The 288358-nt window shown below is 40.8% G+C and overlaps 1 protein-coding gene across 4 annotated transcripts; it reads right to left on the reverse strand.

Annotated features, from left to right (window-relative positions):
* Positions 1-6725: 6725 nt before the first annotated feature.
* On the reverse strand, positions 6726-199957 carry EXOC2 (exocyst complex component 2). 4 transcript variants are annotated; one of them, XM_074985926.1, is made up of 29 exons: positions 199853-199957; positions 182369-182525; positions 177916-178092; positions 176250-176376; positions 162954-163067; positions 157747-157871; positions 137920-138000; positions 133400-133545; positions 133210-133291; positions 132138-132240; positions 128878-128996; positions 114950-114994; positions 114533-114658; positions 110585-110709; positions 101440-101508; positions 100608-100765; positions 97806-97927; positions 81391-81452; positions 74263-74343; positions 72670-72729; positions 71680-71741; positions 70132-70198; positions 66460-66576; positions 59015-59156; positions 24988-25043; positions 16668-16790; positions 12906-12967; positions 12555-12614; positions 6727-8404 (listed from the first exon to the last, which is right to left on the reverse strand). In XM_074985926.1, the coding sequence occupies exons 2-29, from the start codon at positions 182484-182486 to the stop codon at positions 8314-8316; spliced, it is 2820 nt and encodes a 939-aa protein (XP_074842027.1). In that variant the 5' UTR covers positions 182487-182525; positions 199853-199957; the 3' UTR covers positions 6727-8313. The 4 variants fall into 4 exon arrangements, with proteins under 4 accessions (XP_074842030.1, XP_074842027.1, XP_074842028.1 ...); XM_074985927.1 differs by lacking the exon at positions 199853-199957 and adding an exon at positions 199403-199493; XM_074985928.1 differs by lacking the exon at positions 114950-114994 and having other exon boundaries at positions 6728-8404.
* Between the last annotated feature and the right edge of the window lie 88401 nt (positions 199958-288358).

The raw sequence follows: 288358 nt of genomic DNA on the forward strand, positions 1-288358 counted from the left end.
TCTCAACAGGCTTTTCTCTTATGTACTGGAGTTCTAAGCAATTATAGTGCTCTCTTACATACAGTGCAACCCCTCCTCCTTTTCTCCCTTGCCTGTTCTTCCTGAACAGTTTATACCCTTTCATGGCAGCGCTCCAGTCATAAGAGTCATCCCACCAAGTCTCTGTTATCCCAATCAAGTCATAGTTCTTGGACTGAGCCAGGGCTTCTAACTCCTCGTGCTTGTTACCCAGGCTTCTGGCATTGGTGTACAAACACCTTAGATAACCAGTCAATCTCTCCGCCCTCACTACTCGAACCAAGGGTCCACTTTTGTTGTACATTCCTCTTTGCATTTCTTCCCGGCCTCCAAGTTCCTTTCTACCCACAGGGTTTTGGTCACCGTCCCCCAGCAAACCTAGTTTAAAGCTCTCCTCACTAAGTTTGCAAGCCTACTTGTGAAAATGCTCCTTCCTCTCTTGGTTAGGTGGACCCCATCTCTTCCCAATAATCCTTGCACCCGGAACAGTGTCCCATGATCAAAGAATCCAAAGCTCTCTCTCCGACACCACCTGCGTAACCATGCATTTACTTCCTCAATTTGATGGTCCCTACCTAGCCCTTTACCTTCGACAGAAAGGATGGATGAGAACACCACTTGCGCTTCAAATTCTTTGACCTTTCTTCCCAGTGCCACATAATCCGCAGTAACCTGCTCAAGGTCATTCTTGGCCATATTGTTAAGTTCCCACATGCAGAAATAGGAAGGGGTAGTATTCCGAAGGCTTGATCAGTTTTGTAAGGCTCTCAGTTACATCCTGAATTTGAGCTCCCAGTAAACGGCACACCTCACGAGATTGCAGGTCCGGTCAGCAGATGGATGGTCAGTCCCTCTTAGGAGGGAGTCCCCTGCCACCACCACCCGTCTTTTTCTTCTGGGGGTGGTGGTCATTGACCCCTCACCCCTAGGACTACACATCCTCTGTCCTGCAGTAGAAGCAGTTCTCTTGCAATTTTCTTCCTGTGAGGCTCCTTCCAAAGCATTCACCACCACAGAACCAGTGGAGAGTGCCTGAAAGCAATTACTTATCTCTATATCAATGGGGGACTCGTGTACCGGCCTTTTTTTTCTTCTAGAAGTTACATGATGCCAGTTCTCTGCTTCATCCCTTACCACCCTCCCCGGTTCTTCCGCCTGCCAAGATTAAACGCTCCCTTCTGTCAAGGAAATCTTCATCCTCCCTGATTGAGCGTAGGGTCAACATTTGAACCTCCAGTCCTCTAATTTTTTCTTCTAAAATGGAGATCAGCTTGCACTTAGTGCAGATGAAATCCCTTCTTTCCTCAGGGAGGAAGACAAACATGGCACATCCCAAGCAGGTAACAGCAGCAGACCTGTCACTATCCATGCCTGACATCTTAAGAATCCTGTTTTGGCTTCTCCTTTACTTGCCTGGAGAACTTCCTCTCTAACTCCCTGTTCTCATCCATGCACTGAGACTCAATTTCTGCTTGCCTACGTGGCCCTGCACGTGGAAATGGAAACATTTCTGAAAATGCCACCATAGGGGGTCCTGGATTTCAGTCTCTCTCCTAACAACCTAAATTTAGCCTCCAGGACACCTCTCCTACCCTTCCCTATGTCATGGGCACCTACATGTACCATGACCAACGGCTCCTCCCCAGCACTACACGTAAGTCTATCTAGATGCCTCAAGAGAGCCACAACCTTTGCACCAGGCAGGCAAGTCACCATATGGTTTTTCCCAATCACCCGCAAACCCAGCTATCTATGTTTCTAATGATCAAACCTCCCATTATTAACACCTGCCTTTTCCCACTGACTGGATTTCCCTCCCCTGGAGAAGCATCCTCAGTGCGAGCAGATACCACATCATCATCTGGAAGGAGGATACCAACTATGGGATTGTTTCCCTCGGCTTCCATTGACTGCTCTCCTTCTCTGAGCCCTTCATCATCCTTGACAGTGCAGGGGCTGTCTGACTGGAGGTGGGACAACATACCTCTCTGCCTCCCTTAGCTCCTGCAGTTCAGCCATGCTGGCCTCCAAAGCCTGCACTCAGGCTCAGAGGGCCAGGAGCTCCTTGCACCAAATGCACAAATAGGCCTCCTGGCCATGGGGTAGGTAATCATACATGTTACTTTTGATGCAAAAGACAGGATAGCCCCCACTCTGCTGCTGGGCTTCTTCCTGCATGTGCTATGGATAATTAGATTATATATGGGGTTATTATTTACATGTAGTAGTTTGGGATATAGATCTTAATATAAAAGTTTTAAAGAATGTCATAAGAAACTAGATCCCTCTCAACTCCCTTCTCAAAACTTGCTCCTGTTTGCAAGCTCCTGGTCACTTCCTAGCAGGCTTTATATAGTTCTGGCCTTCCTGGTTGGTAGCCCGATCCCTGGCTACAGCTCAACCAATGAGCAGAGAATTCTAGATTTCAAATCCTAACTGCCAGCCTCAGCACATGGTCTTTCAAAAATGCAGACAAACACAGGCCCAGTACGCAGTAGCAAGTAATCCACAAATACACATACTCTAAACAGCCAGCCACTCACCCCAAGGTCCTGTGAGTTGCTCCTCCTCCACCTGGGGAGTGTCCCTCTCAAAACTGCCTCCTGCTTGCAATCACCCTGTTCATGCAAGCAGTTCAGGAAAAAAGAGTCTTGCACACAGTTCACGATAGCAAAAGTGTTTTAGGGGTTAAGAGTATATATAAAGTTGTAGAGATTAATGGCAATACTAGAGAAATATTAATCCAGTTAGTAAAAGGGCCTATGTACTATCCATAGTGAAGCTGTATAAGGCCAAAAAGCAGCCTGGTACAGAACTGCTTGCATAGTGAAAGTTATATGCATCCCTTCTGAATCAGCATCCAGGTACATAAGAAAGATTAATGACAGTCCTAAAAGAATGAGTTGAGATTGTTAGGGTTTTAAATTTAGCATTTAAAAGAAAAATAAATATTCTTGTCGGCAAGTTAGAGGAATGTGGATTGGATACATGGACGGTAAGATGGATAGAAAGCTGGCTAGAAGGTTGGGCCCAGAGGGTAGTGATCAATGGCTCGATGTCAGGATGGCGGTCGATTTCTAGTGGAGTGCCCCAAGGTTCGGTTCTGGGTCCTGTTCTGTTCAACATATTTATCAATGACCTGGATGAGGGGTTAGACTGCACCCTCAGCAAGTTTGCGGATGACACTAAGCTAGCGGGAGACGTAGATACGCTGGAGGGTAGGGACAGGGTCCAGACTGACTTAGACAAATTGGAAGACTGGGCTGCAAGAAATCTGATGAGGTTCAATATGGGCAAGTACAGAGTCCAGCACTTGAGCCGGAAGAATCCCAAGCATTGTTACAGGCTGGGGTCCAACCGGCTCGGTAGTAGTTTTGCAGAAAAGGATCTGGGAGTTGCAGTGGATGAGAAGCTGGACATGAGTCAACAGTGTGCCATTGTAGCCAAGAAATTTAACGGCATATTAGGTGGCATCAAGAGGAGCACTGCCAGTAGATCCAGAGAAGTGATTATTCCTCTTTATTTGGCTTTGGTGAGGCTGCATCTGGAGTGCTGTGTCCAGTTCTGGGCCCCCATTTATAGGAAGGATGTGGATACACTGGAGAGGGTTCAGCGGAGGGTGATCAAAATAATTATGGGGCTGGAGCATATGACTTATGAAGAAAGGTTGAGGGAATTGGGACTGTTTAGTCTGCAGAAGAGAAGACTGAGGGGGCACTTGATAACAGCCTTCAACTTACTGAAGGGAGGCTGAAAAGAGGCTGTTCACAGGGGTCACGGATGGCAGAACACGGAACAATGGTCTCAAGTTGTGGTTGGAAAGGTCCAGGTTGAACATTAGGAAAAACTTTTTCACTAGCAGTATGGTGAAGCATTGGAATGGTCTACCCAGGGAAGTAGCGGAGTCTCCATCCCTGGAGTTGTTTAAGTCTCGCCCCGACAAAACCCTGGTGGGGCTGATCTGATGGGTTTGGTCCTGCTTAGAGCGGGGGGGCTGGATTCGGTGGCTTTTTTAGGCCTCTTCCAGCTCTATTGTTCTATGATTCTATGGAGTAGGGAGGAGGGCTTTAGATTTATTAGGAAATGGGGAAACTATTGGGGTATGGGGATCCTACACAGGAGAGATGGACTCCACTTAAATGAAGTGGAATGAGACTACTGGCACTTACCACTAAAAAGTTTGTAGAGAAGTTTTTAAACTAAGAGATAGGGGAAAGCCAACTGGTGCAGACGAGCACTTGAACTGGACAAAGACTTCTCTTACAGTAGAGTCTATGGATAAAGACTTCCTAGGTTTTACTAAGGAGGAGAGGATGGAAGAAGATAAAGTATGAGCTGGATCAGAAAAGAAACAATCACATGAAAAAGAATCTAACACATCAGGAAAGGGCAGATGAACAAATAGTGACAAGTTTTTAAAGTGCGTATACACAAATGCTAGAAGTCTAATTAATAAGATGGGTGAACTAGAGTGCCTTGTATTAGAAAAGGATATTGATATACTAGGCATCACAGAAACCTGGTGGAATGAAGACAATCAATGGGACACAATCAGACTTGGGTTCAAAATATATCGGAAGGACAAAACAGGTTGTGCAGGTCGGGGAGTAGCACTATATGTGAAAGAAAATGTAGAATCAAATGAAGTAAAAATCTCATATGAATGAAAATATTCCATAGCATCTCTATGGATAGAAATTCCTTCTTCAAATAAGAATATAGCAGTTGAGATATTATTGACCACCTGAGCAGGACAGTGATAATGACTATGAAATGCTAAGGGAGATTAGATAGGCAATCAAAATAAAAAAAGTTCAATTTCAATTATCCTCATATTGACTGGATACATATCACCTCAGGACAAGATGCAGAGACAAAATTTCTTGATACCTTAAATGACTACTTCTTCGAGCAGCTGGCACAGAAACCCACAAGGGGAGAGGCAATTCTTGATTTAGTTCTGAGTGGAGTCCAGGGTCTGGTCCAACAAGTAATTGTAAAAGGACCACTTGGAAATAGTGACCATAATATAACAACATTTAACACTCCTGTGGTGGGAAGAACATCTCAGCAGTCTAACACTGTGGCATTTAATTTCAGAAAGGGGAACTATGCAAAAATGAGGAGGTTAGTTAAATGTAGAGTGACTAAAGTAAAATCTCTGCAAGCTGCATGGAAACTTTTCAAAGACACCATAATAGAGGCACAACTTAAATATGTAAGCCAAATTAAAAAAACACAGTAAGAGACCTAAAAAAGAGCCACCGTGGCTTAACAACCATGTAAAAGAAGCAGTGAGAGATACAAAGGTATCTTTTAAAAAGTGGAAGTCAAATCCTAGTGAGGAAAATAGAAGGGAACATAAACACTGCCAAATTAAGTGTAAAAATGTAATAAGAAAACCCAAAAAGGAGTTTGAGGAAGTTAGCAAAAGACTCAAAAAAGCAATACCAAACTGTTTTTAAGTACATCAGAAGCAGGAAGCCTGCTAAACAACCAGTGGGACTTCTAGATGATTGAGAGGAAAAAAAGGAGTATTCAAAGACAATCAAGTCATTGCGGAGAAACTAAATGAATTCTCTGCTTCAGTCTTAATGGCTGAGGATGTCAGGGAGAGTCCCAAGCCTGAGCCGTCCTTTGTAGGTGACAAATCTAAGGAATTGTCCAAGATTGAGGTGTTGTTAGAGGTAATTTTGGAACAAATGGCGAACTTAAGAGTAACAAGTCACTCGGACCAGATGGCATCCATCCAAGAGTTCTGAAAAAGATCAAATGTGAAATTGCAGAACTATTAACTGTAATTATTGTAACCTGTCCTTTCAATCTGCTTCTGTTCCCAATGACTGCAAGATAGCTAACGTAACACCAACATTTAAAAAGGGCTCTAGAGGTGATCCCTGCAATTACACACAAGTAGATCTAACACCAGTACTGGGCAAACTATAGTAAAGAATAAAATTTGTCACATGCACAGAAGAACATAATTTGTTAGGAAAAAGCCAAAGTTTCTATAAAGAGAAATCATGTCTTACTAATCTAATCATTCTTTTCTGTTTTCAATGAATTTTTTTTTTTTTTTTTTTTTTTTTTTTAAACTCATTGCATCTTTGATCAGGCTCTTGAAAAACTTGCAAAACAGCACCAACCACTTCTTGCTCCTCATAGTCCTCTGAAAAAGACAATCTGTTGACTTTGTATCTTAATTATAGTCTTTTATCATTCCTAACCTTTCTTCCACACAAGTGGATTTTAATAATTTCTTCCATTGTACCCTGTTCAGTAAGTTTCTTAAAATCTGTGTTCTTGAAATTTAATATTCTTGTGCTATATTATTTCATAAGGCTTTTCTTCACCATGTTTAATTCAAATACTGGGATACCTTTCACATTATTTTTATTCTGACAGAAACATTCAGTATTCCTGTAGGAAGATTCATCTAAAAGCAAACTGCTTAGGTTTTGAAGAGAACAACTTCTTGTAACCATTATAATGACATTCAGAAGGATGTTTCTTACTTGAGCATAAAAGCTTCATAAATATTGCAACCTATCTAATGCAAATATAAACTTCACATATTATGTAAAGGTGGTCATAATTTCTTCAAACAAATGAATTCACAGAAAATTAATAGCCATCTTGCTTAAACACCACTTTATTACTGTGAAGCTAGTGCCTTGACAAGGTCCAACAAACTATGCCTCTATACCAGAAACTGTGCCTACAAATAGATATACTCACCTTAGGTTAGATAACACATCTGGGAAAACTGCAGCTGTCAAGGTGATTGTTTAATATGCCCTCAATAAGCATACACACTTAAGTGTCAGATTTTCAATTATCTAGACATCTCTTGCCAAACTGTTTATTTTATACTTTACTACTGATGCTTTACATTTTATTTTTTTAAAACACATAACTGTACTGGCAAGATAAAGAATTTCTATGAATTCTTTAAAAACGTTTCGAGACTTCAAATTATGGCTTCCATCAATCAGGCCAAAATAACTTTAAATACACAAACAAAAGGTAATTATTGGACATTATTTATTTAGTGCATCAGTTAAAAAAAAACACTCAAAACTAACAGCTTACCCTAGTATTTGTTTTAGTTGATGGCATCTTTCTTTCCTGCACTTTCCATTAAGCCACAGAATTGAGCACTTATGGTCACTACAGAAGCTATGATACATATACAGCTTCCAGTATCACACATGTATGGTAACAGCAGAATTTGTACTTGGTCTACTTAATATCCACCCCCTTGCAATAGTAACTCATTCTTTCCTTTTGAGAATGATACAGTTGGAGAAGGATGCCAGAGAGAGCCAGAGCGCAAGTCTGGAAGGACGAGTACAGGTTGGAGAAGAACTGGGAAGGAAGCAGTAAAATTCAGTGCCTATCCTATCTTTGGGGAGCTTATTTTTGATTATCTCAGAAACTGTGTGCTCTTCTGATCCTTAACAGTTGAAGACAATTTGATTTAGTAAAGATTTATAGGTATTTTAAACACTGCAATGCTTACATTTACAACACAGAGTAACAACTAACTGTTAATTGGTCACTGAAAAAAATAACCATACTACTGTATTTCAGGTATATACTCAACCTTGACTTTCTGACTGAAATGGGATAATGGAATAGAATACAGAACACAGTACTGCCCTGTCCAGGAGATGAGCTGAATTTAAAAATATCACCAAGTAGTTGGATTTATGAACATGAAGATTGAAGACAATGGCTGAGAAATTACCTTAAGTATATTTTTAAACACACATCTCCCTTCAACATAATATATTTGAATGTGTATTAGAGCCATCTGCAGGTAATAAAATTGTAGTATGCATCTGGATAGTTTATGCCAATCGAATCCGACAACATGCCAACTTACACATCCTGTCTCACCAATATTCATGTGTGTCCAGGTAGATGCAAACTGATTGAGAGATACTCAGAAATGTCTAACAGTCTACATTTTCAAAACACATTTCTAACAAATACAATATACTTTGGAGTAGACAAATGCAGATTTCTCTATAAAGAGGATATTAGAGCAAAGTTGGCTTAGCAGCTGTGACAGGGCAAAAATAAGAATTTTTCATTGCAGTATTTCTAATAACCTTTCTTATTTAGAAGGATACCCCACATGAACGGATCATACCACTACTTATCAGAGAATTGAAACACCACTCCAACAGCTTCAGTATTTAGATAAGTGTTTAAAGGAAGTGAAAACATACAGAAGTACTGGGGGTATGTTTAGCTGCGTTCTTTTGTGGGATGTTTGGATTTTGCTGTTTATGTTTTCATCAGTGCTGAAGAAGCTTGAAAGCAGGTGAGCTGCAGATGCATGCTGCTTTTGAATTTGTTTAGTAACTCTTCCAATAATCTGTAAAAAAAAATATTTTATAACTTTGGCAACTCGACATTTACAGCATTGCACATTAGGTATATCCATTTATTTAGACAGTAGTTAATGTCGCATATATCCCAAGCAATCTGACCTTGAAGACATTAAGGCGGTAGTATTTTCTCCAAATTAATTGGTTCAGTTTCTCCAATACAGCATACTAGGAGCAAACATGGACTGCTACAAAGGCAGGTACTGTAGATGTGCACCTATTTTTTTGTTGTTGTTGCAAGCTTACTTATTGTAGGTTATGCAGGGAAAATTTCATTCTTCTGTGTTTGAGTTACTCTAGACATTCTTTCCATCTGATATCACATCTGAGAACATCGTGCTCTGACATATTTTTACATTTTAGTAACAGATCTTACGTCGTCTACTGTTAGAGACCAGATATTTGAACAGAGTCACTTCTGATTCATTCTAGTATAAGAATTCTTATAATTTCACACAATATTGCAGGACAGTGACATCTTTTATTGTAGTGACCCCAAGAGACATATACTGAAAGGGGCAGCTTTCAAGGAATCAGTAGTGGAACAGTGGGAACGTTATGATCAGAGTGTTTTAACTTGCCAGTTTTTCTTATAGGGTCAAACATGGCTTTTTAATGCATCACAAGGAGCCTGTTTTTATGTGGCTGAATATGACGAAAAGGCAAATTTCTACTCAAAGCTTTAACAGTTATTTATGCATTCTCAAATACATGGTGACCTGACATCAGATCAAACGCTGGCAACTTGTTTACAAATCTGTATATCGCTGATGTACAGCAAGCATGTTATATTTAAACTGCTGCATAACATAATAGTAAAAACGATGATGTGCTCATGGAAGAACATAGCCTAGAACTGTTATCAAGCTGTATGGTTTTGCCTTCATATAAATGCTATCTTCAAAAGTAAATTTTCACTTAAAAAGGGGCTTGTTCACCCCAGCCATTCTCCCCCTTTCCCCTTCCTTATAATGTAGGCTTATTTAGACTAAGTTCTTTTGGGCTGAGACTGTTTCTTCTTCTGTCTTTGTCCAGTGCCTACTACCTCGCACGCGCGTGCGCGCACACGCACGCACGCACACACAAAAAATAACATTGTCTGATTTTTTTTTTTTTTTTTTTTTTTTTTAAAAAGTCTGGGCCATTTGTCAACTTTGGAAGACTCTTATGGTGTCTGGAGAACAAGCAAAATGGCAACATCACAAAAGTTGAGATTCAAAGCTAAGCAAAAGCAAAGTTAAGAGATTTTCCATCAGGCTACTTAAAATGCCTTATTGTTTACCTTAAGACTTACTGAACCCAATGTAATTGTTTATATCTCAGGCATGGCTAGAGGCCCCAGAGGAGACTGGTGTCCCACTTCACTAGGCATTATACATAACTGTAATAAGAGACAGTTTCCGCATCAAAGAGTTTACAATCTAACATTAGGCAAAGGACAGGAGAAAGGAAGTACCATCACCCCCATTCTACAGATACGGAACTGAGCTACAGAGAGGTTAATTGTCTTGTCCCAAGTCACACAGGAAGTCTGTGGTAGAGCTGGGAATTGAAACCAGATCTCCAGAACACTAGTCGAGTGCCTTAACCACAGACCATCTTTCCTCCTGAGCTCCAGTGCATGTGGAGTATTTGTGACAAAGAGTGTCTTTGTTAAGAAGTCAAGGCTCCCATCCCTTTAACTAGGTCACACTGAACATCTCAGTTTGATGAAAAATTCTTCCAGCAAAACCAAGGAAGCTCAGAGTTCCTATTTTTAAGGTAAAATTAAGCATTTGGAGGTATTCCAAAACTTTTTGGGCTACATCAAAAGTAGAAAGAAAAGACTGCCCACACAAATTCATGAGATCCTTTTGCAGACTTCCCTTAAGCACGTACCAATCATTCCCTTCTAAACTCATATAATATGTTGTGTGCTATAAAATTAGCACGTGTGTTTCTGTCTCACGATCAGAGAGTGAAAGCACAAATTAATATCCACTTCCCCAAAAAGCCCTCTGAGAAAGGCTGCCAAGACATCCACCATTCACAAGCAGGCTTTACTTCAGTGTTACTGGGAGCGTGCTATTGGTAACACCAACAACTGTAAATCATTCCATAAAAAAATGATTTAGCAAAATTATTTGAAATGAAACAATTTACTGCTGTAGTGAGAACAAACCTGAGAAAATAGTTCTCCAAGTTCACTGCACTGCAGCTCAATTCTGACAATAAAAATTACAACATGACTCCAGAGCTGGGGGACTGAAGCCTAAGCCTGCCTGAACAGGGAAGGGAAATAGAAGCTGAAGGGCTTTGGGGGAGCGGGAAGGACTGTAACCTGAGCTCTGCCATGCAGAACTGAAGCCCTGAGGGTCCAGCTTTGTCTCTAGATGGTGGGCTTTTGGCTTCAGCCCTGAGCAGTGGGTTCTGGCTTCGGCCCTAGACTGCTGCAAGCCTAACTCTGTCCCCAGCGACCCCATTAAGAGAGTCATGACCCACTTTGGAGTCCTGAGCCATAGTTTGGTGACCTCTGATATAAGATACAGAACACAGCCTTCACTCTCAGGATCTCACACTTGCCCTCTGAGAGGAAGTACAGCTTTGAAAACTGTACAGTCTTTTTTTTTTTTTGGGAACACACCTCTGTAGCTCTGCGCACAGTAACTGGAAATTTATTAAGTCCTGTGGGTTTGTCTGAAAATTTGCATTAGATAAGCCCACTGAAAAGGGGAATCTTTCTTACCCCTAAAGAGACTCATTTCTTATCTCAAGAGCCTTTTATAGAGCTCTAAAAGGTGGGGAGAGGTCCTGCTGTTTGTGGATGTCAAGAGCTGGAAGTTAATGTTGGATAAATGGATTGAACCCACTGTAGGGAGGCAGGTTCACTAATTTTGCACCGGTGCAAGCACCTTTGAGAGTGTCCACAGAATTCTGTGAACCTGTAAGTAATGTGGGGTCTGAATGGATTTCATGCAAATGTTTCACATATCTTTAGGTTTCAGCTTAACAGACAGACCATAAACTGATACCAAGTTTGTTTTTCCTGAGCTGGGCATGTGTAAATACAGTTGATATGGGCTCAACGTTGTGAGATGTTGAGCACTTGGGCCCCAAACCAGCAAAGCACTAACTGTATACTTCACCTTAAGTGAGCAGGCCCATTTACCACATGGAATTACTAACATGTTTCAATCTAAGTGCGTACTTAAGTTCTTTGCTAGACTGGGGTCACAGTGGCCACCATCTTCAGATCTGAAGCCTATTGGTGCAGTACCAAGACCCCTTGTATAACACAATTAGGTGACAGTGAAATTGGCTACAGACTGATGAATATTTTTAAGAAAAGTTATTAGTTTTTAATTATGTTCCAGAAACTAAATTTAACCCTCACAGTTGTTGAAAAATAGTGGAAATGAATGCAGAAACATTTGTTTAAATTTGCTTGCAGCCAGAAACAATAGGTAATGAATTTGTCCATTCATCACAATGTATAGTACCTCTGAAAGTTAATTATGACAATTTAAATCTTGACATTATTTCTTATTTTAATATGAACAGCAAGATACCGTACTTATCCTTAACTGCTATATAGATACTAGCTTGGAAGCAGAAGGGCAGAATAACTGTCAAGGGCTGCTGGAATGAGGAAAGAGGAATTAAATTTCTTTTTCTTCTAAATTTCAGGGACCACTACATTCCCCTCTTATTTAAAGCCTTTGGATTACACAGCCAAACAAAACTAACTGTCAAAACCTTCAGTCTTCCTCCCTACCCATTTTTCCAATGCTGGTATTGGTATTCTTTAAAATAAGTCTGTGCAGCAAACTGGAACTTGAAAATTAGCATGGAAATAGAACTAACTAATTAAAAATGATTAATGCGAATAGATACTGTATTGATTATATTGGACTAGGGAATAGAGCAATCTCTCATAAAGACAGTTTCTGCTGAATACTTTAGGTGTAATGTGCCACACTCACTCAGGGGTTCGTCTTACATAGGGTCGCCATATTCCGACTCACAAAAGTCAAATGCCATTAACTTATCCTTTCAACAATATACTAGTATTATATAAAAAAAAAATCCAAAACCGAACAAAAACCCAGGGCTCTTGGAGAGTGATATAAATGTTAAAGAAGTTGCAAGTGCACTTACTTTTTGTCTGCTCCGCTTAAGAGTTGTGGTAGGGCTTCCAAGGCTTGCTTAAAGCTTGAGCTGTAATACAAACATATTTAATTTTCCCCAGGTATCATAGCTATCTAGCAGCACCCTCCCTCCTTATCTCCATGAATATAAATGGTCATTTAGGAAATGTTTTGATTTAACTAAATTAAATTAACACTTTATCAATTCAACGTCTCATAATTTGAGCATAGCCTGCTATAATTTCAGGTGTGCCATTGTTTGAAATAAAAAGTTCTTGACAGAAATATTTAAAATATATTTAGTGTTTTTTCATATTTTTCAGACATTTTCATCAACAGCACAAGCTACTTAGTATCTTACTTGCTTTCTGGTGTTAAGTATACGGCCACAGCATCTCTCAATGCACAAATTTCAAGCCTTGCCTAGGGACAAAACATAACCCTTGTTACAAATTTCAAACATTCTTTGGCTAATCAAACGTGTGCCACAAAGCCTCTCGCCTGTTTACAGAAGCAAAGTATTACTGCACACTGCAGCTTTAAAAGCAGCTTTAACTTCAATAATTTGTTTCCTGTATTTCTGGTTACCCCTGTGCCATGTCAGTTAGGAAGTGCAGCAGGAACAATTACAGATCTGTGAAATCAAAATCAAATTGTTTATCCAGTCTCTATGAAGTGGTCTCCAAACAAGTGAAGTGGGTCTCTCAGTAACAATACTAAAGCATGGTGCTATTTTTCTGCTCTGAAATGTTATTTCAATACTTTTCTATCTGTAACTACTGCTTTCAACAGGGTGAGCCTAACTCTTTGCAGCACAGCTTGGCCAGAGAAGAAGAAAACAAGAGACTAAAAATCTGCTAATACACATACAATTTTGGATTCTGCTGAATTTATTAATTTTTTTTATATGAGAAAGTAGGCTGGTTCTGCTCCACATCTCTCATGCATCACCTGCTGGGTATACGGAGCCTGAGGATTGTACCCGGTGTGTCAATTTCTACCTGAGCAGGCTATGATGGAAAATGAAGTCTGGATATGTTTTTAAAATAAAAATGAATCAGGAAGGGTTCAAGAGATCTTTCTTTGCTCTCTTTGAAATCAATGCCATGCTGGATTTTATGGGAAGATAACACCCAAGAATTTGATCAATACTTTAAAAGGTTGTTTACACATTTATTTCTAGAAATAGATGAGAGCCACAAAGTGGATACAAATTTCACCACTTTTTACTGTCAGCTTTTGTTCAGCCTATTGCAGAGATTCTGCTGGATCCAGCCCTGAAATGCAGTCTGATCCAGACTTAACCAAAGTTAATACAACCACTGCAACTTTTTCATTAAGCTTTTAAACTGTAACGCAGAATTGTTCTCAAGGGTAATCAAGGCTTTTGCTTGCGAATATCTCATACTGCATACAAAGAGTTTTTATTTTTCCTGGCTAGCTAGGCAGCCCACACATATTTGTTCTCTAAGGGTACAGTACTTCCTGAATTAGGCAAGCATTAGGTTGTATCAAGCCACCAAATTTTATGTTAAGGAGAAATGCCTTCCCTTGTAAGAAAATGGCAAGCATAGATGGGCCTCCTCACCCTTTTTGAGCACCCTATAGGTTCTTCCAGGATGAAAGGTTAGGATTTTTGAAAGCTGGGTGCCTTACTTCTTTAGGGCTTTTAGACTGAACCCTCACCTTCCTGGCACCAATACAATTTTGGGTTATTTGCTTTTAGTGTAAGACTAGAACGTTTTAAGAGGCAAAAGTCCAGCTTGGTAGTGTCACACGATCAGATGCCATAGTTTATATCTAACCTCAGGCGCATAGCTGGGGAATGACTGAAGGCTGGATATGTAGGAGTGTGTGCATAAGGGGAGTTGCTGTTTAATACTGATTGAGGCATCTCTTGTCAAAGCTCAGTTCTTTCCATAGGAAATGGCTATTTTTGAGCAGTTTGGTCTGGTTTTTATCCTACTAGTCTAGTTACAATCAACCTACCATTAATGAAGGTTGATTATGGCCAGAATGATAGAAAGGGACCACAAGTGACAAATTTTACTGCTGGGAAAGACAATTCAATTCTTTCAGTTATAAGTTCAGGGGATGAGTTCAATAAAAAATAGGTTACTCATTCCACCCAGAAGTTAATTGTGAAGAGCTGTCCTTTACCAACATTACCAGAAGCCCTTCCCACATGAACTCTCTCCAAAATGCTACTCTACTAAGAGTGCTTGGAGCATAATACAAACATATTTAAAAATCAAAGCTTTACATAAGGTTTTCAACATGGTGGAATTTAAATTTAGGTTCCCTCCACCAGATGCCAAGACTGCTGGAAAGAATTTGAAATAGTCCTGTAAGTCAGACACAGTGCCTTCTGAGTCAAAGGGAGCTTTAGTTTTCCCTTTAGGCTCCTTTAGAATTAGTTCAAACTAAGGGCACAAACTACGTGACCAATCAGAGGTGAATAGGGCAGTGATAAAACATCTGCTTTATCCACAGGTTGGTACAGTGCCATCACTTCTATGGTCTGAGTTCAAATAAACAGGCACTGCTGCAATCTGAAAGACCCTGCCATGCAGTATATTTCATTTGTTAAAAAATATCATATGCTTAATTTAAAACCAAAACCAAGCAAACCAAAACCCAAATGTTTGAATCTACCTCAAAGACCTTGCATTTCTTAACATTATAGAACTACTCTGGGTAAACAAATTGTCCCCTCACAATCCTTTTTGGAATGTGTGCACAATTTATAGTAGTTAAGTTACCAGAAGGCTCATGTGTGCCAATATGGCACACAAAGCTCCCTTGTATCTGACCACCATGGATTACATAATATCACATTTCAGTCTGAAATGTTTTCCTTCTCTTCTTCTCACACTGTGAAATGCCATATGCATTTCATACATTTACATGTAATTGCATTTTAAATACATACTAGTTAATACCACACTTCTGCTTTCACTAGGGCAGGAAGTCTTGTCCTCCAATTAAGTTCAGTTGCTAACTAGAAAGCATAAATATTGTTCGGACCTTCTCTTGAAACATTAAGTTGATAATACCCTAAATCGTACCTTTGTTACAAAGACTATAATATACTTAAAAATAAATTAGTTTTTGGTTAGATTTTCAGTTGCTTTTAGGGTTCTAAAATCAATCTGAAAAAACAGAGTGGTATTGGCTGCAGACATCCTTTTTAAATTCAACACATAGAAGACCTGAAGTAAAACCTGAGTATGAAGATATTTTAAGATGTAAAATTAACTGAATTAGCTAAAAACAATTCACAGACCATATATAGCGCCTATAGTTCTTCTTCAGTCAAAAGATTCAAAAACATTGACTTAAAGAGTTTTGCTTGAGTAAGGACTACTGGATGTGATCCTATGAAGAATGTGATGAAATCATGTATTCTATAAATATTTTTCCAATGAAGCACCAGAGTTATAGTACGTTACAAAACCCTGCCTTTTGTTGCCCCTCTTCATCTCAAGAAAAGCACTCAGAATAAATTGTAATAACAACAGGCCAAGCTCACATTCTTCCCCTCACACCCTCCCAAATTAAAACACTCTGGTCACAGTTGCTCTGCTCATTGTTGTGAGTACCGTTTTATCTAATCTGAAACGGGAATGCTGGGATTTTTGATAAATTGATCTTTAAGAACATCTTGAATGGCAATTTTTGCAAGTGTCTCTGTAACGATGTCATTTTGTAGACTTTCTGCAGTTTTAATGAAGCAGCCATGCCTCCCTCTGGAATCATACAATACAGGAAATGTTTCTATTCCTTCTCCAAAAGGTAAAATAATGTACCACTATGACACATCACTACACTGGCCTTTCCACATTAATGCCAAAAGATTTAAAATCCAGCTATAAAATACAATTTAAAACATTACTAAAACCAAAATCTTTGCAGACTTAAAAATAAGAACATGATCAAAATATTTAATGGACTACTATCAAATAATGGGTAAGAATATAACTTCTACAACAGCTATTGCATTTGAGTACCAACAGGCTATTACACTACAATGCAATAAAAATGGGGTGTCTCTCTCATTTTCTAGCCACAGTACTTCCAGTTTTCTCAACTCAGAAACAAGATAACACAAATCTTTATCTACCTGTAATGCTCCATATTTACTGAATGACGACACACACTGCATCAGTCGACTTAGTTCTTCAGCAACAGATTCCACAATCCTGGACAGGACCCGAGACACTAATTCCTTAGAGATGGTGAATACCTGAATGTTTGAAATCAGAGTTATGAACTGAATATATAGCACTTTAGTATGGACAAGCCAAATATTAACTTTGATTTGAGGCTCAGCTGCTTTTCCAAGAAACGCCTTATTTTCCTCACACCGCTCAGCCACTTTTTTCTACCTGTTGTGGCTTGTCTTAACTCTAGCTTGAAAACTCTCTTGGACTGTGGACTTTTTTTTTTTTTTATTACTTGATTATATATCAATCACCAAGAACAGTGATACCTGGATTCCCAATTAGGGTGCATATTTGCTGCTATGATTAAATTTAATAGTTATACAAGAATCAGCTCCTAAGAAGCTTACAAAATAACAGAGCAATACAACAAATAGGTAGGTGTCAAAATGAGATCAAACAGTGTCAAAGAAGAGACTCAACACAAACTGTAGGGTTTTAAGATTTCAAGACAGTGAGACACTTAGTGTCAGAAGCACAATGTCTCAGAAAATTAGAATTAAGAATTGGGCAGACCAGGGGGCAAGAAGTAAGAAAAAATGACATTGGTACTTTAGATAGAGCATTAAGGCTACAAGATGAAAATGAGGAACAGTTTAGATTACAAGAGGAAATTAGAATGGAAAGAAAAAGGGCGGCTAATTTAAGGAGGAAGTGATGTGATCAGAATCGTGAAAAAAGATGATTTTGGCTAGATATTTTATTATTCATTTATTCAAATTTTAAAAAACAAGCAAGCACAAATGACTGGGTCACACTTTTGCTACAGAATCTTTGCTTTACGTGAATGTTAGGAGTGTGTCTAATTTGACAATGAAAACTGTTTCATAGAAATGCTTAACCAGTGGAAAAATTTAGAGAAGCACGAGTACATTGATGAGTAAAACTCAGATACAAATTTAGGAACCATATCCAATTTTTCATGATATATGTAAGAGTCATGTGTCATAGATTTCACAGGCTTGAAAACAGTAAGAGAAGAGATTTGCACCCCAGCAAGGCATATTTACCACACGTATGCTGGCCACCAGTCACTCAACCTGCTAGTTCCAACGCTCATCTTGCTAGTTACAACACTCAACAGCATTGACCCACAAAAGCCAATCATTTTGGCAACATACAGAGAAAAATGGTAAAAGCAAAATGGGAAAAGACCATTTCATGTAGTAGCAGGTGCTGCTGAACACCACAAAAGAAATACCAAGAAAATGGTCAAAACCTTGTGAAAAGAAAGTATTGACCCCACAATGGCCATTCTCAATGCTAGTTACTTTCTGAGGAAAAAAATCTGAGCCACAGTAACTCACCACGTTATTGAAAAACTAGACTTACTTGGGTTTCAGCTCAAATTTAACTTTTTAGTTAAAGCAACTTTATTTTCCCCCCTCAGAACACACCTGTAGATAAATGGTCCATAACTGCTCAACTTTAAGCTTCAAAAACCTGTTGCTAGCAAAGTGTAAGATTGAACCAAATTATTAAAAATTTCAGCAGAAAACTGTGTTACTCTTGCTAAAATTGTAAAATTTCACATCAGTGATCAAATTCACATACATCTGCAAGTAGTTGCAAAACTGTCATTTCACGTATAGAAATTCATGAGGCAAAACTGAACATGGGAGAAACAACTAGCTTCCAATTCAGAAGAAAAAAGCAGTCCAGTAGCACTTTAAAGACTAACAAAATAATTTATTAGGCGATGAGCTTTTGTGGGACAGACCCACTTCTACAGATCATAACCATACCCAAACAGACTCAATATTTAAGGTACAGAGAACCAAAAATAGTAATCAAAGTTGACAAATCAGAAAAATATCATCAAGATGAGCAAATCAGTGAGTAGAGGGGCAAGTGTGTGTGTGTGGGAGGGGGGTCAAGAATTAGATAAAGCCAAGTAGGCATAAGAGCCCCTATAATGACCTAGAGAATTCCCATCCCAGTTCAAACCATGTGTTAATGTGTTGAATTTGAATATAAAATTCAGAAGGTTTTCTATACGTGTGCCCTAATTTTAAGCATGAGTAGTCCAACTGAAGTTAACAAGACAACAAATTTACTTAAAATTAGTCATTTGCTTTAACTATCTGGATGAATCGGGACTTAATCATCAGACCTATTTACAAGAATACAGTCAAGTTAAAATTTTTAAACTGTCCTTACTTGTTTCAGAGGGGTGGCTATGTTAGTCTCTTCCAGCAAAAGAGGAGGAGGAGTCCTGTGGCACTTTATAGACTAACCAATTTATTTGGATATCAGCTTTCATGGTATCTTTCAGTCTTCATCTGGATATCAGCTTTCACTGCTGAAGCAGGTTCAAGCTTATGAAAACTTATGCCCAAACATTTTTTAGTTTACAAAGTGCCACAGGACTCCTTGCTCTTTGTCCTTACCTGTGTTTTTTTTAAAAAAAGGATTCAGATGTTTTAAACTGAATTAAAAAAAATCTAACTTATTTTTTCTGTTCATTTCAGGTAGTTTATTCATCCTGGGAAATTAATATAGATTAATCATTTTCACTATGGTTATGTTAGCTCCTTAATTCTTGAGTATTGGCACAATTTGTGCTACATACACTGGAGGTAAATAGCTGCATGCAAGAATAAACCTATTTTAATCGGAATTCCAAAGTCATGACAATATTTCAATGAACAGTAGCGCCTCTAAGTAAAGAAAATATTTAAAAAGGAGCCTAAATACTCAAAAGCAAATTTTAAATAAAGTGGGTCTAATGATAGAATGGCGTTATTTGTGCTAATGAAAGAATGGTTTTAGTACCAGTAATGAGAAAATACATTTTGTGATGGGTGAGGAATGGGGTTATCTAGAACAGATGCTATAATTTAAGCACTGTTGACAATTCCAGCAATAGTCTATTTACATCTAGATATGCACCCGCAAATATGCAGCTTTGCAAACAATTATTTCCATTTTCATCAGCGTTTCACACATACTTTTTTAATATACACTCCTCCTTCCCTGTTGCAAGGCATGGCCCATTTTGGGGGTCCAAATACTGTATCTCTGTGATTCCCAAATTGGGAATTGTGCTCTCTGCAGATTGGGTTGTGGGTGCAATAGGTCAGATGCCATCTGTGATACGATGTTTGTGGGCGGACATGGTCAGGTTAGCTGCACAAGCACTGCACCAGGAGACCCTCCCCCCCAGCTTTGATCGATCAAATGGCAACCTCCACAAAGGATGATGTGTGAGGTCATGCTGTGCAGAGACCTCCATTTTGTAAAAGAATAGTCCTGCCCCACTACTTGTGGAGCAGGTCCAGATCCACTGGCTGTCTGGAGGTGCTTGTGTGGATACCATTTAACCATTTGCACTATCTAGTTGTGCCAGTGTCCAAACTTGAATTCAGAAGATACTTACTTATCTGGGGGCAGCAAGTTTACCAAAAGAGAATCTTCACTGTTTGAACTAGTAGGAGCCTGTGCTAGCCTCTTCTGAGAAGGGAGTATGTAGTGGCTTGTAAGCACCTTAAGGAAGGTCTTATAGCTTCTTTCCTGACCCCCTACGTATTCAATTAGCACTCAATAAAGAATCACGTAAATTGCTGACAATGAAATTATCTGGCTTCCCACACAGGTGATGATGGAGCATCTCAGCCAGATGGAGTAATGGTTTGCATTCTTTTTCACTGACTTAAACATTATAAACTATGACTGGGTGTGAAACCTGTTTTCAAGCCTCATGCCATGGATCTGACAGCAGCTGAAACTGAACAGCTCATCAAAATTTCCTGGGATTGATTCTTTGGAGGAACATATGCCCAACTTTCTCTCCTGTTTCTGTTGACTAGCTCCACACCAATGTACTACATCATCTATCCATTCTCTGTGGGGTCTGCCTCTTCTATTCGAACTGTCCATTATGCCGAATACCAGGGTCTTGATTTTTCGTTCGTCGTTCATTCTGCAAATATGCCCAAATAGTCGTAGATTCCATTTTATAACCTTCTGCAGCAGGTTCTCTTTTGGCTGTATCTTCCTATATAATTCCTCATTGGTGACCTTCTGCATCCATCCTATTCTCAGAATCTTTCTTTAACAACTCCTTTCAAACGTCAATATTCTTCTTTTCAAATCTTTTGTTACCACCCATATCTCACATCCGTACAACATGCTGCTGAATACACGTTTTCAAGACCCTCAGCTTCGTTCTTAATCTAATTGTTTTGCTTTTCTGATCTTATCCATCACCTTCAAACTCGCTCTTGCTTTCGCTATTCTAGTCGCTATTTCCTTCTTACAGTCTAGATCATACATTATGTTACTCCCCCTATATGTACTTCTCTACATTTTCTAGTTCAATACCATCGACATTGATCTTCCTTCCTATTTTCTTATCTCCAAATACCATTGTTTTTGTTTTATTGATGTTCACAATCAGTCTGTACCGCTTCCCTTCTTCATTTAGCACCTGCACCATTCTCGCTAGCTTCTCCTCATCTTCCTCAGTGATAACTATATCATCTGTGAACCTCAAGTTGTTAATTCTTTTCCCATGCACAGATATCCCTTCTACCACTTCCTTGATCTTGTCCATTGCTCTCTCCAGATAGGCAATGAAGACACTTGGTGACATTGGATCTCTTTGTCTCGTACCTCTACTTGTTTTAAACCAACTTCTCAACTCCCCACATTCTCACTGCTGCCTCCGCATTGTCATTGATATCCTTCAACAACCATATCAGTCTGCTATCCACTCCATACGACTCCAACACTGCCCAAGTCACTTTCTGATCAAAAATGTCAAACTCCTTTTGAAAAATCAATGAAGCAAGCATATATGTTCTTGTTCTTTCGTCGAGCTTTCTTAGTGCCAATATCTGCTGTATGGACTTCTATCTTTTCTGAACCCTGCTTGCTTGTCTGCTATATGTTCTTCTATCTGCGATCTTAATCTCTCCGTCAGTATCATCATCAGCACCTTGCCTAGATGACTCATTAGGGCAATTGTTCTGAAGTTCTTGCACTCCAATGTACTTCTTTTCTTGGGCACTGTCACCAGCATGGATCTTGTCCATTCCTTAGGTGCCTTCCTTTCCTTCCATGCTATATTACATAGTGTGTACTTCCGGAATCATGCTTTCTCCGCCGTATTTGTTCATCTCTCTTGTGACCTTACTTCCAGGGCTCTTGTCGTTCTTTAGTCGTTTCACTAAAGTCATTTTTTCCTATTACTTCTTCAAAATATCAATCTAGCTCTTGATGCTTGGTGGGAGGTATCTCTTTCGCTCTTCAATCAGTCTCTCAGACACTCGGGTCCAACCATGCTTTGTATAGATTGGTGCAATATCTTGTCCATCACTGCACAATCTCCCCCCTGTTCATGAGCACTACTTCGTTCTCATCTTTGATCACCACCTGCTTCTGCTGCCATTTCCTATGAATTATTCCTAATTGTCTTACATGCCTCCCTGGTCTTACATTCGCCATAATACCTCTCTATCTCTTCACACTGCTCCCCTAACCTTTTCTCCTTATACTTTCTGGTTGCTTTCCTTATCTCATTGCATTTCACCCTATATTGCTGTTCCACCATCTCAGAGACATCTCTTCTGATCTTCAACACTCTCTTCTCTTGATCCAACTTCAGTGTCTCCTGGGTAATCCACTTCTTATTGATCTTTTCTTCTGGACTGGTCTGCTCAATTGCCTCTTCTATAGTGATGGCTATCCCTGTGGCTCTCTTATCTAGGTCTCTCTCTGTCTTAAGCGATAGTCTTAATCTTCTCTTCGAGCACTGCTCTGTATGCATTCCATTTCTTCCTCATGTAGCCTCGCCACGTCTCTTCGTTTCTTAAACTGTGTCTGACATTTTCTTTTGAGTTTTATCTTGAAGTTTGTGATCACTAGATTGTGGCCTGAGTCCATATCTGCTCCTTGGAAAGTTCGGCACTGCTGCACTGAAGCTATGTATCATCATCTTATCAAAATCATACCTATCATGTTCTTGGACTTCTTGTCATTCGATCACCACGCCCACTTCCTACAGTTCTTTTGTTGGACTCTCGTGTTGCAGACCACCATCTCGTGCTCTGTAGCAAACTCTAGTGGTTTCTCACCTCGTTCGTTTCTTTCTCCATATCCAAACCTTCTCATGACTCTTTCAACCTTTGTTATCTGTTCCAACCTTCGCATTCCAATCTCGTCCAATGATCAATACATATTTCTTCAGTATCTCCTCTATCGTCTTTGTCAAGTCTTCATAGAATAGCCCAATCTCTTCCTCCGTACTGTTCGACGTGGGTGCATACATCTGAATGACTGAGATGTTGAACGGTTTTGCTTCGACTCTTGCTATCATCATTCTTGCACTCACTGGTTTGTACCATAATAATGCTCTTCTAGCTGTTTTGCTAAGAAGGAATCCAACTCCTGCTTCATGCTTCGTTTTGTTTCCTTGCCAAATGACTTCACAACTGCATCTCTCTCTCCTGATGCCATCCAATGCATCTGTGCCAGTCCATCGGTATCTCTCCATCTCCTTGCGAAGCAGCTCTAATTTTCCAGGTGTCCACAGTGTTCGGACATTCCATGTTCCAATGGATAGCATATGTGTTAGTTGTAATTTTCTTTCAGTAGCCAACTTATCGACCCAACCCCAATCACTCGTTTGGTATCGCAAACCTTGTTTATCTGGGCGATGTCCGAACTGGCATCTTTTATCATTTAGTTGTACTGGCATCAGATTTCATTCATACTGTTGTTTGATGGTCAGAACATCCACACACATCTGATCAACCCTCCTCCTTCATCCAGGCTTGGGACTGGCATGGAGCTCGTAGAGGCTTCATGGAGGAGTTCATATATACTTACAGAGCACTAAATAGCATATTTGAATGTCTAAATGCTTTAGCTTCCTTGGTTGTCACATTGACTTGCCATTGTCTGGGTCACAGGAAACAGTCTCAGAACGAGGTCAGGCAGGCAAATATACACGAGGCAGCCAATCCAGATTTTCTGTTTGTGCTTGATGAATTTCCATGCAACATGATGTACTTCTCCCCCGCATCACATAGCACATGTTCAACACTTCTCCACAGTCCCATCTCTTGAAGTACGTGGAGGCTATGTATACACTAAAGAGTTGTGTCGATCAAACTGGTGGAGCGTCCATAATTATGAATGTGTTCTGTGGACAGTAAGTCAACAGAACACAGCACTTCAGTCGACAGAGCTCTGCCACTCCCCCAGGAAGCAGAACGCCTCTCTCAACAGAATCTGTTGACAGAAAGCAAGTGTGGATGCTCTGAGGGCGGGGGACCCTCTGTTGACAGACAGGGCTTCTAGGACAACAGGCAGCCCTGTCTGCTGTGCTTCCAGCTGGCTGTTCTATTGAGAGAGCTGCCAGGCACTCTGGCTGCTCTCTGTTGACAGAGTGGATTGCTTTTTTGATCCGCTTTGCTGTCTGGCCACAATCCATTGAAAGAAGTTTTGTAGGAAGATATACTCCAACAGTAACTTCTGTTGACAGATTGCTGTAGTGTAGACACAGCAAGAGGGAGGACTATATTTGTTAAAATGCACACAGAAAGAAGTAATGAGTTTTTTACATTGACTTTCCTCCTCTTCAGACTGTTGAATGAAAAGAAAAAGCACATACCAGGAATTTGTCTCCAAAGGGAGTTATTCCAAAACAGCTATTCCTGATTAATTCCAGATGTGGACACTTATTCCAGAACAAGAGTACTTTATTTTGAATTAGTTTAAACCACACTAATTTGGAATAAAACACTCTTCCCATTCTGTTTTGAAACAGGAGTAGATTAAAGTGCACTAGGGAACTTTTAGGGCATGCTCGCAGGATTCACACACAGTGTTAGATAGGAGCAGGAAAGAGCAAAGAAGGTTTACACCCAAGTTTGCTGCATGCTGTTCACATAGGTAAACAAAGTTTAATCCATGCAAATTCAAAATAAGGTAGTTTTATTTTGGAATAAGAGTGTCTATACCTGGAATTAATCAAGAATAATTAATCCACTTTAAATTCACACATTACTTTATTCTGGCTTCATTTTCAGCATAAACACTTCGTAAAATGTGATATGTGGTGTGCTTTCAGCACTCCCCAACCTCTTTACAAAAATCTGTTTTTAAACACAAATAAAATGGCCTGATTTTCTGGAGGTGATTCCTTCCAATGAAGTCCGCCAACTTATTTTGTTTGACACGTGTAATAATGTGAATAATCTAAATTCATCTCACCTCTGCATGTACAGCAATGATATTCACTAATGCTTCTTTCAAATAGTTTCTGACACCTAAAACAAAACAAGAATAGTATTCAATCACTTTCACTGTGTTATCTTGACAGAGCTATGATATTATACTCTTCAATTATACTGTTCCATAAGTGTTCTTTTTCTTTTCTCTTCCTTTAACTAACACATTTGCAATAAGAACAGCAGAAAGAGAAAGTTCCACAGCCACACTGCTATAATCTATTTCCTTTTTCAAAATCAAATGGAGAAAGGCACATTTCCTTTCAGCAAAAGGTTAAAGAAGCCAGTAGGTTCCTGTTTCAGTATTCTTCTTCTGTGTGACAGCCTGACTCTGATAACCTCTTCAGTCTACCACAGATCCACTATTTAAAAAAAACAAACACTCCCTTAAGCTAAGAGTCCTGCTAAGACACATACTATATGTTATATTGCATGTACAACAGCAAATTTATGTTTTAAAGTGACCATGAACAACAGGATTACATAGCTTGCAAGGAGAAGATCTCACTTCTATTTCTTCTGCAATGTCTTTGATTGTGAAATATTTTTATAAATGGAAATAACAAGAATTCTTGTTTCTATGGAAGTGGTTTAAGAAGACATTACTCATGATAATTTATAGCAGATGTCATGCTTATATAGAAGAAGTTTCTTTGGGGAAAATTAAAAAGGCTGATTATTTTCTAACATGAATTCTATAATAGCATAACGTTTGCTCAGAATGAATTAATTTTGACATGCTGAGCTTTAACAACGAGTGTATGCTGTTCTATTCTTGACATTTGGTGTTAGAATCTTTCCTCTGTTCCACTGACATAAAGCTGGAGTTACTTCACAGAAATGCACTACACTGGTGTAAATATAGACTAACAATGCATATGGCCCTTTGCATAGATTGCTTCTCAAGCAATGCCAACGTAAATACGGTGGGCAGGTATTCGGTTTTCCACTGGGACCCTGGTGGCTATAGTCAGCATCACAGCTCAGGATGTTAAAAGACCAGTCGGAGGCATTAGGAGGCTTCATATCTGGATGCTGGAAACAGTGACATGTCCCTCTGGCGCTCAGAGGGCTGTGCTTTGCACCTATCCCATGCACTGGCTCCACAGCTGTGCTGCAGGGGCAGAACCTGAAAGCGGAGGCAGCACACACTGCACAGAACCACCTGACTTCCCTCCTATGCCTAAGCGATGAGAGACATGTAACCACTTCTGGGAAGCTCCCCAAGGTAGGTGCTGCCCGGACCCCACTCCTTGCACCCCCTCCCACACCACACCACAATCCTCTGCCTCAGCTGAACCCTCATCTCATACCCAAATTCCCTCACCCTCCCCCGCAGCCGACATCCTGCATCCCAACCCTCTGCCCAGCTTGGAACCTTCTCCTGAATCTCCACCCCATCACCACCACCTGCACCCAAACTCCCTTCTGGAGCCCGAACACCTTCCCCACACTCCAAGATCCCTGTGTCCCCTCTCACATCCAAACGTCATGTAGCGTGCACCCCACACACTCTCCAGCCCTCTTGCCTCAACCCAGAGTCCACTCCAGCACCTCTCATTCTTGGGCTCAACTTAGAAACCACACATCCCCTGCCCAGAACTCATACCCCTTTCTGAACCCTGCCCCTTGCCTCAGCCTGAAGCCCTTTCCCCTACTTTGAACCCCTCGATTCAACTGTCTAGTCCAGAATGCCTGCTGCACCCCAATTCTCTCATCCTTGACCTCACCCCACAGCCCTCACCCCAACCCCTGCCCCAGCCAAGAGCTCTCTCCTGCACTCTGAACCCCTTGTTTCTGTCCCCATCTTGAAGTCCACACCCTCAGTCCGAGCCCTCATCCACTCCTGCATCCCAACCTCCTGCCCCAGTCCAGTGAAAATGAGCAAGTGAGGATGGGAGAGAATGAGTGGAGTGAGAATCAGAGGGAGTGGGGACAGTGAGTGGGAGTGATGCCTTGGAGAATGGGTGGAGCAAGAGCGTTTGGTTTTTGTGACATAAGAAAAGTTGCCAACTGTATGAAGGAGTCGAAGTGTACTGTGTCTCCAAGATCATTTTGGGTGGACTCAGCTTATGAAATGTGTTTGCTTAGTTCTGTTAACTGCTGGCTCTGCAAATCTAGCCTGAGAGTTGAAAATCAGGCTATGCTTTTTCCTTCCCGTCAGGGCTAGATCAAGCACTCCCAGAGTCTCACTGGCACTCACCCTTGTAACCCTTCTCACTCACAGCTTATTATTAAATCTGTATTTTTTTTGTGCGTGTGCATATATGTGTATCTATAATAATCTTCATTATTCACAGATGGACTGAGCTGGGAAGACTGAGAAAAGGCAGATACAGGAAGTTTGGAGGTTGGGAGATTAAGAGGGAAGGAGTATCGGAGAGGTAGCCGTGTTAGTCTGTATCTTCGAGAACAACAAGTAGTCTTGTGGCACCTTATAGACTAACAGATATTTTGGAGCATAAGCTTTCATCGGAAAAGACCCACTTCATCAGATGCATGAGTGGGGGGGTAGGTGGTGGCTTCAGAGGGGTATTTAAAGAGTGGGGTCCCAGTAAAAGGGAGAGCGAGAGCTGACAAGGTTTATTCAGTCAGGGTGGAAAAGGCCCATTATTAGTAGTATGTATGAAAAGAGGAAAAAACAGGTCAGATAAGACAGCGGGGATATGGCCCATTGTCAGTCTAATGTGGAGATGTGAACACTTAGGGCAGAGAAGCTCCTTTTGTAAGCTGCGAGCCACTCCCAGTCTCTGTTTAATCCTTGGTTAATGGAGTCAAATTTGCAAATAAATTGCAGCTCAGAGATTTCTCTCTCCATTTGATTTTTGAAATGTCTTTGTTTTAGACCTGCTACTTTTAAATGTTACTGAGTGTCCAGGGAGATTGAAGTGCTCTCCCACAGGTTTCTGTACATTACCGTCCCTGATGTCTGATTTATGTCCATTTATTCTTTTACGGAGAGACTGTCCAGTTTGGTCAATGTAAATTGCAGTGGGGCACTGCTGATACATGATGGCATATATTATATTAGAAGATGTGCAGGTAAAGGAGCCCCAATGGTATGGTTGATGTTAGGTCCTGTGATGATATTGCTGGTGTAGATATGGGAGCAGAGTTGGCAGTGAGGTTTGTTGCAGGGATTGGTTCCAAGCTTAGAGTTACTGTTTTGTGATCTATAGTGGGCTGTTAAGTATTTGTGTAAGGTTGGCAGGCTGTCTGTAGGCCAGGACAGGCCTGCCTCCCAAGGTCTGTTAGAGTGAAAGATCATTGTTCAGGATAGGTTGCAGATCACTGATGATGTGTTGGAGAGGCTGTAGGTGGGGGCTGTATGTGATGGCCAGTGATGTTCTCTTGTCTTCCTTGTGAGGCCTGTCTTGTAGCAGATGGCTTCTGGGTACCTGTCTGGCTCTGTCAATCTGTTTCCTCACTTCCTTAGGTGGTTATTGTAGTTTCAGGGAAGCTTGGTAAAGGTCTTGTAGATGTTTGCCTCTGTCTGACGGATCAGAGCAAATACGGCTGTACCTTAATGCCTGGCTGTATACAATGGATCGTGTAGTGTGCCCTGGCTGGAAGCTGGAGGTGTGTAGATACCGAAAACTCAGGGATCGCTACGCTTATCTACACGCCTCCAGCTTCCATCCAGGGCATGCTACACAATCCATTGTATACAGCCAGGCACTAAGGTACAACCGTATTTGCTCTGATCCCATTGTCCAGCAAATTCTTTTGTTTGGCATCACTCAGGTACCGAGGGTGCCAGACTAGAGAGCTTCAACCTGTACTATAACTAGACGTCTGTGATTTCTGCAGAAGCCAGTGTGGCTGAGCCCAAGGTTGTCCAAGCTGGCCCCAGGCTTAGACACGCTGTCAGCTGCTCAGGCAGCCCTGGCGATAAGCCGCACTGGCCACTACTGGAGCGGCTGTAAATTTTTGTTTATGGCCTGTGACCGGCCCGTGACTTTTACTAAAAATATCCATGATTAAATCATAGCCTTAACTATGACCATATATAAAGATAAGGCCTTTTGGTCACGTACATCTTTGAAACACAGGTATGCAATTGCATCATTCTTAATACATTTGCATCACTATAAAGTAGCGGGTAGCCTTTAAAATCAAAACATAGGAGACAATTATGTTCACTGGGCACTGAAAAGAACAGAATCACTCCTTTTGTTTCTGAAAAGTTAACAGGAATAAAAATATATAACAATATTTACAGCACTAAAGTTAGTAGACAGGATTCAGAATACAGCCAGTGAGCACATCTTTTCAGGAAGAAGGTTCCATTTTTACATAGTCACTGTTTAGGACAGAAGTACAGTTCAATGTAATGATATATTTAGAAACAAAGGGCTTCTCATAAATTCTAAACAGTGGAAATGTTACCAGGCTTTTTTTTTGTACCTCCACACATTTTCTTCCCTTTAAAGTTTTTCAGTGAAACTAAACAAACAACAAAAATCAAAACAAAAATGTAGTGCATTAAAGTTTTCAAACTTCCAGCTATTTATCAATCCCTCTTCACTTTTACTCTTTATTTCAAGGTGGAGATATAAAAATTTTCATGATTTGTGAAACTGGCAGAAATATTTTCCTTGTAATTATCAAAACAAAGTGCGGACATTACACTCCACTATCTGTGCCCTGTCAAAAGCTTGCAAGCTGATGTGAGGTTGCAAAATATTCCCTTTGCCTCTCATCTTCCTGTCCCTTCCTCACCCCTACTTTCCTTTCTTAGGAGTTAAATCATGGATGCTAAGAACTACTTTTCTGTAGCATAATTAAGAACATGAGCAAAATCACCCAGTTGTAAATCTATTAGGAAATTCTGTTCAGAAAGTAAAACTTCCCTGGTTTTTTGTTTCCAGTTTTCTCCATACGTGGGCCACACAATTATTATTTTGGGATACCACACTGCCAGTCCAATTGCACCATATAACAACAGGTTGTAAAAATTAGGTTAATCAAGTAAAAGGTAACACCATTCACAATGTATAACGGTTATTATTTAGAGTATTGAGAGATATCAGTCCTTTTCCAAAGCTTCTGAATGAAATGTGTTAAAGAATAACTCAATAAACCATTGAAATTCTTGAGAAAAAAATGTTATCAGCCCTTATTGTACAGATAGATTTCACCCCCATGGCTTTTAAACCAAAAAATCTGTCTCTCAAGAAACTTAGCTGCCACAAGCAATTATTGGTAAAATTACTTAATAAAAAACATGCGTTCCTGCTAATGTTTTAAAGACAGGCAGAGAAAAGCTGGTTGGGAAGATTTAAACACAGAAGCACATAGGAGAGTTTCAACCATACTTTGGCTGATAGAAACTTGGGGGAAAAAAAAAAGCCTCTTCCCATTTTGGGCCAACCACAGCAGTTTTGTACTGATGAAACATTTGGGAAGACAGCGTATTATCTGTTAAATACAATTTTCCATTTTATGCCTTAAACAGTTTGTTTTGTGGCAAACAAACAACCTCCAAAGTTGACTTTTTTAGAAGAAAGTTTAAGAAAGAATACAAAGCTTTTGCAAATGACTTTTACAAACTATGCAAAAAACAGAAGGGAAAGATTTGTGGTTCTGAGGAGTAACAGAAACTAAGCTTGCAGTCACTCAACGGAGCTGTAGTTCAAGAGAGGGTCAAATGCAGTGTGATTCTACCAAATGTATTGCACTTGGGTATACAGGTTGAGGTGTAGGAGAACTATATCACTGGATCCTCATAATCAATCATAAACCACATATAATATTGCATATTCAATAAACTGGTTCTGAGAGCTGGGTTTTCCAAAAGCGTTCAGCTAATCCTAGTATTTCACAAAAAACTGCTGGGAGGCAGAATTGTGTGGAATGTATAACTACATACAAGTTGCTCATAATTTTAACGTGATGTGTGCAATTTTAACGCTTCTTAAAAAGCAAGCAACAAAATTCTGCATGCACAGAAAGCACTCAGTTGAGCACACAGGATACATCTGAACTCATTGCAGCAAGCTATTCTTCAAGTGCTCAAACTTATACAAAAGTAAACTGATAAAGAAAGGGGATGTGACCATCAAACATTTTAACCTCTTCCGCAGCCTAGAAAACTCAAAGCTTAAAGAACTTGGAATTCAGCTAGGACAGCAGGAACATACAGGAATTTATTTAACTGAAAGAGACTATGCTTAACATGTTTTAAATGCTTTAAGATTTGAATTGCTTTAGAAATTATGTATAATAATGGTATCATTATTTTGGTTGTCTCTTGAAAACTGAGCCAGTCAGATTGTATGCTATGGATGTGGTCGTAAGAGTAAAGAAGGAATTAAGGTGCTATAACTAAAGTTTTGCTCAGAGATAGTAAACCATACCAGTGATAAGGGCTGATGTCAAATGTCAAAAGGTATGTCAAAAGGAGTGAAGGAAGATAGAGAAGAAAGAAACTGCAGAGAAGGATCCTAGGGGGAAAAAAAAGGTTATCTACCTTCCTGTAATTTGTTGACTGTGCATGCTGACTCTACTATAGGGGTGTGCACACATTGTGCATAGTTGTTGGAGTTTCCCCGCCCTCCCAACTCACCAGAAATATGCTCACTGCCCCCTCTGGAGAGCAGTTCATGGAATAGACCCATGCAGCACATCTCAAAGAACAAATTATGGAAAGATATGCAACCATTTTTAATTTGAGAAAGATCGCACAAGTCCATTCTGCTATATGTGATTCACATTCAGCTTGAACTAGAGATGGGTTTGGAGTCCACCTGAACAAAAACTAAAGGACCAGCTGTCTAAATCTGCCACTGTGTCTACATTGATTAGAGATGGTATAGTGAGACAAAACATATGGACTGACAACCAGATTGCCACCCTATAAACGTCGGGCATGTTTACATGGGTCAGAAAGGCTACAGAAGTTGCTTGAATTTTACTGGAGGTGTGATACTAGTCAATTAGTAGCACAAACAGATATAGCTAGAAATCCAGGGATGGCCCTTTACTTTCTCTGAAACTGAAATGAATCTCAGAAAAAGACACGAAAGACCATATCTGATCAAAGTAAAGAGGAAAAACCTCAACTCCATGTAACAGAACAATTCTTCCCCTTTACTGGAAGGAGACTTTGGAAAGAAAGTCTGCAAATAAACACGTTCTTCAGAGATTTTGGGTGACGTCACAGTAAAACCTTGCTGCTAAAGAAAAATATGAAAGAATCTCAAACGCTGAAGGTCACAGCTTCTTCTCTCTCCTTCCTAAGTTTACAGTTACCAAGAAGCCCAGTTCCACAGACACGTATAAAAGAGAACTGTCATTAGCAGCACAATGGGTGAGGGTCAAAGGACACATCAATTTTGCTAGAACTAAATTGAAACTCCACTATGGAATTAGGTTGTGGATCTGAGGATGTAATTTGAGTAAACCTTTTAGAATAGACACAGGATTTCAAAAAACAAATTGGTTAGGCATGGAATAGTGAAAAGCTGAGACAGTTCCATCAGAGTCCACTGGGGGCTAAGGACCAACTTTGTTGCTTCAGAAATAAAATATAATCCAAGGTAATACAAATCAGAGTTTGCCTGGATCAAATGGAGAACCTCTTCAATCTAGCAAGGTAAGTAGACATAGTAAAAAGGCCTCCTACTATTTAGCAGACCTTCCTGCACTCCCTTAGAGTGAACTCATTCTTAGGTCGTTGGCCATGACACATCCACACTGTTAGGTGGATGACTTGAAGATTGGGATGAAGGAGGCAGGGGGTTCTGAGAGATTATATCCACATCTCCAGTGAGTAGCAGCAGAGATCTGACAGACAGGGCTAGTAGAGTCCAAAAAGACACCACCAAAAAACAAACAAAAAAACCCAATGCTGATGAGGCCATGCTGGGGCTATTAGAATAAAGGTAGTAGAGCCTTCATTAATTTTGGACAAAACTTTGGGCAAAAATGGAACTGAAGGGAAGGCATACAACTAAGCCTTTTGAAGAACATGGTAACAGGAAAGTATGTCAGTGACCTCAGAGATGTGTCAATCATCATCTCTATTTTGGTTCACATAACAAAATTCACCCTGCACATGGACATAAAAATTAGAGGGAACTCTGTTCACCACTTGGCATAACTTTGAGGAACAGCCTCCTGGTTTGTTTACAAAGAGCTTGGCTGCTGCATTGCCCAAGAAAAACAACAAATTCCATTCCCTTGGTAGGCACGCAAAAATGCCACACAAGGTAAATGGATGGGCCAAAGCTCTGTGATAATTTTTTTATGGAGATGTAGATCCTGTGGCTATCAAAGGCCCTGAGGGGCACTTACATGAGCATCCCAACTTAGATCTGAAGCATCTACGTTTAGCGTGATAGTTTGTTAGGGAGAGGAAAAGGGAACTCCCTCACAAACTTCTGCAGGATCTATCCACCAATCTAGGGAGGACAATACCTAAGCAGGCATGTGAATCACCATGTCCACATGACGATGGGACAGTAAGTACATTGAGATATCCAACCCTGTAGTTCTCTGCAGTGTATCCTTGCATGCTGTGCTTGTAAGCTCATGGCCCCACCTGTCCTGGAAGTTTGAGGAAATTCAGAATCATGACTGGGTGCCCATTTAGACCTAGAGCAGTGACCTGCATTATCCAAAACCTCCTAGCCTTTGCAGAAACCAGGAATGTCCTAATGAATCTTGTTCTTTGAACAGGCATCAGGACAGATTTTTCTCTGTATTAATTAGGAACTCCCCGCCTCTTGGTGACAGTGGAATCAGTAGTAGCTACACTGTACAGTATCTGAGATCTGGACCAGCCTCTCCCTAGCCACTCATGTAGGTAGAGGAACACATGGATTTGTGACCTTCACAGGAAAGCCGCTACTACACCTATTCATTTTTGTGACATGAAGGGCTGCCGACAGGAGGAAAGTCATTCATTTTCCCCTGAACATTTCTGGTTGAGGGGTGATGACAACCTTGCTGAGGATGCCCCCATTACCTAGCTTATGTAGAAGAGCAGGAAGGGAACACAGAGGTTCTACAATATGAAGGGTAGGCCTAAGGGGTCCAAGAAAGGGGGCTGAGTCTGGGAATGCTTGGGTTGAGATGCTTGATCCAATATTAGAGTCTTATATTCTGGCACCAATACAGCTACAACATTGCAAACACAGAAACAAACAGGCAGGAGTACTAACTGCTGCTCTTTTTCTGTATAATGAAACACCAATTTACATGATTTTGACTTACACATTATTTAAATTAACGTGAGTAGAAATCAGCAAGTGGAGTCTGCCAGCTGGGAAGCAGCTGTGCCGCCTCGCTGCTCCACCCGCCTGCCACTCTCAGGAGATAGGAAACTGACTAGCGCTACTGCGCTGGGTCATTTCCTGGCTCCCCTCAGCTTGCACTGACTGGTGCTGCTGTGTCGATCAGTTTCCTGGCTCCTGCGGGTGGTGAGCAGCCGGAGGGAAACTGAACTGTGCTGCTTGGCCTGGCCCTGAGCTCCCGGCCATTCATGGGGGCAGGGAGCCAGGCACAGCCAGAACAGGGGACCCATCCTGACTTATGCGAATTTTGACTTATGCATGGTCACTCAGGAACGCAACCTATATACCATACCTGGAGGTGGGCTGGTTTGAAGAAAAAAAAAAAAAACTCATGGGAGATCCTACAGCTGCCAACAGCAAGTCAATTCCAACTGTCTCAATCCCCAAGAATAAGGGGAATGAATCATTGACAGAAATTAAAAGCTCTTCACATTATTATTATGCTGCCAGTCCCTTTCTTGGACAATATCAAGATTCAGCTATGAGAAATCCAAGCAATGGTGAACTGAAGCAGAAACTGAGCCTGAGTTTGGAGATGGCTACCAGGTTTGGGAGTAAAGAGCAGTTGGCTCCAAAGGACCCAGCTGTTAGTATACGAGATCAGTGATCCATATCATAGATCTATACCATATTGCTGCCCACTGTTCAGCATTCTTTACGGGGAAAGTCTGGAGGTGAATGAGCACATGTGTTTGGTGGAAGTAAAAGCCTAAAGGTCTGGTAATATGAGATCTGAAGCTCAGTTACAAAAATTTGGATAATTTGCTGTTCTGGGCTTTCTTTGTTCTAAGCAGCGAGTTGTGCTAATTTTAGTCACTCAGTCTCTCTCTCTCTCAGAACTTCTTTGCTTAGTTGTTTAGTAATTTTCCTCCCACAATTATTATAACAAACAGAGTATGACAAATGACTTGAGATGCGTGAGAGTCATGTATAGTTGCACCACTACAATAGTTGACTGCTCTCAGTGGGTTCATATGGCGTCCAGGCCCAAAGTGACAAACAACCGTATCACAATGTGCTCAAGGAGGTCATGTACATAGTTCTGTTTTAAGAAAGTCACCTGCCCCTCATGCTGATCTGATGTAGGTATGAAAAATCTTCCCACAAATTCCAAAAGAACTTTGGTCTCATATTACAGCCATGAAAAGTTTTCATATCAAATTTTGATTGTACAGTTCTGTACCTTTGTAACAAGTGACAGGTAGCTTTTTGTCAGTCAAGATTTTGCACCCCACTCTAAGCACCTGCAATGTGTTTTAGAACCATTAAGTAGCATTGGGAAAAAACTGCATGTATCTTCAGTTTTTAGCACTGCTGTTCACTTGACATTTAAATAGAAACCAGTGAGCGGTATCCATAAGCCATGTAATGGTTAAGATCAGACTGTTTAAAAAAGCTGAATTTCCTTTAGACACAATCTGTTTCAAATGTTGATTGTAATGAACGTTTTAAAATGGTTTCTTGCTGGCATGATTTGCCTGATCACCATGGACAAGCATTTTGTTTACCTGGTTATAAAGCTGTATTATTATCGACTAATCTGTAGCATGGCGGACTACTATTTATTTTACAGTAATGCCTTGAGACTCCAGCTGAGATCAGTGTTCATTGTACTAGGCAAAGTGCATACTGAGACACAGTCCCTGCTCCAGAAGATTCTAAGACCAGGTGAAACCATTTATGGTAAGTCTGACCTCCTATGTAGCACAGGCCATATAATTTCCTCAGTGTTCCTGTGTCATACTCATAACTACTGACTGAGCTAGATTATACTGTTTGGAAAATTTATAATCTACCAAGACAGACAAAAGGTAGGGGGGGAAACAGAGGCACAGAAATTAAAATGACTTGTCTTAGGTCACAGCAGGTCAGTAGACAGTAAGCAATGTTTCAATAGAGAGGTTGCTAGTACAATTTTAATCACATTGTGGGCATGTCAGGGTATCTAATTTTCAGCCATCTCCACACAACTGCTTCATAAAGAATGATCGAGCATTACAGAACAATGCCACAAAGCAGTGAATAGGCTCATACTGATACTTTGACATCTTCCAAAACTATAAAGCGCAACTTGCTTTGAAATTCTTTGCCTCTGAATCTCTTTGAAACTAGATTGCCTGGCTATCAACAGAACAGCTTTTTATTTAAACATTTTTCATTCATTTTATGATAAAGGAAATTCAAAATCAACTCAATTGTATATCTTACCAGGTAGACCTTTATCTTTTATACCAAAGTACTGTCAGTTATGTGTTTATAAAATTCAATTCACTTTATTCATAAAAGGTAATAAACAGCTTTACTCATAAGTGAATGGCAGGCAACGTTGTGAAAAACACAATACACGGGAAACGATTTTATACAAAATAATTCACTGTAGAAAGTGATCTCAAGTGTACAAATTCTGAAACATGCATGAATCTGCTGTGATACAAAGTGGTGGCATGGTTAAATTAAAGCTACTCCTGTCATGACCAAAGGCAAAAAATTCAGGTGGTACTACAAAGGAGAAAGCGTAAAAAACCAGCAAAGAAATAAGAGCAGAGGAGGAGGAGCAGAATGATGGCTAAGACACTGATACGGAAGACAAAGCTTTTCACTAGATACTTTTTAAAGAAACTGGATGTTTATATTATCCCAAAGAAGAAAAACAACAGAAAAGCCCAAGACTACATGGCCACATCAGTATTTAAGGTGGCATCAACATTACTGGAGGTTCACTCCTGAGGTTGATATTAGCAAAATTCCCTCAGTACTCATTTGCTCTCACTTCTCAAATGGTGTGTAATTCATGGCACTACTATCACATCCGTACTTTAAAAGGACTAACAATGATATAATATTGAAAAATCAGGCAGAACTTTGGTTGGCAGAACTTCATGAGCAAGGCAGAGTGGGAGAAGAGTAACAATCTGCCTACTGCTATGAAATAAAATTAACATGAGTCTGAACGTATCTAGTTCTCTTTGAAATCCTTTTTAACGTTAAAAAACTGTGAAGTTTACTGTTGCAGTGTTAAGATTGTATTACAGTTACTCAATATATTTTCTCTCATTGTGTTGCCATATGATTCAAAATACCTTTCCCAAACTTCATACATACAAATTAAAGTTGCACTGTTAGACACCCTAAAAAAATTAAAAAATTCTACAATTACACAAGCAACTTTTACTCTGTTTTCTAATGCTTGTGTATTATGACTAACTGCATGATCATATACTATTTATAAAATGCCATATAAAACCTATCATACAATTTAAGACTGGATACATCCCGTAATTTTTTTCGCTTATGCACACTTCTCAAAGACTAATTTCATTGCCCATGTTCTATAATATTTTTGAGAGACTATGTATGTGGTAAGACCTCTTCTCTCAGGTATTTATTTTAATAATTTTTTCAATACTTTATTTTATGCATTTACTTTTCAATGAGCAGCTACAGCCAACTGTTGGTTCATTTCATAGGATGAAGTAGCTAACTACTGACATAATTTTGGGACACATTAAATATGCCACAATGTTTCCATTTCATTTCATGCTGAGTAAGTATGGTTTAGTGTACTTTATGGACTAACAGCAACGAAAGGTCCTGTGGCACCTTATAGACTAACAGAAAAGTTTTGAGCATGAGCTTTCGTGTTCACGAAAGCTCATGCTCAAAACTTTTCTGTTAGTCTATAAGGTGCCACACGACCCTTTGTTGCTGTTACAGATCCAGACTAACATGGCTACCCCTCCGATACTTTATGGACTAAGTAAACAGAACAAGAAGATGTGTTGCAAAGGTCCTATACAAAAAGTGTATGGCTTATAATGAATTATTTCTGAAATAATATGTGATAATATAATTAAGAATTAAACAAATTTCACTTATCTCTTTCATAGTATTGTCCCAAGGTTAGATAATTATCTTCAGTGGGAGACTGCACCAAATAAAAGCTGTTGTGAAAGATAAGGGTGGATTTTTTTTCCCCGTGAAGTCCAGGGGCAAAGAACTCACAAGAGGACGAGGCACCCTGCCCGCTGAAGTCATTGGGAAGCAGGAGGGTGCTAAGATTTGTATGAGGGTGCTGTTTAGGACTCCATCACTTGCATCAGCATCTAATGGGTTTGATCTGTATATATCTATATACAGCTCACTGCAATTAATGTATTGTTACCAGTACAATTTAGAAATACACATTAAATTTTCAAAGAAATGTCAGCTTATGTTGGCTTCAAATGTTTAAGTATGATATCTTAGGAGACCAAATGTAAAGATAGTTACCATTTCCATTTTTTTTTTTTTAAGCTGACAGATTATTTTTCTTCTGATGCCCTCCCTTAGAAAAAACAGCAGTTAAAGTTCCAAGAAGCTTTTTTATATTTTCTCATAAAAGGATCTGGTAGATTTTTAAAAAAAAATGTTAATATTATGTTCTATATTAAAATCACTTTTTCTTCTAAAAATCCATAAACTTGAAAGGTATATTACAAACTTGAGCCTAGAATGAGACCTAAATGTTTGCAGTCAGAAGTCTTTCCTGAACTACAGTACCTGCACATGAACATGTCTTGATATTTTACTGAAGTGTCCCCACCCACACAGTGATGATATCTTACCCGCTAGCCTAGCAGCTTGATTAAAAAAAAAAAAGTTAGAGATCTGACTTGGAAATTCCCCATGGACACAACAAAGCAGCTCACCTCTGCTCTCCACATCAACATACTCGTTTCTTCCTCCAAAGTGGGCTGATGGGAAGTCTGCTTCAACCAGTATGTCACCCCAAAATGGCCTATTTTCTTACCCCAGCTTTGGACAGGTCTGCGGCACTCTAATTCCTTACAATACATTTTGTCATTGTGCTTTTTGACTTCCTGTCTAATTGGTTTCTGGGAAAAACTTCTACAACTGTGTGTATCTGAAGCAAGTGGTATGTGAGGAGCCTAAAATGGTGTAATTACATGTAGTAATGACCCAAAGTAACAACGGATTCTCAGTCAAGGCATCTCTCTCTAAAACTGCTCAAGCTATTTGTTAAAACCTTTTTCGGTTGCTTTCGCTCCTTTTTGGTTCATTTACTACTTGCAAAGTGACCCTGTTTTTTGAATAGGCTAATTGCAAACTCTCACTAAATACATAAGAAATAATTTTCACTTAATTATTTATTCTTAATATTCACTAAGCTTCATTAGTAACAGAGAGTAAGCCATGCTAGTCTATACACTATCAAAACAAAAAGCAGTCAAGTAGCACTTTAAAGACTAGCAAAATAGTTTATTACGTGAGCTTTCGTGGGATAGACCCACTTCTTCAGACCATAGCCAGACCAGAACAGACTCAATATTTAAGACACAGAGAACCAAAAACAGTAAGCAAGGAGGACAAATCAGAAAAAGATAATCAAGGTGAGCAAATCAGAGTGGAAGGGTTGGGGGGAAGGTCAAGAATTAGATTGAGCCAAGTATACAGACGAGCCCCTATAGTGACTCAGAAAGTTCCCATCATGATTTAAACCATGTGTTCATGTGCCAAATTTGAATACAAGAGTCAGCTCGTCCACTTCTCTTTCTAAAATGGTGCGATAATTTCTCTTCAGTAGCACACATACCTCAAGGTATACTTTTATATTCAAATTCGGCACATTAACACATGGTTTAAATCGTGATGGGAACTTTGAGTCACTATAGGGGCTCGTCTGCATACTTGGCTCAATCTAATTCTTGATCTTCCCCCCCATCCCTCCACTCTCTGATTTGCTCACCTTGATTATCTTTTTCTGATTTGTCCTCCTTGCTTATTTTTGGTTCTCTGTGCCTTAAATATTGAGTCTGTTCTGGTCTGGCTATGGTCTGAAGAAGTGGGTCTGTCCCACGAAAGCTCACCTAATAAACCATTTTGCTAGTCTTTAAAGTGCTACTTGACTGCTTTTTGTTTTGACTATGCTTCATTGTATGGTTGGTCACCCTACTCTAATATTACTGTTTCTGTGCCTGTACTCAGAGATTGAACATTTTTAAATGGGACAACTGAGCCCGGTTAATAATGGGCAAACATAATTCTATTAAAAGTATTAGACAAAAAGCATTTTCTTTATTCAAAGACATAACATTCATCGCTAAAACTGTTGAAGCAAGAAAATGTTAATATTCTTACACTAAAATATAAGGGATTATGCCCCTAAATCATCTAGGGGCTTTTGAAAACACCACCACCCAGTTTTAAGTGGAAAAAACTAAATTTAATCTGAGGTCCCAGGACCATTAAACCAAAAAAAGACAACTAACAAACAATGGATTAAGTTGTTCTTGTATTACTAGTAAAACTACTACAAGTATAGAGCACCAGAAAGGACGTATATTCAGTGGCTTCAGCAAACTCTGGGCACCACAGGTTTATAGCATATAACACTTCTTCTATAAATATTATAAGCCTACTCATTTTGCCACCTGCAATTGAGGGTGATTCCTTAAAACACCTGTGATGGAAGTATCCATAAACAAACAGTTTCATTTGAAAGGAAAAGCAATGCTGGAAGAAATTCAGTGCTCACAAGTAATATGAGTTTAAAAATACAACAGCTTCATACATAATGGTACTATTTACAGGCTTGTAGGAATATATAAAAGACATCCGGATCAACAAAAATGCCCTGTTGATGCTGCAATTTGATTAGAGAGAGAGAAAACATTTACAGACAATGACTCCAGAACACCATCTGAACTTTCTTTTACAAGAATGTAAAACTTTTCTATGAGCCATTTCCTGCTACTGTTGAAAATATTCCTCCTTTAAACAGAGATGGATTTCAAGGTACTATACCTAATGTTGTTTTGATAGTAGTTTCAGAAGAAAATGTGAATGTGTGGGTAAGCTCTGGAAACTCTTTGGAGAGACTACCTACTTATTTAACCACACTTCCTGTTTTTAACTCATTTGTCCTAAATCAGTCCCTAGTCTACTGACAAAAAATAGATACAACAGTGTGCTATAAATAGCTCATTAGCAATTCTTTTTGTAAAACTGAAAACGGTCTGATAAATCTATTTTTTGTTCACTGCAGGTTCACATTTAAAAGCACACTGATTAATATTAGGGGAGGTACATACACTGGTGCTGGGGCACTGGTTGTTGCCATAAACTGGGTAAATAAATTCAAAGAACAGAGATCCAAGAATGCATTGAGTTAAAGGCCAAGTGGTCTCTACATGCTTTCTGAGGAGCTATACTTGGTTTCCTTTAAATTCTTCTTAACACAATTGACAGTAATCTTGAAGAAATGCTGTCTCCTCACAAATAAAGAGAAAAAGACATCTGAAATAATGATATAAAAGGATGTATGCACTATCAGCAGCCAGATTTGAAGGGTATCTTGACTGGGAAAGGCTCTTTTAGGAAGAATGCAGGGAGTTCTCAGGGAAAGGGGAATAAATTCTAAGCTTTCTGATGGCCAGGGATGTGGGGAAAACACAGCCAAAGATTACTGGAAGTGAAGTTGTAAAAGCTATATCCCTAAATTAATTCTACTTTCCTCCCTCTCTTTTAAGATAACATACTGTATTAATGTAATGTGCATACACCTTTAGGACTATCAGCTGGTGAGATTTACCACCTAAGTATCGTAATAATATTTTTAAAAAAAACACACAAAATAAAAGGGTGCACAAACTAAAAAGTCTGCTTATTTCTGGGCTTGAATTGGCTAGCAACACCAGGGAACAGTAAGTGGTGACACCCTTGCAGCTAATTTTTTAATCTGAACATGTGCTCAAGTTTAGCACAGAGGTTCCAAATTGTGGAGAGAGCCAGGCAGCTGTGTAAGAGTGCTTGCTGGCTCTCTTCCCTTGTGCATAGCCAAAGCCAAGAAGCCATAAAACATGGGAGCTGGAACTATTCAGGATCTACTGATGAGGCTAAGTCTGACTCAAGGGTGCCAACACAGATTGCTGGAGAAGTCACAGTGAGCAAGACCAGCTGCCACTGTCAAATTCTGACTAGTCACCTGGAGAACTACCATCATCACTAGTTGACTGAGACTGTTTCCACCACTTGGGGGGTAGGAGAAGCAGCCCTGGAGAGAGGGAGGTAGGAGCAGCACCACAAGGGCACTACAATTTGAAGTGAAAAGCAGTAGCGAGACTGCATGGGAGTCGTGGGCAGGTAACGAGGTCGCTGCAGTGGGAATCTGAAAACAGTGCTGGTGGGAGGAAGCCACATAACTTGAATGGGAAAATTCAGTTTTGTTTAATGAAGTTAATTTCCTTGTATTTGGGCAAGAGGGAAATTGCACAGACATTGATAATCCAGAGTGCGGAGACCACTCTAATAGTGAATTGAAGTCAAGCTGAGTAAAAGCCCCCCTGCAACCGCTCAAACAAAACATCAGTCTATTAACTTAGCAACAAAGAATGCACTTAGGGAAATATGCATTTATGTGAAAAAATATACTTCAAACAACTTCACAAGTTCAAGTTGTTAGGATGAGGACTGGTTACATATAACTAACATGTAAACTTGATACCTGAGCACCAATTCCCTACTTAACACACCACTTAGTACTGATACTTCATTTCTCTTGAACACACTGCTTAAGACACAAGAAATAGGGGTCTCCAATTTTCTTTTCTGTTCTGTTTTCAGTCTTTTGTTTTAGCTGCTTTTTAAAAGCACTGTCGTACTTAAAAGGCTCGTCGTATGCAGTAGAAGGTATAAGAAAGTGTGCTACAATTTCAGACTTTCCCTCAGTACAAAGTGTTGTAGTCCTTTTGTGCTATTGCATTTGGTGTGTCCTATGGTGGGTTTTACTGAAAATGAAAATAGGAAACAACTAGTAGTTTGCACAACTTCTGTGCCCTTCTCCCGTCCCCACACCACTTTGGAAGATGAAGACATAGGGGCTACTGATATTAGTGGCAAACTCCCACTGAATTAATGGTGTGGGATCAACTTCCCCACCCTCTAGGCTCAAATCTGACCTGATCAAAAAAATATCTAAACATAAAAAAAAACAACAAAAAACAGTTGCTATAGACTCTCAAAACTAGGAGGTACAGGATTTGCAACATAAAAATATCCCACTTTCTCTATTTAAAAACTACACTAAAATCCAACACCGCTCCTTAAAAATACTCAAGAATCCAGAAACCTATACCAATGTTTCCTTTCATCAACACAAATGCACAATAGACTATATGAATATTCATTTCTTTCTGTCTTTCAAATCTCAGTTTTTAAAAGCACCCTGAAGGTGTCTTTTCATAATTTTATAAAACCTAACATTATTAAAACTCTTTAATACACAGAATAGTTCAAAAGTGTTATGTATTCTACTTACAATTCCTAAAATCATTGTTAAATAATAACAACCTGTCACAGCCTTTGTAAATGAAATGACAGCAATTTCAAAAATGAAAAATGAGTTTAGAGCTATATCATATTTATGAGTTTATTTGGGTTGTCACTCAAATTATGACTATCACTATAAGAGATTATCAGAAAAATGAAGTCAATTGATGCAAAAAAGATCTATATCCCAGAAAAAATGTTTTGAACAACATGGAAACTAATATTTGGTGTCTATTTTGCTCCTCCATTTGAGGTCACCACAGCACCTGACCTTCAAACTATCCAAAGCATTTGGATAAACTTGCTTTTGCCTAAACTCACTGTCACGACTTTAGATACAGAGTACAGCTGATGAAGAAATAGGGGTGATCTCAACAAAGGAAACAGAGCAGAGCTATCTGCAGTAATGAAAGGTTTGCTTTACTTTATAAAATATGCAACATTAAATTGCCTATTCTTGAGAAGCAAGGGTTTCCACCAACTGGAAAGTGTCTATCTACAGTTTATTCTGTTTTTTTGACTAGGCATTCTAAGAAATATCCCATTTGAATAATCCAACACACTTTCTGAAGGCTCTGCTGATGGTATGTCTTTACTACAGTAACACCAAAAGGTCCAGAACAAATCAAGGCTCCTTCATGTGAGGTGCAATATACACACATAGTAAACAAGTCCAATTCTTGCCTGAAGAATTTACAATATCGGACCCCCATCCTGAAACGGCTTATGCAGGTGCTTAACTTTAATAATATGAGCATCCCACTGAGCTGAAACAAGTAAACAAAGGAAAGGGAGACCAGTAAAGATGTTCACCCATGTGTTTAAGAAAAGATAAAAATGACTTTATGCCTAAATAGTAATGGAAAAGGTAGCCATGTTAGTTTGTACTCCAACAAAATAAAGCAGAAGAAATGTAGAACTTTAAAGACTAACAAAATGATTTACTGGATGATGAGCTTTCATGGGACAGACCCACTTCCTCAGATCCTTCATTTATGTTAGATGGCAGTACACAGATTGTAGCAGTTTTGTAGACCTGTAATAGATTACTGAAGCAAATAGATGATCCATTGCACCCTCTTTGCTACCTCCTCAGAAAATGACAGAGTTGCTCGGTGTGCAGAAAATTCACCAAGGTTACCCTTTTATTCTATGTCATTAGACAGAGGTTAAGAATTTTTTCCCAGGTTCAAGTTTCAGTGAACCTCCACTGAATCCCTTTATATGTCAATTGGTATGGTTTCAAAAGTGACTGGGGCTTTTTAGCCTATACTGTACAATGAATCCTTAAGTATTATTAAAGCCAAAATTTAACATTTGGAAATGATCTGAGCTAAGAAGCGATCTAACATAACTGGAAAGCTTAAGATTTTTCACAGTTCAAAGTAAAGTGGTTTAATAATGTTGAATTATGCTGAATCTCTGAACAAGTCCAGCATTGCAATACCATTCGAACACTAATAAAATTTTTAAGTGTTTCATTAAATTTAAATTGCTGTGCACAGTGTAAAGAAATTTTAAATTAATAAAACACTTATTACAATAAGCCTGCTGTATTGTTTTGAGTCTTCAGATTTTCCGATTTAAACCCTTATTTTTAAAGGCTTTACAACTTGGCTGTAAAAAGAATGCACTCTAGCTTGAACTTTACATAAAAGTTCCCCACCAAAGTTTGTTTGTAACCAAAAACATCAACCCTAAAATATGGATCAGAAAAGTGTTAAGAAAGTAGTAAGATGGACAAACGCATATGTCCCACGTCCAGTAATAAACTCTGATATTTTTATGCAGCTACTTTGATTAGTGTCTTTGAATAAACAGAAACCATTGTGACCATGAAGTTACTACTGTACATGGTCAGAAGTGTTGTAGAATATTTGTGCTTGATAGCCCAGGTTTTGCTTTCCGATTGATCTTGTGTTTGCAACATCATAGCTGTTGCCAGGGAAGTGAACTGTCTAGTGGTTTGAGTAGGGGGTATCAGGTTTGCTGGGTTCTAATAAGGTTCCGCATTAACATGCTGTGTGGTCTTAGGTAAATCCCAGCTTCCCTATCCCTCACTTTCTGCCTCTGCAAAATGGGTGACAACTGCCGCAAAGGAGTATTGCAACACTTAGTATTTGCAAAGCACTTAGGGATCCTAGGACGCCTGAAGCTACAATTTTTATTAATGAAGGACATAAGTAAGAAGGAAGAATATGTCCACTTATTTTTACTTACTGTAGATGGATTAAAATGACAAAATTCCAGTCTCCAAGAGCTCAGATATTACAGTGACGAGGGTAGTATTAGAATTTACACAGACCGAATAGCATACAGAATAGTCTCCTGTTTATTAGCCCTTTGTGTAGAAAGATCAGGTTATTTTGATACAGCCCACTCTACTTGGAAGAACAGCAGGGTTTTAACCTAAGATCTTCAGAGCAAAGGCATGAACCTCTGTCATTTGAGCTTCCTAAAGGTATTTAGGTGCTGAACTGCCATAGTTTTCCATGAAAATTAAGAGCATAAATACCTTTGAAGACCTGTGTCTATATTTGTAGACAGAAGGACTAGCAGACGCAAACCATCAATGTACACCAACTACTACAAGGGAACAAAGATCCATATTCTTTTAAGGGTGGCTTACAATGACACATGACATTTTTTTCCAGAATGAGTTGTGCTTAATATATGGCCCATGGCCTCACAGACCTCCAATGCCCACTTCTAAAATTGCCTCTATGACTTCAATATCCAATAAAATACATTTCAATTAAAATTCCATAAAGTTCTTTATTAAGCACAAATGATCCCAATTGAACAAATGGACACATGGAAGCGTACCTCTGGGCCTTGATGTCAACAGAACTTTACCCAGATAGAACCAAATTCAAACTGGACCCTGAATAATATACACCAGGGATCAGCAACCCATGGCACAAGTGGCCTTCCGCATCTCCCCCCATGCAGCCAGGAGCTTGCTCAAAGCCATGCTGCCTGTGGACTAACAAAAGACCAGCCAGTGCTACCAGCTAATGCTTCCAACCACCACCTAAACTGTAAAGCTCTGCATCTTTATTTATTAATGAAGCTGTTGTAAGGAGGACTATTAGTGACTTTAAAAAGGATCACTGGAACTTGGACCATACATCGAGATCAAAAGGTCAAATTTCCACACACCCTGGGAAAGATTGCTGACCCCGATATACACTATTAGCGGATTCAATATGATAGAATACAATGGCTGTACAGAGCCAATACATTATGGCTACGTCTACACGTGCACCCAACTTCGAAATAGCTTATTTCGATGTTGCGACATCGAAATAGGCTATTTCGATGAATAACGTCTACACGTCCTCCAGGGCTGGCAACGTCGATGTTCAACTTCGACGTTGCTCAGCCCAACATCGAAATAGGCACAGCGAGGGAACGTCTACACGGCAAAGTAGCACACATCGAAATAAGGGAGCCAGGCACAGCTGCAGACAGGGTCACGGGGCGGACTCAACAGCAAGTCGCTCCCTTAAAGGGCCCCTCCCAGACACACTTTCATTAAACAGTGCAAGATACACAGAGCCAACAACTAGTTGCAGACCCTGTATATGCAGCACGGACCCCCAGCTGCAGCAGCAGCAGCCAGAAGCCCTGGGCTAAGGGCTGCTGCCCACGGTGACCACAGAGCCCCGCAAGGGCTGGAGAGAGAGTATCTCTCAACCCCCCAGCTGATGGCCGCCATGGAGGACCCCGCTATTTCGATGTTGCGGGACGCGGATCGTCTACACGTCCCTACTTCGATGTTGAACGTCGAAGTAGGGCGCTATTCCCATCCGCTCATGGGGTTAGCGACTTCGACGTCTCGCCGCCTAACGTCGATTTCAACTTCGAAATAGCGCCCAACACGTGTAGACGTGACGGGCGCTATTTCGAAGTTACTGCCGCTACTTCGAAGTAGCGTGCACGTGTAGACGCAGCCTATATGTACAACAGTACACCATAGTAACAGAAAAGACAGTACATTCTGATAAAGTATTTTTTAGTAATTTACATATGATAGACTACAAATAAACTTGAGAGGACTGCAAGAAAAATCAAGTCCTATCTCTATAAAGGCAGACAATGAACTGGATTCAGAGTGACAGAGCCAGAATTACATAACCATCAGGTTAGATCCCAGAAGAGATAGCCCTTGGAATGGCGAAATTTGAGCTGAGACTGCTGATTCATGGACGCACAAGGAAAGGAAATTTTTGAACTGTACAAAGAGAGCAGAAGAAACAGTAATCTCACATTGCTATACTAAGCAGAAAGCACAAGCTTGAAAGGATTTGGGAAACAGATCAGGGATGTTACCTGAGAAACAATCAGATCATCCTCAGCACACACCTGATGGCTGAAGAGATCAAACCTACATGAAGGATATATCAAGGGGTGATTTCAGGCAGACACTAAACAATTTAGGATTCAGCTGGTCACACATAGTTCCTACTCTTTTCCTAGGACTGATTCTCTCCATTACTAATACAAGTAGATGTACTAAACAGCATTTGTTTCTAGATTTGGAAATTTCACAAAAACCCCTAAAGATGTGAAAAAAGCTTCAGCCTCTAAGAGGAACTAATGAAGGAAAAATCAATAAGTCAATTCTTAGCTTAAAAAACGTGAACTAAGTAGCCCCTTCTTTTATAGGGATGCGATCCTCCCACATGATGCAAGAGGAATGCCTAACAACCATAACAGTTTAAAAGGAGCTCAAGGTGACCAACACACATATTGCCATAATGGAAACCTGGAATGGGTTTCTTTTTGTTTGAAGAGGCTCCAGCACATAATCCTCACAGAACCCAGAATTTATATGAAGGCTAATAAACGTTAAATTTAAAAACACACACAATGCTAAAGTCTGCTTTATTTAATCAAAATCTTTTTCCAAACAAATAAATTATAACCAAATGGGTCTCAGTCATAGCACCATCATCATTTCATTAGTTCCAAAAATTAAATGATGTAAAACCACAGCAAGTGGAAAATACAGTTCCAAAGAACAAGGCAAAACAGCTGACTGATTTCAGGAGCCTAAAAACCCCCCCAAGAATCCATGAAGGAGGTTACTGCCCTCTCCCAGTGATAAATACATGTGTTCTTTAAATTGCTTGAAAATGCATCAGAAGAGTCCAAGTTTATTTGGATGTTATGTAGTTGTGGTGCAGTAATACAAGAAGCCTAGGCTTTGAACAACACAGCTCTTCTTTCTACTCAGGAGAGCAGGTGACTCACTTGGGTGAAAAATTAGTTTTTCAGACAACATACACTACCACAAGCATTCATTCTTGAAGAAAGCATATGACTAAATAACCCAAATTACATTTAGAGCAACAAAAGCCTTCTAGATGAAACATGGAAAATTGACTCTGATTGCAAATAGTTGTTATAACATTAAAGAACTCTCCTGCTCCCCAAAAGCAAAAATATTTCTGGGGATTTCAGTTACAACAAACATGAATAACCCTGGCTTTGTAATATACCTTATTACAAACAGCTATGAACTGTCTGATTAGATGCAGACCTGTCATACTGCCAACTATTATTTATGTAGTTCTAAGTGTGCATGGTGCTTTAGAGGAAAACCAAGAGACATAAGGAGATTGCAGTCTAAGGCCCTGATCCTGCAAACAATTATGCATGTGTTTAACTTTACAGATGTGATTGATCCTACTGATTTTAAGTGGAGGGCTTCTCATGGCAGTAAAGCAAAGGAATTAGTAGGATGAGGACCTCTTTAAACGAAGACCCAATAAACACGTGCACAGGACATCTTGCCATCAGCTGTGGCAGACAAATACAGAGGAAGTAGTATCGTATGAAAAACACTAAATGCTGGCGTATGTTGTTCTAGACAATTGTACTACTCCGGGTAGAAGCTATCATGAACCATAACCATCCTTCAGGATGATTAAGTATGCTACCCAAACTGCCAGTTCCATCATGGTGTCAGCTTCCTACGGTCACTTATCTCCCCAGGGATGCCATGAAGAGGGAACATCTAGAAGCTTACTAACGTTTCAGTCTTAGTCCAGAGGTGGAGCTGGGCTGGAGAAACTGTGGAGGCTTTTTGTCCTCTCTTCTCCATGTACCAGTATGGATGCAAGTCCCAAGCTGGATCTGGGATGAGGACAGCATTGTCTTCAGGAAGGTACAGGTCACATAACTTATTTTGAATGTGTGAGTTGACTTTCTAATTGTCTTTTGTTGTCATGTAATTTAAACGTCTCCCAGTGAGAGAAGGCTGATGTTCTGACAATTGCATGGCAATGACAAACTGACAATATAAATTTTAAGAGGAAAGAGAGTGAGTCAACTACAAGAGCTAAGAAAAAAAGAGATGCAAATCTCAAGTCAACCACCTTGATTCTGAGGAGAGTCCAGGAAGGTCAGGAAGGTCTGTGACATTTTTGACATGGAATTAAGAAGTAGGGGAACATTCCAGTAATGATTAGAAGACTACATTTCTTGTACAGAGGATAAAATAAGACTTCAGTATTCCCTCCAGATGGTACTGCAGACAAAACACTCCTTATGTAAATATTAAGGTAACCTCACCCTGTTACGAAATTGAACTCTACACGTAAGAGTTGGTAAGTACGTTAGAAGAGATTGGAGATCTCTGAATTCAGGAAGAACGGCTGGGCAAAAGCTCTTCAGCTTCTAAGGAGAGGTGGTAAAATGTGAAGAGTTCCAGAAGCCTGAGCTAGGACTCAGTACTTGCCAAAAGCCAGGGACAGAAGTATCCTCACTCACTAAGATATCTTGCCTGGGGGCTGTAACAGGTGTATACAGGGAACAAGCTGAAAGACCATAGAGGAGATGTAAGTTAGCAGGGTTATCAGTGACATTCTCTAGTGGATTACCATTCATAGGCTTAATGTAAAGTATGTTTCAAGAAGGTTTTTGAATGAAGACAGAATGATGCACGTAAGTGGAAGACTATTCTAGCCACCCGGAATGATGTGGAAGAAGATCCCAGGTGGCAATGAAACACAAAGTTGATAACTGTATTAGGGCTTAATTTCTGGAAGCAAAAACAGAAACCAGGCTCAAAGCTCTTGTTGCAGATACTCTGCCTGGAGATGGATTGGGTACAAAAGTGTAAGCTGTCCATAAGACTGGTTCTGCTAAAAGCTCTGTGGTCAGTCAATGAGGCCTTAGAAGTGGGTGAGGCTGGATAGAGAAAGAAAGGAGACTTGAAAAATAAAAAACTGAAGAGCCTCTCTGGGAAAGATTCTGCTGGGAGTCCTGTGACGCTCCAAGAGATGTTAAAACTGTCCCCTGGGCAAAATGTACATGGAAGCATGGTGGTAGTACCTTGTTCCCCTCCCTTGAATCTGAAACCCCACTCCCCCATTTGAAACTGCTTCCCCTGCGGGCACAGAGGGTACCACATACAATCGCTCTGCACCTGTTAGAGTGAATCCAGTTAAGATAGTGCATATTTAATCGAATCAATATAACTACACATTATTTACTAGTGCCGATACATTTCGGTGATACTGTCTTGTTATTAGAAATGAGAGATGTAAGAAACAAGTTTGAAAGTGAAGTTAAAGAAAGAACTTGAGGTTAAAGTGAAATTAACTGAAGAGAGATTTTCAGGCACAGAATGAATGCTATTAGTTCCAGAGAAGTAGAAGTAATAGTTCACATGGTTGATTTGTAAAACCTGATCAGGTAACAAAAACCTCAAGAATTGTTACTTGGTGATGGGGCAAATCCAAACAGATGGTGCTCAGTGTCTCACAGTTGTGATATTGTTAAGCTGGTACAATATTCTTTTGTGCAGTTTAGTCAAAATGACATCTTATAGTTAAATACAGTCTTTCCATCCTTTCAGAAATTTGTGCTTGTGTATTTTCAAAGCAAACTCAATTTTATCCAATTAAAATAATTACTTGAAAAGATACCGTTCAGCAATAACTCTTGAAGAGATCTAGGCTGCTAGTTATTGCAGTTGGTGAGCCAAATACAAAATCTAGAGCTCAGATCATGTTTGGTTATGTTCATTAGTGAACTGGGTAATCTTGAACTACTTATTCAGTTAAACTCATCTGTACACTAGTTTTTAACTGTAACTTGCAAAAAACAATTTTTCAATGCAATGACAATATTAATGTAATTATTAAAGTATGCTCTAATACTAGCTACAGGTATAAACAAACATTTCTGGGAAAACCTATTGAGCAATTCATTTTGAAATTACTTCTATCATCTAAACCACCTGTGTGTGTGTGTAACTGGGCATCAGGCAAAGCTATTGTGAGTGAAGATGATGCTAGCTTTAGTTTAAGATAACACAATGGTCAAGAAGCCTACTATATATGTGGAAGCCATAAATAATCACAAGAAACACAGGACTAGCTACTCATCAGACACAGCTGGTATGTTTTATATATGCATGCCTCTAACCCACTCTTGAAGGCTCTTCATAATCAGATCTCTGTTCTTTTGTCTACATTCAGTTTGATTTTTAAAAGGTGCTGGCCAGCTGCAGATCACAATAACTTCACTGGGATTTGGGAGTGCAAAGTACTTCTGAAAATCATGTCATTTATTTCTTAAGCTCCAGAGAGTGTTATTTATATACAATGTATTGTTCTTCTTTACATTTTCCCCATCCAAAGTTGCGCTACTGTTCCCTGTTAAAGCATGCAAACCCTCCTTTCTAGAAACACACACACACACACACACACACACACATTCCTGATTTAATCTCAATATAAAAACTATTATTAATTCTAATAGATATCTCAAAACATTCATCTGGCTGCCAAAATGCCAAGTCAGAAGCAGACTAAAGGTTATGGAGTTTTGACGTCACACAGTACTTTATGTACGTTTTAGTCAAAATGCAATCACCTACTTGTGAAAAAAAATGTATTCTTGCTTTTACATTCTAATGTGTATAAAAAATTAAGTCTGCTTGTCATATAAAATGTAATCAGAATGCACTGATGATCCACTTAAAAACACACAAAAAAGTTGAGGTTGACAGTATTTCACTGGGTAAGTATCTATAAAGATGAAATAGTGACGTACTAAGACTGTTGATTAGTCAGATGAATTCTTTCCAGTTTTTCTTTCCAGTTTCCTGTTTCAGGTACAGAATAGGTAACTAAAGCATACACATTATGGAGTTGAGTGTTTATCTTCAAGTTGCTAGGGTGAAGCCATCTCATCCACTTCCAGTGCAGTTTGAACAGAAGATGAAGTGTGAGAAAGAGTAGCAGATACTTACTTCAGTGAAATAGAGCGGAATAAATATTTTTAACAGCTCGTTAGACTAACCTCTGCAAAAAGTCCTGAGCTTTGGATGAATGCTGGTTAAATATTTATTGTATAGACACTTGCATTTCAAAGCTAATTTATGAAGGTAGACGGCTGTTTGCGTAGTATAGAATAATAATTTATTTGGAGACTAAATGAAGGACCATTGACTATCTATGAAGTAAATAAATCAAAGCTAACTAAAGCCCCAAACAATCCCAAAATATGTTTATAGTTAATCTAAACAAACTAGGAATAGTTTTGCAATACGTTTTAAAAAAAATTAAACATGCTGTTCACATTAGTCCTCTAAGAAGCCTATTATTTTGTAACCAAAATTATTTGTAATCCTCCTTTACAATTTCAATGTTGAACAGCGAATTACCACACCCACACACATTTATTCATTTAACCACAATTACAGTCTTAGAAGAATGTAGAACTTGGCATCTAGTACCAAGCCTATTACTAGCAATTAGGTAAACAATACACAAAGTAAGTGTAACAAAGCTGATTAGGTACTTTACCAAGACAGGAAAAACATTTCAGCCACAATTGAAAAACCAAGCAAAGTGATGGATTAATTAAGATTCCATGGTGTGCATGGAGAACATTGTGAATAAAATAAATTTAATCAGACTGCAATTCTTAATTTTCTCCCCAGCTCACCTGTTTCTCTTAATTCCTAGTGCAACTGCATTATATTAAAAATCTGTTAGGACAATCAATAGTTCTACAGTGCCCTATGTAAACTTCATTAGATTAAATGGGCAGCAAGTTTGCCACAACAGAAGCTAGTATCTTCCAAGCTGTAATATTTAATTTCTATACTCAGTGTTAATTAGAAAACTCTCCTTTGAGTCTGCATAACAAGATATGGCTTTCAAATGAATAATTAAATTAACAGAAAATCGGCAAGTAAATGCTGTCAATTGAATACAATTTACTTCTACAGAAAAGCTTGTCGTAAATGTACATAGTAAAGCTTGATCATGCCAGCAGTGTAATTAAAATGACTATGTTACTGTGTAGTTACTTTGTGTGTGCACTTTTACTTAGGCCTTGTCTTAACAAATCTCCCCACCCCGATAAATCTACCCTATGGAACTTCAGCTACACAAATAGTATAGCTGAAATCAACATACTCACTGTGGTGTCTTCTTCATTATAAGGTTGCTGCTCTCCTGTTGACTCTGGCTACTACTCTTGCCCTGGTGGAGTACCGAGTCGATGGGACAGCACTCAGAGATCAATTTATTGCGTCTAATCAGATGCAGTAAATCTACAGCTAGTGGATCGATTCCTACAGGGTTGATCCACCACATAGTGGAGACAATCCTTTAGTTATACCTAAAAAGTCCTCTATGTTTAGAAGACTGTTGATGTTGCAAAGTCAAGATGTGAAATTTAAGATAGGCCAAAAATGTTTCTGGATTTAAGATATCCCAAAATTAATGTTGCCTGTGCAAATGTAATCCCCCAAACCTCCTTCTTGTGCATATATATATTATGATATATTTTTTAACTATATGACACTTGGTATATTTAAACACAGAACCCTGATCTCATTCAGTGATCAGAATGGATGGTACTTACTGAGTGAGCAGTTATTCAGCATTTTGTTTTATTGCCATTGTTCAATGTTTGGCCCTAGGCCTTACTTACTGCACATTTTTCTAACCCTGCTCTGAATTATTAATTTCCCCCTGTGCTCTTCAATGAAGCTAATATGAATACTTGATAAATATTAATACATTTATTTTCAAACTTTTTTTGAGATAAGGCTGCATTATTCTCATTTTCCAGATGGGGAACTGAAGTTGAAAGAAGTAAATATAAAAAAAATGTACACTGGATGCCCACTTAGAGACAGCTAAGGTCTGATTTCTGTCTCAGTCTATCAGCATACAGCATGGAAAATTTCAGCCCAGCTAAATTTAGGCAACTGAAAACAGGGTTTTTATAATATATTAGTTCATCTTGTCTAGTCCCCTACACTCATGGCCAGACTAATTACTATTTAAACAAACCCTGACAGATGTCTGTCTAACATGAACTTAAATAATTCCAATGATGGAGATTCTGCAGCTTCTCTAAGCACTTTATCCCAGTACTTAATTCTCTTGACAGTTAGGTAGTTTTTCTTAATGTCCAAGCTCAGCATTCCCTTGCTGCAATTTAAAACCACTGAATCTTGCCCTATCTGAAGAAACTAAAGGGGAAACATTTTTTCCTGATTGTTACAATCTTTTATGTACTGAAAACTGTTATGTCTCTTCTCTGTCCTCTCCTTTCCAGAGTAAACATGATTTATTTTTTCAATCTTTCCTCATCGGACTTGTTTGCTGGAACATTAACAGGGTTTGTTTTGTTTTTTGTCTCTCTTCTCTCGACCTTCTCCAGTTTGCCCACATTGTTCTTGAAATGTGGTGCTCCGAACTAGACATAATACTCCAGGGCTGTGTCTACACTACAAAAAACTTCAAAATTGAACAGTAAGCAACTTTGAAGTTGAGCGTCCTCACACCCCACTTTGAAGTTTAACTTTGAAATAGGGCACTACTCCATTCCTGGGAATGGAGTAAGCACTTTGAAGTTGGGCTCCCTTCTTCAAAGTAGGGGAAAATGTGCATAGACTCTCTTGCTGGCTGCTTCAGTGTAGTGCCTAACTTCAAAGTTAACTTCTAAGTTAGTTCCTAGTGTAGATGCACCCCAGATGACACCTAATCTGTGTGAAGTAGAGAGGAAGAACTATTTCTTCTCTCTTGCTTACAACAGTCTTTGCTATACGTCCTAGCTTAACAATGGCTGGCATCCCCCTGAAGAACAGTGTCACACTGTTGATTCATATTAGTTTGTGATCCACTATGACCCCAAGATCCCTGTCTGCCTACTAATACCTAGGCAGTCATTTCCCATTTTGTATGCGTGAAACTAATTGTTTCTTCCTACGTGAGAGATCTGAATTTCATCCTCCTTATTTCACACCATTTTGACACTTTGTCCAGACCATTCTGCACTGCTGAAGTTCTCCCTCTCCCTCAATGGCATCAACTTTTGTGACAATCTCGCATAAAACAGTTAAAATCTATTCATCAAGTTCAACGACTCAAATCAAAATTTTTAAGTTAGCATTAGTAAAGGATTTTTAAGAGCAGATATTAATTTCATCCAGGCATTGTACTTAAAAAGTTGATGGCATTAAAAATATATTTTCCCATGATTCACCAGATTAACTCTTGGGACTTTTTAATGATTCAGTCTAACAGAATGGCGTGCTAAGAATTGTGTTGTTAGTTCCCTGTCAACCGGATATTGTTATTTTGTTCAGATTAAGTAAGACATTTTTAATCCCATACCTAGACTGGAAAGTATTAAATACTTTGTAAGTGGCAAAAGGAAAGATTCTTAGACTACGGGGAGAAGGAGATACACTCCAGGGTAGCAATAGAGGCAGGGAGATCTACACAAATCGAGTCAAAAGAAATGTGATGAGGTTCAATAAGGACAAATGCAGAGTCTTGCACTTAGGATGGAGCAATCCCAAGCAATTTTACAGGCTGGGAACCAACTGGCAAAGCAGCAGTTCTGCAGAAAAGGATCTGGGGATTACAGTGGATGAGAAGCTGGGTATGAGCCAAGAGTGTGCCCTTGTATCCGAGAAGGCTAACAACATTCTGGGATGCATTGGTAGGAGCACTAGCAGCAGATTTAGATAAGTTGTTATCCTTCATTTGTCACTGGTTGGGCCGCATCTGGATTACTGCATCCAGTTCTGGTCCCCCCAGTTAGAGAAAGGATGTGGATGCACTGGACAGAGTCCAGTGGAGGGCAAAACAAAGGATTAGGGGGCTGGAGTGCATGACTTTGAGTAGCGGCTGAGGGATTTGGGCTCATTTAGTCTTCAGAAAAGAAGAATAAAATGGGATTTGATAGCAGCCTTCAACTACCTGAAGGGCGGTTCTAACGAGGATGGAACCAAGCCACTCTCAGTGGTGAAGGATGACAGAATAAAGTTGCGGTGGGGGAGATCTAGGTTAGGTATTAAGAAAAACTATTTCATTAGGAGAGTGGTAAAGCTCTGAAATAGCTTAACTAGGGAGGTGGTGGAATCTCCTTCCCTAGACGTCTAAGTTCCAGCTTCACAAAGCTTTGGCTGGGTTGATTTAGTTGGGATTGGTTCTGCTTTCAGCAGTGTGTTGGACTCAATTACCTCCTGAGGTCTCTCCCTACCCTATGAATATGTCAGTACTTTGGGTATTTATCCCTCTTTCAGGTTTTCATTAAGCTCTTGTTTTCACTGCATTGTTTGTCATTGTTGATTTAAAAAAAAAATCTGTTACAATTAGCGTACAAGTTAGAGGATTTTTGCATTTGAATGGTGGATATGTTAATTAACTTATGAATCCTTTTAGTGGCAACTTCTCCTTTTTCAGTTCCCATTACCTATGCATTTTTCTCCATCTCCAAGAGGGTGTTTTTCCCAGTCACATCCTAATTTTATCTTCAAAGGATAAAATATATGGAACCATAATTCACTGCTATTTGGCTGAAGTCAGAATAAGACCATCTTTCAACAACAATAAATATGATCCACTTTTCCAGCATAAATACGAAATCATTTGCTTGGGGGAAAAAAAAGCCATTACAGGACTGGGTGAAAATCACAGTAGGCTTGGTCTTATCAACTGAGTTGGAGTGGATGAAGGAGGAATCACTGTACATTCCTTAACACTTCCAGCTTTCAGGCTGGCGAAGTAGGACACTGGAAATTTAAGCAGGGTCCATTCACTTGCAGGAAGATCCCTGACTCTAAAGTAAACAGAAGAGATGAGGTTGGTGGCCTACTCCACTACGAGGGTTTAGGGTGGCGGAGGGACTTGCTGGGGCCCTGGGCAAAGTGAGAGGAGGCCTGGCTCTGTACCCTTGTGTGCAGCACAGGGCTTTTGTGGCAATTTCAAGGAGCCAGGGCATCAGCTGCTGACAGTGTAGTGGTGGTGATGACTGGGAGCCCCAGGCCTTTTAACTTGCTTGGCCCTTTGACAAGGTGCTAGAGAAAGCTAAGTAGTACATATCTATAGTAATCCATCACATTGTAGGGGTACGGCAGCACAAATACTTTGGGTTTTTCCTTATCTCCATGTGCTGCTGGGAGGACCTACAGTAATGTCAAGTATAACACACTCTAAGTGTGATCAGCCACAGTTTCAGCACACAAATTTAACAAATCTTAGTTTGCAAGATTCCAATCTAAGCTATGTGCTTTATAAACTCCACTAATGAAAATGCCCTAAGTACTTAGAAATGCTACAAATGACAAAGTCAGGCTGAAGGAGAGAGAACCCTATGACCTGAGAGATTCCAGCCTCAGTGGGCAGCTAGTGTAACTCCTGATTCATACACGACACTACAATTTCCTGTTACTATCAAACTTTTTAGTAGTTAAAAGTTCTACTGACTCTTTGATTTTTACAAAAAGATCCATATAAAGTATTTGGCCAAAATCCACATAGCTCTGTGTTCAGTCAAAGCTTTACTGAAAATAACTAAAAAAAAATCCCTTTTTAAACTGTGCACAATACATTGTTTACAACTGATTTGCATTAGATATTGACTAAGATTTTCAAAAGTGACTAATGATTGTGAGTGCTTCACTTTTGGGGGGTTCCTATGAGGATTTATCTTGAAGGGACTTGTTTTTCAGAAAGTGCTGAAGACACCATCTTTGAAAAGCAGGCCTCTTGAAAAGTGTCTCAAAAGTGAAAGCTGGTTATTTGAGAGTTCTGGATAATAGACTGCTGGATATGAAAGAGTTCACTGTATAATGGAATTATACATCAGCAATGAAGCAGAATCATAATGAAAAACAAACATTAAAATATCTGATAAAAATGCTGTTAAGGGCATTTGAAAAGATTCAGGAATTATAAAGTAAACCCACCAAAAAACAACTTTCAATGAAATTTTCACAAATGTTAAGAAAAATGAGACAAGAAAACGGTTTGTAATTAAACATCACATTTTTAACTCTCAACTCATCTCAGTCTGTTAGAATAATTACACAGTTGTTAAACAGATATTTACCTGTTGGAATGAGACAGTCTTTCCAATCAAAATACCCCGCATAAATGCCAGGTTCTAATGAGCCAACTATAGGATCTGCCTTCAATTCAATGTAAGTTTCAAACAGTCTTTGATCCAGCTCCTTTAAAGATTCCATACTAATCTAAAATCAAAGCAAAAAGAAAAGCACATTTATCTACTTACTAGGAAAGCAAGAACAATAGCCACCAGTTTAGGCTTGTCTTCTCTTTGAATTTTAGGAAATAAGCTGTATGCTTACAACCTTATAATTTTACACAATATTTCTTTGAGTAAGAATTTCCATACTGATCATATCGTTGGGCAAACTAGTCCCATACCCTTTTTTTAAATGTAGCCAGTATCTGATGCTTCACAGAAAGGTGTAAGAAACTCCATAAGCACAATTTCTTCCTAACTCCGTAATTTAAATTTTGATCCTGCATCCCTGAAGGCAATGGTAATTTTGCCAGAGACTTCAATAGGAACACGATTCAAGGCTTATGGCCTGACATTCCTTACCATATTTTTATCCTACCTAAAGCAAATGTGGATTTTTTAAAATATTCATTGTATATAGAGTTTAATTCGTTCGAAAAGATCAGCTTCTTTACAGAGACCTGTAAGCTCCTAGCAGTTTACTCAAAGTTCATTGCAAGTGCTATTTTAAAGTATCCTTGTACAACAAAACAATAAGCTGCAGTTCTTTTGTGGACAACATGGAGCAAGGATGTGCTCTTCTTTCCTTTGCATGAATACAAGCACTACAGTTATTGAAACCGCCAAATAAAGTAACTAAACCACGAAATACACTTACAAAAAGATTAGTCAATGAGATACATGTATGTGTATGTTCCACTAGCTAGTTATATTTAAAGACTGCCTATCTTTCAATACTGCAAAGTATTTTCATCTTACTAAGACAGCATAAGGCAGCTACATTTTCTAAAGCAGCTTCAAAACATAATATGAAACCTGAAGTGTAGACAATACCAGTGGTAGTAAAAAGTTAACATCCTGGTATCACCATCAATGCTACATAAACAAGTGATGCAGAAAACATGGAAATGTGTTAAACATATTTATGGTGATGAGCTTATCAGATTTCAAAGTAAAGCTTTTAAAATGTCACTGAGCACTATTTTCAGTCACTGTGGGGTTTAGGGACTTCCAGGATGGGAGGGATTCCAGGGAGAAGGGAAGGCTCAAGAGTAACCCAGAACAGAAATAAAGGCAGGGTTGAAAAACCCTTGAACACTTCACTTCCTTCTTCTCATTAAGACTTAACAGATAGGAGTCCCTGTGCTGAAAACCACCTGATCAATCATTGACTGAAGCAAGAAGGAAGTCATTAATGTTTCTGTTGCTCTGCCTCCTCCTCTTATATCCCTCTTGTAAAGATGTTCCTGAACACACTGATCACAAATCATTAAATATGATGGGGGCGTATATGGTGGGAGAAGGTTTCTTGAGCAGGACATAGCATATGGAAGGAATTAGCTATACTGGTGGGAACATAGAAGCTCCCAGCAGCAGAGGAATCCAACTGAAGAAACTGATGCTCAGGAGCACCACACCCCTGCTTTCTCCATGCAGTGAATCTCTTAAGGTTTGTCGAAAGTGAGTCCAACAGCTGAGAAACATGAAGGACCATAACATGGAGCTAAGGAGACCAGTAGGAGGGGAACTTGCAGAGGGCAGTGAGAACTGGGCTTCAGGAAAAGGCCAGGGACGCAATTCCCTCCCTCTATACCACCTGTTCCTGTGGAACTTTGAATGTCTGTAAAGGGGACAACCCTCTCTGAGACCTATCACACCTCTTCCATTACAAACGCCCTCCACTTCTGGAGTGCTCAAGAGCTCAAGTCTGAGTCTATGTGATTTGGAAAGGCATGTGTACGCTTATAGGACTCCATAAAAAAAGAGATGTGTGGGTTCATCTTCAATTCAAATAGTGTGCGCGTGTATGTATATATTTTTTTCAAATTAGTGGTGGCTCTCAGGATCTTGGGAAGCTCCCAGCACGGCCCTCTGTGGTATAAAATTTGTGCATCGGTTATGGAGAGCTAAGTTTTCAGAACAGTGGTCAAGTAATTTGACATTAGTCACTCAATGAACAGTGAATGTAGTGGAACTTAGGAATGCTGATGGCTGATGGCCACTGAAGTCAACAGAAATATTTCCTTAAATGCCTACTACACAGGAGACTACTCCTGCCCCACAAACACCATAATGAAGCGTCAATATCCCCTATCAACTTATTAAAGAAAAAAAAACCCGAGAAGTATCTTAATCAATTCAGCTTGTAACATTTAGCAATAAGGTTACTATGGCTCCCACCAGTGAATCTTCTGGTCTTTTATAAAAGAATAGTATTTCTTACACACAAGTGTTTTATACTACCTTACAGTGAAATATTCTGGGCAAAGGAAGATGAGGAGAAGCTAGGGAAAATGGTGCAGGTGCTAAACGAAGAAGGGAAACGGTACAGACTGATTATGAACATCAATGAAACAAAAACAATGGTATTTGGAGATAAGGAAATACGAAGGAAGATCAGTGTAGATGGAATTGGACTAGAAAACTTGGAGAAGTTCTCATATCTGGGGAGAAACAACCTATAATCTAGACTGTAAGAAGGAAACAGCGACTAGAATAGTGAAAGCAAGAGCAAGTTTGAAGGTGATGGATAAGATCTGGAAAAGCAAGACAATTAGCTTAAGAATGAAGCTGAGCATCTTGAAGACGTGCGTATTCAGCAGCATGTTGTATGGATGTGAGATGAAATGAAACGAAAGGATAACAAAAGATTCAAAAAGAAGAATACTGGCGTTCAAAAGGAGTTGTTATAGAAAGATTCTGAGAACAGGATGGATGCAGGTCACCAGTGAGGAATTATGTAGAAAGATACAGCTGAAAGATAACCTGCTGCAGAAAGTTATAAAATGGAAGCTACAACTATTTGGGCATATTTGCAGAATGAACAATGGACGAAAAATCAAGACCCTGGTATTCAGCATAGTGGATGGTTAGAATAGGAGAGGCAGACCCCACAGAGAATGGATAAGTGATATAGTAGATTGGTGCAAAGCTAGTCTACAGAACCTAAGCCACTCCGCACTGGACAGGGAACAATGGAAAGGAATAATGAGAGTGGCAACGGACCCCAATGGGCGCTGACCCCACAGTTATTGATGATGATGATGATGAATCAAGATAATGTTTAACTGGGCTAGCTTTTTGCACTCGAGTGAAGTCAGGAACTATTCAGTACAACTTAGAACTGTTAAGATAAAAACCCTTTCAGAATTTTGGCAGGTTTCCAATAACAAGTGTTTAATGCTACAAAATGTGTATAACTTCTCCCTGGAATTGCTTGATTACATCTACAACATAGTATGGTGTATTCCCTAGAGATGGTACAGATTGTGTAAGAATAAAGTTACAGGCTATGGTTGATGTTTCTCACTTGTCTAAGCTTATCTGTGGTACTATAACACACAGGATAATTCTACTTAACTACAGGAGAAAGGAGATTTGTCAGTACAGATAGCAGCTGTTACGTCCCATATTTCTCTTTATCTGGCCTTACTCCTGAATAGCTGAACACACCACTGCATATGATAATGAATCTATGTAAACCTATTACAAGGGATATGAAAGAAGGTCTGAAGATGCTTTGAATAGTCAAAAAAAGAACAGTAACCATAACTGTTCAATACCTCAGGGCATTAATGTGGAAATATGCCTAGATGAATCAGCTCAGACTCAGACTTTAAAGGTCAGAGGGGACCATCATGAGAATCTAATCTGACCTCTAATCTGTCCACAAGGAATTAGAGGACACAGCAATTCCCAAAAACAATAACTGCAGACAAAATACTATTTTATTTTTAATACTATTTGTGCAATATTAAACTTTTAATGTTATTAAATGAGCACTCAGTGCTAGAAAACATAGTTGGTTTCTAAACTGGCCGATGAACACTTAAGAGGATAATGTAACTATTCATATGGTCCCCATGATTTCCCTAAGAATATTTATGAAACAGCTGTGCTGGGTCAGCATCCTGTCATCTGACACTGGTCAGTGACTGACACTTCAGAAGGAATGAACAGAACAGGACACTTAGGCTGTGTCCACATGAGCCCCTTTCCTTTGGAAGGGGCATGTTAATGAGGGAGTTTGAAAGATGCTAAGGAGGTGCTGCCATGAATATGCAGTGCCTCATTACCATAACGGCAGCCATGGCGATTCGAAAGTGCTGCTTTCGAATTGCCTGCTGCCTTTGTAGCCAAGAGCCTTTAGAAACAACCCCCTCAGTCTTTGAGAGCCCCTTCTTCCCAAAACAAATGGCAAGTGTAATTATGGAACAGCTTTCATTTGAAAAAAAAAAATATAAAGAGGATTATTTTAGAATAGACGAGACTGAAGGAGGTTATGATAGTCTATAAAATCACGACTATTATGGCAAAAGTGAATAAAGTGTTATTTAGCCCATCACACAGCACAAGAACCAGGGGTCACTTCGTGAGGCAGTAGCTTCTAAAGAAACATTATAAAATAGTTCTTCCTGCAACACACAGTCAACTATGGAATTTGTTAACCTGGAATGAAGTAAAGGCTAAAATTATAACCGGATTTTAAAAAAAATAAGTTCCCAAAACAAAAATAATCTTCCCAAAAGAAATGGGAAGAAAGGGCTTTTGAAGACCGGGGGCTGAGGGGAGGTGTTGTTTCAAAAGGCCCCCGGCTACACAGGCAGCACGTGATTCGAAAGCGGCACTTTCGAATTGCCACAGCTGCCGTTATGCTAATGAAGCACTGCATATTCATGCAAGTGCCTCATTAGCATCTTTCAAACTCCCTCATTAACATGGCTCTTCTGAAAGGAGGGGGCTCATGTAGACACAGCCTTACTGAGTAATGAATTCCCTCTCCGCAAGTTCCAGCTTCTGGCAATCAGGGCTTCATGGGCACCCAAAGCTTGGAGTTGAGTACCTGACCATTTTGGCTCCATGAATTTATCTAATTATCTTTTTAAAATCCAGTTATAATTTTAGCCTTTACTTCATTCCATGATAACAAATTCCATAGGCTGACTCTGTGTTGCAGGAAGAATTATTTTATAATGTTTCTTTAAAAGCTACTGCCTCACAAAGTGACCCCTGGTTCTTGTGCTATGTGAAGGGGTAAACAACACTGTATTCACTTTTGCCACACTATTCATGATTTTATGGACTATCCTAACCCCATTCAGTCCCCTCTATTCTAAATTAATCCTTTCCCCACCCCTCCAAATGAAAGCTGTTCCATACCCCGAACACTTTTGTTGCCCTTTTCTTTACCTTTTCCAATTCTAATGTCTTTTTTTAAAACAGGACAATCAGAATTGTACAAAGTATTGAAGGTGTGGGTGTGCAACAGAGTTAGATAGTGGCACTGTGCGTTTTCCCTTTTATTAACTATGCCTTTCCTAACATTCTGTTAGCTTTCTTGACTGCTGTAGCACACTGAGCAGATGTTTTCAGACAACTATATAGGATGACTTCAAAATCTTTCTTAAATGGTGACAGCTAAATTAGAACCCATAATTTCATATTAATAGTCAGGATTAGTTTTCTATTGTAAATTACTTTGACTTTATCAATGATAAAATTCACCTGCTATTTTGTTGCCCAGTGACCAAGTTTTGTGAGATCCCTTTGAAAAATCTTCGAAGTCAGCTCTGGACCTGTCTTCACTAATTTTGTATTATCTGCAACTTTGCTACCTTATTGTTTACCCCCTTTCCCAGATCATTCATGAACGTATTTAGCAGCACAGGCCTAAATACAGATCAGGGGATCCCAATATATGTCTCCTTCCTTTGTGAAATCTCACCATTTATTCCTATCTGTTTTCTCCTTTTAATCCATGAGAGGACCTTCCTTTTTATCAGAGCTGCCTACTTTACTTAAGCATCTCTGGCGTAGGACCTGGTCAAAGGCTTTTGGAAAGTCTACGTATACTAGCCCAACAGGATCACGTTAGTCCACACACGTCGACACCCTCAAAGAATTCAAGCAGATCAGTGAGGCAAGATTTCCCTTTTCAAAAGCCAGGACGACTCTTCCCCATCTTAGTGTTCAGCCCTGTGTCTGATTATTCTGTTCTTTACTGTAGTTTTAATCAGTTAGCTTGGTACTGAAGTTATGCTTACTGACCCGTAATTTACAGGAATCACCGAGTCTTTTTTAAAAAAAATTGTGACATTAGTGATCTTCATCTGATATAGAGTCTGATTTAAGCAATGAGTGGCACACTACAGTAAGTAGTTTTGCAATTTCACATGAGTTCCTTTAGAACTCTGAGGCAAATATCACTTAACACTATACATACTATTGGGTACTGCCTATATGTGCTCTATATACAGTACTGCATTGTCCCTGGTAATGAAATGGTTAATGTGGATTTAAAATTGTTTAGTGGCTTCAATATTTGAATTTTGTTCTTTATAAAAATACCAGACTTTAAGAACAATACTTTGATGTGGCTATTCCAGAGCCATTGCTGAATATAAAATGGGTACCTCATTTGCCTACAAAGTCACCACAATATCCTACCAGTACCCAACTCAGCACTTTACTAAGCATTTCAGGATAGTTTTGCACAAATAGAGTTATCTACAGTAATTTTGTATACTACACTAACAATGCAAATCATTTCAGACCCTACTAGAATGATTTCAAAATTACTCCAGCCACAGAAGCTGAAACACACACACTGGAATGGCTGTGAGAGTTCATTATGTAGTAGAAGCACTAGTTTGTACAGTACTGGACTGTCTGTACTGGAAGAGATAGCATTTTACTTTCAAACAACAAACATTTCTGGAAATAAACTAACTATATGGCCATAAAGATTCTCAGTCATAACATTTCTCATAAAAAATGATTAATCATTACAAAAAGGCAGGAAAATGAGACATCTATTACCGCCCACCTTGACATTTTCGTTCTTTGAAAAAAAATCCCTGATCTAGTTTATGAACAAGAGCTGTCAGTAGTAGAGATTAGTAGATTATTTAATTTATCAAGTGTATTCTGAGATTACGATCTTTTTATGTTCTGCATCAAGAAAACAGTGTCATTAAGAAGTTTTACTTAGAAATCAGATAAACATTACCTATGAACATACAAATCTTTAACATGTACTCACATTTTGTTACACTACTTATTTCAACCACACACACCATATAGACATTATTATTATTATTATTATTATTATTATTAACATATTTTTTAAATGAATGCCTAAAGTCCCACTCACTTATAGCAGGTTCAAGTAATATTTATTCTGGGAGATTGTGCAAATACTTCATTGAATATTTGTGAAAAGAAAAAAAATCTTTCCATGCAAAGTAATTATACTTGTTTAGCAATTTCATTTGAATATTCTTGCTTACTTGAGTTATTTTTTCAACTCCTTGGAAGCTGTGTTTCTCGAAGTGTTCAGCTATATTTATGAAAGTATGACGTTCAAGGTAGCGGCAGTTACTGAGTACAATTAAAAGCCTTTCCTCCTAAATCAAGAGAAGTTTTTGGGAAGAAAAATGATCACTAAGTAGGAAAGAAATATCTGGGATAAATGTGCTTTTATGTTTATATATATTTTGATCATGGAAAATGTTTTGTTGACTTGCATGACAACAGTTGTATGATAAACATCCCGATAAATAAAATATAGCTAACAAATAGTATTGTAAACAAAACCCTAAAACCTGGCTAACACTGGGTGCACTAAGTCAATAAGGGCGCTTTTTCTTATGGGCTCTGACATCTGAAAGAATTCACTTGAATAACTGTGACTAATATAGATCTGTGATTCAGATCCCATTCCAAAAAGTAAGTCACAAACAGCTTTCCAAGAAGTGGTTTCTACATTTTACTATGATTTTCATAACTTGTTAAAAATGATGACCACCATAAATTGAAACCAAATTCTTCACTTTCATATGAAACTGGCTGAAGAATTCAGTTTTAACACTTGAGCAAAGAAAGGAAAACAGTTAAACAAATGGATTCCTCTCCTCTGCATTAAACTAAATCAAAAGACTGACAGAACTCAATCATTTCTGCATATAAACATGAAACATTCTAAGTTCTCTCTACTCTTCAATTATTTTATTTTAAAAATCTAATATGGTTCAAAATATATACTGAATGAGAGGACATCAAGACTGTTGGTCCCTGGGACTGGTGCACCAATATGATACCTGGGAGAGAAGGCAAAGTCTAATTTTTCCTCAGGAGGTACCTGGGAGATAGGAACTCCCAAATTATAAACTCAGCTCTTATGGTGATTTTGAAGTGCAACTGTACACAGACACTTAAATCTCTCAGTTTTCCTATCTGAAAAATACTTTCCTACCTCAGAAGAGACTTCAGCATGATCATTTGCAAAGTGATTTTAAAAAAATGAAAAAAAAATCTTAGGAAGAATTACCCTGGGAGGTTTGAAGGACAGCAATATCTTACAAAGAATGAAATCTGCAGTTCCTGATACATTCCCAATAGTTTTATCAACCAGAAATGCACAACTACTGGTGTAATCAATGTGTACTAATTAATTTGCCTGCTACTTCGATTAGTTTACCATACTTTGCATATACAATATTAAACACAAACAGTGCAAATGAAAATACAAAATATACTGCAATATCTTAGGTTGGTCACTTAATATTCTGAGTGCCTCATCCACTCCATGTATAAATGGGGGAGGATAATCCTTACTGTAACTTGAAATGATTTAGAATCCACAAATCAAAACTGCCCTAAGTGACAAATACATTAAATTACAGACATTAGTACTCTTTCTTACATTTGCTGATTAATAACTCACTTGGAGCTTCAAAATCACTCTTAACTCAATTTCTTTTTCCAATCTATAAACTAATCAAAAATATTGGACTGCTAGCAATGCATTTTTTCCCCTAAGAAAGCACTGAACCGTTTGTTTGGGAGGGGAAGAAAAAAAATTCTAAAAAATGTCACATTGACTTCATTGGAAAAAATAGACTCACATCAGTTAATGTTCATACAGCATTTGGAAAATTACAATATAAGTAACTATTTTTAAATTTCAGAATTAAGAATTCTGAGTCTGATTCTACTCATCTTTATTCACTACCTGCAGTTAGACTACTCATGAAAATAAAGGTTATAGGTTGTTCCCTTAAATGTGGTCATGTCTACACTACATAGTAAAATCGATTTTAAGGCACTCAGCTCAACTGTACAGTGTCACAGTTTTCCTTGTAAATACCTTTAGTTGATTTTAGGGAGCGCTAAGCTCGATATTATAACAACGTCGAAAGCGACTGCATCAAGCGTCAAGTTCGAATTCAGAAGTTTGAATTAAGGTTAGTGAGGAAATGCCATGTCTTTAAATTGACTTTATTAGCCTCCAGTGGTGTCCCTTATGTATCCCACAATGCCCCATGGTTGCTCGCTCTGGCTGTTTCCATCTCCACTGATTTCCAGGTGCACAGGAAGCCCACAAATTTAAATTCACCACCAGGAAGCCTGTGGTGGGTAGGCTATGGGGGTCATGCTTGTATGAGAGGCAGGGAAACTTCTCTGTGATTCACATTTGCACAGGGCTGGGAGCCCCGTTTACAGGTGCCATGCAGTCAGTGTCTGTCTTGCACCCAACCACATCACATGGCTAGCCCCAACCCAATAAAAGCACAGTCTGCAGGACAGCACAGACCAGGCTGCCAGAGAGCACCATGCCCTGCCTTGAATGCGGTGAGGGCTCCAAAGGCAGGAAAGATTTTTGTGAGCTGGCTGTTGCTGGGGGGGGGGGGGGGGGGGGGAAGTCTCCCCTTGTGGCAAAGATTTCTGGGGGCTGGCTGTTGCCAGGGGGAAGTCTCTTCTTTCTTCAAGCTATATCCTGGTTACTGTATATTTTCAGGGAGGACATTTCTGGATTCAAAGGGAGGAGGTGGCTGAAGGTTCAGTTGAGATGACACAGACACCTGGATGATCCCAGGGCACTATGGCGGTCCCCTGACTGGCACATTACAGCTTCTGAAGCCAGCCTATTTGTTTTTTCTTTGTCTGGGATTCCCTGCTTTTCCTTCTTTCACCCTGAAAAAATGTTGCTTGCTTTCCACGGGAGGGGAATGAGGGCAATGATATGTGAGAAGGTGACTACTTGGCAGGGCATTTTTATCCCATGCTGCACCAGCAAAAATACCCAGAATGCCATGGGGCTGAAAAAACTGTGTGATAGGTTCCCACAATGCACTGCTGCAACAGTTGATATTTGGCCCTTTAGTATGGCAGCAATAAGTTGACTTTGTGGGGAGGTGAGCATACTCAAATTCAAATTAATAGAACCTAGTGTTATAAAATTGATTTTAACAAAATCAAGTTTACATAGTAGCATAGACATAGTCTGTGTCTAAATTCTGCAGAAATGGCAGGAAACAGATTATTACCAACATGAGAGCTTCAAATACATTTGATGAGTGGCATAACTGTGTATGTTTCAACATCCCTTGTGTTAGGGAAATGTACTCTATGGGAATGCATTAGATCAAATGCTTGGGAGTACAACTTGCACCAAAAAATCTGAACATGAGAAATTTTATGGAAAAAAAATAAATTTTTTTCTCGTCTCATTCATCACAGAACATTCTATTATAAAGGAAGATGACAACCAAAACAAACTATATTATTTTACACATTTATCTCTGTTATAAAAAGGAGATTTAATTATCCATTTTAGGGATATAGCTGTTCTGACTTGAGTTTTAACTAAACATCAAGGGCCAGATCCTGAATTGGTATAAATCACTGCTACCTTCATTGATGTCAACAGAGCTATGTCAGTTTACATACATTGATTCTATATGAAATATACTGTATATCCACCAATCCAAAGCTTGAGATAACATTAATAATATTACCTTTTCTGATAATCTTGCAGTTGGTAAATTTTTATATTATTTTTAGAAACTGGTTTAAGATTAGAAAAAATACATTAAAAAATACACACTCAACTTTTTGCAAAATACACACTTTCACTTTCAATGTCACAATCAAACATTTTAACTAGAAGCCACACTTACAGAAGATAAGCTAGAGTCTTCATGAACGCTTCCAAATAAATCAGGAGATGAAACATCAACTGAAAGACTAAAAAGATTTTAAAAATACTATTCAGTATACTTTTTGCTATAAGCATCTACAAACAGGTGGAGAGAGAGATAAGTGGTTTGAGCACTGGCTTGCTAAAGCCAGGGTTCTGAGCTCATTCCTTGAGGGGCACATTTAGGGATCTGGGGCAAAGCAGATTTTTTTTTTATTAAAAAAAGGGGATGGTGCTTGGTCCTGTCAAAAAGGCAGGGGACTGGACTGGACGTCCCCCGCCCCTCCAAGTTCCCTTCCAGTTCTGAGATGTGTACCTCCGTATATTTTATATATATTTGTACCAAAAAAAATCAAGTTTAATATGCACGTTGTGCTTGCTGGAGAATAATATATATATTTCTTGACAACTTTCTAGGTTTTAATACGTGGAACAAATTCTCACTGAAACAACACCAAAAGCTTTCAAACATATTTGCAAATCAGACCTGGGTTTAAATTCCATTTAATGAAAAATATCTAGTCTTCAATTTGACTCTCTGTTCCCAAGAGTCAGGCAGCCCACCCTGAATCTCAGAGACCTTGTCAAAATCAACATGGCTTTGATGAAAAATGTTTAGTACAAAATATTCTGACCAGCTGTAGTGGTAGGTTCAGTAGAAAAAAACTATATAAAAAGTTGGAGTGCTGCATCAAAACCTCTCATAACATGGAATAGAAAACAGAATAATCTATAGAGCTTTTTAAAAATCACCCAGAAGCTCATCAAAAGCTTTGAGAACAGATTTTGTGATTCTACCAATCATGCTGGGGAGGGTGGGAGGTAGAGTTGCATCTTTCTGCACTGTCTTTGATTTGCAATCGAACAGTTTGTTTTCCGTTTCTATATAACAACTAAAAATCAACCAAGCAAAGAGGAAAAAAAGTGGCACTTCAGAATACAAATCAGTCATGTTTAATTCTTGCATTAAACAACCTGGCAATATCCAAGCAATATTTTCTGGTTCTTGGTTTTATCTAGGTTTTATTTCTTAATCTCCCTTAAGAAATCCAGGTTCTCATGACTCCTTACAACTCTGAAATGAGTGGGTCATGGAACAAAAGCAAAATTGTCAAATGCTTGGAAGCTACAGCTATGACAGAAACTTGGAACAGCTATTTCCATCAGAACAAAAACTAGGCTGCTTTGGTTTAACAGTTACAATCTTAAGAAAGATGATTCTCTCTGGGAATCCAACAGAAGAATTTTGAATAAGATAGAATTTATTAAGCATTACAATAGCTATTAAAAATATTTTTAAATTCATCATATTTTATTATCTTATTCCATGTCTGTATCTCACTTTTTTCAATGTAGAAACATTCCATGGTATTTTTGATCAGATTTGAAACTGTTCACAAAAGCTATTAATACAAATGCCCTAGGAATACTGATGAGGAAAACCTCATTTTTTTTAAAAAAAAAAAAAAAAAAAAAAAGACTTTTATGTTGAAATTTGCAACTTCAAATACTCTGTTATTTTACTTACTGTGTGGTATCTACATCACCATCAGGCTTGGTGCTCAGTTGTTCCAGACAATCTATAAAAACCTATCACAATTAAAAAAAATCTGAATTGTGCATTAGAGCTTAACTAGTGGTACAAAAATTATAAAATACTTTAACTATATTTTTAATTGCAGCTAATATAAACAGAAAAATCATAATATCAAACCAATTTTTCTTATACCTTAAATAAGTGGGAACAGTAGCATTTTAAATTAACCCTGTAAATCTTCTTAGTCTTTGCTTTTCTGGGGGTGGGGGGACAGCAGAAAACATCTGTACTAATTTTTTCATCGTCTTCCTAAATGACCTCCCCAATCAGGGTTGAAATTACAGGACATAAGGCACATTGCTTTACAAGGAATGGATGCCTTTAAAGTGATTGAACTGCAACCCCAAAGCAAATCTCTCAAGTACCACTACAGACCATTTCTTTGGTTGATTTGTATCATTTCACTTAAGAGCACAATACAAACAATTGTTAAAACTGCCGGGTGTTGCTTTCTTACTTTAAATGATTTTCTGTGTTACTACTTATATATTTAAAAACGAAACTATGGTCCAGAAGCTCACATATAAAACTGGCATCACTCCACTGACTGTAATTGAGCTACGCCAATTTACACCAGCTCAGGAGCGTTCCTTTAGTTTTCCAGTAGAAACCAGTACTCTTTGCAACACAATTAAGTTAATCTTTTAACTTTATAATTAATAACCCAGGCAATACTTGATGTAAAGCTAGTGCTTCAAGTATACATTTCAAGTGGTGCTGTGCTGTGATGAATCAGGGTCTTAGAAACCCCTGGAAGCATTAAGCAACATTATCCTTAAAAGTTACTGTAACGTGAAGATAACACGTCTGGATGATCTGAATTTAACAATATCTGACATCTTATGACTTTTAGGGGAGGAATGGATACAAAGTAAGATCTTAAACACTCATTTATGCTTCCCAACTCCATTTTAAAATTACCTGCATGATACCAATGCTTAGCTGGCACACATCCTCCTGTGTTTTTTGTTGCTGAAAAACCTGAAAAAACAACCATATAACTTCAGTGGAACAGCTTCAGGCCTATTTACAAAGGAAGGGAGGAAAGAGAAAAGTTATAAATATCAAACCTAATTTCTCTGTATAAACTACTCTTGTGAGACTTCCCAGGGAAATAAGAGTGGCTGGAAAAACAAACCCACGTATCTGAGAGGTAGCTGTGTTAGTCTGTATCTTCGAGAAAAACAAGAAGTCCTGTGGCACTTCACAAACTAACAGATATTTTGGAGCATAAGCTTTCACGGGCAAAGACCCAGTTCATCAGATGTATGAGTCATGTATAAGCACATTGGATAGGAACATGGGCATCTTACACTGAAGGAAAAACACAATGATGGGAAGAATACTCACACATAATGCTACTTAGCTATGGATAATTCCAGTTTTCCTTATGAAAGTAGAAAAAGGTGGGAGAAAGAGTAAGTGAGTGGAGGAGAAAGTAGTAAGTTAGCTTTTCTTTCTCTTGTATGTCACACAAACTTGAAGAATAAGGTTTGTAGGGACATGTCTGATGGGGGAAACCTAGTGAAGCTGAAGAGAGAACAGGGTGAGGATGTCTCAGGATCATCTTCGTTAGCATGTGAAATTCATGTCATGGGAAGAGATTAATCAAAGTATCCTTTTTGGAAAAAAAGCAATCAAGTAGCACTTTAGAGACTAACAAAATAATTTATTAGGTGATGAGCTTTTGTGGGACAGACCCACTTCTTCAGATCATAGCCATACCAGAGTCTGTTCTGGTACGGCTATGATCTGAAGAAGTGGGTCTGTCCCACAAAAGCTCATCACCTAATAAATTATTTTGTTAGTCTCTAAAGTGCTACTTGATTGCTTTGTTCTTTTGATAGAATACAACTAACAGGGCTCCCTCTCTGTCACTACCCTTTTTGGGCTCTTCCGGAGAACCCTTGCTGGAGAATAGGCTACAATGGGACCAAGAAGAGTGCAACACCACCAGCATCCAATCGTATGAGATGCTGAGCATTTCCAGAAAAATAATCCCACGTATTCCTGAATCAATCTGAGTTGATCATAACGTGTGGTACCAGGTCCCCAAGGCAGTCAATGAATAGCAGTAATACTTCATAATGTGGCATACTGCAGTAGGGAAAATGAAGGGTTGAATTATGTCTCCAATGAACTCTAGATATGATATGTACTTCAAACTGGCTCTCCAGGGTACCTACAATGCAAGATCACACCTACTTGCTATTTGAAAGTCTGAGGTCACAACTTTGATTTACAAAAATTACACTGAAGCACAGTTCACTCTCCCCACAATCAATACAAGGTGATCAAAGGCAATATGAGTATAATTTGAAAACTTACTCAACATTGCAAGGGCTTTTTTTTTTTTTTGGTCAAAGTGAAGAAAAATACTGTAGAACTTGAATAATTTCTTCATTCATTTTATAACAGCTCTTCTGTATTAGCCACTATCATTAACAATACATAATGAATTTATCCAGTAATTGCATTTCCACACATGTAAATAAAATACACATGAAGACTTACACTAGCTTCTCCAGGTTTGCAGTCCAGAACACTCTTAAGTGACTGCAAGGAATGCACAATGCACTGTTCAAACTGATATGGCTGAAAGTAAAAAGATTTTTGAGTTCCTAAATGAATATGCAATGTATACTATACAAACTACTAATCAACACTATTTTTTACAGTAATAGAACATGTACAGTAATAACATACTCATTTTTTCAGACCCAAACTGAAACCTCCTCACCCCCCGTGCTCCCTGCCAAACTACATGATACATATGTTATAGAGAGTCCCTGTTTTAATGAGGCACACTGACGCTTTTCACACTGAAGCAAACAAAAATAATTTCACAAATGAATTTTCTTTGCAATTGTCAGAATGAGGGGTTTTGTCCACTAAACAGTTCCTTTGCATTAAGACTGCAGTGACATTCTCATACATTGTAATTGCATGCATAGATACTTACGAAAAGTCTGTGTGTAAAATCTGACAAAAAATCCCATTAAACTAATAGGACCAGTCTAGGATATCACAAATTCACCATTATGATTCACTACCATGAAATGAACAAGTAGGAGTGGACTGGTTTGGATGTAAGGCAACTTTGTCTACTCAGGAATTGCTTTGATACGTCACAAAAAAAAAAAAAAAGGCTTGGAATCTTGCCAAAAATAAACTTACATGGGTATTGAAGTGTATACATCTCGACACAAATAAATTTGTAGTATTATTGCTGTCAGCCAATCTTCCCTTCGCAGTAGTGTGATACTCATTTGAGCATACCTGTTGGCCTATGGGAAAAACTGTGTTTCCAGAAGTGAACATAGAAGCAAGAAAGCTACCTTCTATGCTTGAAAAAGCAAGACCAGGCCAGTTGATTTGGCTCGAAAATAGGAGCAAGAAACTTCTAAGTTCAGCTCCTCATTCTGTCCTGTCCTCTCTGTGTGGCTTTGGGTAATTCATTTCACTTCAATTTCCCCAACTTATGATATTGGAATCATACTAATCCACTTCACAGAGGTGCATGAGGATTAATGTCTGTTAAGAAATTTGAAAATATAAAGCACAGTACTAATACGCTACCTATTTATTATTTTTAGAACTAGCTTCTGAAGGCACATAGCAGAAAGAGAGAGCTAAATATGGATAAACGGGGCATACTTTCAGTAGGAAAGTAAAATGCTGTTCCCTTTTATTTTTGTTCTCAGGTAAATTTTTATTGCATGAGAAGAAAATAATAAAGCTTCTCTCTACTTTAAACTTTGTGCGTTACTGGTCCCATGGCTGTGTGTTTCTGACAACAGCATCCAATGTACTTTTCAGCAGCTAATTGTCTTGTGTGCTTTGTATACATATAGTTTAAAGTTAAGCTCTCTCCTTTCTGGTCTTGTTTACCTTTGGAAATTTTACTAAAGACTCCCATCATTATGGCAACTAATGCAAATCTTCCAGTGGTGTCAAAAATGGGATTATGCATGTAGATGAGGCACTGGCAGTTGCCAATATTTTAAGCACAGGTCATACTCTGAGCAGTATTAAATGACACCATGATTTCAATGGTGGCAAATCCTTGAAGAACTATAGCAGTCCTCCCAATGATTCTGCCACCGGCAGACTTAAAATGGTGGAAATTTTTTGCAAAACATCCTAGGGTAGATATAACTTTGAAGCACAATAATAAAGCATTAACGAGATTTCGTTTATAACAACTAGTTTTATGGAAGAGTGACCATGTATGGAAATTGAGATGGAAGAAGGAAATAGGGCACTTGTTTGGACTGAAATTACCAGAGAATATTCTTGTCTATTTTTTCTAAATAGTTAACCAAACCTGATACGCAAATAGGAATATCAATGAACGGTCCTGTGGCACCTTATAGACTAACAGAAAAGTTTTGAGCATGAGCTTTTGTGAGCACAGACTCACTTCATCAGATGCTGGTCTTGGAAATCTGCAGGGCCAGGTATAAATAAGCCAGAGCAAGGGTGGGGATAACAAGGTTAGCTCAGTCAGCAAGGGTGAGGCTTACTACCAGCAGCTGATCTAGAGGTGTGAACACCAAGGAAGGGGAAGCTGCTTCTGTATTTAGCCAGCCATTCGCAGTCTTTGTTTAAGCCAGAGCTGAGGGCGTCGAATTTGCAGATGAGTTGTAGCTCAGACATTTCTCTTTGGAGTCTGGTCCTGAAATTTCTTTGCTCTAGGATAGCTACTTTTAAGTCTGCTACTGTGTGGCCTGGGAGATTGAAGTGCTCTCCTACGGGTTTTTGTATATTGCCATTTCTGATATCTGATTTGTGTGCATTTATTCTTTTACATAAAGACTGTCCAGTTTGTCCGATGTATATAGCAGAGGGGCATTGCTGGCACATGATGGCATAAATTATATTGGTAGCTGTGCAGCTGAATGAACCCACAATAGTCTGGCTGATCTGGTTAGGTCCTGTAATGGTGTTGCTAGTGTAGATATGTGGGCAGAGCTGGCAATGAGGTTTATTGCATGGATGGGTCCCTGAGTTAGAGTGACTGTGGTGCAGTGTATACTTGCTGGTTAGGATTTGCTTCACGTTGGCAGGTTGTCTGTGGGCAAGGACTGGTCTGCCTCCCAAGGCCTGTGAAAGTGGGGGATCATTGTCCAGGATGGGTTGTAAATCCCTGATGATGCGCTGTAGAGGTTTTAGCTGAGGACTGTAGGTGATGGCTAGTGGTGTTCTGTTGGTTTCTCTCTTGGGCTTGTCCTGTAGTAAGAGGCTTCGTGGCACACGTCTGGCTCTGTTGATCTGTTTTTTCACTTCCTCAGGTGGGTACTGCAGTTTCAAGAATGCTTGGTAGAGATCCTGTAGGTGTTTGTCTCTGTCGGAGGGGTTGGAGCAAATGCAGTTATATCTTACTGCTTGGCTGTAGACAATGGATCGTGTGGTGTGTCTGGGATGGAAGCTGGAAGCACGAGGGTAGGCGTAGCGGTCAGTGGGTTTACGGTACAGGGTGGTATTGATGTGGCCATCGTTTATTAGCACCATGGTGTCCAGGAAGTGGATCTCCTGTGTGGACTGTTCCAGGCTGAGGTTGATGTTGGGGTGGAAGTTGTTGAAGTCCCGGTGGAATTCCTCCAGAGTCTCCTTCCCATGCGTCCAGATGATGAAGATGTGATCAATGTAGCGTAAGTGGAGATGGGGTGTTAGTGGACGAGAGCTAAGGAAGCACTGTTCCAGGTCAGCCATGAAAATACTGGCATATTGAGGGGCCATCCGAGTACCCATAGCTGTGCTGCTGATTTGAAGGTATATATCGTTGCCAAATCTGAAATAGTTGTGTGTGAGGATACAGTTACAGAGCTCAGCCATCAGATGTGCTGTAGCATCATCAGGGATACTGTTCCGGACAGCATTTATTCCATCTTTGTATGGGATGTTGGTATAGAGAGCCTCTACATCCATGGTGGCTAGGACAGTGTTTTCTGGTAGGTCATCGACGTATTGCAGTTTTCTCAGGAAGTCAGGGGTGTCTCGGAGATAGCTGGGAGTGCTGGTGGTAGAGGGTCTGAGGAGAGAGTCTACAGAACCAGACAGTCCTTCAGTGAGAGTGCCAATGCCCGAGATGATGGGGCATCCAGGATTTCCAGGTTTGTGGATCTTGGGTAGTAGGTAGAATAGCCCCGGAGAATACAGAAGCAGCTTCCACTCCCTTGGTGTTCACACCTCTAGATCAACTGCTGGTAGTCAGCCTCACCCTTGCTGACTGAGCTAACCTTGTTATCCCCACCCTTGCTCTGGCTTATTTATACCTGGCCCTGCAGATTTCCAAGACCAGCATCTGATGGAGTGAGTCTGTGCTCACGAAAGCTCATGCTCAAAACTTTTCTGTTTGTCTATAAGGTGCCACAGGACCCTTTGTTGCTGTTACAGATCCAGACTAACACAGCTACCCCTCCGATACAAATAGGAACATGTTCTTCCCCACATAGTAAAGGGCCATCTTGGTCTTGATTAAAGGATGAGATGATTCCAAGACGTCAATTGAAACTATACTTGACTTATCAAAGACATAGAAATAGAAAGCTTTGGCCATGAAAAATTGAGACACCTTTACAAAGCCATGCTGAAGTTGCTGTGAATGATTGGGATAATGGCATACTGGTAGCTGCTGATGCCTTGCTTACATAAATAATCCCACTTCTCCCACCACTGGTAGATCTGAATCAGTTGTAGTAATGCTGTGAAATTTTAACAATTTCCAAGGGTGAACAGGCCAGAGAGGTCCTCTGGAGATATCTCAAGCTTAAACTAAATGTGTAAAATGGAACTTAACTACATTTGCTGATGACTCAGTTGTGAGGAGTTGCAAACACTTTGGAGGGAAGGATTATATTTCAAAACGATCTTGACACACTAGATAAATGCTCCTAAAGTAAATAGGATAAATTCAAACATGGAAGATACCAAGTACTACACTTAGACAGGAATAATCAATTTCACAAATAGAAAACCAGAATAAATGCCTAGGTGGGAATACTGCAGGACAGGATCTGGGGACAATGGTGTATCTCAAACTAAATATGAATCAACAATGCAATACTGTTGCAAAAATCCCAAACATCATTCTGGGTCATATTAGCAGGAATGTTGTAAACAGATGTCCAAAGTAATTTTTCCTCTCTAGTCAGCACTGATAGGGACTCAACTGGAGTATTGTGCAGAGTTCTGAGCATAACACTTCAGGAAAAATGCAGACAAATTAGAGAAAGTACAGAGTAAAGCAATAAAAATGATTAAATATCTAGAAAACATGAACTGTGAGGAAGGATTGAAAAACCTGAGTTTATTTAATCTGGAAAAGAACAGAGTGAGGGGGGACGTGAAATTGGTCTTCAAGTACATAAAATCTGTCATTACAAGGAGGGTGATAAATTGTTCTTCTTCACCACTGTGGACAGGACAAGCAGCATTGGCATCAAATGGCAGCAAGCAATATTTAGGTTAAACATTTGGAGAAACTTTCTAATGGCAAAGTACTGAAACAAACTGCCTAGGGAGGCTGTGGACTCTGCATCACTGGAGGTTTTTAAAACAGGTTAGAAAACACGTGTCTGGGGGTGGTCCAGATCAGCGATACACAAACCTCAATGGCTCAGGAGCCAAATTAGCAATCAACATCATCAGAAGCTCTACAACAGTGTGAATTCTTTATTTCATTCATTATTTATGTGCATATCATTTTCTCACCAAAAAGACTGACCAACTTATTTTATCAACTACCATTGATTATTGAGATAATAAATGCACCGATTGGTTACTCTTTAAGCCACAGTGTTTTAATATCATGTGCTGCAAAGAGCTGCAGAAGACCCATTAAAGAGCCTCCTGTGGCTCAAGAGCCTCAGTCTGAGTACCACTCATCCAGGTAATATTTAGTTCTGTAGCAAACTAACTCCTACTTGTGAGTTTAAAGGATATACCACTGAAGACAAATTACTCCTTCTTCCACCTTCCTACAAAATGAGACTTAAGGCACAGCAAAGCTTTTAGCATGAAAAGCCACTGTGAGGTAGATAAGTTCTTCCCACTTTACAGATGAATAAAAAGAAAACTAGAAGGCTTAAGGGATTTGCCCGAGGTCACAGAATAAGCTAGTAACAATTGAGAATAAACCCAAGAAGTCATGACTCCCAATACTCTAGTTTAATTTCCACAGTATATATATCTGGAATACTTCACACCCTCCTACTCAACTTTATTCAAATGTATTTATAGTTACAAACAAGCAAAACTTCAGACAGATGGCATACCCAGTAGTGTCTTATATAACATACACAATGCACAATCCTCCCACAGCCATTTCTGCTTTCTCAGACTGGTTTTAAGTCACGCCTACAATGTGCTTGTGATGTTTTAGCCTTTCATTACTATTTTTTCCCGAAAGCACTGTGCTAATTTATTTGAATCTGGCTGCAAGTTGTTTATTGTTTGTCCGTTAGCAACCTCCAATATTAGTTGGCACCGAGATAAATTTCTCATTATGCTAGAAGAGCAACATTTTATATCTGTTCCTGTCAAGCTTCTGTGGTTAATGAACACAATAAGTTATGAAGCACGGTGATGTGGACTGAACTTGTCACAACCTGAGAAAACAAGCTGTTTAAAAGAGCAATCGTAACTACCAAGGAAACCTTTTCTAAGCAAACAAACCCCCCCCAAAACAAAAAACAAACAAACAAAAAAACCAAATAAAAAATAGAACAATCTTAGTAATAAAGGTCAGTAAATACTATAGGGGGACACATTAAAAAAATCCCTAGTTTAAATACATGGTAGACACTTCCCCAATATCCATCTTTACATTCTACTCACATTAGAAGAACCAAATCCAGCAAAGCTTTTCTCACGAGTACTCATGTTAATAGGCCCACTGCCATGAACTGTTACTCACGTAAGCAGATTATTAATGCATGGCTCTGCAGCATTGGGTCTGAAGATACTGCTTCTGAAAGTGCCATCCATGAACTGGAAGTTACCTGGTTTTTAAAATTACCTTGGACTGTGCTTATTGCTCACTGACACACAAGAAAATCCACCAGAGAAAAATAACTCTTGAAAAAGAGGGAAAAGATGAAAGAAGAGAAAAAGAAGCTTTTGATTTAGTAATTGGATTTATACCCTCAGGAATATTTGAGAAAGAGGGCAGATGGAGAAAGAAAAAATTCACTTAGGCTGTGTCTACACTACAAAAATAACATCAAAGATGCTTACTTCGAAGTACAAGTACTCCGGGAATGGAGCAAAGATTTCAAAGTTGGGCTCCCTACTTCAAAGTGAACTTCAAAGTAAGGGAAAACATGCGTAGACCCTCAGCTGGCTACTTTGAAGCAGTATCTAACTAACTTCAAAGTTAGTTCCTCATGTAGCTGCGCCGCCCTCCACCTAACTTCTAACTCACTTTAGATGGAAATTGATTTGTTTTATTTTGTACCTATTTTAACTCTTTTATAAATACCTATGCGCATATATATATATGTAAACATAAGTACATTTATAACATGTGGAAAACCTTTTCATATTTTTGCAAAGAAAAATTAAATATGCACAAGACACGTTTACCATACTACATGCATAATAAAATGAGTGCCCAAAAACCACAAAAAGTATACCCACCAGAGATGTTAAACCTTCATTATCAACCACCCAGTCTTCCTTTTCAGCCAACCTCTTCACATCTGTCAAGAGAAAAGGTGCTGAAATGATAGGTTTCATTGTTAAAAAAAAAACAAAAAAAAAACTCCTTGAACTTCAGGAGAGAAAACCACAGGCACCTACAAGTACGCTGGCCATAATTAAAAGATTTCTGCCACTTTTCAAATGACTCAATGGTGCATGCACAGTTTTCTGCTGTTTTCTCCTACAGAGGCAAAATTTATGGTATATGGCAACAGTTGCTTAAAGCCCATCTTTTACTGAAACGTTTGAGGATAAAGCAATACTGCTGTAGTCCTCTCTCTCTTTTTTTTTTTTTTAAATAGAGATTCTGTGTATCCATAATATAGGCATTATGTTTGGGAATCTAAGGCTGTCAGTAAAAGATATGCAAATTGCACAACACATTTGCATATCTTCTGCAGATTGTTTTATTGGAAGAGCCTTTTTCAACATTGAGCCTATCAACACGAGGACAAATGTTGGAAACCCCCCCACCCCCAGTCAGACTTCCTTTCTTCCTCATGGAATGTGTATGGTGAGGTCAACAGAGCACTCCCAAGAGTGCACTTCTTCCAAGAGATCTGCAGTCTGGATGCATGCTCTGTCGACAAAACTTCTGACAGATGTTTTGTTGACAGAAGCCTGCAGTCTAGACATAGCCCAAATGTTTGTTTTATTATTCTTTGTTCAAGCCAATTAGAAAAAACAAACACTCATATACATAACTTCATGTGAGACCATGACTTTTTCATATAACTATATAATTTAGAATATGGTTAGGCTGAGAATCCTCAATCAGGATCAGGACTCCATTGTGCAAAGCATTGCTCATATGCGTATGAAATATCTGCCTGAACCCTCAAGTGCTTATAAGAAAGTACATAAGAAGGGTAGTAAAGGGGAGAGGGAAGAAGGGGAGTATAATCAGTTATCACACAGTTTAACATGCAGTACTTATATGCATTAAAAGGTTATCCCTATTTACCCTTCAACCTAGTCATCATTTATAGGTAAACTTGATTGACTGATTGTGTAAACATGTTAATGACCTGGATGAGAGGATGGATTGCACTGAGCAAACTTGCATATGACACTAAAGTACAGGGAGAGGTTGATACATTGGAGCGTAGAGATAGTCCAGAGAGACCTAGTCAAATTGGAGAATTAGGCCAAAAAGAAAACTGATGAGGTTCAACAAAGACAAGTTCAGAGACCTACACTTAGGATGTAAGAATCCCAAGCACTTTTCCAGGCCAGGAGCTTACTGGCTAAGCAGCAGTTCTTCAGAAGATGATCCAGGGTTTACAGCAGATGAAAAGCTAGATATGAGCCAACCGTGTGCCCTGGTAGCCAAGAAGGCTAATGACATACTGGGGTGCGTTAGTAGGAGCATCACCAGCAGATCTAGGGAAGTTATTATCCATCTTTATTTCACACTGGTGAGGTCACATCTGGATTACTGCATCCAATTCTGCTCCCCCCCCGCCCCCCAGTTTAAGAAAGAATGTGGACACACTGGACACAGTTCAGTGGAGGGCAACAAAATGATTAGGGGGCTGGAGGAGAATGCTAATGAGGAGGAGAAGCTGAGGGATTTGGACTTATTTAATCTACAGAATAGAAGAGTGAGGGGGGACTTGATAGCAGCCTTGAGTTACCTGAAGGGGTGCTCTAAAGAGAATGAAGAGAGGCTGTTCTCAGTAGAGACAGATGTCAAAACAAGGAGCAATGGTCCCAAGTTACAGTGGGGGAGGTCTAGGTTGGATATTAGGAAAAACTATTCCACTAGTAGAGTGGTGCATCTCTGGGATGGTTTACCTAGGGAGGTGGTAGACTCTCCCTCCCTAGAGGTCTTTAAGTCCCTGCTTGACAAACCCCTGGCTGGGATGACTTAAATGGGATTGCTTCTGCTTTCAGCAGGGGGCTGGACTCGACCTCTTGAGGTCTCTTCCAACCCTAATCTTTTATGATTCTGTGACTGATTTATAAGTGTTCTGGCCAAGAAACATCTTGAAATACATTCAAGTAGTACAGGATTCTGAAAAGTGTCTTTGTAAAATTTGTTACCAACTGATCTTCCCCTGAATCTGCCAAATTCATATTTGTTTCTACTGCTGTTTATTCCCTTTAGACCTTCTGATCCGAGACAGCAAAAGGAGGGAGATGAGCTACATGCCTTCTTGGGCATCATCAAAAGAATTGTTTACTAAATTTCAGTCACTTATACTTGTACAATCCTCACTGTTTAAATTTGGCATTAGCATAATTTAGTTTACACGACTTTGGAGCCAGTGGTGATGCATGAGAAGGAAAGAAACTAGCTTGACTTTCAGGACTGAGATAGAATTTACAGCGCTGGGGATTAGAAAAACACACTTCCATTTACTTGTAAACTAAACATGTTTACAATTGAAAGACAATAAGCATCCCATAGAGTAACTTTCCAGTTTGACAGATTTAAAACAAAGACAAACCTGATTCCAGGAAAAAAATCCATTTACAAAATAAACATAGGCTATATCCCTGAAAGTAAGAGCTGCAATACATACTAAAAATTACCTTCATAAAGAGAAGTTACTCACCTGTAGTGACGATGGTTCTTCCAGATGTGTCCCCGTGGGTGCTCCACAATAGGCGTCGGCCTCGTCCGGTGCCGCAGATCGGAATTCTTCTAGCAGTTTCTATTGGATCGCGCAGCTCCCTTGCGCGCCCCCAGCCCTGTGCGCGATCCGGTCCCTGCCAGTTCCTTCACCAACCGCCTCGGATGCTCCTGAAAAACACCAGACAGAGATTCGAAGCGGGGTGGATGGGCGGGTGGTGGAGCACCCATGGGGACACATCTCGAAGAACCATCGTTACTACAGGTGAGTAACTTCTCTTTCTTCTTCGAGTGGTACCCGTGGGTGCTCCACAATAGGTGACTACCCAGCAGTAACCCAAGTAAGGAGGTGGGTAATCGATTCATGTGCAGCTTGCCCCCGAGAGGGCTGCTGTCGACAGATGGGTATCCTCCTCAAATACACGATGTAGGGCATAATGCTTGGCGAAGGTGTCGTAGGATGACCAGGTCGCCACTCTACAGATGTCTTTTAAAGCGATGCCCTTGAAGAAGGCTGTTGACGCCGCCACCGCCCTGGTGGAGTGAGCCCTAGGCAGGGCCAGCAAAGGGGTCTTTCGACGCTCGTAGCACATTTTTATACAGGACACAATGTTCTTTGAAATTCTCTGTGAAGAGAGGTCTTCCCCTTTTGACCTGGGAGCGAGAGACACTAGGAGCCTGTCCGTTTTCCAGAAGGACTTAGTTCTGTCTATGTAAAAGGCCAACGCCCTTCTCACGTCTAGGAGATGTAGGCACGCCTCCTTGCTGGAGCTGTGAGGCTTCGGGTAAAACTATTGGTTCGTTAAGATGGAACTCCGAGGAAAATTTTGGAACAACGGCTGGGTGTAACCGTAATTCGGTGTTTGACTTTGCGAGGTTGATAACTAGGCCTAGCAAAGTAAACATGTTTGCGGTGATGTGTATCATGCGTAAGACCTCTGCCTTTGAGGCCCCTTTCAGCAGACAGTTGTCCAGATATGGGAAAATAAACACCCCCTGTCTGTGCAGGTAGGCTGATACCACTGCCAGGGTTTTGGTAAAGACTCCGGGTGCCGAGGATAGGCCGAACGGAAGAACCCCGTACTGGAAATTTTCCCTGCCGACCGTGAAACGGAGGAAGCATCTGTGTGCTGGGTGGATTGTTATATGAAAGTAAGCATCTTGTAAGTCGAGGGCTGCAAACCAGTCTCCATTGTCCAGTGCCGTAAGTATGGAGGCAACTGTGATCATCTGAAAGTGTTGCTTGTGCAAGTAACGGTTGAGGCCCTGTAGATCCAAGATCGGCCTCCAGCCTCCCGTTTTCTTCTCTGTTAGGAAGTAGCGTGAATAAAAACCTTTCCCTTGGAATTGTTCCGGCACTCTTTCCACCGCCCCTATGAACATGAGGTCATCTACCTCCTGCTTGAGCCTCGCCTCGTGGGCAGCGTCCCTGAGATGAGGCCTGGCGGGAGGCTTCGTTGGTGGAAGTGACTGGAAAGGGATCGTGTCACCCGTGGCTATAATTTCTAGCACCCATTTGTCTGTGGTGATCTTTTGCCATTGGGAGTGGAACAGTTTGAGGCGATGATGGAACATGAGATGAGAGTGGCATTGAGCGATGGTGTTGATAGTGCAGCCCCCGACATACCCGTCAAACTTGCTGTCTCTGGGCCTGCCCCGAGGGTGTACAGCTTTGTTGAGAACGTCGCCTGGGAGTCGTGTATTGCTGCTGCTGTTGACGGCGCCCTTGGTCATAGCCTCGCTGATATTGAGCATGCTGTGGTTGGTAAGCGTAGCGTCTTTGCTGAGGATAAAATTTCTTCTTCTTGTATGCGGGAGTATAAATACCCAAGGTCCTAAGTGTGGCCCTCGAGTCTTTGCTGGAGTGGAGGACCGAGTTGGTTGAGTCCGCAAACAGCTTTTGCTTATGAAAGGGAAGATCCACGATCTTCGCCTGCAGGTCCCTGGGGATACCAGACGTCTGGAGCCAGGATTCCCTACGCATTACCACTGCTGCAGCTGTTGAACGTGCTGCTGTGTCCGCCACGTCCAGGGTAATCTGGACTCCCGTCCGCGACGCTGCATAGCCCTCTTGGACAATCGCCTTTAACACCGGCTTCTTGCCCTCCCGGAGTGAATCCATGAGGGGAGTGAGTCTAGAGTAATTGTCAAAGTTGTGGTTTGATAGATGTGCCGCGTAATTTGCCACTCTCAGTAATAGGGTAGAGGAGGAGTATACCTTCCTGCCAAACAGCTCTAGCTTCTTAGCATCTTTATCCGACCCCCCCGACTTGTACTGAGACGTCTTCGACCTCTGCTGGGACGATTTGACCACCAAAGAATTGGGCTGCGGGTGACTAAAGAGGAACTCCATGCCCTTGACTGGGACGAAGTACTTCTTATCCGCTCTCGTTTGTAGGCGGAATAGAGGCCGGGGTCTGCCATATGTTAGTGGATGACTCCATAACGGCTTCGTCCAGCAGGATAGCGATTTTGGATGAAGCCGGGGGTCTCAAATTTTTCAGGAGTTTATGATGCTTCTCCTGCACCTCTGCTATTTGAATGTCCTGAGTGAAAGCTACTCTTTTGAACAGCTCCTGGAATTGTTTAAGGTCATCCGGGGGTGGGGGGGAACTTCCCCGGGGGCCATGGCCTCATCTGGGGAGGATGAGGAGGAACCACTGGGGTACACCTCCCTCAAATCCTCTGGCGCCCAAGTTCGGTGATATACTTGCTCCCTGGAGGACTGTGAAAGGAAGTCTCGGGATTCTGGACCTAATTGCCCCTGAGACAACTGTGTTCCCATCCCAGAGCGAGAGTGTGCACGGGAGTATTGAAGAGTAGCAGGGGAGGACCTGCCCTTGGATCTAGACCTGCGGTGTCTGTGTTTAGCATGATGAGGACGACCACAGCAGCATGGGCAAGAGCCTGGTGATCGAGACCTGGACCATGATCGGGGAGTGTACCCATGATGTCTGGGAGAGCGGGACCTCCGTGATGCCAAGTTTTTGTTTTTGCCTTGCCCCTCCCCTGCGGGGTGGGCACCGCCCCTTCCCGTGCCAGGAATCTCGGCCCTGTTGTCGGCGCCGCACTTGGCACAGTCAGCGGCAGTGCCGCGCGGGTAGCTTCCTCCGGCGCCGATAGGCTCCATGCTGGGTGCCTCTGTGCCGTCGGCGTCGCCAATTCCAGCGCTTGCCTCACTGGCGCTCGCGGCGCCTTCCGTGCTGCCTGTTGTGTAATCGGAGGCTCAGCCTCTGCCACGTGCGCTGCTGCTTTCATGAGCTCGCGGCTGGGAGATTTGCGTTCCGCTCGTCCTGCCCGCTGGGCCTGCCGGCAAGGATCGAGCCGGGGAGAGTTTCCTCCTCTTCTGCACTGAGGGGGTCAAAGAGGCTGCCTTCCTTTTATGCAACCCAGAGGGCCCTTCTGCATGAGGCTTCTCTGGCGGTTCCGGCTGGAGAGCCTTATCAAACAAGATCATTTTGAGCCTCATCTCTCTGTCTTTCCTGGCCCTGACTGTAAGCTTAGCGCAGTGGGAACACTTCTGGGTAACATGTGACTCTCCCAGGCAGCGAATGCATTCACTATGCCCATCGGAGGCCAGCATAGCCTCGCGGCATGACTCACACTTCTTAAACCCCGAGGAGGCCATTGCGGTGAGTCTTTACTGTTAATAGGGTACTTAGCCACTAATCAGTGCTTTCTAACCCAAAATAACATTCACCGGCCTGCGGGGCAGCGGACGGCTTAACTAGCCTTCTTGTCCGCCCCTCTCTCCTTCGTTCCTCTTCTTTCTGCTGTCTAATATTCTCTCTCCTTTTTTTTTCTTTTTTTTTTTTTTTTGATAGTGACAAAAACAAACTACACGTAAAAACAACTATCTTATCTGTCTCTGCTTTAGCTGGAGCGGATTCCATCTGCAGCCGATGGCAGCTGAGAAGGAACTGGCAGGGACTGGATCGTGCACATGGCCGGGGGCGCGCAAAGGAGCGGTGCGCGTCGGCGCATGAGCACTCCAATAGAAACTGCTAGAAGAATTCCGATCTGCGGCGCCGGGCGAGCCCAACACCTATTGTGGATCACCCACGGGGACCACTCGAAGAAAGAAAGGTTACTCACCGTAGTAACGGTGGTTCTTTGAGATGTGTCCCCGTGTGTGCTCCACATTAGGTGTTGGGCTCACCCGGCACCGCAGATCGGATCTTCCAAGCAGTTTCTGCCGGACTGCGCATGCGCCAGTGCGCGCCGCTCCCTTGCGCACTCCTGGCCACCGCCAGTTCCTTGACCAACCGCCTCGGATGCTCCTGCAAAACACTAAACAGAGATCCGAAGTGGGGAGGATGGGCGGGTAGTGGAGCACCCACGGGGACGCATCTCGAAGAACCACTGTTACTACGGTGAGTAACCTTTCTTTCTTCTTCGAGTGTCCCCGTGGGTGCTCCACATTAGGTGACTACCCAGCAGTAACCCAAGATAGGAGGTGGGTAATCGGATCATGTACAGCTTGTCCCCGAGAGGACCACTGTCGAGAGCTGGGTATCCTCTTGGAATACCCTGTGAAGGGTGTAGTGCTTGGCAAAGGTGTCATAGGATGACCAGGTCGCCGCTCTGCAAATGTCCTTTAGCGCAACGCCCTTGAAAAAGGCTGTTGATGCCGCCACCGCCCTAGTGGAGTGAGGCCTGGGCGGGGCCAGTAAAGGAGTCTTCTTGAGTTCGTAGCACATTTTTATGCAGGATATGATGTGCTTCGAGATTCTCTGTGAAGAAAGACCTTCTCCTTTCGATTTGGGAGTGAGAGAGACCAGGAGTCTATCCGTTTTCCGGATGGGCTTGGTCCTGTCTATATAGAAGACCAGCGCCCTCCTCACAACCAGGTGGTGTAGGCGTGCCTCTTTGTTAGAGTTACGAGGCTTTGGATAAAACGAGGGTAAAACAATAGGTTCGTTAATATGAAACTCTGAAGAAACCTTAGGAACAAAGGCTGGATGCAGCCGTAGAGTCACCGCCTCCTTGGAAAAAACAGTGCAGGGTAGCGTTGCCATAACTGCCGCAAGCTCGCTCACCTTGCAAGCTGACGTGATTGCGAGAAGGAAGATTGTCTTTATCGTAAGGAGGCGGAGGGAAAACCGTGGCCAAAGGCTCGAACGGTGGTCCCGTTAACGCATTAAGCACCAGGTCCAAGTTCCACGAAGGTGGAAGCGGTTTCCGAGGGGGGTATAGGCTTACCAACCCTTTGAAGAACCTGGTAACCATGGGATGGGCGAACACCGTGTGCCCTTCCTCTTCGTGTCTGAACGCCGAAATGGCGGCAAGGTGGACCTTTAACGAGGATAGTGAGAGTCCTCCTCTCTTGAGGTCCAGTAAATACTCTAATATTACAGGTATAGGCACCGAAAGGGGTGCTAGCTGTTTGGTAGAACACCATGCCGTGAAGCGAGTCCATTTCTGCTTGTAGGTCTTCCTGGTGGAAGTCCTCCTGCTACTTTCTAGGACTTGTTGCACTTCCTCCGTGCATGTGCTCTCTAGGGAGCTGAGCCATGGATTAACCACGCTTGTAGTAGCAGGCCTTGGGGGTGCGGATGCACTATGGACCCCTGGGCTTGCGTGAGCAGATCCAGCGCCACCGGAAGGGGCATCGGTGGACGGTCCGACATGCACAGGAGTAGGGGGAACCATTGCTGTCGATCCCACGTTGGGACTATCAGGATCATTCGGGCTCCTTCCCTCCTGGCTTTCTGCAAGACTTTGTGGATCAGCACGGTGGGAGGAAAAGCGTAAAGCAGGAGGCCCCTCCAGGAGATCGCGAATGCGTCCTCCAGGAACCCCCGTCCCAGTCCTGCCCTGGAGCAGAATCGTGGGCACTTTTTGTTGTGTAGAGTGGCAAACAGGTCTATCTGGGGAAAGCCCCATGCGTGAAAAATCGGTCGTAGCAGATCGGGACGGATCTGCCAGTCGTGCGTGAGTGCGAAATGCCTGCTCAGCTGGTCTGCCTTGACATTGTGAGCGCCTGGTAAGTACGAGGCTTTCAAGGTTATATTGTTGGCGATGCACCAGTTCCACAACCGGACTGCTTCCGCACATAAGGCACGGGACCGAGCTCCTCCTTGCCGATTTATATAAAACATGGTGGAGGTATTGTCTGTACTGATCCCGACTACTTTGCCTTGTATATGGTCTCGAAAGTGTCTGCAGGCGTTGAACACTGCTCTGAGCTGCAGTATATTTATGTGCAGTGACTGTTCCGTGGAGGACCACAGTCCTTGCGTCACCTCTTCGCCCATGTGTGCTCCCCACCCTATGTGGGAGGCATCTGTAGTAAGAAAAACCGATATTTGTGGTTGGTGGAAGGGTACCCGTTAGCATGTTCTTGGGGTTTACCCACCATTGCAGGGATTTGTGCACCTCTGTTGTGGGCGACACCACCCTGTGAACGGTGTGTGCTGCCGGTTCGTATACGCTCGCCAGCCAGTGCTGCATGCTGCGCATGTGTAACCTGGCGTTCTGTACTACGAACGTCGCTGCTGCCATGTGGCCCAGCAGCTGTAAGCACGTCAGAACCGGCACCGTAGGGCTGAAGGTGATGACTTGCACGAGGGAGCCCATGGCCCAAAAGCGTGTCTCTGGTAGATACACTCTCACTGTAATAGAATTTGTGTGTGCCCCTATGAACTCTATCTTTGATTTTGCCAGATTGATAACCAGGCCGAGCGAAGAGAACGTGCCTGCTGTGACGCGTATCATGCGTAGTACCTCTTCCTTTGAGGCCCCTTTGAGTAGGCAGTCGTCCAGATACAGGAATATAAATACCCCCTGTCTGTGCAGGTAGGCTGACACCACTGCCAAGGTCTTGGTGAAGACTCTGGGGGCCGAGGAGAGGCCAAACGGTAGGACCTTGTATTGAAAATGTTCTTTGCCTACCATGAACCGGAGGAATCGTCGGTGAGCCGGATGGATAGTTATGTGAAAATACGCGTCTTGTAAGTCGAGGGCTGCGAACCAAATCTCCATCATCCAGTGCCGTAAGGATGGAGGCGATTGTGATCATCGGAAAGCGTTGCTTGCGCAGGTACCGGCTGAGGCCTCGAAGATCTAAGATGGGCCTCCAGCCTCCTGTCTTTTTCTCCGTGAGGAAGTACCTCGAGTAGAACCCTTTCCCTTGCAGTTGCTCCGGCACTCTTTCCACTGCCCCTGTGAGCATGAGATGGTCTACCTCCTGCTTGAGCCTCGCTACGTGGGTGGCCTCCTGGAGGTGGGGCCTGGGTGGAGGTCGTGGTGGTGGGAGCGACTGGAAGGGGATAGCGTACCCCGTGGCTATGATCTCCAGCACCTATTTGTCCGTGGTGATCCTTTGCCACTGGTCGTAGAATGGTCGGAGGCGATGGTGGAATAACAGCTTCGGATGACCTTGTGCAATGGTAGTGATGGCGCAGCCCTGGATCTGTGTGTCAAACTTGTGGCCTTTGGCCCTGCCCCAAGGACACCCGGCTCTGTTGGGAACGTCGCCTGGGAGTTCTGTACTGCTGGTGCTGTTGATGTTGCCCTTGCTCGTAACCCCTGTGGTACTGGGGACGCTGTGGCTGGTACTGGTACCGTCTTTGTTGAGGGTAGTACTTTTTCTTTCTGTATGGATGGGTGTAAATCCCCAGGGTCCTAAGTGTGGCTCTTGAATCTTTACTGGAATGAAGGACCGGGTCAGTTGATTCAGCAAACAGCTTCTGCGTGTCAAACGGGAGATCGACGATCTTCGCCTGCAGATCCCTCAGTATACCCCAAGTCTGGAGCCAGGACTCCCTTCGCATCACCACTGCCGTAGCTGTGGGGCGTGCTGCTGTGTCCGCAACATCCAGGGCGATCTGAACTCCCGTCCTCGAGGCCGCGTAGCCTTCTTGCACAATGGCCTTGAGCACCGGTTTCTTGTCCTCTGGAAGCGAGTCCATGAGGGAGGTCAACCTAGTGTAGTTGTCAAATTGTGGTTTGCTAGATGTGCTGCGTAATTTGCCATTCGCAACATAGTGTGGAGGAGGAGTAGACCTTTCTGCCGAACAGCTGTAGCTTCTTGGCATCTTTGTCTGTTCCCCCTGTCTTGAATTGAGATGTCTTTGATCTTTGTTGCGACGACTCTACCACCAAGGAATTTGGTTGTGGGTGGCTGAACAGGAACTCCATGCCCTTCGCCGGCACGAAGTATTTCTTGTCCGCTCTCTTGTGGACAGGCGGAATAGTCGCAGGGGTCTGCCATATCGTAGTGGTGGACTCCAAGATTGCTTCGTCAAGCGGTATTGCTATTTTGGAGGAGGCCGGAGGTCTCAGATTTTTGAGGAGCTTATGGTGTTTCTCTTGCACCTCTGCTGTCTGGATGCCTTGCGTGAAGGCCACCCTTTTAAACAGCTCTTGAAACTGTTTGAGATCGTCCGGAGGATGGACGTCCCCCGGGGCCGTAGCCTCATCCGGGGACGAGAGCGAGAAACCACTAGGATACGCCTCTCTGGACCCTTCCGGTTCCTGTTGGCGATGGTACATCCGCTCGCTGGAAGCTTGTGAGGGAAAATCTCGGGATTCCATAACCAGTTCCCCCTGAGATACTTGAGTCTGTCCCCGTTCGTCATTGCCCTCGGGGATACGGGACCGTCTGTGGGGATCTTTCCCTGGTAGAATGCCGGTGGTGTCTATGCCCCGCGTGATAGGGACGACCATGGCAGCATGGGCACTGTTCTTGGGAAGGTGACCTGGACTACTCCCTTGGTGCATACCCCCTGAGTCTGGGGGAGCGAGATCGTCGAGAGACATGGGACACTGGAGAGAGCGATTTGTGATAGTACTCCAGCGGCTCAAACCCCAAGAAGGGTGAGGGTGGTCCCAGCCAGGGTGAAGCTGGTTGTAAAAATGGAGACGGGGGCTCCGGGTAGGCTAGGGGGGACCCCTGCCTTCTAGTTGGAGTCCGCAGCATGAGCGGAGGGCTGAGAGAAAGCAACTCTGCAGCCCTGTCTGGAGAGGAGCTGCAGTGCCTTGTTTTCTGTGCAGCCTTCCCCCTCCCTTGAGGGGGTGGCTCCGCCCCCTGACGTGCAGGGGATCTCGGCCCCGTCTGCGCCGCATTCGGCATGCTCTTGGGCGGTGCCGCGCGGGCGGTGTCCTCCGGTGCCTGCAGGCTGCGTGCCTGCACGCTCTGCACCACCGGTTCCCCGGCGCTTGTTTAGCCGCCGCCCTGCCTGTGGTGTGGGGCAGCTGTTTGATCATCGGAGGCTGAGCCGCCTCCACGTGGCTCTCCGTGCTGCTGTCGATCAGCTGTTGCTGCGGCTGAGGGCTGTGCGCTCCTCCCGTCCCGCTCGCTGTTGCTGCCGGCAGGGATCGGGTTGGGGAGACTTTCTTCCGTTTTTGCGCTGATGGGGTGAGGGAAGCAGCTTTCCTTTTATGGGCCCCGGAGGGTCCCTCCTGCTGCGGCCGCTCCGGCACATCTGGCTGGAGGGCCTTGTCGAATAGCAGCATTTTAAGCCGCACCTCCCTGTCCTTCCTTGCTCTGGCTGTTAATTTTGCACAGAAGGAGCATTTCTGCGTGACATGGGACTCCTCAAGGCACCTTATACAGTGACTGTGCCCATCAGATGCTGGCATTGCCTCTCGGCAAGACTCACATTTCTTGAATCCTGAAGAGGACATTGTTGGTGAGTCTTTTAGTTGTTAATGGGGTACTTAGCACCTTCTCTGTGCTGTTTTCCCCCTCTCGGATAGCCTGCCGCGGCAGGAGGGCTAATGGCCCTAGGCTCCTGGCCTCCGGTGGTCCGCTTGTTACTAGGACTGGACTGAATTCTGTCCCGCTTGTTGTTTCTTGTTTTTTTTTTTGAAAATAACAACTGGCTAACTTAACAATAGACTAAGAACTTGAAAACTTTAAAGAAAACAGCTAAAAACCATTGAATACGCTAACTTGGCCATAGCCTAGTTGGATTCCGTCTGCAGCCGACGGCGGTTAAGAGGAACTGGGGGGGACCGGATCGCGCACAGTGGCCAGGAGCGCGCAAGGGAGCAGCGCGCACCGGCGCATGCGCGGTCCGGCAGAAACTGCTTGGAAGATCCGATCTGTGGCGCCGGGCGAGCCTGACACCTAATGTGGAGCACCCACGGGGACACTCGAAGAAGAAGAACTGATTCTTATACCATTATTGTTTAAATTGTATTTACCACTGAAATTTTATTTACAAGTCAATAACAAAAAAAACGTACAGCTTACTACTGTGAGACAGTGGTAATGAGGTTCTCTTAGGTAACTTCTCTCATGTGGATACATTTTCACAAATAAAATCAATTTTTAAATTACAGAATTGAAAATTAAGCAGCACTGACAAAGCCCTTGTGCCCATGAAGATGAATAAACTACCAATTATTCACACAAATATGAGGTACACTGTAATCCAAGCAATAAAATTTCAGAGTTGAAGTTAATATTCTGTCCTCAATGCACAGGCATGAGAGGAATAAAATTATAATTGGCATGAATTAGAAATAGTTCTTTTTAATACATATTACAAAGGAGGGAGCTGTATTACATTTCTTCCCGTACATCATCAAAAGAACTGTTTACTAAATCAAAGTCAGTTACACTTGTACAATCCTCATTGCCTAATTTGGTGTTGGCATAATTTAGTTTGGATGACCTTTATTTGCAAATGATGGCATATCACATGACAAGGAAAGTAATCAGTATGAGAGTCAAGCTATGTCTACATGGCAGGTGCTATTTGGGGATACGAAGGTATCCCGAAACAACTGCCAGCATCTAAGCAATGCATCTGTTGTTTCAAAACAGTTTTTGAGATAAGGAGTGCGCTATTCCGGCATCCCTGTACACCTCATCACATGAGCAGCACAGGGATGCCTTGAAACAGGGCTTTATGTCAGCATGTGTCACTGTTTAGACAATGCCACATGCCAAAATAACCTGTTCCAAAATCTACCTGACAATGTGTAGCTTATTTCAAGCTTACAGTGCCATGTAGACATAGCCTAACAGGCCAAGCTGAATTTATAGGGCTGATGATTAGAAAAACAAAGATTAAAACAATGAAATCTAACAAATAGGATTGGCTTTCTTTTTACAGGAATGTGAAAGAGTAATCAATGAAAGCATGACAATAGAACTGTTATACTTGGATTACAGGAGCACTTAAGGGCCAGCTAGTGTGCGTTAATAAATGTAGGCAACAAAGCAAATGTAGTATGAGCAATCACGAGTTAGTTAAGACCAGTACACGATCATTTATCCCTGCAGAACATTCTGAAAATGAAAAATATTGTACAGTATAACTATCAGGTATGATTACTGGTGTTCTTCTCTGAGAGGTACAGATTTAGTAAAGCACATGACTAAGTTTAAGCAAAGAGTAGTTCCACTGACTTCTTACCTACAACTATGCGCATTCTTAAAAGTTAGATAAGTGCTTAAGTACCTTGCTGAACTGGGACATATGGTAAGTATCAGAAATAAGGTTGCTTGAGAAAACGGAAGAGACCCTGCTTGCCCAATTGGTTTCCTCAATTGTTCTTGCATTGTTTACCTGTAATGGTCAGCATGAGCATCACTATACTGTCTAGCATTCTGCCCATCGCAGAACAAAAGGAGTTTGCTCAAACCAGTGATCACCATGAGAGCCACATGAAAAAAAGTTGGGAAAAAGAGATCTCTAGGTGGCTGATGCTAATTTTTAATACATCTTGAAAACCCGATACAATTCCAGAGGACTGGATGAATGTGATTATTCTAAAAGGACAAGCAGGATGATCCATGTAACTAGGCTTGCTAGCCTCAAAGCATTTCTATGCAAAATAAAGGAAAAATGATTGTGGGATGCTATCAATTAAAAAGTTAAATGATGACAATATAACTATACCAATATTAGTTTTATAGAAAACTGATTTTTGCCAAACACCTATTTCATTTTTTAATGGAATGACAAGTTTGGGTGATAAAAGTAATTGCATGTCTGTCTAACATACATAGACTTATCAGAGAGGTAGCCGTGTTAGTTTATCTTCAAGAACAACAAGAAGTCCTGTGGCAGCTTATACACCAACACATAACAGATATCTGTTAGTCTTTAAGGTGCAACATGACTTCTGGTTACACATGGACCTTTGTAAGGCATTTGACTGAGCACTCAACAACACTGAATTTCAAAAATTAGCACTGTTAAATATCAGTAAAGCACATGATAAATGGATTAAGAACTGCCTAATTGAAGAGTCTCAAAATAGTTATCAAGGAGGAATTGTCACCGAATAGGGGATTTTCTAGAGGGGCTCTGAAACAATTAATTTTAGGTCTGACACTAATATTTTTTACAAATAATCTGGAAACATACAAAGTCATTATGGATCAAATTAGCAGATGACAAAGACTGGCAGAATGGTAAGAAGTAATGTAGAGAGGGAAGTTGTACAGAGTAGTCTAGGTTATTTGGTCAGCAGGGCCCATTCAAACCAATTGCGTTTGAATTCACACATATGCAAGGATATACCTTTGAGAACAAAGAACGCAAACTATACCCTGTAGAATGGAAAACTGTATCCTGGAAAGTGGTATCTGATAAGGATTTAGTGGACAAACAACTGAATATGAGCTCTCGATGTCATGCTCTGGCCAAAAGAGCTAATGTGATCCTTGGATGCATAAATTGGGAAGTAGTGAGTATGAGAAGGGAAATGGTTTTACATCTGTATACAATATTGGAGAGACCAATACAGGGATAATGCATCCATTGCTGGCAACCAGATTTCAAAAAAAGATGTGGAAAAATTGGAGGGGATGAAGAAAAGAACACAAAGGCTGGAAAAAATCCCTTACAGTGAGTGACTCATGTTTAACTTATCAAAATGGTCAAGATACTTGAATATGGCAAGTACCTACTTTTGCAGGAAGAAAACACTAGATAATAAAAAGGGCTTTTTAATTTAGTAGAGTACAGCAAAACAAAAACGAATAGCTGGAAGTTAAAAATCAAACAAGTTAAAAAAAACAAACACGAAAAAAAAAACCCAAACCAAAAACAAAACAAAAAACCAGTTCCCTATTTCTAAACAGAGAGGGTATTTAACCACTGGAACTAACTACCAAGGGAAACTGCGAATGCTCCATCTCTTGAAATCTTCAAATTAAGACTGGATTTCTTTCTGAAAATCATGTGCTAGGTCAAACACAAGTTATTGGGCTTAATTCAGGGATAACTCTCTGAAATTCTACAACCTGTGCTATATAAATTAGACTAGATCAAATAACAGTCCATTTTGACCTTAAAAACATCTATGAATTTATGAACCCAAAGAGCCAAGTAAGACCCTACAGATAAATGCTAAGCATTCCTGAGAAAATTGGAATTAAAATATTGTGTAAAGATTTTACGATTTGTTCACTCAAAAAAGAAAACCCAAGCTTGAGCTCAATTTATAGAGTAGAGTGTCAATAATACTGATTCACTGCATGGAAAAGCTATGTCATGACAAAAAGTACAAATAAATTAACTCATCCAGTTTGAAGAAACTATGCCAAACTAGTGTGTGTGTGTGGGGGGGGGAAATACTGCCTTACAATGAAGGGGAAAAAGGCTTATATGCAGGGAACAACTGAGTATTGTAAGGGAAATGATAGAATAACCTTACAGGACTTGTGATTCTGAATGATAGGTGATCTCGTTATTGATTCAAGTACCAAATGTGACCACAATCTATTCTAAAATGTTGCCTGATTTAACCAAAGAGAAAATAAAAAATCCTATCCATATGCATGTCTGCACATTTCTGCTTTCATTACCTTCAGCTGTATGTTGTAAGGTGACCATTATACAACGTACTCGAAGATCCAAAATAAGATCCTGGATGATATGAAGCATATCATTTGGTATTTCAAGTGCAGTAAGGGACTCATAACTAAGCCTGAAAGGAGAGGAAATAAAAGGAAGCACAGGTTTAAACCTACAGTTTTCTAGACGACGTTGTTAAATATCACAAAGTTACATAGGAGTTTCTTTTGCTTATGGATACTGTAGTCCCATCAGCAGTAAGCTTTTTGAAGTGCATGATCATGCATAATACCATAGGTACATTTTTCTGTCTAGTTCAAACATTTGTTGAAACCACATCAATGTAGATCTTCACTTTTATATTGTAGAAACTTAAAGTTTGCTGGTTTGCTAACACTGCTGCCTATCACAATGACCGATATTGTCTTGTCATTTCTTGACAATTCTCCATGTGTCTGTATCCATCTGTTGTCTCTTGCTTTAAAGTTATACTGAAGATTCTGCAACAAGAACCTTACTTTTGTTCTGTGTTTGTACAGCCTGTTGCATGATGGGATTTGGGTCCATGATGGACACTTATAGGGATGATCGTAATAAAAAATAGATAAAATACACACCAAGAGAACTTGCAGTAAGCCATAACATAGAGGTATACCACCACAGCAGGGTGAAATTCTTTGAGATGTCAACATGGAACACAGTTACTGTGCCATCTTTAATGATAATGCCCTACAGAATCACCCAACACCATCTCCGCCAGCACAGCACCACTGTGGAAGAGAATGGGGGGCATGCCTTGCCATTCTCCTAAACTTATAAAGAGCAGCCTTTGCAGTCTCGGCTGCAATTGCGTCCAACTCCTTTTGTGTAACTGTGTAAATGTTGAGAACATAAGAACAGCTGTCCTGGATCAGAACAGTGGTCCATCTAGCCCACAATCCGATGATATTCCAATAATGACCAATGCCAGATGCTTTGAAAATGACGCGAACAAGGAAATCTTGAGTGATCCATCCAGTCCCAGCTTCCACTAGTCAGAGGTTCATGGACATCCAGAGCATGGGGCTGCACCCACCATTGATGGACCTATCTTCTATGAACAGCTAATTCTTTTTGAACCTATGTATAAGTTTTGGCCTTGGCAACACCTCCTAGCAATGAGCTCTATCGGCTGACTGTGCCTTGTGCGAAAAGGTACGTTCTTTTGTTTGTTTTAAACCTACTGCCTACCAAAAGACACTGTGCTCACTGCACCTCTGTAATGCTTTTGCATTTGGGTAAGAACAAGGCAAATGGAGGCACTACCATTTTCCCTACTCCTGATCTTGAGCAGTGCATAGGTAGCAGGAACAGCTAGCAGCAGGAACCAGACTAAGGATGTGCACTTGATAACCCTCCACCCACAACCAGGAGGCTGTCATCTTTCCTGATACTTTTTCTGAGCAGAGTGAAGGTACTGGGAGCAGGCATGGGCAGAGGATGGGCACAAATCTTAAAACTTTTACCACTCTGTATACCAATATTACATCCCCGTGATTCTGGAACGTCATCTGGTAACGACCAACAATTTTGCTCATAGCAATACTATTGTCTGATCAGTACAACCATCTAATCTGATTATATGCCAAAATTAACTCATTTAGTCACATAGGAAATGAGATATACATACAGAGCTCACCCATGAAAACTCTCGTTTAAGTGGCTTGCCCAACTCTACATAAGAATTTAAGAGGAGGCAGGGATAGAATCCAACTCCAGGATGACATTCCATTGCCTTATTTATGAGGCCACCCCTCTCCCCGTAATTTCCTGCCGCATCTACTACACAGTTTTCGGTATCTTCAACAAATGAAACAGAAGTTCTACAGACAAATACTTTATTCACCACACAACCCTGATTCATCTAAAAAACACTTTCCTTCTGTGTAATGGGACAAGGGTCCTGTGGCAAAACCAGCAGATGATCAAGTAATGTCAGAGTATCCTGCAACGTACATGTATAAATAGGCTGAACAAATCTTTCACGGCCAATCTTGATTTTCACAATCCCTAATTTTTGTCCTTGACTTTGCAACGTTAATGATGTGTAAGTTGAAGAAACAAAGAAACGGCAGTCCAAGACCGGAGTGGGCAAGCTTTCTGGCCTGAGGGTCATATTAGGCGATGACAACTGTATGGAGAACCATGAATGCTCACAAAATTGGGTTTGGAGTGTGGGAGGAGGTGAAGGATCTGTCAGAGTGGGGTGAGGTGGTGCAGGCTCTCAGATGGGGTTTAGGATGCAGGAGGGGGCTCCAGATGAGGGCCGGAGAGTTGGAGTGTGTGGGGATGAGGGCTTGGGCTGGGATCAAGGGGCTTAGAGAGCAGAGAAGGGAACAGGGCAGGAGCAGGAGGTATGGGTGCAGAGGGGCTCAGTTATTTCTGGCCATTGCTTATCACAATCAGCTCCCTAAAGCAGTGGCAGGCCCTTGTGCAATCGAGATGCCCGGCTCATATATGGAGGCATTGGCAGGCAGCTCTGAGTACTGCCCTGTCTGCAGGCTCTGTGCCCACAGTTCTCATTGGCCACGGTTCCCAATGAATGGGAGCTGTAGGTGCACCCCCCAGCTGCACATATAGGTGGGAGCCAGGAGGGGGCATGCTGTTGCTTCCAGGAGCTACAAGGACCACACTCTCCAGAGGGAGCTCAAGGGCTGGATTGAAACACCTGACAGGTCATATGTGGCCTCTCGGCTGTAGTTTGCCCACCTGTCGTTAGGACTATATTGTGCATACTAAGGACTCATGACATATAAACCAATAACCTCTGTTACCTGACAGTCTGGATGACATGTGTTAGCCACTGTCCAGAGAGCTCAGATTTCATCTCCCAGCCACCATACTGCCTCAATTCTCCTTCTCTGAGGCTAAATGGAAGCAAAGCGCCACGGATCAGTTTTACCAGGGACTGCATCATCTCCTGAACCATTTTCTGTTACATCAAAAAAGAACAGCACAAAAATAAATACTTAGAAACTGCATCAATGTTTTTAAATCGTTATCTACTTCTCGCATGATCTAGTTTGAAACTGCAGCCATATATTTCAAATGTCAATAAGGAATGTAGATTTACTTCCATAGCAAACACCCACAGAATAACACACCACAGCATTGTACAATTAATTAAAACAAATATACTATGTAAAATAATCAATCATTTTAACAAACATAAAACAACAGGGAGCAAATTAGGAAAGGAAAGATTACAAACATAGGTAAGAAACACTGCCAAAAACAACTGTGATTAATAAAAGATGTAACTTTTTTAAAAGGGGGATCAAATAGATTTCAGGGGCTGGACATTAAGAGAGTTCCAAAATGCAGGGCCCACCACAGCTGAAACTTAATTGTCTGCAAAGGCATCAAATGTGATGGTAGGTTCTTAAATGGCAGATGGTGTGTGAGCGTGAACTTAGCAGATATCTGCCTTTTATCTAGCTCTGCAGGATACTGCAGTCAAGTGACTTGCGTTCTTTGGACGCTGAACCTTAAAGGGGCCTGATTATTAAAAGGTCCAGGATCACAACAGTTTGGAATCAAACCTTTTATAGGTGTCATAATCCAAAGGACCACCTACATGAAAATAAGGCTGCATACCAAGCTTACCTTGAAATCATTCTGTCTTTGCCTAGCATTCTTCTTTGACCTTTCCATTTGACCAGATTTTTCAGCAGTCTTGTAAAAATGAGAAACAATTGAAAAGTATCAGTGCCTGGTAACCACGGCTTTCAATTTTAAAACTATTCTAAAAAAAAGCATATCAAAGCAAAGGGGTTGAAAGTGATGAGTTTACAATGGGATAAAAGAAGCTAACTCAAGTCACATCTATCAAGCAAAGTATCAAAATATTACTTATCACAGCTATCTAGTTACTAATGTTGAAGTGGAGGCACAATGTGCCATACCAACCTAAAACAAAATGTGGAGATAAAAACAGCGCAAGAAGCACAAGCTTCATTGAAGTCAAGCAACATTTTATTATGATTTTGCATTACAATTGTTAAAAGAGCTCTAAAATCCAGGGCTCAATCCGGCAATAGGTCTGCAGGCAAAGAATCTTCATGTTCCCACTAGGTGAGAAGTGCCTGGAGGAATATTTGGGTCTAAAATAAAGTACATTCTTTGTAATGATGGATAGCACTAAGGTACTTTGTGTTCCCTTTTTCTTTTGGCTTAGTACTTGGTTTCAGAAGACAGAGGCCATTATTCTCCAAAGTGAAGGACTAAATCATCTGTAATGGACTTACTATGAAGATTTATCATCATCTTGCTGGACAATTCACAGCTCTGAACATTTAGAAGCATGAAAGCACATCTGTACTAGCAACTCTGGTTACAGTTGTGTGAAGAAAAGAATATGGCTTGAATAATGCTCTTACTGTTAGCAGGTTTCAAATGCAAGTGCTAATTATGTATTTATGCATGAAGTGTGCCATGACACAAAGCAAGTTTAATAGAAAATGCAGTTTAAAAGATCAGTTTAGAGAAGTAGGTGAAATTTGATAGCTAAGAGTATTTGTCAATTTAATGTATACACGGTGACATCTACTGGACAAAAGAGGTATTAGCAGAATTGTGGCTTGGAAAAGATACTGTTAAAACTTTCCTTAAAGCAGTGTATAGGCAATATATTTTAAATCACTAAATAAGCCTATTTTATAACTTATCATTTGTTAAACATTCTTCAGGTTATTTTTATGAATGACACGTAAATGTTGTAATTAGCATAAAATTAGTGACAAGAAATTTAAATAGAAAGCAGTTTTATAGTCAAAACTCTTTAAATTCATTTTTCTTTACTGTTCCAAACTATACCTTCTTATATACATTAGAAAAATTCCTGTATATTGCTGATGAATTTATACATGATGTCCTCTTCTTATTGATCTAATTAAAAACCCAATCATATTGAATAAACTTCTCTTTCTTGCACGTACTCTTAATGTTACTCAGTTAAAGATTTAAAACAGTTTTGATTGCTCCATTAAAGCCCTGTGATGTGAAGTTGTATTAAAAAGAAAAAAAATCTTAGATATTTCTCCCCATGGTGATTTCGTTGAATAAAAATCTTAACCCTTTCCTGCATAGACAGACCAAAACTACTTTGTGGTAAGATCAACGGTTATATTTCACTGTTTTGACTTCACATATGCTACTTCATATGGATTTGAGCGGTTCAAAGAGTAGCAAACTTTTTAAGCTGTTAGAAATAGCACATAAATCTTTAACTGACAATATTCTAAGACAAACAGCCTGCCTTCATGCCAAGAAAAAAAAAATACATGCATAACTGCATAACAAAAAATACAACCAGCTTGTTATTTATCACTTAGGTTTTCTTTTCTTTTAGAGTTAATCTATTCCAGGCTTCTGAATTTCACTCAAATGGTTTTGGGTATGATTCTGTCATGATCTTCTCTCTTCATCTTCAAAACTATACTAAACAATATGTTAGCGAATAGCAAGGAAATATAAGGACAACTTCAATGGTGTCTAAAATCTGTACTGCTGGCAAAATTCTATAGCTTGTGGGGGTATTGGGGCTGAAGTTCTCCTCAGGGCTTCTAATTAGGTTTCCTAGGCTCCTGTTCATTTCCAGATAACTAGGAGCAACTAGCACCTCTGAAGTCCATTTGATTTTGTCCATCTCCTACAGATGGACAAAAAAGGAGGCAAAGTGATGAGGATGAGTTGCTTCTCAAGGCAAAAATCTGGCCGTACGGAAGTACAGTATAGGTTCCCTAACAGAACAACACACAAACGAACTCAAAATTTATTTTTAGCATGCAAACAATGTTCTGACCAGGCATTACACAAAATTGCTGCCTTCTCTCTTACTCAGCAAACAATTCAACTTGATTTACAACTGAAAACATGGTGTTTTTTTTAATTGTCTCTTGAAATTTCTCTTTTACTGTTAATCCACAGACAGAAAACCACATGAATTTACAACTCAGGTTTAAAGTCCAAATCTTACCTCCAATAACCAGAAATGCATTACCATAAACTAGTTATTTTTAAAATTAAAAGCTTCAAGAGGATACTCATCTCCTTCACAAATCTCATGACACACTTCTTTATGGGAAAAACAGTGGGTATGAGTCAAACTCAAATTTTAATACTGCCACTACTCCTGGATTACTATATGGCATTTCCAAATACGTGTTCTCTCTTTCCCTTGGGTTTCCAATTGTGAAAGGGGGAAAATGCAATGCATCCACTGCTGAAGATTTTAGGTAAGCAGAAGACACTACCAAGTTAGTTCATTTAACGTACCCCCTCTATACACATGCAGCTCAGACATCACTTGGAAGCTCAGTAGATCTACCAATAGATGAGGTATGACACGGAGCCATCATCTGATGCTATTACCTTAGAAATGGGGGATCAAAAATAATGCCATCTACATGTTAAGAAGATTACTTTGAAATAATTTGCATTGTTTTAGTTTAACAACATTAAGTATTATTCAAAGACATAAAATTGTGTTACTCTGTGGTCTCCAAACACTACTACCACAATTTAAACAACCGAAAACAAATCTGGTTATAAATTTGGAATGCTCTCATTGTAATGTGATAATGCTGGTGACAGTTCTGAGCAACATTAGTTTATCTTCATCTGGTGACCATCATTATGCTCTCTGTTTTAAGTGAGTAGTTTGCTGCTGTTGCCTTGACATGTACACAGTTCTGTGCAGGTAAGAATGTTGCGACTAAAGAGATTGTACAGCAACTTATACTGATAGTGGCACAAATACAGAACATCCTCAACTTCTGAATACAGTGTGTTCCAAAAGTTCATTTGTTAGCGGGTTGGTTGGAACACAGAATGATTTTTCCCCACACAAAGTTATAAATGGTGGTTAGGATCCCAGGCTACCCCCATAGAAGCCCATTTAACCCATAACGTAGCTGAAATACTGTATATTTGCAATGAAAAATAGCAGAAAACAAAGCTATTGCAATACTAGTAAATAAACAAAACAGAAAAAAAAAGTACAATTTATTAAGAAATAGGGGGTTTTATTTGCTTTCAATGCTGGCACTTGCAGAAAGGCACTTTTAATTAGAGGAGGATGAGAAGGTAGATGGAGCCCCTACAGATGACTTCTGGGCACTTTCAAGGACTTAGAGGTTGATGACAATGGTTCCTTTGGGGCACTTTTCTTAAAAAATGTTTGTAGGGAAGCAGTCATAAGGAAATTAATTTGAGAAAAAGAAGGTAAGACAGGTGGGCACATATGAGGTAGGACACGTGGGCACATATGACAACTCGGGAGACCGAAGCGAACCTGGAGGAGTTTGGGTCTCTCTCCTCAGACAGTGGCATGGCCCCCTCAAATTGTCCTATAGGCCTCAGACATTTTTTTAAGCTGTAAATCTCTTCAGCACCAGCATTTCAGCCAACACCTCTTCAGACCACTCTTCTGTAACAAACTGAGAGAAGGGGTTCTTTTCCAAGCCCCATTCCTGTTGGTCTGCATGACTTCATGCCAACGCTCCCCAATGTTCTTCACTACAGCATAAATGCTGCAACCCCTCCAGAAATCTGCAGGGTACAAGCATCTGCCCTTTGTGTAGCCTTAATTACCTAGGCAAAGGTTCTGTGTGCGTAGAAAGCTTTAAATTGTCTTATAACTCCTTGGTCCCCTGGCTGCAACAAGGCAGTTATGTCAGGAGGTAGAAACATAAGCTTGATATCAGGATGAAGATCTAGGAAAACTAAGTATCCTGGTGCGTTGCTAACACAAGAAAAATTTTGAATGGAATATCATTTTTTGCACAAAAAAGTTTAAACTTCAGACACCAAATGCTGAAAGAACCTGGCTTCAGAAATAGCCAGTCACCCAAGCCTGGCGATTCAGCTTCCACACAACAGGCAGAGAAGCTTTTGTTTTACCCTTAAATGCTCTAGGGTTCTCAGAATGGCAAACCAGGAGTGGCTTAAGCTTGAAATCTCCAGCAATATTCCCTCCAAACAAAAGAGTTAAGTAATCTTATGCAGCTTCAAAACCAGGCATCATTTTATTTTTCCTGGAGATGTATGTTCTCTCAAGCATCTTTTCAGAAAGCAGTTCAATCCCGTCAACATTAATCATTTGATGAGCACCAAAGTTTCCCTCCTTAATCATAACAGCAAATATATGAAGACAATGATTTTTTCCTCAGTACTAGCAGCTTCCCCACTCATCCTAATACTATGTAAGTTTGCCCTAGTTTAATACCTTTAAAACCACCTACAACTTGCCACAAATGGTTCAACATCACAAGCACTTTCACCTAATTTCTTATTCATGTCTTCATAAAGACTAAGTCATCTCTTGAATCAACATAGCTAACGGGCACTTTATACCGGTATTGTTCTTCAAGCCACAAACTGAACCATTTTTCCACATCAGAAATTATACAATTTCTTTCTTTTTTGATATTATTGTTGAATGCATGGGTATCGATACCTTCACAGATTCTAAAATTCTGGTTTTGTCTTTGATGACTATTGCAGTCCTAGAATGATTTAAACCAGGCACACACCTGAGCTGTGATGGAGTTTCTCCTGTCTCTGAATGCTTTAACGATGTCTAATTTCACTTCAAAAACTTACAGCTTTCCTTTTCCTTGATACAAAAGTATCATCATCACGACTCATCCACCTATCTTTTGCCTCACAAATGGAACGAATGCACACTGCTTCACTCAGAACGCAGCAGACAAACAAATGAGTAGCACATGCATGTGTACACTGTGCTGCCACAACTACTTCCCAAGGGCTATGACTTGTGCAAGTAGGCGGTCAGGTGTCTAAATTATTAAAACAACAGCATGTTGTTAGTAGCTTTATTCGTATGTGTGTGATTGTAAGTTGGAGGTTTGTGACTCAGGGAGTGCCTATAAGATTTTGCAGAAGTAGCACAGATGCCACTGGGCCTTGGAAGAATTCAGTAAGTCATTCATCATCCACATTTTTCCATCCACATTGTAACGCTGATGTATTATTTGCATTAGCTGTATGGGACGACATCCAAACCTTTCTTTGCCAAGATGCACTGTGACACACACTTCAAAACTCTCCTCACATGGTGGGATCCTGGCCAGTGACCTGCCCTTTTTGATGGCTAGATTGAGGCACAAACCACTCTGATCTCCGCGAGACCCCTTTTTCCCTGCACTCTGGTCATACAGGATTGCTACCAACTTTCTTGCTGTAGAATGTGAAGCTTGTCCACCACAACCTTCCATTTGGAATGAGCTCTGAAGCAGTAAGATCACTTGGTTTTGACATCATTTAACGTAAATTGTTTTCTCATATACCAATTAGGTATGTCCCAGAAACATGCTGATAGGGCATGTAGAGCAGGAAGTCCATTGCAGATATCAGGAGTGAGGGCATCACAAGTTACAAGCCCAGCTATAAAGACACTTCTCAATTGTGCAGGTAATAATGGCTGTTTCAATCCTTGCAGTGTGTGTGTGTTTCACTTTTGGAAAGTAGTGAGCGGCAAGGACCAAACCATCTGTATCAGGCAACCTAAATACAACGGTTACTTTGACACCAAAAGCCATATGACACATACAGCATATGGAAGCATCCTTGTATCAGCTCTCTCCTGAATACGGTACAGATCTTGTGCTTTTTTAACAGCTCCACTGATATCGCACTGCTGCTTCACGACTGGAAAAGCCTGGATTTGTGCATGAGCCTACAGTCGGGTGGATATTGGAGCGTATATTCACAGAGGAATTTTGCCACTGCATGTTCAATGGATGCCATGACTTAAAACATTTTCCCATGTAAACATAGGGTGTCCAGCAATCACCTGTGATTTCTTGAACCAACCTTAGATCCTGTACAGAACCATCTTTCAGAAGTTTTCACAGTTACTCTTGTCATACCTGTCAAAGACTCTAATTACAGAAGTAGCTTCAAATCCTTTTAGAACCTGCCTCAGGTACTGAGCCATTAATTTATCAAAATGTGCAGAATTTGTCTCTCACTATAATTTGTATGATAGCATTGCCATCTGAGAGGTACACTATGGTTTCTTTGTTGTATGCTCTTGGTTAATGGATTTTTTTCAGCTTGAGCTTTCAACTGATGCCCTAATTCAGCTTTGTCTGTTCTTATTGCTCCATCATCACCAGAAAGAGAGACAGCCAGATCCCACTGGGTGACCTACGGTCTGTCTATACATAAAAGGCTATAGTGGCATAGCTGCAGAGCTTTGCCCTGCTGTAACACCTCAGTACACGTGCTCACCACAATACTCAGAAAAGTTCCCCTATAACTACAGTTAATACACCTTCCAAAGAAGTGGTAGCTAGACCGAAATGCACCTCTCACAAATTTCTCCATCTGTTCTTCACCACCATCTGATATTTTCAGCAAAGACTACTGTACAACAGACACGATCCTGTACATTTGTTGATGAGCACCTCCAAATGTGATACAAGGTCAAATCAGTTTCTCATATTGTTGATGACATGGTTGGTAAAAGCTCTAACATGCTCTTCCTCCTTCTTCAGTATAGAGGCATGGCCTTTTTTGTGGACTGTCTTCACTACTTCTAGTTAGATCTATTGTTTCCTGTCACAACTTTTATATATTCATAATATGATACTCTGTACCGTCATCATAGACACTAGTACTGAGCTATGCATAAGTGTCCCTGAATTAAAAAGCTGGTTTGTAGAATATTTCAGAGGTTAGCTCTTCAAGCACAGGCAATTACAAATTAAAACCTCATACTAGACAGACTATATGCTATATTGGATGCACAAAAGCTTATACAATAAAGCCTCGATTTAACGGACTCTGATATAATGGACTCAGGAAATAAAGGGCGCTGTCCGCCAGCCACCCTCCTCCCAGTAAAGCCAGTGACTTACCAGAGCTGCTGGGCCTGGAGGACCTGCTTCTGCGGCTGGGGTCACCAAGGCTGGAGGAACCACCGGGGCCACTGGAGTCAGAGGAGCTGTGTGGGGGAATGGGGGACTGCAGTGGGGTGCAGGAGCTCTCCTCCCCCAAACCCATATGCACAGAACATGTTGGTGCCCAGCTACCGCCGACTCCAATGGCACTGAGCAGCAGCTGCAGTGTCGGGGGCTGCTGCCTGCTGGTAGGCTGGGGGCAGCAGCTCCGCTCTGCCTTCGCATGGGCAGCTCAGAGCAAGGGGCTGGGGAAACCACAGCCCTAAGTGCATCGGGAGCTGCAGGAGGTGTAAGGAGCAGGCCAGTGGGCAGCTCCTCTCCCGGTAATTGGGAGAGGGAGATGGAGGTGTAGGGGGGAAGAAGACAGGAGAGAGTGATGGGCTGGCAAGGTCAGTGCACGGTCATACATTATAACCATTCGGATTTAATGGTCTTTTGGCATGAACGGTCACCCCATCCCCCCATATTAGTCCGTTAAATCAAGGGTTTACTGCAAATGTAGAAGCATTACATTAGGAATTCTCCCATTGTTTTATTTACCCATTGTGCAGTACAAAGTATCAGACTGCAATCTATGGCCTCTGATGCACAACCTTCAGCATGACACTGATCTGATCAGCATATTTCAACTGAAAATACAGAAAACTATTATAACCACTTGTGAGAAACTTCGCCAGTTAAGAGTATGCGATGTGAAACATTCTGTGTTAGATTGCATAATGTTGATATTCAACACTTGTCACATGCTAAACCACTTCTTCATTTCTGGGAAAAACAAAAACCATAATTTGTCCATGCAAAACCAAAACAATCATTTAATACAAAGATTTGGTAGCTTTGCCCAATAAAACCATGTAAAGTGTTGAAATTAATTTAAAGAGTAAAAGCTGTAGTTGTTGTCATGTTGCAGGGTTTCTGCAACTATCCAAATATCATGTTTTATCATTTTGAGAGTAACACTATCTCAACTCATCTATAGGTTTACTGTACCACTTGAAAGCTCCCAGTCATATCTGGGATGAAGGATAAATCATGGACGAGTGATAAATACAACTGTGACACATGCCACTACACTACAGATGTGTGTGTGCGTGTGTGTACACGTACACACAGTTCTAGGCTTTTGTCATTTTGAAAGGTTAAATCTAAACTCACATCCAGATTCTTCAAAGTTAACAGGGCTACACCATCAACAGCAGTACTCCTGGCCCCCCTCTTAGGAGTAAGGGAAGCTGACGGGAGCACAGGTTTCTGTTGACCTCCCTTAGTGGAGATGGTGTGGAAGGCCAGATTAAGGTATATTGACTTTACGTAATTAATGTAGATCAATTTCTGTACCTTAATGTGACCCTCCCCAGGGTAGACCTGATGAGCATAGACCTGATCTTAGATGTTGCTAAATGTAAGATGCAACATGGGACAGTTGGCTGATAATCTTGCAAGTAGGGTTGAAACTATGTACCTTTAAATTATTGGAAAATCACTCAGAGCACTATATTACAGCAAAACATTTGTGAAGCCTTCAGTTTTTTTAAGATGGCATCCTTACCAATGTGTCCCTAGTAAATTTGCTGATGAACATTCAGTTCACGTTTATGGGTCCATTGCTTCATCCCAAACCAAGCACCAATCCATATATCTATAATTGTTTATGTCATTCTACAAATCTCTGTAGGGTAAAAACTGTAAAGATACCTTAGTCAGGCTTCTTCTCCACTGAGTTACTAAACTTCTGGAGTTTCAAATGCAGATTCAAACAAAATAATTCTATGAGCTTTGTCTAGTGGAAGACATGGAGTTTATTTGCATGCATCAACCCATACCTCACTGAAAAGGCTTCCATTCACATAAGAAATCCAGAGCTTCCAGAAGTTGGGGAGCTGACTTACAACAAGTTTTGTCAGCTTCTCAACAAATGCAACTTGTTGAGGAGCTTTACAGCGCCAAGCTACGAGGAAAAGAAAAAGAATAAGTAACTTTGAGTTAAGAATAAAAGCTATTTTTACCATGTGTGATCTAAAAAAATTGATCTATCATGGATGTCTATAAATTGTCAGGTGTAAATGACAACATTTTACAGCTTGGTCCATATGGCATACAGCTTGTGTACGTGCAAGATTTATTTCCATGTGTTCTTTGAGGCAGTATACATATATTATGTCTTCTATATAGAGGTGCTCATATGACCCTACTCAAATATACTGTACCTCGTAATATTCCATTTGCATAAATCTGCTTTTAAACCAGCTAAATGATAACTGAACAGGGAGGATCAGAGGCTTAGTGATTAAAAGAAAAGGTGGCAGAAGGGTCAATGCAGTCACTACAACAATCTTGAGATTAAGGCAAAAGACTGGGAAATGGGAGATCTGAGTTTTACTTCCCAATCATCTATAGACTTCCAGTGTGATCTCACTCAACCAGTTCACAATTTCAATTTTAAAATGGGGATGGATATTGACATTGTAAGCTAAATTCACTGATATTTGTAAAACAATTGGAGACTCTTGGATGACAGGTGCAATTGGAACCTCAAAAAAAAAAATCAATAAACTATGTGGGTACACAAAAGGCAGAGACATTTAAAGTGATTACAAAGGAGACCCGTGATTTTCTTGTACAATTGGAGGTGGAGCAATTTGAGAGGTCCTGCCACAGTGCAGACAAGAGGTGAAGAAGAAGAAAAGAGCAGTAAAAACTGTTCTTAGCCAGTTTCAGAGATGAGTCAATCTAAGTCTGCAGATACTAGGCTGGTGATGGGGTGAGGTTACTTTACTCAAAACCAGCAAATCCTTGCCATACAGTTTCTGGAGAATCACATCAGCATCCTCCAGTTGTGAACACAGGCAGAATAAAAACCTCCTCTCCCTGCTGCCAGGAGGAGGAAGAGGAAGAAACTGGGCCTCTATGTTGACCTTTTGGTAGTATTAGCCCCATATGCTGCTCTAACTTATGCTCATCTGACAAAAGGACAGCAATGGGTGACAGCTAGACTAAAGTGATGTCCTGGTTGTCCCACTTTCTTCAGGAATGCCCCTGAGTGGGGAACTGAAGGATATAGAGCTATTCATTCTACAATTTCCTTTAAACAAGAGGTGTCCATCCCCATGCAACTGATTAATACAGATGATCTACATTCGCGTGACAAGTGTAAGGATTTAACTGAAGAATGTGGCTTATGTTGGAAATGTACAATATTATGAGTGCATGCCAAGGCCCCACTCTCCTGCCAAGGGATCAAAGATGCAGCATTGCAGATGAAGATTTTTGGGGTAGGAAGTTACAAGGCTCAAAATTCTACCTTACAATAACCTTAAGTAGTCATTACTGGGACTGCACAATATTCTATACTTTAGTCACACTCCTCTCAAGCTATATATTTAGTATTATTCTACCGATTATTCTACTGAACATTGCTTCGTCCAAAACCAGTGCATTATGTGCCTTTAAGCATGCCATATGAAGTTAAAGCTGAAACTGCAACCATAGTTCTAATTTCTTTGCAAATCTACGTTCAAGCCAGAATCAATGTAATTTGAATTAGCTATTTTGTATTCATCTTTCTTAGAATTTGTTCCAGAAGTCACTGCAGCCATAACAATGCATCATAATAGTGATAACATAGATAAACTAGTTCTCTGAGTAACGACATCATGTTTTGGATGAAATATGCTTTTTAATATTGCACATATTTTCTGTGATGTAAATGAAAATAAACTATGCATGACAAAGGCAAATAGAGCAAGAAAAGTATAATAGTCCTTAGCACCTCCACTCCAGGATTTCAAAGTGCAATAAAATAAAATAAAATTCAAAAGTCTTTCCATTGGGAACATAAGGTAACAAAGGCAAACAACAAAACTAAAAGGAAGTAAGATCATCTAGAACTGTTATGGAAGAATTTCTGGCAGTTTCTTAGTATGCCTGGAAAAATGTCTTAGGTCATATTGGTAATGCAGTTTAAAAAAAAAAGCAGGCATTTCCTTTAGTACTTGCTTATATGAGATTAACAAGGGGTTACAAGGAACCTGTCCACCATTCAGACTGTACTTTGCAAAATAGGTAAGCAATGATAGCATTTAGATTTTTATCCTGTAGAATTTATTTCCATTTTATAGTAACCAAACCATTTTGCAAAAGAAATAAAGAGACAGTGCACTGCTTCATTCAACACTGCTTGAAAACTAGCTTTAACACTGGAAATGGAGAGAGAAAGGACAACATCAACAGCTATAAAGTCACATGGTAACTTGATTTTAGCATTTGGACATTTTTTGGTTTCTGTTTAATGTATATTTTTTCTTGTGAATATTCAGCATAACAAAAATATGAAATATTATAAACTTGCATTTAAAAGATAAATTACAGTGTGAAATGATTCTCTATTTACTGCTCTTTATGATGAATAAAAAATTGATTCAAACTTTGTTGCCCAGCTGGCTGGTTTTAGCTCAGAAACAGCAAGACTATTTCTCTGCTTTTGCTGGACAGCTAATGGGGATACAGATGCTACAACAGAATGAAACATTATCTGTAGCTTCCTCAGCTTCTAAGGAAGTGGTATGGATGTTTAATCTTTAAAACCAACTGTTTTTCAGAATTTGCCCTCACACAAAAAAAATCAAAACAGTCATCAACCCTACTATGTTTTAAACATGCTGACTAAAAGTTCTCTTCTCTGTGAAAGGAGCTCTTGGAAACATGGAAATTCAAGTTTCAGTCACTTGTTGTCTCACTACCTGAGGCTGAATGGGATTAGACTCCTAGATCATTGGAATTTTTTAAAAACCGTTCTCCTCCTGCTCATCCTGTTCCTGGAAGATAACAGGAAGCTTGGTTATGGACCAAAGCATGCACTCTGATTTTCTCTGTTGGGTTTAATAGGATCACAAAACCAAGCCTAGATATTTTAAATATCAGGGGAACAAAGGCAGTTGGGGTTCAGCTTACACAGACCAAAAGAGTGATATAAAAGTAGTTCCTAATGTGGAAAAGACTAAACTCAGCACAAATAGTTGTTGCCTTGATTGTGACTTGGATTTGGACAGTTTTGATCTCAGCAAGGGGAAGATTCCTCTGGTAAAATGTTTTTGCCTCAGGAAGGACATTTTTATCTAGGATCCTCTTTATAAGATGAGGATAACTACCCAGTCTTGTAGGCTCTGCCTGTATAGTGAGGGAAATCCTATCCTGTAATACACACAACGCTTTTTGCTTCTGCAATTTACCTTTTAAGCAACTTTTATGCCTGAGAATACAGGCTGAACCTCTCTAGTGTGGCACTCTCTCATTCGTCAACATCGGTAATTCAGCATGATTTTGGTTAGCTGAACAACCACTTACCATGGGTGTGGCCAAGTTTCCAGTGGAACCCTAAGGTCTATTTACAGCCAGCATTCCTAGCGTGCAATGTTCTGTGTTATTTCGCTGTAATTTGCCCCCTAAACCTCTTCCAAAAGCCCACGAAGCAGTGGAAGAGTTGGTAATGTGCTAGAAAGCATTGCTCTCCCATAGTCTGGCAAATTCTCTCGTTGGGCCCCAGTCAGGTGCTTAGAGTGCCAAACAAGAGAGGTTCAACCTGTAAGAGGCAGAATATGAAAATAACTTTCAGATTAATACGTTATTCTGTTATGGACTGGTCAACACACTCATGCAATGCATATTATTACCCCTCTCAAATTTGAATATTTGGGGAAATCATAGTAAAATTTATCAAATCTAGAGATGTTTCAAAAGTAGATTTGTATTGTGTAAATGAAACTGATGCTTACTTTCATCACGACCTGACTGAAAGCTGCTGCCCCTTTTCAGCGAAGCTGTCTGACTGAGATGGCCAAGTGGAGATGGACGCACATCACTGTCCAGGTCTAGCATGGGGCTATGTAGCAAAGAATTGCCTGAAAAGTAATGACAAACTATTAATATATTTATTTTCTTATGGAACTCCAATTTTACTGTGTAAAGGAACTATGTAAGGTTCAAACTATGTAATAAACATGTGCCTTCAACCTAAGAAAGAAATGGTGATTACTCATAGCAGTGATCATTCAGCCTATGCATGTGTGCCATTTAGCCCTGTGCTGGAAAAAGTGCTGATGGGAGTATACATGGTCAAATTCATAAGCCATGGAAGGTGATATAACTGCACATGCAGGTGGATATACACAAATTCCAAAGCTCGACACAACCTTGCACAGAGGAAAGAGGGATCGTCTTCCTTCTTGCTGGTTGATCTAAAACAGGCATAACATATGGTCCATCAAGATTGTTATGTACTTGCCCCGATTAGTGGCAGAAACAAAATACAGGCATATATATCTATCTAATCCCTCAGTTTCAGGAGGCTGATGTACAGCATGACCTCTAATAGCGTTCACTGGACCTGTGCTGTGTAAGTGTTCAATTGTGCTCTCTCCTGTCCTTGGAAGGACATTATGATGACCTTTGGAGAGGGATGTGCAAACATTGTGATGTTTTTTTCACTGATTGAGGGATTCCTTTATGTAGCTATGGAAATCAGAATATTGGATGAATAAACAGTCCTGAGCATCCCTGAAGGCAATCTTTTGTGGTGTATGATGAAGATACCAGCTGTCATATACCCCAACAACTGAAGACAGCTCTTGAACAGGGTTTGTGAGTAGAGATGGACAGGAAAGGAAAAACAAACCTGGGCAGTGGAAGGTGGCCTGCTATTACTGAATTATGATACATTTCTAAATTTTGCACAGGTGTCAAAGAAGATATTTGAATGTTCACCTGCAGGACCAATTTGAAGAAGTGGTTCTATGGCTTCAGATAGCTGTGAAGTTATAGTTCAAGGGAGCAACCCTTCAGTAACAAACCTTGTAGGTAAGGGAACATTAAAATACATTGCTTGTGGAACTACACCACTACTATTGACATGATCTTTGAAAAGACCCTTAGGGGAAGATTACCCATCAGGAGAAATAAAAAAACAAATTGACAGGGCCAGACGAATACCCAGAGACCAGCTACTCCAAGATAGGCCAAAAAAAGCCAAGAACAGAACACCACTGGTCATTACCTACAGCCCCCAACTCAAACCACTGCAATGCATTATTAAAGACGTAGAACCTATCCTTAATCAGGATGCCACACTCCAGAAGGCCCTAGGTGACAGGCCTGTTCTCTCCTACAGACAACCTTATGAGGATTCTCACCCACATCCACCAGTCCTGGGACTTTTCCTTGCAACAAAGCCCGCTGCCAGCTTTGTCCACATATCTATTCTGGAGATACCATTACTGGACCTAACCAGGTTAGTCACAGAATCATGGGCACACTCTCATGTTCCTCAACTAACATCATATATGCCACCATGTGCCAACAATGCCCAGATGCTTTGAATATTGGACAGCCTTCAAACCCTCTCAGACAAAGAGTTAATGGGCACAAAACAGACATCAACACACACCTGATTCACAAACCAGTTAGTCAACATTTTAATGGAGTGGGCCATTCAATAAGTTTGCATCTTACTGAAGAATTTTCACACTGCTTTGGAAAGAGAGACTGCTGAACTCTCATTCGTATTCAAATTTGACACATTGACACGTGGTTTGAACCGGGATGCAAATTTTCTGGGACACTATATGGGCTCTTTTGCATACTTGGCTTAATCTAATTCTTGACTCCCACGCCACCCCCCCATCCCCCGACCGTCCCTCTGCTCTCTGATTTGCTCACCTTGATAATTTTTTTTCTGATTTGTCAACTTCAATTACTACTTTTGGTTCTCTGTGCCTTAAATATTGAGTCTGTTCTGGTATAGCTATGGTCTGAAGAAGTGGGTCTGTCCCAGAAAAGCTCACCTAATAAATTTATTTGGTTAGTCTTTAAAGTGCTACTTCACTGCTTTTTTGTTTTGATAGCGTATAGACTAGCACAGCTTTCTCTCTGTTACTATTTTCTTAATTGATTGTCTGACATCATACGCAAGTAAAACACAGCAGAAGAGAACAGCAGCAGCAGAGATACCTCGAGGACTAACAAACATCTGGAGTACATCAACCAGGCTGATCTTACTCTGAATTGACCAGAAGATAGCGCTTGAAGACCATTCATAAATCTTGAAAACAGAGAGTTAACTTACAAACAAGTACTCACCCACATACAACTCCTCCTCTCTTGGGGCACAAGTACATGGTATATAACATTTATTTTAAGAGCAAAGTATGGAATGGAAATTTTAGTGTTCAGTAAATATTTAAAAACCCAAAAGAGATTACAATGATTACAAGCTTACTTTTTTCCACACACATTCTAAAATTGTTAACCTGAGATGCTTAGTGTCTTATGCTTGAATTTCAACAAAATAAGGGCTTCACATTACAGGCACAGGTTTGTATGTGGCATAAAGACACATTCCTGACATACAAATTTTTAAAAACTGTACCATATATTAGCTGGAAAAGAATTTTTTCCCCCTACGCAGAGTGTATTTGTTATTTAACAAAAGGAACAAAGGAAAATAAGATTTAAATTAAATTAACTATTTTCTCCCCATATATTCAACCACACTATCAGACTGCAAATGTAATCAAAGCCTCTTTATAACTGTAGAGCCATGAAAGGCTCAAAGACAGCAGAATGGACACATCTGAGACTTATGTCCACTTTGTGCTGAGCCCCTCTCAAAATCAGGCGCTTGCATACAAAGCAACTGTATGTCTTGTGATGACATCTACTATACTTCTGCATGTACTTACTGTATAGTAAGTAATTATGGATATATTCTTTGAGCATGCTCCTATAATCCAGACTACAATTTTCTCTCCCTCTAAATATATATACACATAGAACCTTTTTTGTAAAGGAAAAAAAAAAGGAGGTACCAACACTCAGCCAGCTCCCCACTCCCCCAGCCAGTCCCATGGTTGAGGCTGTGGAGGTGCTGGTACTCAATACCGGCAACTTCCGGCACAAAAAAGCACTGTACGTACATAGCTACATAGATAGATATATCCATCTATCTATTGATCTCTGTATCGATATAGATACAGCTATAGCTATAGATACACACAATATTAATATTTTTATAAACTTATATAACATATGCACACAGCATAAACATTAAACATATGCATACATCTGTTTTCAGTACACAGTATGGGTTATGCAGCTGTACTGCATAGCCAGCGTATTACTATGTGTACAAGCACTGAAGGTCTACAAGCAATACATTTTAAAAGTAGTTTTGTGGTACTCTATAAACTGGTGAACAATATAATCCCTTCAAACAACCTAAAACTTATTTGTAAAACTAATCTGCAGCAAGTGTGCGTTCTGTAAAATTCTCTGTAACTTGACTTTATCTGTTCTTTTTCTCAAACAAACAATGAGATTTTGTTCTGAGCTGTGTTTAAATGGGGCCCCACTGCTGCATTGGACTATATCTGGAATATCATTCAAATAAAATTCAACTAATACTTTTCTCCTTGGATTGAAATAGCAATTTCTAATGAGACATGCTACAGCTCCATTTTAGTAATTTTTCAGTCTGAAGTATTAGTTTTTTCCTTTTTAAGACAAAGTGCCAGTCTATATTGAAACAACAAACTCCTGTAGACATGGCATGCATATGTGTAAATTTTAAAAGGTTTCTGCACATGTGTAACTAGGTGAATATAGTTACTGTATTTTCTCATCCCTTATGTCTCTTATAGCGATCTTTCTCACAGGTCACAACAGTGTGAGGGTATACTGATCTATAGCCTCTGGACTCTCTGAAGGGAGCAGACTTCCTTACCACCCTTAAACACCTTTGAACATTTTTTCCTGCGCACAGCGGGCCCTTGTCCTGTGCTACAGCCCGACCACCCACTGTTGCTTGTTGACCAAACATGCAGTGCCTGGAGCCTGCACTGACACAACCAGGATAGGATTCCTTTCAAACACACTGCATAGAAGAATTTCAAATTGCTGAGGCAAGAAATTAAGGGAGTACTATAAATGCCCTTAAAATTAACCCGTATCAAGAGATAAGTTACTCTGTTTTGTTTGCTCTCAATGCGCTCTCATACATATTTACAGCTATCAGAGATTTCAGACAGCCAGTAAATAAAAATACTAAGCAGTCCATTCAAACAAAAACAGAAAATCTATTTTTTAGTAGATCATTTCTTGTTAAGTCATAGCAACTGATATTTCTGGAATACACTTTAAAAAAACCTGTGCAAGAAAGTTTTATATTTAAAATAGCAATTCTTAGGGAAAAACAGATTTGGCATAACAAGTAAGAACTTACTTTTTTTCATTTCCAAACTAAAACCTGGCAATTGTGACTGTTTTTCATAATCAAAATGGGCAACCCTGTATTTTAGTCCCAAGGACCCAAAACAATTGAGCTGCATTCAAAACTTAGTACCAGGGTTAGGCACCTACGTAAAAGTGATTTTGTTTTTACCGGTCTATTTTAATGGAGCTGAAGTTTATGGCATTCCTGACAGTCAGTCCACTTTTATTTAATCAGATGAATAAGGATTAGAAGACTAATTTTAGCACTGGGTGAAATTCTGGTGACTGATTTCAATGGGGCCAAGATTTCATCCCAGTTTGTAAATGCTGACCTTGACCTAATTGTGTTTCTTTTTATTGTCACATCTTTATTGTCTACAAAATAAAATAATTTAAAATTGACATATTAAGCTCCAGCCCCATGACAGCCTGCTATTCATACTTGCTTTGAGTAACAGAACAATAAAAAAACAAAACAAAAACCAATCGACCTTCCCACCCCCCCAATAGCCCCAAAACACTGTAATGATCAATATTTTAATTTCTAAACTAATAACTCATTCACAGTTTTGCTGGATGTTCACTGTCACTGAGTATTTCTGCAACTGATAGGGGATGTGGTTAAGACACGAAATGGCTCCCAGCTGCAAGAAGTCTTCTTCCAGATGTACAGTAAGAAAAGGCAGTAGAAGAGAACCAGCTGCTAGGATAACAAATTGAAAAGGCCCTTTTGATACAACCTTGTTGGCCTGTGCGGTCTGACAAAGAAAGATTATTCAACGCAAGGTGAATAGAACCCTAGTATGGTACACAAGAAAGAGCAAAGTGGTATAAGCATTTGCCTCTTTACTTCACACTACGTACAGCTGCTGTTATTCTGGCATCAAAAGAAAACATATCCTTAAGACAGCACACACAGCTGAGCGCCATATTAAAAGTGCTGCCAAAACAATACCACTTTAGCATCAAGATACTGTCTGAAAGTGGTACATTATTATGTTTTAAAATTGATAAATGTGTTTGTTTAAAAAAAAAAAAAAACACTCAGTGTAGATGGGATACACATACCAACCACACACTTCATACTGCAGCGAGTTCATACTATAATTGTGTTAGCATTTCCATAAGTCTCTATTTTAGATGTTTGAAAAATGGTTACATCTTTGCTCCGATACTGAATATCTCACCTTCATTATCAAAATATCTTCACATATTAGCTACAATCATTTAAGATAAATTACATTCCTTCCCTGTTTAAGTTCACATGATCACAAGACCCATATAGCCAACAGAAAATTTCCAGCAATAACTATGAGACACAGAAAACATTCTTAATCTCTACAGCTTCTTTTCCTCATATTCACTTTATTTCAGCACTGCTTTTGGTACCACTGGACAAATTTTAAATTAAAGCTTATTTATTTGGCAGCCAGTTTTCTTATATTCCGTATGGTTCCTTAAATACAATAAGCCTGACTAGGAAAAACCTAAAGCAACAGTGAAAAAAATGAATAAGGGTGTCAAAATGATAAAGAAGTGGCAAAATACGCTTAATTATTTTATCTGTAGGGGATAATGAAGGCATCTAAGCATCAGTTTTGAACATAACTAGACTCCTCCAAATGGTAGCAGGACCAATTCAGACTATGAAACCCAAAGGCTGTGTCTACATTAGACCCCAAAGAGGGCATGGTAAATCATCCTGAGCAGGGAATACTAATGAAGTGCTGTGTTGAATACACAGCACCTCATTAAACTAATTCTCCCAGTGGCAACTTTGAAGTTGCAAACTTTGAAGCACTGGTATGTCATGTAGCCGCGGGCACTTCAAAATACCAGCGCGACTTCAAAGCGTCCTTACTCACAAAAGTTGTACGGGTACTTTGAAGTGCCCACGGCTACACGACATGCCAGCACTTCAAAGTTTGCAACTTCAAAGTTGCTGTGTGGAGAATTAGCATAATGAGGAGCTGCATATTCATCACAGCACCTCATTAGTATTCTCCATTCAGGCTGATTACCATGCCCCCTTTGAAGAAGGGGGCTAGTGTAGACACAACCAAAGTGAAATATTGAGTACTATACACTTTACTATTCACATACCTCTCAGTAGATATACAAGCTGTATCTACTTTGAGCAGACATTAAGATCTCATAACACTTTTAACAAGGCAAACTTCATTAGAATAGCAATTAAAAACTTCTCAAAATTCTCTCTCTCTCCATTTTGGCGCATCTTCCTTGGGGAAGATAATCCTGTAGACTGAAGTATTGTCTACACTTACTGTGACATCAATGCTGCAGATATGGATCTCCCAAGGGGTTGATTTAGCATATCTAGTAAAGACCTGTTGAATTGGCTGCTGCTCATGTTCCAGTGAAGTCCGATATTCCAATGAAGTGAGAAGAGTAAGGGGACTCTGTGATAACTCAAACTAAGGTATGTCGACTTCAGCTACACTCTTCATGTAGCTGGAATTGTGTACCTTAATTCAACATTGCCCCCTAGTGTAGACCAGGCCTAACTGATGGAAGGACTTTGGCTCTACCTACAATCAGTCTTTCAACAAATTGCTGGCCTAATGCAGTGCTGCAAGTATTTATTTAGATCTAAGAAGGCTCTATCTAATGCTCTGAGTAACTGTTTCATAAATGTAAAATTAAAAAAAAAAATATAAAGGACTGCTCATTCCACCTTCAGAGAAAGAACTTTTCAGGAGAAAACAGTGAAGGTTACAAAATAAACTGAAATCTCTCCTCCCATCACTCCCATTCCAAAAGTTTGGGAAAAAATACAGTTTTGACTATCCAGAAGATTAATTCTTTTGGCATCTAAGTTCAAATCTGTCAGAAGAACAAGTGACTCCACAAGCAGGTAAGAATTTAATGGGCAACTGGGGCAAAATTTCCTAATGAGTCTAGAAGATATTGGCACAGGCATAGTTCCAAGTTTGCATCCACCTATGAAAACTTATTGGAAGAGGCTGAATTTATTTGTGGGCATTATGTGAGAAGGAAGATACTCCAGTGGTTAGAGCATTAGCATAGAATCTGAGAAAGCTGGGTTCAAGCTACTGCTCTGCCATAATCTTCCTACATGATATGAGCAAATCACTTAGGGCCACATTTGGTACTTGGAAAAGTGCTTAAGTACCTTTACTCCTCATTTTTTGTATTCCATGCTTTCAGAGTGATCAGTAGATTTTTCCCTTCTGATGGAGACAGGGATGGTACCTGTTCGGCAGCAGGCAAAAGGTGAACTTCACTCGCATTAAATGAAAACATGGCTACACCTGGTACCTGATGATGCAGACATCTCCCAGAGCTTTCAGACACACTGTTTCCATAAGCTGTACTCAGCTCAGTTAAAGAGAGGCATGGGGGTCTTCTCACTGCACCACGGTCTTCAGTTGGGCAAAGATAATTTGAAGTATGTGGCTCACCATTTGGAAAAGCTCCATGGCCTAGTATCTTTCAGAGTACATGGTGAGAAAAAAGGATATTTTCACCCACAGCTACACTGTAAATATTTTACATTGGCTGGGAAGTTATGTGCACTGATGGTAGTGGGGAACTTCTCATCAGCTCTATGCCCTTCACTTGCCCCTCAGTGTCGGGCTTTAGCAGTTTAAAGAAGAAGGAGCCTTGCCTTGCTCTGGCCCAATGAGGTGAGGCTGAGGAGGCTGGCGGCAGCCCCGGGCGATGTGGCCTTCCTGTCCACAACTATAGCAAATGAAATGGCTTCTGGTACCATGGGCACTAACATTAGGGGTACTTCCACCACTTCCCTTCTAGAGTTTTGGGGTGCTACCCTCCCTCTTGTGCCTTGTCGCAGTACTTGTGCCTCCAGCTGTCCCATTCTATCATGGCTCTGTTTCTGCAGGATTGTCAGTTCTTGGACCAGCCCAGTTAGGCCCTTTGCTGCCTCCAGCATTGCACAGTCTGGGGTGTTGGTAAGTGGAGGTGCCTTGGGAGCAGCTTGCACAGCACCATCTGAGAGGGCAGCATGTTGCAGGCTATCTACACCAATACTCCACATGAAGATGGACTGCAAGTGATTAGGAACACTATTCTTGATGTTCCCACAGCAAATCTGGAGGCCGACCTACGTAATTTTGTTCTTATCCACAATTATTTCCAATCTGGGGACAACTTATACCCCCAGATCAGCAGCACTGCTCTGAGCACCTGCTTGGCCCCACAGCGTGCTAACATTTTCATGGCTGACTTTGAACCAAGTCTCCTCAGCTCTTGTCCCCATTACCTCTCCTTACTTACACTACATCCATGACACCTTCATCATTTGGACCCATGGTAGAGAAACACTGGAAACATTCCACAGAGATTTTAACAACCTGCACACCACCATCAACCTCTACCTTGACCATTCCACACAAGAGAGACATTTCCTGGACACCACAGTACAAATCATTGATGGCCAGATCAATACCACTCTCTACCCAAAACCCACTGACTGCTAAACTTGACTACATGCCTCCAGCTTCTGTCCAGCAGAGACCACATTATCCTGTGGTTATAGTCAAGCCCTTATACACAATCACATCTGCTTTGATCCTTCTGACAGAGACCAAAAACTTTAAGATCTCCACCAAGGATTCATAAAACCTAATTACCAACCAGGAGAAGTAAAAAAAACAAACACTGACAGGGTCAGACAAATACCCAGAAACCAGCTACTTCAAGGTTGGTCCAAGAATGTCAACAACAGATTATCATGTCCTACAGCCCCCAGCTCATCATCAGCAACCTAAAACCTACACTGGAACATGACGCTACATTCTGAGTGGCTCTAGGCGAGAGGCCTGTTCTCTCCTACAGAAAACCACCTAACTTCAGCCACGTTCTCACTGGCATCCACAGGCCATACCACATTCATAACTAATCCTGGAACTTTTCCTTGCAACAAACCCTATTGCCAACTTTGTCCCCATATTTATTCTGGAGATACCACCACTGGACCTAAAAATGTTAATTACATGATTAGGGCCTCATTCTCCTGTACCTGAACCAATGCTATATATGCCATCATATGACAGCAACGCCCCTCTGCTATGTACATTGAACAAACTGGACAATCACTTTGCCAAAGAATAAGTGTACACAAAGCAGACAATATGAATCTGATTACACACAAACCTGTCAGTAAGCATTTCAGTGGCGTGGGCCATACTGTTAAAGACCTGAGAATATGCATCTTACAACAAAGACTAACAGCAGATTGCAAAGGGAAACATGTGAACTGCAGTTTATGTTCAAATTTGACACTCTGAGGCTTGGTCTTAATTGAGATAGTAATTACCTCATCCATTACAAAGACAGCTTCCCTATCTTTGATATTCTTAGTGATCTCAGGCAGGACACTTCGTAATTCACTCCCCTCCTTAGCACCCTTCATCCCCCAGCCCCACCCCCAACTTCAGTTCCATGTATTTGATGTGTCAGTTTTTAATTCATTTTTTTCTTAATCTCTGTATTATAAAACCATCAGTGCTGTGCTGGAAATGGCATATCTCCAGACCTGAAGAAGCGGGTCTGCCCCATGAAAGCTCATCATCTAATAAATTATTTTGTTAGTCTTTAAAGTGCTACATGTCTGCTTGTTTGTTTTGTTAGAATACAGACTAACATGGCTACCTTTCTGTTACTTGCTGGTGGCAGAGACGGTGCTCAGTTACCTGGTGGGATTGCGTATCATTGCTGGATTCAGTTTGGGATTGGGGTCATTGTCTTGTCTATCTAGAATTGCTCCTCAACTGAGATTAAGGGTACTGGTTCAGATCTTCAAGTGTTGGACTATAAGCAGAGAAGTCCTGTAATCAACTCCTGTTAACTGTTTTCCAACTCTGTAAACCCACTGTGAAGGTTGCAATGGTGCCAGCCATGACATAGTAGTCCATTAATTTTAATGGATTTATTTATGGTCTTGTTCCCTGTCTGAATATCTTATCTGAGAAATGAACTGAAAAATGCACCCAAATGCTTCAGAAATCTCCGCTCCCTAACATACTTTGTTAAGATTCTCTTTCCTGCATTGTTCCCCTTACTTCCACCCTCAGAAAACAATCGTTTACCTAACAACAAGTATAGTTTTTATGGCACCTGGACTCTCCCATCAAAGATTTCTTTAATTACACTAAGGCAATGTCTATACTAGACATAGCAGTTGACCTCTGATACGCAATTTTAGCTACGCCAATAGTGTAGCTACAAATTGACTTAGCAGTTGATTACAATGGCCATCTACACGGAAGAAGGTTAACAGGAGTGTTTCTGCCATTGATCTTCCTTAATCCTTGCCACTTGCAGGGAGTTCTAGGGTCAACTTTGAACCCAGAAAGTGAAACAAAACCACAGAAGATCGACCCTGAGAGGATCGACCCTGAGAGGACCCTAAAACCTCTGTTATCCCACACTTAACTAACTAGCATTTACCTGTGTACCCCACGTGCTTCAAACACTCCACAGTGAAGTACTACTTTTGAATTGTTGAGTTTATGAATTTTACTTTATTCAATTTATTGTATTCTAATTCTTTGAAAATTGGTATTCCATTGGTGAAGTACAACTCTCAATTAACCAGAATATCTGATTAACCAACATCTTGTGTTCCCACAACATGCTGGATAACTGACTGGATGTTTCAGTTGTCATCTTCTTCCTCCATATCAGGTTGCCAGATAGTTTTACACAATTCAGAGCTTGACATTACTTTCCCACTGAAATTGAAAGTTAACTACATAAATTTGCAATTTGAACAGAGAATAGAGAAGATTTGAAATTCAAGGAGCAAACTTCAGGACCTAAGCTTGCCACCTTTTCCAAATTACACTGACAAACTTTACACTCTGTTGTCATGGCTCAAAATTCTCACACATCCAAGCTACCACTAACTTTTCCAACTGTGCTCAACTAAAGAGTTTTTGTTTTTTCCTTTGATTCACTGTTGTGAATCCCCCACACTCATTTGGGAACAAATATTTATATATCTATTTAAACTACAGCATACAATAAAAAGTGAACGACATGAACATCTACCTTGCCTTCCTTCTCTACTTATGTCTAGTAGAGGTTTTGAGATTCTGATGATTGACAAGCAGGATAAAGCAACTATAGGGAATGATTATGTATAGTAGGGAAGTAAACATAATCCTTGCCTATACTAAAGATTTGTCCTGACTATAGCCGCCAGTGATCTGGTTGGTGTAGCTGCACCTTTGAATTCCCTAGTGCAGACAGTCAAATACAGTATTTATACATGAGGAGCTCTTATAGGAGCTGACACAGTCCATACACTGCAGGTTTGTTTGTTTGTTTTTTTCCCTCCATATAAACTGTCTGTTGATCATCAATAGATGAAATAGGAAAAAAAATTTTAGAATCACTGACATGCTAAATGCCTCTCTCATCCTTGTTAAGTGAGACACTTAACTAATAATTGTAATGTTAAGCTATTCCCCCACACACATCCACCACACTCCTTTTAAAAAAAAAAAAAAAAAAAAAAAAAAAGACACCTCAGCTTGCCTTTGAAGAGCACCTTTCAAAATCCTGTATGGATGTTGCTGTGGGGGGCTAACCAAAGGCTTTCCTGGCAGGAAAAGCAAAGGCTTTGGTCTAATTTTGCATCTGTTTCTCAGGAATTTAAGAGATGAATTAGATTTGTATTAAAGTAATAGAAAATGTTTCACGTGTAGCAATCCAGAGTACTGGTCATCTTTGAAACGGATACAGTTTAGCTTCAAAATACTTGTAATGCTATTGCAGTACAAAGTTGGGAAATACATCATAAACACTTATCTTCCTCCTACTGGTTAAATTTAATTCTATGTATCAAATCTGTGTTGTACAATAAGTCAGTAGAAGAACAATCTGGAATACCAATGACTAATGTTGATATTCTTAATGTGGCATAGTACTCTTCAGCTCTGTATCCTCATGTTTATAAAATGAAGAGCACCATCTGCTAGAATAAGCATATGCTATGTCTGTTAAACTGAAACCTTGAAAAATAACTAATCCAGTGTTCTAGAGAATATCAAACTTATGACTGAGCTCTCCTGCCAAGTACGTGCTATACAAAAGAATCTTCCTTGGAAAAGGGAGCTTTTAATAGAAGACTGCAATCTGAAAATCGGTTACCAACTTCACTTGTGAAATGGCTTCTGAATACAGTTCAAATATAAATAACTTTCTTCTCTCAAGCACCTCATTTCAAGTTCTATAGGTAAATTAGATTTCTCAGTTTCATGTATAACCAATTTTACACCTGGAATGGAAAGACTGTTATTTATTGAACTGCCTTTTAATCTAATTTACTTCTCTAATCCCATTAATTTGAGCTCATTTAATATGTATTTATCACTTGTTCTATCCATGTATAAATGTATGTGCTCTGAAGACTAAGGTCAATAATTTCCTTCTGTTCGCTTCCCAGAAAAGCTGCTAACACAAAAAAATATGCTTTATATTAACATTGGAAGGGAGATAAATTGCTGTAAGTTTCACACCTTATCAATTCTATTAGCAGTAGGGTGATTGTTATACAGAGGTGAAGATTTTTTAGGCAAATTAGGAAATCTGACATACGCCCTCTATTAATTTTAATGAAACATGTCTGCAAGTCTTTTAAGCTATTGTTTCTTAATCTTTTTGACACAAGGAAACAGCTTGCTGCCTTCCTAACTTGTGTCAGAGAGATCTCAGGGACTGGTTGGTGCAGGTCTGCAGACTGGTTGTTGAGAAACAGTGTTTTAGACTGCTTCAGGAAAAAAAAATAGCCTCAATCTCATTATCTTCCTCTTTTATTTCTCTAGATAAGAGACTAAAGGATGATTACTCTCATTAAGTCCTCAGATGAGATGAGGAATAGAAAGCTTACACTACATTTTTATGTGGGTCTTATTTTTTGGGGGGAGGGATGTACCTAAATTGGTGAATTCTTGAATGAAAATCCCTCCTACTATTGCTGGTATATGGTATGCAGCAAAATCTGCTAGGATTAACTGGCACTAAAGGTATATGCTGTGCGTGCTCTACCCACATTTCATTAATTCATGTTTCTATTATCTTTATCATGTTCAACACTTTAAGTATCTGTTGAGCCTTATATCTCACCTGGTAACCTCTTTGGAAGAAGAAACATGAATAATTCTTGGGTAAATAATGTAACAGACCATGTTACATGGTGAGCATGGTAATGAAGCGCCTGGAAGTGCTAAGTATGAAAACAATACTTGCATCAGCAACACCAGTGAAAATGAAGATCACCGAATAGTTGATGAACCTATTGGTAAAACTGAATATTTGGACAATGTAGCAGTTTGCAGCCAATCTCTAAACTGAGACTCAATCAAAATATATGCGCATGAAGAACACGAAAGCACTGTATCATCTCTTACTATATATCAACTGCTGCAAATTCAGTATTCCACTAGACTCCAGTCTGATGCATATCCATGTATTACTGGCATATATACTGACAGATAGCTGTATTCACCAATTAAAAAATCAATACCAATTAAACCCAACATGAAGAAATATTCCAAGGGTTAGACCGAACCTTCGCTGAACATATAATGCCATTAAAGTAAAAGTAAAAAGTTATGAGTAATTTTAACCTTTGCTTCTGTGTTTCGCTATGTATAAGAGGTCTAAAGCAGAAATGCACATGAATTATTATTTTAATCAACCTTAACTTAAGTAAAACTAGCGAAAGAGAGGGTAGAAAGAAAACATTTCCTATGCAGCTCAGTTGGTCAAATGAAATATGAGAAACTAGGTCGAATTCTTAAGTGTCAAACTGAAGACTACCCATAAACTAGAAAATAATCCTTGCCTTTTTGCTCTTTAATGTAGCTCTCTTTGCAGTTGTGCATGAGTTGAAGAATCCATTTGTGCTGTGCACCAATACACTGCCAGGCAGGGTCCCCAAAAGCATGAAGATCAGACAGGTATCTGTAAAACCATGCCCAGAAATTGCAACTTATACATGACATACTGAAAACTTAAAATACAGCAAAGTTTAATCAAAAAGAGCCTTTTCTGTACTTGTGTGGTGGTGGTGGTGGTGGTGGGGGCACAGACAGAGAGGGAATGTTCTTAAAGCTCTAGTAGATTTTTAAATGAGAATTGTTTGCACTATAGACTACAACAAGTTTTGCATTTTCCCTTCCTAATTTAGTGGAGTCAAAACCTTATCTGACCACTTTCCTGCCCCTGAAAAAGAGAGAACAGAAGCAGAAAGAATATATATATAATTAATAAAGCATTAATATATAGCATTAGTTATTCCTCCAGTAAAGCACCTGAAACCAAGTTTTCTTGAATTACCTGTAAAGATTTTAGTTCAACGTTCTGTGTTTGTTGCAACCACTGCTGACATTATAAGCAGCTATCTACTGTGTTTTTCTGCACTGATTATATCATCTCTTTAATCCAGAATGTGAATACTAACAGATGAGTAAAGAAGGCACTAGGATTTGGGGATGGGGGCTGGTTTGTGAGAGAGAATGTGTGTGGTGAGAGAGAGAGTAGAGGAACATGGCCTTAAGTTTGAAGCGGGGGGGGGAGAAACAAATCATCATATTTAGACAAAAAAAAAAATCAAACTTCTGTGCTTGCATGCATTTGAGCACAATAGAGACTGTAGAAGTTCATGCCCAGCATATCTAAAAACTAAAGTATAGGTCTTTGAACGTATTTGACAACAACAACAACATGTTGAACAAACGAGCCTGCAACTGTCACCAAGCTAAGTTCTTAAGTATTACCAAATCTACTATTTTGTATACTACAAAGTTCCTTGCACTACCTAAACACAGACTGGAGATAGCAAGATGAAATACACTGATTTAAGAATGTAAGCAGTACTGAATACTGCATAGTTCTTTCACAAAGCTAAATTATTACATCTGAGTTGTGCTAATTGATATGACTGCAAAATTCCAACTATCTTAAGAGTTATCTGTGGTATTTGAGGGATGTAGAGCAAATTATTTTTGTCAAAGTACGCTCATCATTTGGACAGACAAATTACTCTTTAAAAATGAGCACTTGCGTAAGATTTACAAATCACATGCTCAACGACATCAATTTTCAAAAGAATTTAACTCTGCAGTTGACTCAGTTAAACTTTTCCACTTTAAAAAGAAAACATTTGCAAACTTTGAGAAAGATGTTTAATTAATAAAACGAGGGACTCCTGAACAGCATGATGCAGTTATTAATCTAAAACATGACCTACAAAAAGAGAGAAAAATGGACTGATGCTTTTTAGTGTCTTTTTGATGAAGACATTAATTTCATTTGGAGGTAGAAGAACAATTTGTTGTGTTGATTGCATTCACACTAGAATACTCAGGAATTAGAGAATTCCAAAATGTACCAATGAAGGAAAACAATTTTACTGAGAATGAAAATTTTCTGTTCAAACTATTTTAAAATCTTAGGTTTTTTTTTTTAAATATTTATGTAACTAAGATTACTTGGGAGAATAAAAACTGTGTAGTCCATATACATGAAGGAATTTTGCATTATCACTATAATACACCTATGTAAACCTGTAACACAAAACAGTGTACTACAGTCAAGCGGGGCTTTCACTGGTGAAGTTTCAGCTAGTAATAAATTATATTAACCAGGACTGAAATAAGGCCTATGTTGTAACTACAATTAGCATAGACATATTGGTGTAAGCTTCCTTAATGTAGGTAGGGCTATTCTTAAGGACCCAACACTTCTGTTACTTCAGTGAGGGTATGAAGACTCCTAACACATGCTACTGCACCTTACAATTCAGACATATGAATGGTCACTGTCAGAAAAAAAATTATAATTTAATGATACAAGCCAGCAATGTACTTAAAATACTTAACTGAGCATGAGTAGTTCTATTGACTTCAATGGCTCATAGGATAAAACTTCAACTCAAAGTATTTTTCTAAATCAGGGCGTAAGACTCCAATCATGCAACTTGTTCTGTGCACACATAGCTCTCTTGACTTTAGTGGGTATCCTGAGGTTTTGAGATTGTCTCAAGAAGTGGCTAGAGTGGCTTTTGGCCTCTGTATCAAAGGACCTGTGTCAGGACTGAGAATGGAAGGTATGTCTACATAGCTCCTAGCAGCAAGTCCCCCAGCTAAGACAGACTTGGGTTATTGCTACTGCACTAAAAGAAGCTGTGTAGACAGTGTTTTGAAGCTTGAGCTGGAAGATTGGGCTTTGAAGTCCACCCTGTTCCTTACTCTTCAGAGTCTGAGTTTTTGCCTGAGCCACTATATTACCACAGTTGTTTTTAGCATGGTAGCATGAGCTCTGTCAACCTAAGGTGAGGAGGCATGGTTCCACAAGCTGTGAAATGGTAGGCCTAATGTCCAGGGGCCAATGGTTTTGGAGAAGGAATAGGGCATGTTGTTTTCCTAAGTCCTTTCCTGAGGCTCTAAGAGATTACTCCAAATCAGGTGGGTGACACTGGTAAAATAAAAGGCTGCTGATGTGAGAAGCTCAAAAACGATTTCATGCCATCAGCTTGTGCATATTCTCCCTTCTTTGGGCATGTTGTTTTAAGAAAAATGTCATTAGGAATTTCTATCTACTCATGATCTAAATAATATTACTCCTTTTTATATGAGCAAGTGATAAAAAACCAGCTCAAAATGTAATCTGAAGAATAAAATCTTTTGACTAGAATTCAAATTAACAACTTTTCAGTATTTCTAAATCCAAGACAACTTCCTTTTCTTGCCAGATCAAGATGGATTATTATCTACTGACTGTGGAGACCATTTTGATATCTGTATTCTCAATGACTGATTAAAGTTTAGGCTCAGACTGTGGTAATTTTTATCAGAACCTTACTATAAAAACTATTTTTTCAAAGCTTTTTAACAACCATTTAATGACCAATAGTTGGAATTAGATTTCTCATTCTAGAGGAGTGTCATTTATTACTGCCATTGTTTACACAGACTTGATCCTTGGGTTGAAAAGAAATCAGTGTTTAAAATGTACTAAAGTCTTCATTGTGTTATCTTGGAAATACACAGACATACATCAGATATTCAGTATAGCTGATAAAAGTACTAAGTAAAGCATCACCTTATATAACGTTTTTGATCATGTAAAGTTGACGGAGTCTCAAGCAATTTATCCAGAAGAAGATCTCTTAAGGCTTCAATTCGTGTTTCCACTTCCGCATAATCTATGAATATAAGGAACGCAGAATTCCAATTCTCTTATCTTTGCTTAAAGTGTCAGCTGAAAATTTCAATATTTTCTCAGAAAAATCTCACAGATTTGGGAAAAAACTGATGAATTTTAAGTAGTTTTTAAATTGTATTAGCTCTTACTAGATTAATCTCCAAATATTACCAAGCTATTATGTTTCTCCTTGGAGGATTACATCTAAAAGTTGCATTATTAGTTCCACGTTCAGCACTCAAGCCTGCATTATTTCCCCTGTACATAGGGGTCAAAACCTAGATTTACATATGCAACCAGAGCCCCTGCTAACTACCATAAATAATATTTCCTTAACAGCTTCACTGCAGTGTTCAATTTGGATTAATTTTGTTTTTTCAATGTCACTAATTTCACTACATGGGTGGCATAGCTGTTTGTTCATTTTCTTTCTCAAATGGAATTTTTTTTAAACAAATTGCAATTACAAATGAGTTTTATGCCGAATTGGATCTTTGCTCTTAATAAATTTCTAGACTCAGTAATTTTGAATTAGATATTCCAAACAATCACTTCATGTACTCAAGCAAGATATACGTACTCTTTGCTGCAATTTACATCTGAAAGAGTTCTGTAAACAATAATTTTAGAAAAATACAAGCCTTGGCTTTGAAGCTGTTTCATAAATATACCAAGAGAGGAACATTCTAAGCTGTATCCTGTAGTTACTGAAACCTGTTTTATGTCTAGTAATACTAAGCCTTTAAAAAAACTGGCTGCAAGTTCTATTATATATACTACAAAGTAATATGTATCTCTCAGACGGAAAACTTGCCAGAAATATTGTTTAAAGTAATTGTTCCAAATTCTAAAGAGGGTGCCGTATAAACAGAAGCTGAAGCCCACATAAGGCTTCTCACAGTACTACATGTTCTTTATCTTTCCTGTTAAAAATCAGCAGTCATTTGAAATAAATGATTCCAAATCTTACATTTTTTGAACACTTGAACCTCTGTCTTCCCAAACAGTGACTTGGCTTTTTCATAGTCATTAATCACCACATCATAATCACCCTTTAAAATAAAAGAAACATTAGAGATTTGTCACTATAAAAAGATATTGTAGATTGATTAAAGCAGAAAAAACAAATTTGTACTTTTATTTTTTTAGAAACACCATACCTTTTGGATATTTCTTTCGATATTAAGAGGAAGGTTGAAAAGAAATTTAAAACGTTGAAGGACATTGAGTGCATTTCTTGTTGAATCTGCCTTGTCTTTGCGACCCAACACTTCCTGGAATAATGTATCTGCAGTGTTACTTGCCCCTATTTTAAAGGAGGGAGAAGAAAAAGAAAAAAGTAGTCACTGCAAAATAAGATCACTATATAGTCCTCAATAACTAACCTCATTTATCAAAGGATGTGTTACTTATAAAGTAGTGATAACTGCTAACACTTCAATGATTTCTGTTCAGCTATATTAAGCAAACATCACAATTTACTGAAACACTATTTCAGTGGTGATCTTAGTCTTTTGATGTGGTGAGTCTTCTGTTCAATTAAAAACAACCACATTTTCCTAGTTCAAGTGCTTAAATTCACTGTGGTGATTTTATAGTTTGTTTTGGCCATCAATCTAAATGTTAGTTAATCTATGCCTTTTAGGCTATTCAGTTGTCAGAGACTGGGGAGCATTCTAAAACAGAACATAATGAAATTATACTTGTTGAATTCCCTAGCTGCAAGACTTAGCATGTGGGGGTGTATTTCTTTTCTTTTCTCCTTTTTTCCCCCCCCCTCCATGTGCAGCTATATTAAGGGTTGTTTTTCAGTTTAATTCTAGTAACTCCTAGTGTTTTTTTTTTTTTTAAATAGTGGTTATCCTTACCTCTTTGGCATTAAAATGCTTCATTTTTTGAAAATAATTGATATGATAATTACAGACACACTTAAGCAATTATATAGAACTCACTTTTGTAACACCATTATACAGGGATTTGATCATGTTTGCATTGCAGTCAACAGTGAAATCATCACTGCCTTCACTGGACACAAGATCAGGCCCCTATATTAGCAATAATTTGTGAATAAGAACATCTAGATTAATCTATTAACATTTACTAATGTTTTAAGCAAAACACATTTCAAAAGAGAATAAAATTATTTTCCCCCAGACTAAAGAATGTATCATTTTGTACCACAAATGTTTTCCATAACTATTTAGCACAGAATAATAAAATTTCCATTACACCCAGGAAAATTCGTACGGAAGGTGAAATAGTTGCAGTTTTCAACTTGTAACTTGTTTTTAATTAGGCAAAAAAGAAAACTGTTTTAAGCCTTTTAGATTCCTGCCTGTTAAAAAAAAAAAAAGTGTCTACATTATCTGGTCTAGTGACTATACTTTAAGCAAAGATGAAAAAATTACATCAGTCTCACTGGGTGGCTTGCATGCCATTTTCTCTAGTCAACACTGTGGGTGGCCTGCTCATGTTAAAAGTAGCCTTTGTAAAATAATTGTTAAATCTAAATAATGTTTAAACTGTTGAAATTTTGAAGCCCTGACGTAAAAACCTTTGTTTTGTCAGGACAACCATTTCTACTAAATGTAATTAATGTAAAATGATTTAACTGATGAAGAAAAATCCCAAAACATAATATCTAACTGGACACTTAAAATACAGACTCTGAATAAAGTGCCCCCCCCCCAAAAATACCTGTTTTATTATATTTTCTAATACATAAGGAGAATCATTGTTTTATTATAAAGCACAATTTACACATACATTTACTAGTTACACAAGGAGCCGTTTATTACTTTCTGGTAATTATATTTATAATCAAAAAGCATTTTCTCTTTACATAAAAGGAAACTTCTTAAAAAGGTGACTAAGCTGCAGAACTGCACTTGGATATTTGTCTTTAGTTTAAAAGAATCCATACCTCAATTCCTTGAAAATATAATATACTGTATTAATCCTCTGTATGATTTTAATACATTTGCTTTTCCTTATTATTAATTATTTTTAATTAAATTGTTGAAAAGTAGCAAATCAAGTTAGTTAAATGTCATCAAATTCCTTAGCCTACGCAAGAAAATGTTTCTCTTTTCAGTTACATAAACTGAAAAGTTAATCACTGTCCTTTGTTTATGACCTAGTACAAAATTTTCTGTAACACTCAAGAATTCATCATCTCCAACTATACATGATCAAAAGCTAGTGCTTCAGATACCAGGTGGGTCCTGCACTGGGGGTGGTGGTGGGGGACCTAAAAAGTATCAGACTTTCTGTATAACTGCCTCTTTAAAAAAAAGTCAAGTGCTCACTATTAAGCAATTTTCCTTCTCTGACAGACTGGGCAATTAAAAAAAATATGCAGACAGAAGAAATTGGCAACCATATAAGTACCACATAAGGAAAAATAACTTTTAAAATATACCAAATTCTTATAAGATACTATTCTTCATTAAACCCATTCCTGTATGCAATACAATTATTTTATATGTAAATATAATAGCTTATCAAACACAGAACACTACACACAGACCTGTTTCTGCCTCAGTTATCACTCATACCCTGTACCTTGCAATTTGACGCACCCCACAGCCAAATCTGTGGGTGCATTTGAAGGTGGATGCAAAAGGCATTAGACAAATTTCATAATTTTAATACAGAAAACATTGTGCCACCTCCCCCTCCTAATTTGTTCAACACCCAAAACTCAGAGATTGTTTTTGAAACCATGCTGACAAAACCTGAACTGTGAAAACACTGAAGACGACAATCCTTAACAAAACAACTAATGAAATTTTGAACAAAATAGAATCTGGGTTTTCATTTTAAGCTTCTTTGCATAATCTCTCTCTCTTTCTAAAGCCCATGCCCTGGCCCATCTAGCCTCCTCCATCATTACTTGCCCACTTCCAAAGGGACAGAAAATCTGTTTCTTTTTTCACAGCAAAGGAAAAAAAATCACTCTGAAGTGGCTGGCAAAAGCTACTCTAACAAATCTGCTTGCAAAGATAGACAACCTCCATTTGCTCGACTAGAGAGTGATCACGGGGTCTACTGTTAATCTCATGTCTCTGACGAGCAGTTCGAGAGAAGGTGCATGAATGGATCTAAGTACGACACAGTTCTGTTATATTCTTTTACTATTATTAAAATTTAAAAATTTATTTTGGTCAAAAGAAAAAAGCTCTCAATGACTTTACATGTGGCTTGTTATGAATTATATGGCATTGTGGGTTGTGCCTACAATTTTGACACACACATATTTCCTATGTGTTATCATTTTGCCTGTGTTTAAAAAAACCAAAACAAACAAAAAAACCAAACAAAAAAAAAAAACTCCACACCACACAAACCACAGGACAGAAACTTCTCAGATAGCAAATTGAAAATACAGGCCGAACCTCTCTAATCCAGCACTCTCTCATCTGGCAAACTCGGTAATCTGGTATGATTTTAGTTAGCCAGATGACCACTTATCACTGGTGTGGGCAACCTTCCCATGGTCCCATGAAGTTTGTCCTGGCTCTCCATGTTCTGTGCTATTATTTAGCTGTAATTTACCCCTAAATGTCTTCTAAGAGCCAAGTAAGCAGTGGAAGCATTGGTAATGTGCTAGATTATATTGACCTTCTGCCATCTGGCAAATTCTCTCGCCCAGCACCAGACAAGTCTCCAGGGTGCTGGGTGAGAGCGGTTCAACCTGTACCAAGTTTTATCAGATCAAGGAAGAAAAAAAAACCATGAAAAACTGCACCGAAGACTGTTACATGAAATGTGTTGTTATAGAGCCTGTGTGGAGTCTCTCTTGAAAAACTATTTTCTTTCTCTACACACATTATCATTGTGTAGTAAGACACCAAAGTATCCTGACCAAAACCAATATGCTTCCATGTCACTTTTCTTATTTCACACAACACTTTCAGGCTTTCAGACACTGGGTCAGTTATTTGGATGTAATTCCCTGATTACTGATACAGTACTAAGGGAAAAATTCTTTCCATCATGGAAAAAAATCACTGTGAAACAAAGTAAAATGATCCTGGCAGCAAAAACTAGAAACTAACTTTTGTGACCTGGTGAAGCATGTATCAAGCAACAGAAAATTTAAGTATTCTTTCTCAACTTGATCATACAATACGAGGACTATTTCAACAGAATGAGTTATCACTGACCTTTTCAAAAGCCCTAAATTCCTTTGGAGCACCAGTCCCAATGTAATCTGAATAACTGAATATCAAATAAAAATATATATTGTAATAAATCTAGCTATTGAGAACAATTTCAAGCTGCAGTTTTCTCTTTTCCTTCTGCCACTGCTGTAATGAATTGCATTTAATTCCACTCATCATCCTAGATACACATTTCTTTTTTATTTTTGGTGTGTATACTTTTTAAAACCAAGATTTATCACTTGAGAAGCAGGAAAGCAATATTTACCTTACAAGCCTCCACTTCTTCCCCATTGTTAACTATGAAATTGATACTGCACTCTTGAAGCTCATGGCAAAGTTCCCACTGATTTCAATGAATGCAAAATCAGGTCCCAAAAATTATCACTATGCAAGAATAAATGCCAGGAAAAAATTTACTGTTTTCTACTGAGTGACAAATTCCAAGACACATATTAAAGCTTTCATAAAGCATGAAGTCCATAAATAGCTGCTAGTAGGAGGACAAAACTCACTGTTCAGTACATTCTCCAGTTTTTGCGTCATGGATCCTTCTACTTTTTCCGTTCCATCCGCTTCTAGTTTTTGATGGATTGCTGGAATAAAATGTCTAGTTAAAATGCAGACCATTTAATTTGATAGGAATACATTACCTCAACCTGATACTTTAAAACAGCTTTTCAAAAATGTTAAATTAAGAGATACTTTTCTTGCTAGACATAAGCAGCTCAAAGACATTATGAGAGGCACCATGATCTGGTGGGCTACAGGGTAAAGAGCCAGACACTCCAGAATTTAGTGTTACTTTGCCACCATGTGACACTGCACAAATCCATTAATCTCTCCAGGTCTCAGTCCAGCACATCCTAAAAGATAATGCTATAAGAAAAGTGTCTTTTTTTGTTTAAAAGAAAAAGTGATGGTACTCAGCCAGCTCCCCTCCTCTTCTACCCCCCAGCCGATCCATGGCTACCAAGGTGCCAGTCCTCAGTACCGGCAAGTACTGGCATAAAGAATAGTACTGTAAAGATTATTACTTTTCATAGCCTTTTGAAAATGTAAACAACACATAAATGGTGCATGTTATCACAACACTGGAAATTATTTTCTAGGTGTGACCCTAACAGCATCCCAATGCAAGAGTTTAAGGAGCTCACAGATAACAGGTAATGAATTTCAGCTGCCTGAGCAGTTCAGAGTGCCCCAATTTATTAATGTTCCAAACTGTCTTGTACGTGTTATGTGAAAACGAACACTACATTGATCACTAACATTTCTGTGTGCTATATACACAGTAAGCTCCTAAGAGACCATACAAATGTGAAGGAAAAGTGGAACTGAAATGGGTTTACTAGAAATAAGAACAGCCATACTGGGTCAGATAAAAGGTTCCTCTAGCCTGGATCCTCTCTTCCAATAGCAGCCAAAGCCAAGTGCCTCAAAGGGAATGAACAATCCAGGTAATCATCATGGCTGGGTCTACACTTGCCTCCACCTTCGAAGGGGGCATGTTAATAAGGGTGACAGAAGATTACCAATGAAGTGCTGTGGTGAATACGCAGCACTTCATTAGGCTAATGCTACCTGCGGCAACTTCGAAGGGTCAAACTTCGAAGTACCGGCCTGCATGTAGCTGTGGGCACTTAGAAATGCCCACACTACGTCGAAGTGCCTTTACTCCTCAAAACGTGATGCTTCGAAGCTGCTGCGGGGTAGAATTAGCGTGGTGAAGTGCTGCATATTCACTGCAGCACTTCATTAGTAATCTCCCGTCGCTCTGATTAACATGCCCCCTTCGAAGTCGGGGGCAAGTGTAGACAAGCCACATGTGATCCATTCCCTGTCACTCATTCCTACTTCTGACAAAGTAATCTGGGATGTTAGTAAACAGGTTTCTCCCTAAGACTAGGCCAACAGAGGCACGTCTACATGGCTTGCTGACTGCCAGCAGCAGCCTCTGCCGGCAGTGAGACCTCATGTGGCTAAGCTAATTAGCTGTGTGATTATGCTAATGAGCAGCCACTTGCTATTGCCAGACTGCTCATTAGCATGATGCTGCTGACACTACAGGTCAGTGTAGACTTAGATATAGAGGGGAAGGAGAACACCACTTCAGTAGAAAACAGACAAAATGCAATACCAGTAATATGAAGCAAATGGAACAATATAAATGGTCAAACTTCCCCATAGAACTGTAACAGGATGTGCTTTTGATCACCTAAAGCTGTTTATTAATGATTGTATGTAGTTGTGCAGATTGCCAGAGATCTATTAAAAAAACAAAAGAAATCTTAAAATGTGACAACTACTCATTAAGTATGAAGGAGAAGAAAGGCACTACAAGAATGAAATGGTAACACTGAAACTTTCTAACAAAACAGGACGGGAAATTGTGGGCATGTCTCTTGAGACTTTATTAAAAACAAAGAAGTTGTTCTTCAAGAAACAGTAATTACTGGGATCTTAAAAGTGTACAACACGAGGTACCTAGTAAGATTCACCTGCAGAACACTCTGATGGTTCAGCACCCAAATGCTTTTTTCAGTCCCTGTATCTGAATTAGACAAAGTACTTCGGCATGACAATCCTCACGTTATGACCAAGATAAAGTAATTTGTAAGTGAGAACTAAGTTCATCATCACTGGCAAGTCAGGAAGCAATAAAAATGAAGGACTTTATAAGTTGATGGGAAAAAGTCTGCTGTAAAACAATACATGCTAAACACCAGAGATCTAAGACTGAAAGTTTATTCTGTGTTCAGTGATTAAAGTATTGCTACATTACTTGACTGTATTACTCAACAAACAACCCACTGAGGATGAGATTTTGGAAAAGCACTTTCAAATGCTGCAGAACACAGAACCTCTTTAGGTACTTGGTCTTAGAGTGAAATATAGGAATCTGCCAAGCATATTGCTCTTATGACATGGTGCCAAGGCCTCTGTACAGCATAACAACTGAATCCTTTGGCTTCTCATCTTCTTCAGGTTCCTCCATCTTCTGCAGTACGTGAAAGACACTGGTTCAGTGTTTGAAAACATACATACATGAATTAAAAAAGGCTAATGTGTGCAAGTTCATTTAAATCCATTCATACCTTCAGTTTAATGAAGTACAGGTGAAATATCCCTGGCCCAGCACCCTCGGAACCACACTGGTCCTGAACATGGTAATTTAATGGACTAAAGGAGGTCAAGGCAAATCCCTCTACTGCCGCTGGCTGTGGGGGCTCCACTCTAACGGCAGCAGAGGCTCTGGCATTGAAGGAGGAGGGTGGGAGAGGGGACACTCAGAGGCAGGACAGCAGTGGAGCCCCACAGCTAGCAGCAGAACCCTGTGGCTCTCAGGCTGTGCCTCCAGCCCCTGGTTGTGGGTCTCTGTAGCCGCCCTGCCTCTTCCCCTGAGAGCACCCCACCTCAGGGCTCCAGCCCCAGAGTACCCATGGATGTCAGAGCTGCATTGTTGCTGAACAAGGGAAGTCCGATTATAGAGGTCCAACCTGCACATGAAGATCATAGATATCTATAATGCACTAGTCTAGGACCCTCAGCACCTGGCCAGTGCCAAGATAGAGATCTGCTGAGCCACAGGAGGTCAATACTGTCTAGCTCATTACCAACCTTACCACTGCCAACTGGGCTCTTAGAAAACATTTAGGGGTAAATGACATCTAAATACCAGCACAGAACAGAGAGTCAGGACTGGTGGCTATAAACAAACTTTATGGGACCACAGGAAACTTGGCCACACCCACGATAAGTAGACATTTGGCTAACTAAAATCATGGCAGACCGCAGATGTTGCTGGACCAGAGTATGCTGAACAAGGGAAGTCCAAATCTGTATCAAACAGATGGGTGTATATACAAACTTTATAGTGAACATCCATTTACTGCAGTTCCTTAAAGTTGTGCTGTGTTAACTACACTATAATGAATACACATAAATATGCTCATTTTCAGCACCTTTTCTCTAAGAATTTGAGTTTCTTCTGTATCTTCTTTATAACATCCGATCTTGATTTATATACTATTTCTGACCTCTACAAACGACTTCCTTTTTGTTTACTAGTCAACAATGCTGATACTTTGTTTTCAACATTTTAATCCTCACAACCCCATATTTTAGAGAGATGACAACAGGCCAAACCAAACAAACAAAACCTAAGCAGTGTGGATAAAAATTGAAGACTTTAAAAAAAAAAGAACACTGACAAATTGATTTTTAAAATTGGATTTTTTTATTTAAAAAAAAAAATCAATAAAATACTGAATTGCTCATTTAAAAACAACATTTACAATTAAATCTCATCACAGACATGCTATACTTATACTTAACAGTCATAAAAAAAAATTAAAGGCTCTGATCTGTCCAGCCTACCTTCTATTTCTTGCCTCTTCAATGTTCTGAGCTTTCAATTTCTGTTTCTCAGGAGACTAAAAAATAACATGCCCAAAAGAAGATGCAGTCTAGATAGGACTGTTTTTATTCTGTGCTCATGTGATGGTGGACCTTGGTCAAGCATGGTAGAGGAGTTAGTCAAGACAGTGTCTTTAAGACAGAGAGGCAACATATAAGGATGCACAAAGATAGCATACAAAGTAACCATAGACTGGACTGGAAAGAAAAATGGAAAACATAATTCAGCACACACAGAGGTTTCTATATTCCCCTAATCTTATGCCACAGAAAGACTGTCATTGCTTCTAAGCATAAGAGAGACCCATCCGGGAATATTTTGAAGAAAAAAATTAATTCACTGGGTAAAAAAAAGGAAAACATGTCAAGTGTAATAAGTGCAAGAAAATGATGCAGGGTCTAGCTGCAAAAATGAATCATCATAAGGAAAACTGCTTATTGGTAGAAAATGATGTGGATGAAGATTTGGATATAGCTCAGTGGATCAACTGTTTAGGAACCAACTTTGCAATACGTCAATCTTCAAGACTCTCTATGCCTTTCAGTAATTAACCTGTGTTGTATGTTGCCAGGAAAAAAAAAAAACCAAACAACATTTATGGCTTGTTATCATTCACGTATACAATGCAGAAAAGTGTGGTAAGAAAAGTCTTGAGTTGCCAAATGCCACTGAGTATCATTTTCTTATTTTATATTATATAACACATGACCCTTATTTTGGGGCATCATAGTCACAGACCATAAGGGTGATGCTACGTCTATTTCCCATGTTACTTCTGCATAACTCAGATTTTCCCAGGGATCCCCATTCTATACAGTAAATTCTTTCATACCTGGCAGCCCCGGGACTGAGAGGTTGCTAGGCATTCAAATATTCTGGCTAATAGAGAGGAATACCTAACAATGCATAACTCTAAAGAAAAACAAGATTAGATATTAAAAAAGTAGGCAGAGTATTTCATTTACCAACCATAGTAGCACTATACACTGTAAAGTTATACTGTATTTGCTGTATTTATTGGTCTTTTTCACCATACTGTACTTATGGAAAACAACTAAAATTTATAGTTAAAATGCCAGTTATTTTAGAGTTAAGCACAGTCAGTCTTAGCTTTTTTGGTAACTTTATTTAGACCAATAATTTTTTAATTATGTAAATTACCTTGATTTAAAATCAACCCACCCTGCACCTAAGTATCTGAGTGCATGGCTCCATCTCTTTTACTATGGATATTTGTCATCATTCAAAAGCAAAGAATTTATACTTAATCACTTCATAGATATAACTACCAGTAATTCTGATATGCTAACTAAATTATACATAAAACATTTCTCATTCTTAAAGAAGTGAGATTTTAATAAACTGCTACAAATACGTCAATTGTTCCAAAATTTCTAGTTTTTGATCCCTCTCTCCATATGGCTTTTTTCCTATGCTTTCAACACACCTGGAAATTTTACATCTCTAGACAGATACACAAACCATATGTTTGGTTAGGACTGCTGCTTACGAGGTCTGAGCTGGACTTCTAAGCATAACATTGTTAGTGCTCTGCTAAGAAGTGTGCAGTTTCTTGGGAAGGAGAAACTGAATCTTGGCATTCAATCACAGTCAAAACAGTTCGAAGACACTCATCTTTGCCAGAAAGACAAGTGATGGTTTAATCTAGCAATTAAGATACAGTAGGTTTTCTCGTAATCTAAACTAAAATGTGAATAGTTACTGTGTGTGTTGAAAACAATTGAATAATCAGGAAAAAGATGCTTCAATACTTTGTTACAGCATTGCAGGACCAGGTAATTGAAATTTGCAATTAAATTCTTAATTTACACACTATTTTTAAATATCAATTTATTCAAAATAATTCAAAAGTAACTCAGCATTGGTCTAACTTTGCTCCCACTGAGGTCAGTAGAAGTTTTGTCATTGGTTTCCAACAGGAGCAGAAACAGACCAAAACTGAGAGCTTTTGCACAGAAACTGTGTTCATTTTTTAAAAAGTTTCTGGAACATACCAAACCACCAAAGAAGCCAGAGTTATTCAGAAGAGCATAGTTCTCAAGGCCCTGGGCATAGTATTAATTAAGCCTGGGGCACCACAGTATGCTAAACCATACAAAAAATTAAAATGTAAATACACTTCCCAGAATAAACAGAAACCCAAAAGTCCCTGGGTTTCAGGTCAGAAAGATGAAACAATTTGGAGAAAACATTAAAAGCTTTTTGACAAGTCCATTCCTCCTATCATTGCTGAAAATTCTTCAGAATGGATCCCACTTATGTACATGACTGTTGGGCTCATTAGGGTTTTGTCTACACTATGGAGACCTTTTGAAAGAAGCCCGTCTGGAAGATCTCCTCTGAAAGAACTTCTTTCAAAAAAAGAGTGCATCCACACACAAAAAAGTGGATCAAAATAGTGTGTCCACACTGCCCCTGCTCTTTCGAAAGAATAGACCAGGGATCACTACATCAGGCCTCATGAGAACTGTTCTTTCAGAGTAAAAAAAAAAAAAAAAAAAAAAAAGGCCTGCGGAGCATCTATACACTTTCTTTCAAAAGAAGCTGTTGAAAGGGGGTGCTCTTCCTGAAATGGGAAAGGAAGAATGATTTCGAAAGGGGTACCTCATTCTTTTGATTTACTTCCAAAGGAATGCTTTTTGTGTGTAGATGCTCTGCTGGATCTTTCAAAAGAGCCCCCTTCTTTCGAAAATTCTTTCAAAAGAACTTTCTAGTGTAGCCACAGGCTACATGAAATGCACAGAAGTGTGTCAATTTGTCCACAAGAAGCAATGGCTAAAATTTTATAAATTATCAAAATTGTGCACAATTACTTAGCATCACTAAATATTTCATTTTCAAAAATACTGAAATATTTGAAATACTTTGCAACTTGAAGAAAAAAAACCATGGCCTTAATCTTAGTATTAACATCCAAACTATTGACAAAAACGTTAGGTCTCAGAAAGCATAAGATTTTGAAATAATAAATGTAGGGTTCTATTTAATTATCTTTTGTTTGAGATTTTTTCATGATTTTTTGCCATAACCACAAGGGAAAGAAAAAAAATTATTTCTGAAAGTAGTGTGTCTCAAACAATCATCTGATTCCAGGGGCTGAAGCTTTAAGAGGAAACAAACCAATATGAGACTTCCAAATAAAATTTCAAAATTTGGAAACAATACATTCATGTAGGAAGAAATTTTATATACCCAATCACAAAGTCTCTTAGCGAAATGTCTCAGAAATTTATATTCAAAGCTAAGTTTATTTCTCTACTGAATGATCCACTAAAAATCTTTAACTGAGCAATTGTGGGCAGGTCAGATATTACAGGACAGGAAAAATTATACTCTCTTTGAGGACACTGAATTTGGGATCTGGGACAGCTGATGATATGATGTAGGGCATAAAAGCAGCTTTGCAAGTTGTGGAGTATGGGACAAGAAGAGTCTGAATCTAATATGAAATAACATGAATTTAGACCATAGTAGAGACTATGGTCTTTTAAGTGATAAGCAGGCCACAGACAGACAGGATGTGATTATTTTTGTGCACAGCACCATACACATCTTCATCTAGCCATTCTGGTCTAATGAAGATTACCTATGGCTTAAACAATTAACAAATTAAATTTGAAAATGGGATTCAAGATAAACCAAGTCATAAAACAGGACAGTGACTTCAAACTCTTTTTGATTAGTTTAAGGCAACTGTGAGATATTTTGGAGGAACTGAGAAAGCATTCCAGGCTGATCATCAGGCCAGAACTATGAAGGCTGTCACCAATTTAGAAGACATTACTGTGTCATAGACCGACAGAGCAAATATGGGACATTTAGGGCACATGTATTTCAGCACAGACTCCAACTGAAGTCTCTTTCTTATTTTTGAAGGAGAAATGTCTTGCTTGATACTTTGCAAAAGCTAGAAAGTGCTAATCTGGACTTGCAATAAAGGAAAAACAAATCCATCCCATGGGTCAAAAGTTTCTCTCTAGAATGGTGCATTTGACAGGACAAACAGTTCTGAGGTTTTTGTTTTTTTTTTTTTAAAGGCAAAGATGCATTAAAATCAATCAGATCTATTGTCTTAAAACTGCTTTTGAATATCTACATGTATGCAGCAACCACCACTAGCACGGTTTTAACATTTGATTCAAAAGAATTAGCCCACTGTGCAAACCTAAATGTATATATTGACAGTCTGTTACTTCATTAGGTATTGTGCAAAGCACAGGAGAAGAATGTCTGTGATGTCATTTTCATCTGAAATGAGACCTGATTACCGTCACCAATCAACATCAAATTACAGTATACATGCACGTTTAATGAAAAGCTTTTAGCTATCAGATCATCTGCCTTTCAGGATACATTTGTCTTGTTTTCATAGTCCTGTAGTGCAGCAGTAATACAGCCTGACCTTAATAAAAACAAGTCTCCCTCCCCGCTGCTCCCATGAGGAATTGCTATAGTACTTGATATAAATACTAGCGAAGGGCCCAAGCGTCCTCTTACTCTGCTTGTACACTGCTCAGCATAATGTGGCCCCAAACTTTGTTCGCCTTCAAATACAACCATGGTAAGAATAACAAGAGATGGTTTACACCTTTGGCCGGCTATTCAGTACTACCTGGATGTGGGAACAGGAACAAAATATTCACTGATATGATCACAGAAAATTACTCAAGGGTAGGTACTAAACTAGTGCTATTCTGTATGAACAAATCAGCATTTCAAGCTAGATGCATATTATTACTATAGTATTATATTATATTATTATTATTGTCCATAATATTATTTACATTAATACAATATTTAAAAGATTTATTTGGATTTAAAATGAATTATTACAATGTCTCAGTTTAATATCCTTCCGCCTAATCAGCGTGAATTCATATTAAATCGAGGCTAAAAATTAATATGTGGAACCTAGTAAATGACACACTAAAAACAACAAACTAATAATGGTTAACTTTGGCACCACAGACCAAAGTAAAACAAGCAGAACGCAAATAATTACTTTATAGCAGCAGCAACAAAGTTTAATTTAAGAGAGAAAATTTGACAATTAGGTTTTCTTATCAGACAACCAAATTTGAAAGTTTGGCTGCACATGGACAAGAAAGAAGAACATTTCCCCTTCTACCTTCTCAGACAGTATATTTAGTCTTTTTTTTTTTTTTTTAAAACAGAGTAATACTGTCACAAAGATTGAATTGTGTAATTAAAAACTACAGAAAATGTAGGACCTTAGAATGCCTGGGTCATGACAAACATCCGTTGCATTACTAGTGTGCCATGAAAATACCTACAACATACTTGGATAGCATCAGATTCTCCAACAGGAGGAAACCGTTATGTGGCAGGCAAACATTAGTTGTTAGTTTCCCAAGACTGTAGACTGAGTCAGAACTGAATGTCTATGCAGTGGTTTGTTTTTTTTTTTTTTTTTTTTTTTTTTTGCTTTGGAAAAATTGGATTAAGCAGGAGTAATATCACAAGTACCCTGGTGAGTTGTAGCTGTGTCCATCCCAAATCATGGTTAGGGAAAGCAAAACAGTGTATGCTGTAATCTGCAAATATGCCTTTGCACTTACCTGAGATTGGTATCATTCTGACCTGGGTCTGCCACTAGATGCAAGTTAAAGTAACCTAATGCTTTCTAACTCTTTGGGGAACCAAGGATCCGTTATAAATAACGGGGTTCATGAGGGCAAAGCGATGCCCTGTGCAGGCCCACTTTTCCTTGGCCACACCCTGACTGGGCCAAGGGATAAGGGGGAATTGTGCAACCCACAGATCCCCAGTAGAGTAGAGGTTCTTCCAACAGCTAATTAAACCAGTTTTGCAGCACAATTGCACCAAATGAGCTGCACAAAACTGTTCTAATCAGGATAATAATTTCAAACTATGATTTATTTTAGAATTTTTCAGCATATCCAAATGGTAGGAAGAATGATAAGTGTCTGTCACACATTTGCATTTTGAGTATTTCAGTAAAGGCAAATGTGTATTCCTCTAACCTGTACTTCACTAAAAAGAAATCTTGCAGTTTAAAGTTTCTAAATAGTGTTTTTCAAATTATGTATTAGATTACTATCTGTCTGGAATCTTATGGTGGTACATAGGCTGTCAAAGTCAGTAAAACATTTTATCTTTACAACAATATGAACAGTAGCCCTCTTTGGAATGCTACTTTCTAGGTTAGCATTAGTATTATAGGAAATAAACCAGCTACAGAACTGATGATGACAAATGGGTCAAGTTGAGGTGAGCCTAGTTCCCCTCAGCTCAGCTTTCAGCCTTATTTTGCTGACAAAGCAAACTTCCTGTTGAACATCTCTTCTCTAGTAAAGTTACCGTCAAACTGTCAGCCAAGCTAACAGACAAAGAGACATGGGAATCTGATAAGGCAATCGTATTTTCCAGGAAATTAAACCAAACAACAATACATCCAGACGACTTGACCTCTTGGTTTTTTGTTTTTTTTTTTAAGTGAGCACTTTCCAAATTCTACACTGTATTGAGCAGCTTTTGGTACAATTTTTTTTAAGATACATTAAAATTGAGTTAAAGATTTAATCAGATGTGACATTGTATTTTATAAATCTGAGTCCAATTTTGCAAGCCCTTACCAACAAGAACTGTCACACTAAATTCAGTGAATAGCTGTATGCAAGATCTGGCTCTTTATCTTAAACACTGTAAAAAATGTAAGCTTACAAATGTACACATTTGTTCTTCCACTATGTAGTTAAATGACAATACAAAATACAGCAAATATAGTGAAATGAAAAAACAATATATACATATTTTAAATAAATTATTTCTCTGAAATTTTACCATGAATTGTGGTGGTTTCTTAATATTGTAGGTTTCACAAGAAATTAGAGAGTTCAAGAAAACAAAGCAAAAATGACTGCTGATTAGGAAAGATCAACTTAAAAGGAAAAATAAAATGAACTAAAAGCAGGTAACTGTTAAAAAAGAATAAAAGGTCGTCAAATTTTATAAGGTTTATAAATTTATAAGTTTATAAATAATTGAGGGAGGTAAACAAAGTCTGGGAGAAAACTGGGGATACTATACGAGCATTGGGGAAAAAACTAATCGGGAAAATTTACTTTATCAAGGAATGCCTCCTATGGGGAGGCTATTCCACAATCTAATGGATTTCCTGTCAGGAAGCCGAGGGAATTCAATAAACAAACGACATTTAGACTATTGACAGGGGAGATGGACTAGATGTGAGTTAATGTGTATTTTTTCTTTCTAGTTTCTATAATTTTTGACAGCTCTATAGAGTAACATCTATACTGTAAAACAGTTTGCAGGATCAAGATTATATTCCTTATTAAGGATTATGTTGAAGTTTCATTTCAACTGCAAAGTATCAGTTGTTTGAGATGTATCTTGGTTTAAAAACAAACGAGGTGTGTAGAACGTAGAAGAGGGAAAACATTAAATGGAAATTCCATTGTACTTGCACGGAACGACATCGCCAGCTTTATAACTCTATATGCAAATAAATCCTATATAACTTACAACAACAAATAAAAATAAGGTACTCCAACATTTAAGTTTAATGATGCTCTGTAATTTGATACAAATAAATCTGATGTAGAGATAGGGCTGAAATGTTCCATGTCAGGTCTCTGACTCAGTACGCATGTTTTTGGAAATTTTGGCCATATGGTTCAGCCATTTCTGAGCATCAGCATAGAGAAAAACAAGGTGTTTTTTCCCCATGTTAAAAATTCTGATAAACTGAGAAACTGAAGTACCCCCATGCTTGGATGCAGGAACTTGAAATTTGGTCAAACGGTAGCCTCTCTATTATGGATGCACTTTTTCCCCTGCTCTGCTCAAATCCAACCATAATTTGGCCAAGTTACATGCTCTGAAAATTTTGCTATTTGCACACACTCATAAATACACGCTAGAGTTAAACAGTCAAATCTCCAAAGAGTCTGTCCATTCTTGGCATGCTCCTGCTCAGCCCAGCAGAAGTTTGGGCAGGATTATCCCTGCAATCACAACATTGAGATGCTGCAGGCTGTATCATTTCCTGGTCAGGAAATGGAACTGAAAACAGGGAGGCTCTCCCTCCTGAACTCTGAATTCCCTCCTACTGATGCAGAGGGAACTGCCTGATCTGAACACAGAGAGACAAGAGCCAAACCAGCCGGGAGTAGAAAAGGAGAAGAAATGTGACAGAGAGGAGACTGAATTGGAAGCTGATGGGTGTGGACAAGACAACTGGGTATTGGGTTGTAGTAGACTGGTAATGATGGGGCAATGAACTGGTACCAAGAGGGAACAAGTGGAGGCAAAACAGATCTGATGAGAAGCCAGAGTGCAGGGGGAAGAGTTAGGTGTGGCTGGATAAAGAGTGACTTGGTCAAAGAACAGCAGCAGGACTGGGACAGTCTGGATGAGGAGCCATTGGGGACGGTCCCCTGAGGAAAGAGGATGACTGAATTCTTGGGAAATGGACTGACTAACTAGTGCCCAGTGGAATTTTTCAACCAAACCTTTTTCATGAAAGGTGAACATTTGATGACATAAGCAGTTTTCAGATTTCTGCCAGTTTCACCAAATTGTATTTTTTTTTTTAGTATTTTTGTTATTCCTCCTTCTTCTACCTCTCAAAAACATTTTGTGTTGGCTATTTTTAAACAATTTTTTTTTATTTTTGGTTCAAAACAATTGCTTCAAAATTTTATTTTTAAACAAACATTTAGATAACAGTCAAAATAAAACATTTGCATATAGTCAAAAATGGAAGGAAATGTTTTGTGCTGAGTGAAATTTGGTTTTGACTGTTTGCAAGTGCAAGCAAATCAAAAAAGAGTTATCCCTATAGCTCTAATTGTGTCCTCTCACAGAAGTAGTTTTAGAAATCAAACATAAAACACCCTTCACTTTTAACGCAAGAGGTCTGACTGCAAGAGAGATTCAAAGCATTAAAGATGCTAATTTCCAACTGCTTCAGCATCAGAGGTGTTTGTCTCCCACTGATTTTCTTATTCATTGTTTACACTGACACAAACTACAAGTCTTGTTTCCTCTTGAATGCTCATTAAGGATCTCTGGGAGGAAAACACAAACTTTGTCACTGATCACAGGCACAAAGTAGCACCAAGTTCTACAGCAGTGGTTTTCAACCAGTACACTGTGAGAACTGTCCACGTGTGCCATGAAATCTTGTCAATTTCCCCCTCACTCTGGCTCTTTGCAGAATCACTGAGAGGGGAAATGCCAACTCAACAGGGCCCTGTTTGCACCAGGAGGCAGCTGAAATGCTGCTTCCTGGCCCAAATGAGCTGACGGGGAACCTGCCCCCACTCTTTGCTCTGATGGGGGGAGAGGGGGAAGCAGGAGCCTGATGGAGCGAGGATGTGCTTTAATGCCACATCCTGGCCCCAGTGGGTTGGTGAGGAGGGGAGCCTGTTCTCAGTGGTTACTTGTTTCCTCAACATCCCTAGCACGGCACTGAGCAAGTTTTCACAATGTGTCCGTGCTTGCTGCCTAAGGCTGCATCTACACTATGAGATAAATTTGAATTTTAAGGCATTAGCTTGACATTAAAACGTGACTGTCTTCACAGTTAATACTGTTAACTTGATTTACTGAGCCATAACACTGATTACAAAATATTGATATTACAGGATGGGCATAGCATCAATTTCAAATTTAAAATCTCTAATCAAGGCTAGTGTAGAAGCACCATGCCCTTAATTTGAATTTGTTAGCCTCCAGAAGTGTCCCGTCTGTATCCCATAAAGCTACACCGTGACCCTCCAAGTATAGCCGCTTCATTGTGCGCTGCTATCAGGCATACAGGAAGGAGGTCAAAGTAAGCCTGTGAAGTTTGGATTGAATTTGAATATGAAATAAAATTAAAATTGGAATTTAGCAGCCGCACCCTGCAAACATAAAGGGCACCCATTATGAAAAAATCCTTTCGCCCATCACGTCGCACGGTATTGGTAGCAATCATCAGTAGCCCTGTACTGAAATCATGAGCACTCAAGATTGTGATCTGACTGGCACTTCTCAGGCTCACAAGAGAGCCCCAGATTGGACCCATCAGAAGATTCTTGATCTCATTGCCATTTGTGGAGACCAATTGGTGGCGAAGAGTCTTCAGTTAGCCAAGAGAAACACGGCCATTTATCATCAGATGGTGCTCAAGATGGCCACTCAAGGTTACTCCACAGACTCTCTGCGATGCTAGGTGAAGGTTAAAGAACTCCATCAGGCCTATAAAAAGTCCGGGAAGCCAACCAATGGTCAGGGCGGCCCCACTGACGTGCCACTATTATCAAAAGCTGCACATGCTTATGGGGAGCCATGCTATCACAGAGCCAGGACTGAATTACGACACTTGTGGAAGCCCTAGTATGGAGTTTGGGATGAGCCTGGAGGAGCAGGGTGGCCCAGAGGAAGAGAGCAATGGAAAGGAGGAAAGCAGCAATGAGCAGGGGATAGAGGAAGTTGTTCCAGACAGCTCAGAGCTCCTCACCATCAACGTGGAACTGGTCCCCTCCACGATGGGCCCCTTCATGGCATTCCCCTCCATGCCGGTCACAGAACCACCTGGAATAAGTGGTTTGGGTGAATATTTATTTTGCATGCTAGAAGCAGGCTGGGGGTGGGTATAGCTATAGGGTTGTGTATAAGTACAGGTGTGCTAGCTTTGCTTCTGTGCCCCTCAGAACAATGTGTTAATGTTTCCTGGAATGGAGCGCTTCTCCTTTTTGGAGATCTCTTGGAAGGCCTCAACCAGGCACTCTTGGATTTTCTTCCAAAAGGTTCTTGGGCAGGCCTGACTTGTTGCGGCTTCCATGGTAGCACAACTCGCCATGCCAGGCAACCAGATAGCGACCTGCTGTCATGGCACCACAGAGAATTTTAGCAGATTTTCCAGGCTTTTGATCACACAGCAGGAGTAACCGTTCTTTACCCATATCTGTTTTATGAGGGTGACGTCTTCTTCGGCAACCCACATCTGTGGGTTTTTTCTTTTTAAAAAAAAAAAAAAAAAAATGCTTCCTGCACCTTTACATTTGCCTGCAGCAGCCGGCAGGTGCGCTGTTCTCCACCCCACAATGTGGTATACAGGCTCTGTGGAGGTTCCGCTCTGCATGTCTCTTTCCAACCAGCATTTCTTTTCATTTTTCATGACTCCCCTGAGCCTTGCTGCTGCCTTGCTCCGCTGTGCTTTTCACACCCCATGTCCCTTTCCCCCAGCATTTCTTTTCCACCGTTTCTTTGCATTTTCCAGGAATCCCTGGCACCACACAGCTGCCAGGCTCTGCTGGGCATTTCTCCTCCAATGTTCCTTTCAAAGCACCATTTCTTTTCAGTTTACAGGAATACCGATTCCTCTGCTGTGCTTTTCCCCTCCCATGTCCCTTTACAGCCTCTTCACATTATTTTTATTGTACATCGAAGCCCCACGTGCAGCTGTCCATTCTTCACTGCTACAGGACACCTGGCAGCTGCCCCTGCTTTGCAGACATTCCCATTCCCACCAAAAGAGCCAATTGCTTGTAATTTCCCATGTCCACAAGCAATGTGCTGGATAAGTGATGGCAAGTGAGGTATAGTGAAATGCACATTTACTGTCCCACCCTTTAAAAGTATACTTTCAGTAATAGTACACAGAAAGATACATTCAGTGCATTTCAAGGCACATTATGTGAATGGTACCTTAATTTTGATCTTCATTTTCCAGACCTAGTGCTCAGAGTTCCAGAGAAAACCAGAAGATGAAAGAAAGATCTGATCCTGCAGCACATGGAAAATACAGAGACAGAGCACAAAAACCTGACAAAGGCAATGCTCAGTGACACTACAGTACAGCTGAGTGGCATCAGAGTCAAGTAACTTTAACGAGAGGATGTTTGACCTCCAGCACCAGCATTTGTCAAAGATGAGTGAGGTTGCAGCAAAGCAGACCGAGGTTGTGGCAAAGCTCATAATAGCTGTTACTGAGCAGATGGAGGTCCTCAGTTGCAGAGAGACTCCGAGCTCAGAAGGGCAGCAGCTGATACCTGTTGGCTGGAGTCCCCTGAGGAAAGATTGCCCACTCCCATCGTCATGGTCCCTGCGTCGAGTCCCCTGAGGAGAGAGTGCCCACCCCCTGTCATTGGGGTCCCTGCACACAGGAAGGGAAGGCAAGACTACCCTGCCTCTCCAGTCCCAAGGGCCACTGCTCAAAAGGCTCTTCAAGCGCCCTTGAGAAGGCTTCTTTTCCCAGACACTTAACCCTCTCCTATCCTCAAAGTAAAATCATTCCTTTGAGCTCAGTGTGATTGCTTGCCCTGCAGGAATGTGGGTGGGATGCAGGGAACACAAATCAAAACGGGCAGGCTGGAGGAGGAGGAGTGCCGCTGAAGGCACAGCTGGCCAGTGATACTCCCTGGTCTGCAGCAGACTAGCAGCTGAGGGAACCAAGTGGGCTGGGGGAGGAAGTGGTGCTGAAGGCACTGCTGCCCCCCACATTCTATTTACTACAACTCAACCTGCTCCCACCAAGTAAAAGCATTAAATTCATTATGGCATAGTATGATTTATTGGCATTATGGCAGAGAAATACATAGGTAGCATATGTGTTACACAACAGTCATGAAGCTGTTTTTTAAAGCATCTCTTATTGCTGCACCCTGAGCATGGCTACTGGTGGATAGCAGTCAAGATGGCTGCGAGTAAGCCCTGCCTACGGCCTCTGCTTCAGAATTCCAGAAAGACAGGCAAGTCTCCTGCCTTGATTCACATACGTTGTGCAAAACAGCACACGCTGTAACAACGGTGGGGCCATTAACTTCAGAAACGTCCAAACAGGTCAATAAACATCTCAACCTCACTTTTGAATGTCCAAAAATGCATTCCACAATCGTTCTGCACCTGCTCAGTCTGTGATTAAAGTTTTCCTTGGTGGGGTCCAGGGCTCCTGTGTAGGGTGTCAGCAGGCAGAGAAGCAGAGGGTAAGCAGGGTCACCCAGTATAACAATGGACATCTCCATGTTGTCAATCTTGATTTTCTGATCGGGGAAAAAAGTCCCATCCAGGAGCTTTCGGTACGGTCCTGAATTTTGGGATACGCACACATTATGAACCCTCCCTGACCAGCCAACACTGATGTTGGTAAAATGACCTTTGTGATCTACCAGCCCCTGCATGACCGTGAAGTACCCCTTTCGATTAATATACTTCAAGGCCAGGTAGTCCGGGGCCATGATGGGGATGTGCATGCCATCTATTCTCCCACAGCGGTTAGGAAAACCCTGGGAAGCAAGGCCATCCACTATGGCCTGTACATCTCCCAGTGTCAGTCTTCCTAAGGAGATGCCGACAGATTGCCTGGGCCATCTCCATCACTATGGACCCCACTCTAGATCTTCCCACTTGTAACTGGTTTACCACTGGCTGGTAACTGTTCGGAGTTGCAAACTTCCACAGTGCAGTTGCCACTTGCTTCTGAACCATTAAAGACTGCCTCATTCTGGTGTTGCTGTGCTTCCGGCGGGTGCCAGCACATCACAAAGTTCCATAAAGGTGGATTGCACATCAGCAAGTTCTGCACCCACTGCTGGTCATCCCAGGACTCCAAAATGATGTGGTCCCACCAGGGCACGCTGGTCTCTTGAGTCCAAAACTGCCGCTCCACTGACACCAGTGCAGTCATGGCAGCCACCAGCTCTGAGTTCTTGGACAACAGTTAGGAGATTTGCTCTTCCAAACCATCCTAGTCATCAGCAGCACCAACAGTAGGATAGCCAAGAATCATTGCGCTTTGGAATTGAAGGACAAATTGCATGACAGACACTGTGCAATCAGTGCTATGAATTGGAGTGTTTGTGGATCCATGCTTGCGCTGGAATGCTGCAGCAGGAAACTGCATGATCTCCAGTTCTTTTTTCTCATGGTTAGTGATGCAGTGAATGTTGGGACACTACTTGGAATTCTGGGATTCCAACATGAAACGCCCACAAGCAAGTGGGGCTAAGGCACTGTGGGATAGGTACCCCCAATGCAGTGCTCACACTGCTGAACTTGTGTGGGGCAATGGGGACGCGGAGATTCAACATGGAAAAAAGGTGGGTCAAATTTCAAGAAGCTTTGGGGACATTTTATTCAAATTCATAATATTGAAGTTAAACATTCACACTTATTAAATACTGTATTTATCTTGTAGCATAGACGCAGCCTAAGACAGTCTATGTTGTGTTGAATTTAAGCCATTAGTGCATTTGATTCTTGTTTAGCTTGTTGCATGTACAACTATGTGGCAAACCTCTCTACGAAGACTGTAACCACAGTAAATGTAAGTAAATGTGATGTTTATAAGTAATCAATTCAGCTGAAAAAAGTGGGTGTGTTGTGGAATTGTCTCATTGAAGCGTGTTGTGTCACTGAAAAGTTTGGGACCACTGATCTAGAGTACTCTTCTATTTTCATTTCATAGTGCTTATGATACAAAAGAGCCAACTGAGACTTCTTTTTTAGATGGGGGATATGCCCCTAAAATGAACAGGAATGAAAGCAAAGAACGAGTGCCCCTTAAATACTCTTAATGGGGTTATTGAAAAGCTGCAGGATATCAGCTGAAAAATACAGAATGGTACTATACTAGCAACTGTTTTTGTTTCCAGACACTTTTTAAAATGAAATAAATAATGCTTTGCAAATTTCCTCTTCTTTGACTAATATCTATTAAATTAATCTGTAGTTTGGCTAGCTCCCTGGCTTCCTCTTCTTTCACCATCCTAGTTTTGAGGAGCTTGGACTCAGAAGGGACAAGAGAAAGCACTGCTGACCAGATTTTTGGTCTTACGGAAAAGCCAAACACATTATGATAATGCATTAATTATTCTGTAAATCCCCATCCAGTCTTCCTTAGAGAAAAGAGAATTCCCAAAACAGTCTTCCAACAGGTCACACTCAAAGTTACTATATATCCATCAGGCTTGTGTTTTGTTGTTGTTAGGAAAGCGTGTCATGAACTATCAAACTGGAATGGAATATATTTGGACATCATCTCTGTAGCAAAATGGATTTGGTTGTAATCTTGAGGATTTAAAGCCCAATTTTCACATCAACTCAAATTTAGGATTATTTACAAATTAGAATTTCAGATTCGCTCAAGTGATTTCAGATTCCCAAAGGGACGGGAAAAAACCCCATAACCTTCCAGCATTCTTCATGTAAGAAAACGTTTGCTACAGATGTTGGAAGTAACAAGCCCTCTCAATGATTTTTCAGCATATTCTTTCCTATTCCACTTATTAAAACTGCTTTAGTCCATGATTTTCAGCTGAACAGTGATTTGAGAATGCTCAGATTTGCATGCTCATCATGAAACACCTTAAAGACCCATACTTTTGGGAGGGTGGGTGCTCACCGGTTTCAGAAAATAATGCCTATCGAATTGTTCATACCAAAATTGAGAAACTAGAGTCCCTTTTTTTGAAATTCTTGGCCTGATTTCTCAAGCCAGAACTCACCGTACATAAGTGTAAACCATTTCCATCTAAACACAGGTTGAGACGCATCGCAGCACCAAGACTGTCTATTCCTATTTTCCTTAAGTCTGAAATTTATCTTCTTTCTGTCTGATCTGATTCAGTGTGTTTTTTTTTTTTTTTTTGCTCTTCTGGATTTTAGACTGTGGATTATATAATCTTCCTAGAATACCTTTGACATCTAGAAGGATTTTTGGTGCCCATCTTTTACTAATTACTACATCTAGCCAGCCAGTCCTACCTTACGACCATCTCCATTTGGAATCTCAGATTTGTCAATCTATTTTCCTTCTTCATTCATATATTTTTACATTAAAATGAGTAAGTTAAAATAGAATTGTCATATAAATTTTTTTTATATTGCAGATGGTCATTAACCAATTTACCTGACAGTGCATCTTGTGCTTCAAAAAAAGTGCTGAGACCACCTTTCACATATGCTAGGCTCCCCTCATTTTTCTTGTTTGCCTGCTTCTTCAAATTCATAACTGCCATTTTGAGCTGATCAAAACTGAAATTAAACAATGACAGGTTAACACTGATACAATGAAAAAGGATTAACACCATCACAGTAATATATTAAAAATTAGCACACAAAACATGGCAATGTAGAGTATCTATATATTTTTGAACATGTGTGCGTCTCTGGATGTCTGCGAGTCTTAGTTCAAGAGCTCCTAAATGGTAAGAGCTAGGACCACCAAATTTGTTATACACCACCTTCTTATTGTAGCTTAAAGCAAGGTAAGGAACAAGTTGTGCCAGAACAATGGGATCCAATTTTTTCACATCAAATGGAAAGGGCGGGTTCTGATAGCAGCGACAGTTATACCCCTGCCTGACCGCAGGGGGGCAAGCAAGCATGCCATGCCTGGGGGAGCAGCACAGCCCCACCACCCTAGCGAGTTCTCCACATCTTCCAACCCTCTGCCCTGACTCCTATACCTCCTGTTCCTTGCACTGACTCCAGCATCCCCCATGCATTGTTCCGAGCCCCTCTTCATCCCTCAACCACGACTCCTGTACTCCCAAACCCCCAGCCCCATGCCCTGAGCCCCACACATCCCCAACCACCTGCTCTGCCTCCTGCACCCCTCTCATCCCAGACCTCTGTCCTGAGCCCCTCCTTCCTACTTCACCCTGATTCCTGCATCCCTCCATGCTGCCAGCTCCATGCCCTCCCTGAGGGACCCAAGCAACAACAGGGAAATCTTCTAGTTTTATCATATCACAAGGAAGAGTTATGTTACCTTATACATATTCTTGCCAACAAAGAATTGTTCTCTATGATATATATCTAGACGTCTGAAAAATAATCTAGTTCCCAAATGAGTGGCTTCCATCATTTCTCTTAGAAGAGAGTTTTTCCACCACATAGATCTCGTGGCCAGGAAGTGCTGGCTGATACTGGTCCCAAGTTCTTCCTTTCTAAATTTCACCCTATTGCTCCAAGCTACATTCACTTACCCTGTACCATTCTACATAATTACTTGTATTTACCTCTTTTCTTCTGGGTACTCTTGGTCTAACAATGTACATTTAACTTTTAAACTTAATTTACTTTTTGTTTTTTATTTCTGAAGTCCCTCAAAATTTACCAATATCTTTTTGTTAACAAGGTCCAGAACTATCTGCAATTTTGCATCACAGACTTGAGGAAAAACATCACGTTCCTGTTTCAAACCTTATGCTTTTGCACATGCAGCCTAATTTTTTTCTACTATTCTACTGTACTGCAAATTCACCTCTACCTAGCTGTCCACTGACACTCCTATAGTAGATTTATTTTTATAATACTGCTTCCCAGTATGCCTACATTTCTCATCATTTTTTTCTTTAGTGAAATTTTTAAATTGGAAATTTTTGATTCTTTTCAAAGTAATAACACCTAATTCATTATTGACCACTACAAACATACAATTTGTTTCCTGTATTCAGGAGAAAGTTATTACAAGTTATGTTAATTAATTAGTTGCCATTAGTAAGCATGGAAATACCAATTATAATTAGAAAAAATGATTTTTTCAAAGGTAGTTCAAATATTTTAAGCAATGACTCTTCAAAGAAGACAGCGAGGGATGGACATGAAAAAAAAGAAATCCACCACTGTGGATATATTTAAGATACTAGTACAAACCAGTTACTATAAAAGTGTTACTAGAGAATTTGTTTAAAGACCAACCCAAAAAATACTAATTTGAGCTCAGTCAGTCAGAAAGTGATGCCCATCTGCTTTGAAAGCATTGATGTTCTAAGCAAAGGCATTTTTTCCCTTTATACAGAAATGATATCACAATGTTTAGCTTTATTTCCTGTTTCCATTTGCTGGTCGGAAATCATATTACTCACTGTCTGAAATGGCCTATTTGGATACACAATAAGAACTTTTTACCAGCAGCGTTTTCAGACTGCTCGGCTCAACAAAAAATCAGTACAGTTCTCTTTTAACTGATTTTTCCTTGTTATCTGATGAATTAATATGAAGTCTGAATAATTTGTTTATACTTGTCATGACGTTTCTTCAGGAAAATAATTTTTGGGAGAGGAACAAAAAAAAACAAAAAACTAACCCTGAATTTCCTTAATGGAAAAAACTTTCATAAACTAACCTAAACATCAGAATTCCACACATTCAGAGTTCCTGCTACCTGGGGTTAAATAAAGGGTAGGGATGTTAAAGATATGCTGTGCTTTTCTGAGAAAAAAAAAAACCCAGCATAAATAAAATAAGTGGGGGCAAAATAATGCCACCCAGTAGTTATGCAGTAATCACCATCAATAAATTTTAAAGCACTTTATAAAAAGGGATCTCCATTTTAGAGGTTAAAAAAGTGAAGTACAGAAAGGATAAAGTTTTGAAAAAAATCAAAGTGACAGCAATTTACACCCCACTGATTTGCAGTGGGACTTAGTCTCCTAATGTCAGTTTGGTACTTTTGAAAATTTTACCCTAAATAGCTTGCCCAAGATTATACAAACAAGAGGTAGTAGCAAAGCTAGGAACAAACATCAAGAGTTTCAAATTCCAGCACTGTGCCTCATTATTTCTAGGCTGATGAAGCCTACTGAATGAAATCATGTTACTCTTTTCTTCCAATATCAGCTCAAGGCACGGATTTGCCCTTGATTAAGTAATTCTTAATTCTTCTTTTAGTTTCCATTTAGGTACTGGTTCCATCAATTGCCCCACATAACTTTTTAGAAATAATAGCTGAAGCTCCAATGTTCTGCTCCTCCAGGGTAATGTCATCTTTGCCCACATTTCTGAAATTTCTAGCCTTGGGAAAATAAGTGAAGATCCATCAGACTTGGAATTATCCTTAATCCGCAACTTGCTCTATCAATCTATAATCATGTTGTAATGTCACCAAATCATAGGAACCTTTCAAGTCTTCCTTGCTCTTACTAGTCTGAAAGAATATTTGCATCTTTGCCACTTCAAATTGTCAGTGTTCCTTCACTTTGTTCTATTCTTGTTCCTTGTTTGTACTTACCATGATGAATTGGTTTAGCAAAGATGCAAACAAAAAAAGTTTTCCTTTTAAAAATAAATGAAAACACAATAAAGGTGCATTCTGCTCTCTTTCCATTGGACTAAACAGAAATACCTATGAACTATGGCTTCGGTCCAGAGCAATGGATCCAATGAGCAAAAAAACACCCACCTTAATGTGAAAATGTGACACTGCAGTTAAAGAAATTACAATAATTTGTACTACACTAGAACAGTGTTGGAGAAAGCTGTGACAAATTATTTTTCAAAGACAAATTCCATGCCTTGAGTTAATATTGGCAGAAAAATGTAACAATGTGCTCTTTTAACGTGATACTCCACACATAAGTGCACACATATTGATCCAACAACTTAATGCGAAACAGTTAAAAAATAAGTATCGCAAGCTATTAGTATTTATGTTTTCAACTCTCGGACAACAGCATCTTCTCAGTTTCAGTACTTTATTAACATACGGTTTTATTGAAGAGTTCATTGTGGATTTATTCTGTTGCTCACATCCTACTAAAACCGAGTAAATCAAAAGCTAGATTGCTGGTCCTATTAACAGTTTCTGAATGGTAACCACAAAGACATGTTTTACACCTCAAATTAGCAATCTCTATGAGTGGTCCCCGTGAGTTAATAGTTACTGCATATAAAGATTCTAAAAACAGGCTCACAGAGCTTAGACAAATTATGAAAAGCCATTTTAGTAATTCATCATCCTAGATACTTTTATTTCAGATACACTTTTCCTCTTCTATGTGTAATGGAACATACTATTCCTGTGCTGATGCAGGGGTGGACAAAAATTTTTGATGGAGAGTCAGTCCAGCAATTTCGAAAGTGGTCAAGGGCCATACTCTCATATTATATTAATGGAAAAGTGGAGGAGTCTGGGATGGAGGTTGGGTACAGAAGGGAGCTTGGGGTAAGGGAATGTGATGCAGGAGAGGATGTGGGGTCTAGGAGGGAGTTTGGGTGAAGGAATCAGTTGTGACCTAGGGTGGGAGTCTGGGATCCAGGGTTGTGGGGGTTTGGGTTGTGACCTAGGGCAGGAGGGGACTGTGATCCAGGGCAGAGGATTGAGGTGCATGGTCAAGGGACGTTCAGGAGGAGGGGCAGAGGGTTAAACTACGAAGGGTAGGTGGACATGAGTTGGTGGGGGTGGGGGGCCAGAACAAAGGATTGTGGGGAGGAAGAGGATGGGGTGCCAGAAGAGATCTCTGGCTGCGAGATTTACCTAGGAAACTCCCACAAAGCAGCCCTGCAGGACCCTGAAAACAGGCTCCCCGCCTACTCCATGGAGCTCTCTGCTATAGATGCTCGGTAGTGGGGAGGCTTCATGCACCACCCCCAGAAAAATTTTTCAGAAATGGGCCCAGTGGGAGCTGAGAGATTTTGCAAGGAGGTGGGGGCAGCACACAAAACCTCCCTCTCCCTGCAGAGTATAGAGTAGAGAGCTACATGGAGCAGGCAAATATCAATACAAGAATATTAAAATTCACTTTTTAAACAGTGCTCCATACTTAATTAAATGTATTTTTATCGTCAAATATACAAAACACCAGTAGTCAAAAAGTGCAGAACTGTGCATTTTCAGTTGCTTACAGAAAAGCATATGAGTCCATAATCTGTCCATGCAATTAATACAAGCCAATGCCTGACCAAAATTCTACTGAATTCAGGAAACTTTTCCACTGATTTCAGTGGGCTTCGGATTAGGTTGCTATTAGACTAAGTTCTGCATACATAATTCTGAAGGTTTGCACACAAACAAAAGCTGCAAGTTGTTGTTCTTAGACATTATGATGGAGTTACCGGCAAAAATTTCCAAAACTTCACCCCATGAATCTCACTGGTAGGTCTAACCTTCTTCTACTACAGTTCACATCACTAATGATTAAAAGCTTTATTGTTTTGTTCTTTGTGTCTGTACTTTACCTAACAAAATGGAGGCCAAAATCTGACTATGGCATCTGGACACAATTACAGTACAAACAACTCTTCCATTACTGCCACTATTGACAGCTATGATGTACAGTAACAATACAAATACTGTCAGATGTTTTATAAATTTTGCTATTGTCCACAAACCTTGTTGTTGAATGATTCTCTATCAAATACCATGCAGCAGAGAAGTTTTCACTAGTGAAATCGGCACTCATCCCAGGAAATAGAGCCTCCAAATCCTTCTGGGGAAATCTGCCTCTGAAAAAGGTGGAATTGATAAAGTTATATTTACTGTCAAAAGGGTATAAGAAAAATTATCACATAAAACAAACAGGCTATGTTCCATTCTTCAAATTTTTCAAATCATCACACTAAGTAGTAATAGAATAAAAACAGACAATTGTAACAACCTAACAAAATAAATCTGACACTAATGGTTCAACGCAGGGTAAACAACTCTTCTCAGAAAAAGGCAATTGAAATTAAAATGGGAAATTATTTTTGGATTTTACTAACATACATGGTAATAATAGCGTAAAATAGTGCTAAACACCATAACTGAAATTATCAGCAGTAGCACCATGAGCATTGTTTACAACCAAGTCTGATACTTCTTTTTAACTTTCTCTGAAGACTAAAATTTGCATTTAGCAGTCATATGTACTTTTATTGATGCCAATATTTTCCTCTTTTTTGATAAAGAATGCACCCAATCAGTTTATATAGCCTTTTATTTTTAGTAAAAGAATTATCGCAATATAAAAACTATGCTATGAAGGCAAGAAGAAAAACTTTCAGGTTCTTATTTCAAAATCTCTCGTTATGAAATGGAACAAAATTTCAAAATGAGCACTCAGCAACTAAGCCCCAGAAAAGTGAAAACAAACCTCAGTTCTTTCTGTAAGTCTTTTATGCCCTATTATTTTTTCCAGTAACAAAATTTGAATAATCCAGTAACTCTGTGCTTATAATTGTAGTTACAGTCCTGAAAAATGCTACCTTAAGTGCAATAATGTTAAACAAATCCAACTTCCCTATAAGACTTAATGTAAAAAAGGGGGGGAGGAGTCAGGTTACAGGGAATTTTTTTTCCAGCAGACAGAAGTGTATATATTCACACACACAGTGTAAGTTTTAAACAATTTAATACTGTGCACAAAAATGATGATTTTGAAGCTTGGTAGAAGTGGGGAAGTCAGAAGTGGGCTATTTCTCAGGGCATGTCTTGCAACTAAATGATGAACTAGCCCTTGGTGAGCCCTCAAGATTAACACGTTGTTACTGTAGCCTCACACTCTACAAGGCGGCATGCATGAATCATAACAGACATGCCTGGTAGTGTCTGCAAACACTTCCCTGAAGAAATTGAACATGAAAAATCCACAATATCCTGTTGGAGTACCATTCTCCTCAGGATAGCACACACAGTACTGAGGGATGAAGAGGGTGTGAGACAGAGACACATTTACACCTTGTATGTGAGCAAGATCCACTGTGTGTAGGAGGGAGGCAGGGGGCTGACAGAGATGTGCATTGCCCCTTTACGCATGCTGACTGCAGTTCAAATACACTGCCTTTCTAAGTAGATGAGGAAGCTCAGACTCAAGAACATGTAGCTGTTTGTAACCTGATTGTGGAGATGGCAGTGGGAGCTTGATCAGGCAAAGCATCCTGATGTCAGCAGCCCTCTCCCACAGCAAGCAGGGGGCTCCAGGGAGCAGCTCTAAGGCGAAGCGCAGAAGCAGAACTGCAGTGGGGGGATGGGGAAGGAGGCAGCTGAACTGCTTCTGGCAGCTTCCAAGCCACATACGGTACTTCACAGGGAATTTAGGGGAGCTGAGATGCCTGCTGGCCACCCTGGTTCCAAAACCCCATGAAGACAGGCTACTATTCCGGAAAATCGTGCAAATAACGGATAAAGCAGGAGGCCCAACAACATTATAGGGAACGCTGAGCAACTTTAAGTGAGCATTTGATGTAACAGATAAGCAACATACTAACGAAACATTAACCAGCAAAACCCTTTAGTGAGAACAAAAAAGCAGTAAAGTAGCATTTTAAAGACTAACAAAATAATTTATTAGGTGATGCACTTTCGTGGGACAGACCCACTTCTTCAGACCGTAGCCATATCAGAACAGACTCAATATTTAAGGAATAGAGAACCAAAAATCAAGATCAAGGTTGACAAATCAATCCGCATACTTGGCTTAATCTAATTCTTGACTACCTCCTGCCCCCCACCCCTCTACTCTCTGATTGTTCACCTTGATAATTTTTTTTTCTGATTTGTCAACCTTGATTACTATTTTTGGTTCTCTGTGCCTTAAATATTGAGTCTGTTCTGGTATGGCTACTGTCTGAAGAAGTGGGTCTGTCCCACGAAAGCTCACTGAAGAAATTATTTTGTTAGTCTTTAAAGTGCAACTTTACTGCTCTTTTGTTCTGATAGTATATACACTAGCACGGCTATCTCTCTGTTACTTAAGTGAGGAGTTACTGTGTTACAGTGACCGGTTTCCTCTAATAGTCTGATCCAGCTCCCATTTAAGTTTACGATAAGTCATTCAAACATTGTGTCCAGTACATATAAAAACACATGGCATAAAATATGTATACATTAATGAGCAGTGCATTTTTTGTGACCGTATGTGTTGGTATGGCATAGTTACCTCTTTCCAGAGCAGGCCAGGAGCCAGAGGCCTTGCTGCCCCACACCAGCATGGGGCTGTGGGCTGGAGCCCCCTCCACCCTGCAATAGTGTGGGGGCAGGAGCTGGAACCCCTGAGCCCCGCGTCAGAGCAGGGCCAAGAGGCTGCCCTGGGGCCGGGAGGTAGAGCCCCCATGTCCCACAGCAGAGCAGGGCTGGGAGTGGGGGATGGGGTCAGCAAGGTGCCCTACCAGTGCCTTTTTTAAAGAAAGAAAGCACTGTGAATGAATATAGACTGCAGCTGTTCAATTTCACATTATTTCATGTCGAAAAATAGGTAGAAAAAGAAAAAAAAACTTTTATGTTTTAAAATAAATTAACACAGTTTTGCTTAGAGCCACAAAAGTATGGAACATTTATATATAAAAGTTAAAACCTTCAACAGATAATCACCATGAGACTAAACAAGGTAGCATTAAAAATGACAAAAATTCTGACTTTACACTGATATTTTTAACCATAAAAAGTGAATTTCTACATCAAGTTTGCACCAGAATCCAACAATTTCATATGTGGATGAGTAGAGTTTCCCCTTGTATGTGCACAATGATGTCTTTTGAATTTCATCAAAATCTTCCCATTTCATCCACCATCCTCATTTGCTAGAAGTGCTCCATTCAACTTAATCTTATCTGTATTCATAACATTTTGTTTATTTTCATTTTAAAAAACAGGGCCAGACCATGTGACATGGTTCAGCCTAAAGGGAACAGAGGGAAACTTATGAACTAATGGGAAAAAGAAGTTTCAATATATTTGACTGGATTATCTTTTCTACCAAATTCATAAGTATGTTGTCTCATGTATTTTGTGTTTAAAAATATAAATTGTGCATCAGGTTAGAAAGAAAATTCCCTTATTTTCAGATTATTTTATTTGAGAGGATTTTTTATTTGTTTATTTTTTAGGGCAGGGGTTAACCTTTTGAAGCACCTGGTGTCATAGAAAGACTGCAGAGCTGACACTACAATTCAAAATTCAGCTGAAAACCAGGAACACTGAATATCATTCCAGCTGGCATAATTTATTAAGAGGTATATCGCAGACTCTATGTCAAGTCAAGTAAAGGAGATTGGTGCAGAGGCATGGAATATGCTCTAAAGCAGGCGTGTCCAACCCACGGCCCGCAGGCCGCATGCTGCCCTGGACAGCTAGTAATGCAGCCCCACAAGATCGTAAACTTTTAACATTATTATGTGACTTATATACATTAACTATATTATATATTTTATATGAGGCCCAAGACCATTCCTCTTCACTCAATGCGGCCCAGGCAAGCCAAAAGGTTGGACACCCATGCTCTAAAGGCAGACAATTAAATAGGAGCAAACTGGCTCAACAACTAAGTAAGGGCTACAGTAGCCAAGTAACTTTGCAACTCACCTCCCTTCCAGTGATCAGTGCATGTACACACTTAATATAAAATTTACTCTAAAATCAAACAACTTTAAAATCAAACCCATTTTTTCCATTCATAAAAGACAGTTCACAATTTGTCAAAAATTCTCAAGTTTTTTTTAAAAAATCATCACTGGAGAAATTCACCACACCCAGTTCTCTACTTGAAGATGCATCCAACCATTATAAACTAATCAAAACTCAGCCAAAAAATTAAAAACTGTTGTCTAAAAATGAATGAGTAGTACAGGCACAGAACCTGAAATAAAATCTTCTCTGACGCATATGAACTAGGAGGAACTGCTGTGATACTGAAGAACATACACAGTCAAAAAACAAAACAAAACAAAAAAAAACCCAAAAAACCAAACAGCACCAGCACCAGCACCACCACCACCAAAAAACCAACCGCCCAAACCACAACAACAAACTTGCAGGACCTTATACTTAAAATGGCAAGACCAAAAGGAAAATCAAGAAGACACTGAACACACATCAGACTATTGGAGAGGATGTTAAATATGTATGAACAGCCGTTACATTGGAAATTAAAAAGGTACAGCAAGAAAGATTTTAAAAACAAATTATTGGAAAGCATATTTCAAAAACGCAGGAGGGCTGCAAAACATATTTCCAGGACAAATTATTCTAACACATTTATTTTAAAAATATGCTGAAAAGCAAAATGGAGATTAAAATGAACCAGTGAATTCAAGATAGATGTTTTAAAAACAATTGAGAATCACAAAGAAACAAAAGTTATCTTTGCTCCACCACACTATACATTCTGAGGATTATTAGTACCACGCATTGCAAAGGACACCACCCTTCAGCACAGAAACATTTTGCCAGTGCACCCTCTACTGAATTAAACTAACTAGCATTTTCTAAACTGTTCATTATTATTTATGTGGTGAAGAGGGAGAGACAACAGGAGAAAAAGAAAGTGGGCAGGGAAGGGGGGCATGAGAAGTAGAGGTTGGATGCAATATTATCCATATTGTTTCTACCTTTGGTGAAAGGATTGTGGCAAACCAAACCCCATACGTGCATGCAGTGAGACATATTACAATACAGATATGATTATAGATTTTGTGAAGGCTAATTGTACCAACTAGGAAATGCTGATGGTTAGATGTACTTGATAGCGTTATCTTTTTTCTAAGAAGGAGGACAGTTCAGGATAAGAATTTTTACAGTTGGATTATCACAGTGTGTCTATTAACCAAAAAAGATATATAGGCTCACTAATCTACAATATAGCGCTCACAAAGGCTGTGTCTACACTAGCCCAAAACTTTGAAATTACCATTTCGAAGTTTACTAACGAAGCGCTGAAATACATATTCAGCGCCTCATTAGAATGCCAGCAGCTGTGGCACTTCCAAATTGACGCAGCTCGCCGCCGCACAGCTCGTCCAGATGGGACTCCTATCTGCTGTTAGGTATAAGGAGATTTCAAAGTTGCCGGGGTCCTTTCGAAAAGGAGCCCCATCTGAACGAGCTGCATCAATTTTGAAGGGCTGCGGCTGCCGGCATTCAAATGAGGCGCTGAATACGTATTTCAGTGTTTCATTAGTAAACTTTGATCGAAGTTTTGGGCTAGAGTAGACACAGCCAAAATAAATAAATGTACAATTGCAGCCTGTGTGGTCAAACTAAATACTCATCATTCAATGGCCAAGAAAAAGAGACAAAATTAGACATTCAAGTTTTGTATGCATTTAACAATGCACAGGGAAAACAGGAATTATTCATGTGCATCAGAAGTAGGATACACCTCCTTCAAGCTTATCAGACAGACAGACATCTAAACAAAAAACACCTCTCAGAGAAGAAAAACAACAAGTAGTCCTGTGGCACTTTACAGACTAGCAGATTTATCAGAGCATTAGCTTTCATGGGCAAGGACCAACTTTGTCAGATGCATATCTCAGACACCATACTTATTACTGCAGTAAATTGCTGACATTTCCCTTTATATCATGCACAAAACCAAATAAGCATAAATATTGCTAATATAATTCTTAGCCTTTATTTCAGTGTACTATACTCTCTCAAGTCTGCTCAAGTACTGTAAATTGATTTTTTTTTCAAGTATTTACTTATTTAGGATTATAAATTAGATACATGCATAAACAATGTCACAAATATAGATGAGGTATAGATATTACATATAATAGAATCATAGAAATGAAAGGTAGAGGCATAGTAAATTAATCAATGTTGCAATGTATAGAACAAGAGTTTATATACTAAGAAAATATGTAAACAATATGAAGTATTTTGTCCACTCATATTGTTATATAGAGTTTAATATATCATCATAGCATATTTGTGGAAATATTTTATACTTGTAATGTGCAGAGCAAATTAACAGAACTTTTTTTTGGGGGGAGGAGGGGAATTGAGTAATATCAATTTTTTTTTGTAACCATTACCAAGTTTGTACATAAGTAAAGAAGTGAGAATTAGTACCATTCCCGTCTCCATGACTTGCTATGATAACAAAACTATCATTCCAATGGAAATCTGGAGAATAGAAAAGTAAGGAATCTTATCTAGGTGTGAGTACATCTGATCTTACAATGTCTGGGCAGAAGCATCCAAAAGAAATGGGCTCAGCACATACATTGTATGTTCTCATTACATTCCATTAGCAAATTAGTTTCTAAGGACACGCTTACTACCTCCAAACAACCTGGCCAGGGAACAGGATCTAACACTAATGGGAACAGGATGTTTATTTTTTTCCTAAGTGAATGTAATAGTGGTGATGACAGCAGCACATTGTGCACGGAACATCATCAGGAACATAAAGTAAGAGCACGTTAGCACCATATGACAGTGTTAAACATCCCTATACAACTAATTTCCCATTAAATCTAAATAAAAATAGAGAGAGTGAGAAATAAATTCAGATGCTCTGGTCATTGCACAGCTGTGATGATGTAATCAACATCCACACACCATTGTGAAGGAGATCACTGAGACTGGGCCTACAGGACTTCACCATTATTGAAGACGACGGGAGGCAGATCAACCTTCTCGGATGACCCACAACTTTGAGATGTTCTCCCCCTTGATAGACATCAAAATGTTTCAATGAAGGTAAAGATTTTGCTATCAAGGCTATTCACTCCTACTGAAAAACCCAATTTGGTATTACAGCATTATCACCTTTTGAAAATGGTTCTTCTGCTTTGTATTGGTTGGACTGCTCATGTTGAAGTGTGTAAAATTTACACAGCTTATATTCATAGATTAACTACAACAAAAGTCAGACTTGGATTTGAGCCATCATCTACACTCCACTTCCTTTAAGTTTGCTAGAAACATGTTCTTAACATCTCTTGGTGCTGTACCTTGCTCTCTGTTAAAATGTACATTTATACATTTAAGACTGCAGATACATGAAACATAGCATTACATTATTTAGGTCATATCTGCTAAGAAATCCAAATGTTATTGCATACTGTACAAACAACCACCACCTAATTTTATTCTAATTTCATATACCAAGGTGCATACAAACTCTTTTAGCAAATTCTGTTACGAAGTTTGTGCATGCACAGGCACACAGGCTATTATTTATAACAACCACAGAGGTCAATTAAGATCAGACTAGGTCCAGTAAAAACATAACAAATAGCAGCCTCTGCCTCCGAGAGATTACAATAGAATTTTAAGACACAAGTAATAGTTGGCACAACAGATGGCAATGAGTAATGAACATAATTAGTCAATTTGTACAACAATGCTTCTTTGTCATTTTTAAGGTTTTTATTATACACATTATTGTTAAAAATATTAGATTTTTCAGTGTACATAAGATAAATCAGGGACAAAAACTGGAAAGTCACTAAAAGGTAACTTGAACTAGATTCCAGAGTATTTTATAGGTCAAGAGGAGCAACTTAAAATAAACACAGATTCTGAATGGCAACCAGCATAAACAAGCCAAAACTACAGTCACTGTATGAGCTTGCTCTGTCTGGTATCAGTCAGACTTCTAGAAGCAGGATTTTGGACCAGCTGTACTCTGTTAATCGTGCATGCAGAGCGATCAGCAAAAAAGGACATTGGCGTAGACTAAACAGGACAAATCCAAAGTGTTAACAAGGAGCTGCAAAAGCAGAAAAGAGGCTCTGACTCACTCTGGTCATATCTGCAATAGGTCACAGCAGAGACAAGACATTGAAATGTCAGAACAATTTCTAATCATAGAAAAATGCAGTATGAGCGCCCAGTGAAAGACTCCAAGAAAAGTAGGTTGCTAGAACTGATGTTGCAATATCACAAGCTGTAATTAAATGTTACAATATTTGTACAGCATAATAATACAGGGCAGTTTACACAGATCTCATAACTTGTATAACTGCATGCTGCAGTTTACAAAAAGGGACAGTAGAAAAATGTAAACTTCTACTGCACATCTGCTGCTGTAAATTTCAATTAGCCATGTTCCTGCATGAAGTTGTCCACTGAAGCAGTCTTGTCTCTCATAGCACAAAAGAAAATTTAAACACTCCATTAGATGGCAGTGCAAGTTCAGTCCGTTACATCTTCCCAGATGAAATGTTTCAGAAGCTCACCATGAGAAGATGCAAGCATCTGTATTGAGTGGGTGGATACAGAGCTATGTGTGATGACAACATTTGCTTTCATGTAGGAGACTGATACACAGACGACCCAAAGAGCATGCAAAACAAACATTCTTCCAAGAAAATTTCCAACTATACTAGATATCATTCAGTATGACTGCAGTTATTGCTTTGCAGTTCTGATTATTTTCACTGTTTGTCAAAGGTTACATGAAATAAAATGTAGTACATGCTACCTTGTTCAGTTGTTTTGACTAGGTATTGCTATAGCAAATAATCATTCAAAACAAGTTGTCTGTAGGTCTGAATTTCATTAACATTTTTCCTGTTACCATGAAGTAAATATGGCAAATTCTCTTTTGTTTTAAAATTCTAAGCATTATATCAGAGAGGAAGCCATGTTAGTCTGTATCTTCAAAAACAAGAAGTAGTCCTGTGGCACCCTATAAACTAACAGAAATTTTGGAGCACAAGCTTTCATGGGCAAAGACCCATTTTATCAGATGCATGTGATGAAGTGGGTCTTTGCCCACAAAAGCTTATGCTCCAAACTTTCTGTTGAGAATTACATCATTGACCCACCAATCTGATCTTTCAAAATTCTAAATGCTAAAATCAGCAAACATACTTCCCCATTCCTTTTTATTCGTATTTTTATGCTACTTTTCTCTGTTTTCCAGATCCATGTCACTACTTTGTACCTCTTCTGCTGGGTTTCTGGCTGCACTTCCATTATATATAGAAGTCAGCAACACACATTGGAGCGAGGGGTGGGGGGGAACCCATCTATTTTGACCTTCATTCCAGTGAACAGAAATAAAAAGACACCCTTAACTCAATTTCTGTCCAACTCTTGTAGCAACTCTTTACCTAGTCATGACTAACCTACAAAGCTAGAACTCAACAAGCAGACTCAATATTTTGAACAAGGAACAAACTGGTGAAGAAAATACTCAATGGTGTACACTTAAGTTCTAAAGCTGATGGGAAAAGCCTCTTCTAATCTGAACCTGCTTCTATGTTTGAAGTTATAAAAAAAGACCTGAGAACAGCAAAAAAGAAATCATTCTTAGGAACATATATTTCTTTGTAAATATAAATCATAATAAAATCATGACTGTAAACTTTTATCACCAAGTCCTGGATTCCTTGCAAAAAGAACTTAAAACAGTTTAAGAAGAATGAAAACAATCAATGACAGCCAATAAATGCCAATTGTTAAAACTTCAGGTGAAAAGATGACAGCCTGCATTTTCAATAAACCCTTAAAATATATATTAAATCCTGATTCATGCAAAGCAACAACTCTCACTTTCTTTTTTGCATTCAGAAAGACAATCAGAAACTCCCACTTCCCTGTACATTTCATGTATTTACTCTACTGCTGTAATAAAAAAAAAAAAATAAATGAAAAGAAATCTTATGGAAATCACTGGCAGCAGAGTCATCCACCTTCAGAAGGCATTCTTACCACTATTAGTAAATAACTCATCAATCAAAGGCGCTCTTCACATAACCCATAACAATCCTCAAACTATTTATATAATTAAATTCTACTTTTTCCTATCCACTGACTGTATACACAAAATCAAATGTTTTCCCCATCTATAAGCCATTCTAGACCTTACAATGTTTTATCATTAAAACTTGAGAAACATATTTGGAGCTATCCTGGAAATGCCAATCTGTACGATTCATACTCTATGATTCATTTCAAAATGCATTTGCATTGGACAGGATCCCATAAATAATATTTTGAAAACCCCATGCAACAACTCTTTGGTTTTAAAAAAATGTAAGCATTAATGCCTGTTTTTTAAAAAGAAATTAATATACATGGCAGATGATTTAGTTATTTCACACTGTTGAACTTGCTGTTCTGTCCCACGTGCCATTCTGATTCCGACATGATCTTTTTTCCACAGACCTTTACTCTAAACTTCCTGCTTTCTGGTCCCTCTTCACTTCCAGTTACCCTTCTACCTCTTTTTTTCCTCTCTCTTCTTTCATCCCTTTCCCTCCACAGCTAGCCCTCATTAAATACTGATTGTCTATCCTTATTCTTATGGCTAGCATGTTCACATTTCCCCCAATCACCTCTCTCAGAAAGCAAGCCAGAGTGCCTGTAGATGATGTAAATTCCAAAAAGTCAGACCTAGCTTCATTTTTGCGATAAGGCAGGATTGCTCTTTATTGTATTAGGCTTTCTTCTAGTCTAGTTTTAAAAATACCAAGCAATGGAGCAGTTTACACTCCTCCCAATGGGATTCCAAAGGGTACTAAAGTTTATCATTAGAAAGTTTTATGCTTTTAGCTAGTTGGTTTAAATTTTCTCTCTTTCTTAATTTCATTCCATTAACCCTAATTGTGCCACCTCTCCTTCCTCAATGAGTATGCACATCCCACAGGTGCTGGCTCATGTGTCCACTTAATCTATGGTTAACTATGCTGTACATATATCACTTTCAAAACCACTTTACAAAACCAATTTTTGTTGTCCTCTCAACTTCCTCCAATTTGTCAAATAAATAAAAATCTGAAAAGCTTTCTAGTAAAAGCTGATCAATATTCATAGCAAAATATTCCAGTTACAGTCATTGTTTTCACCTCTCTGCTATCCCAAAATTGTATTGGCCCCTTTTACTCCGATATCTCCCTACAAATTGGTTTCGAATTTTTCTCTCCTCTGTCACACCTAGTCTCTCTCAGGATGATTACAATAAACCCTCGATTTAATGGACTAACGGGGGGAAGAGGTGTCTGTCAATGCCAAGAGTCCAGTAAATCTGAATCTGCAGGACTGGAGGCACCTTGCAAGGAGCACTAGGGAGCGCTACATTCAAGACCTGGGAGGAACGCAAAGGGCTCAGGAGAGAGAGCTCGCAGCAGGCTCTTTGTTCCTCCAGCCCCAGTGATAACTCCTGCAGTGGCGGCAGCTCCGGTGAGTTGCCGACATTTAATTTTTTTTCTGGGGGAAGGGGGCCGGTGGATAGCGTTCACTATTTCCAAAATCCATGAAATCCTGGGTATTTCCCTGATTCTTCCTCCCCATTACGCATCTGTGCTGAAGATTGTTATTTCCAAGACATACCTAGCATTTTCCTAAAAGGACTGACTGCTTGTAACTTGCTGCACAGATTTTTTTAGATCTTTTCACAACCTTTTGTATTGTATTGTATCTTGTAACCACATATTTTATTACATGCTACCTATTACTGATACACAGTTAAAGGAGATATTAAGGAAGATTGGGACTAATACTAAATTCCTCTATACACTTTTAGACTCCTCTTTGAATTTAACATTTGTTAAATTGCATACTTTATTTAAACTCCCTTCAGGAAGTTGTCAATCTGTGTGGCAGTTCTTGTAGCTGAACTGATCTGAATTAATTTTGACTGGGTTTATGAAAATAAAGCCAGTCTTAAAAATTACCAAGTCATGAAAAATAAGCAATGCTGCTTTCTGAAGACTACATCTAGATCTTGCCAGATAAACATTTGTTTGGATACAGTTACAAAATTAACAGATGAATGGAAAACAGACAATGCAATTGATTTGAATTTTCTAGAACAGTCATGATTACTCTCTCAATATTTTAATAAGAACAGGATTCAGACTTTGAGAGCATGGTAATTCCCTGGATTTAAGGTGGCAAGAACTCAAGTATTTTACACAAATCATTGTTGGAATGAAGATACGCAAACCTGAATGACAATTATTTAGCAGAAGATTTTATACACTGTGGCCAAGACAAAGGGATAAAATCCCAATTAAATCCCAAATGCATACATAAGTTATGTTAACCTTTTAAATGGGTAGACTGTCAAATCTGAGGCCAATAATTAGACCTTTGAGCATCCTTGCTATTCCATTCTTGCATGGAGGAGAGGATAATGAAATAGCTCATCTCTTTCACTACTATGAAGAACTGAACAGAAAGATGAAAAACAAACCATGAACTCCAGACAGGATGGGCCCTTACAACAAAACTAATTTTAAACAGGCTTTGTTTCTGAAGGGTATGATATCTTACCCAGAGGAATTTTATTTCTAAGTGCTATTTTAGGGTTGATTATGTTTTGGGCTCTGGTAGTGTCCCTTTAAAGCTGCATGAGAGGGGAAAAAAAAAAAAACAAAAAAAACCACTTACTCTCCTCTCATAAATCTATTAGAGCAATTTTATCAAGTCTACAATATTTATGAACTAAAGCCAAAGGGTTTGTGGTTAGAAACCCATATTACTACTTTAATAAAAGTAAACTATCTGATGGATACCTAAAACATTTCACATTGCAATGCGAGCAAGAGAAATCTATCTAAATGTGATTAAGAGCCCCAGAGAACTCAAACACTGTCCCTGTGGCTACACGAGCCCCTTCCTTTCGAAAGGGGCATGTCAATGAGCAGGTTCGAAAGATGCTAATGAGGCACTTCCAAGAATACGCAGCACCTCATTAGCATAATGGCAGCCACACAAGACGGTGACCTTCCAAAAGGAAAAAACCTCCCAGTTTTCGAAAGCCCCTTCTTCCTAACACCAGATGTCATTGTGTTATCTATCAACACAGTGTGTTGCTATCAATAAGTCCACTGAAAAATAGGTACTGTGCTGTCAAGCTAATTGAATTTTCTTGTCCCCTAAGCTGTTAAACTTTTTGGAATTCATACAGTGATGTACGGAAAAAAACACACTAAGAAAGTGGATTAATGGCATTTGGTACTCACTTGTCTATCTCAATACCAAGCGGATTAGCTGGACGTAGAGACAAGGGGGGAATCCCTTTATTCCTGTCAGTACGCATATCATAATAGTTCATTTCATCAACCCAGACAGCAGACTGATCCAAGATACCTAGAGAAAACAAAGCACATAGCCTTAAAACAGCAAAGGCTGTCCAGCACCATCAATTTTGGCATACTGAATTAATTTGAAAAACCCTGAAAAATATAAAATGCATGCCTAGGTAATATTTTGGAAGATGCACAGCAAAACAACCTGGATACAATTATATTAAACTATTTGCTTAGAGTAGCTGGAAAGGAATCAATGGCAGTACATCACATCTTACATCTTACAGACTGCACTATTCTTTTTAAGATAAAAAGCTACAATGTGGACAAGTATACTAGAATGATAGCACTTGTCTAGCATTCATCATTTTCCAAGTCTTGTACTCACTGTCTCCACCTGTGTCATGTTCTGCTTTTAAGATAACAGCACGAAATGCGACACCCTCCCTTTGCACAGGCTTTGGAGAAGATTCCTGCAGATGCACCACTCAGCCAGAGCAAAAAGTCAACTTTGGCCACATGTCCCATGGCTATTAATGTTGGAGTCCTCAGTGCACGTAGAGTAGGGAGAAATGGCTTCTTCCCAATACCTCAAGCGCAGTAGGCTTGCCAACTTAATGGTTCAGGGACAAGAAGTCAAGGCAGGGATGCTCCAACCTGCATCTGAGGACTGGCAAAGAATCAGCTCCCTGACTGTCCCCCTCTCTACTGCACCAACCCAAAAGCTGATCACAGCAGAGAATATAGCCCTCAGCCTTTCGCTGAATGGCGAAACATGGATTTCTCCTTTCCACAGACTTCCCCCTTCTGAATTTCTAATACAGTTTCAAATATCAACATTTGGATTGTAAACATCAAAAACAGTTCTGGGCAAAAGATGTGTTATTTAACTGCCATCAGTACCACACAGGGAAAACAAAAGTCTAAACTTGCTTTTGTGTAGAACCTTACATAAACAGCAGCTGTCTTAATTTCTCAATAAACTAGATTGAATGAAAACATTTACAAGGCAAAGGACATTTTTCACAGGATTGCAAATGAAATTTTGGGCTCGACTACATGGCAATATTCTTAATGATTAAATAATACACTGGAAATACTCCAGAAATATCTTTTTTCCCTTACAGGAGGCTGAGAGTTGCACTCTTTCTGCTTAATTACAACTGAGTCCAAAATTCAACAACTTTTTGAAAAGGACAGAAGTCAGAAAGAGCTACAATGTTCACTGTTTAGGCTTGCTGTTTGTTTCTTTTACTGATTTGTTACACTTAAGAGTCCAATAAAGAACTGATTACTGGAAGTGTCATTTTTGCCAGTATTTATATCCATTTTAAAGAGAAGGAGTGCATAAAGGAAACAGTTTTCATTTTCACCAAACAGCTGCCTTCAAATGCCAAAGTATATCTTAAAGAAAGTTGTTAAAACAAACGTATATTGATAGTTCTTCCCTTATTACTCTTTTTTTAGTATTTGCAAAATACATACTATCAGTGGGTTAAAAATTTTGCAAATAAATCTTATTTACAAAACCCTAAGAATCAATAGTCAATTTTTAACTATTTAGCAAAAAATAATTACACTTCTGAATGAGGCAAAGTACCTATTTTCTCAGGTTTCAGGAGTTTGAATGAAACAGTCGAAGTTCCTCTGCCACCCGATTTTGTAGTGACAATAATGTCCCCCTTATCATTTTTAGCTTGTCCCACTCGACACACTATTTTACTGGCAGACATCCATTCAGCAGTCAGCAGACAGTTGTGTCCGCAGATTGTTAAACCTGGAAATCAAAGACTTACTGTGAATAAAATTAAAGAAATACAGACTGTCTTATAATACTTATATTTCTATTTACCTAGATAAGATATAAACAAGAAAAAAAATTCTGCCAACCTGGTATTTTGCAATTTAGATGGATAATACTGATATTTATTTTAAGCATTTTTCCTATTTTTTAAGCCATATAAACTTTCATAGTTGTGGGAAAGTATGGGTGGGGGCTGTTAGATAGCTAATGACAGAGTCAAAACTTTATAGATGATTAAAACACAAACTGTTAACATCGCAAGTCAAAATTAACAAAAGAAATACAGGTTGTACCACTCTAGTCTGGCACCCGTGGCACGTAAATGGTGCAGAAGAAGAGAATTTGCCAGACAGCAGGAGGTCGATATTGTCTAGCAAGCATTACCAATGCTTATACCGCTTAGTGAGCTCTTAGAAGACAGTTAGGGGTAAATTACAGCTAAATAACAGCACAGAACACAGAACCACGACTGGTGGTTATAAACAAACTTTATGGGACCATGGGAAACTTGGCCACACCCATGATAAGTCGTTGTCCAGCTACCTACAATCATAACAGGTTACGCATGTTGCCAGACAAGAGGGTTAGGGACTAAAGAGGTTCAACCTGTGTATTTAAAATCAACAAATCGGACCTGCTATTAGTACTTGTTCTCTAATCAATTTCTAGCAAGTCTAATTAAACAAACATTCTAAATCAGTTGATTTTGTCTCTAATACATTCTCAAACAGCATTTTTCTTACTTTGCCTATCTTTACATTGTGATTGTCATCAAGGGAAATTTTTCTGCATGTGTGTGTCTATACAGTGAAATCAATGGTTACTAACCTTTACTGATAAAAACCTAATCCTGCCAAACCTTGTCACAGATAATTGAGGTGCTGTCATCCACTAATATTTAACTCTTCTGTAGTACCTTGTGGACACAATCCAGTAAGGAAACCATGAGTACATTTTTCAAAAGCACATAGGTCACTTAATATCCTTAATCCTAAGGATTTTCAGTGGGAAGTAGAAACTTTTGAGAATATGACTTAAGCTCCTCATCATGTAGGCACTTCTGAAACTATTTCTCCTTGTGTACTAAGTACATTGCTGTTCAACCTGTATACCTTCAAAAACGCTGCACAAATGTTTTCTTAGTGTTTAGGTAAGATGAAGTTGGTAGAAAAACTGTCACAAAAAGTTGTGACATTTTTTCACCAATTTACTTCATGTGATTTTGCAAACCTGTAAAATTGCAGAATTGTGGACAGTAAATCGTGTTATTTCAAATGTATTCATTTCATGGAAGTTCTGTGGACATGCAAATAGAAAGATTTAGTGAAAAGTATTTAAATGCCAATATTTTGTCCTATTCTAGTTCTATTATAGCACAAACATATTTTGAAAGGCGTGTAAGAAGTATATTACACCATCTTAGTTTGCTCCTGAATTTAGCATTGAGATTGCATACAGGTACATACGTTCTCCCTATTATAAGAATAAAGGTACATGTAATGCCACACACTTTCTTACTCATTGGTCCAAGCAGCAAAGTAGATTCCAGGTTTAAGGATCTATTTTCAGAGAGCTAAGCACTGTGCCAGACACATGCCACCGAAAAAGAGAGTTCCAGTCAAACTTATGACTTCCATAGGAACCCCATATGAATCCACAGACAATTTCTTATAGCTCTACAGCCACTCTCATTGAGGAGACTGGAAAGAGCGGAACTGGTCACTTTAGGCAAATAAGAAGGGACATGATCAAAGTAAATAAAATAACAAACGGCTTAGAGAGCATTCAATGCAATTTAAAAAGGGAGAATTTGAAATTGATAAAAGAAAATACTTTTTAACAAAATCTGTAAGTAAGCTGTGAAACTAATTTTCACAGAAAGTCAACGGGCCAAGAATTAACAACTATTCAAAAAGACTAGATTAAGAATAGCCAGTTATCAAAATTAGTGTCAAGAGGAACAATATAATAAGGGTGTTTCTATGATGGAAGCAGATGTGTAGTAAGGGCACATACAGGCCTGAGTGACTATTGCAACATTTCCATTTCATTTTGGGAAAAAGGGAATTTTGCAATGTGGCACTTATTTCAAATCGCCTGCATCTATACATCCAGTCAACGTTACAAAAGCAGCACATTTGAAGCACAACTGGCCGCCATTGTGCTAAAGAGGCACTGAATATGCATGTCAGTGCATCATTAACCTGTTCCGAAGCGCCTCGTTAACATGCCCCTTCTGAAAGGGAGTGGCATGTGTAGACACAGCTTAAGTATGATGTGGAGCAGAATGATTCCCATTACACTGCATGTAGAACTTACTTAAAATATATTACTACTCACTAAACATGATACTTATGAAGTCTACTAAATTAAAAATTAGCAATGATGGGCTTGACTTCACAGAATAATAAATGACATGGCATTGTAATATGCATTCTTCCCTATTTATTGCAGTATGAAAAAACATTATAGTAATAGCATAGAGCTAAAACTTTAAAAGGTGAACAAGAATCTCCCCAACACATATTTAAATTCAGAAACAAACTTCATTCCCAAATGACAGAACCTTCCTATAAATGAAAAGTATTAATTTTTCTGCAAGAGTCTTTAAAGGCTTAGGGTCACCAGTGACTTTCAGCTGAATTGTTTTTAACAGTATGAAGTAAAAAGGGTATTTCTTCCTTGTACATGTGGTATTCAGTTTACATCCCCAAACATACATTATTTTCTGCTTCTAATGATCTGTAATGCTTTTTGGCAGCAGGGGGTAAGAAGAGTTTAAAGGAAGTTGATAAAAATTCGAGGCCTGAATCCAAAGACTTACATGAGGGAGTATTCCCATCATACATAACTCTTTGAACGATTGGGATCTTGGGAGTATATATCTATGCTGTGGTAAAAAACCCATGGCACTGAAACTCAGAGCTCAGTTCAGCAAACATGCAGTCACAGGACTTTGGCTGTGGGGCTAAACATAGTGTGGACATTTGGGCTCAGGATGAAGCTCAGGTTCTGAGACAATCCCCACTCACAGGATCTCAGCACCTGAGCTGCAGGTCAAGCCTGAACTTCAACACCGCAATTTTAGAGCCCTGGAGTCTGAGTCCAGCAAGCCCAAATCAGCTGACCCAGCTCAGCCAGAGTCATGTAAACAGAACGTTAGACAATAACCAGAATAAGATGAGTGTTAAATGAGAAAATAAAAATTACAGCATAAAATTACAAATTAAGCTAAGTTGTAATTATTAGAAAAGACTTGAAAGATGATTTTGTTACACTGTAAAGAAATGTACAATTAACCAGATTTATTATTAGAGCATTTGTGGAGTGGTATAGGGTGACTTCAGGTGGCAACAGTGATAACAAGTAAAACAAAAAATGTGTATGTCTATGTAGTACCTTTTACCTAGATATCACAAAGGCTTTTTCTTTTGTTCTGTTTTTAAACAAATATTCACTAATTTCAACACCCTGATCAGAACAAGAAAATATTATACTCTTTTCTTCTGAAAGTAAACTGAAACATAGCAAAGTTAAACAGTTGAACACTGCCACACAAGTCACTGGCAGAGTTAGAAAAAGAACTCAGGCATTCCATTTTACAATCATGGGGATAAAATCTTGGTTCCATTGAAAACAAAATCAAAACTCTTGGGACTTGCTTACATTTGCGGATTTTTCAAGAAAAACAAAAAAACATGAAGCTTTCTTCCTGCCATGCACAAAAAGTCGAGATAAGAGGGCTTTTTTCTAGCAATAACTCCAGCTCTGCAAACAACTTTCACTGACACATTCCCCCTCCCCATTTAAGGTTGAAAATGAACACGTGAATAAAGCATACCTACTATCAGCTTATGTGAACACTCCTTTTGCAATCCTGTGGCTGTAAATGGAAACGCTTCACTGTGTAATGCTGTGGTTGTGTGAAAGCAATGTTTTGACTTTACTTATTTCAATGTTGGAGCATAGGAAAAAGTATCAGTGAAAAATATGCAATGTAGACACAGCCTCACTGACTTTACTACAGCCAGGATTTCACCTACATATTCTAACAAGACAAACCACTTGCACCATAAACAATAAGGTACACATGTATTTAATGTATACTTTACACATTCAACACCATCCTTTTAAATGCATGAGGATAATGATACACTATCATGCTACCTATTGGGTATTCCCTCTATCACCAACAAGTTTCTTATAATCTAAAAATGGGGAATTCATCAAACCATTTCTGCGAATTTACCTATGAGGTCTGTTGGCCCAGTACCCAAGTTTTCTCCTCTAATTGTGACTTTTGTCCATGAGATGCCTTCATTGGGAGAGATGCCAGTTACAAGAGGAGGCTGACGCGAGCGAGACATATTTTCTTCGTTAGACTGGAAATCCAGTTACTCAGCAATCTGTGCAATAAGGGGGAAAATGAAATAAGTAGAATAAGTATTTACAAAATAACTATACCAAAAAATCAAAAATATTAAAATTCTAAAGCTAACATATTTTTAAAGTGATTTTACTAAAAGGAGAGATCATTTTATCAAATATTTTAAATTACTCTATGTCCTTTCACTTTCACATATGTGCAGTACATAACTCCAGTTCCAAATTGTGAGAAAAGTAACAGAAGGAAAAACAGAAACAAGCCTATTAACATGAATAAATCGAAGCACACATGTACAGGATCATGGCAGTCAGAATTAGGAAGAATCTACTCAGTCAAGTCTAGCCTTGGGTTACATCCGATGTGCAATAATATGTACTTACAGAACCATAACTCTCTCCTTTGTGCAGAAAGAAAAGATTCCGAAGGAGTAGTTTAACGAGTTTTACTGAGTGAATGTTTACAACTAATTAATAGCCAAACTGCATAGGGTAAGAAATAAAAACGTAAGTTATTCACAGAACAGAGGTGAGTTACAGCACTTACAAGCACTGAACTTGGTTAACAAATGTACATCATAACCCGCCCTGCCCCGGATACATGTGGTGGGAAGATTATATTTAAGCCAGTAAATAACCCCTTGGTAAACATCCATGACACATAGGAGATTTTTGATCTGTCCAAGATAAGTAAATATATTAATTGCAGGAATTTGCCCCTCTTGGCAACAAATCAAAATTCAAAAAAATAAAAATTAGCTCAGTCCATCAGGCCATGGAAGCCAATGCTTCCCCTGACAAGGTCCCTCAGTGTCTCCCAACATGTCCCTCAGCAGGTGTGTCTCGTTGATTAGAGCTTATCCAAAATGGAAACCATTCTTACTCTAAAAATGTGAGACAACTCCCGATACCAACACAAATGAGAAAACAGTCTTATTGACAAAAATAGAGCAAAAATCCTACCTGGACCTGGACAATACAACCTTTCAATATGTGATGTTATTTGAGAATGATTTTCAGAACAGTACTATTTTGCATTTCAAATCAGGAGCCTGTCTGAATCATTTCATTTACTTCAGCAGTCATAAACACTATTAAAGCTCCCCTGTCATGCAGCTCATATTTTGGTAGATTTCAGAAACTAGCACTTCATCTCTTTCCATGATGAGCTGAATACATGTAATAAAAACATTGAGCCTCCTGAAATCTATTTTTTTCCCTAAAACACTTTTCCATATTTATTACAGAACTGCTTTAAAAATATTTCACTGAACAGGGAGCCTGAAGTAAACCTCAAAGTGTTACAGCTGGACTATAGCATTCAGACTGTCTAAATAAGATAAGTTCTTATTTATAAGAACTGGGTTCATTACTTCACAGAATAGATTAAGAAATTTTATATAACCCTATACCTATCCTCCTCGCTAAGAAGATTGCGGAAGTGTTTAGGACTATACTAAAGTAGTTTTGTTCTGTATTTAGATTCATAACATTGAAGAGCACAAGACAGCAAGCACACAGGAGAGGAAATATGTACCTAAAGCTTAGAGCACTAAAATAAAAAATGCAAAATTGTATTGTTTTATTAACATTGGTGCAGAACAACAATATCAAACAAAGTGTTAAACAGCATTCTTCTGCACAGACAGCTGGTATAAATATCACACCACATAATACATTTGCCAAATCTCTACAAATAATAGTTATGATTGCAGCTAACTCTCCAGTAAACCTGACTTGTGAAAAATAGAAATTATTCTCATCATTCTGCTAGCATGGGCTTACACCAATGCATTTCTAATTATAGTTCTATTAGAAAGTAGAAATCTTATTTTTCTTCCCATCACCTCTCTTTCAGTGACTATTTGCCAAAAATCCTGATATCAACATATTTATCATCTGCTTTGACACAAGGACTTTTATATTCTAATTAATTCCTTCTGCAAATGAAGACGTCATATGTCTAAAGATGGATAACCAATAGTCATATAGGGAAAGGTAAGACTGGCACTTTTTAAAAAGGGGACTCCACGTGAAAGATTGTCAGAAATCAACAAAGAATAAAATATTTGAATTAATTAAAACAAAAAACAAAAAACCAAAAACAAAACCATCTTTTCAGGCTAACATTTAAAGACCTTCATGGATTAGATTTTATAACATTGACCACTAACAATGCACATGTAGAGGAAGGTATTTTTTGTGAGCAACTCCTCACAGGAAGATCCTTGATCCATGCACAGCCCAGCTGACTAAAGCAGTACAGCTAAGTGTTGCAAAGGTCATCAATGCATAGATCCAACTTCAGGGTCAAGTCCTAATGTAGTTAAATAAGCACTAACATATCACTAATAAAAACCCCAGCTCAATATCCACTGTATCATATATTAAACTTCAGTGTCAAAAATTTCTCATCCAAATTCACTACACAACAAAGCTCTCACAAAGATATATTTGACATTCTAAATTATTTGGTGTATAACAAAAACTTTCCAGAAGGTCCTGATCAGAAACCACTGATGAATCCTGCTTATCTATAAACCATTATAACATATTGAGAGCAATGCAAATTTCCCCAATATAGTTCTGATAAAGTGTCTTGATTGTTTCATATTGGGACCATTTCTCCTGGCTAAAAGAAGAAAGAAGATACAATAGTTCAGTCCATTTGGTCTCTGGCATTCTAAGACTCTCAATGGTGGTTTGTATGTCTGATGTGAACATCTGTCCAGCGGGAAATATACTGAGACCACCCATTCATGTCAGACAGATCAAAAATGCCAGATGCTGAAAATTATTTGAACTTAGCATTCATCTGAATTTTAAATAGTAACCTATAGATAAAAGACCCAAAAGATGACTGGTGTTCACCAAATGCTACTTTCTGATTTTTGACTTCCCTAAAATTATTTTTAAAGATGTGTAAACTGCAAATTACACATGACTTTTATAATTCTAGGAAGAAGCACATTAAGAAAACACTACATCATAGCCAAGTTCCATACCTAGAGTTATAATTATATATTATATAGATGTGGCTCCAAATAGAAAAACCCAGCACAAGAATTCACTGATTTACCAGGTTATGAATGCTGGCTGAAATGATACAATTTTCTCCCTCTTTTTACTACATATGCCAAAAACTGTACTGCCAGCATGTAGAAAAAAGACATTTCCTACACTGTTGATATCTTGTGAGCTTTTGCGCGTTTGGAATCTCAGTAATAAATGTGAAGCCATTAAAGATCATTGTTCATTCCTATGAGCAACCAAAGCGAAGTCTGAAAATTATACTGTCACTACAAAACACCTATTTGACTTAAAGAGTCTTCAGATACGTTTGTTCCAGCAATATTTACTACTGTGAAGTTTATTTTTTAATTTTCCGTTGTCTCTTATTTAGAAGAATGATTTACAAACAGCTCTCCTATGTCTGTGAGGAGTGTTATTCATTGACAGATAATCTGTCTTTCTGTATTCTCCTCTGCAATATTTTTGCTGAGGAATTAGTCTTACTGAAGAAATTTCCTTAAGACCCTTTTTCTTTGCTTGATTTGGAGGCTATACATTTATTATAATAGTGTCTCTTTTTGGGTCTCTCTTCTCAAGTTTTCTCAAGGTATCTTGAGAAAACAAGGTCAGAAAGGAAAAAAAAAGTTTTAGTCTAACATTCACCTGAGTTGCGTGACTGGTTTCTATGACTGTTTCCAGATAAGTTGTTCTGACATCACATTGGCCACCATAATTCTTGTTGGGATGTGCAGGCTGAAAAGCATCTACTTCAGACAACACTATTACAGACCTCTTGCAAGATGAGCACAAGCTTTTTCTCTTCAAATGGGCTTCTCAAGTAAGTTTTCTGGCCATACAAATATGGTTCTGGCAAACCCCAATTACGAGGCTATTTAACTTTTGGGTCTAATCTGGGAAATCTGGATCACTTTCTACTGCATTCACTTGTGGACAAGGCCATCACAAGAATGACTAGAGCACTGGATAAGGATTAAGAGCGAGAGGATTTTTTTTTGGAAGAAGTTTTGTCAGAGAAATCGCCAAGTAAAATGTCAAAGATAGAGTTCCAGGCCTCTGAAGTCAATTGGTTCCAATTACTGAAAACCCAGTTAAATTAAAATCCCCAGCACATAGCAAGATAAAGTTTCTCACACACGGCCAGGCTGAAAATCTCAGACAGAAGAATACTGAGGTCCCACTGCATTACTTCAGTTATCCAGCAGAGGGAATCTGAATTCACAAGAGGAAACTTCTGCCCTCATTGTGGTGGAACAAGCACATCTGCCGCTTGAGCTAAGTCAAGACTAATACATGTTCATGAATGTGTTTGATTCACAAAACACCTAATGAAAAAATTCCAACATTCATAAAAATATTATTGTTCAAGCAAATCTGGTGCAAGACACAGCAGGAACGCCCAGCACAGCATGCTTCCTTTTCCAGAGTATTTGTTAAAGAATGTGTTCCATTAGTGCCTTTTAATACACAAGAAACTGCAAAATTGGAAGTGATGCATTAGGGACCCCTACCCACTGATAGCAATTAGCAGTTACATTCTCTTAAGAGAATGGCTGACTTGGATCAACTATTCCTCAGTTCTCGCCCCCTATTATGCCTCCTTTACTTACGATACATCAATGACATCTTTATCATTTGGACCCTTGGTAAAGAGACTATAGAAGAATTCTAAAGAGACTTTAACAATCTGCACGCCACCATCAACTTATGCCTTGAACACTCCATACAAGAGGTACATTTCCTAGACACTCCAGTACAAATCATTGAGGGCCTGATCAATACAACTCTCTACCAGAAACCCACTGACCACTACACTTACCTACATGCTTCTAGCTTACATTTTGCTCGCTCAACACAATCCATCATGTACAGTCAAGATGTGACATACAATCACATCTGCTCTGATCCTACTGACAGAGACCAAAAACTACAAGATCTCTACCAAACCCACCAGGAGGAAAAGGAAAAAAAAAAAAAAAAGCCACGACAGAGCCAGACGAATACCCACAAACCAACTACTTCAAGGCTGCATCTACACTTGCATTTCTCTTTTGAAAGAGGCATGCAGATGAAGGAAATCAAAAATGCAAAGGATGTGCATATTTACATTTACCCTTTCTTATGAGATCTTTTGAAGATGGGGTTTATTTTCGAAAGGTCCACATTTACACTGCTTTTCTTCTTTCGAAAGAATATGCAACTGAGGCATCAGGTACTTAAATCTGTACCTCATCTGCATTTTCGATTTCCCTCATTTGCATGCCTCTTTCAAAAGAGGAATGCAAGTGTGGACGCAGCCCAAGATAGGCCCAAAAAAGCCAACAGAACCCCACTTGTCATTACCTATAGCCTCCCAACCCAAACCAATGCAATGCATCATTAAAGACATACAACCTATCCTAAATCATGATGCCACACTCCAGAAGGCCCTAGGTGACAGGACTGTTCTTTCCTATAGACAACCTCCCAACCTTAGGAGGATTCTCACTAACCACCACAGGCTATACCACAATAATACTAATACTGGAATTTTTCCTTGAAACAAACCCTGTTACCCACTTTGTCCACATTTCTGTTCTGGAGATCCCACCACTGGACCTAATCACATTAATTACAGAATCACAGGCACACTCTTCTGCTCGTCAACTAACATCATATATGCCATCATGCACCAAAGCAGCCCTCACACCATGTTTCAAGGACAGACTGCAAACACTCTTCAACAAAGAATCAGTGGACATAGAACAGACATCAAAAAACTCCAAATACATAAACCTGTTAGCCAGCACTTCAATGGAGCAGGCTATTCTATTCAAGATCTGAAAAATGTATGTTCTACTGAAGAGGAACTTTAACAAACAGTCTAAAGAGGAAATGCTTAGAACTAACATTCATATTCAAATTCGACACATTAACCACGTGGTTTGAACAGGGACAATAACTACCTGACCTATTATAAGGACCCCTTTACATACTTTAATGTTTCATCAAAAAAAAAAAGCAGTCATGTAGCACTTTAAAGACTAACAGCTACATGATTGCTTTTTTGTTTTGCTAGAACACAGACTAACACAGCTATCTCTCTGTCAGATCTCTCAAGAGAGGCAGACTTTTGAACTACAGTTTAAAAAAATATAGCCAAAAATCTCAACAGATTCCATATAATTGAAGAGTCTACCATCGTGGTTAACTACGAAACATCTGACGAAGTGACTCTGTGCTCATGAAAGCTCATGCTCAAAACTTTTCTGTTAGTCTATAAGGTGCCACAGGACCCTTTGTTGCTGTTATTAAACATACATTAGATTCTTTTCATCGGAAAATACTTATTTAATACAGAAAATTCCAAGAATTTCTCAGGTACATTGCAACACAATAGAGTCAATGAAGAAGCATGGCAAATCACCCTGCAGAAGACAATGAGATGATTTCCTAATAAGTTCTTATATTTTTAATTCAAAGCCACTGCAAACCAATGAAAGCCACTAAAGCACTCCTCTCTGTTACTTTATCTTCCCCCACAATGTAAATTTAGACAGACAACCTACACAAACCAAGATTTAAAAGTGGCCAAAAAGCAACACAATGAAAACCTGACATTTATTAACCCCTCTGGAGATCTTCAATGCACTAGAATTTCCACAACCTTCAACACTGCATCAATAATACAAAGTCTAATCCTGCAAGCCTGCCAGAAAAGACTGGGAAGTGAATAAGCTAAACAATGCTGAAATTCCAAGTGATATTAAGAGTCCATGCATGTTTGTTTATATAATAAAAGATGACTTGTCAATTTAATCAAGAAATATTCATGAATGTTATATTCTGTGAAAAAAGTCTTCAAAACATCAGTAAGCTACTTCTATAACGAAAAAAATGAATATAAAATAAAGGGTTATATCACCATTACATGGGAATAGTAAAGCCTCATTTGTTGGCATGCCGAGTCAAGCGATTATTAACACTGACAAACATGTTAACTGACAGGACAATGTCACATGCCAAAAATCCATTTAGAATTTAAAAGTATAAATTGGTGGGAGATGGGGGACAAATTAAGAAAAATGAAACTATGATTTTATATTAAGTTACTTGATATGAGTTTTTCTGGTTAAAGGAATATGTTTTCATCACATGACCTAATAAGCCATCTGATTTATGTCACTTATCTTTTAGGATAGCCAAGTAATGCCCATATAATAGCTTTGTTTTCATAGTGACTACACTTGTATATCTTAAAATTCTTGCTTTACTTAACCCAAAAAAGGTATATCTTCACATAGTGAAAACAAAATAATCATAGCATTCAGCAGTGCCATTAAGATTTCAGAGTCACAAGGGATTAGAAGTCTGGACCTGAAGCAGATGCTCTGAAAGCACTTGGTAGGGGAGTTCAGTACGTATTTCAAACTGCCTTGCAGCTGCAAAGGATTGACGCCACTAACTGTGGAATCAAACTCAGGAGAAACTCTGGGCATAGTTCCGGCATCCGACATAAATTAAAGTAAACAGTGTTGCTCTCTCTCATCTACCCTGTTAGCAGCCTCTCCGCGGAGACAGAGACCACACACCCAGACCACACAGCACCAGCTGAACTCACTCGCACGCAACATCTAGGAGCTGTCACTCTGTTGAGGTATGAAGAGGAAAAGGGGCGGGGGAGGCAGGACTGTGTGTGTTTAAGAAAGCTGCTTGCCTTCTCCTCCTACCCTCACAGCTGGTTTGTGTGTTGTGAGGTTTGGGGAGAAAGAAGAAATCCATAAACCTTCCTGAGAAAACATACTGGTCATGGCCTTTTGTAGTAATGACTTGCACTCGTCTTGTAGCAGTTTAGTAGCTGATGAAGGGCTAACATCAATTAACATCAATTAACCTTCTATCTATCACATGTCAAAAAATCTTAGGCTAGTATCAAACACTAAATTGTAAATACTTAAGGACTGCATTATGCACAACAGATCTACCTGGAGAACATCTCAAATATTCAAATAAACTTGACATGTTAATTGTTTGAAAAAGATCATCAAAAACAAACAAACCCCATTAACTAAGGGCCAAATTACGTTATCCTTACTTAGAGCTTGTCCACAGATTGAAGAGATGCATAAGTTTAAATTAAATTAGTTTTTAATGCCATTTTAGTCAAATCGGTCCAATTCTGTTCTTATACCAAATATTCACTTTGAATAGTACCTTATACCACAAGGAGTCTCACTGAAGTCAGTGGGTCTATTTATAACACAAGGTACATCTCAGGGTAAGAGTATCACAAAGTGACCCTATGAGTTAAGGCTGTACAAAAGCCTAGCCCAGATACACAAACAACTAAAACCAAGAAAGTTACCCTTGCAGTGATTTTAAGGGGTGTCTTTCATTGTGGCAGACAAACACTTTAGGAGAAATCATCTATTATTTTTAAGATATGAGGGATACCACAAAACCAACTATCTGTCAAAACAGAAGAAACTGAACTGAAACCATTTAAAAACCTTCAGTGCCTTTCTACCTTGGGCATGCTTCCCACTATTCAACCCACTTTACCCCTCACACTGCCTCCAATCCACCATCCACATCACATATTTCTTACCCCTCAAATTCACTAGCAAAATCCAGCCTTAATTGTGCCCATACACACAGTCCAACTTCCCACATCCATTCCATCACACTTCAGTCATTGAGACAGGGTCAGTCTGTCTAAATGACAACTACATATTTCACACATACACATTCAGTAAAATCACCACAAAAACTAAAGTTCAAACTCTCTTACTCTTTCCACATGCTACAATAATTCATATATGACTAAACAAACTTAGTTTTATAAACCCGGGTTGTTATGGTTTGCCTCAGCTTAAAAAAAATAACCAGAACCACACACTGAACAATTTACTACATAAGCATGCTTAATTCCTTCAATTCATATTGTCCAAAAATAAAAGCTTTCAATTCTACAATTATAAATAAAACACAATACATGAATCCCAATCTCACGAGCTGAGACTTTCATTGATTTGTATCTGCTCATAGATAAACTCTCTCACCACTCCTAACCTATATTTCAGCCAAATTCCTTAAAACATGTTGATGCTGAGCTGTCTTAAGAGGAGTGAAAGTAGTTCAAAACTTGTCAACTGCTCAACTCAAATTATCCCATAATCTACTATTTCACTTCCACAAATTTCTACCATGTTGATGCTACAAAGGGTGAAAATCTCTTTCACAGTAAAGATTACCACCTCAAATCAGACTCTCATGCTATTCCCAACAGTATTTATGCTTTACTTTACAACAGTTTGTTTCCTTCTCTTTTCTTCGATTTGCCTGATTCAACATGTTAAAATTCATGTACTGATATTTGATAATCCCTAAAAATACAAATTACCCAAATTAAGTATTAATCAACAGTATTGGCATTGACTCGTTAGTACAGTCAATAACATGAAGATAAAAAGGGACCTAGGCATCCATACTTTCAGACAGCTCACAAACTTTCTATAAATTTGACCGTAATCACTCAAACCTTCTCTTTAATTAAGACTCCCCGCATTTCTCTCTCCGACATCCATTTCTACAGTTGTGTAATTTCTTACTGCTTCCTAATAAATCTAACAGTCTATACAAGAATGTTAATATACTCAATAATCTCCTTTCAAGTTCTTAAATTAGTTAAAAGCTTTTATTCACAGACTGAAATTAGAGCCTGATGTTTTGAGTATCAAACCTGTTTATGTAAATATGTTGAAAATGACATAGACACTCAAAAAACTTAACTAAATAAATACCACCAGGAGGGGGATTTGTTTGTTTTATTAGAAAAAAAAAGAACACCAGACTTTTTCATAACTCCTGTATCTATACAAACTATTCTTCAGCCAAACATTATTAGTCCTAAAATAACAATTAACACCACCAGAGCTAAAACCTGTGCTGTTGGTAAGGATGTAAGTGCCAGGGAAGCTGATAAAGAAATGTTTGCTATGTGGCATCCCTGGTGACTCCCTTGGTTTTTACAGTTTGCATTGGTGAGAAATACCCTTGTGCCACTTAACTTAAAGCATTTTGCTCCACCACCATTGCCCACACTGTCTACATGGTCCTGGTTCATGGTGTTGTCAGGGATTTTTATCCCTTGGGCATTATCATCCCCGTGGGCTGGGGAAAACAAGCCTTTGGCCATTAAACATCAATGCAGGTACAGGTAGAATCTAAAGTTACATAGGCTGCCATTTAGCAGCCCCCTGCAAGGGTCACTCTGTGTCAGTTGGTTTCCCCGGTAACCTGAACTCATGAATTATTCATAGTAGCAGGTTCAAAATAGAGCCCTCCGATTGGCCCCAGGTGCAGACTTTTAGCACCTTCGGCCAAGAGGAGGACCTATTTGAAAACCACCTGCACAGAACTCACATATGATAATCATGTCATAAATATTCATAAGACTGCTCTATAAATTCAGGTGCCACCCACCATACTGTGGCCCTGGGAGCTAGCTGTCATAACAGCTGCTACCGCAGAGAGGAACGTGGCTAGCAATAGTGTCCACTGAACTCTCAAGTCAGCTCAATAGAGCGAAGCCTTTGCGAAGAGCTCCTGAGGGAACGCCGGCGGTGCCCACCAGCCACCGCAGTGCCATCACTGCCCGCAGCCTCATTGACAGCGCAGCATCTACGTTGAAGGAGCAGCAAGTGGACCCTGTGGTGGAGCAGCCAAGTGGCGAACTGGCCCCGCCCTAGTGGCGGGCTACTGCGTACCTGGCTGCAAAGCCCAGGGTCCGTAGCCAAGCGGCACCAGCACTCTCACCGCCTCTGCTATCTTGCGGCTTCAACACCTTTGCTGCCGTCGTGACCACCTACCTAACTGGACACCACAACCGATTGTGACTCACTTACCTGGACTGGATCTCCGTCTTCAGACACGTAACTTACTTATAGGCCTGTGGCACAGCCCGGGACCTTTCTGACATTCCATTTTAAACATTTCACATTACCACAGACACTTTGGGTACTGGGTCCCCTACCGGGGGGTTCAGGGTCGCACCCCGGCCGTGCCCTTTCCAGGGCCAGGGAAGGGTTGCACCCAGGGGCTCGACCCTGGGGCCGGGCTTGACTGCCCAAGATTAAGCAATAACCAAAAGGCAATAGAAACAGCTGTACACTTGTATTAATAGTTCGTAAATTACAGTTCAGATTAGTTATAGTTTAAATTAGTTATTGTTACAGTCAACCATTAGTACTCACTTAATAGTTATATTTGTTATTTGTTGTGCAGGTGGGTTGAAACGGTGGAGGCCCAGCCTCCCGGTTCCCCGACTCTGCGCTGCACCTATCCTATTTCCTTTTCCCGTCCTAATTCTCCAAGCTCCAGCTGGGGAGGCCAAACGCACTCACCCAGCTGGAAGGGGGCCTCAGAGGCACAGCCCTAGGACCCCCAATAGGCTGGAGTAGCGACCCGGCTGGAGCATATTGGGGGAGGTGTAGCGCCCTCCCCCCGCTCGGAGCTAAACGATCAAGGCTCCTTATACCTCTTACCTTTAGCTTTTCCTTTAACTACCTTTCATCTTGCCTTCCGGTTCAATAAATGACAAGTTACAGGTTGACTTCATGGATCCTTTAATAATTATAATTGTAAGTGACTAGATAGAATATTGTTGTTATAAATCGCTTTGAGTACTGTTGCTTGTCAGCTCGTTGCTGGCCCTTTTAATAAATAGTTTATTGAGTTTACACCTAAAGCCTTCCTTCTTGCCTCGACTTTGCCCTAGTAGCCAGCCACTGCCTGCCAGGGGAAAGTTCCATCTCACAGCGGTAAGGGTACATGCACAGCCCCGGGTCCTCCTGCCGAAGGTGGGTGGGGCGGTCTGCAGAGGGGCGGGGCGGCCAGATGTCGCCGGGTCTCCGCCGTCCCTCCTTACCATCTCAGGCCCTTGAGGATCCGAACGGTTGGAGTGGGAGCCTCGCCTCCAGTATCGCTAGCTGGAGCTGCCCAGAGCGGGTAGAGAGGTTAACAATTCCCCTTTATCTCCGACCGGCATGTGCCTGATTTGAGGCACAGGAGTAGTCCACATGCAACATGTGCTTAAATGCCAATATTGCTGAATGTGGACCTGTATGCACAGACATGCTCACAATATGTTGCCCTGAGTTTAACACAGGCAGTATGCCTCTCTTGATATTGGAGGTGGCCTGTGTGCTCCCAAGTTGTATCCTGAAACTTCATCTAAAAATCTGTCTCTCCTATAGATTAGTTGACAGTTATGGAAAACTGAAGCTGTCTGTGAAGAATAAATATCTGATGCCTTCTGGGACCATAAGAAGGAATTATGTCATGATAACAAAAGCATACCACATTTTGTTATTTTTGTCAAAAACATAACGTTCATTTTTTCAGACTCAGGCAATGTACAAATGTTGAGAACTGTTTAAGTCACTCATGCACACACCCCTCACCAGACATTTGAAAATTATCAGCAATGACAATTTTGAAGCGGTTAGATTTTTAAAGAGATTTTGGACTGAATTTTTTCTTGAAAATCCAACGTCTGTATTCACCAGTAAGAACCTACCAACGGGACGTCTGTTTCATTTAAACGATTTAGCCTTTAAGTGGAAATTCTAACCAAAACTTTGGATTGCTATAAGCCTCTTTAGAATATACCATTGCAGACACAGAGTCAATACAGCTCATCCAAAAAGGGTTAAACCACACCTGAACACACTTCTAGAGGCCTATATATTTATTTAGGTCTCAATACTGCAGTCAGATACAGATCTCCAGTACAATGCAGTCTGATTCTTGAATATAGCATAGAGCCCAACTGACTCTGAAGTTCTGCACACATGCCCAAGGTCTGACTACATGAATTATATTGGGAAGTCAAGAGCCTATTTTGTCATCAGCTTCTTTGGCTGCTGATAGAACAGACTGCATTAGCACTTTACTTCACAAAAAAGCCCAATCATATTTAAAACCAGGGTTGGGAGGTTATTTACTTTTCAGTTTGTTTTTATAAACAAAAATGAGTATGGTTCCAAGCGCCAGAAGGGTTACCATGACTATCTGACGTTGCTGACCACAACTTGTTTTTGTCTACTTTGAACAGTCAGCACGCAGCAGCATGTCCATTATTTCTATTTTTCAAAAAACAGTTTGAATAATTTCATTTCCTGCTGAACACAATGCCTTAGATACATGCATGAATAGTCTAAAAAGTTATGTTTAAAAATATATTTTGACATTAAAAAACAACATGCACTTCAAATAAAGTGATGAGGAAGGTCTGTTTGTTTTAAGCATGTTACTAATATGCAGTCTAGGATGCTGTTAAGATTCTATTGGTAAATTGAGCCTTTTAATTATAAATCTCTAATTTCAGGTATTTATAATCTAGTGTGTCCAAGCCCAAATTTTGGCATAAAATCCCAAAGGACAAGTGGGTTTGCCTCTATCAAATTTGGAGGTTGGGAGAACATGTTGGTTTTAAGGTACAGCAATTTAAACAACCAGATTAATTTTGAGATTACTTTTATATTTTTATTTGAAATCTGTTTTATTTACCAATCAGTGCTTTCCAATCAATACTAGTGACTTTATCTATATTGGAATTTGGAGGAAGGAATGTGAACTCAAAGTCTTTAACTGTGAAAAGTTACCACCATGCATATGCACTACCTAATATCTATGAGTGGTTTTTTTTTTTTTAATTTTAGTCACACTTAGTACATAAAATCACTGGCCTAGATCATCCCCCAGAAGCCACATACAGAGTGAACCCTCCTGAGACATTTCTCCTCCCACCACATGTTGCTTTCACTGTGGGGAGGTAATCCATGAGCATACAGTGAACATTGTACATGAGAAGTAAAGTAGATAGGCCAGAATGAAGGGGAAAAGTATAGCTGGGTCAGAGGCAAGGCTAGTGATGGATGAACATAAATTCTCTCCACATTCACCAGTAAATTCAGGGATGGGTCAGCTGAGGCCTGAAGCTCTGGACCGATAAACAGATAGCTCTAAGGATCCACTACATTTGGAAAAGGTGGCACAATAGGTTTTTTTAATGGAAGAAAAAACTTCCCTATTTCCAACAGTGGAAGGATCCTCAAGAAAACTTCCACACAGTTTTCTCTCACAGGGTTTACTGTGGGAATAGTATGATCTGCTTTAATGCTGCTGCATGACACTGTTGGATACAACACTGATGTGATAACAAACCTCATCTACAAACCAGTCCATTGGACCAAACTAACTTTTTAGAACAAGCACCTGGATAAAGGCCTGCACAATAATAACTTGCTTTTACACAGTACTTTTCATCAACAAATCTCAGTGTACGTTTCAACACATTATTATACAACAGCTAGAGATGCAGCAGTATAGAGGTGAAATCACACCATGTTCGAGAAATATACATTTAGAGAAAAATGCCAAAATACCTATACATGCTAGACCTTCATGGACTGAAGCCTGAGTAGTATCAGTCTTTTTGCTTTATAGGCCTGTTTTTGCCAGCAACAGAAATGCAAGGTAAGCTATTACTTAGGTTGCTTTAAATAAATTGACAATCTGAGGAAATAATACAATTTTCAAAACATCTCTCATTCAACCTTCAATCTTTGTCAGATATTCCGAACTTCACATTTAAAATTCTATCAATAATCATGAATTTTGATATTTTCATATTTTAACATAAGTAGAAATACACTTAAAATACTGACAAATTTAAATTTTAAGTGTGCTTCTTTAAACTTACTGAATTTATAATTTAAATATATTTGTAAAATTAGTTAGTTAAATGTGTTACACACTGCTTTTTTCAATTTTCACGATAGGATTAATGATATAGATTCTAATCTAATCAACTATTGAGTTACTGTAGTTCATTCAGCATACTGAATGAGCCAACAAAGAAAGCAATACATAAGCATACTTAGAAAAATAAATTTCTAAATCTGGACTATGGCAATACTGTCAGTACATTTTAAATTTGAATACTTGTAGTGTGTGCTTGTCTCTTAGCTACTTACAACGCTGGTCTGTAAAAGTTGTTTCAGGACCATGAGAAGTCTTAAAGCCCAAGACATTCTGAAGTTATACAGCTTTACTCTAGCTAACATGAGTACTAACAGTAGTAAAGGTATGACAGCACAGACTTCAGCAAGGCCTAGCATCCCCAAAGTCCCAGCAGGGCTATACAGTGACAAGTAGCTTGTACTTGGAGCCATGTCATCACATCTTCATTACTATTAACACCCACACTACTGAGATTAAAAAGATAACTTCATTTGTTGTGCAAAAGTAATCTAAATGACAGGCACTTTGTGAGCATTACTAAATTTATTAGAACAACATTTTCATTATATTCGTTTCAAATTCCATTCTGAATATTTCATGATTTAATATAAAGTTCATTAAAAGCTTCACAAGATTTTCAAAGAGATTAGTAACAAAGAGTGACTTGGTGGTTAGAAAGGGAAGAAGAAATATATTACTGCTAGCTAGCAGAAAATAAGCCCATAAGCCCATCAAATTATTATTTAATAGAGGCATCTCTCTAATAAATGAGGACACAATCTGACCAGACAAATACTTTTCTGCCTAAAATTTGCCAAGTGTGATCATCTGTCAACACAATCTTTTGTGGAAATCCAGAGTTGATTAGATATAGCATTTCAGAGATGAGGTGCTTTGAAAAGAAGCCACCTGAGTTTTAAAAATCCTACACCAGAAAAGGGAAATTACATCAAAAGACAACTTGGTTTAAAAGACTCAAACAACTTCATAGCAGAGCTCCTGGAAATCTGGAAATCCTGGTTTGTTGTAAATGCCATCATTTCAGAATTTGTTTTGATACCTTTCAGGCTGAAACTACTTTATTTTCTGATAAATGGTGTTTCTCAAACAAAATATTCTCCCTGATCCCCACAGCTGCTCAGTGAAACTGACATGAACGTTTCACCACTGCTGTTGAAGGGTAGACAGCAGTGAAACTGACAAATTATGCCAGACTTTGGAAAGCCTAATTTTGATGTAGACTGCCCTCGGGACCTCAGGGTTCCTAACTCTTGAAACAGCTGAACTGCCCAGCTCCCCCAATATAAGTCAGAGGCCCTGACATCCAACCAGCCAGGGAGTCTAGCTCATACTAAAGCTAAGACTTTCAGAGTTCCCAGGCTGCAGACTTAGAACCAGGGCTCTCAAAATTTCCAGGGTCCCCATGCTACTGCAGAAAGTCTGCAAATAGAACAGTACTTTTCTAGTGTGGGTTATGACAAAGAGCAAGTGTCATTACTTGCTCATTTACCACACTCATAATGCCTTTAGAATGTAAAGGTTTGAAGTATCCATGATTTTACTCCTCAGTGAAGAGCACATCTGTAGTCACAGATACCATAAAAACTGAACAAGAGTTTCTAGCTAATTGAAAATGTGTATTTTTATATACGCCTCCAAAGTTTGGCATCAAACTGTTGACAAGGAAGTGCTGAAAGCACCACAGAAACTACAAACACATTGCAGCCTCAGCTTTATCCTTCAGATAGCTTCTGCAACACGAATCAATGCCAAAGTTAAGAAGATATCAGTGACTGTGTGGCCAGATATAAGGGTGTGTGTATACAGCATATTATGAATTCAGGTCTGAGAGACCCGGGGTTATGCACTGGGTGGGTGTGTCTACTCTGCAAGCAGACAACTGCGGCTGACCTCTCACAGCTGACTAAGTCTCCAGGGGCTCAGGCTGAGGAACTGTTCTGTTGCAGTTTGGACATCTGGGCAGCAGCCTGGGCTACAGAGCCATGCAAGCTGGGAGGATCCCAGACCTCAGCCCAAGCCGCTACAAGACAGCTAATAGGCAGCCCCTGGGCCAGAGCCTCACCTGCCTAATCAGTTGACGTGGGTCAGCCAGAGGCGCCTAGCTGCAATGCAGAGACACACACTGTTTCCAAGCCAGTGCTCGAGCATCCGCCCCGGCCTTACAACTCTGGGTTCCCCCGGCCGCCCCCGGCCCTTCCACCAGCTCGTGCACCGCGCTGCACAGGCCGCGTCCACACGGCATATGACGGGGCTCGCATCGGGCCGCTGGGGAAGGCGCTCTGCCGCGGCGCGGAAGTGGCAGCCGGCAGCCCCGTGGGGCCCGGCGCAGCCCCTCGGGCAGCCCGCAACGCCCCCTCAGAGCGTCCGGGAGCAGAGGGGGGTGCTCGGCTTCCGCCGCACTCAGCAAGCGCTCGTCGGCGCCCAACAGCGGCGGGTCCGCAGCGAGCGGCGGGGGCGAGAGGGGCAGGCGGCTCGGAGCCGGTCCGCGGAGTGAGGGCGGGGGGTCACTCACCGGCCGCCGCGGCGTTCGTAGCCGGCACTGGGCAGCTTCGCTCCTGGCAGCGCCTCCGACCCCCACCCGCCCAGGCCGCCACAGTGGAGCCAAGACGCATCGATCGCCCGAGAGGCGAAGCCGGAGCAATCGAGCGCCCGCTCGCACCTCCCTCAGCTCATTCGCCCCGCCCCCTCTCCTTCTCCCTGGGCGGGAGCCTGCTGCGGGGTCGCCGGGGGGAGCACGGGGCGGCTCTTAAAGCCATAAAGCACCAAGGGGAGGGGGGAAACCCGCTCAGTCGGGCACAGAGCAAGAGAGGGGGAGTCAGCTCATCATAGCCTGGAAATGGCTGTCAGGAGATGAATGGCTTTGCTGATGTTCTGCTCACTCCCTGAGGGGCATCTGGCATTGGCTTTTGTTCGAATACAGGCTGCTGGGCTAGATGGACCTTTGGTCTGACCCCAGCATGGAGCTACACACGTCTTGTAGCTCTGGCAGGGACCTTGGAAGGTCATTGAGTCCAGTGCCCTGCACACAGCAGGAGCTACCACCCCCCCCCACAGATTTTTTTTTTTAATCTACCCTGTCCCAGACCTTTCCAAAGCCCCCCCCCCCCCCCCCCTCAAGGATTAAACTCATAACCCTGGGTCTACAGCCACTGAGCTACCTGTCCCTTTACCTAGTGTGGCCTTTCTTATGTTCTAGACCAGTGACTCTCAACCAGAGCTAGGTGTACCTCTGGGGCTAAGCAGAACTCTTCCACAGGGTACATTAACTCATTGTTTCTCAACCTTTTAAATAAATATTTATAAAAGAGACTTCAGGTCATCTTTTTCTTTTTTTAAATTTATCCTTTTTACACAATCATAACTATGATAGCAAATGTATTGCCCATGGGCAATTTCTTACAACCAACCAGTCACAATTAAGATGTTTAAACAAATGTGTTGCAATGGTAGAAAAAATGTGTGTCTCAAAATTGTAGGTACTGGGGGTACTTACAATTTTTTTTAAAAGGGGGATAACTGTATAAAAAAAAAAGGTTGAGAAACACTGTCCTAAATAATGCAGGTCCAGGGCCCCACCACACCTCTAAAACCTCTCAGGCTGCAGCCTCCAGGCAACCTGCAAGGGACTTGGGCTGCTGTCCTGACTGATAAGCCAAGGCTGCATCAGGGTGTGGGGTGGGGCAGGAGGTTGGTTTTGGAGGTGGTTGGATTTTTTTTTTTAACTGGCTCTTCACCCACTGGTGCCCCTGGCTCATTTAAAGTGTTTTCGAAAGAGTTTTTGATGAGCCATTGCAAGTGTCTCTCTAGGGAAGTGTGTTGTCACCATGGGAAAGTTACAATGGTTCAATTTAAATCCATTTTTAAACCACTGTCATTAAACTGGTGTAAACCTTGCTGTTGTCTCTCTTAATTTGGTTATGACCGGCTTAATGTGGTTTAGTTTACATTATTTCAATCTAAACAAAATAAGTATCAGTATTCATTTAATTAAATTGGTTTAAAAATCATATCAATAGTTAAACTGCAGTGATTTTCTCATGCAGATAATCCCTTAAATTGACTTTAATCTGGTGTATCTGTATTTAGCATAAACCTTACTGAATAAACTAAATTGATATAAACCAGATTTAAATCAATGTAAGTGTCCACACAGGGATTTGCACCAGTTTAAGTAGATTTATAATGCACCCTTAATTAAATCAGTGTGTGTAAACAAGATCTTGGAAGACACAGTTCTGGGCTTGCACTGGTGAAGATCTTAGTGAATAAACATTTTCACATCTCAAAAGAAGGAAGAAGACTACTGAATCTTTAGCAAAAACTTCCTTTATCTCAAACATCAGGTGCTGGAACTAGAGGGACTGGGAGTTCTGCACCACCCCTTGGTTTGAAGCGGTTTCCCTTACAGACAAGATTTACAGTTTTTGTTGATGGCTCTCTGCATCCCCACCATAAAAACTGTTCCAGCACCCTGATTTCAAATGTTAGTAACTTAAGTTATATAGAAGTTAAAACAAAACAAAACAAAAGCAACTTTAAGCGCTCTTGCTAAAAATCCTTTCCTCTTTTACTAAGTCAGCTTTCCATCTCTTAGCTTTTATGAGGTCATCATTAGATGTCCTCTCAGACAAAGACAGGATCTGAACTTCTACCATTAAAAGTACATATTAAAACTCCATCTTGAGGCTTTTGTCCCTATGTCACAAAGGAGTGAAGAAGGATATAGGGTCAGGATTTTTGTATGGTATATTTTCTCCTTAGCTTGCAAGTTATCTTTACATTAATGCAAGAACTGAAAATGGTAAAGAACATAGCAGCCTATAGTCATAATACTGTACGCCATGTACTTGAACCGTTTCATATAACCTCTCAAGTGTATAAAGCAGGGTGGGCAATAATTTTTGATAGGGGGCCACTCCATGAATTTGGTAAGTGGTCAAGGGCTGTACTTTCCTGTGACGTTAGTGGAGGAGGTGTGGGGTTTGGGATGCATATTGGGTATAGTAGGAAACTCTGAGTAGGGGTGGGGATGCAGAGCCTGGATGAAGGTTTGGGTGCAGAAAAGGAACCTAACATGGGCAAAGGGTGTAGGAAGGGTTGCAGAGAGTATGGGTTGTGACCTGGGGCACTGGTGCAGGAAGGCACAGAGGTGAAAATAAGCGGGTGTGCCCCTCTGGCAAGTAAGAGCTGGATGGCTGGGGCACTTGCCTGCAGGAGGAAGAGGGGCATGCTCCCAGTTAGGCTCCCCAGGGCTTTCTGCTAAACAGCAGGCAAAGAGGTTTAAACAGCCAGCTGGGGGCATGCTCCCCCACCAGTACAGGGCCATCTCAAGGTCTCCCTCTCTGGGTGCAGTTAGGGAGAGCAGCATGCTGAAGACACCCAGCGGGTCCTGCTGGACTGCAGGACATAGGTGCAGCCCAGGGTATTGTGGTGGGCCAGATTCAAATGTTTGGCAGACTGGATCCAGCTCCCAGGCTGTATTTTGCCTGACCCTGCTATATAGTTAGGCATAGGCTTAGAAATGTGTAGGATCAGGACCTGTGGGATCAACAAAGGGACTTGGACATTGCAGTACTGAGTGTCTCAATGCTTTACTTTTAGATACCTAAAATAATAATCACAGAAATGATAAAGCAAAGGTAGGCTCTTAGGATCCCTATAAAATCAATATGGAAGTACAGATGCCTTAGCACAGGGTTTGTAAAAGCCATACGCTAGGCACAGAGCTGCCTAAGTTACCCATCAAAGATGCTGCTGATAGAGGTGTTTGCTAAGCCCTGCCTATCTAAGTCTGGGTTACATGGATGTTTGGTCCTTGAACAGGAGCCTGCTACTTGGAGTTGAAAAACTTAGATACCTAAGATGCTGCATGTGGGAGTAAGTTAGGTGTCTGCCATGCCTTTTTTGTAAAAAAAATTGGTGCCGGTACTCAGCCAGCTCCCCGCCGCCTCCCCACCAGCTTGTCCCATGGCAGGGCTGGTGAGATGCCGGTACTCAGTACTGGTGAGTACTGGCACAAAAAAAAGCACAGGGTGTCTGTTTCATACAACATAAAACCAGGAAGGAGATGATGGAGTTACCTGGGACTTGGTTACCTGACAGCCCTAAAATCAAAGAATGTTTTCTGGGGAGTCGGGTAGGAGGATAGTCACATTATTTTCTGTGTTTTACTGGGATTTTTATTTGGCATGTTTTTGCAAGAGCTGAACTTGTTTCTCTTCTATTTAGGTTTCATTTTAAAATAGAAAGAAAAAGAAGAAACACTGAGCAAAGGAAAGCCACTTAAAGTTATATTGTGTTCATATATATATATTTGTTTTGTAAAAATCACCTTTTCACAAAATCTCCTTGGCCTCAGATGCTACCAGGAGTAATGATTCCTACGAGTAGTTCCACTGATATTTGCTAGCTCTGAGGGCACTGATCCCTTTTAGAGGATTGGGTCATGCTAATGAACCAAGTAATAAAGTTAAAATTAATTGGCTGGTAATTTCTTATTTTGTCCTTTCGTTCCTTTAAAGTCCTGTATTACATCTCCTTCAGTTGAGTTTTTTAGTACTGGTCTCTAATGATGTTCACTACTCGATTCAGTAATTTATTTTGCTATCAGAAAGTAATATTGTGTTCTTTGCTACCTGAGCAGGACAGATCCCTATGATGATAGTATGCAAATTTTGTGGGATATTTTTGTATAAGTTTTATCACCCATGAATGTATCATCTTATTTTGACAATGTTAATATATTAATCAGTATATTTTGTTTGCTTAAAAGGATGTTATCCAATAATACATCTATTTTCAAACAAAGGGTTGATTAATCCAGGAAGGCCCACATGTAGTATACAGCACTAGGGACCTGGTCCCTCAAAGCGCTTCATGTGAGTGGACACCTGTGCCCACAGAGTGCCCCCATAGATTTCATAGGGCTTCATGCATGGGTGTGTCCATGCAGAATATTTTGCAATGCTGGATTTAGAACTGAATCATGCTGCACACTGTGCAAATGGATCCAAATACTCACACAGCTGAGGGTTGTTTGGATCTGGATGTGCATCTCTTGGAAATACAAGTATCCTAAAAAGGAAAAGACACTCAGTTTTAGAAGTGTAGAGCACTTGCCACCAGATGAATTCTATGAAAGCTACAGAAACGTGGAGCCTCTGAAAAGCAGGTCCAATGTCATATTAATTTTAAAGTTTATAATAAAATTTGATCATAAAATAATACAGCAATTTATGGGTAAATCCGTGTCTGTCATGACCACACAGCCAGGTTGAGCTCTGCAACAATCTAGCCCAATGCTAAGTCCTGAAAACATATTCCCTTCCCAACAGGAAGCCAAATGGCTTTCCCTCAGGCATTCAACTTCTCTTGCCCCCACAGGGTAGAATTTATTATTCTGAGCCACTCTGGTGACCTGGAAGTATGTCAGCATTCCTAAGATTTTAAGGCCAGAGGAGATGGTTATGATCATCTAGTTTGACTTCCTGAATAACACAAGTCGGAATTTCAGAAAGTAATTCCTGAATCAAACTCGTTTCTTGTAGTGGAACTAGAAATTGGTTTCTTAGGAAAACATCCAGTCCGAAATGAAAGGCTTCAAATAATGGAGACTCCATCATAATACTTAGAAAGTTGTTCCAAGGATTAGCTACTCTTAAAAATGTGCACCTTGTTTCTAAAATGAATTTGTTTAGCTTTAGTTTTGTACTGTTGGATGTTACTATACTAATAGCCCAGTGGTGGGCAACCTGCAGCCCATCACGGCAATCCACTGGTGTGCTGAGACACATTTTGCTGACTTGACTCTTGTAGCTTCCATTGGCTGGGAATGGCAAACCACAGCCACTGGGAGCTGCAGGGTGGAATACTGTTCCTGCAGACAGTCAACACCAGCAAAATGTTTCCTGGCCCAATGGCGGATTACTTACAGACCTCAGGTTGCTCACCAGTGTACTAGCCTGCAATGAGATGTTTCCCCCCCATGAAAGTATTTGTAGATTGCAATCAAGTCTTAACCTTCTCTTTGATAAAATAAATCGATTGAACTTCTTCTAGCTCACACTGCAAAACAAGTTTTGCAGACCACAAATCATTCTTTAAGCTCTTTTTCAAATCCTTTCTAATATGTCAATGGCCTTTTTGAAGTGCAGAAATAGGGCTAGGCATGGCGTTCTAGCAACACTTGTTAATAATGTTTATAGAAATGATACTACCTGACTACATCTATTCAATGTGACTAGACAATTTTACAAATACAGAAAATGAGGTATAGAGAAAGGCTCCTCAAACCCCCAATTTGGGAAGATAATTAGACAATTGAAACCACATGCTTAATGTTAGGAACACGCTAAGAACCTTAGCATCTGATGAGGTGAGTCTGTGCTCACGAAAGCTCATGCTCAAAACTTTTCTGTTAGTCTATAAAGTGCCACAGGACCCTTCGTTGCTAAGAATCTTGTGACTCAGGGCCTAGGTAACCTGTCAAAGGTCAAAATGGTAGAAACAGGAAGCTCCTAGTTGTCTGCTCCAAGATACCCATATTACACTACAAAATAAAGTCAAATTTATTGAAGTCAACTTTTTACTACTAGGCTTTATTAAGTCAAATATGAGTGTCCACAAGTATCCAGAAAGTTGACATAACGTGTCTCCACTGCCTTAGTTAGGTTCGACTGCATGAGCAATGCATGGTGGGTACCTATCCCACAGTGCCTGCAGCCCTACTACATTCTGGGTTTCTGTGCCAGTGTGTTGTGGGGAAAAATGCACCGCAAGTGCTTGAGAGTGTCTGATGTCATCATCCCAGAGTGCAATGTTCCCCCCCTCCCCCACTGTTGGAAAACAAGTGGCCCAAGGAATTTTGCCCCATTTTTTGGTCCATTTTTCCAAAGTCTGCCCCTGGCTTATGCCATTGCATGGTGCTACCATGGGTCTTGAACAGCTTAGCATCATTGCACAGTGTGTTATGGACACTTCCCAAAGTGCTGTGCAGTATTTTCTTAGATAAAGCCAGTGGATGAGGTGGATGAGGGTGGCTATTGAAGAACTGGAGACCAGGAATGCAGAGCTGCTGGCTGTCATGGATGCACGGCTTGCAGTGGGGTACTGATTCTGGAGTTGTAAAACTAACACACACAGGTGAGACAGCATCTTTTCAGAGATCTGGGATGACCAGCAGTGGCTGCAGAACTTCTGCATGGGCTAGGAAAATTTCATGGAGCTTTGTGATTTGACCTGAAGCACATCAATACCAGAATGAGACCTGCTTTGTCAGTTCACAAGCAAGTGGCAGTTGCTCTGTGGAAATCTGCAATGCCCGACAGCTAACAGTCAGCGGGCAATCAGTTTGAGGTGGGCAGATCTACACTGGGGGCCGTAGTGATCCAGGTAACCAAGACAATTTGTGCCCATCTGCTGTGAAAGATCATGACTCTGGGAATTGTGCAGGACATAGTGGATGGCTTTGCTGCCATGGGGTTTCCTAACTACAGTGGGATGATGGAATGAACATTCCCATCTTGGCCCCAGACCACCTGGCCTCAGAATACATAAACCACAAGGGATACTTCTGCATGGTGTTGCAGGTTTTGGTGGATCACAAAGGTCATTTCATAAATATCTATGTGGGATGGTTGAGAAAGGTGCATCTTTAGCAATTCAGATCTGTGCACAAAGCTCCAGGATGGTACTTTCTTCCCAGACCAGAAAATCAAGACTGGCAGCATGGCGATGCCCATGGTGATATTGGGCATCCCTGCTTACACTCTGCTCCCTTGGTTCATGAAGCTAGGCATAGTCACCCTGAACCACAGAAAGGAGTGCTTCAACTACAAGCTGAGCAAGTGCAGAATGGCAGTGCAATGTATCTTTGGCTATTTAAAAGTCAGATCTGGGGGCTTGTTGACCCATTTGAACCTTAACCAAGCCAACATCTCCCCTGTCCCCATGATTGCAGTGTGCTGTATTCTCCATAACATTTGCAAATCAAAGGGTGAAAATTTCATTCCAGCCTGAGCTGCAGAGGTGGATGCCCTAGGCAGTGTTTATGCACCGCCAGACACAAGGGCATTCAGCAAGGCACACACAGAAGCAATGGAAATCAGGGAGACTTTTAAAAATAGCTTTATGAATGAGCAGACAGCCACATGAAGCTGCTTCATCTAGCTACTGTAATAATTAATGATGTGTGCTTGACCTTTATGAAAGCATTTCCAACTGCATCACACCCCCATATGAACCAATAAATGACACTGTTGTTTTCACAAAAACATTCTTTTTATTTAGGGGAGGTGAGGGTTAAGGGGTAGGAAAAAGAAGGGAATACTGGCATAATGTGTGGTGGAATTTGAGACTCTGGAAGTGTGCAGAGGTCATGGGAGTGGACCATGAGACTGTCCTTGCTTCCCCACAGTGTTCAGGGTCCTTGATGAGTGGGGGTCAGGTAAAATTGAGGGGAGGCCAGGCAACAGGGTGAGTAGGCTGTATAACTGTGAGTCTTGTGGTGGGGGTCCCTTTGCAGTTCAAGCATAGTCCACAGGATGCCAGTTTGCTCCTTGACAGCCATCAGGAGCTCTGATGAGTCCTGGTTCCTGCACTGGAGCAGGCTTTGTTGCCACTGCTGCATTCACTTTCTGTCAGCACTGGCTTTGTCTCACTCCCTGTCTGCCTTTTCTAGCTGCTGGGGGTGAGGTCCTGTTTGGATCTTTTCCTGCGACACCTCATTGCAACCTTGTCTCCCCCACTCATGCTGCCTGTTGAAAACAGTCAAGGTCTAAATTTAGATACAGTTTTTGAATATGACACAAAGCACTGACCCATACAATGAATGGGTCTCTGTTTGACAATCACTGCAACTTTTGTCTTCCAAGGCCACTTTTGGCTTCTTAAGGATGGCAATGAATCAACCTCTGCAGAACAGAAGCTATTAGTTTATCCAGACCATTTCATTGCAGACATGGTAAGATCCTGGTGGCTAAAGGATGGTGAAGGGGGTGGGGTGGAGGGGGAGATGAAGGGTGTTGAAACAAAGCCCTGTAAAATGTAAAACTTTCTCAGTGGCTCTTGGTGGGCTGGGAGCAGGGGTAATCTCCATAAACTGTAAAGCGCGGAAAAAAACTCTCTCAGTGACTTCTCATAATTCCTGTGAAGGGAAAAAGCCATGTAAAGCAGAGAAAGCCCACACTGGACATGCTGGCGTCCAGGAGCAGGGCCTGCACAACCTGGCAGCTTTGCGTGTGGGGGTGTTTGAGCTTGCTGGTTGCATGGCGGGCTGGGGTGGGGGCAGCCATGTGAAATGTAAAGCGCAGGAAAAAAAAAAACCTTTTTCCATGGCTGCTCATAAATCCTTCGCAGCTGCGTGGTTGCACTGGGTGGCGGGGGAATGTGGAGCCAGGGATCTCCCCAGCAGCATGGTGGAAGGCGGGAGGGCCAGGAGAGCCAGCCAGCTGTGTGGAGAAGGGAGATGGAGAGCCCACCAGCCATGTAGTGAGAAAAGGCAGTCCTGGGAAATTTAAATGGCTAGGGAGCAGTGCAATAATATTAAGGGGACAAACTTTAATGAAACTTCCCATGCTTCTTCTAGCTTGCAAAAGGAGACATCAGCCTCGTAAAAACAGCAGAGAGTGACAAAGAACACATGCTCATACTGTGTGAGCACAGGGCTGGAACATTTGCCAGAATGCTGCATGATGCCATGATCCCAGATTATTTCGTGGGTGCCTGGCATGGCTAGGTGTGCTATCATGGAAGCTGGAATAAATTAGGCCTTCCCAAAAACCTTGTGCAAAAAATAGAAGAGTACCTGGCTGAGACTGTTGTGGCGATTTCCAAAGAGTGCTCCATCCCCTGAAATATTAACAAGCTGTTCTAAGGAGCATAAATCCATCGCACCCAACCTGCAACCTGCTTGTAGCACTTTAAAAAAAATGCTCAACAGAAAGTAAACCTATATCCCAAACCATCTGCAACACACTTGTAGCAGTTTAAAAAATATACTCCCCAGAAGAAACTTCTTTAGCATTGCTGGACCTCAGAGCATCAACTGTCAATGAGGGGACTGGCTGCAGGGTGATGAAGAGCTCCAGGCTGTCAGGATCAGCTTCCTCAGGCATCTACTGAGTGGTGGCATCCTCTTCTTCATCAGCCTCTGCCTCATCCTCACCCTCTTGGCTCTCAACGGAGACCAACAGATGCTCTACTGAGGAGTCCATGCTATCCATGAGGAGTGTGGTTACTTCCCTCCCAGGAATGGCGTTGAGCTGCTTGTAATAGCATCATGTTTTGGGAGATGTCCCAGATCACCCATTGGCTTCTTTCACCTTCTGATATGACTGCCTGAGCTCCTTGATTTTGACACAGCATTCCTGAGTGTCCTTGGCATACCTTTCTCCATCATGCCCTGGGAAATCTTCCTATAATTGTCTGCATTGCTTTTGCTGATTCACAGTCTGCTCAACACAGATTCATCTCCCACACAGAAATAATATCCAGAATCTCATTATGGCTCCATAATGGGGCTCTTTTGCAACGCTGAGAACTCAGATCAGAACTAGAACCCTGAGGCCTCATGATGGCTAGATGTGATGGCTATTCAGGTGTGCAATCTGTGCTGGTCAGAAAGAAAATGAATTCGTATTCCCAGCCTTCTATTACTTACTTCCTGTGTACTTGGAGAGAAGTGGAGATGAAAGTGGCCAGAAAGGACACCTCTGGGGCATTGTGGGATACCTGTAGGACACCTCTTGAAGCCAGTAAAATCAATTTAAAGTAATGCTGTTTCCACACTAAATTCAAACTTGGCGTCACACTGCATCGGTGGGGCTGATCAAGAAAGTCGTCTTTAGCACCCCTTGAAATCAACCTAATGGTGTTTGCAGTGAAGATAGTCATGTTGTAAAATTGAGCTAAGTGCCTTAAAATCAACTTTATGATGTAGTGTAGAAATAGCCTTACTGTTCAAACTTCTTGTGGTCTCATTTGTTCTACCTCTCTGCTTTTTCTCATGATCAAATATGGAAAGTTAAAATCAGTGCTCTAAATTTTTATAAATGGGGCTTTCATATACAGGCATGTACTTACTAGAAAATTCATGGAATATTTCTCCAAAACCCAGTTTTTAGGCTTTCTGTCACTGTGTGCTATATTGTGTTTCCTAGAGATTATCTGCCTTGTGAGTCTTTGTAATAGAAAGCTGACTAGATGGAAGGCATGAAGCTGATATCCAGGATGAAATCTGTCTTATTTGCTTTTTTAAACAAATATGTACTAATAAATTCTTTGACCTTGGCAGTGCTTTTCCTGGTCAACATGAGTTTTAGCCAGCAATTTAGAGAATCTATATTCAGGCTAGTCTAAAGAAAAGAGAAAAAGAAACCTTCATGATCAGTTCTTAGGTCCCCCTCTTCTACCCCAATGATTTCTGGCAGGTTTTAAAAGAAACAGAATATAAATTAATGCACAAGACATTTTAAATTCTCTTCCTGAAGTACAGTCAGTTTGTCCACATCAAACAGAAAGGGTAGCCTTTTGCATTTTTGAATGATCTTCAATAGTATACAAAATTCTGACACTGCTTTCCTTTCTTGGCTTGCAATGTACTAAGCCCTTTTCTTTAAAGACCTATCCAAGGAATCTGTGCACTACTGACCCAGAGGCATTGTTTCTCTAAACAGCACCAAGAAAACAAATTGTTCATTTACTTTGTGCAGCTAAAAATACTGAATTCTGTATACTACAGCTCAGTCAAGAATGTCGTTATTTATGTAAAATAGGTTGCATCAGCTCAAATGCTACTTCTTGGAAGTAACATTTATCAGCAGCCTTTGTCTTTAAAGAACAAAGCAGATACATAATGCCGCACATACTTAGAATTGTCCCATATTCTTTCCTCAAAGGGAAAGTCATACTGAAAAACAATTCAAATTTTGTGACATGACCTCAATGTAAAATGTGCTCCTTCTCCTCTCCTGGCATGCAAGGCCCAACCATAGCTGTATTGCCATGGTTTCACTGTTACCGGAATAAACCTGGGAGGGACATTACAACCTTCTGTGCTCCATCAGGCTATACTAGGTGTTTGCTCTCAGAAGGTATTTGCATTGGGAGGACTAAGCACAAGCTAGGAGAATTGAGTGGAGGCCAATCAGTCTATAAACTTCAGATCCACTATCCACAATATTGGCTTTAGGAAGGCACAATAAGGGCTGTGTTTCACACAAGTGATGTTCGCATCACAACACGTCACATTATTCTTTCTTACTTTAGAAAATAATTGCAAAAAATAACTTACTCTGCTTAAACAATGAGTCCTTACCCATGAAAGCTTATGTAAAAAAAAAAAAGCCTGTTAGCTTTTAAGATGCTATAGGAATCCTTGTTTTTGTGGATACAGACAATCACGTCTACCCCTCTGAGATGTACTACTCTGCATAGCATTCCATTTACAAACGTAACTGTCAAATTACTAGGTTATGTATCTCAGATTTGTTTTTTCCCGAATTATGATGCTTTCATAAATTAATTTTCAGTGGTTATTACAAAGTAACATCAACATCTCAGAAATCTCATGCTTTCAATCTGTTTGATTGGGCCTTAATCTTCCACATGCTTCTCTATACACCCTTTCAATAGTTCTCATTGGCTTCATTAACTACTCATAGTTTGTAATGTTAAGTATGCATGTACATCTTTTCAGAACTGGGGCCTTAGGATGCAAACTCTTTGGGCAAGGTCTGTTTTAGGTTATACGTGCTGAATGGAACCCTCATCTTTGTTGGTCTGCATGAGCTAATAATAGAAATATTAATTATTTAGTACTGAATGCATCAAAAAGAAAAGGATTGCTGCAAAATTAAATAAATACATTCAAAGGGAAGAACAAGGGATTATATTCTGAAATATTTCCACAAAATAATCTATGTTTTTGACTAAATAAAATAAAGATTTTGTGTTTAGTACTGAAAAATTTGGAGGAATTTGTTATTTCATTTCTCAGCCTCCTAGAATCCCCCTGTGCCCTCAGATAAAAAGGGGGAGTAAAATATTCTTTTGAGTTAAAAAGTCACTTTTCTTCTAAAATATTTAGCTGAACATTTTTCAAATACCTCTCATAATAAACATCATGGTCATAGGAAATTTATAATTGTACAGTATTTATAGGAGATTAAAATGTGTGCCAGTTTGGTATAAAGAGACTCCTTTGTGTAATTACAGAGTAAGTTTCTGAAAGATAAAACACATTTAACCTTAAAATGTGAACCTGAAATATGACTGACCAGAAATTATTGCATGTAGGGCCTGATCTGAAGCCCTTAAAGTAAGTGGGAATGTTTGGCTTTAATGAGCTTTGAATCAGGATCTTATTATTATTTATTTTTAAAAAGAATCCAAAAGGTTACAGAGCACTATATAAAAAATATGCCTTACTTGCTCTTTAAGACTCTCAATAAATGTTCTCTAGACTGAATGAAATATTATTTAAAAACTAGAACGGTTGTAATTATCAATTTAATAAACTTTGATTTAATGCAAATTTAATTTCACCAGAATCTTCAGATCACTTAAGCATTACTGAAAGTTTGACTTCAGGGAGGCTGTGTCTACAGTTGGACAAAATTTCAAAAGGGCCATGGTAACAGCCAAATCGGAGGATACTAATGAGGTGCTGGATGTTCATTTCAGTGCCTCATTAGCATGCTGCCAGCCACGGCACTGGGAAAGTGCCGCATTTCGATCATGCGCGACTCATCTACACGGGGCCCTTTTCAAAAGGACCCTGCAAATATTGAAATCACCTTATTCCTATCAGCTGCATCTGATGAAGCACGTCTTTGCCCAAGAAAGCTTATGCTCCAAAAGATCTGTTAGTGTATAAGGTGCCACAGGACTTCTTGTTATGCTTTTTTTAAAAAATTTCTAAGATGTTTTTTAAATATAGACTGCTAAGTCCCTTTTTAGTGCTAGGTCCTGCAAGGTGCTGAGCACTCTGCCTCAATCCAAGAACATATTTGTACATATGCTTAATTTTGACCAGGAGCTGGCTTGTCACTGACTTCAGTTTGATTACTCTAATGCTGAGAATTAAGCATGTGCTTAAGCAATTTGCTGGAACAGAGCCTTAAATAAGGCTACTGTCCTGCAAAATCTTTAGCAGTTCTTACCTTTACTCACAAGAATAAGCCAATTGCAGACAATGGGACTATTGTCTAGTTAAAATATATATTGAATTTTGTTTGGTTATCTGCACTATATAAAGATAAGGGTCAGTGTCTGATTCAAATCAACACATTTCAGTTATGGCTAGAGTAACAGTGTGACATGCCATTAATCATTCAGTTGAGGCAGAGAAGTTTCCATATTTAATCGTGTTATGTTATATTATGCCTTCTTCATCAATTCCGAATATCTAAATTCAGATGGAGGGATATATTCTTTGGACACACTCCTAACTCCAGCTGATTGCGATTGCATTTAGAATGGAGTATAAATGCAAGAACAGATGCCAGCCTCCACTTAGTACTTGACATATTTGACTCAGTCCATCTCCAAGTAACTGTGAGAGGTGAATCGACTTCTTAATGGTATACTTGTTCATCTTTTCTTTGGCTATGTCTACACTAGCCCCAAACTTTGAAATGGCCATTTAAATGGCCATTTCGAAGTTTACTAATGAAACGCTGAAATACATATTCAGCGCCTCATTAGCATGCGGATGGCTGCGGCACTTCGAAATTGATGTGGCTCACCGCCGCGCGGCTCATCCAGATGGGGCTCTTTTTCGAAAGGACCCCGGCTACTTTGAAGTCCCCTTATTCCTATGAGCAGATGGGAATAAGGGGACTTCGAAGTAGGCGGGGTCCTTTTGAAAAGGAGCCCCGTTTGGACGAGCCGCGCAGCGGTGAGCCACGTCAATTTCGAAGTGCCGCAGCCGCCCGCATGCTAATGAGGCGCTGAATATGTATTTCTGCGCTTCATTAGTAAACTTCGAAATGGCCATTTACATGGCTATTTCGGAGTTTGGGGCTAGTGTAGACACGGCCTTTGTGTCCATGAGCCAATGGAGAAAGTGGGAGTCTCAAAAGATGGTTTAATTTTGGATATCCTGGTTAGTCTCCTAAAAAAAAATCCATCAGTGAACTGTTGCTTTATTGGGATTACATTAAACATCAATTTGAGCACACTAACATTTTATTTTTGCATAAAATTCAAGGAACAATAAAGATATAATGAAACAACAAGAAAGTAAGTAGTTCAGTAACAAAGACACACAAAAATAAAAGATAATTTTTTTTGTTTTGGAGAAAAGTGGATCTGGGGTTACTTGTAATCTAACACACCTAAAACAAACCTAAAGTAGGGATGACACTGAAGATGGCTTTTGTGGAATTACATTTTTGCAGAAATACTTAGAGGCAGAGTCCAGTAGCCAATAGCACTTAGAGACATAGCTGGGATTTTGCTTGAAAAGAACTATGTAGCTATTGAACTCGACAAGATTTGCAAAAAATACATGGTGTATTATCTTTTCATTTCCATAGCATCTGTACATGTAAAATACCATGTCTATAGTGGTATCAAACGATAATGATCTATGACCACATAAAATATGACAAACAAAATACGAATTACTTATTTTCCACTTTATAAAATTATTGCTACAAAATTAATCAAAGGTATGCCGTCCTTTTTTTTTGTGCTCTCTCTCATGTTGCAGGGATTTTGAAATTGAAACGTTGCACTGCTGAGAAAGTGCCATGAAAATATAACCCACTGCATTCCATGAAAATAAATAAGCAAGGCCACCCAAATTTTCAATTAGTGCTAGTGCAGAATGCAGGAAATGGCTAGAGAGCCGTCAAAGGCTGCCTTAGGCTGGGTCGTGGATACGGAACAGTAACAGGAAGGTTTGAAGCAGGAATACAGGCTCAGTGTGAAGATGGCTCTTCTCCAAGGAAAACTGCATGCTAATAGGTTAATACTGATTTCCTGAAACATACAGCCTGGGTATTACAAGCTGGAATTTACATTCTGACAAAGGCGATTGCTGATCCTCAGGATTTTGCTTTTTTGGTGATGAAATAACACTAGAAAGTTCAAGATGCATTACATATTTTATGCTTTAAGCTTATTAAACATTCAAAGTACAAACTGTGCACATATTTTTGAGCCACCTGAAATAGCAATAGTAGGGTTAGTTTGTGAAAAATAAGGAACAATGTTACGTTTCAACATGTCAGGCTTGCTTGAAGGCTTACTGTCAGAAGTTTTGACCACTACAGGGCTATACCACTTGGCGGCATATTCTGCCACTATGTTCACAATAGAGGCAGAGCCCCAAAACGCTGAAAATTAGGCTTGTTTTATGCTAGGCAGGTAAGTCAATTGTAGATATGCAATTCTAGCTGTGGCAGTTGCGTAGCTAGAATTGACATCTACATTCGACTTACTTGGCCATCTTCACAGAGGAAGGTCAAAAGGAGAAAGTCTCCCATCAACTTCCCTTACTCCTCATGATATTGAGGAGTACAGGGGTCAACTGCCAAAGACAGAATGTTTCTACTGGCATGAAACTGAACTCTGGAAGATTGACCCTGACCAAGTCGATCTTCCGCATAGTCTAGATGTACCCTTTTAGAAATCTAGCATTTTACTTTCAGCAAAAGCTATACACCAGCATGTCTGAACTAAATTTATAGTTCTATTGTTTAAATTAAAGAATATGTCTACATCTATTTTAAAGAATACTAGTATAGAACAACCAAATCCAGCAAAATGCAACATGCAAAACTAAGCATGTGAAAAATTAATCCCTCCCAGTGAAAACGAATAGAAAGATGAAAGACTCACATAGGCTTCAGTGGGATCTGGCCAGCCCATAACCCTGAACAAAAAAGGCTTATGCTGAAAGAATGAACATGGAACAGAATATTAACGGAAAGAAAGAGGCACTGAACTCGTAGAACTAATTGGTTGTGCTCTACCATACTCACTCTTACTTCATCATCTCCCACTTATGCTGTGCTTATCAAGTCAGGCCTATGCTGCAGCACTGCAGGAGTAATGGATTCACAGGATACTGGAAATAGCTGTTGACACACAAGTTTACAAGCCAGTTAAACAATAGATGGAATCCCAGTGGACATAATAAAGTAATCATGAATTTGCAATTGACTTCGGTGGGGATAGGATTTTATCCAATCTGTCTATATGTTAATGTCATTAGCTCTAGTTATTCAGGAAGGCTACACTGTTACTTTGTCTTTTGCTATTAGAATAATAGAAATTTAGTCTGCTAGTCCTCTAACAAACAAAATTACACTACCGTTAATAGCAGTTCGACCCATACAGGGCCTGGAAAAATTGGGTCCATAGTTACAAAGAATACGAAGAAAAAAATATGGCAAACTCTTTACCCAAAATGAAATTAGGGGTTCAGCAATATTGACATAGGTGTTTTGCACTTTAGCCAAGGTTCAGCTAAGACAACAAAACACAAACCAAAAACATTGACTCTGAATTCCAGTTGCTCCAAAAAAACAATAGTGTGGACCTGAGTGTTCGGAGAGAGTACAAGAATCCAAAGCGTTTTAGTTGGATAGTAAAGATGCGTCTACCTCTCCTAGGGAAATATGTTATTAAATAACCTTTTTAAATGCTGAAAAGCTTTGAATATTTTGTGTAGTGTGTCAGACACTGGATTTTTTTAAACTAAGTATATTACAGTCCAAATTGCCAGAGCAATTAGTTGAGCTCGGAAGGAAGTGGTGGGAATTGTGTGTGATTTAATTTGTTTTCACATTTAATTATACAGTTTTTGGTTACACATGATAATTATTTAATCAAATGTAATTTGCCTTGTGGTAACTCACATCACATCAAGAAAATAAAAGGGGTTGTCAATCATTACAGAGCAAACAAAGCCATTGGATGACACAGGGACAGTTTACTTGTCTGTATTCTCGTTGCTGGGAGTTCAATGCCGTACATTCTGAACAGTAAGTTTATTCAAGTGGCCCACAGGTAACTAAACAGAACAGGCACCAATTCAGGAAAGCACTTGAACACACTTAAATTTAGGCACTTGCACAACGCCCCTTGGCATTAATAATGGGATTCCAGTTCACACTTAACTTTGCATGTGAGATTTATTCTATCTTGAATTAAGATAATTTCCTAAATTGATTGCACCATGGTTATGAAAAGGCAAAGGTTTCTGACTGCTGACAGGACACAAAGACATTTATTATTTTGTGTTCAAATATAAAAACCTTGATAACAAAAAGAAATAAAATTCTCTCCCCACCAAGATTTGTAATGTGCAGTATAACCACTAAAAATAAAAAGCCATTAAAGAATCATCACATTGATATACTATAAAAAACAAATAAAATATTTAACAGCCAAAGTGGCATTTGTTAGAGACAGAATTACTGTAGTGTGCCCTGTTGTAGAATTAAAATTAAGAAGCTGAAAGCTGGAAGAAAATATTTTAGGAACTTACTTCCCCCGCATCCCCAAAAGAACAATAACTAATTTTGCTAGTTTGAAATATGATCTACTGTACAGGATTGTCCAACATTTAAAAATAATATTTTGAATACCACTGACTTAATTCTAACCATATTTCTAAAACAAAACTATGTCATCTTCCAAACTCAGCCAGGGACAGTGGAACCATGGGGACAAGGGGGTCTAGTGCCTCCTGAAATGGAAATATTGTGGGGTATCCAGCCCTCTATACATTCATGTGTGCTTGGGGGAGTAAGGTTCACTGAGAATGGGACCTACATGGGCTGGAGTGTTCACAGTGGAAGCCAGGATGAAGCTGGCCAGCAGGTAGGCACCCCGAAACCCTTCTTCCCAGCCTGAAGCCAACTGCCCTCTTTCCCACCAGAGTCTCATTGTATCCCCTCATCTTCCTATCCCTCAGCCCCTGATCTGCAGGCTGTTCCCACCTCCCAGAACCCAGCAAAAGACTAAGTGGAAGAAAATAGTCTTCCGAAAGACTCTTAGGACTTAGTCCTCCAAGGCTCTAAACACTGTGGCTCTGAGCTAGAAAGCACTTACACACCTGTTTCAACGGGACTACTAAAATGCTTAAAGTCAAAGTGTGTTTAAATACTCTGCTGGACTGAGGCCAGAGCAGTCACTGCTTTGCAGAGTTAGGCTGTTGGTAATCTAAGCATACTGACTTCAAGGTCAACATGACTAAAACAGACCTCTTACATTTCTCTCCAAGCCCTCCCTTTCTTGATCAGTGTGGACAGTTCTACCACCCTATTTGTCACCCAGGCCTGTGAAATGGCTATTAGCATTGGGTGTACCCACATATAAGCTGGCAAGTGTGATCCTCTAACTCCTGTGGGCATACATATGCTAGGTCTGTTCAAGCTAGTGCCTAAAATAGCAGTGCGTCCACAGCTCCAGGGGCAGTGGCATGGGCTAGTTGCTGCAGAACATACCCAGAGGACTGGGGCAGCTAGCCTGAAATATACCTCCCAAGTCAAAGGTAGATGTTTTCTTTGACTCAGCTTGCTCTCTAGATCCTCACTTTTAAGCTATGTCTAACCATTGCTGATTCCTTCTATGTGATATCTCTAAGATACAGTCTTTCCTATCTACCCACTCAGCTAAAAAACCTCTCTCGTCCAGGATCTCACCATCTCACATACGGCACCCCTTTACTCTGGCCTTGATCAATGCAAACTTGCCCCATTAATATCCATTCAGAAAGATTCTGCAAAGGTCATCTTCCTAGCCCATCATTTTGGCTATGTCATTCCTCTCTTTACATCTCTCCAGTGGCTCACTTTTAAGGCCCTCCATGGTCTACCTCTGCCCTACCTCTCATTTGCTATTTCAACTTGACTCGTGCCTCTAGTCAACACACGATGCCAGCTTTCATCACGCACATTAAGCAAGTACTATCATGCTTTTTGACATGTTGTCCCTCATACTTGGTAGGAGCTTCCCATAAACCTCCACAAAAGTGCCTAATTATTGTCCTTTAAAACCCTCCTCAAAACTTAATTAACAACGGTGGGTTCGGTCACTGAGACAACTGTCTATTATGACAATCATTACTATCTTGTTGAATTCCACTGTTGGTCTATCTGTTGTCCCCCTTGCCTTATGCTGAGACTGTAAGCTCTTTGGGAAAGGGACTAACTTTTTTGTTCTTAAGTTTATATTGTGCTTTACAAAAGACAGTTCTGAATAATAACTACAACACATGGGCACTGTGATAATCCATATACTTAGTACTAATATTTTGCATCCTCATTTTTATATTCCAGCTACCTATTTATTTAGGCAGGTTCTCTGCCCTTAAAATTCAGCCCATTGACTTCAATGGAAGTAGGTCAGGACATTTTTCAATTGACAAAATACCTATTTGTCAAAACTGAAACTGGTTGTGAAGCCAAGCTGGTTTCAACAAATCTCCTGAATCAAAAAATTCTGGTTTTCTAGTTCTAAACAAGATTCCATTTAGAAAGTTAAGCTAAATTATCAGAAAACTTTTTAAAAAAAAGCCAAATACTGAAACAAAATGTTGACCTGACACTGATTTTTTTCCAAACAAAAAAGCAGTCAAGTAGCACTTTAAAGACTAACAAAATAATTTATTAGGTGAGCTGTTTTGTTGAGCGAACAGCTGGGCAGTTTGTCTGCTGTCTGTCGAGAGAACTTTTTTGATCCGCTTTGCTAGCTGGATGCAATCTGTCAACAAACATTTTCTCAGAAGATAACTTCTGAAAACAACTTCTGTCAACAGATGGCTGTACTGTACACATAGCCTAACAGTCTTAGGCAACATGAGCTCATTTTTGCCATCTTTCTCGGGGTACAGGGAGAGTCACAGACTGCTCTCCCCCTCAGGCAACAATTACTTACACTGAGTTTATTAATAAACGAAAGTGATTCTGTTAAATATAAAAGGTAGGATTTAAGTGGGCATAAGAGATAGCAGGCAAATCATACGAACAAAATGGAACACACAGCTAGTCTTATTGCACTAAGAAACTAGTTACGTGTAACACTTCACCCTTGGAATTATTCTGATAAGCTTCTTTTACAGACTGGAAAGCTCCCAGTTGAGACTCAAGAACCCCCCTCTCCTCCAGTGTTAAATGTTTCCAATAGTCATCTTGGATAGTAGTAGTGGTGTCCTGTTAATTGGCAGCTGCTCTTATTGTTTGGCTTCCCACCTTTCTGTAGATTTTGCCAAAAGCAGGAATACTTTGTGTTCAGTGTTAATGTTTTCTCACTTTCAGTGGCAAGTATAGTGTCCAAGATATGCCCCAGCATCAGGTGACATGACCACATGTATTGGTAAAAGGGAGGCACCATAGCTCCTTCTCCCAGGTTCACCGGAAAAAACAACTGTGTTTACAGATTACTGTCTTCAGTATTGGGCCATTAAGTTCCTTGAATGCCACTAATGGCTGTCACTTAGCATAACTACTATCCATCTGCCATCCAGACCTAGTATACCAGCAATTTTGCTGCTTGCCTGGAGCTAGAATCCAGGATATTACAGAGTCCCTGCTAAAAATTGTTAAACAAGTAGACTATTGCCTCTTCCTACTTTTCCATGTAGGAACCAATGATACAGCTAAGAGCAACTTTGAAGAGATCATGGTGGATTACATAACCCGAGGAAGGAAGATCAAGAAATACAGTGCACAAGTGGTGTTCTCATCTATTTTCCCTGTGGAATGAAGGGGTCTGCATAGGGATCGTCGAATCACAGAGGTAAATCCATGGTTGCGTAGGTGGTGTAGCAGGGAAGGATTTGATTTCTTTGACCATGGGATTCTCTTTCATGAACAGGGATTGCTGGAAAGAGATGGGATCCACCTCACGAAGAGAGGAAAGAGCATCTTTGTGGGCAGGCTTGCAAACCTAGTGAGGAGGGCTTTACACAGGTTTGTCGGGGGAAGGGGACACAAACCCTGAGGTAAGTGGGAAGGAGGAGGGAACAACCAAGTGGGTTTCCTGGGTGAAGAGGAGAAAGTGGGCCAATCGGCCTCTTGTCTAAGATGCTTGTACACTAATGCCAGAAGCCTGGGGAACAAACAGGAAGAATTAGAGGCCCTGGCACAGTCACACAAGTATGAGGTGGTTGGAATAATGGAGACTTGGTGGGATGATTCGCATAACTGGAGCACAGTCACGGAAGGTTATAAACTGTTTAGGAAGGACAGACGGGGAGAAAAGGAGGAGGAGTTGTGCTCTATGTGAGGGAGCAGTATGATTGCTCAGAGCTCCAGTGTAAGGAGGGAAAAAATCCAGTTGAGTGTCTTTGGGTTAAGCTTAGAGGCAGAAGTAACAGAGATGATGTTAAGTATCAGAGGGGTAGCCGTGTTAGTCTGGATCTGTAACAGCAACGAAGGGTCCTGTGGCACCTTATAGACTAACAGAAAAGTTTTGAGCATGAGCTTTTGTGAGCACAGACTCACTTCACCAGATGCTGGTCTTGGAAATCTGCAGGGCCAGGTATAAATAAGCCGGAGCAAGGGTGGGGATAACAAGGTTAGCTCAGTCAGCAAGGATGAGGCTTACTACCAGCAGTTGATCTGGAGGTTAGTTGGTTTCTGCTACAGACAGGCAGATCAGGAAGGTAAGATAGATGAGGCTTTCTTCAGGCAGCTGAGTGAAGCTTCCAAATCACAGGCCCTGGTTCTCATGGGAGACTTTAATCATCTGGACATTTGTTGGGAGACCAATACACCAGCACACAGACAATCCAGGAAGTTTTTGGAGAATGCTGGGGATAACTTCTTTGTATTCTTGGTACAAGTGCTGAAGGAACACACCGGGGCCATGCTCAATTTGACCTGCTGCTCACAAAGAGGGAAGAACAAGTAGGAGAAATAGAAGTGGGAGGAAACCTGAGCTGCAGCGACCACAAGATTGTAGATTTCAGGATCTGGACAAAAGGTAGAAAGGTGAGCAGTAACATACAGACCTTTGATTTCAAAAGAGCAGACTTTGACTCCCTGAGAGAACTGATGAGCAGGATCCCTTGGGAAACGAAGATGAAGGGGAAAAGAGTTCAAGAAAACTAGCAGTATTTTAAAGAAGTGTTACTGAAGGCACAGGAACAAACAATCCCGCTGCGAAGTAAGAAATGCAAACATGGTAGGCAACCAGCTTGGCTTAACAGGTAAATCTTTAGTCAGCTTAAACTCAAAAAGGATGCATACAAGAAATGGAAACATGGACAGTTGACTAAGGAGGAGTATAAACGTACGGCTGGAGAATGCCGGGCAGTAATCAGGAAAGCGAAAGCACAATTGGAACTGCAGCTGGCAAGGGATGTGAAGAGCAACAAGAAGGGTTTCTACAGGCATGTGAACAATAAACAGGTTATCAGAGAAGGTGTGGGACCATTACTGGATGAGGGAGGTAACCTAGTGACAGATAATGTCGGAAAAGCTGAAGTACTCAATGCTTTTTTTGCCTCAGTCTTCACAGACAAAGTCAACTTTCACGTGATGATCCTAGACAATGCAGTATGGGAAGGTGGAGGGCAGCTATCTGTGGGGAAGGAACAAGTTCTGAGCTATCTAGAAAAACTAGATGTACACAAATCCATGGGTCTGTATTTAATGCACGTGAGGGTACTGAGGGAATTGGCAGAGGTCATTGCTGAACCTTTGGCCATTATCTTTGAAAACTCTTGGAGATCAGGGGAGATACCGGATTATTGGAAAAAGGCAAATGTAGTGCCCATCTTTAAAAAAGGAAAGAAGGACAATCCAGGGAACTATAGACCGGTCAGTCTTACCTCAGTCCCTGGGAAAATAATGGAGGAAATCCTCAAAGAATCCATTTTGGAGCACTTGGAAGAGGGGAAAGTGATCAAAAGTAGCCAACATGCATTCATCAGGGGCAAGTCCTGCCTGACCAATCTGAGTAGCTTTTACGACGAGGTAACAGGCGCTGTGGACATGGGGAAGTCAGTGGATGAGATATACCTTGACTTCAGCAAAGCTTTTGATACGGTCTCCCACAACATTCTTGTCCATAAGTTAAGGAAATATGGATGGGATCCTTGGACTATAAAATGGATAGAAAGCTGGCTTGACAGTGGGGCCCAATGGGTAGTGGTCAATGGCTCAATATTTGGATGGCGGTCAGTTTCATGCAGAGTGCTGCAAGGCTCGGTTCTGGGGATGCTGTTGTTCAACGTCTTTACTAATGACCTGGAGGAGGGACTGGATTGCACCCTCAGCAAGTTTGCAGATGACACCAAACTAGGGGGAGAGGTAGAGAGAGAATCCAGAGTGACCTGGATAAATTAGAGGACTGGGCCGAAAGAAATCTGATGTGGTTCAACAAGGAGAAGTGTAGAGTCCTGCACCTGGGGCAGAAGAATCTCAAGCAATGTTATAGGCTGGGGACCGACTGGCTCAGCAGCAGTACGATGGAAAGGGACCTAGGGCTTATGGTGGATGAAAGGCTGGATATGAGTAAACAGTGTGCTGTTGTAGCCAAGAAGGCTAACGGCGTACTGGGGTGCATTAGGAGGAGCATTTCGAGCAGATCTAGAGAAGTAGTTATTCCCCTCTATTTGGCACTGGTGAGACCACATCTGGAATATTGTGTCCAGTTTTGAGCCCCCCCAATATAAAAAGGATGTGGATTTGCTGGAGCAGGTTCAGTGGAGGGCAACAAAAATGATTAAGGGGCTGAAGCACAAGACCTATGAGGATAGGCTGAGGGAGTTGGGCTTGTTTAGTTTACAGAACAGAAGACTTAGGGGTGATTTACTAGCAGCCTTCAACTTCCTGAAGGGGACTTCTAAAGAGGAGGGTGAGAAATTGTTCTCAGTGGTGTCAGATGGCAGAACAAGGAGTGATGGTCTGAAGTTGAAGAGGGAGAGGTGTAGGTTAGATATTAGGAAAAACTACTTCACCAGGAATTTGTGACAATCATTGATCACAATGTCTATGACAGACATATGAATAATGTTCAGAGGGGGTCATATTTTCTGCTTGTTTTTGGCTTAAAGCCTCCCATTGGCATCAATAGGCCTTGTGTGCATAGAGGGAAGAAAGAGGAGGGGGCTAACATTTTAAAAACTGGGTTCCTAATACTCGAACAGAAGAACATGTTTGGTCCCCATAGTCCTCCTAAATTAGTGCAATATCTCCCAGGTTTGAAGCTTTTGGACATGGCTTGTAGTTAGAAAATTAAATCTAAGTTAATGTTAGTCAACAATAGGTTTTAAACAGTATACATTTTGTTTAAACATATGGGGGCTGGTTGTCCTTTCCCTTATATCTGAGTAAATTGGGAATAGTCCCATTAAGATCAGTAATGTAATGCTGGAATAAAGTCAGCATGAAAGCACAATCAGTGCAATGGTGCATTATGGGTGAGAGAATACAGAAGCCAAAAAGAGTAATACAGGTATTAATGGCACACATTTTAATGAAAAGGCAGCTCCCAAGTTCATTTAGATGCTTTGTTGCTGCTTAATATATCAAAGGACACGTCCTACACCTCTTCATGTAATGGATACATCACCTTAGAAATATGACATTTCAGTGAATGGCTAAGGGATCTTCTCCAAGTACATCTGCTACGAATAGTGGCAAGCAGAGAAGGGATTAACCATACAGTCATCTACAAGTGTATCAAAGCCATACAGTCATCTACAAGTGTTTATTTACCAGAATTTAGGATTTCTCGGTAGACAAGTATATAAAAATAATAATAATCAGTAACTTTTGGGTTGTCAAATAACCACCAGAGGGAGCCCATAAACTCTTATGAACATAAGTGACTGAGGCACACTGAAATTGACAAAAAAATATTAAATTTTAGAAACGGAACGTAAGTGTTGCAGAGAAACAAAGTTTTTTCTTTAGTGAACACCAAGATCTATATACAGTTTTGGGAAAAACAACAAAGCTGACTGCACATAATGTTGCAAAACTAAGTATTTAAAAGTTCCATGCTTTGTGGTTCTATATATGGCCATGACTAGCATTCCTTTTAAAAATTACTTTTTAAAGTGATGTCACAGCAAGAAGATCTGGATAGAAAGCAAAAAATGCAGTCACCTGTGGTGTTTTGCAACTGTAAACAGATGCATTTTAGGAAACCATTTGAAATTCTGGCTCTGAACGCACAGCTTATTAGAGTTCTGACAGGTCATAAGGTAATTATAAATGAAGATGAAATGATGAATGTTTGATGTCATCATGGTTTATTCATCTTTCAATAGTCTGGAATTGTTGTTTTATATTGGGGTGAAGAACCTTTTTTGGGTTGGGGGCTACTGAATAATAGGTAAGTCAGTCAGGGGTTGGGGGATGCACAAGTGGGAAGCAAAACAAAAAACGAACCCCCAGTGATGTGGTCCCTGACTGAAAAATGAAAAAAGGAGACACTACCCTCATTCCCACTTCCGGGCAGCCCCCATTTCACACATCAGCGCCAGAGCCTAGGGGGCCCAGAAAATGTGTTAGCCCTGACCCCTGTAGATTCTGTGGCTAGTGTGTGAGGAGATTGAGGGGTTCAGTGTGAAATGGGGGCTGCCAGGAAGTGGGCTTGCAGTGTGGCGTCTGGGCAGGGGAAGGGTACAGGAGCAGGCTGAAAACTGGAGGTTCTGGGGGAGGGGGAGGTTGCAGAAGTGGGCTGTGGTGGGCAATCTGGGTGGGAGTGAGGTGCAGGAGGGGAGTCTGGACAGGAGGGGATACAGGAGCAGGCTGGAGTCACAGAGTCTGGGTGGGAGGAAGAGTGCAGTAGGATTTAGGGTGTGGGGTCTGGAAGGGAGGGGTCAGAGTCGGGGGGGAGAAGTAGAGTGGATGTAGGGAGTCAGGGTGGTAGGGAGGGTGCGAGTGGAGGTCTAGGCAGGAGGGAGAGCAGGAGCTGTCTGGGAGCATAAGGTCTGAGTGAGGGGGTTGCAGCTTACCAGCCCCCCCAGGTGCACGTTGCTCTGCATCTCATCCCTGCCCTCCCACTGCTCTCCACTGCTCAGATCAGCCAGAATTCCAGCCAATCAGAGCAGTGGTATGAAGCCTACAGTCAGCGCGGGCCCTGCTGATACCCCTCCTTTTCCCCAGCAGGGGAAACTGCATGAGTAGGAGTGCCACCACACTAAGCTGCTTCCTGCTCCTCCCCACTCCGGCAGAGCCCCTGGGCCGGACTCATCCCTGGCTTGTCAGATCTAGTCCATGAGGCTCAGGACTCTGCACCTGCCACCCCACCACAGTCTTGATGCTAGGGTGGGGAGCCCTGAGCCACAGAGTCCAGATCCAGGCAAACCACAATCCAGATCCAGCCCACCCTCCAGGGGTTCCCCACCCCTGATTTATATGATATCTAACAACATTCAAGACAGACACTTTCATGCTCCTTGAGAATTGTACTTACCACTGTGAGTTCCATACAGTGAAGCACGTTTAGGGTCCAATCCCACTTTTTGCAACATGACAGCAATGGGGATTCCACTCAGGGGCAGGAATCCATCTTCAGGTTGTAAAGTGTCTCACTGAGCCTTCATAACTAAAGGAGAAATTTGGATTCTTTGAATAAAGACATAAATGCAATCCTCCAGAATGGCAAGTGCCTTCATTAAGATCCTCAGCTCTCTAAAACATCCCTGATTTACAGAGTTCCCCAGTTCCTCAGTTCCCCAGGATCTGAATTCCCCAGAGTTCCTCAGTTCCCCAGGATCTGAATTCAAATATTCTATATGTCTTCCATCAAAAGCACTTGTTATGCAGGTCTGAGCAAAAATGAAAATCTTAAGGTAGAGCAAAGCCTGGAGGTAGACAAGATAGGTGACTGATGAGCTTAGACAGCAGCAGATATCCTAGGTTGTGAAGTGTTGGCTTCTTTTCATTGTAAGAATAGAGCCAAGCAAAACTAAGTTCAGGGAAACCGGAACCAGGAATTATGAGTATCAGTCCTTTTTAATGGTCATTAGATATGTCTGATAGCATCTAGAATGTGCTAGGTATTTCCTAACATCGAAGAAATGTACAGTTTGCTAACCCAAGGATCTTACAAGTATAAAAAACCCCAAGAGTTTTCTGTAACAGTAAAATTACAGTCTTTCAACAGTGTACACTGATTGTGCCATTTGGTGCATGATTTAGATACTTATATTAAGCATGCAAATCAAAGCAGTGTTGAAAGACGTTACGTAAATAGTGTTTTTCACTTGCAAGCATCTTAATTTTTTTATGGCCTTTTTTCAAAAGGTGAAAAACTTTATGCTTAGCCTTTCAGGGGTCATTCTCCATTTAGAGGATTGTATCCTTTGTATACTTTACCTTGTCACCAGTGGAATTTTTCTCTGGTCACAAATGCCTTCAGATCACATGATGGTGCTACATAGCTTCAGTTTATTAAAAAAATGACTATTAGTGCAGCTGAATAGGAAATGGGTGAGATGCATTTGAAGATCAGCAACCATCAACATACTCCTCTATGTTAAAATTATCACCCCCTGTGCTAGCAAAGAAGGGCTCTGGTCATACTGTGCCATTACTTCAAAATAAGATACATAATTTGCACTACACAAATTGTGGATCCTGTTTTAAGTCAATTTCAAAATAAGCTATTTCATGATTTAATTTTGAAATAATGGGCTATTTCGGGGCATCGCTTACCTCTCCTGCAACAAGGGGTAGAGGGATGCTGAAATAGTGCACCCGGTATTTCACAAAAATATTTCAAAATACTGGGTGTGTTTCCTAGACATGGAGTTACTATTTGGGGATACCTCGGTATCCGGAAATAGCTATGCAGTGTAAAGTTAGCCAAATTGTTACAGGAAGGGCTTTTCTATCCCCAATGGCTGTGGAATTGCCTCTTGGAAGTTGATGCTGTGTTATTTACTTAGGCTGCATCTACACGTGCACGCTACTTCGAAGTAGCGGCACCAACTTCGAAATAGCGCCCGTCACGTCTACACGCGTCGGGCGCTATTTCGAAGTTAACTTCGACGTTAGGCGGCGAGACGTCGAAGTCGCTAACCTCATGAGGAGATAGGAATAGCGCCCTACTTCGACGTTCAACGTTGAAGTAGGGACCGTGTAGACGATCCGCGTCCCGCAACGTCGAAATTGCTGGGTCCTCCATGGTGGCCATCAGCTGGGGGGTTGAGAGATGCTCTCTCTCCAGCCCCTGCGGGGCTCTATGGTCACCGTGGGCAGCAGCCCTTAGCCCAGGGCTTCTGGCTGCTTCTGCGGCAGCTGGGGATCTATGCTGCAGGCACAGGGTCTGCAACCAGTTGTCAGCTCTGTGGATCTTGTGTTGTTTAGTGCAACTGTGTCTGGGAGGGGCCCTTTAAGGGAGCGGCTTGCTGTTGAGTCCGCCCTGTGACCCTGTCTGCAGCTGTGCCTGGCATCCCTATTTCGATGTGTGCTACTTTGACGTGTAGACGTTCCCTCACTGCGCCTATTTCGATGTTGGGCTGAGCAACGTCGAAGTTGAACATCGACGTTGCCGGCCCTGGAGGACGTGTAGACGTTATTCATCGAAATAGACTATTTCGATGTCGCAACATCGAAATAAGCTATTTCGATGTTGGCTGCACGTGTAGACGTAGCCTTAGGGGTTTTCTACAAGGGGAGTTATTCTGTTATATTTTTTTCCTGAGTAATAAGAGCATAACATGAAGCCAAGAGGAAAAGCTAGAGACAACTCAGATATGGCAAGGGAGCGGATTCCATCCCTTCTCATGCCTTATCATCAGAGTTGTTTTAATGTTAACTTCCAGTCAGTTATAGCTGTGCAAACCCCTTGAAACAGTCTCCTAAATGTATTCTAATAATGGTTCTCTCACATTTTCCGTTTTGTTTTTCCTCTAGGTAAAGAAAAAAGCAAACAAGCCTAACCTAATTTAAATTAAAATTCTAGAAAGACAAACACGTTGCTCTATCTATTTTAAAGGGAAATATTAGTTTAGATGAACTGGCTTTGATATATCACCACTGGCACTGGGGAAGCTATATTTCAGGACTGGTAGATTCACACAGAAGCATGACAAGCAAAATGTTTGTGCACTATGTTTTCTTTTGTTTTGCCCAAGGATCCAGCTTTAATTTGTCGATTGGGCTCTATCGGATGCTAGTTAACATGGATGGGTTTGGCCATTCTAGCGTGCCTCTTTCCAGGTCAATGACTCCATTTATTTTGGAATTGGTAAAGGTTCAGAAAAGAGCAACAAAAATACTCAGGTGTACAGGACAGCTTCCTTACGAGGCAAGATTAAGAAGACTGGGACTTTTCAGCCTGGAAAAGAGAGGACTAAGAGAGATACGATAAAGGTCTATAAAATTGTGGTGTGGAGGAAGTACATAAAGAAGTGTTATTTACTTCTCATAACACAAGAACTAGTGACAACCAAATGAAATTAATAGGCAAGTTTAAAATGAATAAAAGGAACTATTTTCCACAAAATGCACACACAACATGTGAAACTCCTTGCTAGAAGACTAACAGGGTTTAAAAAACAAAACAAAACAAAACAAAACAAAAAACAACCCAAACTAGATAAATTCATGTAAGATATGTCCAGATATAGCCAGGATGGGAGGGAGTGGTGTCAGAACCTACACCAATGAACTAGTGTTTGGCATACAGGCACGAGTTCACTGGTATAGGTTCTGACACCACCCCACTCCCATGTTGTGTGTGCATACAGGCACCCAAAACAATTATCCTTACGCAGCTTTCAAAGCACAGAATAATATCCATATCCCTGACTATTCCATGTTACTGAAGCATCATCAGTGACCAAAGGGTATGGAGAGCTGCTAGACAAGGAAATCATTTTCTGGATTGCGAATCAGGCTTTAATGAATTTATAATATGAGTGATAAAATGTTCAAATTTAGACGAGCTATGAATCTGATTAGCACCTTTTCATTTTACCCTGAAGAAGGCAGTATCTGTTTCAGAGAAGGAGACATTCTCGGCTTTGGTGATGTTGCTGATGACACTATTTGCTGTTTGACTGACAGGTCAGGTCGTTGGTTTGAGCAGTGGGATCCAGAGGCCACAGTGATGCTAAATGGCTCTAGACTAGTTGCTTGAGAACTTTGAAACTTTTCAAACCCAGTTCAAAGTCCCCATTTCTAGTGCGTAATGAAATGGAAACTCATGGGAATTATGTCATTTTGAGTTTTTAGGACTATTTCACATGATTCTAATTCCCACAGGAGATGCAGCCTTGTTGCAAGTGGGCACAATTCCACTGTTATTAAAAGAGTTATACTAGAAACGCTTTGGACCCTATCTTTCATAGACAAGTCATCTTCTGACTATTTTTTCACTCAAAAGCTTCTAGTTTTACAGGCCAAATACAGTGTTTGTCCTATATTTGACAAGAAAATGTTCAATTGACGAATCATAACCTTGTAACAACAGATGTTTCAAGCCCAATAACCGTCTGCTTACATCAGTCAGTGTGTTCAGTTACTGCTCATTTTCATCATAGTCCTGGATTGCTTTAGTTCACTCACTAATAATTCTAGCTTGCTTTCATCATTCCTGTAGCAAACATATAACAACGATTTCTTTTACTGAGAGAATTAATTAACATATTTTGGATTTTTTAAGACTGTAAAGCAGCAAGAAATGGGTCTATATAGCATTTTGAGAGCAACAGCAATTGCTAATTGTGAGATTCTCCTCCAGCACTGAGGGGTTTTGTGTGAATGATGAAATGCTAGTTTGCCACTTTAACACACGAGGTGCTTACTCTGTTAGAAATAGGCCCCCCTTTCATTTAGTTACTGAGACAGACCACACAATTAATGGAGAGATGGCTCTAGCATGGCTGCAAACTTCAGTGATAACATGGAGAAAAATCTATATAGGAACCTATTGTGCAGGGTCAGCACATTTATTCTCAGGATGCACCTGCGAAGTAGCTGAATATTCAGTTTGGGCTTATGTCACCTACAGAAGAGAAGTGTGAGCTGGGGAGGCAGGGAGTGGGGATTTAATAGTGGCCTACAACTACCTGAAGGGGTGCTCTAAAGAGAATGGAGAGAGGCTGTTCTCAGTGGTGACAGATGTCGGAACAAGGAGCAATGGTCTCAAATTGCAGTGGGGGGAGGTCTAGGTTGGTTATTAGGAAAACTATTTCACTAGTAGAATGGTGAAGCTCTGGAATGGGTTACCTATTTCCTTACCTAGATGCCTTTATGTCCTGGCTTGACAAAGCCCTTGCTAGGATGATTTAGTTGGGATTAGTCCTGCTTTCAGGAGATTGGACTCGATGACCTTGTGAGGTCTCTTTCAATCCTATGATTCTATGGTCATCTAGCAACAAAGATTGCCTGGGTGACTGTGAAGTCATATAATCTGTGGCAGAAGTAGGATTTGAATCCTGATTTCATGACTCCTAAATGAAAGACTATCACTCTTTCACGTAAGTCAGAATGGCTAGGATAAGCCTGGCAACTGACTGATCTGTATCTTGTCACCTATTGCAATCAACATATTGTTTCATCACAAGGGTGGGGCTAGTCAGAGGACAAGTAGGGAGTTTAAGTGGTTCAAGCACTAGCAGGAACCTAGCAAAGACTGACACTCGGCTAATGTTATTTGTAATAGGACTTTAGTTCCCTTTCATCATGTGATTTATGAATCCAATCGAGTGCTGAAAGAAAGAAATAAAGCTGAACATTAGCTTTCTAAGAAACAACAATTACATCTCTATAGAGCAGTGGTTCTTAGCCTGGGGTGCATGCATGCAAAGGGTGTGTGCCCTTTTTGGGGGTGTGAGACATGCCAGGTTTTTAAGAAGGTAAAACATCGAAAACACAAATTAAGCACAGGCATGTAAGTACAACCACTGTGTTTCATCAAACCTATGTATTTATTAACAGTGGCCTTGTTTGAATTCAGTTAGCTGATAACTGTCAGTGCATCAGTTACAGTTTACTTCCACAGCACAACTTCGCAAAATCTCTGGGTATTACTTGCTTATTTTTGTGTGCCCACGGTACTATTATTTGTGGTAATAGCAAAACTATTTTACATATATTTAATATGCATTTAAAAGTGTATAGGCCATCTCCATCTCCATTTTTGATAAGGTGTGCAAGAACATATTTTGAGAGCCAAAGGGTGCAGGTTGCAGTAAAGGTTAAGAACCACTGCTTCAGAGGAAGGGCATAAATGATGGATAGAAAGATGATATTAGCAGAGTAGTACTGGTAGGGGTAGTAGATTTATATATGTACAGCATTTAGAAAGCTTTATTAGGAAAAAGGACGAGGACAGAAACTTTAGAAACAATTTTTTGTTTGAGTCCCCAAGTTTGAAAAGCTCTTTGTAAGAGGAAATGTGTATCCAGGGATAATAAAATGATATTTGACAAGGCTACTCCAAGCCATAATATTGTAGGCTGTTGCATTCCTTGTGACTTTATTGATCTGTATGATGTTTCCTACACTAACTTTTTGTATTGCCTTTTTATTATAGTGTATATAAGCCAATTAACAATAGCCTAAATTAAGTCCCTCTCCACAAAACACACAGTTATTTCAAAATTTGATTCTTAGTTTAACCTTCTGTGCCCACTATTGTATAGGCAGCTGATCCAAAGCCCATGGATCCTTTTTCTTCATTTTGTTTAGCCCATACAAACAGTATATTGTTTCAGGGCAATTTATGAAAGGAAGATTACTCTTGGAACTGAATTTACTTGCCCCTGTGAATTTAAAGGCTGGCTGACACATTGGTGCAAACTTTGAGGCAGTTTACACGCAGTTGGACATTGAGACAACACCTCAAATATGGTTGGATTTTGAACATCAACCTCCATGGGAACGTACCCAACCTATCTCCCAGTGTTTCCATAGCAGATTAGCAACATTGCACACCTTCCTTAAAATAAACATCTCTGTATTGAGATAAGCAATTCCCTTCCTGTGTCTGCCAGGGTGGACCATTGGGAAGCCTTTTTCCCCATCAGCTGCCTCTGGGGCAAGCCAGCTAGCAGAAAAAAATAATTTCTAACTGTGTTTCTCAAAAATCCACATCAGGCCCAAAAAGTGTATTCCAAAAAATTTCACAATGAGGGAAAATAGCTGAGCCTGACCTATACTCCACTGACATCAACAGTAATCACTGTTGGTTTCAGATCTGGCTTCTGGCTTGCTTCCCTCTTTTGTGTACTAATCATGGTCAATTCACTGATACCTTGTTCTTCCCTCATTTTGTTTCCTGTAACCACCTGGTGTCTCTAGTTATATATTTGTTCCATAAGCTCTTTGTATACATAGCTCTTAGCCCCAAGATGCCCCAAGTGGGTTTTATGACAAATAATTAATGGACAACTACTAGAGTCAGCAACTAATTTTTAAATCATTTTTTAAGTTTGAAAATTGAGAAAACTTATTCAAATTATTTTTACACATGACTTTTTCATTTTAGCATCTTAATCAACTGGGCAGCTGGTTGTATTGTTTTCAGTTTCGAACTGAAAAATGGGGGGGCTATATATTTTTTTCCCTTTTACTCTGGTCAGTCAGACTAATTAGATTTCTGTGGCTTCTGGCAGGTGCTATTCTAAAAATACACATTAACGTCTGTTGTGGTTATTTTTTAACATTAACACCAGTCTTCTAACAACTTATACTACAGAGCAGTGTTTCTTAAACTATGTTCTGCACAACACTGATGTTCTGTGAACAACTCGCAGCTGTGCCACGAGCATCTGACACTTTTTTGATATCATACACTGATGGTATTATATATATATTCTCTTATTAAAACCAGATACAATGTTACTTCTTCAGTGCTGTGATACCTGATTAAATTACTTCAGTTTTGTTTTTGCTGTAAATGTTTTTGCTCTTTTTAATTCAGTCTGACAGCAATTTTCATTGGAGAAAATTTTCTTAAGTATTCGGCATAAAAATGTTATTGTTTAGTGTTCTGTGGTCTCAAAGTTTAAGAAACACTGCTACAGAAAGGCTTGTATGACTTTGCACCACCAATACTTGGATGACTTTGTTCTAATCAAAATACACAGACCAGACAGCTGAGAGTGTGAATTAGAAAAGAGTAGTTGGCTTTGATTCTTCACTTTGCACATGAGTATGTAAAACTTTATTCCAAAAATGGGCCGGTACTTAAAAAATGCTCTGAAGACACAAAGCCAAATAATAAAGACACCCCACAAGAGAGGAAACAAAAATCTGAACTATCAACAATGTAACAGGAGACCACTGAGTGAAGTATTTGATGGGTTCTTTAAAGGAATGGGCTCTCTTTTATTACCCAGTAAACCTGTGAGTGACCAGACCACTGGCTCTTCAATCTCTTTCATTGGGTCATGGACTGTAAAAATGATGATGCTCGTTTTTAACCTTATAGGAAAATTACTGTGTTGATAATGGATGTAGTTTTTCTAAAAAAATGCACTGAGCATATTTTATATTTTTAACTTCATCAACCTAAAGCATTGAAAAGAGTTGAGCTATTTGGCACTGGTGAGGCCACATCTGGAATATTGTGTCCAGTTTTGGGCCCCCCAGTATAAAAAGGATGTGGATTTGCTGGAGCAGGTTCAGCGAAAAGCAACAAAAGTGATTAAGGGTCTGGAGCACAAGACCTATGAGGACAGGCTATTTGGGCTTGTTTAGTTTACAGAGGAGAAGACTTAGAGGTGATTTAATAGCAGCCTTCAACTTCCTGAAGGGGAGCTCTAAAAAGGAGGGTGAGAAACTGTTCTCAGAGGTGTCAGATGGTAGAACAAGGAGTAATGGTCAGAAGTTGAAGAGGGAAAGGTGTAGGTTAGATATTAGGAAAAAGTACTTCACCAGGAGGGTGGTGAAGCATTGGAATGTGTTGCCTAGAGAGGTGGTGGATTCTCCATCCCTTGAGGTTTTTAAGTCCCGGCTGGACAAGGTCCTGGCTGGGATGACTTAGTAGGGGTTGATCCTGCTTGAAGTGGGGGCTGGACTAGATGACCTCCTGAGGTCCCTTCCACCCCTATGATTCTGTGATAAGCAGGATGTGCCCCTCAGGAGACTCAGACTTAAACCCAGCCTGTTGCTGGTCATAAGTGACTCTGGACCAGACTGGGAGCAGCCCTTGTGCTGCAGGGCAGAGGAGGAGGAGAAGGAGCCTCCTTCCTGGCCTGCTCTTCTGATTGGCCACTGATTTGTGAAGTTCCTGAACTTGAGGAACCATGGGTACCTCTTCCTAGGTACATCCTGCAGGGGCACATGCCATTTCAGTGGCGACAGAAAAGATGCAGAACATAGCTCTGCCTTCCCTCCACTATGGCATATTTCACAAGCTGCTTACAGCTTGAGGTGCAATAATACCTTACTGAGGTTCATTCTCTTCCCACATGCCTCTTAGGTAGGTGCAGCTTGTGCTAACCTTCACAGGGACCGATGGCTAACTGCCACATTTTGGGCCATTGATTCTCTCATTCTAGTCCCCAAATACTAATTTTTTCTTATTATAAACCACCGTGCAAATTTAACATGAGTGGCAGCCTTGCTTAGGCAAGTCTGAATTTTGTTCTTAAAGGACAAATAAAATTAATTTAGGCTATGTCTACACTAGCCCAGAAGATTGACTTGCTCAGGGTCGATCTGCTGGGATTTGATTTCACGTGTCACAGTTGACCTTGTGCTCCTCGCAAGACAGGAGGAATAAGGGAGGTTGACAGGAGAAACTCTCCCATCAACTTTCCCCAGTATAGACAGCCAAGTTAGTCGAGAGCAGATACATTGATTTTAGCTATGCAATTGCCATATCTAGAATTGCATATCTGTGGTCAACTTAATTTGCCTAGTGTAGACACAGCCTTAGGGTAGTTTGTTTGTTTGATTGGACGACACCACACAGAATATGTTACTGGCAGGTGCATATTTGTATAGCACCTTACACTATCCTAATACATACAACAGTGTTTGCTGACAAACTAAAGGTTTTTTTTTTTCTTCAATTTCAGGGACTATACATGTTTTTGAACACACACAGGCAAATCTTTTCCCTCATGTAGATCTCTGATACAGACAGTGGGCCTGTTTGCAGGGGCAAGTATCCTTCTGAAGAGATCTCATTGCAGGATCAGGGTCTATGACCCAGATCCTCAAAGGTGCTTAAAATCTTCCAGCTATGTCTAAATGCAAAAAAAAGGAGATGCGCATCTTCAAAGGTATTTGGTGCCTAACTCCTTCTATAGTTATAGCTGTGTCTACATTGCAAAGTCCTGTCAACAGAAGTCACTGTCAACTACTATTTCCCAACAGAACCTCTGTCTACAGAACATGGCCACGCCTACGAGGGTCTCCCCCAATGAAGCGCTCTGTTGACAGACAGTGGCCAGACTGCCCAGCCTTCCGTCGACAGAACAGCCAGATGGAAGCTCTGCAAACAGGGCTGCCTGATGAACTGGAAGCCCCCTCTGTCGACAGATGTCCCCCTCCCCCCAGAATGTCTACACTATTTTTCTGTTGACAGAATCTGTCTACAGAGGCGCTGTGCCTCAAGCTCTCAAGATATAACTCTGCCTGTAAAAAGGTTGTGTTCTTTTGACAGATTCTAGACGGAACGCATTTGTGGATGTTCCCTAGTTTTGTTAGCAGAAGGCCTCTTCTGCCAACAAAACTTTGTAGTGTAGGCACAGCTATAACAATGGATTAGGGCTCAGAACCATAAATACACACAGCCTTGGAAATCCTGCAGATATCATTCTCCAGGCTAGGTACTTTGCATTTTATGTTAAAAGCAAAATATTTTTAACACTAACAACAAGCATCAAACAGAAAGGCTTGTAACATTTTTGGCTCCCTTCCCTTTTGAGTATGATTTGCTCGGATTCAACTGAATTTATGAATTTTACATAAAAACAAAGCTTCAGGGAACTGAAGCTAATTCTTGCCTAATTCTTGCTCTGTAAGATTAAATAAATGAACAAACACGTGAATGAGAAAGGTTGTTAGTAAGATTAAATGTTACTTGCACATGTTTATTTCAATTATAATGGCCCATTGTCTGTAGATGGTTCTCTTTTAATTCTGCTTCTTGCCAATTAAGAAATAATAAAGACTTACAGTTGAATTTATTTCTCTCACACACTTGAAAGTGAGGGGTACAATTTATGCAGAGCTCAAGATCCAAAAGTCCACTATGTGACTTGCCTAAGGGTAGCTCTACACAAAGTTATTGTGAAATAACAGCTAGTATTCCAAAATAACTGTGCTAGTGTCTACAACGTGCAACCGCTATTTCTAAACAGTAAATCTCATTCTACAAGGAATAGCTCGTATTTTGAAATAGCTATTTTGAAATAGAGCTGTTAAGACATGGAATAGTGCCTATTTTGAAATAATCCATAGTGTACCCAACGGCTCTATTTCAAAATAGGCTCTATGTGTGTAGACATTGTATTTCAAAACAGCTATGTGCTATTTCAAAATGCATTTTTGTGTGTAGCAGCATTATTTCTAAATAAACTAGTTTGGAATAGCTCTTATGGAAGAGCTTATTTCGAAATAAGGCTGCTGTGTAGACGTACCCTAAAGCCGTTTCTACACATGCCACCTTGTTCTGAAAGTGGCATGCTAGTGAACAGCCCGGAAAATGCTAATCAGGCATGGATATAAATCTCCAGTGCCTCATTACCATACAGTCACATGATTCAGAATCTGGAAGAAGCTCTTCCGGACTTCAAAATAGCCATGTAGAAGCATGGTCCCTGGGCATCTCCCAGAAGGATAGAACTTCTTCTGGACTCTGAATCATGTGACCATATGCTAATGAGACACTGGAAATTTACATCCATGCCTCATTAACATTTTGTGGGATCTTCATTAGCATGCCACTTTCGGAACAAGTGGCATGTGTAGAAACGGCCTAAGGGTGTAGCCACACTACTCCTCACTTTTGGAAGGAGACTGTAAATGACACGGATCAGAACTGTTTAATGAGGTGCTGACATGAATATTCAGCACCTCATTAGCATAATGGCAGCCTGTCATGCTTTGAAAATGCTGCTTCCGAAACGCAGACTGGCCATGTAGAGGTGGGCACTTTGAAATAAACCCTGGACTTTGAAATTCCCTTATTCCCAAAATGAATTGGCAATAAGGGAATTTCAATGTCCAGGGTTTATTTCAAAGTGCCCACCTCTACACAGCCAGTCTGCATTTTGACAGCAGCACTTTCGAAGACCAATGGGCTCCCATTATGCTAATGAGGCACTGACTATTCATGTTGGCACCCCATTAAACAGTTTTGATCCCTGTCATTAACATGTCCCTTCTGAAGGGGAGGAGTAGTGTGGCCACAGCCTAAGAGAACAGGGCTCTTGAGTATAATTGAAATGCTGAATGGGGGAAGAAAGCATATTTTTCAGGGAGGTAAAAGTGAACACACAGTTAAACCCATCTTCAGAAGTTTGTGAAATTAACATAACTTTTCTTAATAGCCAACAAATCTTTGGCTCATCATGCCATACAGGCACTTTCACATATCTTCACAAAAAAGATTTAAAGTATAGCCCTCCTTCTCACAACCAAAAAGTATGACCAAAGATTTAATGGAACCGGATCGATAATCTCATAGAGGATTTCTAGGGAAATCAGGATTCTAGTTTTAAGGTAAAGCATCTTTTAGATCTCAGGGTGAGATATACTAAAAAAACCCAGAATACTTAAACCAAATGTTGCGTAATTCAGTATAGAAAATTGTGGTGTCAATATGCCATCCTTAATCTGCTCCCAGCACTTCTAGCTGGGTCGGTTCACAATAGATACTTGGGATTGATGGTACTAATAGTTTTTTTTTCCTCCCCAGAAGCAGAATCCACACTTTCATCCATAGCTTGATAACGTATTAATCAGTGTGTCATTAGAGCCGCGTCTACACTAGCCGGCTATTTCAAAGTAGCCGTGCCAACTTCGAAATAGCACCTGCCGTGTCTACACGTGCCGAGCACTATTTCGAAGTTGAAATCGACATAAGGTGGCGAGACGTCGAAGTTGCTATCCTCATCAGGAGATGGGAATAGTGCCCTACTTCGACGTTGAAAGTCAAAGTAGGGCACGTGTAGACGATCCGCGTCCCGCAACATCGAAATAGCGGGGTTCTCCATGGCGGCCATCAGCTGAGGGGTTGAGAGACGCTCTCTCCAGCCCCTGAGCTCTATGGTCGCCGCGTGCAGCAGCCACTTAAAGCTTCCCGCCCCCTTATTTCCTGCGCAGGAAGCTGAGAGCTCGTGCAGGCAGCAGCACAGCCATGTGCACAGCCTGCATGTCCCTCAGCAGCCCCAACCCACCACCCTGCACCCCATGGCATCCAACCAGCCCCCCAAGCGCCCACAGGGCACCCCCCCCAAGGGGACCCAGGTCTCACAGCCTGCCAGCCAGAGGGGGAAGAGGCAGCGGTGCCCCTCCTGGACGGAGGCCGATATCTGGGACCTGCTGGGGCTCTGGGGTGAGGAGGAGGTGCTCCAGGTAATGGGGAGCAAGAGGTGGAATGCGGATGCGTTCACTTGGCTGGCCGAGGGCCTGGCTTCCCAGGGTCACCCTGCCCGCACTCCTGACCATGTCAGGAGTAAGGTAAAGGAGCTGCGACAGGGTTACGCCTGGGCCCGGGGCACGGCCAGCCGATCTGGGGCCGCCCCCGCCACTTGCCCCTTTTACAGGGAGCTCAGGGCCATCCTGGGGCCCCGGTACACCTCCTCCCCCGCCCCCGGCCACCCTTGACACATCGGTCGATGAGCCCCAGCAGGACCCGGAGACGGAGTCTGCCCTGGAGGCCAGCCCTGCACCCCAGGGGCCCCCCCAGGAGCCCACCCCAGGACACCGGAGGAGGAGGAGGAGGGGGCCTGCAGCGACGGGGGGCTCCAAATCGACCTCCCCTCCCGCAGCTCCAGCAGGGCATCCGCCCAATGGGTTTCCCCCGACCGTGGGAGCGGACCGTCACGTATGTACCCCCCTGGTGCACACCCCTGGGGTTAAGGGGTGGGGACAAGAGACATGACCAGGGCCCTCCACACACCCAGATGACCATGGCCCTGAGGACAGCAGTGGCATGTCCCTCAGAAGAGTCCATCAGCCCCTGCCCCCCAGCAGGACAGCACCATGCCCCATCCCTGGGGATGGGGGGAGCGGAACCTAGGGTCCCCCGGGGGTGGCGTTGGACACCCATCAGCAGCAGCAGCAGCATCTCTGGGGGACAGGGATGGGGAACCAGCAGCAGAGGGGTGGGGGGACAAGGGCCACGGGTCAGGGCCCAGACTAACGGCTGTCTCCACTCTTCTTCCCCACTCTGTTCTGCAGCTGTACCATCGGAGGGCCTGGAGAGCACCGGCACGGCGTCTGTTGTCCCGGAGAGCCCACCGGGGCCATCCCACCAGGCCAGCCCCTCGGCGGAGCACAGACCAGCCCCAGAATGAGCCTGACAGCGGTGGAGCCATCTGTGGGCATCCATGGACCCCCAGCTGCTCGCCATCCTCTGGCGTCAGCTGGAGGTGTCCAAGTGGCGCCTGCAGGTGGAGGAGCGGCGGCTCCATCTCCAGGAGCGAGTGCTGGCCTGGCGCCAGGCGGCTTGGGGGGGCCTTCACGTGCACCTTCGAGGACGTCACGCGGCACTTGGCCCCCCTGCCACTCCGCCCGCCGCTCCACCTGCCGTCCCTCCACCATCAGCCATCCTGGTGCCTGCCACCGAGGGGGACCATGGGCCTCCGGACTCCGCCCGGCCCTATCTGCCGGTTCTCCCGGCCCCCATGCAGCATCGACTGGGCCTCTGGCTGAGATGTGGGTCGCACCCCCCAACACCAGGTGCAGGACAATTGGGGTGCGTGGCCGAGAACATTGCCCCCCAAGGCCCCCTCCTTTGGGCATATTCCCCCCATCTTTGTAAATAGTTTTTGTTCTACCCCTGTTTTGTACCTGCCCCCCCCATGTACGTAGTTTCCCCCTTCGTCTTCTGTTAATAATTAATACAAGGTTGCATGGTTTTGTTTAAAAAAATTCCATTTATTGCACAGAAGTGTGTGGGGGGGGTGCTCTCGGGTTCTCTGTGGTGTGGGCGTGGGGGCAGGGAGTGTTGTGGAGGATGGCGGGGTCCAGTGGGTGGCTCACCTGCAGCTGGCCCTGCCAGCGTTCACCCCGCAGCCTGGTCAAAATGGGCCCGCAGGGCCTCCCGGACCTGGATCCCCTCAGGGTTGACCTGGTGACTGGGGCAGCGGGTGGCTGGATGTCGGTCCTGCCAGCCTCCACAGCCCCTTGCTCTCCACCAGATTGTGGAATGTGCTGCACGCGCTCACAACCTGGGGGATGTTGGTGAGGCCTGCATCCACGCGGGTGGGGAGACACCTCCAGCGCCCTTTGAGGCGGCCGAAAGTGTGCTCGACCACCTGGCGCGCGTGGTTCAAGCGTGTGTTGAACCACTCCCGGCTGGCTGTGACATGGCCCGTGTAAGGGTGCATGAGCCAGGGCTGGAGGGGGTACACTGGGTCTGCGACGAGGCAGAGGGGCATGGTGGTGTCCCCCACAGGGATCTCCCGCTGGGGGATGTAGGTCCCCGCCTCCAGCCGGTGGCACAGGCCTGAATTTCTGAACACCTGGGCATCATGGGTGCTGCCAGGCCAGCCAACATAAATGTTCAAGAGGAGGCCCCGGCTGTCCATCAAAGCCTGGAGGACCACGGAATGGTATCCCTTTCTATTGAGGAAGCGTCCTCCGCTGTGCTCCGGGGCATGGATGGGGATATGGGTCCCATCCAGAGCCTCAAAGCAATTTGGGAAGCCCAGGCTGGCAAACCCCACGATGGCAGCATCCAGGTCCCCAAGCCACACAAGCCTGTGGAGGAGCAGGGCCTTGATTGCGCGGACGACCTGCAGGGGAAGGACGTGAGAGAGCACCGGTGAGGGGTGTGCAGGGTGTGTCTGGCCCTCCCCCCCCGGCTCCCCCCCTCCCCCCAGGGCTCCTCCCCCCGCCGCCTGGGTCCTCTTACCTCCATGAGGACAGCCCCGACGGTGGCCTTGCCCACGCCGAACTGCTGCCCTACGGATCGGTAGCTGTCTGGAGTGGCCAGCTTCCAGACAGCGATGCCGACCCATTTCTCTACGGTGAGGGCACATCGCATGGGGGTGTCCTGGTGCCGTAAGGCAGGGGTGAGCCACTGGCAGAGCTCCAGGAATGTCTGCCAGCTCATTCGGAAGTTCAGGAGCCAGCAGTTGTTGTCCCACTCACCAAGCACCAGCCACTCCCACCAGTCCGTGCTCGTGGGGTATCTCCACAGCTGGCGGCGTGTGCGGTGGGGGGGGGTTGGGAGGGCAGCAAGGTCCGGGGGTGCATCCTCATCCCCAGAGGACAGCTGATCTTCCTCAAATAAAAGATGGTCAGCTGCCTCCTGCATGACACTGAGCAGGGCAGCCACTGCTCCTCCAGGAACGTGTATGTGGGCCTCTGGCTGCTGCTGCTGCTGGGGGTCCATGGTGCTTCACGGGGTGTGCGTGCCTGTGGCTCTGCAGACCGTGTGCTGTGCAGGCTGAGTGTGTCTGGGAGGGGCCCTTTAAAGGAGCAGCTACCTGTTGCCCCCGAAGAGCTAGTCCGCCCTGTGACCCTGTCCACAGCTGTTCCTGGCACGCTTATTTCAATTTGGGTCGCTTTGGTGTGTAGACGCTCCCCTGCAGCGCCTATTTCGATGTAGTGCTCTCCACTGTCGACGTTGAACGTCGACGGCACCAGCCCTGGAGGATGTGTGGACGCTATTCGTCGAAATAGCTAATTTCGATTTCGCTACATCGAAATAAGCTATTACAATGTAGCATCCCAGTGTAGATGTAGCTTAGAGGTGCTAACAGGGAGGAGTTTAACTAAGGCCTCCTGAAACAGGATCCCCTCTCAGTAAATAGGCTAAGAAACCATCCGTGTTTGTACTGTACCTTGCACAATAAGGCCCTCTTCTTGGCTGGGCTGCTGGGTGCTACAGTAATATAAATAATTAATCATACTTTCCCAGGAGGCAGATGGTCTTTTCCCAGCTTCATAATGCAAACACTGTTTGTGATACTGTGATACATGGATATCTATTGTGTGTCATTGCTTATGTCAAAAAGAAATGCTGACGTTCATGTTAAATTTCCCATTTAGTGACTGATGAACTGAGGGGAAAAACATCATCTTGTGCTTTTAGCAGAAATTCTTTGATTTAATACAAGCACATCTCAGCATTACTGCACTACAACAATGGTAACTGCAAAGCTTGTAACCAGGGAGAAAAAAATAGGCAGAAACTTTTTGTGTCATACCACTAGCTACACAGGGATTCCAGTTTTTAAAAAGGGAATGGGTAGGATTTCTCAGACTGATGCATCCAAATAATATGGTCTTGGTGACAGGCTCTACTTAAAATAAATTTCACTAATTTGGAGAGCAGAAATGTGCTCTTGGTCCTGACATTGCTTTGGAAGTTGATGAAGAGTATAAAATATACAAAGTGAAAATATTAGTGGTTGCATTCTTTTGCGCTGAAAGGGTTCCAGGAACAGACGGCTAACTCAAAACACTTTGAAATGACGGTCCTGTGAAAAGAAAGCATTGCTTTGACTTGACAGCAATTACTGTAACTATTCATTTTTGAAAGTATTGGTGATGCTCTTGGTCACCTCAGGGATCAATTGGTGGCACTTGTGCCTCTGGTCTGTGTTTTGCTAACAGGTCTGTGATCTAACAGGAAAGTTCACAGAACCCAAATTTAGAAGTGACTTGGAAATCTCTGCAGACAGATTTTAAATTAGCACTCACAGGTATTTCAGTGGATGCATGTGTACGCTCATCCACAGAAACAATACCACAGGACTTACCTGATTAATCACAGCTAATCAGTGCAATTTGAGGAGTGAATATTCAGAATCGTTAACAGTCACTTCAGAATTAAAAAAGCATTACAACAGCATTCAGATAATTCAGAATGACAAACAGGAGGCAATTTGGATATTTACTTGTGCACAGAAGGAGGCTGAAATTATCAGAATGAATTATCTCTATAGATTAGTATACTGTTGTAAACAAGATGGTCACCCTCCATGAAACCCCCATGTGGCTTGGGTGCCTCTGAGCTGCCCTGTTTTCTATTTCTTTTTCTTTTTCAAGGCCCTTTTATACAAACTCCACACACTTGCTCATCCATCAACACACTTATTAGGGTCTGGGGGTTACTCAGAACAAACAAACCCAAAAGTAAAACTCAGATGCCTGAATCTGTCCTGGCTCTTACCTCAAAGCGTAGAGCAGTGACACGGTTCCTTCACAGTCTTTGTTTTTTAAAAATTAGTTCTTAGAAGGTGGCCCACTCACGGGCTCTGTGTGGGACTGCTCTACTTCAAAGCAACTTCCTCGCAGACTTCCCAGCCTACCCTTCCAGAGAAAAGCTTCAGCTGCTTGAAGTTCCCTCCCCTGCAGCTGTGTCTAGTGGGCTCATTTTGCAACTAAACTCCAGGCTTCGTGTCTCCTGCAGGCAGCCCGTCACTCTTCTGCTCTCTCACCACTGTCAGTTTGCTGATATACTTGATTTCAGGAAGATATTTTACACCCAAGGAAAGAAGCAATTATGTTACACTTCATCAACTTCTGCTCTGGTTAACATGCCTCTTTTTTCAGTTCATGCTATGGCAATATAATAGAACTCCAGGGAGTCTTTGGAGGACCAGCGTTTTCTCTTCTTTCTTTGCTTAATTCATTGACTGGTTCCTAAGGAAATATTCTTCTGGCTAAGAGGTTCTTGAAAACTTTTCATTCACATCCTGTATCATCTCCACACATTTAATCTGTCTTTTTGCCAGCTGACAGGAATTAGATCCGTTCTAGACAGGTACAGGAGATTCACAAAGAGCAATTTTACTAAATAACTAGGTGTTTTATCAGAAAAAAAAACCCTCTTGTTTTTATTATCTTAGTTCAACTCGACCCTGGATTGGCAAAAGTTTTCTATTATTACACTATTAATATAACCCTTTGGAGGCAAAGCTAATAAAATATCAAATTTTATATAGTTGAGATACAGTGTGAAAATTTTCAGTTAGGAATTCATTTTGGCAATTAAATTAAAAAAAAACCCAGAAAATTAGCTCAGAGTTTAAGTATTCATAGACCTTTATCTACAGAGAAAAGAATTATACTACTGTAACACCACTTAACGTTCCTTTCAGGAAGAAATGTACAAGTTTAACTAAACTCAGATTCGTTGCTAGAGGAGGACAGATTAGGAAACAGCAAAACCGCCTCACTCCATTGCTACTTTAGAGATCTTGATGCCTCCTTTGCAACTGGAACCACTTGGTCCTCTCATTAGTAACCACAACAGAAACAAAGGACTTATTGCCTGGATTCTCTAAGGAGGTCTCTTAAGGCAAATTCCCATGAAGAGCTTTTTTTGCAGGATTATGGGTCTGCCTACATTGCAGTTGGATACCCGTGGCTGGGCTGTACCCGCTGACTAGAGTTCGCAGGGCCCAAGATAAGGTGCCGTTTAATTGTGGTGTAGACTCTGGATCAAGCTACAGTTCATGGTTTTACGGGGTCCTAGACCTTGGACACCGGCTTGAATCCAAATATCTACACCCATAATTAAAAAGCCTATTACCTGAGCCCCATGAACATGAGTTACCTGACACATGCCAGCCATGGGTATCTAAATGCAGTGGAGACATGCCCTGTGACCACAGCTGGAGCAATACAAATGTGGAGTAGCTCCTTTGTAGTCACTGAAGTTACTGTGGATTCCACCTGTGTGCTGGAGATATGACTCTAGCTCTCAGTGGTCAGAGAAGCTCCTGGTTCTGTCTTAGGTTCTTTTTGCCCCTCCAACGCAGAGCCAGTCATTCAGGCTTTGTGTCAGGTGGAATTTGTGTGTAGGAATTTGCACTGCTGCTCCCTGTGGTGCAGCTCTTCTGTGGATAAGAGTGACTCTTAAACACCCTTTACTGAATGCCTGACAGCAGCAGCACTCAGGGTGAGATCAAACTTCCTTACTGAAATAAATGGGAGTCTTTCCACTGCCTTCAACAAGACAGAGTTTTGTGGGGTTTTATATTCAACACTTTAAAATAAAAACAAAAAAGTCTGCGCTGACACTACAACTGAAAACTGAGCCTTCCTGTCATTCTTATGGAACACTAAGGAAACAATAAGTAATAACGTATGTTTCATTCATTTTTTAAAATGGGGATCAATATTCATTGCATTCATGACGACTTACATGCGGGTAAATAGGACTCATGCTGAGCCGCTACATATATTTTTCAATGCGTGATTTTTACTCTGTTGTACGAGCTAGAGCCACTTCGTTGTTTAAATCAAAGTATTGCTGTTGGAAAATATGGTTTTGTCTAAAGCAGCAGGTCTCAGACTTTTTGGCCTGTGACCCATCCTGCTTAACACAAATCTTTCTGCAGCCCACAAGCCAACCAGCCATGAAGACAAAATGCATTGGCTTATCTGTAAGCACCTTAAATTCTACATTATTCATATGAATCTCCTGGAGCATAAAAATGTAAATACACAGCTGTAACATGGCAGGAGGCACAGGACTGCCTCAGCTAGTATTTTCCTCATCCTGTTAGATGCATCCTGTGATAATAGTGTTTGGATGTTCTATTTCAGTGGTTCCCAACCTTTTAACAGTTCAGGAAGACTTGTGACCCAAGGCAATTCAAAAATAGGGAGTGGTGGTGGGGTGGGAGCAGTGCCATAACTAGCTAATTTTGTGCCTGAGGCAAGACTATAAAATTACACCTCTCATTTTTATATTTTCATAGTAGTTATTTCATAGAAAAAGGGAAATACATTAACAATAATGAAATAATAACACTATGTTTATTATATTTAATTATTATTTTATTAGTATAGTTGATCTGAATTGTGGAGGGGGAAAGACCCTCATCCTCAAACCACTATCCCGATTCCTCAGCATAAACCCCACACTCAGAGTCTGGAGCGGCAGGGGGGCATCACACTCAAGGGCAGTGGGGGCTGGGAAGGTCACACTCAGAGGCTGCGGAGACTGGGTGAGTCACACTCGGGCTGGAGAAGAGATAAAAACAAAAACGAAAACTGACAAATCAGCTACATAGAACAGAAAGGGGGACAAAAGCGGGGAAGGGAGGAGAGGAGCAAAAATTACTTGCTGCAAGAGTCTGTTAAGTGGCTTGTCCAGGATAGCTAGGAATATCAAAGGTGGAGAAGCTGTCTTTGTAATGTGTAATTGCTTCTCTATGGATAGAGAGAGCTGCTGGATGTGTCAGTGTTAAGGAGCTGCAAATGGCTCCTTTAAGAGCCACATGCAGCTTCAAGCTGCTGGCAACCCTTAACAAATCTAATTGCAACCCTTGTTTGGGTCCTGACCAGTAGACTGGGAATGCCTGTTCTATCTGGAACTCAAAAAACACATTAAAAATAAATCAGATTTTTAAAGTATTTTTAAACAACTTTGTTTTACCCTATTTTGTTTAATTTTAAAACAAAGCGAACTAGCCCAAAGGAGGGGGCTTGTTCAAATTTTCCATAGTTAATGCTGGCGAAATCCTGTTTGCCTTACTCATGCAGACTCTGATTCACGAAAACACTTAAGCATATGCCCAACTTTAGAGAATGAGATAACGTGTGTGCTTCAAGTTAGGCTTTGCTGCAGAACCTTGCTGAACTGAGAGGTGAACTGATAGTTACAATGGAGTCAAAGTGACTGCTCATACAAGTAAAGCAGCCCAGATTCAGTCCCACGTATAGAGAAAATAGCTTTTGTTTTTTGATATTCTCAGGCAGAAATTCCTTTAAAGAGGAATATAAAGAGTCAAGTTATATGTAAAACATCTTTTTAATGTTGCTTATTAGAATTAACTGATTCTCTTCATTACATCTATTTCACAACAGGGGAAGCCTATAAAAGAAAGAGTGTCTTAAAATCCCATCTGAATAGTACAGTACTATATGCATTCCCTACTCCAGCCTCCAGCACATATCATATATTTGAATGACAGATAGAGCCCAAGGCTGGGGAGAGAGCCAAATACCTGCCATCTTCCATTACCCAAGGGGAAAAGGAGAGGAAAAATGTGCCCTACTGGTGCAGTCAGCCAACAGCCCACACAAAACCACTGTGCCTCTTTATAGCAATTCAACAAAAGATCTAGGCTCGGGGGGGAGAGGGAATAGAAAACTGCAACACAAACTATTGAAAAGTGCTTTACATGCATTGAATGGAGAAAAGAAACTCAACTGCTGGCAATGATATTAGTCTTACACTGTTCAGCCACTTCTAGGCTATTAACAAATGCACTTGTGCTGCGAAAAGTAAAATTCCATTTTTTTTATTATTGCACTCCTTGTAATAATGGACTTACTGATTGCTTTTAAAACCTGTTTCATTCTCTCCAAAGATATTATATTTTTCTATTTTTAATATAATGATTAATGAACTTGAACAGGCATCCTCCAAGCCAAACAGCTGTGCTATTGCTCAAAAACAGCTGTTTCATAGTTAAATTTATCCTTACTTCACCACCTTGCTGAGGATTTGCTGGTGACATGTCTTTAAACATTTCAGTGATAGCGAGAAAGTCTAGTGCTTAATCATACTCTCTGCTACAAAGGCTACATGAGTTAAAAAAAGCATACAGAGAAAAAAAAAGAAAGAGAGGGTTTTTTTGTTTTTTATTTTTTTCCCTCTCCTGAATACCACACATAAGGTTACTACCAGATGTTCACTTTACATCCCTCCTGGTTTTAAGAAAAGCCCAAACTTTTTTTTTTATTCAAAAATGTCAATATTGTTTAACAGCAAACGTAATGTAATTACAGTATTCAATAAACATTTAACAAGACACAGGCATTTTCGTCAGGAAAATATTACTACAGTGAACCTTTTAGCAGTTTAGCAGTTAAATTAGTAATTTCTTTTATAACATCTGGTGCACAGTCTCTAATTTCTGAAGTTTTGGAAAGAAAAATCATTGGGCAGATTTTGAGTTATGAATAATTTGCCAGTTGTTTACCTTTATGCCAATCTTATTCTTCCTTGCATAGATGCAACTGAATACATTAGAAATGTGTTTTTCATAAAAGTTCTAAGATTTTGGGAGGGAGTGGTGGAAAATGAGTTAAAAACATTCTGGCTATCCAAACTCATTCCCATTTCTAACATCATTCTCCCCTGACACCATAATTATCCTCCCAGGTGGAGGCTAGGGTCTGATCCTCCAGTCCTTACAGTTACCAGTTTTATATAAACAATGATTCTGACCTAATATGAATGAAGTCCACGAGAGCCTTTCTTTAGAGTAGAGAGGTCTTTGGCTCTAGTGCAAGGAAAAATCCCTCTGAAAATGGAATTGTAATGGGTGCACACTAGAGCAGTGAAAGGAACTTCAGCCGTATGTTAACCTAGGCCAACTAAAAGCTGTCAGTGCTTTGGTGGAAAGTTCATTCCACCTATCATCTCTATCTCTGAGGGGCTAGCCAAAACACAACCTAGCACTTTGGCTGGTCATTGCATCCCTGAAATGGGCCCACAGAATAGGAGATGGTCCTATCAGTGTTTCTAAAATAACACTCCCAATTTCCACCTCTATTATTTTCCTGATCTTCCTCAGTCCTTTGCATAGAATGGCCCTTTTTAATAGGAAGATGATTTTGCAGACTGTCTCCATCCCCTTTCCCAATAGAATCCTTTCCTTCCCCAGATGACTGAAATGTATAAAACCATTAGGATAAGAATGTGAGAAGTAAAGATAGGAATGTGTCTGCAACTGTAGTGCAATTTAGCAGCTGGAAATAAGGCATCACCACCCAGAGCTCCCTTTTTTCACTCTTTGCAGACTACCATCATGTGCTCCACAGATACCCAGTTCTCCACATTTTGGAAAATGATGTGGTAACTCATACTGTAACTTGTTGATTTCCTAGATCTAGTTTTCTTCTTAACATTTGTTCTGAAAATGTGATAATGTTAATAGTATTTAACTGTCAGGTGATCCATGTGCAAAAGGTAAGAGTTTCTGGACATCCAATGGCCTGGCATTAGGTTATTATCCTATTCTATCTGCTACATTGTTTATTATAAAAGCCTAAAAGTGTCACCTTTGTGCTTTATTTATATGGTCCTACATTATACATTCATTTCAGTGTAGGATTGCTATTGCTGTGCAAGTGACTCAGTGTAGCTATGGCTGGCAGAAGCTTGCCTTTGCTCATTTAAAATGATGATGGCCTGATCCAACACCTATGAAAGTCACTTGGATGCTTTCCACTGACTTAATGAGATATGGAACAAAACCTGAACTGGGTGTTACATCTGAATGCGACACATAATGCTGGATGGATTGGCTAGGTGACCCGAGATAGTATTTCTTGAGATAAAGGAATAGTCTGAGAGGAGAATAGGATTTGCTGGATTAATACATGATTTCTGACTTGAGTAGTTCGGGACAATAAAATCACAATTTCTTTTTTTGTGAAGTCAGGTTTGTCCACTTTGTACGACACATAGCAGTCTAACTCTTTAGGAAGGGTGGGTGTGAAACTATTATACTTTATATTTTATATTTGGTGGTTGATCGCAGAGACCATTTTGATTATTTCTATGTTTATCGGAAAGTTGGTTTTGTCTGCGAGACCATTTTTCTTTTCAACTACTGTGTTTGCCACTTGTTTTTGTTCCTTGCAAGGTATCTGGTTTGTACAGGCGCCAGGAAACTTGGGCCTAGCCTTGTGACCGACTGAGCACCAATAAGAAGTGATGAACACTGTCAACTCCCATTAAACACACATGAAGTTCAAGATGCTGTATACCTTGCAAAATCAGGCCCTTTGCGTTCACAGGGCAGCTGGATATGTCCCATTCATTTCATGATTCCTTTAAAAATTTTGCAAAAAAGAACCACCACTGACTGAAGTTTAAGCGGATGATAAAAGCATTTTGCGATGAAAGCAATCTGAACCAAAGTATTAGACCAACCATATAGGACTAGATAGTGTCATTCTAATTCATGCTGAGTAGCCCCTTGATGTCAATGGGATGGCTTGGCGATTAAGGCACTTGGTGAGTAAGAATAACTCTACAATACAGTAGTTATATATAGCAGCACAGCTGCAGTTCTAGCATAGAGGAGACACTTCTGACATTGATGGTGGTGGTGGTGGTGAGGGAGTGGAGGTGGGTTCTGTTGATCAGGGTAATGCACCTCTCTAGGAGATGATAGCGAGGTCAACAGCTACCTCACTGCCTGTACAGTGGGATAAGCCATCCTATTTGTGTCACACAAGTTGTGAAATTTTTCCACAGCCCTGAGAATGAAGCTAAGCCAATATAAGTTTTAGGCATAGATCAGGCCTCAAAATGGCAGGGTCTGCCTCCATCCATTGTTGTTGTTATAAGAGGTCGTTTATGATTCGTCACTTAACAAAACCAGTCACACAATGGAAAATCTGAACTAAGAAGCATCTCTGAACAACACCTCTCCAATGTCTTCACTGAAAAGTGTCCCTCAAGGCCTCTAGAAAGTACAGCAGAACCATTTCTTGAAAAGCTCGATACACTTTTGCTATTTTACTTTTTAATTACACCATTTTTCAATCACCTCAGTTGAAAAGCTTCCTTCAACTTTTAGCTGAAAAACCACTTTTACTAGAAAACTTGCGGTGTTGTATTATGTTAGTCACTTACCATCTCTTTTACTCAGTTTCACTACTTGTAAAGTTAATATAGTGCTTCCTTCTCTCGTAGTGGTGCTTTAGGGCAAATTAGTATTTGTAAAGTTTTTCAGCTCTTTAGAAGGAAGGTGCTCCTTCTTAGAAGGAAGATGCACAAAGTATTATTAAAAAGATACATTTAATTGTTTAGAAACCATATTGTATGCACAATATTTATATGATGGGCCAAATTTCAATCCCACTCACTTTATTGTAGCTGCTCTGGATTTACAATAGATCCTGTCCCCCAACGTGTTTCTCACCTTGTGCTGATTCTGTAAGCTGGGTAACTTCTTTATTCTGGTGCCAACTGAGGATGAGAATAAAATATGCTAGCAGGAAACTCCAGATAGTACCAGAGGTTACATGCGGTGCAAACCATCTTCTATCTCATGAACCTAAGTGTCTCACACACAAGTCACGGTCAGCCAGACCTAGTAATCAGAGCCAGAGACTGCAATAATGAGACAAGAATCAAGAATTGGCTGGGTCAGAACATTAGGAGGTCAAAAGGAGTTCACAAGATGGCGATCATAATGAGTTGGGAACCAGAGGTAGCTCAGGCTAGGATACCAGGGAGTTACAGGCAGGAAACAAACTGCAGATCAAACCCATGTCTCAGATGCCAGGATGCCAACAAATCAAGTTGAAATAAAGGAGTAGGAAGCACGATGGAATCCAGTTGTTCAGATAGCTTTTTTCTTCAGTCTGCTGGTTTTATAAAAGGACTAGTGGCCAATCAGCCACTCAGGAACTCCATCAACCAGATATTGGGGTGGAGCCTCACACTCAAGTTGGACTTTTTGGGTTTTGGGTATGCAACTGTCAGTGTAGCATCTCCTGTGTATCTGGATTTAAGACTTCTGGGTCATTGCATCCCCCTTCCCAGACTTGGCCTTAAGGCAAGGGGCCCACGCCTTCAGGGTCCTGCATGCTAATTGACTATACCATCTACAGCCCACTGACCAGGCTCCACTGTCAGTGTATTGCCTCATGCCTTGCCCGCCAGCTGGGCCCCATTGGGCTAGTTCTGTGCCCTGGAAGGCACAAACCATGACAGGAGTGTAAATGCTTTCATCTGGTTCCCACATACATTCCTGCAGGGTATACTCTTCCCAGTCACTCAGGTATAAGAATTTGCCCTCCTTGATCTTACAGTCAGGGGCTTTGCGAACAAACTCCCCTCCCTCCGCCCCCAGCTCTGTACTTGGCTGCTATGAGGGAGTGTGCTCTTGATGCATGGTTTTAGAAGCAAGATGTGGAATATGTGGTGGACTCTAATGGATTGAGCTAGAAATGAAAAGTTACCAGGTTGATTTGTCACCAAATCTGGGGCCAAGGACTGGTAGTCCAGTTTCCAAGAGGATCTGTCCTAGCAGAAGTGTGTGTTGAAAACCTTACCTTTTTTTTAATTGAGTACAAGGCCAAATGGCAGCTCCAGCGGAGGAAGTGGCGACTGATGCCTCTGGGCTGCACTAGCGATATCTCAGAGTGGGGGTGTGGTGGGCTGGGGGCTTAGGGGACTGGGCCAGGGTGGGTGTTGGAAGTGGGCTGGGCTGGAGGATATGGGGGTAGCTGTGGGCTGGGGAAGTGTTGGGAGCGGGCCGGGCCAGGCTGGGGGAACAGGAGGATGCCCTGGGTCACTTTTGTTGGTGGGAGGAATCATCGCGCTCCACTGGTCAGCTACCAACTGCCTCAAGATGGGCAGCCCCCAGTCAATAAGGTGCTGACCTGCCACATCTGACTTCCTCATTGGGTGTATGGGGATAGACCAAAAATTGAAAAGTAGATGTAAATGACGTACCCTCCAAAAAATTGAAATAATAAATCAACTTGCCTCCGGCTATGGCTCGGTAGCTGGAATGTGTGGACCATGTGTCTGGGTCTTGAATCTGCCCATGACCTGACGAACACGGACTCAATATGCAAAACAGCAGTCATAGATCAACAGCTACAAAAATGGAATGTCGACATCACTGGTCTCCAGGAAACCAGGCTGGCAGATGCACTTTTTTCTGGAAGGGCTTGAGTTCAGAGGAACACCACCTCTATGGAGTTGGATTTACTGTTCAGAACAATCTGCTGAAATCTATCAATACACCCACAGCTGAATCGGAACATATTATATCCCTGAATCTCTGCACCAAGTCAGGATATGTAAACATCATCAGTACTTATGCACCCACATTGGCATCATGCACCGAAGACAAAGACTGCTTTTATTACAATCTTCAGAAAGTTATCGACTCCTTTCCAACTGGTGAACAACTGTACATCCTTGGTGACTTCAATGCTAGAGTTGGACATGACCATCAGTCCTGGCCCATCTGCCTGGGTCATCATGGTATTGAGAAAATGAACAAAAATGGTCAAAGACTTCTCGAATTCAGCTCTCAGAATCAGCTCTGCATCACTAATACTTTCTTTAGCTTGAAAGAACATCACAAGGTTTCATGCTGCCACCCCACATCCGGTCACTGGCATCAACTTGACCTTGTACCGGTACGCAGGAAACATCTCCAAGATTACACGCATGTATCACAATGCCGATTGTGACACTGATCACTCCTTGATCATCAGCAGAGTGAAAATCGTTGTAAAGAAACTCTATATGACAAGGAACGCAGTAAGCCAAAAATCAATACCCTCAATACCAGAGATGCACTGAAATGCTCTGTGGGCACGTGATCTTACTTGCAAAATGGAGCACAAACCTGACCAACAAACTGTGGATGAAACGTAGTCCATGCTGAGAGATGCAATACACAAATGTGCCAAATGTGCCTTTGGAACATGTAAATTCTCTAATAAAGACTGTATTGATGAAAATGCTGACATTCTTAGGGCTTTTCTTGAAGAAAAACACAAGGCACATATGAATAACATAAAGAACCCATCTCAAAGCACAAGACATCAACTTTGACACACAAGATCTGCTCTTCAGAGAGAATCCAGGCAGTATGTGAACACGTATTGGGCCTACCCATGTTCTAATATCCAAAAGGCATCTTATTTGGGTGACCTGAAAACCACATATGATGGACTGAAGCACTCGGACCAAACATTACCAAAGTCACCCCACTGAAGCATTTAAATGGACAGGTGATCACAGAGAAAAAGCTGCAGATGTCCAGATGCCCGTGTCATTCTCAAATACCTGCCAACACTCGCATATAGAGTCTATCCAGAAACACAGTGTGGCTTCAGGGCTGGCAGGTCAACAGTGGACATGATTTTCTCACTTTGACAACTACAGGAAAAATGCAGAGAACAAGGAAAGCCATTACTCACAGCATTTGTGGACTTAACAAAGGCGTTTGACACAGTCAGTAGATCAGAACTAAACAGAGTATTAAGCAAGATTGGCTGCCCACTGTCCCTACTCATGCTCGTAACATTCTTTCACTAAAAAATAAAAGCAACAGTGCAATATGAATGATCTACCTCAGAACTGTTTGCAATGAACAGCAGAGTCAAACAAGGGTGTGTTCTTGCCCCTACCTTCTTTGGCATATTCTTCTCAGTTCTACTAAATTGTGCATTTCAAAACTCACGCAGAGATGTACTTCTCCACACAAGATTAGATGACGCTCTCTATAACCTGGCAAGAATCAATGCCAAAAATAAGGTCAAGAAAGTCCTCATCAGACAACTCCTCTACGCAGAAGATGCAGCTCTCGTCGCTCATAATGAAGACACGCTACAGTCACTGATGGATTCTCTGTCCAGAGCCTGCAAGTTGTTTTCCCTTGACATAAGCATGAAGAAAACTGTTGTATTCACTCAAGGTATACCTCAGCGACCCAATGTCATTCTGGATAACAGTCCATTAGATGTGGTTCAACAATTCTGTTACCTTGGATCTACTGTCACCACAAATCTATTCATGGATGAAGAACTGAACATCAGAATTGGGAAGGCAGCTACTATTATTGGCAGACTTACAAAATGAGCATGGAACAATCCTAAGTTAACAGTGAAAACAAAGATACTAATCTACCAGGCATGTGTACTGAGTATCGTGCTATAGGGTTCTGAAGCATGGACCACCTACTCAAACCAGGAATAAAAATTGAACAGTTTCCATCTTCGCTGCCTCTGCAGCATTATGCATATGAACTGACAAGATGAAGTTTCAAATGCAGATGTCCTGTCAAGATCTGACATACCCAGCCTCTTAGCGATCCTCAACAGCAGAAGACTACGATGGCTTGGTCATGTGAGAAGAATGGGTGACGAACGTCTTCCCAAACAAAGCCTGTTCGGTGAACTGTCATGTGGGCTGAGAACAAGAGGAAGACCAAAGCTAAGATTCAAGGATACATGCAAAAACGGCATGAAAAAATTCAGCATCAATCCAAAATCCTGGGAATCTACATCACCAGATTGAAATACCTGCTGACAATTGCTACGACAGGGCACATCATCCTTCAATAGTAAATATGTAAGCCATGAAAAAGAACTTCATTTTGGAAGGAAAAACTCTCAGACTCAAGAATTTGGAAATAGACTGACATGTAGTTTTTGCAATTGGCTGTGCAAATCCAATACTGGACTGATAAGCCAAAAGAGAAGCTGCAGACTCAAACAGTGCCCATAGATCCTCACCACCGCTGCTAACCACTCTCTCTCAAGATGAAAAAGGGCTGTATATATGAGGCCGAGTTGTCTATGCTTGTCCTTGAGCATTTTGTCATCCTTCTTTGTCTGTTCAAGGTGGCCCTTTACCTTCTCTTAGATGTGATGTACTAGCATCCAAAGCAGATGAGCTGGGGAGAACATGGGTGGATGCAGCTGGAATTGGGTGTAGTACCCATAGCTGACAAAGAAGGGTCTCTGGACAGTTGAAGAAAGGTTCTCTTTATTGTACGAGAGCTTTGCAAAGTCTTACAGGGAAGAAAAGTCATCCTAGTCATGTCTGATGTAGCACTGTAAGTATTATTTAGTCCTGAGGGAATTCTGCAGTTGTTTCATTTGGAGCCATAAAAAAATTGGAGAATTTTCCGAAAACTGATTGTTGAAAAAATATGTCTGGTTCTTTCTATTTGGCCTTTTGTCTGAGGATGGTGGACAATTAACAAGTATGTGTGCACATCTAATGAGAGTATGGCCTCATACCAGAAGCAGGCTGTAAACTGAGGCTCCCAGATTGAAGTCACATGATCTCAGAGGCCACGAAGATGGCCTATGTTATTTAACCAGAGCCAAATGGTTTCCTCCTTGGAGATTAAAGTGAGCCATCTTGGAAAAGTGATCTACCACTGTCAGGAGGGTCATCAAACTAGTAGATTCTGGTAATCTCATGATAAAGCCCAAGAAAATGGACTCCAGGGCCAAGATTGGGTGTCCAGACTCACTTCAGTAGAAGCACATACGGTGCTAGTGGCACCATTTGTGTTCTTCGGGTGTGAGTCACCAATTAGTCAGATCAGCTTGGGATGATGGAAGTTGAGATCATGCAGGGGGCTGCAGGGAACTCTTTTCACTTCTCTTTGTTCTAGCAGCTCCTTATCTACGTAGATGGTGAAATGCACAAAGGCCTGTAGACAGCTATATATGGGCCACTTAGTATTTGGTTTCCTCCTCCAAGAGCAATCTGAATTGGGATAGCTGTGATGGCTCATTCCATTCTGTACACACTATGAGTCAGAAGTGCACTACATAGGAGTCACTGTGCCTTGCCCCTGCCAGAGTCCTTTCAGGGTGGCTTTGGGCTTTCAAACTTGGTGTGGGTCATCCAAGGTGGCTGATGTGGATTAGAGAAAGGCATCACAGCTTGACAGCACTAGGCTATGGCCTTCCAATGTGGGGAGACCTGTTTCTTAGCTGATTGCACCAAGGTGGTCTGGGTAGTCAGAAGCATAGGCCCAGGGATACATCACGAACAGGAGGTGGCATTGGTATATGAAATCACAGAAACACTGGTCGTCCCCATTCAGCCATTTGGGCAAGGCTAAAAAAGAACTCCATTCAGGGCAAGGCACAGTGTGCTATGTTCACAGAGTGATATTCTAGGCACTGATCTATCTTGCTTACTGCTGAAGCTGCTGGTTGTCCAAGGTCTGCTGTGCAACTTGGGTCTCCACCTGGAAGTAGGAAGCCCCCTCCCTTAGGTGAGTCTGGTGCTTTTGGTGGCTGTGGTGGTGGTGCTGAGTGCACCCTTATCACTCTGACCTTGGTCCTTAAGGTTACTGTGGTCTAAACAAGGTTTCGTGTCTGGGATCAGAGGCAGTCCTAGTATTTGGAACTAGCGTGTATAGCCATATGGTAAGATCCAATAGTCAGCTAGGCAGGATACCAGGGACCAGCGGCAGGACACACAGGAAATCAGAGCCACAATTCAGGCTGGAAATCAAGCTGAGGAAATAAGGCACACAGCCCAGAGCAAGGTGGAGCCCACTTATTCAGGCAGCTTCCTGTTCTGCTTCTTGCTTAAGTAGAGCCAGTGGGCCAAAGAGCTGCTCTGGGATTCCACCAGTGGGATCTCAGGGACAGTCTCACACTTGGACTAGGCTTCGTGGGCTCTTGGTAAGCAGCTGTCAAGAGGCAGACACAGATTTGCTAGTTGTGACGAAGTAATTTAGAGAAATAGGGGAATTTGAAAGTTATTTTGGCTTTATGGAATCGTATTTCATCTCATGCCACGTCATTGTAAGAGATCATTTGCCAATGATAAAATTGTTTGGACTTTCCAAAATCTAGTTTTCTTATCAGATTTGTCCAGCTCTAACTACTACGAACAGGCTTTCTGCACCCAGCAGTTAGTGGGCCTCATTCTTCTCTCACTGACACCTGTGTAACTCCATTGTCTTCAGTAGAGTTACTCCTCTTTTATCTTGGTTTCAGTCAGACAAGGATAAGGATCAGTATCTAGACAGATCAGTTGCTCTTGCCTCCAGGCCTCAGGTCTGCCTGAACTGTGTTGTGCAGAACCAAGCGAGGGGGAAGGGAGCAAAAAGTGGCTAAACACCACCCACAGACTGATTTGGCTCCGGTGGTCGGGTATGTCTTCAAGCACTATAGTGGAACGATTACTGAGTAGACATTACAGCATTGGAAGGATATTTTCCACCAACATAGTAAATCCGTTCCCTCAGACAGAGGTAACTAGATTAATGGAAGGATTATTCCATTGATCTAGCTGAGTCTACACTGGGTCCTAGGGTGTCTTTACTATATCTTTCAGTGGGGTGAGTTTTTCTACATTTCTGATTAATGTTGCTAGTCTGACTTATGTGTTAGGTGCAGACCACACCTAAATTAGAGGTGTTGCCTCACAATAAGCTGCTCTAAGATCTGTGGCTGGTAATGATCTTTCAGGTGCAACTATGTCAGTTTCTGTGCTGGATGAATCCCGAATTACCTAACTCGATCAACGTTATGGCCCATTTGCAGTGAGCAGCACAGAGGGTGTGTACTGGTGGCCAGGGCCTAGCTTTTACGTATAAAATATAGACAGACATGCCTACCCGCCTCCAAAGAGGCTTCTTGTCTTTAGATGCCACTTACTCTAGGCTGCTGCTTACTGTATTTTAAGGCAAGAACTCCCACCAGGCTAGCTCTGAATAATGATTCCTCAGAAGATTTGTAGGTTTTGCAGCAAGAAACGCTTGTCTTTTTAAAATAAGATTAGCTTGTGTAGCCAATGCCTGAGGAACGAGGGAAACCTTAGGGGAAACAATTCATCCCAGTTTTACACCTCTGTGGGAAAGGAGATGTTGCAAATGGAAAGGTCATTTCGTCTGGGCATGTCCATGCTGTTTCTTAAAATGGAGCGGCTCTGGGATGTGACAGTTTGCAGCCTAAGTGCTCCATCCAGCTGCTATATAAACAGAGCAGTTAGTGCACATTTGAGGGCTGTAACATTAAGTAGAATAATGGACGATGGCTTTTGATATCTATGTAAACCATGAATTTTATTACAGAGAATTACCATGTTAATTTATGAAAAGTAAACAAAACCTAGTACAAAACTGATTCAGTGTATAACCTAACTTGCCCGGTGCCTAATGAGGTGACAGTGATGGAATCAAAACAAATATCTTTACATTTCATAAATGCAGGAAAATACCCTGTGTTTAATCACTGTCTGAGTCATTGACAAAGCTGGCACCCCCCAGCACAGCAGATTCTGGAGTTAACGTGACCACCTTTCCCAGGCAGTCTGGAATATAAGCTAAACTCTAATGGACCACCAAGGTTTGCATTGAAGCAGAGCCGACAAACAGCAGATTAACATAAGAGGTGAATAAGAGTTTTCACATACAAATACAAATCTATCCTGTACATTAGAGGCATTGCTTTGTCCTGAGTTATGATTCCTCTGTTCTTATGTAAACTACCAGGGACAAAATGCCTTACCCTGAACTGCTTCCTTGGGCAAAATTCCCATTGATTTCAGGGGGAGTTATGCTTGAGGAAGGAATTCAGGACTGGAACTAGAAATAATTTTCTGTTACCGCCATCAGTTATTATTCATCGTTTCCATTCAGCTAAATTCTGCTTATACCGGCATAAATGTACGTGATCCTTCTGGAGATGGCTTAGCCACAAACCACTCTCTGATTAAGTCCCTGTAAGGAATGACTGCACTGCCAAAAGTGGGCAGCACTGAGCAGTAAGAGATGTGGGGAGGCCAAGTGAGAACGAGCTGATTCAGTAGATCTCTGTGGGAGTTTCAACCACGTGCCTGTGTGGCCATAACTGGAAGCTGCTGTATCGCAGAAGACGGCTTCTCTGTAGAGACCATTCTTTCCCATGCAAACTTAGATGAGCCTGTCCTTCTAGGCTGGTAGCAGAAGGCATGGGTACACTGTTTTGCAGAATGTTGCTGGAAGGTACATAATGGCCTAATCATTGTTCACTGTGTAGAGTAGGGGGTGTAAAATACGGCCCGGGGGCTACATCCAGCTCAACACCATCCCACAGCCCAGTGGGAGCCTGAGGCAGAAGCCCTTGTTTGCTGCAACCCCTACATGCCACTCAAAGTGGTCGGCTGTGGGGGCCATGTTCATCTCTTTGCATTGCATACTCCTGGGGACAGAGTTTCACATGCTTCCCCAACCCCACAGCACAATCTTGCATGTGCCAATGGGAACTGCCTGGGCTATGCTTGTGATGCGGGCAGTGTGCCAAAGGCTCCCCCCTCAAGGGGTGCATGACATGCAGAAACACACATGACCCTTGCAGATGGCTGCTGTGAGCAGTGTGCTGGGGCGTGGCAGACAGGGAGCCGGACCAAGGTTCCTGCTGGCTGGGAGCCACTTAGGGTAACTACCAGAGAGAGAGCCTGCACCTGGAATCCAACTCCCTGTCCCAGGTTGCTACCCAAATCCTCTGTACCACCCCATCCCAGTTCACAATCCACTCCTAGATCCTGCACCCCCTGCTGCACCCGAATCCCTTACCCCAAGCTCCCTTTGGCACCCAGCCTCCATCCCAGGTCCTGCACCTCTTCCATTAATATCATAGGAGAGTGTGGCCCTGGACTACTTTCCAAATTCTTGGAGCGCATCCCCTATGAAAAACTATTGCCCACCCCAGGTGTAAAGTATCGGAGGGGTAGCCATGTTAGTCTGGATCTGTAACAGCAACGAACGGTCCTGTGGCACCTTATAGACTAACAGAAAAGTTCTGAGCATGAGTTTTCGTGAGCACAGACTCACTTCATCAGATGCTGGTCATGGAAATCTGCAGGGCCAGGTATAAATAAGCCAGAGCAAGGCTGGGGATAACCAGGTGTAGAGTGTGCCCCTTTCAGACACTAGCCCAGAGAGGAGATTAATCTAACTATTGCTACTGGTACTCCTTCTGCTGTGCTTAAGAGGTAGGGACTCATGAGGCTAGCTGTGCAGAAGTAGGTTCAAGCTAAGCAATGTCATCTGATTGCTGTCATCACAATAGGGAAAGCAATAAGGTATTTAGTTTTAAATTACCAGTCTGTAAATACAGGTAATCACAGGTGTGGTGGGTGTAGCTTGACACTTCTCTGCTTTTGTTTACCATGTTTTACTCTTTTACTTGCTTAAGATCAGGGCTGCTGACAGGGGCGTGTGTGTGTGGAGGGGCAGCAGTGGCAGCCACTGGTACTGTGGGCCCCTTTGAAACACCATGGCGCACTGTGCTTCTGCTCTATGTGTGATTCTGAGGGTGTGGTGGGGGGGCAGGGCTAACTTCTGCCCCATTCCGCTCTGAGCCCCACCCCTTCCGGATGTGGGTTGCTGGCTACTGCTACCACCTTGTTCCTGGGCCTGTGGCTGCTGTTGGCGATGCTGCTTAAGATCATTTAGCTGAAACCATTTTCTTCTCAGAGTTGTCTTGTGGCAAGATCCTCCCCGCTATGGTCATAGGAATGGATCAATTTTGATGAATTTCTCAACTAAAAAAAATGTTGAAATTGTTGAAATATTCTATTATGACTTTAAAAATGAAAAAAAAAATTGGTTTCCTGATTCAACATGACTTTTCACTGAGAAATTTAGGCTCACAGTTTTCACCAGACACTTAAAATGATTCAAAAACATTGAAACATTTTGGAATGACTAAAACAAAAGATTTCAACATAGTGTTTTAATTCATCCACACAAATTCTTTTTTCATTTGTAGGTTCATGAACACAGATTTTTACTTTTTCCTGATTTGGGATGGGAAACCTTTTCAAAATCTTGAATATAATCCTGGAAGCAGAAAACAATTTCCCAGCCAGCTCTAGCTGTTAACTGTTGCAGAGGGAGACACATGGTGTGGTCGCTCTCCTGGAGACTTGGATTTTCTTCCAATTTCCTTTATCTAAAATAAGAATAATTTAAAGTGAAGGTCTCTCTTGTACTCTTTCTGTGTAGGAAAAAAGGAAGTACGTTTGAGGGACCACTCATGCAGTCTTCCAAAGGAACATTGGAATTGCTTTGAGTGGATAAAGGCAAATAGCCTAGGACAAACTAGAGAGACAAGGCACGTGAGGCAGTATCTGTTATTGGATCAACTTCTGTTGGTTGGAAAGACAACCTTTTATGGGAAACTGTTGGGGTGACTGTACAAGGCCAAAACTTAAAAGGAATCCAGGGTGCTGGCTTGTTATCATCGAATATTTGAGTATTTGGACTGTGTCCCCTTTATGGTTTTGGCAAGATCTAATCATTCTAATGTCAACTCCAGCCCACCCACTCCTCTTTCAATAAGCTTTTATTTAGAACCATTTACAGATGAAGGAGAATTATTGATCTCACTTTTTATCATTGAAGAAGCAGAATGCAAAGTAAATTAAGTCCAATTTGCATGAGGTTTTACACACACCTAGATTTGAGTACAATCCTGGGAACAGACTTTGAACTCTGTAGCCTTTCTAGTCAAAATTTTATTAAATTTTTCCATAGAAGTCTTGCCTTGTCTTTATTGCATTCATGTAATAATAGGAGATCTTTCCTGGGGCTAATTTTACACCTTGAAATTCCCATTCTTGTTAACCAAATACTTTGTAGTCTAATGGTTAGCGTATAGGCCATATAGTACATAAGGGGTGAGTTGAAGTGCCAAGATGATTGTACTTTTTTATTAAAATGCCTTTTATTTGCTCAGCATCAAACTGATCATTGCATTACGACATTCAATTACCATTCCTGTCCCAAAATATTCTGCATTTAATGAAAATATTGAAACAAGCTTTTTTTGGTTGAAGCACCAGTATGTATTACACACTATGAAGTCTCACTTTATTAAACCTCAAGAGGCACATGGATCTTGATTGTACTCACCCTGCTTTTGAACTTTATAGGCCTTATATTGATTTTTTAAATTATTTTTTCATTATAGTTTTCAAAATGTTTCTGTTGTATTAGGGAACAGGGAAGCCCCTTTGTGAATAATTTAACACCTGTAAATGGCTGTGGGTCTTAACTAAACTCTTTGTAGCTTGATGAATTAAATATCTATTTAATTTAATTTTTATAAAGTAGTGAGTTCAGTTCCAGTGTTTGTGTCTTTCGTTTAAAAAAAATCTATTAACTATTCAATGTGATTATAGGTCAATGTGAATTTACGGCTTTTCATAGATATTAAGGCAGCATTATGTTATTCTAGTCTGATCTCCACATAGCATAGACTAAATCTTACTCAAGAATAATAAGGTCCCTCACTAAAGGCTCTTAAGCAAAATAAGCAGCCCTAGAATAAGGTCCTCTCATGGACTGGCAGCTGGTTAAAAGATAGGAAACAAAGGGTAGGTGGGAAAATGGCCAGTCTTCAGAATGGAGAGAAATAGCTAGTGGGGTTTCGTGGGATTTGTACTGGGACCAGTGCTGTTCAATAGATTCATAAATGCTTTGGAGAAAAAAAGGCTTATACTGTGTGGTAGCAAAATTAGAAGATACAAAATTACTCAAGCTAGCTAAGTCCAAAGCAGGCTGTGAAGAGTTAAAGGGCTCTCACTAAACTCAGAGAAGGAAACAAAATGGCAGATGAAATTCAGTGTTGAGAAATGCAGAGCAATGCACATTGGAATATATAATCCCAGCTAAACATACAAGAAAACGATGGCTCATAAATCAGCTGTTACCGCTTAAGTGAGGGATCTTGGAGTCACTGTAGATAGTGCTCTGAAAACAGCTGCTTAATGTGCAGTAACAGCCAAAAAAGCAAACAGAACGTTGGGAATCATTGGGAAAGGGATAGACAATGAGATAGAAAATGCCATAATCCCTCTTTATAAATCCATGATGTTCCCACATCTTGAATATTATGTGCATATTTGATCTTCCCATCTTAAAAAAGGTATGTTAGAATTGGAAGAGGTGCAGAGAAGGACAGCAGAAATGATTAGAAACTAAGCCACTCCACACTGGACAGGGAAAGATGGAAGGAAACAACGAGAGAGGCATCAGACACCAACGGGCGTTGAGTCCATGGTTATTGATGATGATGATGATGATGATGATGATGATGGAGGAACAGCTTCTATCTGAGTGAAGATTAAAAAGACTGGGACTTTTTAGATTGGAAAAGAGACAACTGGGAGGATAAAGTTACAGGTCTATAAAAGCAGGACTGGTGTGGAAAAAGTAAATGAAGAAGTGTTATTTACTCCTTTGCATACTACAAAAACCAGGAGTGACCTAATGAAATTAATAGGCTACAGGTTTAAAAACAAACAAAAGGAAGTATTTCTTCACATTATGCATAGTTAACCTGCGGAACTCATCACCAGGGGATGTTGTGAAGGCCAACACTAGAAAAGAGTTTTAAAAAGAGCTAAATAATGGAAGATAAGTCCAACAATGGCTCTTAGCTAGGGTGTTCAGGGATAGAACCTCCATGCTCTGAGGGTCCCTAGCCTCTATTTTGCCAGCAGGTGGGACTAGAGGACAGGGCAGGGATTACTTGATGATTACTTGATCTGTTTATTTTGGGGTACTTGGCATTAACCACCATCAGAAGACAGGATACTAAGATAGATGGACCGCTAGTCTGACCGAGAGTGGCTGTTTAATTTCTCCATCAGTTTTTAGATTTAAAAAATATTTAAAATCTTTTCTACTTGTAATTAAAGCTGGTTAAAAATTCTTATCGAAACTGTTTATTGTCAGAAAATGCTGGTTTGTCAAAACCAAAACTTTTTATGAGACATATCCATTTAAAATGAACTTTCATTGCATAAATCTTCCCCAGTGGACTCTCTTGTTATCAGTGCAGAGAGGGAGAGACAGAGAAACCCACCCACACACCTTAGAATAAAACTAAGCCCATTGACTAAGGCATTCACCTGTGCTATGGGAAATAGGCTTTTTTAAATCTCCGAATTCTTCACTGAATAGGAAATAAGTTTCCTGATCAGCTTTATTTACAAGATCACGTTAGAAAAACAGGTTCATGATATAAAGATGATCACCTCAAATAAGTCACAGTAAAGGCTGACGAGGGATAAGATCCACTGCCCAGTTCAATGGGAGTCTTTCCCGTGAGTTTGAATGTCTGTGAGTCAAGCCCTCAATTCTTCCCTTTCTCAAAGTAGAGGTCTGGCATGGGAGTTTATGAACACCAGTGGGGTCTGAAGCTGAATGAGGCCAGTTCCTAAGGTGCTTAGATACTACAGAACTGGGGTCCCTAAAAGTACCTAAGCTAAATAAAACAAACTCAGCACCTGTACATTTTTGTAACCCCAACACCAATTACATATCCTACTTATGGAATATTATCCTGTTTAACTTTAAAAAGTCAAATGAAAATAGTGAATATAGTTAGACTTAAAATCAATAAACGAGCATATGCAATAGCTTACTCTTCATCGCCTTGCAACAGTGCACCGCTATTGCAAGTGAGGTGAGAATGTTGATTTGATAGCAACTTGCACAGGGATAAGTGAAGGCACAAGGCATAAGACAGGAGAGGATGAGACCCAGTGGGCTTCATCCTCAGTGGTAAAAAGCAGAGGAGTTCCACTGATGTCAGAGGTAAATGATTCACACCAGTGAGAGTCTGGCCCAACATTTCAAACTTATATTAAAGAAAATAAAGTAAATATATTTATCAAGCGAACAGCTAATATCCTTCTGTCATGGTTATTCATGGTCTTTGGACAAATACTGTTGTATTTCATGTGGATATTATCTCTGGTTTGGCCATATTACTTTAGGAAAGCTTTCAAAAATATTGTTGCAAAGACATTCACAAGTAATTGATGGGAAAGTCAGAGGAATAACTGAAGGAGAAAGTTAGTAGTGGAAGAACTATATCAAATAAATTAAAGGCTATTTCACACTATAATTTCTTCCCCTCAATTGAACCTGAATACTTTAAAGCATCCTTCCTACCCACTATTCCCCAGCACATGCATCCCCAAACCATTTTCAAGATCTAGAAGGCTTGCCCTACCTTAGGGCCCACTGTATTTTTCTATCAAATTTCTGCACATATTGGGGCTTTTTCCTTGAGAGCGCAAAAAATATTTTAGGGTAACTGATCAGAAAACAGTGTGACCACTTGAGATATGAATAGCACCCCAAGGAAAAAGAATGTGTGCTTGGACCTGTCCAAACTTGTAATGGAATCATCAAAAGTAGAGAACATATTAGAGGGTTCTGAAGTTGAATGGGGTCAAGGAGAAAGAATTCTATAGATGGGGGCACGGAACAGGAGCATGGTGAGGGACATAGAACACACTATAGAACACACTTGGGCAGCAAGAGAAAGATGGGAGGTGGAACGGTAATAGTCAAACATTTTGGACCCTATGGATTGTCACCAGTCAATGTCAGTTGAAGGATCTTCCCCCCGGCCACTCCTCCACTCTTGGAAGCTTACCTTAAAAATCTCTTGTAACCTTTCATACTATGCCTATCACTCATGAAGGAGACCAAATATAACAAAAGTGTCATTGTTATCCCTGTAACTACAAACATGCCTCATACCCAGCATATATAAATCAGCAACGCTCCCTTGACTTAAAGAGGATCTCATATCATCAGCTGCCCTTCTATTTTATTACAAAAAGCTTTTTTTGTGTTTTCTTATTTCAGAGTCAGACCCTAGCTTGGTTCCAGAAGCAGATCTCCCATTGAAGTCCAATGGCAATTTTGTACCAGAATTGAGGGTACAAATATAATTATTTGTATATCATGTGTACAGACTTAATGCATTCATCAGTAGACTGGACCCTTTTTTTTTCTAAGTAGAGGTAGTTCTCATGTGTTTCATCTAAAAGTCCAATAACAATAGTGGATGGGGATCTGGAAAAAAATGAGAGAGGAGAGACAGGAGACAATGAGACCCTCTTTTAGGCTGACAGATTCCTCTTTTAATGCTGCTCTTAATAATCCACTTCTTGATTTAGAAAGGGCCTAGAAATGTTTGAGTCAAAGATAATTTTGAACCAAAACACTGGGGCTTAAATCTTGACTCTAGTGAAGTCAATGGCAATACTCTTTGGTGTCACTGGGGCTGGATTTCAGCCTGTACCAAATACTCCCGGACTTTGAGAAAGCTCATGTCTGAATCAGAATTTGCACGTTGAGCCTTCTCTGCTTTTACTATATTCTAGCCAAATATGTACAGTTACATAGTCACCACATCTACCAGCTAAATGTAAATGAAAAACCAGCAAGGAAAAAAGTAAACCACTCTCCTACCCTGCAGTAATGTGATCATATGCTTCAAACAAAGGATGCAGCCATTTCCCAAATTACTAACCAGGAAAGGATTGTATCATGGCCAGAGATATTCACTTCATTCTTCTGATTTATGGGAATGGGTCAGGAAAGTCCTCTAAATAATACACAACACTTTGAATTTAAAAAAAGAGCTTGGAATACACTGAAAGGGAAACAAAGAGTGTGGGAATGCAACTGGATTAAGTTCTTTGATCATGAAGCCAAAGGGAATGTTAATTATCTTTACATTTGGGACCAGACTCCAGGATCTCCTTCAAAACAAAGCTCCTCAAAAGTAGTAGAGAACCTTGGAAATGACTCTGATATCACAAGTGCAGTACTCTCACAGGGACAGATAATTCATATACACAATGCGTACTATACATATAGAACATATCTTGGCAATTGGCAATTGCCAATAGACAAATCAGGAGAGCGAAGTGTGAGGTTCAGTTCACGATAGAAACCATCTGTTGCTGTTGCTTGCAGCAGCATAGATCTAGTTATTCCATTGGCTTTACTTGAGTTACTCCAGATTTATATCAGTGTAAAAAAAACAGAATTTGGTTCCCTGGTACCTGATTCTCCTTTCATTTACACCCAGTTTATACTGCTGTAATTCTGTTGAATTAATTAGAGTTACACCTGATATAACCAGTGTAAGCAAGATTGGAACCAAGCCTTATGTAGTGAGAATACACCTAAAGCTGTATGTTAATCACTAGCAATGATTTTCAAGATACCTGCAACACGGGTACTATAAATCTTAATACAACTAAAATTCTCTGCCTCTTTTCCAGGTCTTAATATTTTAGGGTGTGATTTTGCTTTTCCTCATTTGCCGTAGGTTTGTTCCTGGATTTTACAGTTAGTCAGTCAGTCCTGATCTACACCTGTGCAAGTAAAAGCAGAATCAGCTCCTAGCATTCCATGTACAATGGCTAAACAATTCGTACATGCAATACCATGTTTTATCTGGGATTTTCCATTTGCATACCCAATCTTTTGTAAATTCTTCTTTTTGTGATTCTTGCTCTCTCTTTCTAGGGCACTTGGTATTTCTCTTACTGTAGCAACTTATGATAATCAGAGCTTCCTGGGAAAAGATTTCTTTCCCCCACAAAAATTTTCAATTGTAATAATCTTTTTCTAAGAAAATGTCCTTTGAAAACCTGACAATTATTTGCTCTTAGCAATCAAAAAATGTTGACTTTCTGAAACAACAAAACATTGTTTTTTAAAAAAAATAAGCCCTCAAAAAATGTCAATGAAAACAGGATTCCCCCCTCCAAATATTTTCCTTTTTATAGAAAAATAATTTTCACTACAAAAAGTGTATTTTTCCAAGAGTGAATAATAACATCGAAGTGAGGACAGGCTTTACCTGCTTGGCTTATGTCAAAACAGCAATTGCACAATGAGACAATATTACAGAGTGGTTTCTCTGTCACTGAGAACATTTTATGCAATCATATTTTAAATGGAAAAATTTTAAACACTTATTCCCTTACAGAGTACCAGCAAGTTGAACTCAGATTTGAGATCATGAACACAAAAACGTTCAAATAATTTTTATTGCCATTTCAGCTAGAACTGCATCTGGAATTTTGTATTAAAGAAGCTAGAAGTCACTTGACTGAAGTATAAAATGCAGACATAGATAATGTAATAAATAATATAAACAAACATGTGTTCATGTACTTTCTTTGCTTTTCCTCTGATGGAAGTGAAAATACAATCAGCGCTGACTTCCAGATACAGTGTTCTGAAGGCACATTATTAAATGAACAGCAGGGGTCGCAAAAGAATACCCAATAATGTTAGAGCTTTCCAGAATCTTCATTCGGTCTGTCCGCAGTGTTTTCCAAATCTCTCTCTCTCCCTGAAGCTCTGTAAGAATAAGTCTGTTTCGATTAATAACTTGACCTTGCAAACACATGCATATGAGTAGTCTCGGGCCTGTCTTTTTCATAAGTATTTTATAGAGGGCATAGATTCCAAAGTCAAAAGCGTCTACTGTAATCTTGTAGTTTGTCTTCCTGTATAATGAGGGCCATAGAACATCCACAAAATAATTCCTAGATCATATCTTTCAGAAGAACACACAAATATAAAAATAGCTAATGATGGAGAAGCTGCCATGGCCGTTGGTAAAGTGCACCACTGGTTAAAAAATGATCCACTGTTTCCAGTAGAAATATGCCTAGCTTTAACTTCCAGCCATTGGATCAATGTTTTACTTTCTTTGCTAGACTGAAAAGCCCATTATGGAACATTTGTTCCTTATGTAGTTCTTTGCACCAGGCCTTGTGGTCTGAAGAGCTCAAGTATTACTACAAATAAAGTATTTGTGGGAGAAGAGTCGTACTGTTCAGACTGAAGTGTTTTCCATAAGTGATCTTGAGAATCATGTAAATTTGGTAGGCTCTTCCACTCAATGGGCACATGGACACATTGTAAAATGGCAAAGAATCTTCCGAATGAGTAATTACCTTCTGTTTGAAACTTCACTGAAACAGAGCTAATCAATTTAAGATAATTTCTTCTCTGTAAAAGCCTGATAAAGTGTCCACTGATGTGAGAGGTAGCCAAAAGCTAGTAATTTCATTGTTTGTTGGCTTGTTTTTCTGTACTTGAAAACAGTTGCTCCCAGGCTATATGGTTTATCCTTTGCTATATTGTTTTGTTTTAGATCAAATGGTTCAGTGAACTTAAAAAGAAACACAGCCAGCCCAGCTGCTCAATGCTCAGGAGCACAACCCTACAATAACAACCCTGCATAGTCACACAATGGAAAAGAAAGGCATCTATAGAAGTGAGGAAACAGATTTCAGCTTCAGGCTTCGAGGGGGGTTAAAACAACAACGAGTTAAACATGCAGTCTTACACATTATGAAAATATCTTGATCTTTATACCCTTTAAATCTGGGTTAGAAGTTACAGCATCATAACACAAAAGCAATGCCTTTTTATGGATTGAACACGGTCTAGCACAGTTAAGATTACATTATTAGTGTGTGCACTTATAGTAAAAACCAACTTTTTGTGTGCATTGAAAAAGCAGCGTTCTGGCATGCTTCCTCAGTTAAGAAGGGCACTTCAGCAGATGCTTAAATCCTACCAATATTAAGCACATGCTTAAACTTTTTCTTGGTTTAAGATCAGTGCATGTCTAACAGCAATTACCAAGTCATTTTAAACACAGATTTCATTGTTTTTGTCTATATAGTGTTTTTTAAAAGCATGTAATTATTCTTTTAAACGAATAATAATTGTCACATTAAAGCAGTGAAAATTTCAATTTTAAATCAAATTTTAAGATAAAGTAGAAATTTGAAATTTTCTGACTCAGCTCCAGAAGTATGTAAAATAAGGCACAAATTTATTATGTATTTTTCCCCACATTCTGAATTTTTCCAAACAGCTCTGACAGTTCTATTCAGGGGATATCATATTACAAATTGTAATGAGAAATCTTTTCACCTTCAGCATATACCCCCATGGTAATACTTACACAACTATCAATATAATATTGCTTATCATGCAGACTGTATTTGAAGGATCAGCTGAACATATCCTGCAAATAGATATAATCTATTTCTATTAGTACAGCATCATACATGCAGACTGGCATAGCTTGACTGACTGCAGTGAAGCAGATAAACTGAAGTTGTGTTTTTCTTTTGGGAGGCTGGGGATTGCCCGTCTTCAATTCTGCTGTCTTGTAAAATGATAGTAACTCTAATGTCCAGTCTTTCTTCTTCTGCCTTATTCCTCTCTGCACCCAGCCAAGTATAAAATGAGTGGTATGGTATAAGCATAACTCAGTAAATCTACTTAGGGCCTGTCTACATTAGAAAAAATTGAGAAAATCCCAGTGGGTGTAATTAGATGACTGTAGTTACACCAGTGCAATCATCTTTTATGTAGACAGGGCCTAAACAGTGACAGAGAAATAGCCGTGTTAGTCTACATTCTATCAAAACAAAAAAGCAGTCATGTAGCACTTTAAAGACTAAGAAAAACATTTATTAGGTGACGAGCTTTCGTGGGACAGACCCACTTCTTCAGATCATAGCCTTGCCAGAACAGACTCAATATATAAAGCACAAAGGTCCAAAAATTATTTTCAAGGTTGACAAAACAGAAAAATTGTTATCAAGGTCGGCAATTTTTGGACCTCTGTGCTTTATATATTGAGTCTGTTCTGGCAAGGCTATAGAGCGGAAGAAGTGGGTCTGTCCCAAGAAAGCTTGTCACCTAATAAATTATTTTGTTAGTCTTTAAAGTGCTACATGACTGCTTTTTTGTTTTGAGGGCCTAAAAAGGTGAGGCTAAGCTGGTAAGAATGAGCTCAGCTCTGAAACTCATAAAATGAAAAAGATATCAACAGTGCAGCTGTGGCAGTTTACACCACCTAAGGGTCTATCCCCTAAAATATTTACTGATTCAAACTTATGCAACACCCTCATTTTTTTTTTGTGCATGCATTTATCTATATGTGTGTGGTTAATTGAGAATTACATAGCAACAGATATGGAGACAAAGACTTCCATCAGTCTCCCAAAACTGTAACAGTACCTCCTGTGTTCTTGTCCCTTGCAGAAAGCATGTGCACCTTATGCCCTGCAAGACTAAGCAGTGGAATATATTTTTCAATTCTGTTTCTCCAAGATCTTTGAGAGCATGGTTATAGATACCATCTATTTCTTAGGCCCCCTTGGCCGTACCACCTCTCTCTCATCTATTTTGTATCTCTCTTCTTGTCCATAGCCTATGCTCAAAATAATTCCTTTCTTCAAGCAACCTTCCTCTTCTCTTATCCTTTCCATTAGAGTTGTTGAAAAATGGAAGTGAGAAAGCTGACAAAATTTCTTTGGAAACTTTGTTATCAAAATTTCAGTACATGTTAAAAATCAACCATTTCTACTCTTCAGTCTCCATTCTTTGCTCAAGGTTGTGGTATAGTGAGCCCACTCCCTTCTCAGGTTAAAAGTGCAGATGTGCAATGGAGCATTTTTAAAAGAAGATTCTGGCCTACTGAATCACTCCCCACCCTGCCACATGTTGCTGTTAGTGCTCCTGGTTGTGACTCCCAGAACAAGCAGATTTCCAGACACTACAGGCTTGAGAAAAAGAAATACACCACTGCCCACACACACCAAATCTTAGGCAAGGGATGGCTCTTCTGAAGAGGCCATTGTAGGTATGGGATGAAATCATGTGAGCTGACCAGAAAGAGAGACGGAAGTAGAAATACAAATGGGTGTTGATACACATTTATTTGCATTTAGCAGCACTTCTAGGGGTCTCCCTGAGACAGCCGTACTAAATCTTCTCAGGACAAGAATACGATCATGAACTGAAATAGGAGGATGGTCAGAGGTTAGAGAGATGAGAATGGTATCTGTGTGACCTGGTGACTCCTACAGACCAAGAAAAGCAAAGCTACCTTACTGGAGTGTGAAGTGAACAGCTGGCAGCACAACTGGCTGGGAGGCTCTGCCAGAGAGCCAGATGTTTGTGGAGTGAAACATATCTAGTGAAGTCTGCCATCTGGGTCCCAGGGTTGAAGTGAAAAAACAACACAGGGTATAGGGAACAAATGGTTCTCTGGATGCCATGTCCCACCCTTCTTTTTAATTAGTTTAGATTCTTGGAGCATTAGAGGGCTAAAAACGCAAGTCCTAAAACGTGACCAAAAAATGCTTTTGTATGTTATTTAAACTTTTACAAAAGACATGTGACTCTTATTACAACTTTTTATCCTTATTTCTCATGGGAACATTGTTTGAGAGCTGGGACATATATACTGAAATTAAACCACTACTATATGATATTGCTATGATATTTATAGCATGTACACATGTGGGAGTTTCTAATGTGTTATTTTCATATAGGTGGTAATATTGTGCTTGGACCTGTTCATAGTTAAGTCAGTGGCAGAAATCCCATTCATGTCAATAGAAGAATGATCTGATGCTTTACAGCTCTAGTTCAAAGAGCACTGAAGATAATGAAAAGATGCCTTGAGTTCGCGGGCTTTGGATCAGGCTCTAAGAGCGTGGGAGTGGAACAAGACTCATTCAAACAATTTTCTCAACCACATCCAGCAACTGAGGACAAATCACTTGTTAAACCGGCTGTTTTGAGATTCATTTTTGCATTATGGTCAGCAAAAGGGTTGCATGGATTTAGCAGAGGTTGCAATTTGATTCTCTGCCTCTTAAGACATCGTCTTATTTTAATTTTACGTGTCAACACTAACAGACGTGTCTGCTAATTTGAGGTGCCCCATCTGCAACGGAATGGTCTGGGTTTTGGACATGTGGGGCACTTAGAGCTGACACCGAACTGATCTGGAATTATGGGAGCTCAGCATCTCTGAAAAGCAGGCCTTAGCAGTCTCAAACATCCCAATTAGTCATGTGACAATTAGGCCTTAATTTGTAAAAAGAACAAACCGGCCTTGGTTTAACAAAGCTCTTAAACACGTACCCAAAACCTTAAACCTGTAAATAATTCCTCACTATTTATCGAAGCACTTATTCAACTGCATAAATACTTTTCTGGTGACTGGATCACCCACGTGATTTAAATTAAGCAAGTGCTTTAATGCTTTCTGGAATTGGTGCCTATATATTTAGGTACTAAGAAGTCCTTGGGCTGCTAAAAGTACTCAAAGTTTTATTGACAAATTCTACCTCAGTTATACCTGCAGAAGCCTTAGAACACCAAAGCTACATCTACACGTGAAGCCTACTTCGAAGCAGCCTATTTTGATGTGGAGACATCGAAATAGGCTATTTCGATGAATAACGTCTACACGTCCTCCAGGGCTGGCAACGTCGATGTTCAACATCGACGTTGCGCAGCACCACATCGAAATAGGCGCTGCGAGGGAACGTCTACACGCCAAAGTAGCACACATCGAAATAGGGATGCCAGGCACAGCTGCAGACAGGGTCACAGGGTGGACTAGCGCTTCCGGGGCAACAGCTAGCCGCTCCCTTAAAGGGCCCCTCCCAGACACACTCAGCCTGCACGGCACACGGTCTGAAGAGCCATAGGCACGCAGACCTCGGGCGACGCAGTCATGGACACCCAGCAGCAGCAGCAGCAGCAGCAGCAGCCGCCGCCAGAGGTCCACCCAGCCGCCCCTGCAGGAGCAGGGCTTGCCCTGCTCCATGCCATGCGGGAGGCAGCTGAGCACCTCCTTGCCACACCGGAGGAGGAGCGGCCCGCAGGGGAACAGGACTCACACCCCAACCCTGCAGCACCCCGACCCCCCCCCCCCGCCTCACACGCCGCTGCCTGTGGAGCTACCCCACCAGCACCGACTGGTGGGAGTGGCTGGTGCTTGAGGAGTGGGACAACGACCGCTGGCTCAGGAACTTCAGGATGAGCCGGCAGACATTTATGGAGCTGGCTCACCCCTGCACTCAGGCACAGGAAAGGGAGGGGGAGGGGACCTTTAAGGGGCCGCTCCACGTGGCCACCATTGAGCTGAGGGGCTGGAGAGAGCATCTCTCAACCCCTCAGCTGATGGCCGCCATGGAGGACCCAGCAATTTCGATGTTGCGGGACGCGCAACGACTACACGGTCCCTACTTCGACGTTCAACGCCGAAGTAGGGCGCTATTCCCATCCCCTCATGGGGTTAGCAGCTTTGACGTCTCGCCGCCTAACATCGATGTTAACATCGAAATAGCGCCCAACACGTGCAGCCGTGACGGGCGCTATTTCGAAGTTAGTGCCGCTACTTCGAAGTAGCGTGCACGTGTAGACACGGCTCAAATGAGTTGTTAGGATATAATTGAAGGCCTGATTCTTCCTCACCCTTCAGTAGGAGGAATCAACTATAATCTGTGGAAAATGAAACTAAAATGCCACTATTAGTATGAGGGGACTATTTCATACACACTTTGCACAGGTGAGGTTCCTACCAATAAACATCAGTAAAAGACACCCTCTGCTATAGGTTGAACCTCTCTAGTCCAGCAGGCTTTTGATCAGCAACATCCGTAATCCAGCATGATTTTAGTTAGCTGGATGAGCACTTTTGGGTGCGGCCAAGTTTCCTGTGGTCCCGTAAAGTTTGTTCACAGCCACCAGTCCTGGCTTTCAGTGTTCTGTGCTGCTATTTCACTGTAATTTACCCCTAAATGTCTTCTAAGAGCCTAGTAAGCAGTGCAAGTGTTGGGAATGTTAGACAATATTGTCCTCCTGTGGTAGGGCAAATTCTCTCACATGGTCAGGTCCCGAGAGTGCTGGATTAGAGACATTCACCCTGGAAACAGCATTCCCTGGAGTTTGGCAATTGTTGCACAAACAGTGGCTAATATTTGCAGCCCTATTTATTTATTTATTTATTTATTTATTTTACTTAGAATAGATCAAGTAGAGTAGCATATAACAAAAGGATATTTTGAAACAAACCAAAATCAGGCATTTTTTTAAATGTGTGTGTGTGTGTGTATATATATATATATAATTTAAAAAGCTGCACCCTGTATGGTGGCTCTTACTATAGTAGTTAGGCACTATTTAATCAAAATCAGATTGAGTATAAATCTTAAAGGTCATTTCAGAGGAGGTTACAAGTGCTCTTTAATTGTGGTGTTTCATTATAACAATCTTAATTAGGTTAAAGGAAAACAGTGCTCAAAATATTGAATTCGGTCATTGCCATTACTAGGAAGATATCTAGCAGTGCTTAGCCCACATACAGATAGGAGACCTTCTTCGATGTTGAGATGATGGTGTTTCATGGCAATTGGTAGACTGGAGATGAAAAATGTATGCAATTTTTAGTTTTGAAGTGCTTGAAAAGTCTTTGTTGTATCCCTAAATAGCTGGGTTTATAATGAATTGTCCAAGGGTGCGTGTACACTAGCAAGTACATTTGAAATTGAGGTTGAAAGATGGCCTTCTTTTGCAATTACCCGTAGAGTGTCTACACACACCGTGATCTTTTGAAATTAACTTCGAAAGAAAGGGGCTGTTCAATTGAAGTCGGTCCTCTGTTCCTGCGGTGGGAAGAGTACCCCTTTGCCAAAGCTTGTGCTAAAAAGAGCAAGTGTAGGTGCTCTGCAGCCAGCTGTGTCTAGAGGGGGGTCCTCCATGGTGCTGATCAGCTGGCTGGTGGTGGCTCCACTCACTGCACACGTGAAGCTCTATGGCTCTGGCATCCGGCTGTGTTTTAGGAAGCAGGCACCCACAAACCCCCAGGCAAGAAGCTGAGAGCACACAGGCAGCAGGGAGCCCACTCTGTGATGCCACAGCCAGCCCAACTTGCTCCCTGGCCAGCACCCTGGACCTCCACACATGCCAGGGTCCCTCCAAAGAGACTGGAGAGCACTCCCAGGAGGGAACCAGGCCCTGAAGTGCCGGGCCCCCTTCTGGACAAAGGTTGAGCTGGGGGACCACCTCACCTTCTGGGAAGATGAGGAGGTCCTGCACCAGACGGAGGTCTGGCACTGCAACACTGTGCCATTCACGTGCCTCTCCAAGGGCCTCACCAGCCAGGGTCATCCCTCTCACACCCCGGACCAGGTGAGGTCCCAGGTTAAGGAGCTCTGCCAGGGATATTGCAGGTCTCAGGACATGGCCAGGTGGTGGGGGGAAGCGCCCACAAGCTGCCCCTGGGACCCCCTTTGTGGTCCTTGAAACAGTGGACCCCGACACCCAGCTGGAACCCAAGACAGAGACAGAGGGAGAGAACTTCCTGGGATCAGCAGCCAGCACCAGGCGCCCGCGGACGGTCAGGTTGCTCCAGACCATCAGCAATGATGAGGACTCAAGTGAGGGGTCCCTCGTCATCGACATCACATCCAGTTGGGTCTCTTCCAACCGTGCCTTGACCAAGGGACCCAGAGGTACATGCCAGTCACCCCAGGATATGGGAAGGGGGCACTTGGTCCTATCTGGGGTCACTGTAGCCCATCCACACAGCACTTTTCCCAGCTTCAGAGGGCCAATACGCAGCTCTCAGCACGAGACTGGGACAGCACCAGGGGCTGCCCAGCCATGGAGGGACCGAGGCAGGTGGAGGGGAGTTTGCACTCACAGCACCCATATGGGAAATCCAGTAAGTGGTCCCCGAAGGGCTCACAGGATGGGGAGAGGCACAGGGGGTTCACAGGGGCCATTTCTTGGGACTAACGGCCTGTTCTTCTCCCCTCTTCTGTCTCCACAGCTCCAGCAGCTGGACCAGCCCTGTCCCGGGCCCAGAGAGCCCAACCACTGAAGGCCAGGGGGAGCGGCCCAGACCCAGACTGGGGACGATGCAGGACTGCTGCCGGGGCATCTGCTGGTGCTATCAGGGTGGGAAGGAGGAGGAGGAGGAGGCGGTGGCAGGGGGATGCAGCCCACACTGCAGCCCTGTGGGACCTCATGGGTGTACTGCAGGAGTGGCTCGCCATAGAGTGGCATGCCTGGGACCAGCTGGCAGCCAACCTTGATGCCCTGACCCAGGTCATGGTTGGCCACCTGGCCCCAGGCACTGTTTCATCGTTAGCCACTCCTGCCCCTACCCCTCCCACTCCCACCCCACTTTCTCCCATCCCCCCCGCCCCCGTCGCCTAGCCACTGTCCTGCCTCCCCCTTCCAATCTCCTCCGCAACCCCAATCCCCCCTCCCATACCAACTCACCCCCTGCAGCAGCCCCCCCGCCCATGAGACTGACCTTGCTTTCCTGGTCCCAACTCATCTGCCCCAGCTGGCCTTGTACAGCTGGCCTGCACGTTGCTGGCCAGGGCTGGCCAGGAGGAGGCTGTGACCCCCGCTCCACCTGTGTCAACCCTGGCGAGGCCATGGGGACCTCGCCTCAGCCTTGCCATTACGTATGTGTGCTGCTGACCCCAGCCCAGCCCCGATGGGGCCCCCAGACATGGGGGGGAAGGGGCATGCACAGGCAACAGGGATCCTGGCCATTGACCCACCCCATCAAGGGGTAGAGCCCCCCACTTGACCCTCAGCCCTCCTGGGGCTTACAGGATGCCCACCCAGGCTGCTATGCCCCTGTATATAGTCTTCCCAGCCCCATTAGCCGTTTTCCCCACCTGCCTGTATATGGTTCCCCCAATCCCCGTTAGCTGTTCCCCCACCCGCCTGTATATAGTTCCTTTGAGTACCCAGAGGCACAATTGTAACTTGCAAGTAAACTGTTTATTGGCGGGGTTAACCTCATGTCCCCTGTGCATGTGTATGGGGAGTGTGTGTGCATGGGGGTGGTGGTGGTGATGTACAGGGTGGGGGGGTCACTGTGGCCCCCACTCAAAGGCCTGGTGCAGTACCCTGTGCTGCTGGGCCAGGTGGCATGGGGCTGCTTGTACCCACACCTTGTCTCAGCAGCTCACCCCTCCACAAATGGCTCATGTTTAGCCTCCACAAGTTTGTGCAGGGTGCAGCGGGCCCTGACCACTGCTGGGACACTGTGAAGGTCCGCCTCCAGCCTCGTGAGGAGGCATTTGAAGCAACTCATTAAAAATGTCCTGGCTAGGTTGCGTGTATCCCATATATGGCCTCATCAGCCAGGCCTGCAGAGGGTAGGCCATGTCTGCCATGATGCAGGGAAGCATTGTCATGTCCCTGCTGGGGAACTTCTGCTGCGGGATGAAGGTCCCCTCAGCCATGTGGCGGCCCTGCCCTGAGTTCTGAAAGACCCTGGCGTTGTGGGCATAGCTGGACCAGCCCATGCAGATGTCCTGGAACTGACCGTTGGTGTCAACGAGCACCTGCAGGACCATGTAGTGGTAGCTGCGCTCCGGGGCCCGGATGGCAATATGTGTGCTGTCCAGTGCCCTGAAGCAGTTTGGGAAACCCAAGTCCTCAAAGCTCTGGATGGTGTTGTCCAGGTTCCTGATGCAGATCAGCTGCCATAGGAGGACCCTGTTGATGGCCCAGACGACCTGCAGGGAATCAGGGGGATGCATTCGTGAGTGTGGGGTGGGGTGCAGTGTGCCCCAGTCCCTGTCCCCTGCAGGCACACCTCCCTGGGGCACTAATCACCTGCCACTGGGCTCCCAGGCCCGGAGCTCTCTGGTTCAGGAACATCTGTGTACCTCCCTAAATCTGCTGGAACAACACATAATGTAAAGTTATAATAATAGGGCAAAGGCAGAAGGTTAATATTTTAGTACTCCCTTCACTGAAATTGCTCTCTCGCTCTCTCATATCTTACTAATTGAGCTGCGGACATCACTTTTGCTTTGTGATTACATTCTCAGATTTGCTAGTACAAAGTGCAAATCTTCCAGTACAAAGATTTGAGAAAAATTGGAATGGTAGAAAGAGGGAATTTAAGAGTGCCCTTCGGAGGCACCAAAATCTCACCAAGTTTAAACAAAAAAGCTGTTGTGAGGCAGTTCAAACTGTGTATCCAAGCCAGGATACATTTCTATGCAATTCAACTATGCTTCAAGTGATTAAAATCTGAATTGAAAGCAAGTTCAAACAGTGGGATTAAATAGCCTCTGTACAGTATTGTGGCCTTTTTTTAGCTTGCAAATATTTTGGCCTCCTTAGTCAGTGCCTTGCAAGAAGTTACATTTGGCTCCCTACTGTACTAATTCATGGTCACATACCATCTGAATAGATTCCACAGTCATGAACCGGCCACATACCCCAGCAATAGAATTCATAATAACCCTCAGCTTTCAAAACACCAGACACGATCAGTGAGCTAAAAGAGCAGCTCAACTTTTTCAGTCCAATAGAAAGATCATTACATAAAAACTCTTCAACAGCTCTGACACATTCTTTTTTTGCAGAGAGCAAGGTACAGACATAAGAATGCACACTACCCCTATTCAGAATAGACTCCTGGGTCTGGCATTCCAGTGAACAATGTGCTTAGACTCTTTTCTTATCTTACTTGATGCTAAATGCTCTGGGAAGGTTTCTGCATTTTCAGCTGAGGTTTTGCCTATATATTTTGCTGTACTTAAAAGCTGTGTCTACACGTGCACGCTACTTCGAAGTAGCGGCACTAACTTTGAAATAGCGCCCGTCGTGGCTACACGTGTCGGGCGCTATTTCGAAGTTAACTTCGACGTTAGGCGGCGAGACGTCGAAGTCGCTAACCTCATGAGGGGATCGGAATAGTGCCCTACTTCGACGTTGAACGTCGAAGTAGAGACCGTGTAGATGATCCGCGTCCCGCAACATCGAAATTGCTGGGTCCTCCATGGCGGCCATCAGCTGTGGGGTTGAGAGATGCTCTCTCTCCAGCCCCTGCGGGGCTCTATGGTCACCGTGGGCAGCAGCCCTTAGCCCAGGGCTTCTGGCTGCTTCTGCAGCAGCTGGGGATCCATGCTGCAGGCACAGGGTCTGCAACCAGTTGTCAGCTCTGTGTATCTTGTGTTGTTTAGTGCAACTGTGTCTGGGAGGGGCCCTTTAAGGGAGCGGCTTGCTGTTGAGTCCTCCCTGTGAACCTGTCTGCAGCTGTGCCTGGCACCCTTATTTCGATGTGTGCTACTTTGGCGTGTAGACGTACCCTCGCAGCACCTATTTTGATGTGGTGCCGCGCAACGTCGAAGTTGAACATCGACGTTGCCAGCCCTGGAGGACGTGTAGACGTTATTCATCGAAATAGCCTATTTCAATGTTGCTACATCGAAATAAGCTATTTCAATGTTGGCTTCACGTGTAGACGTAGCCAAAGTGTTCTTGTTACAATGAAGTAAGGAAGAAAACTGACAACTGGATGAACATCTGAATATAAAGACACTAATTCCAAATGTCATCTTAATCCAGATAGGGTCTTATTTTTCCACACGGACTCATTCAGAGAGCAACAATGATGAGAAGGCTATTTACTCGCATACACTGGTCCTGTTATCACTGCTGTCCAACTTACACGAGGGCTAGCTGAAAAAGAAATTGGTAGCAACGTACTGGTATGGAAACTAGTGAAGGAAAATTGATTTTCTGACTAAAGTTTTTTCATTAAAAGAATCTCCTTTAAAAAGAAAAATTTGATTTTTTTTTATTAAAAAGATGTTCCTGGAAACTGAAATATATTGGTTTAGCTAAGCTGCCACAGTACCTTATGGGAGCTGTAGTTTGGATGCCTCTTCTATGGGTTTGGCTCCACAATTGGCCATCGCTTACAATGCATCCTGGTCAAAGATTCTCACGATGCATTGTCACCACCCCGCCTTTGTAAGATCCTAGTGCATAATAGGAGATGTAGTCTGATCAGAAAGCCTTACTTATCCAGGCGAATGGAATCACGAGGCAAGCAAACTACAGTTCCCATGAGACATTACAACAACATAGTGGTAGTTGCCAAAATATTTTGATATTCAAATTTTTGCTGAAAAAATAAACATTTTCATGGAAGATTGAGGGATTTTTTTCTTAGTTTACTCATATATAGATAACATGTCCCTGCCATAGGGTTTTTAAACTCTTAAAAATGAGTGGGGAGAGGAGAAGGAAAGAGAGGAATGAAAGATGCAAATACAAAAACTCCACCCCTTGGGAGTGTATATTGTATTTTCAAAGCGCATGTCCTCGGAGTCTGAGAAAACTCTCTGCCACCCCCCACCCGCCCCAGTAAATTAAGTAGCCCTTTGGGGAATGGGCTTCAGGGAGAAATGTTTTCCAGTCACATAGGCAACTCTTTCTGAAGAGTCATGACAGCACAAGATCAGTCACTGTTTCTACAGCAGGGATGACGCCACATCTAATCAAGCTATTTCTATTACAGAAGAGAGAGTTATTTTTCCTGTTCTCAAATATTTGTGAAGATGGCAGATCCTACAGTGACAGGGTCAAGTAAGTGCCACAGTGGATAGATGGTGATATTGTAGCAACACAGACCAGCAGTACTTTCAGGAACAGCCTTTGTTCAAATAGGCAATTCTCTTTGCCAAGGTATGCACCCTAGCACCAAGAAGCAAGCAACTCTGAGTGGAGAAGTAGTAAGCAGTTTTGTCTAAGAAAAACAAGGCAAGCTCCTGTTTTTACAAAACGCATCAATTGAATTTTTTAGCATAGGATTTTCAAGAGTGCTCAGTATTGCCTGAGCTCTGCTTCTGCTGAAATCAATGGGAGTTTAATTATTGACTTGGATGGGAGTAGAGTTAGGCTAATGCTGAGTGCTTTTGAAAATGTCACCCTCCTCATCCATATATCAAAGAGGTTTTAAACTTTTATTTAAAAGATCCCACCACAGTAATCTGCACAGAATTCCATTTATTACTATAACTCCATCCTAGGTCAGTCCTGCTGAAATGTATTTATAATGGGTCTATCATATAATAGCTCTATGTAAACTTAAAACATAATTATAAAATCCAAGCCATATGACTGCAGACAAAGCCCAGCTCCAGCCTAATCACTTTCCTTAGCCAGAGAAAAATTCTTTGCTGATGAAAGACCAAATGAAATGCCAACACATTAAATCATATTATAAAGACTTCGCAAATCAGGCGTAGGAAACTGCAGGTTGGAGCAAGGTCCAAAGATGTCTACACTACAAGATAAATTCTGATTTATTAAAATCGATTTTGTAATACTGAGTTTTATAAATTCGAATGTGACTATCGTCACCTCCCTACAAATTCCCCACAAAGTTGGCTTATTGCTGCCACGCTCAATTGCCTAACATTGACTTTTGATGTGGGGTTTTTGGCTTCCCACTACACCACAAAGCTGTGTCCATCATGGGGGATGGAGCTCACCAAATTTCCACGTGCATGAGTGGATGTGTGGTGTGGGGTTGTTGGTTGAAGGGCCAGTTGAAATGGTCCCTTCAGTGTTGCTCAGGTGAGGGGCCAAGTCCCCGAAATCTTTGGTGTCGGGTGGTAGCCTTCCTCCTGGTGGCAGCAAGCCCCCAAAATCTTTGCCATGGGGGGAGACTTGCCCTCGCAACGCAAAACCCCCAAAATCTTTCCCACTTTTGGAGCCCTCACTACACGCTTGCCAGGACATGGCAGCCTAGTCCACGCTGAACAGCAGGCAAATCTTTTTTTGGGTTGGGAGCTAGCCACATGGTGTGGTTGGGCGCAGGAAAGACCGCGACTGCATGGTGCCTGTGTGGGGAAGGAGGGGCTGCCCCTGTACAAATGTAATCTGCAGAAAAGGAGATTCTCAGCCTCTCATGCAGGCATGACCCCCCACAGCCTACCTGCCAAATGGTGTGGTGGGGCAGGGGCTGGCACCAGCGGTGGAAAAAAAATCCTAGTGCACATCTTACAGAGGGAGAGACAGACCCATGAACTCTGTGTTGGGGCTATTTTCAATGGGTGGATGCACTCACCACACTGATAGCAATGAAAGAAAGAAATTTCTCAGCCTCTCATACAAGTATGATCCCACAGACTAGCTGCCATGGGCTTCCTGGTGCCAAATTCAACTTTGTGGGCTTCTTGTTCCCTAATTCCTGTGCACCTGGAGAGCAGTGGAGATGAAAGTGGCCAGAGCGGACAACTGTAGGCATTGTGGGATGCATATGGGACACCTGTGAAGTCTAATAAAGTCTATTAAAAGACACGGCATTTCCACACTAGACTTCATTTGAACTTGACGCTACGTCGAGTCAGTTCTCACTGCGTTATGATACCAACCTTAGCGCTCCCTAAAATCTACCTCATGGCATTTACAGTGAAGACAGTGACATTGTAAAATCAATTTAATTGCCTTAAATTCAACTTTATGATGTAGTGTACACATAGCGCCTCCCTCAAAGAATGCTCTTGCACTGTTTCTTCAGAACTGAAAAGCGTACCAGTACCCACAAAAGCTCATTTATTAGTTTCTAAGATGACACAGGACTGCTTGTTGTTTCTGAAGTTACAGACTAACACAGCTACCCCTCTGTGATGGACACACAGACGCTTGCTTCATGGAAAATGGGTTATGAATATAAATATGAACAGTGCTTTTTTTCTAGGAAAAGGTGGCAGAACTCAAGCCCCAAACTGCCACCCAGCAATTTAAACCTCTCCCCACGTGCAGCCCCAAACCATGCGCAGGCTTGCCCCATATCCCACCGCCCCCATGGTCCCAACCCACACCCAGCCTTAACCCCTCCCCACTGTGCCCCCAAATCTTGCCCAGGCTAAAATATTAGGAGGCACACTGCCAGCCAGCCATCAACCTCTCTTTAGAGCACTTCCATGCCAGCATGAATTTCCCATACACCACCAATAGCTTCAACCTTGGGATCCTACAGACAGCTAGATAGAAGAAACTCATGAATCAACACGGCTACCTTCATAGACCCAGTAAACACCCCAACACAACAAGACATCTGCTGAACACAGCCAGGCCTTCAGCTCTCATAGAATATGCTCTGAAGAGACAGCTTGCAACACACACCTTCAGTAGTAGTAAGCATCCTTCAGTCTGCATAGACTATGGATGGCGCCCTTTATAGTTTCAATTGAGGACTTCATTTACAGCGTCTACTGTGACTATGAAGACCCACACGAGAGTGACAGTCCTTGCTGCATCTCTTGCAGATGTGGTGGGTGTCTGGCAAGTCCTTCGTGTGCTTTCTGTGCATTCACTTCTCCTCCGCTAGCTGTCTGATCTTCATCTTGCCCTTCTGAAGGCCCTTGTGTAACCCCTGCCTCCATCTGCTGCGGTCGTCTGCTAGTTCTTCCCAGTTGTCCAGCTCGATGTCTACCTCTCTGAGGTCTCTCTTGCAGACATCTTTGTAGCGCAGCTGGGGGCGTCCGGGAGGTCTTTTGCCAGAGGCTAGCTCACCATACAGGATGTCTTTTGGAATCCTTCCATCATTCATCCTGTGGACGTGGCCAAGCCAGAGGAGCTGACTCTGCCTGAGGAGGGTGTGCATGGCTGGAATTCCAGCTTGCTCGAGGATGGCAGTGTTGGTCACTCTGCCTTCCATGATATCCAAGGATGCGCCTGAGGCAGCGCTCACACATTTAAAAATGCCTTTGCCAAACAAAGACACTCCACCATCAAAGAACACACCATAAAATAGGCCACAATTCTGGTTGCCTGTATATTATAATTGGAAAATTTATGGAAAAGGCCAATAAAAATGGTTAAGAATATGGAACAACTTCCATTTGAGAAAAGATTAAAAAAATTGGGACTCCGCAGCCTGGAAAACAGACACCGCGAAAGGGATACGATACAGGCCTATAAAATCAGGTGTGGTGTAAACATAATGGAGAAAATGATTTCACAGAGCATAAAAATTAAGGGTCCCCCAATGAAATTAATAGGCAGCAGCTTTAAAACAAGCAAAAGGCAGTATTTCTTCACACAATGCGCAATTGTGGAACTAACTATGTGGGGATTTTTCTGAAAAGCTGTCGTTCAATGAAATCAATACACAAAATTATTACATATTAAACTTGTTTGTAGGCTTTCCTCTGTGCCAAGAGTTGTGGCACCAGTATTTAGCCTGCCACCACATATGTTGTTGATGCTGTTTGTGCGAACCATCACAATCCTGCTGAACCATAACAACAACTGCGGATATGCTAAGAAGGAACCAGACCCTGTCTTTGGGACTTGGTTAAAGATCAGCAGAAGGATGGCTCCATACGTTGTTTTTACCTGTACTGTGTAATTGATTTGCATACAAGTACAACTACGGCATAACATTTTTTCTTCCAGGCAACAGCCTGTAACATGGAATACAGAAATGAAATTCAAAGTATAAGTCAGCAGAAGCAATGAAAGCAGAGCCCAGGCTGTATTCAGTCACCCTTCACTCGCCACTTGTGCCAAAATATTGAAGTAGATATTTTTGTACTGTGAGACTTCCCCTTCACTCCCTTTCATGTTAATACAACAGTATTTACAACATGCCTTGAATAATGTTGCTGTTGAATCCCTAATGTTTGCAAGGTTTCACTTTGTGTGAGTTGTTTTAACTGTCAACCCTTGAGGTTTGCACAGATTTTGGCATTTGATTGCCTTTTTAACAAAAATTAAAAGAAAAAAAAAGAGAGCAATCGGGCCCAGTTAAAAATGTTATTGATTTAAATGTTCCCAATTAATCAATGAAGTTCCCAGCCCTTTAAAGCAAATAAGTTGGTGGTGGTGGAGTGAGTTCCTTGCACCCAGTCTTAACACCCGCCAGCCCCTATGCAGCCCCAACCTGTACCCAAGATTAACTCCTCAGCTCCCTCCGTGCCCAGGACTAACCCCCATCCCCTTCCCACATGGCCCGAACCCGTGCCCATGCGTCAATCATTGTCATATGTGAACATCAGTCACACCCAGTACTAAGGGAATGTAATCAACTTGAAGCGCTTATGTACCTGTAGTACCCTGGAGACTTTTGGGATTTCTTGAGGACTGTATGATGGGCAAAACCCATGAGAAAACACATTGAATGCACATATGAGTACTTGACTCTGAGCTTAATTTTTCTTCCTAATAGCTTTTTAAACTACACTGAGTATACATTGAATACAGCAGGTGTTGTTATAATGAATAGTGGTGAAGGCAGAGAGCAAATTAACTCCTTGATCTATGGGTCTCTTTTTACTCAACTCGTCACCTCCAAGGTTTGTCAGGCTGGAAAATGATTACGCTCATCCCTGGAGTAAACCTTTTAAAGTGATCAGGGACGAATTAGGGCCTGGGTAGCAAAGGGTCATTTCTCAATTGGAAGTGTCATGTTTAAAACCTCACTTCCATTTACTGGCGAGCTCAGAGGCTTCAGTCAAAATTCCATTCACCACAGATTCTGCAGTTAGAAAGCTGGAATCGAAAGATATCAGAGATGGGGAGTCTCTGTTGCCACCCGTTCCTCTCAGTAACTTATTTTCAGCCACATAAACCTAAAAATAGCCAGGAGAGGAGAAGCAGAGGGCTGAAAGGAAGAGGGTCACATGTTCAGGTCTGTTAAAAGGCCACACCTGCAAGAGAGGGATCATTACATAAACTGAACCCTGAAGGAGGTGAGGAGACAGTGTAAACCAAAAGCAGATTTTAAATATGGCAAAGGTAATTTACATGACTTCAACTGATTTGATAATGTGTATGACGGGCTAAACGCTCAGCCCATTAGGAGTATACGTAGGGAGTATTAGCCGTGCCACAGAGGAGGAGAACTTCCAGGCGCTGGGCCGGATGCTTCCTCCCACATGTAATCATTTACACCTGTGAAAAGTGATGTGCTCATTCTGGCCATGCGGTGGTTTACACTCACTCTGCACAGGTTTAAATGACTAC

Source organism: Carettochelys insculpta, chromosome 2 (genome assembly GCF_033958435.1).
Source record: "Carettochelys insculpta isolate YL-2023 chromosome 2, ASM3395843v1, whole genome shotgun sequence".
Taxonomy (NCBI): domain Eukaryota; kingdom Metazoa; phylum Chordata; order Testudines; family Carettochelyidae; genus Carettochelys; species Carettochelys insculpta.

Coding starts and splice junctions, on each gene's coding strand:
- EXOC2 (XM_074985926.1), bottom strand. CDS start 182,486: ATGTCTCGCTCGCGTCAGCCTCCTCTTGTAACTGGCATCTCTCCCAAT. Junction 176,377..177,915: donor CCTGAAACCTGAGAAAATAG/GTACTTTGCCTC, acceptor TGTTTTCTCTAG/GTATCTTGGATCAGTCTGCT. Junction 133,292..133,399: donor TCGAAAGAAATATCCAAAAG/GTATGGTGTTTC, acceptor TTTATTTTAAAG/GGTGATTATGATGTGGTGAT.